The 285,756-nt window shown below is 48.4% G+C and overlaps 5 protein-coding genes across 23 annotated transcripts; 3 read left to right on the top strand and 2 right to left on the bottom strand.

Annotated features, from left to right (window-relative positions):
* Positions 1-3,936: 3,936 nt before the first annotated feature.
* MAST2 (microtubule associated serine/threonine kinase 2) lies at positions 3,937-157,454 on the bottom strand. Of its 14 annotated transcripts, none has more exons than XM_043963502.1 (31): positions 157,183-157,454; positions 134,694-134,853; positions 133,279-133,421; positions 86,555-86,586; positions 76,171-76,359; positions 42,574-42,665; positions 33,970-34,048; positions 33,378-33,398; positions 31,728-31,806; positions 28,388-28,542; positions 27,590-27,665; positions 26,754-26,963; positions 25,293-25,394; positions 24,916-25,048; positions 23,561-23,622; positions 23,091-23,176; positions 21,105-21,313; positions 19,899-20,037; positions 19,577-19,709; positions 18,143-18,308; positions 17,755-17,856; positions 17,370-17,492; positions 14,922-15,031; positions 13,731-13,885; positions 13,389-13,651; positions 12,945-13,160; positions 12,270-12,496; positions 11,994-12,116; positions 9,862-9,998; positions 9,374-9,576; positions 3,937-9,130 (listed from the first exon to the last, which is right to left on the bottom strand). In XM_043963502.1, exons 1-31 carry the CDS (start codon positions 157,327-157,329, stop codon positions 7,581-7,583), a joined length of 5,622 nt encoding a protein of 1,873 aa, XP_043819437.1. In that variant the 5' UTR covers positions 157,330-157,454; the 3' UTR covers positions 3,937-7,580. The 14 variants fall into 14 exon arrangements, with proteins under 14 accessions (XP_043819437.1, XP_043819435.1, XP_043819436.1 ...); XM_043963500.1 differs by having other exon boundaries at positions 9,374-9,579; XM_043963501.1 differs by having other exon boundaries at positions 9,862-10,001.
* Positions 157,455-166,688: 9,234 nt separating this feature from the next.
* On the top strand, positions 166,689-167,183 carry LOC122754556 (60S ribosomal protein L21-like). Its single transcript, XM_044003083.1, has one exon. The coding sequence runs from the start codon at positions 166,689-166,691 to the stop codon at positions 167,181-167,183; it is 495 nt and encodes a 164-aa protein (XP_043859018.1).
* A 12,937-nt stretch (positions 167,184-180,120) lies between these two features.
* Positions 180,121-203,786, top strand: LOC122754315 (intracisternal A particle-promoted polypeptide). The gene is made up of 9 exons (XM_044002624.1): positions 180,121-180,278; positions 184,362-184,713; positions 188,732-189,163; positions 194,042-194,197; positions 194,786-194,953; positions 198,035-198,172; positions 199,490-199,612; positions 200,725-200,945; positions 202,649-203,786. Exons 2-9 carry the CDS (start codon positions 184,422-184,424, stop codon positions 202,871-202,873), a joined length of 1,755 nt encoding a protein of 584 aa, XP_043858559.1. The 5' UTR covers positions 180,121-180,278; positions 184,362-184,421; the 3' UTR covers positions 202,874-203,786.
* A 3,020-nt stretch (positions 203,787-206,806) lies between these two features.
* On the bottom strand, positions 206,807-208,979 carry TMEM69 (transmembrane protein 69). The gene is made up of 2 exons (XM_043999441.1): positions 208,587-208,979; positions 206,807-207,803 (listed from the first exon to the last, which is right to left on the bottom strand). Exons 1-2 carry the CDS (start codon positions 208,626-208,628, stop codon positions 207,093-207,095), a joined length of 753 nt encoding a protein of 250 aa, XP_043855376.1. The 5' UTR covers positions 208,629-208,979; the 3' UTR covers positions 206,807-207,092.
* Positions 208,980-209,231: 252 nt separating this feature from the next.
* GPBP1L1 (GC-rich promoter binding protein 1 like 1) lies at positions 209,232-281,499 on the top strand. Of its 6 annotated transcripts, none has more exons than XM_043999434.1 (13): positions 209,232-209,392; positions 238,013-238,996; positions 239,353-239,470; positions 243,921-243,956; positions 250,968-251,097; positions 251,542-251,828; positions 255,897-255,969; positions 260,638-260,831; positions 266,801-266,941; positions 276,396-276,554; positions 279,465-279,589; positions 280,352-280,454; positions 280,550-281,499. In XM_043999434.1, the coding sequence occupies exons 3-13, from the start codon at positions 239,411-239,413 to the stop codon at positions 280,697-280,699; spliced, it is 1,458 nt and encodes a 485-aa protein (XP_043855369.1). In that variant the 5' UTR covers positions 209,232-209,392; positions 238,013-238,996; positions 239,353-239,410; the 3' UTR covers positions 280,700-281,499. The 6 variants fall into 6 exon arrangements, with proteins under 6 accessions (XP_043855369.1, XP_043855375.1, XP_043855370.1 ...); XM_043999435.1 differs by lacking the exon at positions 209,232-209,392 and adding an exon at positions 209,519-209,614; XM_043999438.1 differs by lacking the exon at positions 209,232-209,392 and adding an exon at positions 220,283-220,305.
* Positions 281,500-285,756: the final 4,257 nt, after the last annotated feature.

Consider the following 285,756-nt stretch of genomic DNA (forward strand, 5'->3'; position numbering starts at 1 on the left):
GCCCACCACCATAAAGGAGTTTGGCTTACCATATTACAGAAGGCAAAACAGACAGGCTCACTCTCATCTGAACTATTCAAAAAAAGAACACACACACACATAGACTTGGGCACAGAAATTCATTTCACTCAACAGCGAAATGGGGATCAGGGAGAAAGGGGAACTAAAGCAAGGGGAGGCTAAGGAAGGGATTAATCATAAATAAAACAAACTAAGAATGTGCAAAAATATTTACAGCAGCTCTCTTTGTGGTGGCAAAGAAATGGAAATTGAGGAGATGCCCATCAGCTCCCTCCTTCCCATCTTCCAAGCTGTTCTTGGTTAGAAGATTATTTCAGCACACTCTTCTGTGGGTTTTGCTGCTCCAGGCATTGTCCTATGGCATTATTTTAATGTTTTTTTGGAGCGATTGTGTCATGAGTTCGAGCAAAGAGATGCCCATCAACTGGGAAATGGCAGAACAAGCTGTAGTGTATGACTGTGTTGGAGTTACTGTAAGAAATGATGAAGGGGAGGGTGCAGCTAGGTGGTGCAGTGGATAAAGCACCAACCCTGGATTCAGGAGGACCTGAGTTCAAATTGGGCCTCAGAGGGGGCAGCTAGGTGATATAGTGGATAAAGCACTGGCCCTGGATTCAGGAGGACCTGAGTTCAAATCCAACCTCAGACACTTGACACTTACTACCTGTGTGTGACCTTGGGCAAGTCACTTAACCCTCATTGCCCTGAAAAACAACAAAAAAAAAGACAAAAAACAAATCAGGCCTCAGACACTTGACACTTACCAGCTGTGTGACCCTGGGCAAGTCACTTAACCCTTACTGCCCCGCAAAAACGAAAAAAGAAAAGAAAAAACAAGAAGCATTTATTAAACACCTACCAGGGGCCAAGCCCAGTGCCAGGTCCTGGTGACAAAAAATTAAAAAGAAGACAGTCCCTGGCCTCTAGAAGGTTACATCCTACTGCAGAGGTAGTAGGAGTGGGAGTGGAGGACAATACGGGGACAGAAGTGAGTAAATGCACAAGATTAACCAGGCTCTAACATTTTGAGAGTACGTGCCTGCTAATAACTGGGAAAAAACAGGACAGGCCTCATGGAGGAGGTGCCATCTAAGCTGGATTTCCTGGGGAAGGAGAGAGAGAGGAGGGAGGGAAGAGGGAGGAAGGAGGGAAAGAGGAAGGGAAGAGGGAGGAGGGAAGAAGGGAAGGAGGAAGGAGGAAGGGAGGAGGAAGGAGGGAGGGAAGATGGAGGGAGAAGGAAGAAGAGATGAGGGAGGAGGGAAGAAATAGGGAGGGAGGAGGGAGAAAGGGAGGGAGGAGGGAAAAGGGGGGAGGAGGGAAAAGGGGGGAGGAGGGAGGGAGGAGTGCACAGAGTTCAGAGAGGCAGGAAAGGGAACATTATGTCTAGGGGCTCACAAAGAAGCCAATTAGCCTAGAATAGAGGGCATAAGAAGGCAGTCATATGAAACATCGCTTTAGCTTTTACTGTTTTTCTTTGCCAACTTTAGGCATCTGAGAAGAGCATCAAGGGTGTAGTTGCTTGGAAGGGGCATTTAACATAATGACCATTGCTTAAGGTAATTCTAGTGTCCTGCCATGGGGTGGGAGCATTTAGAGATGCTCCTATCTTTGGACAAAGATACAGGAAGAAATGAGAGCAGAAGAAACAGGCTGGGGTCACTCGGGTGGCACCTGTCCAAGGCCCCTTGGTGGCCAGCAGGGCTGTGGCTAATTCACGGTTCAAAGGACACTGAAAAGCCTATATAAGGTACTCACTGGCTATGCCAAGGCCAGATGGGGTCCCATCTTGTGGCTTTCCACAAGCCAACTTGCTAAGCTAAGACAGAGATTGTCTCCCATCCCTTACCTTTAAGATAAAAATATTTGAGGGGTGATAGCCCACCTGTAGAGTCTATATTGCCTTTGTGGAAAAATCAGTAGCAGAAGGACAGGGGCAAGTTAGTGAGTTTCCTCACCTTGGCAAGAGCAGAATGAAGGTCAGTTGCAGGGTTTTAAAGTTCACCCCATGGATTTCATTTTCCCCATCTCCATAAGGTATCTGGAGGCGTGAGGAGGGCCCTAGTGCTCTGTTAGTATGCATTAGGGCTGTGCTGGAGCAAGCTTGAACCGGACTGTGCAATCTGATTGTTAAATTTTCAGTGCGATCATTTACACCTCTGAAATTGGCACATGCAACAAAGCAGGGTTGGATTCATTATTTTGTTGATTCTTTACACTTAGAGTGATGAAGGAAATGTTAATACTGCACATTAAAATTGTTTGGTTTGGGTTTTTTTGTTTTGGTTTGGTTTGGTTTTTTTTTGCGGGGCAATGAGGGTTAAGTGACTTGCCCAGGGTCACATAGCTAATAAAGTGTCGAGTGTCTGAAGCTGAATCCAGGGCCAGTGCTTTATCCACTGTGCCACCTAGCTGCCCCAATGCACATTAAATTTTCTTTCTTTTTTGGGGGGGGGGGCGGGGCAACGGGGGTTAAGTGACTTGCCCAGGGTCACACAGCTGGTAATTGTCAAGTGTCTGAGGCCAGATTTGAACTCAGGTCCTCCTGAATCCAGGGCCAGTGCTCTATCCACTGCGCCACCTAGCCACCCCCGCACATTAAATTTTAAAGGGTGTTAGAGGCACATTGCCCCACCCCTATCCCTGGAGAGCAGGTTGTTAAACATTTACCAGTATACTCTTTAGCATTCATTCTGTTCTCTCATCTGTGTATGTCATCTTTTGAGGTCATGTAAAATTGGGAGGTAGATAGAACGAATGGCAACAAGATGAGAGCACATACATTCAAACCTGTCAACTAGAAGAAAATCAGAATTTAGGCATTAATGGGAAAAACTGGGAGGTGCAGGGACCTGGGCAAATTTATCTGCATTAGGGAGGCTGGGTCCTGCTCTTGCCTGCAGGAGCTGGAGCGTGAGCTCAGACCGCCACCTGGTGGCTCACAGGGAGACTGCACCCACCTCTGCCTTTTAGTGGTAATAGAAAAAAAGCAGGGGTGTCAGAAGGCAACCCCTGTCTGTTTACAGAATTAAGGCTGGAAATAGAGGGGAACTCGATTGTGGAGACCCTCGAGTGCCAGGCTGAGCAGTCTGTATCTTATCCCAGAGGCACTAGGGAACTGTTGAAGAATTTATAGGAATGTCAGTTTAGGTGCTGCTAGGACAGATTGGAAAGGGAAGGGAGTGGGAATGCAGAGAGCGATTAAGAGACTGACACAATAGTCCAGAAGAGATGTGGGTGAAGGCTTGGACTGTGAGTGGAGGTCTGTTAATGATGGTATCTAGCATTTATATAGTTTTAAGGTTTGCAAAGCAACTTTACAAACATATCATTTGATCCTCACACAAACTGAGTCGTAGATATTTTTATTATTATCTCCATTTTACAGATGGGGAAACTGAGGCAGGAAGCGGTTAAGTGACTTGTGCAGAATTACCCAGCTACTATTTGAAGCTGCATTTTAATTTACTGCTTATAATGTCATCCCTCAGCGAGGTGGCAGGAGGTCGGGGCTGACCTCAGAGAGTCTGAACGGTCTTCTGTTCCCTGTACCAGTCCTCTGGTGAGCCCCATGATGGAGAAAGGAAACCAGTGGAGTCCTATCTCTAAAAGTCTCTAAAAGTCATTTTGCTCGCCTGCAGGCTGTTAGAACAGCAAGCTTTGCAGTCATTTAAAATCTGCCATCTATTAACTCGAGCCCTTCCCCACAGCTCTATGTGTGACCTGGTTTGTCCCACTCAGATTCCCCACCAACCGGGACAGGAAATTGGAATCTTTAATAAACGTTGTCCAAACGCTGTTCTCTGAAAAACTTTTCTCCTGCCCTTTTTTTGGATCCACATTAACCCCCCCCCAAAAGTCATTTCCCCCAAATGTTTGACAGTTTATAACACAATTTAAGAACAATAATTCAACAAGTTTACAAGTAAAACACATTTATTTGAACATACATAAATCCACAGAGGGACCTGCAGCTCTCAGAAGTTCCCACCCACACTCACTCATTGGGGGCTAGCACAGATGATGGGGTTCCACTGGGAGAGTCTTACAATCACAGCTTTTTCGGGACGAATTTACATACTACTGGGATTCCAAGCTATTCTGTTGAACCAGGTCCCCCGGCCACCCATACGACTTGCCTTTCTGAGGGATAATCTAATTATTATATATTAAGCTACTATCACCATACAAAAATGACACCTTAGGAGCAGGAGGCTACTGGGGGGAGGGGGAACAGCGTTCTCGGTTTGGCAGCTCTTTCTGGGTCCCAGCTCAGGGCAATACCCCCCAACACCACACAAGGAGGAATGCCTCTGCCAAGGTGTGTTTGCAAGGATGGGCGAGTGTTCTTGGGCAGGTTCTGTGGATCTCAGGGCCCAGGAAACAACTGTACACAGTGCTTGACAATGAGATAAAAGGATCCTGCAACCCTAAGGAGCTTAGAAGGTAAACCCCAGGAGAGCAGGGGCCCTCGTGTCAGGCAGAAAGGAAGCTCGCCAATGCTTCCCGCCTGAGCGCCACTCCTCACTGCTCAGGATCTGAGGAACCTCTGTTCCCTCCATCCTGGCCGATGGCCCAAGCCTGGGATCCCAAGCCTCCCATGGGGGACCACAAGCTGGAAGAACTCGGTGGGCCACTGAGTGAAGACTGAGAAAAGCAGACTCCAAAGAGTCCTGAACCACTTGTTCACGGCCCACTCTCACTCCTTCGGCTCCATTCCCACACGCTGTCTAGACTTGGCCCAATGGCTGGCCCCAGCCTCCTGCCCTGCCTGAAGCCGCCCCTGGGTCCTAACCATGGCTCCGTGTTTCTATAAGAAACATCCTCCTCCATCACGGAAGGTGCAGACACCACATACAGACTCTGGCACCACCGTCCCCATGGACTGCATGAAGTGACAGAACACAGAGTGGTTGAATCACACCCCCCCGGACACAGAGGTTGGAACAGTTGGTAAGGTGAGGAGAGAGCAATTCTCCAGAGATCTTGAGGAGACACCAAAGGTAGCAGCAGAGGATGCACAATCTCAAGTATTATTATTATTATTTGGAGGCAATCAGGGTTAAGTGACTTGCCCAGGGTCACACAGCTAGTGTCCAAGACCGGATTTGAACTCAGGTCCTCTCGACTCCAGGGCCATTGTTCTTTCCGCTGCACCACCTAGCTGCCCCAATCTCAAGTATTATTTAAAAAAAAAAAAAAAGACCACTGAGTGATTAACAGATGCCCAAGTGCACGTCTACTTTTCTGTCTCCAGATTGGAGGTCACCTTTGATCACCAGGGGCTCAAAGAGGAGCATTCAGGCTTCCACAAGCAACAGGTCACAGTGGACACCCCTGCCCCTCTCCTCTGGCTGAAAGTTGCAGAAAATCCAAAACCTTGTGGTGCCAATTACTGTCCAGTGTCCATGCATTTGCACAGGTTGTCTCCTATGCCTGGAATTCCCTTTTCTTTTGCTTCTGCCTCATGGAATCCCCCCTTTCCCACTAAAGCCATGTGTCCTGGCTCCCTAAAACCCTGCACCCCCATTCAAATGGGAGACCCTTGAGAGCAGAACAGCTTCACATCTATCTCCATCCCTGGCCCTTGGCACAGTGCCTAGCCCATAGGCAGGCACTGCATAAATAAAAAAGGCAACATGGCATAGCGGATAGAGGCCCTGGCTAGGAATTAGGGAGACTGGAGCTCACCACCTGCCTCCCAGTTGTCAGCTGTGACACAGGGGCAAGCCACCACCTCACTGGGCACGTGGATGAAGAAGGGGGTGGAGTCAAGGGGCACCTTGCAGAACAGGAGCAAGCCTGTCCCACGAGTCTCGGGACACTTCCCACGTCCTGGAGGAGGTCCAGCCTCGGGTCCTGTCTGGACGCCTGCCTGTGCATGACGCCATTCCCTGGACTGTGGCTGAACCTCCTCCCCCAGCCCTGTGGTTATTCCAGGGTGGGGCCTAACCATCCACATGGGACAAGGCCAGACCAAGATGCACCTGCACGTCTTGGGCTAACACTCTACTGGGCCCAGAAAGATGGGAGGAAGGGAGGAGGAAGAGAATGGGCCAGAGGCTTTGGGGAAATTGCCGAGTCTGTTTATGGACTCCATATTGCTTTTTTTTCTAGGGTGCACACAGCAACAAGTCAGACGAGTCTCAGAACTGGGATGGAGGGCAATGGGGAGGCGAGGATGGGGGTGGGGGGGACACTGCAGCACACAACACAAAGGAATATGTGGGAGAAGGGAGAGGCCAAGAGTGGCATCGGGTCACCCAGTGGGCAAGGGATTCCCTTCTGATTGTCGAGAGAGCTTCCCTGGGGTGAGACGATGGGGATGGGGTTTGGTCTGCACCACTGGTGTGGCCCCAGCGATCACGTCCTGGTGTGCTTCACAGTTACCTGCTCCCTCAGCCCCTAATTTGTGAGCTCCGTTGGGGCAGGGATGTATCTCTTCCTCACTTCCCACTTTCCCCAGGGCTTTGCCCCTAAGAGGCACTTCATGTATGAGGTGGCCCTCCCGGGAAAGCTCTCGGGTCACTAGGCCCCCTCCTCACACCACTAGAACACCTTTCCCCACCCTCTGGAGCTCGGCGTTCTCAACCTTGACCTCAGGGTAGGGTGCTTCAAAGTCCTGCTTTTCGGCCAACCGGGGACAGTCCCAGGATCCTTAGAAAGCTACGTCTGGTTACTCTGGGGTCCTGACCCTGAAGCCCCTCCAGCCTCCCTTCCTTACCCTCCCCGCCCATCTCCATCTCCTAGGCCTAAGCACTAGGGTCGCAGGAAGCCTTGCTGGCTTGCATACAGAAAAAACAATTTTATTTCACAGAAGTGTGGACAGCCCCAAGCAGGTGGATGAAAGGAGATCAGTGGGCAGCCTGAGGGGCCGGAGAGGCAGTCTAGCATCACCAGGCAGCACACACACCAGATCCCTGCTCCCAGCAAGAGGCAGGGCCTTATTTGATCCTTACAGCTGGGGGCTGCCGCCACCCCCTCCCCATCCCTCTTCCTTCCTAAGAGAACAATGTCTTCACTGCAGTTTTTGCTTCAGTCCAGATCCCCCCACCCCCACCGGCACCCCGCCTTCCCCTTGGCCCCCAACACCCTCTCTTGCTGAGAGCTGGGGGCCCCGGGCCCTACTACCATCTTTCCCATAAGCCTCCTTAGAGGCTCAGACAACCCAGGCTCACCCTGAGAGACAAATCCAGTCAGGAAGACCACCTTCTCTTTCCCCACAGCCTGCATTTCCCCCACCCAAGTGCCTGCAGCTGGCTCTTGGGATATGGGAGAGGCTTCCTGGCCTTGGCCCAGTGAGAAGCCGCTGCTTTCCCTTCCTCCATCCCTGGGGCTTCCCGTCACTGCCTGTGGCCACTGTCACCCAGCATGCCCAACCAGCTCAGTGCCACATCCTGAGACTACAGCCACAAGCCTGGCTCTGGTGGCCGGAGCTGATGGGGCCACATGGGCCCCAGGGCCCCCCATTCTCCCTGCTCCCCACAGAGATAGTGGCACACCAGTCATTTCCACAAGCATATATTACACAGGCAGGAGGGACGGGGGGCCCGGGCCAGCAACTACGTTCTTCTCAGAAGGTCGTCATGAGCCAGGGCACAGTCGTGTGGTTCATGCAGGGCTCTCCCTGGCACAGTCTCCTCACGCCCAGGGGGCTGCAGATGCCCCTTGCACTGAGGGGCCTGCTTGCTGTCACCAGCAGCATCAGGCACCTTGGCACTACCCAAAGCTAGCTCCTCCTCTGCCCAGGGGCGCTTGGGCTCCCAAGGTGGGCAAGGGGCAGGGCTGAGGCTAGGGCCGAGATAGGCTGGGGACTGGGAAGGGCTGCCGAGCTGTGTGGCCTGGGGCGGCCTAGGCTTGGAGGGCCCCTCTAGCTTGGACCCAGGCTGAAGGCTCAGGGTGGCTTGGGATGAGACTGTGTCCCAGCCATACCCTCCCTGAGGCAGGGTGGGCCCCTGCAGGGGCAAAGGCCAAAGCTGGATAGGGCCTGAGCTGCTCTCGGGGGCTTGCTCTGGGGGTGGACCAGGACAGAGGAGGGGGCTGGTGGGGAGTGGACTCCCTGATGGCCAAGGGCAAAGTGCTGTAAGTGCTGGCTGGGAACAGGTCTGGGCCTGCCTGTCACCACGGGGGAGTGTGGGCTCTGTGGAGGCTGCCCCCCAAGAATCCCCCAAATTTGAGGGGCCCTGGGGAGACCCCTGGGCACCAGAGGAACTCAGGAGTGCCTGGGTCTCGTCAGACACCGGTGCGGGCACAGTGCCCGAGGCAGCTTCATCAGCCGGTGTCCTCACAGGGGTGCCAGGGCTGGCTGCAGAGGGCCGGGCCCTGGGCCAAAGGGCCTGGGGCACACAGGGCTTTTCTTTGGCACTCTCTTGGGCCCCGTGAGCAGGCAGGAACTTGCCTAAGTCCCCTCCTTCTGGGGTTGCCCGGGGCAGGGCCCGGCGTGGCCCCTGTCCTTGTCCATCCTGGCTGTTCTCAGAGCCGTCATCATCCGTGTCCTCCTCGTCCTCTGAGGAGTCCACCTCACGGATGGCCTCCTGCTTCTGCAAGGCCTCCCGGCGCTCAGCACGGTCATGCCGGATGGTGCCCAGGCTGCGAGTGGCTGCCTTGGCCAATGGTGCCTTGTCCCCTGGCTCCCCGGGCAGCACCAGCTCCTTCTTGACCTCACAGGGGGGCAGATCCAGGCTTGGCTTGCGTGAGGCAGACAGCTTCTTCTCCGAGGCCCCCAGGACCGCCCCCAGCTTCTCAGCTGACTGGACCCTCTTGAGGAGCGGGGAGCGTGGTGGCTCAGCACTTTTGGGCCTTGAGATCTGCCGGCCCAGGGGTGGAGAGGAGTGCAGCTTCCCCGGGAAGGCCGCGGGGCTGCCGGTCAGGGCGTGGCCAGGCAGAGGAGATGGAGAGCGCTGGGGGGACGTGGCCTGCGGGGTGGGTGATGGAGTGTGTGCCAGGGGGGACAGGGGGATGCTGCCTGCTGACTTGCGCCTTGGGGAGCGGTACTGCCGCTGCAGCTTGGGGGCCAGGCCGTGGAGGGAACTGGGGCGGATGTGACCAGAGCTGGCTGGGGAGTTGGGGACGCTGGAGCTGGGCGAGCTGCTTTGGGAAGAATTTCCCCCTACTTTGGAGAAAGAAAAAGCAAGAGCCTCAGAACCAAGAGGGACCCAGGGAGGAGCCCCCCACCCCCGGCTCCTGCTCAGGGCTCTGCTCCCCACCCACCAACCCGGGCTCAGGATGCTGCGACGGGGTCTCTGGTGCCAGTTTCTAACCCAGCCTAGTCCCAGACCCCTGCTGAGGGGAGGACCTAGAGACAGAGGCCTCCAGGGCCGGTGGCCCCTTCAGGGGAAGCTCACATCACAGGTACCTGAATGTGAGGCCTCGGGGGCCCCTCGGTAGCCCTGGGTTGGAGAACGCGGAGCCAGGCTGTGGCTGTGGCTGTGCCCATGAGTGGGGGATCCAGGTCCACTCTCTCCAGAGGACAGGGAGCGGCTGAGAGATGACAGGCTGCGGCTTGTGTGCAGCAGGGACGACTGCTTGGTGATCTTCCGGAACAGGGAGCCCCTCTTCCTGCTGCCAAGAGAAGGGCCACAATGCTGCAGGGGGCTATAGGTGTGCATATGGGGACCAGGGTAGAGAGTGCATGCATGTGTGCACACGCGTGTGTCTAGAGGCTGCGTGCCCAGGCCAAGAGAAGGGCCACAATGCTGTGGGGAGGTGTAGACACGTGTATGGGGCCCAGGGCCTGGAGGTGGCACATGCACATGTTTGTGTCTAGGGGCTGCGTGCCCAGGCCTGAGGCAGACAGGCCCGCACCAAGGACAGACCCTCCTGGGGGGCCCAGGCCTCACCCACCTCTCAGGCCCGTCCTTGGCCCTGCTCTTCCTGTCTCTTCGTGCCATCTTGGACCTGTGGCTGCCCTTGCGTGCAGGGCCCACCCTGATGGATGTATTCTCAAAGGGCGTTGTCGAGATGGAGACCTTGTTTCCACTCTGCTGGGCATAAGGACAGGGCAGGTCAGTCAGCAGCAGCCTTGACTCTGGCACCAACAGCACAGCCAAAGGGAAGAAAGTCCCTAACAGATCTGGATCAGAGCTGGGGGGCCTCAGAGATTATCTGACACAGCCCCTTCACATCAGGGAAGGAGAAACTGAGGCCCCCAAAGGAAAAATGACTGACCCAAGTCATACCGACAGCCCAAGCAGGCCGGGTGTGCCGAGTGTGCCCACTCCCTGCCTTGCCCCTGGCTGCCTCCCAACATTGGGAGGCCATCACACCCAGGGGGCCACAAGGAGATGGCTGTGATCAGAAGTGGCGCGATGGTCCTGCCACCCTCGGCCTGGATCAGAGCACACATCTGGGGCATGCTGGAGGAGATGGGAATGTGGGGCCGCAGAAGAAGCGGGGCGGCCGCGTCCAGGGTCTGCAGGGCGGTCAGGGGGACAGGCTGGACACAATAACACTGCCTGAAGGTCTCGGACACTAGCACTAGAGGGTGAAATGACTATCAGGGCTCACTGAAGGCCGTGTGCGGAGGAGAAGAGCCGACTCGGCAGCGACAGCTGCCTAACAAGGGGGCGTCTGAGAACGGTCCAATTTGGAAGTGTGGGTCAGGCCTCCACACACAGGCCCAGCCACCCCTGGCCAGAGGCAGCATTTCCTCAGTGTCTTGCTTGGGAGGACTCCCTGTGCCCATCCCCCAGGTGAGGGACCGCGGCCATAGAGAAGGAAGGAGAAGACTAAGAGCCGAGACCCCCTGAAGTTCACAAGAGACAAAGTGCGAGAAAGGAGCCAGGAGGGCAGCCTCCAGCATCTCGCCACCAAGAAGAGGGAACCTCACAAGGATCATTGTGGCTCCTGAAGAGCACATCCCCTTCCAAAGAGACAGGTGAGGGAAAAGGCCAGGGAGCAGTGTGCTCACGTCTTCCCTCATGAGGAAATGCAGGCCTTAGAGGGGAGGAAGTACGAGGCAGAGCACAGGGGAAGGCCGAAGGAGGGGGAGCAGAAATGATTTTGCAGCTGCAGTAGACTACAGACCACCCAGGCAGAAAAAGGAAACAGATGAAGTCCAGCCAACGGCTCAGGAGCACCAGTGCTGAAGGGCGCTCTAACATGGCTCCATTCTTCAGAAGAGGGAGCGTCCGTAAGGGGAAAGTCTGTTCTGGACCTGAGTCTGGCCAGCAGAAAGGAACCAGGCTGGAAGGGAGGGCATCTCGGGGATGTGACCCCTCCCTCGACATGTGGTCAAAGAGAACAGTGGAAAACTGCTGGAGAAATACTTCTAGGAAAATAATGCCCTGCACTGAAACCTTTTCTCTCCTTTACCAAAAGCCTAGATATCTCTAAAGGGGAAAGGGATTTAAACTGAGGGAGAATCTGTTGTCCCTAAAGACAGAATTAGGGCAGTGAGCTCTGTGATGGAGCAGAGCCCAAACTATGGGAAAACCCAGGTCTCCAGGAAGGTTTTAGGACAGCCTCCCTCCTCATCCTGGTGCCCCAACTTGGATGCACAACGAGCCCGGAAGAGTCCACCTGTCACCCACATCTGGCTTCAAGGCTGAGTCACATCGTGGGGTTTTGTGGATTGTTTGGGAAGACGACAGATTCGCTTGAAAAAAGGTCCGAGTCAGAGAAAGTGCTTCGCAGAGGCCTCCCTCCCCGCTATCTCTCGTCCCTCTGTGTCTGCCTCTGTGTGTCTGTGTCTTTCAGCCGAGATGCTCAGAAAAGTTCATTGGGATAACTGATGAATTGTCTCTGGGAGGCTGATGCCCCTCAGGCAGAGGGCAGCATAGTGTGGCACTCTAGATCTGACGAAAGCAGACTTCACCAGGTTCAAAGAAAAGATGGGGGTATCCTGGGAGCCAAAGTACAGAGCTTCACAGGAGCCAGCCCACTCCCCTGGTGGCCTGGTGCCCTCCCCCCAAAAGCTCCGCGAGGCCCTGGGTGCCTGGTACAGCCAGCCTGCACCACCCGAGGCCCTTCCTCACCTTCAGGATCAACTCCACCACCTCCGTGTGCACCAGCCCGTGCACGGGCTCGCCATTGACGTGTGTGATGAGGTCGCCCTCCCGCAGTCCTGCCTCGCTGGCTGGGCCCCCATCCTCCACGTGCTATGTCCAAGAAGAGACCAGCTCTGAGCACTTCCCAGCTTCATTCTCTCTGGGGGCCCCCTCTCTACCATCATCGCCAGGTCTCCTGATGCTGTGGCATGGCTAAGGCTGCCCCGGTCACTCCCTCTTCCCAGCCAGCCCACACAGACATACCCAAACCATGTGGTGCACGGTGTAAACATCAGTGTCACCCATGTAGACCCGGATGGCTCGCAAGGTGAAGCCGTACTTCTTGGCAGCCCGGTGAATGACGATGGGCGGTTTCAGGTGACCGATGGCCGGAGAGAAGTCTCTGCTCGGGGACGAGTCCCGAGACGAAGGGTTGGATGACTGGGAGTGGGGGGACATCGGGCTGGCCAAGGGGGAGCATCCATGGTGGTCTGGAGCAGAGACACGGGCCTGATGAGCCAACTCCCGGCCCATCCCAGCTCATCCCCCCAACCCGGGCAGACCCGATACCCATAGGCCGTAACTGCTACCACCTGCCCCAGGGCCCTCCCTGTGCACAGACACACACACACGGGCACATATTTCATCTACACTGAAGAAGACAAAAAGGAAACATCATCTGTAATCTGTGAAGTGGGTCCTAACCTGCCCCAGGAAGGCACTGAGCCTCTGCAGTCAATCCCACAGACTCGAGGTGTAGCAGGGTGTCCAGCCTGTGCAGGCCCCGGGCTCTCAGCCCCCATGATACACAGTCATAACACTCGCATTCTCCTGTGACCCAGAGATGCACGCGCACACACACACACACACACACACACACCTCTCCAGACACACAGAGAAGAGCCGCTGGGCTGGCCCCAGACCCTGGGCCTCCCTCACCTGAGGGGATGAGAAGTGACAGGGCGGTGGCCGAGGCCGATTTGATGACTTTGTTGGTGGGCCTGGGGGTGCGCTTGTCTCCGGACTCCCCAGACAACAAGCGGTGGCGAGCCCGCCGCACGGCCAGATCACTGATGGCCTTGGGCGTGGAGGTCTCCAGGCCCTCGTGGCTGTTCCGGCGGCCTTGCTGGGCACAGATACTCACAGGACTCCCGCCTACAGGGGCAGCAGGGAGAGATTAGAAGCCCCCAGTGAAGCCTGGTGATCTGAAATTCCCACCGGACACCAGAGCGGCTGGGCTGAGCTTGGGGACAGAGTGTCTCAGGAGCCTCTGCTAAGCTGCTTCCTATCCCTCCCCCAACCACGGGGCAGTTCTGATGGGTGCCCCAGCCCCCCAAAAGATGCTGACGTTTCAGGAGGTCACTGAGGGAGGTAGCACTGCACCTGGCTCCTTGTCCCCCTGGGCCTTCTGCTCTCCCAGCTGTTCAGGGCTGGACCCAGGGCCGCCCTCTCTGGGCTGCGGAGTCAGGAACGCCGGGCCCTCTGTCAGCTGCTGGCTCTGCCGGGGGCTGCTGCCAGCCTCATCCAATGCGTCTGGGAAGCGGGGGACGTCCAGTGCCCCCGAACAGCGCCGCCGCGCCCCAAGAGGGGGGCTGGAGTCGCTCTCCGTGTGGGAGGACTCGGACGCGGAGAGCCGCTTCCGCAGTCTGGAGGGGAGAAGGGAAGCTGGCTGCGGGGGTCCTCCCTCCCGGGCCCTGCCTCCCCCTCCTAGGCCCCCACACTCACATCTCAGGGGAGCCGATCACCCAGCCCCGGTCTTTGCCCTTGAGGCCGCTGAGCCCGTCCAACTTGTCGTCCTTCTCCTCACTGAAGCTGCGCTTGGTGGGGGGCGGGGCCCTGCGTTCCTCACGCAGGGAGAGCCTCTCCAGGCTGCTGTACACCTGGAGTGGGTAGGCAGGTGGAAAAGGGCTCAGGCTGGGGGCGGGACAAGGGCCAAAGGCAGGCCCGGCGGGTAAGCTGACCAAGGATGGCACTGCCCAGACCCAGCAGGCAGAGATCAGGGGACGGGAGGCTGGGACGGCAGAGCCTGCAGCCGAGAAGGTCGAACAGGGGAGGGAGAAGAGGGTGCTCTCTGCACAGCACCTCCGCTGCTTCTGCTGGGAAGGAAGGGGCAGAGGCGGCGGTGCCATCTGGGCACAGGGGCTGGCCCGGAATGGCTAGTAGAGAGGGTAGGCCGCTATCACGTGTGAATGCAAGGAGTGCTTGCATCAGGGAGGGCCAGGGTGAGCGCATGACTCTCCACAGGAGCGTGCATCCAGACAAGGAGCCGCGAAGATGGGGAGGAGACACACACCAGGGACATGGGGGTGATGCCGGGACAAGGGGCCGAGGCTTCCAGGGAAGCTGGGAGACTAAGACTGAACTGGTCAACCAAGGAGGGAGGCAGGGGATGAATGGGCAGGGACTGGGGGCTGAGGTCCAGAAGATGATGGAGGACAGGAGGCTGTGCTCAGAGCTCTGGATCACTGAGGTGGCATTGATTTGGGGAGTGACCATCGCCAAGGGTGGTGGAGAGGGGGATGGAGGATCTGATGGACAGGGACTGGGGAGTGTTGGGGGGGACACCAACACATACACTGAAGCCCCCAAGTACAAAACCAGGGCTTGGGGGGGAAGAGAGCCACGGCCCACTCAGGTACACGCCCAGTCTCTAAGGGTCCCCGCAGCTCTAAACCCGCCCCAGGAGGCCCAAGTTTCCAGAGTGGCTCAGAGCCAGGCCACAGCTCTCCCCACCCCAGAGACAGATGCTGCCGGCCTGGAGCCACGTCAGGCAGGTCCTTCCTTTTCCCTCCAGCTTTTCCTGTCCCACCACCAGGCTCGAAGCCCCTTCTGGTGCCTTCTGGGCACCCAAGCCCATCTCCCACTGGCCTGGGATGGCCAGCCCCAGACCCTCTGGAGACGCCCCAACCCCCATACCTTGCTAAACCTCGGGGAGCATGACGAGAACTGACGGATTTCCACGTGGTCATCATCGTTGGCATCATCCTCATCCTCTGAATCTACATGCCGGTACCGTTCTGAGCGAGCTGGGATGGACACATGGATGGGTGAGGCTGAGGAAGTGGTCGGGCCTCCTGGCAGGGGCCGCTGGCCTGGGCCGGTCTGGGAGGCCAGCTCCTAGGCACCCAGAGCCCCAGGGTGGGGGGCACTTTGGGTTCTGACCTTATCACATCCTGCTGCAAACAAGTGTCCCTGCGCATTGTTGGGGGACGGGGGTGCAAGTTCTAAGTGTTGGCTGACTGGAGCTTAGATGGGGAGAGGGGGTCTGATTACCCAATGTGCCTGGCTGGGCATGAGGCCTCACTCTGGGTAGGCTTCATGGTGGGATGGGCAGAGGAAGCAGGGAGGTCACTGGGCACTCAGTGGGGCCAGAATCCAGGAGAGGAGAAAGCCTGGCATGCAGGGTCTGCCTCACAGCTCTCACGCTTCCTAGGCACACTCCCCTGAGCTGCCCCCACCTCATGCATAAAACAGCTAATGCCCACATGGGGAATGGTGAGAGAAGAGCTCGTGGCCTGAGCGGGCCCAGATGAATGACATTCTTGGGCCCCCAAAGAGCCGGCCACAGGGCTGAAGGCTGGCTCACCACCAGAGGAAGGAGAAACGAGAGGGGCCCAATCGTCCCAGAAGGGAAGAGAACCAAGCCTGGAAACTAGAGCCAGGGAGCATGACTATAAAGGGTGGTCCAGAAGCCAGGGATCCCCGAGAGCCCACGGGGCTCACGAAGGCCAGGCCACACCCAGCATAAGAGAAGTGTGCTGCGGGGCAGCTAGGTGGCGCAGTGGATACAGCACCAGCCCTGGAGTCAGGAGTACCTGAGTTCAAATCTGGCCTCAGACACTTAACACTTACTAGCTGTGTGACCCTGAGCAAGTCACTTAACCCCAATTGCCTCACTTTAAAAAAAAAAAAAAAGAAGAGAAGTGTGCTGCGGACACTGGAGGCCCAGGTGTCAGTGCAGGGCTGGACAAAGCGCGGCACGCTGGGACAGGCTCACGCCCGATTCCTGATGGCCGCCTGGGAAGGAGGTCTCCAGGGGAAGGCCCCGGGGACTGCGCTCGGCCCAGCACCGTCCCAATGCCTGGCAGAGGGACTTCGAGGGCCAGCTCAGCAGCCTGGCCCACCCCACGGTTGGAGCTGATCTAGCAAACCAGAGTCAGGATCCAGAGGGGCCTTGGCAGGACCCCGAGAACTAGTCCGGACGAAGAAGATGAAATTCAACAGGGATGGGCACCAAGCCTTGCACTCGGGCCCCCACCAGGAACACTGTGGTGAGTCCTGGGAGCCCTGATCGGGGGGCAGCGGGCAGGGTCACGGCTGGCTGAGCCCAGGCCATGTTAGGGTTTACTCTAGACAAGCCCTGAGGAGACAGGGGAGCCGGAGGGCCAGGACAAACTGCCCCCAAGGGCGGATGTGGGCTGTGGAGGGAGGGGGGAAGGTCTGGGGCCCAACGCCCTTTGCTGGGTCTACCATCACACTTCCCTTTCTGCTGCCTCGGCCCAGATGCTGCTGAGCTCCTGCCAACTCTCAAATTCTGGGATCCCGTCAACACAGGGACAGGAATCCTTGGGCTGGCCAAGCTGTAACTCGGGAAGGGCCTCTAGGACTGGAGAAATGGAGAGTATGGGAGCTCTGGCGCCCCCAGATCTCCTCAGCAAGGAACCCCCCCCCCCCCCAACCAACAACCAACACAGTTCACACACGGTCCAGGAACGAGGAGCACTTCTGGGAGTCTCCCGAGGCCAGAAGCGGGAGGGGGTGGTGAGCCCAGGCCTCCCCACCGTCCCAGCCCAGCGTGCCTCCCTAGGCAGCCCAGAAAACAGCAAGAAGCAGGAGAGGGAAGCCAAGCTACAGAGAGCTTGGGAAGAGGCCCAGCAAGGCCCCATCTGGAAGTCACTGTGGATGCCTGCCGTCACCGAGACCAGAGGTCTATTGGGCCTCTAGCCCTGACTAGCTGTGGGAGCCTGGGCAAGTCCCTTCACCTTTGCTGCCTCAGTTTCTCCAGCTGTCAAGTGGAGATAACAGAGCTATTGTGAGTGAGGATGGGGTGGGATCAGGTCTGTAAAGGGATGTGTAAACCTTGCAGGTCGTGTAAGCGCTAGTTACCAGCAGCTGTAGTCAGTACTATTGTCACCATTACCACCACTGCCCTCACTGCCCCCCTGGTTCTCTGCTGAAGGCTTTCAAGACCTGCCAAGAGAAGGGACCAAGCCCTCGGCCTGCCTCTCCGGCCTCGGACGCAGGCTCAGAGGGACAGCTGGGCCACAATCACATCTCCAATCGCCGGGCTGAAGGGGGGATGACGCAAGCCCCTGCACCCCTGGACCAGATACGGGCTGGGGCACCAAGGCCTCACTCTCTTACTGTCAAAGTAGCTCGTGTCATCCTCCGACTCCAGCTGGGGAATGAACTCGGCCTTCTGACGCAGCAGGCCCGTCCAGTCCAGGTCCTTGAAGAAACGATGCTGCCTCACCTCGCTGGCACTGCCTGCAAAGGGGGTGGTGTGGGGAAGGGAGAGGGAACAGGCACAGTCTCAGGACCAGGGCAGAAAGCAGGAGAAGCTGGGCCAGGAAGGAGAGGCCAGGGAGTCTGCGGGCCTGGGCCTGGGCCTGACCAGGAGAGCCCATGCCCCAAGCTGACGGGTCCGTGTGGTCCATGAGACAAGTGGCCTTGTGGCTGGAGTCTGCCGGCACAACCCTTTCCTGATGCTAACTCACTGCCCAGCCCCCGGCTGTTACCTGTAACCTACCTGTGCCCATCCTTTCCAAGGGGTTCTGGTGAAGCAGCTTGGAGGTGAGGTCCTGAGCATCAGGAGGAAGGGCATCGTCACCTTCCGGCCATGCAATCTCATCTGAGGGGAAGAGGAACGGTGACGTGTGGGCGGGGGGCACGGAGCAGTGAGGGGAGGCAGGAGGCTGGAGGCAAAAGGTGGGTCCCAAATGGGTGCACCCACCCTTGGTCTCCCCCGCCCTCCCACAGACTGGCTGCCCAGCCTTCAGCCCTGGCCCAGGCCACCTCCCACACCCCACCCCAATCCTGCTCCTGCTCTCCTGCGCCAGCTAGAAGCCAGGGAGCATGCCCAGGGGCTGTGGCTGTGCTCGGCCCCCCTGTCCCGCACTGCACGGCCCAGAACCTACCACTGATCACTTGTCCAAACAGCTCCTCTGGAGTGTCCCCGAAGAAAGGGACACAGCCCACGAGGAATTCGTAGAGGATGATACCCATGGCCCACCAATCCACAGGCTTCCCGTAGCCCTGCCTCAGGATCACCTCGGGAGCGATGTACTCGGGGGTCCCACATACCTGGGCAGAGGAAGGAGAGGCACCATCATGGTTCTCACCATCATCGTTGTAATGGGGCTCAGAGGCACAGTGGTTTTCCCAGGTCACGCAGCCAGTGAATGACTTGAGTTCAAATCCTGGCTATGTGACCCTGGGCAAGTGACCGACCCTCTGCCGGCCTGTCTCTTCATCTGTAAAATGAGCATAACACTGACCTCCCAGATTCTTGTGAGCAGATGGTGAGACCACATGTAAAACATGGGGCAAACCTTCAGGTGCTCTCCCAATGTTGGCTCCTCCTTCTCAGCTCAAAACCAGCTCATCCTTCCCGACTCCATTCCCAGGTGAGCTAAGAGCCCGGTGCCCCCTGCCCCACTGTTTCTGTAGCAAACGTGTTGGGTACCTGCAGGACAGGCCCCCTCACCCACAGCTGGAGGGTATATGGGGCTGGGTCCTGCACTGGGGTCAGGGGGCCTGGGTTCTAATCCTGCCTTTCCTCAAAGTCGCTGAGGAACTGTGGGCAAGTCACTTCCCCATCTAGGACACTGGACCACTTGGTGCCTAAGCTAACTCCAGCTCCCACACTCCCTAAGTCTACCAAGGTTTGCATAATATCTGCCAACTTCGGGTAGCATGGGGGAGGGGGAGGGAGAGAATGAGGAGGGAGGGGGCAGTATGGGTTCTGACACTGATCCCTCAGGGCACCCCCTCTCTGCACTGGGATCAGGTTCTAGCCTCTAAGCAGGCTCTTTGTTCTGGCGTCCTGCTTGCTAGCTACTGGCCATCTACCCCATGGCTTGGGGTCCCTTGGGGTGCTGTCCTCCCCTTGTTGGGAGTGTGCCCCCACCTCATTGCTCTGGCTTCAGGCCGAGTCCACGGTGAGTCCCTGCCCGCCTTCACGTGCCCGCTCAGCTAAACCCCAGTTACCGATGGTACTGAGGGTTTCAGTTCAGGAATCAGAGGGTGGGCACAGAGGGCAGTGAGGGGCTCACCCCAGAGTCAGCAAGACCTGAGCATGTGACCTCTTTGGCAACATCCCAGTGTGTGACCACAGGCAAATCACTGACCCCCTTGGTGCCCCAGCTGGCAGTTCCCTACACTTCAGGGCTGCTCAGCATTAGAGGTGGAGCAGCCCAGTGGGCAGCGCACTGGCCCCAAGCTCTGCCTCTCGCACGTCCCTCAGAGCATGAAGGTGTTCCCTGGGAGTCTCCTCCTCTGGGGCTCCCCGGGTACCCTCTGTGGCCAGCGTGAGCCAGGCCTCCTGAGGTGGGCGTCCCCTGGCTACTCGCCTGCTTGTCCAGGAACTCCCGGGCATCCTTCTCAATGTGGCCCTCATACAGGTTGGTGGTTAGGCTCATGAGGCCAATCTTGGAAAGCCCAAAGTCGGTCAGTTTGATGTGGCCCATGGATGTTATCAGGAGGCTACGGAAGAGAAACAAACAGCTCAGGCCCTACCCTGCCCTGCACCACAGCCACTCCATGAAGGCACCCAGCGGTGTGGCCATGGTGGGACCCTCCCACCCCCAGCAGTGGCCTGGAGGACACGTACCCCGCCCAAGGCCAAGGCAGGACAGGCAGCACTCCACCCCAGCCCCGCCCAAGGCTCCTTACTTATCAGGCTTGAGGTCTCTGTGCACGATGCCATAGTTGTGCAAGTATTCCAACGCCAGCACTGTCTCAGCAAAGTACATACGTGCCATGTCAACAGGCAGCGCCCCGATGTTCTTCAGCAGTGTGGCACAGTCACCCCCTGAAATGACACCACCTGGGCTCAGACCCCCCTGCCTGGGGCACCACAAGACCCCCAAAGATCTAAACAAAGCTTGGCTCTGACAACACCGGCGCCTTCCTCAGGAGCCTGTTCCTCAGGGAACGGCCCACTCAGCTTTCCTCGGGCCACAGGTGGAGAGGGCCAGCTGGTGGTGCCGCAGATAGGGCCCCGGACCCAAGTCAGGAGGATCCGAGTTCAAATCTGGACAGACCCTTCCTAGCAGTGTGAGCCTTTGTCTAACAAAGCTTCTTCAAGTGTAAAAATGGAGATATAATAAGAGTACCTCCTGACCAGGGCTATTCTGGTAGTAAAGTGAGATAAGATTGTAAAGCTCAGAGCACAGGGCCTAGTATGTAGTAGTGCTATATAAATGCTGCTTATTTTGAGGCAGCGGGGTGACCACAGTATACAGAACAATGGGCCTAGAGTCAGCAAGATCTGAGATCAAATCCAGTCTCAGCCCCTCTTCCCAGCTGTGTGACCCTGGGCAGGTCACAGCCTCTGTTTGCCTCAGTTTCCTCACCTGTAAAATGAGGTACACAGCAGCACTTACTTTACAGGGTTGCTGGGAGGACCCAACGCACAGGAGGTGCTGAGAAATGCTTCCCCTCCCACATCAAATGCTCAACATTTTCTCTCAGGCCACATGACTCTTGACCTCTTGGCCTCACCCATGCCACTGACCACCCACCTCTCTGGCTCCTTGCTAGCCTCCAAAGACCCTGGCTCTTGGAGACCTCAGCTGCCTCTCCGGGCCTGTACCATCTCTGGGAGCACTGGGTGCCCAACTCCCCATCATCCCCTCCCAGACTGCTGAGGACACTGCCACGCCCCCAGCCACCCAGGCCCAACCCCTCTGGGCCAGCCTGCAGCATCACCGCCCCTCCCCCCATGGGCACAGCCTGCAGCATCACCGCCCCTCCCCCCATGGGCACAGCCTGCAGCATCACCGCCCCTCCCCCCATGGGCACAGCCTGCAGCATCACCGCCCCTCCCCCCCGGGCACAGGCTCCCCCTGCCCAGTCTGTGCCCAGGCGGGGCCTTACCTTCCACGTACTCCATGACCATGCACAGGTGGCGCCGGGTCTCGAAGGAGCAGAACATGCTGACGACAAAGGGGTTCTCGGCGAAGGTGAGGATGTCGCGCTCCACAAAGGCTTGCTGGACCTGGTTGCGCAGGATGAGGTTTTGCTTGTTGACCTTCTTCATGGCAAAGCGCTGCCGGGTGGACCTGTGACGCACCAGGAACACGGCCCTGCAGGGCACGGGCAACCTCAGCGGGAGGGGTCTTAGAGGAGAACCATGGGGCCATGGGGGTGGGGGAGCGGCCTGACCAAGGTTAGCCAGGGAGGAAGCCTCCAGTTGAGTCACGAGCCCCAGAGCCAGCAGGTCACCCACAGGCGAGAGCCAATAAACACTGATAAAGCACCTACTATGTGCTGGGCACTGGGCCAGGCAGGTGCCAGGGAGACAAGGACAAGGAAGGAGCTGATTCCTTTCACAGAGCTTGCCTTCTAAGAAGAGGCAACAAAGCCATCCTGGGCACTGGGCACAGAGCAAACACCCAGTGTTCATGGATCGACTGATAAACAGCATCATCAATACAAATACAGGGTGTCCCAAGTCTTAGTACTGTCTTAGCTCTTTTTTTTTTTTTAATTTTGGGTGGGGGTGAGGGGTGGGGGGTGGAAAGCCTTGTTGGATGCAGAGCAGGTGAGGGGGAAGACACCAAAGTTGGGGGAAATCAGGAGAAGCTCGAGGCCCCAGATGCCAGAGCTCTAGCTGGAAGGAAGAGACAGAGGGGAGGAGGGAGTACCTTCCAGAAACTGGGGGTGTCCAGTGCAAAAGCCTGGAGGCAGGAGATGGCCTGGAGGGAAGGCCAGTCTGGCTAGACAGACAGGGCAGGGCAGGGCCACAAAGGCCTTCCAAAGCCAAACAGAGGAGTTTACATAGGACCTGAGAGCGACGTGGTCAGGCCAGCTCAAAAGGAGACCCCTGTGGCAGCCCTGTGGAGCCCAGACCCGAGCATTTGCTCTGGGGAGGCAGGGATTCCCAGCCCCTTCGGGTCTGTCAGACTGTCCTGATTCCTCCTAAGGACACCGTCCACTTTGCCTGCCCCTGCCCCCATCCCACAAGGACCCAGCTTCCCCAGCCCACACCCAGAATCAGCCACGTGCCAGAGCACAGGGCTCGGGACAGGACTGCTCATGGGGCCATGGGGCCTGGCCCCAGACCCACCTCTGCGTGTCCTGGCCCAAGGACCCTGCACCACACTACACACTCAGGACGACCCCTGGGGGACCCAAAACACCCTGACAAAGTCTGGAGGGAAATAGGAGGCGTTTCCACCCACAGAAAGGTGAAGGTCCAACTTGGGAAAAAGAACCAAGCTGAGGGCAGGGCCCCCCGCGGCTCTGGGGCCTGCTTCAGAGACACTTTCCTGACAGAGGGAGGCCTGATTCTGATGGTGTCTGTGCTCTGCCCCCAGCCAGGACAGGACCACACTCAAACCCCCAAATTCCAGATACTAAATGCACTTGGGGGGCACTGGCTGTGAGCCCAGACACCCTGCAGGGCTGGGGTCTGCACAGGACTGGAGCCCATTAGGCCAATACTGTTCTGATTTCCAGGAGAGAGACCAGGGGTTTATCCAGCTCTGGGAGGGTGAGCTGGGCTTCGACTCTAGGCAAACTCCCGGGAGCTTTTATGAAAGGGGCGGTTAGTGAGAACTTCAGGAGAAGCATCGATTGCACGGAGATCTCTAACCTCAGACCTCTCTGATAGGCCACGAGGCGGCGGACAAGGCCTCAGCCCCTCCAGGGCTGGGCCCAGTGCATCACTGGCTAAAGCGAAGTACCACGTGGCCTGCACACCCACCTGGTCCTCACGCCCCAAGAATCGAAGCCTCAGTGAGGCCCTCGGGAGCCCTTCCCTAACTCTAGGGCTATGGGTCTGCCCCACTCCTATCCACAGGGGCCTGGGGCTGGACAGGCAAGAGGCTGGGAGCAGAGCCACCATTCAGGGCCCATTACCCATAGGCGCCGTTGCTGATCAGCTTGATTGTCTCAAAATCCTCCTCAGACGGCGTCTTCTTGGCCTGTAAAACAGCCCCCCGGCCCTGGAGGGGAAGAGGAGAAGATGGAGGGTGCTTTGGCTTGTTTCCCAAAACCCAATCGAGCCACCTGCTTCCAGAGACAATATGCCTGCGGGAGGCCCAGCAGGGACCCCCTCCCCATCCCCCCATCCCCAGGGCCTCAGCCTGTACCATCCCCACCCCACAGCCCCCAGCTGCTCACACCTCTCCCTCATCACCAACCATGATCCTTGGGTAAAGATGCAGGGCAGCCCCCCAGCTCCCCATCCCCTTGCCACTAAAATGGGCAAGGTTGGGATAGACAGCTTGAAACTCCTTCCACCTCTGAATCTAGGACCCCTCTCTTAGCCCCATCTGGCCAGGGCTCCGGGACAAGGTGGGAGCCAGGGCCACCCCAAAGATCATTACCTCAACTGAGTCATCTGTCTCAGGAGTGTCTGGGCTGTCATAGCTGTTCAGCTGGGCCATTTCTGAAGAGGGAGAGAGGGTGGGAGACACGGGCTTGAGTGAGAGTGAGGCTCATTCTGCTTCCCAGGGCCCATCCTGACCACAGGCTCCTCTTCAGCACAGACAGGGCTGGATTTGTCCACTGTCCATGGGAAGTTGGAAGCAGCTGTCAGCTCCAGCTGGCAACTGGAGGAGACTCCCATAGAGGCACCTTTTCCTCATCTTGGCTGGTTCTGTCATGTTCTGACCCTACTCCCACACGGAGCTGCCACTGGGGCTAAGCTGGGACCTTCCCCAGCGACAGCCAACAGGCCTGGGCTCATGGCAGGAAGGGGAGCTGGAAGGTGGCCTGTTCACTCAGAAGCCTGCCCTGGCCAGCACTCACTGAGCAGCCAAGTCCTTCACCTCGCTCTGGGGAGGCCCAGGACACACTCTGGGTGAACAAGACCTGCCCCTGAGTTTGTGGGGCTGGCACGGGGGCCAGCAGCTTCTCCCTTTTCCTGCGAGAGCAATCGGAGTCTAGCTCGCAGACCCGATGCCACCAGGCTCCTCATGGTCCTGTGAGGAGTCTCTCCTGACCGCCACGAGCCCTCCCTTGGAGGCCCAGCCGTCACCCCCAGCAGCTCCCCCAGCACCCACGGGCCTGGCACCTGACCTCAGCAGGGGCAGCTGGTGGCTTGTCTGCCCTCTCCCTGGGCATCATCCCCCTGCCTACCATTTGTTCGACCCTTCCCCGTGTAGCTCTGCTGCAAGGGCAGGCCCAGAGCCCTCGATGCTGGGACCGCCTGGGAGCAACCTCTGGGTATCCCCAAGGATGAGGCCAAAGTCCTCAACACCCAACCCAGCTGCTCCCACTCTCTGGCCCCAGCACTGGAAGACTGAGGTCAGTCACCAGAGGGCAGGGGGCCCAGGCTCCTGGTCCTTCCCAATCCTTGGCTGACCCTCAGAGCCCCATCCCCTGGCACCCGGGCTTCACTGTCGTCATCCTGTCTTACCCTCGGCCGCCCACATCCCTCCCTCTGACACCACTGCACCCTCTGGAGCCCTGTCAGCCCCTCTCTACTCGGGGTTTTCCTGATGTGGCTCCCCAGTTTCCTCCTAGCTCTCTGATGGCGTCTTCTCAGCTTCCACCTCCCAAGCACAGCCCCAGGCTCCATCCTCCCTCTCCCCAGCTCCCATGGCCTTCACTCTCACCTCTACATACACGACCCCTGGATGTGGCCGAAGCCCCTCAAACTCACTGTGCCTAGAACTTGCCCCGGATCCTCTCCCCCGAACCCTCCCCTTTCCGGACGTCCCCCAGGACAGGCGCTTACCCTGCAGCGGATCCCGAGCGAGGCCCAGCTGGCTGATGATGTAGCGCGGGATGTCACCTTTGATACCCTGGCCCTCCTTGGCGTGGTCTTCAGCAGCCTCCAGCAGGTGGTAAAACTCCTCGGGGTCAAACTCCTGGAGGGCCGAGGGGTGAGAATGAGGCCCAGGCCCCAAACATGTTCTGGGGCTCTCTGGTACCAGCCCCCGATGCTCAAGCCTCCCCCCACCCCACCCCATGGGCGGCATCCGGGGTTATGTCCCCCTACGGCTGCCTGGGCCGTCCTTGTCTCTAGTGTCCTTGCCCTGGCTCTGGGTGACCCTGGCCAGGCCAGGAGCCTCCCTCCCAGCATGTGCCCTGGTCTCCCAGTGGGCCCCTCACCAGACACTCCAGGAGCCGGGCAGGCCGGGCCACAATGATCATCAGTTTCTTCACCAGCTGAGTCACGAAGGCCACCTCTGTGCTCTCTGAACGCTCGTGGGCCTGTGGAGACAATGACGCTGATGGTGACATGGAAAGCAGTTGGGTACAGAGCCCAGAGGCTTCAGCGACTGACCCAAGAACCCCCAAAGGCTCTGGGCGGAGGGCAGCGGTGGGGGGCAGTCTTCTGCCTTCCATGAACTGAGGCCCACCACCACCACCACCACCATCATCATCTCCAACTTCTGTGGTGTTTTAAAGTCTGCAAAGCACTTTACAAACATCTCATTCTAGCCTCACAACAATCCTGGGAGGTGAGTAATATTGTTATCCCTATTTCACAGGTGAGGAAACTGAGAAAGACAGAGCTGAAGGGACTCACCCAGGGTCACAGAGCTCCTAAGTGTGAGTTAGGATTGGAACTCAGGCCTTGCTGACTCCAGCTTCAGAGCCCCCCCGCCCAGTGCTGTTCCCATTTTCCAGGTGGGGATGCTGAGGCTTGGGACTTGCTTGACAGGGCCCGGTTCTGACTCCAAACCTCACACTCTTTCCATGACCCACTGGAGGGTCTGGAGGGCAGGGCCTGAGCCCCAGCTCTGAGGCTCCCTAGCCGTGGGACCTGGGTGACCTCACCACCTCAGCCTCCTCATTCATAATATGGGGATGACCCTGGCACCGTGTGGCTTGTGGGCTCTGTCCAGGAAAGGCTCCTGTGAGTGCCACCCCCCTTCCTTCAGCCCCGCAGTCAGGCCTTCCTGACTTGTCCCACGCTCTGTGTGCACGGGGTCAAATGGGCCACCAAGCCACGCAGGAGGATCCCTGAGGGCCGCACCCTGACCTACAGGCCACATTGGCTGCGTCTTACTGTACTGACTTATGCTGCTTGCTATTTCCTGAGTCTGCTCCAATCTGAGGGGAGCTGTGCTCAGGGGTGGCTTGGGCCAGCCCGGCTCTGACTCCTCTGAGTGGATGCTGGGAATCTCATTTCTCCCCCCCCCCCCACACACACCCCCCAGCTCCTCCAAAGCCCTTGCTGGCCACAAATTCACCCAGAGGGAAGGGGCAGCTGCTGGGCTTGGAGGAGGAGGGTCTGGTGCTTGGTTAAGCTCTGGGCCTTCCCCAAACTTCCCTGTCCTAAAGGGCAGAAGGTCATCAGGCCCTGTGCTACGCTGACTGTCTTTCTCAATATTTCACTAGCCCTCCCTTGGGTGAATCTGCCCTCCTGCTTTGCCGGGGGTCGAGATCAGTGACCTTTGAATGCTGGCCCTGCTGCTGCTACCTGGGAGACCTCAGGGACGACAGGGTCCGCCCCTGGAGAACAAGGTGATGGCCTCGGTGGCCTCTGAGGCCCCCCAGCTCTCCACCTCACGGCCCCAAGGCCCAAGGAAACAGACCCAGAGGCCCCAGGGACAGGGCACTCACATCTTGCAGAAGCTTCTCCAAATTCTCCTGAAGTTCAAAGAAGTAGCGGGACGTAATGAGCCCATCACGGGACTTATCCAGACAGTCCCGGGCCAGCTCAATGACCTGATGGTGGATAAAGCTCAGGGCCCCGTCCGCCAAGGGCAGCACATCCTCGGCCACATTTGAGGCGATACACTCTGCCAACCGCTCCTCCATCTGCGCCGTGGCCTAGGGAGGAAAGTGAGCCTTTGGCACCAGTGGTAGGCCACGGCACCAGGGAGGAGAGGGGCAGAGCTCTCTCTGCCTCGGACCAGGGGACGGCCCCACAGACCTCCCCCTCGCCCTAACCAGGGCCCCACGGCAGCCCCGCAGACCAGGCCTACACTGCCTTCTCACCTGGCTCAGGACCCGCCAGTTCCCTTCCAGAGATGGCTTCCACAAGACACTTTCCCGGATCCCCTGTTGCTGGTGCTTCCCCCCCAAAGCCCCCAGTGTCTGTGTCCTGGCTCTGGGGTATAGACAGGGGATCACAGCTTATGACTGCAATATGACTTTGGGGAGCCTGGAACCCGGCCTCCCCAGCCTCCTCCATGACTCAGTTTAAGGCCCATCTTCTATACAAAGCCCTTCCCAGCCTCCCCCCCCCCCCGCCCCCGACAACAGCCCCCCTTTCACACTGTGTGTATCTTAGCCAGACCTAGCTGTCTGCATGATGGCCCATTAGAGTAGAACCCCCAACCCCACCCCAGGGCAGGCACTGGCTTGGCCCAGTGCCCAGCACACAGTGAGTGCTTAATAAATGCTTAGTGACTCAGGCCCTCCTTGGGAAGTCCCCACCCCCAGCCACACCTTACCTTGGGGAATCTTTCTTTGTACACATGATTCATCATTATTATTTCACTGTCAAAGGAGACTGGGGAGCGGCCAGGGCTGGAAGAGAAGGCAAAGGAGCAGTTGTTTGGCTGCTGGGCCACGGGCCATGCAGGTTACTGGGGCCAGCTGCCCGCCCCAGTGCCTCTGGCCTTCCCATGAGTGCACAGACCACCACCTGAGGTGAAAGCGGCCTCAGTACAGCAGTCCAGCCACCCGGGGGGAGAGAGTGGCAACACCCCCACTTCTTCATCCCTGAAAATGGCCTGGCTATGGCCTACAGGCAACTGGCTCCCCACTCCAGCCAGGCCAGAGCCTTCCTCACAGCAGGCAGGTGCTCACCTGCAGCCCCTCTCCTAAAAGTCTGGCTCAGAGCCCAGGAGCCAACCTGGACCTTGCATACAGGTCCGACAGTGTGTGTGCATGTGAGATGGTGAGTGGAGGAGCACGTGAGAGAACATGGGACTGTGTGGGAGTGTGGAGGGAGGGATATGCCTTGGGGCACGAGGGGACCTGCCCCCTACCGCATGCACAAGCCTCAGGGCAGCAGGCACCAGTCACTGAGGCATGCCCACCATGCCCATGGAGATGTCAGATCCCCAGGCAGGACCCAGTAGCTAGGCCAAGGCTAACAGCCCCTTGGCCCGAGTCTGTGTCCACGGGCAGGGTGGGGGGCAGCCCTGCAGAAGGAGGGGAAATGAGGAAGGCCCAGGCTGCCCCACTCCTCTAGACCCTGGGAGCCACTTGCTTCAGACACGGCCCCAGACGCAGAGGGCACCCACCTGAGGCTGCGCGAGCGGGGCCTCATGGCTGGCGACTGGCGCCCCTCCTCGTCTGGGACACTCTCGCTGCTGAAATGCTTCGTCAGGAAGTGCAACTCATCCGCTGTGGGCTGGAAGGGCAGCTGGTGCAGCTTCTCCTGGGAGGAGCAGGATGACTGAGGACAAGCACAGAGAAGATGGTCAGTGCAGGCTTGGGAATAGGAGTCGGGAGAACAGCAAGCTAGGCCCAGTCCAAGACCCCCGGCCCCCTGCCCTGCTGCCAGGGCCCCAGAGGAGACATTTAGGAAGTCCTCGCGGGGGGACACTGTGGCCTTGTGTGCAGCATTCATCAAAGTCTGGGGGCCCACAGGGGGGGCCTTGAGGCTGAGCACTCACTGGGGAGGTGAAAGTGGGGGGGGGGGGGGAGGACGGGCACTAGAGTGGTTCTTCCCAGAAACACCTCCCTGGCTGCCACCCCTCTATGTCTGGCCAGGCCAGGGGTAGGCCTCAAGGGTCAGCTGTAGTGAAGCCTGCCCACCAATCGCCACCTCTGCCCTCCCAGCCCTACCCTGGGCAGCATGCCCACTGCAGGGGATTTCCTTTGGCTGCTGATGGGGCACAGCTGTTCTTTGCTGGGGGGAGTGGGGAGAGAGTGAGTGATCGTGGCCGCCTGGGACACAGATCTGGTAGCAGCCGGTGGAGCCCAGTGGAAAAAGGAGGTATTTTTAGCCTTGAAAACCACTGGGAGCATTGGAGGCTGCTCGGTACCTCAGGGATCCAAGTGACAGGGAAAGGCAGGCCCTCAGGCTGACTCTGCGGGGCCCAGGGGCCCCCGGATGAGGGTCTGCCTGGCCCTCTCACACCCAGCTCTGCTCGGGCCAAGCCCAGCCTCCCCCATCCCACCCCCAGTTCTCAGGAATGTGCTGGTAAACCAGGTAAGCCGGGCGCTCACAGCCAGCTGGGCGTCCTAGGTTTCTGATGGGAGCCGCCCAAGGCCTCATCATAGTCTCATCAAAGCAGAAAGCCCAGCATCACGGCCAAAGGGTCCCCTCTGGCCAGCACTGCCTCTCCCAGGGGTCACGGCTCCCGCTGTCCCCTCTGGCATCTTGCCTCCAAGGAGCCCAGGGCCCTAGCTCCTCTGAACGCTCGAGTCCAAGGCGCCCTCCCTCAGGACACTGGGCCTACTGCTCAGGCTGCAGCTCACATGTGGCTTCCCGAGGCTGGGCCTCAGTGCTGGACGGGCCAGCTGCTCTTCTGGCCCTTTGATTGGAAGCTATCATCCTCATCATCTTTCCCCCAAGGTTCCATGTTCCTTCGTTCTGGAAAAGGAACAGCAGCTCTACTGCCCCAAGACCACCGGGCATCAGAGTAGCTGTCCTCGGGGCCAGCCTACCGACCCGAGTCCTTGGGCAGCTGTCCCTCCCAGCTGACAATGCTGAGCCCAGCACATGCAAGGACTATGGGGGGCGAGAAGCTAAATGAGACCACCCCAAGAGGCTCACACTGGGGTCACCCATCTGTAACATAGGGCTTCGAGGGGAAGACCAGAGAGCTCCAGGGGCCCCAGGGTGGGGTGCTGTGTTAAGCTCAGCCCCCTGGGCCGCCATATTTGTGTCTCCAAACTCCTATGGGCTGCACCAACATTAGGCAGCCCCCCCTCAGTGTTTCCTCAAGTTGGGCTCTTTTGGGGGACCATGGCCCCTTGGCTTGTCTTTGGCTACAGAGAACGTGTGTGGCCCTTAAAGCTGCAGTCTTGTTTCCTGCTTCCAGACGGTCTCCCTTTCCCAGTCACCCCACGTCCCGCTTTTCCTCCTCTGTCTGGGATTTCTGATCTCAGCCCACTCCTACCCCCTCTCTCAAGAGCTTCATTTCTCTCTCAGATCATCCTGGGGTTTGTTCCCTGGTCTCTAGAGGGTCCACAGGATTTTGTCCTTTGTTGGCTATGACAGGGGGTGTCTTCAACTCCTCCTTCCTCCTGCCTTCATGACCTTCAAGACCCCGATGGTTTATCTGCTTGGGCACCTTCTGCTTGTCTGCAGCCTCCTCTGCTCCCTCTTCTTTCCCCCACGGTGCTGCTGGGTTTCCTCAGCATCCATCCACGGGGAGACAACTGGCTGAGACCCTGGGGCCCCAGGAACTTCTGGCTACCCTCTCGCCTCCCTTCTTCCATGGGTTCCCAAGGATTCATTTATCACCTCCATGCAGCGGCTCTTTGTTTATCTGGCCCTCGTCTCTCTGCCCTCAATTGCCATTTGGTCATCTCCCCCCAGACATCCCTCACATATCTTAAATTTAGCCCATTCAAAATGGAACTCCTCTTTCCTCCCAAGCCTTCCTCTCTTCCCCACGACCGTCCTGCCAGTCACCAGGCCTTGGGGTCCTCCTCAGTTTGTCACCCCGCAGGCTGATCAGATGGCAGTGTTCATCAGCATCGCCTCCTCTCTCCACTCATGCAGCCCCAGACCCTCATCACCTCTCTCCTGGACCGTTGGAGCAGCCTCCTCCCACACAGCTTTGGAAGTGACTTTCCTAAAGATCAGGGCTGACCGCGTCCCTTCCCTGCTCAAGAAGAGCTATAACAAGAGCTAACATTCATAGAGCACTGACCCTGGGCTAAGCACATTATAATCATCATCTCATTCAATCCTCACAACCACTCTGGGAGGTAGGTGCTATTGACACCCCCATTTTACAGATGAAGCAGAGGTAAAACAACTTGCCCAGGGACACACAGCTAGTATATGTGTAAAGCTGGATTTGACCCCAGGCCCACGGCTCTCTCCACTGCACCACCGCTGCCTTCCAAAGAAGCTCCGACGACGGCTTCCTATTGCTTTAAAAGCCAATTAAGAAGCCTTTGGGGATGTGCTAAAGCCTTTTCCAGCACGGCTCCCACACACCTCTCCAAAGTTCTTCATGTTCCTCCCACTCCACTCACTATATCTATCCCGCCGGAAGTGACCCAAAGTAGCACCCTTGCTCCTCCCTGCCCATGCAAAGTCTTTCCTTCCTTCCTTCTACCCACCTATCTATCCATCCATCCATCCATCCATCCATCCATCCATCCATCCATCCATCCATCCATCCATCCATCCATCCATCCCTGTCCCAGCCTCTCCTGCAAGCCACTCCCCTGGGAGCCCTTCCATGGCCTTGAGTAAGGGACTGACCCATCCCATGAGCAGAAAAGACCAAGCTTGGCTCTTCCCAGAAGTTCCCTGACATCTGCTGATGAGAACAAGGAGAGGAGAGACAGGGAGAGGAGCTACCTTACAGCCACAGCAGAGAAGGCTGGAGGGGCCCAAGAAAGACCCCAAACCCAGGAGCCAGGGGGCCGGGGATACCAGGCCTAGGGACTTACGGAAACAGTAGAGCTAGGGGTGTTGGTTCCATAGCCAGAGGAAGGCAGAGAGGCCAAGGACCAGCGCCGTCCATCCGTCCTGTGATAGAGATACATTAGTGAGACACCACCGAGGAAGCCCTGGCCAGCACTCCTGTTCCACGGGCCTCTGCCAGAAGGCTCCCAGCAACCAGTCATGCCACATCTCAGCCTGGGGGTCTGGGCCCAAAGGCTTAAAGACTAGCATTTGAATCAGCCCAGACTGCACCAGCACCTCCGGCTCTGTCATGCCCACCAGAGGGGCTGCTCCCTATTCCCCATATGGTGCCCCTGGCTGCCACACCCTCTGTGGCCACCAGTGTCATCTGCCCTGGGCTAACAGGGTGGTGAGTGTGCCCCTAATAACAGGACCACAGTGAGGGCGAGCGAGGGGAACATGGAAGTGAGAGCTGGAGAGGAGAGGACGAGGCCCCCTGGGCATGACTCCGCAGGACATACTTATGCACCGCGTTCCCTCCCCCCCCCCCCAAACAGGAACACAACTCATTTCAGTGAACACAGGGAGGACTGAACCTTGAGGCTCTCCAAGATGTGCCTCAGTGACCACAGCCCAGGGGGGCACCTGGGCACCTAAACAAAGTAGAAGTCTTGGGCAGAGGGGCATCAGGCAGTCCTCCTATCACTTACTGGCCCCAAAGGGTGGGTTCAGCCCTGCCCAGCCTGAGACCCGGACACAGTAGCCACGGGCACTCCAAGAGAGCAGCTGTTAGTCACCACACGGGGAAGGGACCCTGAGAGCAGCGTCCTCAGCACAGGACCAAGCCCAGGGTCCAAGGTAGGGCTGAGTGGCGGGGTCCCCTCTCTGCATATTCCATGACACCCCACCAGGACCCACAATGCACCCACCCATGGGGGCCAGCATCCAAGTGCTCAGGCCAGGAAGGACGGCCAGGCCTGGTCACACAGCTCTTCGGCCGGAGCAGACGCTGATGAGCATGCCCTCGGCCCCCGCCCCATCCAGCTGCTGCCCTGGCCCTGCCCTGCCGCAATAGCCCAAGGATGAACAAGCACAACATGTGCCAAACAAGGTCCCTATAAAGGGGAGGCGAGAGATCTCAAGGCCCATTTTGGGCCAGGCCACCTTTAAGAAGCTGACCTAAGAAGGTGGGTCCAGAGGGTCAAGGCAGACAGGTCCCCCCCACCCCCCGAGGTGGAGACAGGGCCAGGAGGCAGGGGAAACACCCCACAGAGCTGAAAGGGCCCAGGCAATGACATGGAGACTTGGTTCCTGGGGCCTGCCCTTGGCAGGCAGTGCCTTTGGCTACTGGCCTCTCCAACAACCTCTCAAGTTCTGCCTGGAGCTGTCCAGGAGCTTAGTAACCACCAGGACCACAGGTGAGGGAAGAGAAGTCCAAGGAGGGCAAGGGCCTCCCTGGAGGTCCCTTAGGCACAAGCCACACAGCAGGGATTTGAACTCCAGGCACCATCTGCTGGCAGAGAATGGGGGGCATAGTCCCGCCATTCTCCTCAGGTGAGAGCCAAGGACCTGGGCATAGCCTTGGCCACCTTTGGGACCAGACTGGCCATAAGCTTGTGTCTCACCTCCCCCACCCGTCCCCCACTGCAGGAACCCAGGCCAATGCACTGGCTCCCCAGATGCCCCCAGGTTACCTGTCTGCTCTGTGTCCATGGCTGCAGGGGAGAGAGTGGACAGAGGAATGAGAACCAAGGCAAACCAGAGGTTTGCCTGCACCCAGGGGAGGCCACGTCCCACCCCAGAGCCACACTCCTGCCCTGAAACTGAGCTGCCATGTGTGGCCAAAAGAGCAAAGGGCCAGATCCCCGGGCCTGCCCACCATGGGACGGAGCCTGAGCACCTGGGAGGACCTGGGGGCAATGCCCTGCCACAGAACCAGGGAGGCGAAGCCCAGGGCGGCTGACGGACTACCGGGGAGGGCAGAGCATGGGAGAGGATGAACATGGGCAGCGTGGTGCCCTATAGGGCTGGAGCCTCCAAGGCAACATGGGCTCAGTGGCTCAGCCCAGGGACATGGCCTGCAAACGGACGGCCCTGGAGGAAAGGTCCTGTGCTGGGGCTCAGGGCATGCAGACCCCTGGGTGCAAACAGGGCCCCCCAGTTCTGCCCGGGCCAGAGGGAGAGGAGGCAGCTGCCACCAGAGTGGAGCCCAACCAACGCCATCTGGGGCAAGGCAGCAATGGAACCTGGCCCATGGGCATCCCCCCACCTGTGCCAGCCCCTTACCTGCGGGCAGGAACGAAGGAGAAGTGTGGGGCTGGAGCATTCGGAGAGAAATTCCGGGGGCTGTCCAGAGGACTCCCACCTGCGGGGGAGACAGAAAACATGCTTGGCTCAGCCGCCTGCAAACCCAGCTTCAGCCTCTTGCTGGTAGCCAGTGAAGCCAAGGCCCAACATGCCTGGCACTACCCTCCTGCCACCACCCAGGCCAGGCCCGCGTGACCCTGGGGGCTCACTCTCAAGATGGAAAAGACTGGGCCCCCTGGCTGAGCCAGCCACAGTGCTCCTGGGCTGGGACGGCCCCACCTCCTGACCTTGTAAACTTGCCTCCCCCGCCTCCTACTCCTACCCCCAACTGGCAAGGGATGGTGGGCTCCCCAGGCAGCGAAGGGCAGGGAGAGTCACAGAGTCCACCCATGGGGACAAAGGTGGCCCAGCACTACAGTCACTTAGGGGGAGCAAAAGAGAGCTCTAGCTCCCAGGAGGGAGGAGGGAGGAGGGAGGAGGGAGGAGGGAGGAGGGAGAGGAGAGAAGAGGGAGGGAGGAGAGAGGAGAGGGAGGGGAAAAGAGAGAGGAGGGAGGAGGCAAACCCTTAGCTAAAGGGAGACAGAGAAGCAGTCACCTGAACCTGAAGGATGGGAGGACATTCAACAGAACTCTAGGAGGACCCATTCCAGGCAAAGGAAGGGGTAGGGAACAAGCATTTATTAAGCACCTTCTATATACCAGGTGCTCTGCAAACATGATCTCATTTGATCCTAATAACAACCCGGGGAGGGAGGTATGGTTATCACTCCCATTTTACACATAAGCAAATGGGCAAATATTGGTTAAGTGACTTGCCAAGAGTCGCACATTTAGCATTTGAGGTTGGATTTGAACTCAGGTCTTCCTGGCTCCAGGACTGGGGAGGCTCTACCCACTAGACCTAAGGGGCTAGGGATGTAGACAAGGAGAAGAAAAGAATTCAGTTTGGCCTAAATACGGAGAACACGAAGGGGAGGCGCCCAAGACCAGTCTGGACAGAGAAGCTGGAGCCAGATGGAGAAGGGCCTTGAATGCCAGGATGAGACTTCCTACTATGTGGCCAGAGCAATGGGGAACCTCCACAGCCCAGAAGGCGAGAGCGCCAGCATCACAGCTGAACCCTGGGAAGGTTACTCAAGCCTGGTGGGAATGAGATGGGTAAGACCAGAAGTAGGAGCAGCAGTTAAGAGGCTTTGGAGCGAGGGTGATGGAGGCAGGTGTGGGGAACTGGGGACGACCAAGAGCCCATGGGTGTCCTGACTCTGGATAGGCCTGGCCGCTATACCATACAACCGTTTCTGAGGGAGCCGAAGCTCCGTGAAGGTAGCAGAAAGGGCTTGGCCCACAGTCAGTCCCTAAGTCGGGCCTTGAGACTCTCCAGGCTAAGAGGAACCTCCCGAGGTCTCCTGGGTTAGCTGTCCTCAAAGACCTCCAGGGACAGGGAGCTCACTCCTCCCAGGGGCAGCCCAGGGTGTTGGCTCAGACCACCCAGGAGGGAGCACTGACTGCCTCACTGGCAGGGCAAGCTGAAGGCCTCATTGAGCCCTGCTGTGCGCTGGGCACCATGCTCTACCGAGGGACATAGCCACCGCGGCTCCCTCCCCAGCTCCAAGCTCCCTGGCAGCCCTTCCGGCCGGGCCACAGGCCTCCCTCTCAGCTGCTCCAGCACCAGCTCGGCTGGCAGCATACGTGTGCTCTGCACCTGGGCACAACCCCCTCGGTACAGTCACAACAAGCGGCCAGGCGGCCTCCATGCACAGTAAACTCACTACCTAGTCCCCTCTGGACCAGGTCGCAGGGTGAGGATGTCCTCCGTGGGAGCAGGCCCACATCCGCTTCTGCCACCAGTGGGTCCATGCGGGCCAAGCAGGACAAACCTCCCTTGGCCAATATGTGAACATGGCTCTCACGCCCCCGTCCCAGCCGCTCTCCTCGCCAGCTTCTTCACCAGCTTCTCTCGGGGCTCTCCATTTCCAGCCCAGCCTTCCTGCCAGGGCTGGGGGAAGGGGGAGGGAGGGCCTTGGCACGTGAGCACTATTATCATCTCTCAAGTAGGGTGGGAACTTTTCTAAGGCCCTGCCTACCTTCCAGGAGGGCAAAGTACAAGGAGAGCCATGAACCATGCCCCATTGGCATCAAGACAAGTGGGTAACACAGGGGTGCCAGGAAAGGCTGGCAGGAGCCCAAGCCCCCAGGCCCTCCATGAGGAAGCCAAGGGTCATCAGATGAGACATGGAAGGGTTGCTGGGGAAGATCAGTCAGTCTGATCTTTTCACTTTACAGAGGAAGATCCTGGGGCCCAAGAACATGAGACTTTCCCAAGATCCCCCAGAGCAACTGGGAAGCACAGAGATGAGAGTGGAAGGGCCCACTGGCCTGGTGCTCCAGAACATTCATTCTGTCCCCACCGCCTTCTGCTGCCCACCTGAGAAAGTGAAGGGAAGGAAATGCGCATTTATCGAGCAGCTACTATGAGCATGCTGTGTGCTTCACATTGCCATCTCATTGTTCTCACAACGACCCTGCAAGGTGGGCACTATTATGATCCCCAGTTAAGGGTGAGGAAGCTCAGGTGGGCAGAGGGGAGCTGACCTGCCCAAGGTCATCCAGTTCCTCCCTGCTCTCTGCCTCTAAAGGCCCAGAGGCACTCATGACCAGCTCAGGGTCAGGACGACGAGGGGCCTTCCCCAACAACCATGATGGTGAGCAAGCCTGCTAAGGGTCTCCCTGCACAGTGGAGAGCGGAGGGCAGCCACTAGTCAGCACATCTCCATTAAGCCCTGCAGGTGGGGGGCCAGGGTGCAGACACAGGGGAGACACAGTTGCCGGCCTCCTGAAGGTCACTGGGAGCGCTGGTCCCACAGGCCAGTCTCCATTCTCCCCCTAACTCAGTCACCCTAAGCCTCACTGAGCCAGTGAGTCTGGCAGCACAGAGGATAAGGTGACTCGTGAGGGTGAGGAAGGTCCGGCATCAGCACTGAAGGCCTAAGGAGACCCTCTGATGAAGGGCCAGAAACCAAACATGCCCTGCCTGCCTCACCCAACCGGGAGGATGGAATGAATGAGGAGAGGGCTGAAAGGCGACCCTGGAATATCCCTGATGATGGCGGTGGATGGCAGAGGCTGAGCCCCATGCCCAGGCTCAGGCCACACTCTCAGCCAGGCAGGCTTCCCAGGCTCAGCTCTCCCCCCTCCCCAGCCGCCCCACCACCACATGCAAACAGGAGAAATCTGGGTTTCAGTCCAAGCTAGGACAGGGTCCTTATCCATGACCCTGGTCAAGTTGTTCCCTTCCTTTTCCAGACAGTCCAGAAGGTCCCTCCACACCCGAGGACTCTGTGGCCTATGGGCAGAGCTCTCTCTGCCTTGGACCCAGGGGATGGCCCCCCTCAGACCTGCCTCTAGCCCTAACCAGGCCTGTGTAACCTTGGCTCAGTGACCTCTAGAGCCAGGTCTGGCCCGCACCCAGAGCCCCAGACCTGAGCTGGCCCCTTCCAAGGCTCAGCCCCTTGTCAGGCACCACAGCGCCTCCCACTGCGCCCCCCTCTCCTTCTTTGTCCTCCTCCCTTGCTTTCCATGACACCCCAGTACACTTCGGCTTTTCTCCTGCCCCTCTTGGGGGCAGCTGGTGGTGCAGTGGATAGAGCACTGGGTCAGCAAGACTCGAGTTCAAATCTAGTCTTATACACAGCTAGCTGGCTGACCTTGAGGCAAGGCACTTCACCTCTGCCTCAGTTTCCTAAATTGTAAAATGGGAATAATAATAACACCAAGCTCCCAGGGTTGCTGTGAGGACAACATTTAAACCTTGAAGCACCACATAAAAGCTGGGGTCTGACTAGGTCACTCCCCTCCTCAGTAAAGTCTAGTGACTCCCTACTATCCCTAGGCTCAAATAGAACCAAGAGATCTTCACAACCTGGCTCCAGCCTGCCTTTCCAACAAAAGCACCGACTATGTGCCTAGCACTGTGCTAAGTCCTGGATTTACAAAGAAAGGCAAAAGACAGTCTCTGCCCCCAAGGAGTGCCCAGTCCAGTGGGGGAGACACCATGCGGACAAGTATGGACAAACAAGACACAGACAAGTAGGCTGGCCCTGAGGACACTGGGGGCAGGGGGTAACAGGAAGGCCCTCCTGTGGAAGAAGGGGGTACCCAGGGGCCCACTACAGGCAGGTCTGGTCTGCTGACCTCCACCCCATTTCCACTCTCTGCACCTTGCGGCTTGGCTCCAGCAGCCCCTGCTATACAGGACACCAAGACCCTGTAGTTTGTCTCCCCTACAGAGGGATGGAGTCCCCCTCCGTCTCTAGCCCATTAGCAAATCTCCCCTCAGTGTCCTAAGGAGACCTACCAACAGCCACAGGACGGGGGGGGGGGGGGGGGGGGGGGGGGAGTGTGGGGTGGGAACAGCCTCAGCCAGGTGCAGAGGGAAACTATGCCCAGGAAATGTCAAATGGGTCCCTGGGACAACTCGGGTCCATTTCTGGAACAAATGGAAGCCACCAGGCTTCCCTACCACCACTGGACACACTGGCCAGGTGTCTCTAGGCCTCCTAGCAAGACAAAGACAGGATGGCTGGGGACAGGACCCTGCTCAGCAGGGCTGGAAAGGGCCTGGGAAACCCAAGGGGGTTCAGATGCCCTGGGATGGGAGGCTAGGCTACACCCAGAAATGTTCCAGGACCAAGGTCCAACTCCAGCCCAGAAAATCACAGACTGTTTCCTTCAAATGAAGGGGTGTTGAGGGGAAAGGCTAGGCAAAGGAGATGGGCTGGGGGTCCAAATGTCCTAGGGTCCCAAGACCTTCTCCCTGTGCCCTCCCAGAAGGGACCCTCAGGATAAGGGCAAGAAATTTCTCCCAAACCAGCTACACCCTCAACTCATCTTCCTTTCACAGCCCCATCCCCCAGGTCATCAGCCTGGGAACCACCCATTCCCTCACCCAATCCCATACACGGTAAGATCCCCAGGTTCCACCTCTCCAACCCCTTTCCTTCCTTGCTCCCCATTCACAGGGCTGCTTCCCTGATAATCCAGTGCCTCATCCCCTCTCCCAGGAACTCCTGCATCAGAGATCTGACTGCCATCCCTGCAGCCTTCACACAGCTGACCCAATCATCTGACCATGTCATTCCCCTCTTCAAAAACTTTCAAGGGGGACAGCTAGGTGGCTCAGTGGATAGAGCAACAGCCGTAGAGTCAGGAGGACCTGAGTTCAAATCTGGCCTCAGACACTTGACACTTACTAGCTGTGTGACCCTGGGCAAGTCACTTAACCCCAATTGCCTCACAAAACAAAACAAAACAAAACTTTAAGGGACAAATGCTCGGGGCAGAGGCAAGATGGTGGAGTAGAGGAAGCACTCAGCCCAGCTGTCCCTCCAAACATCTTTAAAAAGACTGGAGGATGTTTTGGCAACTCCACTGCCTACCTACACCCACTTATAGGTCACAGTTCAAGGGCAGAGAGGAAGACTTCCAGTCACAAGAGAGCTGGGGCCTTTCCTTTGTAAGGATCAGAATGCAAACCGGGTGAGCAGTGACATCACCTTAGAAGCACTGAAAAACTTCCAAATTCTCAGAACTAGCTCTTGAAAACAGCAGTGCAAAAAAAAGGCTTGAAGCTTGGGATAGTGTCTCTTCTCCCCAACCAGGAACAGAGCCTGGCTTTAACACTCAGGTTGGAAAATGAGCAAACAACAACAAAAGAACCTGACCATAAAAGGCTATTATAGTGAGTAGGAAGATTAAGACATAAACTTAGAAGACAATCATGCCAAAACAGCTACGAGCAAAGCCTCAGAGAAAGAAATGTGAATTGAATACAAATTCAAAAAGAATTCCTTGAAGAGCTAAAAAAAAATTTCCAAATTCAAATAAGTGTGGTAGAGGAAAAATTGGGTAAAGAGAGCAAGGTAAGAGAATTATAAAGACAATTTAATAGGGACAAGTTAGGAGGCACAGTGGATAAAGCACTCAAAGGAAAGATTAATAAAATTAAAAGTTAAAAAAAACTATTGGATAAATAAAACTAGGTGCTGGTTTTATGAAAAAAAAAACCCCACAGATAAACCATTGGTTAATTTAATATTTAAAAAAGAAGACCAAATTACCAATATCAAAAATGAAGATAATTTTAAAGCAATTATTAGGGGTTATTTTCCTCAATTATATGCCAGTAAAACTGATAATCTAAGTGAAATAAATCAATAAGTTACCCAGATTAATAAAAGAAACAGAATACTTAAATAACTCTATCTTAGAAAAAGAAATTGAACAAGCCAGAAAATTCTACCAAACATTTAAAGAACAATTAATCCCAATACTATACAAACTATTTGGGAAAAAAAAGGTAAAGAAGTCCTACCAAATTTCTTTTATGACACATGGAGAGCAAAAACAGATAAGAAAAACTAAAGACCTTAATGAAAATTGATTATAGCAATATATTAGAAAGATCATACATTATGATCAGGTAGGATTCATACTAGGAATGAAGGCTGGTTCAATATTAGGAAATCTATCAGCCTAACTGACTATATCAATGACAAAAACAACCCAAATCATATTATTACATTAAAGATGCAGATATGACTTGACAAAATATAACAACCATTCCTATTAAAAACACTAGGAAAGCATAGGAATAAACAGAACCTTTCTTAAGATGGTAAGTACTATTTATCTCAAGCCAAGAGCAAGTGTTATCTGTAATGGGGGTAAGCAAGAAACCTTCCCAATAAAATCAGGGGTGAAACGGGGATGTCCATTTTCACTATTACTCCATATTGTACTGGAAATGACAGCTATAGCAATAAGACAAGAGAAAGAAACGGAAGGAATTAGAATAGACAATGAAGAAACAAAACCTATCACTCTCTGCAGACGATATGAAGGTATTACAGAATCAACCCCCCAAAAAACCTAGTGGAAAAAATTAACAACTTCAGCAAAGTTTCAGAACATAAAATAAATCATCGGCATTTCTATATATTACCAACAAAACCCTGCAGTAAGAGTTAGAGAAATTCTATTTAAAACAACTGCAGACAATATAAAATGCTTGGGAGTCTACCTGCCAAGACAAATCCAGGGACTATAGCAGCATAATGACAAAATACCTTCCACACAAATAAAGACAGATCTAAACAAGTGGAGTATTGCTCACAGGTTATCATATCAAACAGGTGCCATATCAAACTATCAAAGAATTATTTTAAAGAGCTAGAAAAAAATAGAAACAAAATTCGTCTGAAAGAAGAACAGGTCACAAATATCAAGAGAATCAATGAAAAAAATGTGAAGAAAGGCAGGCTAGCAGCACCAAATTTCAAACTATATTACAAAATGGTAATCCTCAAAACAATCTGGTCCTGGCTAAGAAATAGATGGTGGATCAGCAGAATAAATTAGGTACACAATACACAGTAGTAAATGACCATATTGATCTGGTGTTTGATAAATCCAAAGATCCAAACTTTGGAGGCAAGAATTTACCATTTGACAAAAATTGTTTGGAAAATGGAAAGGTGTTTGGCAGAAACTAGGTGGAGACCAACATCTGACACTATATATACCAAGATAAGGTCAAAATGGATACATGATTTAGACATAAAGAATGATATCAAAAGTAAATTAGGGAGGGGGCAACTAGGTAGCACAGTGGACAAAGCACCGGCCCTGGATTCAAGAGGACCTGAGTTCAAATCCTGCCTCAGACACTTGACACTTACTAGCTGTGTGACCCTGGACAAGTCACTTAACTCCAATTGCCTCACCCCCCCCCAAAAAAAAAGTGGAGTTGGGGTAAGAAGGGCATTTCCTCAGCAGTACTCATATATATATATATATATATATATATATATATATATATATATTTTTTTTTTTTTAAGTGAGGCAATTGGGGTTAAGTGACTTGCCCAGGGTCACTCAGCTAGGAAGTGTCAAGTGTCTGAGGCCAGATTTGAACTCAGGTACTCCTGACTCCAGGGCCGGTGCTCTATCCACTGTGCCTCCTAGCTGCCCCAGTACAATATATTTTTGTTTGTTTATTTTTTGGAGTTTTTTGTGGGGTGAGGAGGGTTAAGTGACTTGCCCAGGGTCACACAGCTACTAAGTGTCAAATGTCTGAGGCCAGATTTGAACTCAGGTCCTCCTGAATCCAGGGCCAGTGCTTTATCCACTGTGCCACCTAGCTGCCCCAACAATATATCCCCCCCCTTTTTTTTGCAGGGCAATAGGGGTTAAGTGACTTGCCTAGGGTCACACAGCTAGTAAGTGTCAAGTGTCTGAGGCCGGATTTGAACTCAGGTACTCCTGAATCCAGGGCCAGTGCTTTATCCACTGAGCCATCCAGCTGCCCCAACAATATATTTTTTTTTAAAGTAGAACAGGGGCTTTCCTGTGCGTCCACTCTGTCGGAGGGAGCCCAGGCAATAATCTTACCCCTCGATGACTTTAGTCTTGTGAGGTGGCCAAAAACAAAAGCAACATAAACCTCTGGTCAGTCTCTGTTAAACAGGACCTTTGTCTTAGCCTCCAAGGACCCCTCTCATTCTCTCCTCCTTTAAAATAGCTTACCTGGGTGGCCATGGAGTGGTGAGTGGGGCCGGGGCAGGGTTGGGGATGTGCTGGATGGAACAATCAGGCTCTTTCGGTTGCTTGTCCTACAACTGCAAGGAAAAGAAGGAAGTGAGTAGGGCTGGTCAGACTCTGAGAGTGAGGTCAAAGCTGCCCCTATCCCCCCACAAGCACTCTGGCTGGCACTCACTGCTGGAACATTAGGTCATACGTGACCAAGACCAAGGGCAGGAACATGCAGGCCAAAAGGCAGCAAGACCAGAAACAACAAAGCAAGAGGGGCTAAAGGCTATACAAATGGGAGCAGTCACAGAAAGGTTCCCACATCCACAGAAGGGAAAACTAAGGACCAGAAAGGGGAAGGGCTTGTCCACCACCACAAAACATGTCAGCTGATGAGCCACAACTCAAACCGAGATCTCCTCCGTCCCAGGCCTGATATTTTCTTCCCCCCAATGCTGCCCGGAGACACATAAACCAATAGGACAAAGTGATGTTCAAATACATGCTCTCCAACTAGGCATAAACAAGCAAGGCCCTGACACTCAAAAACGGGAAGAAAACACACATCGACTCTGATAATCCCCATTTCCTACAGAGATTTAACTGATGCAATGCAACTGCCACAGTGAACACACCAAGAGAGCCCAGAAACCACGGGGCTACGTGTCAGTGTCTTTGCCAGCTCGAGGGCACCAGTTACCACCCTTTGTGTGTGGGCCAGAAGAAGTCACCCCCCCCCCCCAAAGTCACTGCTCTGCACAAACCCTCTGACCCAGCAACACCACTCCTAAGCCTATTCTGCAAAAACATCAAAGAGAGAGGAAAGGGATCCATAGGTGCAAAAGTATTTATAAAAGCTGTTTGTGGTAACTCCAAATTGGCAAGTAAGAGAATGCCTATCAACTTGGTTAAATGGCTAAACAAACTGTGACATATGGATGTGATGGAATATCATTATACCACAAGAAATGATGAAAGAGGTTTCAGAGAGACTTGTGACAGAGGGATACAGAGAAAAGTGAGCAGAAGTAGAACAACTTCTACAAAACCAACACTGTAAAAACAGCCTTGGAAAGACTTAAGAACGCCAATCAACCCATTATCAACCAGGATTCCAGAACTTATGATGAAGCCAGCCGCCCGCCCGCCTCAAGATAGAAGGCGAGGCACAAATGTGCAACATGTGACATACATTTCAAGACATGGTCAATGTGGGAATTTATTTTTCTTGATTTGACATGTTTATGATAAGAGTTCTATTTTTTCTTTTTCATAGTAAGGCAGGGACAGATTGGGAGTGAGAGAAAATAAATTCTTGTTCATTGAAAAAAAAATTTAATCAGTCCCTTTCCCCTTCTAGGCCCCTTTTTCCTCCTATGTCAAATGAGGGGGCTGGACTCGATGACCTCTGGGGTCCTTTCCAGTTCCTTTGACCAATCAATAATCAATAAATATTAATAGCTTACTATGCTAAGAGCCAGAACCCTACTGCCTGAGAGGTGGCAGGGTTGAACCAAGGTGGTGGAGGGAAGCCAGCAATTTTTCTGAGCTCTGTCAGCCCACTCTCCTTGAACAACTTTTAAAAGCTTATCAATAACAATAAAAGGAAAATATTGGATGTTGTAAGGGGATGTGGGAAAGCTGGGATGCTAATCCACTGTTAGTGGAGTTGTGAACTGATCCAACTATTCTGGAGAGCAATTTGGAACTATGCCAAAGGGCTATAGAACTGTGCATACCCTTTTGGGGGGGGGGTGTTGAGGCAATTGAGGTTAAGTGACTTGCCCAGGGTCATACAGCTAGTAAGTGTGAAATGTCTGAGGCCAGATTTGAACTCAGGTCCTCCTGAATCCAGGGCCACCAAGCTGCCCCTTGTGCATACCCTTTAATCTAGCAATACCACTGCTAGGTTTATATCCCAAAGACATACCCAGGGGGCAGCTAGGTGGTGCAGTGGATAGAGCATCGGCCCTGGATTCAGGAAGACCTGAGTTCAAATCCAGCCTCAGATACATGACACTTACTAGCTGTGTGACCTCGGGCAAGTCACTTAACCCCAATTGCCTCACAGAACAAACAAACCAAAGACATACCCAAAAAGAGAAAAAGACCTATCTGTACAAAAATATTTCTAGCAGCTCTTTTTGTGGTGGTTAAGAATTAGAATTCAAAGGAATGCCCATCAATTGGGGAATGGCTAAACAAGCTGTGGTATATGATGGTGATGGAATAGTATTGTGTTATAGGAAATGACAAGCAGGATGACTTCAGAAAAGCCTGGAGAGTAATGCAAGAAAGTTATGAAAAAAGAATTAACAGCTTGGTAAAAGAGGCACAAAAAATACTGAAGAAAAGACCACCTTAAAAATCAGAACTGGCCAAATGGCAGAAGAATTACAAAGCCTCACTGAAGAAAATAACTTCTTAAAAATTAGAATTGGCCGACCGGAACCTAATGACTCCATGAGACATCAAGACACCATAAAACAAAGTCAAACTATTGGGGGGAAAATAGAAGAAAATGTGAAATATCTCAGAGGAAAAACAAGTGACCTGGAAAATAGATCGACGAGAGAGAATTTAAGAATCATTGGCCTGCCAGAAAGCCATAACCAGAATAAGAGCCTAGAAATCACATTTTAAGAAACCTATAATGGCAAAGCAGTCCATTCTGCCCACATTTCCACAATGTTTCGTTCTCATCACTAATAATAGTAGAAGTAAGTACCACATGTGGACACTTTGCTCCAACGGGTCAGACAATGAAAGAGAAGCAGCCCTTGAGAAGACAAAGTTAGAGAACACAGCTGACTAGACCAGAAGAAATCTGCACTGAAGCACAGTCTTGGAAATATTAAAGGATGAATTCTTGGCTTCTTGAAATATGTGAAAGCAGAGAAAACACCCAACAGTTAAGTAAAGAGTCCTTTGCAATCTTGGCCACTTACTGGCCACTTACCCTCTATATGGACTCAGTATAGCCCCTCCCCCAAGACTCCTTTCAGCTCAAAATCCATCATGAAAGTTAAGACCCATTTCAGAGAATCAGGGAATTTACTTTTGGAGGAAGCCCCAAGGGCATTTGGTCCAATCGCAACCTGAATCTAAATGCCCTCTCCAGCAACCTTGGAAATAGTCAAGTAGCCTACTTGAGTACTTCTGGTGACTGGGAACTCACTCTTCCATTGGGCATACTTGCGTTTCTATTATTTATATTGATTTGAGTTGTACCCTCTGGAGCAAGGGCTCTTTACCCTCATTGTGTCATGGACACCTCAAGCAATCAGGTGAAGCCGATCAGACAGACCCCACTTCAGAATCATGTTTTTAAAAGCATAAAATAAAGTACACAGGATTACAAAGGATATCAATTAAACTGAAAAAATATCTGAGAACTTTGATGGGAAACAAATGGCATCTTTATCTTCACTCACTTCCAACGGAAACTTAAGCATTTTCTTCCCCTAATTCCTCATTTAAAAGAAGTGAGAAGTCTGACCTCAGGCTTCCTTGGGCAGTCTGCCCAAGAGGTCTATGACAGGCTACTTCTACTTAAGGCAGTCAAAGAGGACTGGGTCAGTTGACACGTCACACAGTTGGCCTGCATTGAGCTTGAGGTCCACTAGGACTTTCTGATCACTTCCAAGTGAATTGCTTTCTAGCCACCTTACCTCATTATGTTCTTATGGGGAACTGTTGATTTCTTGAATGCCCATGAGAGCATATGGTGGTGCCACAGAGCACTTGGGAGCCAGGACAACTTGAATTCAAATGTGACCTCAGAAACTTACTAGCCATGTAACCCTCAGCAAGTCACTTCAGTGCTGTCTGCCTCAGTCTCCTCAATTATAAAATATGGGGGGCTGGACTTGCTGGTCTCAAAGGTCCCTTTTAGCTCTTGAGTTATGATCCCCAATGACTTGCAGTATCTCAGTTCCAGCTCATTATTCTCCCCTGTCCTCACTCTCCCTCTCAGCTTTATGTAATCTGTAAGTGTGATAAGCACCGCCTAGAAGGCTGAACAAGCCTCTAGAAGGTGAGCAGGCCTCTAGAGATCTCCTCCACGGGTCAACATCAATTCTTTATAGATAGTCTATGAGCCATTTGTCAGCTAGCTATAGAATCGACCTGCCTGGACATGGAGCAGGGGGTGATGGAGAGCTGAACCAGGAGTCAGAAATACCTGGGTTTGAATCTTGCCTCAGACGCTTCCTGGCTGAGGGACCAGGACTCTGTGGGATGCAGGTTCCTCCCCTCTCAAATGGGGAGAAATGCTGGCTTCCCCTCACAGGGTTATCTCGAGGCTCCAAGGCAGGAATGCTCGCAGTGCTCGAGTAATCCAGAAACCAGTGCTTGGGCTCATTCTCACCTCGCTTCTCTCCAGTTCGCCCGTCGGCCTCTCCACGGCCCCCTCCCTTTTTGGCTTCCCTAGTTAGACTGTGAGCTCCTGGAGGGCAGGGACTGTCTGCTTATTTGTATCCCCAGCACCTGGCACAGAGCTCAGCCCGATAGATAGAGAGCCCATCTCAAAGTGAGGAAGATTTGTTCAGGTCCCATTTCAGGTCCGCACTGACAGAGGGACCCAAAGCAACTCCTTTCACCTCTCAGTGCCTCAGGAACCCTCTGATATATGCTGCAGAAAAGATGCCAACTCGCACAGGCGGAGGGAGTCCCCCAATCCAAGGACGTCGCAGGGCCAGGCCCTACACCAACCCTACCAGGTCTAGACCACAGGGCTGAGCCAATCACCCTGCCAAGAGAGAGACACGAAGGGCAGATCCCCACAGACCAGGAAGTGATAGCTGGCTCAGTGGCTCAGAGTGAGACGAGCCCACTCTCACCCCCCTTTCTCTAGACCTGTGCTCTCCTCCAGCCCTTGGGGGTCCACAGGGGCAGCCAGCATTCCCAGAGTTCTCTCAAGTTTACAAAGCACTCAGCACATGCAGAAGCTGATGCTTGAGTTGAGTCTTCAAGGAACAGGACGACTCTGAGGCAGAGGTAAGGAAGGAGGGCGTCTGGGGAAGGAGGTTGAGCAGGGCAAAGATGCAAAGGTGGAAGATGGAGTGTCTTGTGTGAAGGCCGAAGAGAAGGCCAGATCAAGGCGTGTGGCCAATTATGCTGGAAAGACAGGTCGAGGCCAGATCATGTAGACTTGTTAAAGTTTACATTTTATTCTAGAGGCAAGGAGTCCAATTAGAAGGTTTTTGTTGAAACAACCAGGTGGGACGTAATGAGAGCCTGGACTAATGAGGAGCCATGTAACTTGTCCCAGAACAACTAAAATCACCACCCAAGATGATATGTGAAATGGTGATGGTGAGAACCCAGAAGCGGGTAGGACGCCTTCAGGTAGCCAGGGCAGATTGCTAGCCTTCACCGGCGAAGAGGCATCAGGTCCCTCAGCCACAAACACGAGCCCCGCATTGCTGAGAACTCTACCGATGAACCAAAGTGCAATCAGAGCATTCTCTCAGGCCCAGCTGCTGTTGTCTTCACTTGCCCAGACAGAACAGTGACCCCTGAACATATCAGACCTACATTTTTCAGAGATGCTGATATCCCAAGCTACGAGCCCCAGGCAACATCAGAGGGTAGCCAGGCTAGCAGTGCTGACGCTGCCCCAGGTCCCCCGAAGAAATACCAGTCACTCGGCCAACCCTCTCCAGGGGCCAGAGAGACAACAGAGGAATGCAGATATTGCGCCCCTCCTCCACTTTAGACTTAAGGAGAGTGAGGTCCAGAGAGATGCTATAATGTGTCCTGGGTCCCAGGTCTCTCCAAGTCCAGCCCTGTAAGCTGATGGGACTTCTCAGCTGGGGAAGAGGCCGAAGAGTGAAGGAAATGAGGCAGAAGAGGTAGAGGGGAGAAACGGGTTGTGGGCGCTCTCTGGCATGTAAACAGAAATGGGAGGGGGGCAGTGGGGTGCGAGGGTCAGCCTCCTGAAGCTACACTGATTGCTGCCAGTTGCTTCGGGCCAGGGTTTGTGCTCAGGACTCTCTCCACAAGGCTGGGGAAGGGGTAAGGCCCAGAGCCTTTGGCTGAGGCCTTGGCACACCTCCATCCTGCCCTCTCCTGCTCAGAAATCCCTCTAGTGGCCACCTCTCTTGGCTGCCAGCATTCTCCAGCCCAGTCTTCCCCCAGGACTGGCCTCTGTCTTGCCAGAGCCTGTGCTACTCCATGTTCCTAGCTGGCAACACTGTGTGGAGGGATCATCACAAACACAGAGGTCAGAGGCCCTAGAGTTCTCAACCCTCATTTGACTAAGGAGGAAACTGAGGCCTGGAGGTGCCCCAGGTGGGCTCTGAACCCGAATCTTTGGGCTCAGGAGGAATGCCCTCCCATTGTGGCTACCTCCCGCCTTGGGGCTTTTGCATTGGCTGTGCCCCCACCCACCCACATACACACTCTGGCTGCCTTCTTGCCTCGGCCCCTGGGCATGCTGGCCAGCAGAAGGCTCAGCTCCCAAGTCCTAGAGGAGGCCTTCTTCCCCTGCTTGTTTTATATTATATGCATTTCTGTGTGCTCCCTGCCCCCCCAGCCCAGGAGAGAGTAAGCTCCTTGAGGGGAGGGGCCAGTTCATTTTCTTTTTCGTACAGCCAGTGGTGGGCACCTGCTGGACCCAGCCTAGTCGGTGCTTAATCAAATCTCCATGAAGCCTCCTGGCTCACCTGGGGAGGGATGCCTGCCGCCCTCTCCAGAGAGGGTTCCCCACTCAGTGTGGACTCCACCAACACGTTAGCCCGGGCCTCCTGCTCCTCTCTGGCTGGCTGGCCCCTAGCACAGTGCCTGGCACAATCAAGCGCTTGGGGACTATACCCCGCAGCTGCAGCATGAGCCCACCCACATACAAGAGCCTGCCCATCCCAGACAATGAGGCGAAGCTCAGACAAGAGATGCTTCTCTGGCACCGTCCTTGGGCCCCCACACCTGGAGCTCAGCACCTCTGGGGCAGGGCGGGCAGAGCACAAGCAGCACCAGTCCTGTTTCCACCCTCAGCAGTCCCACCCCGCCCAAGAGAGCAGTGTTTGTTAGCCAGTCGGCTCTCGGTCCCGGGCCTTCCTGCTCACGCTGGGACAGGAAGAAGCAGAGGGAGAAAGAGCTCCAAGATCAGGCACCGAGCACAAGCACTCGCTTCATAGATGGGCAGAAAGAGGTAAAAGAAAGGTGGGGACAGAAGAGAGGCCCCCAGGGAGGGGCGGCCCAGCTAACCAGGCTGGGTCCCTGACAAAGCCCGGTGAGATCTTGCTGCAGGCAGGCAGCGCAGCCTGACCAGGGGTTCTGGGGCCTGCCGGGGCCTGGCTCCCTCCTACCTTTTGGAGCGCCGGAGCCTGCTGGTGGGCGGCAGGGAGAAGTTAGACAGCACCGTCCAGGAGTCAGACATGGCAGAGCAAGGCGAGCGGCCCAGGGATGGCTGGGGAGGAGCTGGAGCCAGAGCGATCCCCAGGGCCCAGGGCTGTTCCGTTAACATCAGACTGAAGGGACATGCCTGGGGGCACCCGAGGCTGGTGCTCAGAGGCTGTGGGGCACAACATGCAGCAGATTCTGCCGGCCTGACCTCACCGCTCCTACAGAGCCCCTCCCCACACTGGGCGGGGGCAGGGCAGCAGTGGGATGAGCCAGAGGGACCTCCCACTCAGCCCCGACCCCACAGGGGCCATTCCCCAGCCTAAGAGCCCAGAATCACAGCAGGCCCCACCCCCAACACATTAGCATGCTTGGATCACGCTAATAATCTACTCTTACAAGATCGATGGAGACCCCAGAGGCCAGGGCCTTTGGGCAGTACAGGGGGGCAGGGGGAGAATGACTACTGGCAGCCCCGCCCCAGACAGAGGAAGGCAGCACCTCAGCAAGAAGCCAACCTGCACCCAGGAACCCCTTCTCCATTCAAACATTGCCTATGGGAAATTGGGGGAGGGGGCAGTCGGAAGGGAGGAGCCTCAGCCCCTGCCCTCAGGAAGGTTACCAAAGAATAGACAAAGAAGCAAAACCCAAAGGAAACTACACGGGGATCAGTGAAGGGAGCAATCGATGAAAAAGCATTAAAAGCCCATGGGCCAGGCTTCATGCTGAGCACGGCTGCCATGAATAACAAACAGCAAAGAGAGGAGGTCATCTCGGAGGCGAGGGCCAGGCCAGGTGGGATTTCAGCAGAGCAGATATAGGAGTGACAGGAGCCACCAGAGCTTACAAAGCAGAAATGGCCGGCCCTGCTGTTCAGGGCAGATGGACACCGGGAGGGACCAGGAACAGGGTAGCCCGTTTGAAGGTATTTCAATAGTCCAGCTGAGAGAAGACAAGGGTCCCAACTTGTAAACAGGGAGAGATGATGGGGAGGATCTGATATGTGAGGGTGAGTGTGGTGAGGAGACCCCCAAGGCTGAAAGTCTGGCACCAGGAGAATGGGGGTGTCTTGGGCAGTAATTATTGGGGAAAAGGGAAAAAGATGGGGTCTGCAATGTATGTCCAGTTTAAGATGTCCAACAGGCAGTGGGTGATGCAGGAAGGCCTGGCACTCAGGTGCATCATGGCAGCTGGCGAGCTCCCCAAGCGGAATAGCAGGGAAGGAGAAGAGGAGGCCGGTCTGGGGGCCCCCAAGGTGAGTGCATCTGCAAAGGAGAGAAAGAGTGGAGGAGAACCAGCAGAGAGCAGCCAGAAGAAGATGGCTGTGACAGTGTCAAAGGCCTCTGAAGAGCCACAGATAAGAATGGAGATCAGAGCCATCATCCGGGCATCCTTAACTTTGGGGAGAACAGTTAAAGTGGAAGGAGGAAGTCTGAGGCCAACGCCCACTTCAGGGACAGGCAGAACTTCTTCAAGAAGGCCATCTTGGCTAGGAGGGGTTTGGTTATAAGGAACCCATAGATAAGGAGGAGAGAGTGAGGGCAGTCTGCGAAAGAAGGGTGGGAGGGTAGAGCCTTGGCAAAGAAAGACTGGCCTCTTCACCAGAGGATGAGGAGAAAGGGAGAAGGGGGAGGAGGTTCCAGGAGGGTGGGGGGAACGGCTTTGTAAATCAATTGGGGAGGTGCAGAAGGATTGCCTTGCTGGGGTGAGAGCCGGGCCATCTCCAGTCATGATTTCCTACAGTTCTGTTCAGCAGCACAAGAATAGGAGACATGAGGGCAGGGGTGAAAGGCCCCCATGGCAACAGGATAAGGGGGCAAGGGCTCTCCTGGGCTCCTTTGTTTGTTTGGAGCAGGCTTTAGGGATATAATAGGAATTAAAGGGAATTTCCCCACCTTAGTTATGTGGGATTGGGAAGTACCCTAAAGCAGTCACTTCTCAGAATGGATTCCATCTTAGCCTGAGGCATTCTGCCAGCTGCCAAGTTGGGTCTGGCAGCCCTTATAAGGAGGGAAGAGAGAAGGAGAATAAGCACTTATTGAGTGCCTATGCAGTGCCAGGCACTGGGCTAAACCAGCTGCTCCTCACAACCCTGTGAGGTAGGTGTTATCATCACCCCCTTTTACAGTTGAGGAAACTGGGGCAAACAGGTTAAGTGACCTGTCCAGGGTCACAGAGCTAGTCCAAGTCTGAGGCCCAGCACTCTTTCCACTGGACTACCTAGCTGCCTTTAATCCATACTTAGAAGTACTAACTCCCCACCTCAGCAAAACAGAAAAGAGGAGCTGGCCCTGAAGAAGGCAGGTGGTTGGAGACCAACAGAGACGTCTAGAAAGGATAACAAAGAGCAGCAGAGAACACACTGGGCCTGGGGCTGTCCTCAGGTTTCTGCCAACTGTAGCTGCCCCAAAGTGTGGCTCTGGCCAGCCCAGGGGCAGTGGCCCTGAAGTTGGAAGGCCCTGAGTTCAAATCTCACCTCAAACACTTACTAACTGTGACCCTGGGCAAGTCACTTAACCCCATCTGAGGCCATCTCCAGTCATCCTGATGTATATCTCACCACTGAACCCAGATGACTGGAGGAGAGAGTGAGGTTGGTGACCTTGCACAGCCTCCCTCACTTAGATCCAATTCACTGCAAGGCTTGACATCCCCCCATGTCATGGTCCTCTTCATAACGAAGGACAAACAACAACAACAATCTGGCCAGCCTATCTCATACCCAGTACACTCAGGTACAAAATGCTGCATGTGGCATTCAGTGCCCTTCCCATCCAGGGACACTGCTCCTGGCTGTTCCTCACCTGAGACCCTCCCTCCTCACCTCAGCCTAAGCTCTCCCTGAACCTCCTCATTACGCCACCCTCACGCTGACGACGAACATTTCTCATTCATCATGCACGGGTCTCGTTGGTGCAGAGCTGTTTGCCTGGGTCTCCTCCCTTGCCCTGGCAGCGCCTAAGAGCAGAGAACGCTTTTTGCTTTTCTCTGTGTTCCCAGCACTTAGCAGGGGCCTGGTACAAAGAAGGCGCTTAATCAGTGTTGACCTTTTAGCCTCATTATCTTGCCTTCCCAGAGAAGGCTGAGCCCTGGAAGGCTCTGCATTCAAGTAAAAATCGGAAGGCGGGTCCCCCGCAGCCTCCTCTGGCTCCAGGCCAGTTTTATCATGCTTTGGGACTCACTTAGCAATGGGGGGTGTATAGTCCAAGTACTGGTATCCCCATTTCACAGAGCAAGGAACTGAGGACAGGAGAGGTGCCAAGTGGCTGGGATAGACCTTGAACGCTGCTGTCCTGGGCAGCCTTCTGCACTGGGTCCGTGTCCCCTCCCCCAACACCAGGGGCATCTCCCAAATCACCATCACTATCATGACCACATTTCCAGGCCCAGCTAAGTATTCCCAACATCTGTCAAAGACAGATTTGCTTGTAGAAGACAAACAGATGTGACCTTGACCCCTTCCCTCCAACCATCTGGCTCAGTCTGGCTTCAAGCACGGCCATACCCAGCTTGGAACGTTTCCCCGGTTATTAGGAATGATTGATTGAATGAATGGAAAAGTATGTCTCGTGTGCTCACTGTGCACAAAGGGACGCAGCCTCCGGGAGCCTGAGTCTGACAGAGGTGGGGCAAATCAGAGAGGGGGCTTCAGCTGCAGGTCGGATGGTGCCCTGTGGCTCCCATGAATACAACTGGCTCGACATCTGATGCCGGGCCACTCGGCAGGGCCAAAGACTTTGGGAATGAGAATTGGCTTTTCAGGTCTTTAGGCACAAGGAGGTCAGGGCCCATCTCTACAAGGGTCACTTCCCTGGGCGACGGCTGGGGGGGGGGGCATGCCAGTGGTCTAAGAGGAGCTGTGGTCTGATAGCTGGCACTGGTGGCAAGGATGGTCAGAAAGATGGATGGCAGTGGCCTTGGCAGACATAGGAATGCTGGGGAGAGGTGAGGGTTGGGGGCAGGGGAAGATAAATGAGTTTAGTTCTGGACATCTGGCTTGAAATGTCCATAAGGCAATGGTTGAAACAGGGGAGAGGCTGGGGCAGAGATAATGTGAAGCCCCAGGGAGCTGATGAGGTCACCAGGTGAGAGAACACACAGAGAGAAGAAAAGCAGGTCCAGGACACAATCTTGGGGAACATTCTGAGCTTGGGGGGGGGGCAGGATGTGGATAATTCAGCACAGGCCTGAGGAGCAGTTGGTGAGGTAGGAGACCCCAAAACTGAGCAAAGAGCTCTCGGAGGAGATGAGGCATGGCATCATTGTTCCAAGGATGTCACAAGGATGAGGGTGAGAAAAGCCCCCCTACCACATGACCTGGCAGAGGGCAGCTTCAGGCAGAGGCGAGGACCCCGCCAGTCAGCCAGCAGGGACACCGCTTGCCCCCTCCCCCCACAGGCCAGGCCAGGCCAGAAGCCTAGCCCTGGTGTGCTGCTCCGTCCAGCTCCATCCTCCTGGCTCCAAGTTGGAGCCCTGACCTCTGCCAAAGCTCTCCTGTTCTCCTGTTTCACTGGCACTGAAACTGTGCCAGGGGATCAGTCAGGAAAGGTCAGCTCCTTTCATCTGACCACTTACCACGTAACCCGAGAGGGATGAGGGCAGTCAGGAGCCCCTGCCCTCCATGAAAACCAGCACCCGCTACATGGGCAGGGTTTCACTGGAAAAAGGGCATTCGTAGCCTCATGGCGTGTGGCACACGCACGTCCTCCATGTCACCTCATATCTGGAAAGAGCTGAAGAGCACATGCCTGCCTGCGTCGTTATATATGCGTGCACACATCCTTGAGTAAGGCACACGACCAGAGGAGGCGGCAGGGGTCACCGTCCCCCAGGAAGACTCAAGGCCCAACTCCCTGCCAACTCACCACACATGAGACTTTGGGCATTTCCTCTGGTCTTGCCTGAATGTGTCTCATTTAGTGCCCCTGCCTCCTAAGAATCCTGAGAGAAACATGGGGACACAGAGGTAAAACCTCTCAATGCATGGAGTTGGGCCAGCTCCGACCTGAACGCCAGATACATGAGGGCCTCTCACCCCTGATACCCAGGGCCTCTGCCCCCCAGGATGGGGGCAGTCTGGCTGGACCCAGAGAGCAGCTCAGTTCCAAGCAGCAGGCCTGAGCACCCCCATCCCATCAGGGAGGCCTGGTCCTCTCCGTGTATCCTTGGCCTTTCCTGCCCTCTCTACCAGTTCTACCCAAGAACAGATGCCGGTCCCCTCTAGCCTGGGCCCAGCTGCCCTCCCAGCCCGCAGCCAGCTCCCTGTGGCAGGGCTCCCTCATCACCAAACCCAAGGCTGTTCTTGGTCTCTCTTCCTTGACCCTGGGCACTGGCCCTTTTGGGCAGATTTGTCCTCCTCTGCCTGCCGTGGGACTCGGTCTTCCTGTTTTCTCCCCTCTCTCATCTCTGTTTTCACTGCATCTCTCCTCTCTGCCACCTAAATGTGGGCATCCCCGGGCTATGCCCTCTCCCTTGCTCATCTGGCACTGCTCCCAACCTTGCATCTCTGGCCTTACCACCAGTAACCTCCAGGCCTCCTCTCTGCCCTGCCATGTCAAGACAAGATCTCCACCTGCATGTCCCACAAGCAACTCAAGCCCAGTACAAGCAACAGGTACAGCAAGACCCGGTGGAAAGAGTGCTGGCTCCAGTCACAAGACTGGAATTCAAATCCTCCCTCCAGTGCTTGCTAGTTACTACGCAACTTTGTGACATGGGGAAAGTCATTTCACTTCCCTGGACCCCAGACTCCTCCTCTGTGAAGAGACTGAGGGAGCAGCACTTAGGCTCTGAATGCACTCTGAGATTCTTCCTAGCTCTGGAGCCAGGATCCAGGATCCAGGATCCACAATCCATGATCCAGTCATTCTTTCTAGCCTGTGCTGCTCAGGACCCCTAATTCTCTTCAAAGTGCAGCTCAGCAATACAATGATCCAAGACGATTCCAAAAGGCTCATGAGAGAAAATGTTCCCCACCTCCGGAGAAAGAACTGATGTGCCTGAATGGAGATCTCGGCATGCTATTCTCACTTTTCTGTTTCCGGTTTTTTCTTTCTTGTGGATGTCCCCTTTTGTTCTGATTTTTATTTCGCAACATGACTAATGTGGAAATATGTTTAACATGATTGTACTGTATAACCTATATCAGATTGCTTGCTGGCTTTGGGAGCAGGGAAGGAAGGAGAAAAATCTGGAACTCAAAATCTTACAAAACGAATGTTAAAAACTATCTTTCTATGTTATTGGGGAAAATGAAAAACTATTAAGAGAAAAACAAACAATTTAGCTCACGTTCCACCTCCTCCAGGAAGTCTTCCTGGCTGCCCCAGCCCCAGCCCAGCTGCCTAGACCTCTCTTAGAAAAATGACCCTTTTACCTTACGTGCATTTTGCATCTACTTCTCCATCTGTGTTATTTCCCCTGACCAAATGGAAGCTCGCTGAGGACAGGGCTGGTCTCATCTGTCTTTGTGACCCCAGGGCCAGACACAAGACTCCATTAATGTCCCAAACTGTTTGCCCTCCTTCTCCATAGCTTTCTCTGCACATGTCTTCGGCAGCATCCACATACAATGTCTCAGCTTTGTCTTTGACGCTTTCTCTTCCTTGCTTCTCACATCTGACAGCTGCCAAGTCCCAGAGGTTCAGACTTAGTCATCCCTCCAGCCCAGCACTCCTCTTTTCCTCTGTGCCCCTTCTGCCAGCGTCCTGCTCACACCTCACCACAGGATCTCAGAGTATGTAGCTGGGTACCATCCTCCAGACACTCAAGGCCAAATTAATGTTATTAATGCACAGCTTAGATCAGGCTACTCTCTTACACAAGAGCATTCAATGGCTCCCCTTGGCCTCCAGAATGAAATTCAGATACTTCAACCTACTACCTGCTTAGGTAACAAAGGAAAGAATATCGGATCTGGAGTTGGTTGGCTGGGGTCTGCATTGTAGCTTTAAGCTAACTTATCTGTGTGAACCTACGTAATTCAGGGCAACTCCGGGCCTCAGTTTCCTCTTCTGTAAAAGGAGGGGGATGAGCCAGTGTTGACTGGCATGCCCTGAGGGTATTCAACACATGAAAAGGCAGCTAGCTTGCCAGTTAGGCAACAAGGAAAAGAAACCGCAGGTCAAGAGTCAAAGATGGGGGGCAGCTAGGTGGTGCAGTGCATAGAGCACCAGCCCTGGAGTCAAGAAGACCTCAGTTCAAATCAGGCTTCAGACACTTGACACTTACTAGCTGTGTGACCCTGGGCAAGTCACTTAACCCCAATTGCCTCACCAAAAAACAACAAAACAAAACAAAAGTCAAAGACAGCACTGCAAGAATCCTTCCCCACATTTTGCAGAGGGTGGCTCCATCCACCAGCAGCTGTGCCCTGTTTTGTGTGGCTCAGAACTGCGTGCTCGGCGGCCCCATCATCTGCTGAGCCTGGACCGGCAGGGCAGGGTGCTGGGGATCTCCTGGATCATCACCATTTACTCGGGCCCAGGCCGGGCCCGACCTTTTCCTGGGACCACACAAGTCACAACCTCTGGACCTCAGCTTCTTCGTCTATGAAATGGAAAGGACCAGCGTACCCTGTGCCTCGAGGGCTCTGCACACCTTCAGGTGGCCGGCAGATGTCCTTGACTGTGACGGTAGCTGCCAAGCACGCAGGCCTCAGGGGAGGGAGGGCGCTGCCAGGATCACTCAGAGTGTCCACAGGGAGGCTTTTTTCTGGGCTCCTGCTGGGACCCAGTGTGAGAGCTGCAGCACAAATGCAGGAGACCAGGTCCAGGGAATGCCACTGTCCCAGGGCGATCAACTGTGCTGAACATGCGCTACGTGCCTGGCAATGCCATCCAGCCCTGCCAGAGAAGCCCATGTCCCTATCCTGTGTGGCTCTTATCCAAGAGGGAGGGAGGGCACAAGGGATGGAGTGAGGGACAGAGGGAGGGAGCAAGGAACAGAGGGAGGAAAACATACATTAAGCGCCCACTATGTGCCAGGCACACACTATGTTAAGTGCTTTGCTAATAGAATCTCGTTAGATCCTTATAGCCTCCCAGGGAGGGAGGTTCAAGGCAGTCTTCCACATGCATCTCCTTGTTGGTTGTTTGTCACAGCTCACTGATGCCCACTGGACTGCTTCTTGTTGCTGTGTGGCTCCACCCCGATTGGAGACCTTTGGATGTGGTGGCATCCCTTCATCTGCAACTATGCAGCATCAAGAACAGTGGTAGGAGGGGGCAGTTACGTGGCATAGTGGATAACACTGGCCCTGGATTCAGGAGGACCTGAGTTCAAATCTAGTCTCAGACACTTACTAGCTGTGTGACCCTAGGCAAGTCATTTAACCCTCACTGCCCCACTCCCACACCCCCCAAAAGAGAGGTGGGTTTTAGAAGCACCATGAGTCCCAGGCACCACTTCCCAATGCACTTGTGGCTTGTCCTCTGCCTGCTGTTCCTAATTGGACCACAGTGTCTGCTTAGTAATGGCCCAGCCCCATGATGGGTTTCATCCTCTTGGCTTTTCCTCTGAAGGAGGCCAGACTGGCCAAGCTCCTCAGAGAGCATCTGTGGGCCTCATTCCCAGGGCTCTGCTACAAGCTGGGCCTGCTGCAGTCTGTGTGATGACGGCCACCACAGGAGCAGTCCTGGTAGGGAACAAGAGGCTCCGCACCCAGAAGAAACAACCATTGTTCAATCATTTGGCATTTCCACAGGAACAACTTTCTTGTTTGAAAATGTATTTATTAATGAAAAACGCACCGGAAGGTGGGCTAGCTGCACCAAAAAACTATTTGGTACTGGCTAAGAAACGGAGTGGTGGATCAATGGAATAGGCTAGGCACAGGAGACACACCAGTAAATGACCATAGTAAACCACTGTTTGATAAACCCAAAGATTCCAGCTTCTGGGAGAGGAACTCAGTATAAGATAAAAACTGCTGGGAAAACTGGAAGATAGTATGGCAGAAACTAGGCATAGACCAACATCTTACACCATATACCAAAATAAGGTCAAAATGGGCACAAGATTTAAACATAAAGGGAGATACCATAGGTAAATTCGGAGAGGAAGGAGTAGTTTCCCTCTCAGATGTATGGAGAGGAAAACAACTTATGTCTAAATAAGAGATAGAGAATCTTATGAAATGCAAGATGAATGACTTTGATTACATTAAATTAAAAAGGTTTTGTACAAACAGAAGCAATGCAGCCAAAATTAGAAAGGGGCAGAAAGCTGGGAAACAATTTTTACAGCCAGTATTTCTGATAAAGGACTCATATATATAGGGAACTAAATCAAATTTATAACAAAGTAAGTCATTCCCCAATTGAGAAATGGTCAAAGGATACGAACAGACAGTTTTCAGAAGAAGACATCAAAGCTATCTATTGCCACATGGAAAAATGTTCTAAATCACTACTGATCAGAGAAATACAAACTAAAACAACTCTGAGGTACTACCTCACACCTATCAGATTGGCTAAGACAACAAAAAAGGAAAATAATAAATGTTGGAGAAGCTGTGGAAAAATTGGAACACTAATGCATTGTTGGTGGAGCTGTGAACTGATCCAACCATTCTGGAGAGCAATTTGTAACTATGCCCAAATAGCTATGGGACTGTTCATACCCTTTGGCCCAGTGGTACCACTGCTATGTCTGTATCCCAAAGAGATCACAGAGGGAAAAGGACCCATATGTACAGAAATATTTGTAGCAGCTCTCTCTGTGGTGGCAAAGAATTGGAAATTGAGGGAATGTCCATCAATTGGGGAATGGCTAAACAAATTGTGGTATAGGAATGTAATGCTGTAAAAAACAATGAGCAGGAGGAGTTCAGAGAAACCTGGAAGGACTTACAGGAACTGATGCTGACTGAGAGGAGCAGTGCAATGATCCAAAACAGTTTCAAAGAACTCGTAATAGAAAATATTCTCAACATCCAGAAAAAAGAACTGTGAATTATGAATGCAGATTGCATCATACTGTTTTTACTTTTGGACTGTTTTTTTTCCTTCTTGTTTGAGGTTTTTCCTTTGTGCTCTGATTCTTCTTTCACAAGATGACTAATGTAGAAATATGTTTGATGTGGCCATACATATACAACCTATATCAGACTGCTTTCCATCTTGGGGAAGAGGGAGGGAAGGGGGAACAAGAAAATTTTGGAACTAAAAATCCAGTGTAAACAAATGTCAAAAACTATCCTTATATGTAATCTTTAACTGGAAAATAATTAAATTAAATTTTTAAAAAAGTAGATGGGATGCAGAGGGTGGAGCCAGAGATGCTGCAGCTTAGATAAGTGACTCAGTCAGACCTCAGCTTACAAAAAGCACTTTGGCAGCTTTGGAAGTAAGTTCTAGGCTGGACATTTGGAGTTTACAATGTCTCTAAGGCATCCAACTTGAAATGTTGGTGATGGGGGCTGAAAAGTCAGGAGGAAGACTGAGGGCTAGACAAAGATCTGGTGGTCACCTACACAGAGATGATCACAGAGACAGAGCCTTTGAGTCAGCAAACACAATAGAGAGGAGCATCAAGAAAGAGCAGGGTCATGAAAACCCTGAGGGGAGACAGTGCCCAAGAGGGGCAGGTGGTCATTCTTACTAAAGGCTGCAGAGAGGGCAAGAAGGATGAGGCCGGACACCAGGTCGTGAGATTTGGCAGTTATGAAATGACTGCTAAATCAACTGCAGGATGAGGCCAGAAGCCCAAGTGCATCGGGGTCAGAGGAGAAAGAGAGAAGAGCCAATGAACACAAGCGCCTCTTCTAGAAGTTTGGCTGAGAAAGGCAGGAGGGACACAGGATGACGGCTTGATCTGGTTAAGGCTTCTAAGCATGAGAGACATGGGTATGTTGGAAGGAACCAGGAAAGGGGGAGAGGTCAAAGATTGGGGTTGACTGGGGGGGTGGGGGAAGAAATCTACTGGAGATGACAGGCCTTGGGAAGGAAAAGGGTCGCCTCTTTGTCAGAGACTGCAGCAGAGGAGAGAAGGGAGGATGAAGAGGAGGACCTCCTGGCAAATGGCTTCTATTTCCTCAGTAAAGTATGAGGGGAGGTCCTCAGCCGAGAGGGTGGGAGGAGTTTATACAGTGGAAGACTTTACAAAAGAAAAGCAGGTCTGGAATAATCGTCAGGAGCAAGGTGACAGAATCTACTGGGGAGAGCATCAGCATCCAGTGGGCAGAGTCAGTCCAGCAAGTAGGTGCAGAGAAGGCAGATGCTGGGGATAACCCAGGACTGGGGTTTAGCCAGGGATAAGTGGTGACAGGCCAAGAAAACAAGGAATGGGAGGGCAGAGGGCAGCGTAAGGCTGAACTGGTTAACTCTCAGGGCAGAAAGTGAAGCCAGACTGGGGGTGATGGCTGGGAGGAGGGAAGTGAAGGACAAGTTGAGGAGGCAGGAGGCACAAAGACAGATGGAACAACAGCAAGTCCTGCTCAGACAGAGGGATGTCAAGATTCTTTTTTCACTTTAGTGGAACGTTTGTGAGTGACACCGAGACAGAGAACTGTTTTCCGAAACGTAGAACGGGATCAGCTGAACATTGGGAGGAAAGCAAATCCTGTGTGATGGTTCAGGAATGAAGCTCATTCTCAGACTCTGTTCTGGGTGCTGACCTCAAGGATGAATCAGCAACAACTCACTCCACCCAAGAAGCTGGTTTGCAGTCGGCCTGTGCATGCCAGAAAAACCCACTGAGGTCAGAGCCCCTCAGCCCTATTTTGTCAACGAGGCCCAGGTCACACCAATCCTGGTCTCCCCTCTACCCACCAGGCTACCCTGCCTCTGCCTACAAGCCTCCTCCCCTCTCCAGGGGCCAGACGGCTCTTCAGATACCTCAACGCAGCTGCTGTACTCCTGGGTGGAGCATCCCCAAGTCCGTACAACTGATCTGGGCATACTGCAGACCCCAGTCCTCTTGTCCTGTCTGCCATGCACTGCACACTCCAGTTTATTAGGGTCCTTGCTAAAATGTGGTGCCCTGGGGCAGCTTGGTGGTGCAGTGGATAAAGCACCAGCCCTGGATTCAGGAGGACCTGAGTTCAAATCCAGCCTCAGACACTTGACACTTACTAGCTGTGTAACTAACCCTGGGCAAGTCACTTAACCCTCACTGTCCCACAAAAACAAACAAACAAACTGATAAATGTGGTGCCCAGAGCTGAGCACAAGGTTCCAGATGAAGTCTAATGAGGGCAGAGAACAGAGGGGCTCTCACCCCTGCTGTTCCTGGAATCACAGATAGAGAGGCCATCTTGTTTTACAGAAAAGGAAACAGGCTCAGAGGTGAGTGGCCTGCTCAGAATCACTGAGCTAATGACTGTCTACCACAAGTTGGTTCTTGCCTCCAGTGCCATTATTCCATGCCATCTCCTTGAAATATTATTTAATTGGATACTTAATCACTTAGATGACCTTGCAGGAAACATTTAGTGCCATCCCTCCATTTCCAGATACAAAAATTGCAGTTCAGACTTGTCCAGGGTCGCACAATGGAAGGCCTCTCCATGGAGTCAAAGACTCCATCAGCTGGGGGGGGGGGGTGGCTAGAACACACCGTTGACTCATGCTGAGCTTGTGGTCCATTAAGACCCCCAGATCTCCTGCAGACAGATAGCTATCTAGCCACACCACACCTCCCGTATCTTGTGTTTGTAGCCCCAAAGTAAGATTTAACATTTATTCCTATTAAATTTAACTGAATTAGACTCAGCCCAAATGTGGTTCTGAGCAGGCTATGAGGAGACAGAGTAGCCACTGACAAGGCTGTCCTCCCAAGGAGGTGGGATCTGCCTCTTGTCTGTGGCACTGCAACCTCCAAACAAGACCCCATCCTGATGGTCAAACATCACTGTCCAGGTAACAGACCGCAGGTACCTACTAATGGCAACTTCTGACTGACAGAATGAAAGGGAAACATCCTCTCGGGGCACATGGTCTCTTTCTCCTCGCTAAGTTTACAGCCCAATCCATATGGAGGAGACATGCCCTCCCCGGGGCTCCTTCATGATTCACCCTCTCTGGGCTCCCAGAGGCTGCCCATGTGGGTGTGAAGTGGCAGAGGGTATGTGCTCATCCTCATGACCTTCCTCACCCAAGGGAGGCCACAGTGCCCTCACTTCCCACTCAACATCCGGAGCCCTGTCGTTAGCTTTAGGCCCCCAGGAGGAACAGCTGACTGGCATTGCAGAAGCACAGTAGCGAACAGCATCCAGGTGACATAAAAAGACCCCGAGGAAGTCTTTTCGGCACTGCCTTTCCCAACCTCTCTCGATTCTAATGCTTTCCCACTGTCCAGTCAAGAGCTTGTCTGCACATATAGCTCTGTTTGTCTTCTGTCTCTCCCATTAGACTGTGAGTTCCTTGAGAGCAGGAGCTGTCTTTTTTTTTTTTAAATAAACAGTATAGTTCAATCTGCATTCAGAATCCACAGTTCTTTTTTCTGGCTGTGGAGAACATTTTCCATCATGAATCCTTTGGAATTGTCTTGGATCACTGCATTGCTGAGAAGAGCTAAGTCTGTCACAAATGATCATCACACAGTGTTGTTCATCTCAGCATCAGTCAGGGGCTGTCTTTTGCCTCTTTTTGTATCCCCTGCACTTAACCCAGTGGCTGGCACATAGTAGGTGCTGAATAAACATTTACCAACTGGTTTCTGATGGAGGACTCACACAAGGACATGGACAAAATCTGTAAGATGAGAAACCAAAAATGAGATAAATGCTGCTTTAGCTGAAGAGTGCTCAGCAGGCCGATCTGAAGCTCTCTGGGCCAAGCACCCTGGCCGTCGTGAAAGCCTACAAGGCTGCTCCCTGCACCAGGCAGCACGTCCTAGTCAGCTAATGGGGTTTCCCAAAAGGCTGATTGATCATCACAGATGCTCAGAGCTGAAAAGGACTTGGGATCTTAGAGACTGTCGGAGCTGAAGGCAACACCTGACCCTATACAAAATCCCCAGGACACGTGAAGCCCTCGAGGAAGAGGGGGCTGTACTAGGTAACGGGGACACAGATGAGATAACAATAGTCCCTGCGCTCATGGCACTTACGTCCTAGCGAGACGCTCCCCACAGGAGTCACGCATCCCTTGAGGAAGCAGCTTCCTGGGTTCCATCCTGCTCTGGCTACAGGATGCAGTGGCAAGTAACAGTGGCCAGAGACACCACAGAGCACTCGTCCCTCTGGAGCAAGCAGAGCCCCTGGGCATGCCAGGCAGCACTCTCCTGCCCCCAAAGCATGGCCCATTCGAGGAGCGACAGCCAGAGGCAGCTGCCAGGAGACAAGAACATGGCAAGGAGGCAACGGGGGTGCCAGGATGGCAGAGACCTAGGAATCCAATGATCTCATGATGATTCTGGGCACATTCTGTGTGCCACAGGGCCAAGATGTCCTTTTCTACAGCAGAAAGATTACTTCATCTTTTTTTCAAAAAAAAAAAAAAGGGGGGGGGGCCAAGAAAAAAGAACCCACATGCCCTGACAGGTGCCCAGGGGCTCAGCCATTAGCAGGGATAGCTTTATTTGGACCTGGGTCCTGACAATGAAACGAGCCTTAAGACCAATAACTTTCTGATCACCTTCTTTACTCAATCAACACCTACTATGCGCCAGGCACTGTGCTAAGCACTAGAGATAGAAAGACAAAAAGAAATAGTTGCCGCTCTCAATGAGCTCAGTCTCACAGAGGAGACAGCACCAAACGACTGTGGACAAAAACACCTAGAGCTCAGACCGCATCAGATCGGATCTGAGTCTTCTCTCCCACTACTCTCTCTTTGGGTGACCTCATCAGCTACCAAGGGGTCGCAGCATCTCTGAGCAGACATGGCCCAGCTCTCCATAGCCAGACCTGAGGTCCAGCACAGGACATTTCAAATGGAAGTCCCATAATTTAATGGAAACTCAACCTATCTGTTAACTTGATCCCACCTCCCCCTTCTGAAGTTCCACTCACTCCAGTTCACAAGCTTGTAGTCCTCTTCAATCTGCCTCCAGTCCATCCCCACTTAAGTACAGCCTGCTCGGGTCACTCCCCTCCTCCATGAACTCCTGTGACTCCCCCTTACCTCAAGGATCAGAACTCCTCCCTTTGGCATTCAATGTCCTCCACCATCTGGCCGTAGCCCTGTTCGCTACACATTCCTCCCTTTCACACGAGACCTTCCTCTCCCATCTCCATGCCTTTTTGCGAGGCTGTCCTTCCCTTTGCCCATTTCCATCAAAGTTTAGCTCATCACACCATCATCTACAAGAGAAGGCCCAGGATTCTCCAGCTGCCCATATTTATACTTGTATATGTACTTAAAATAACGTAGAGAGTCATCTCTGCACCATCCTCCCCAAGTTTCTGGAGGGCAAGGCATTCTCCCGGCTGTATCTGCACTGACCTGGGTAGTGCCTGGCCCACCAGAGGAACTTAAGAAACAGCCATCCCATGACTGACTCAATTGTTGACTTGACTGATGGACTGGATTGGTTCTGCTTGTTTGTTTTCTATGGCCCAGACCTGTGAGAGATTCCAATGGAAACTCCATCTGAGTCCAATATGGTCCATAATTCTTAGACAGCTGCTCTCGTATGTCTGAGGCAGGACATCTGGACTCTGATCCTGACTCTCTGTCCTAGCCACGGCCATACTGCAAGTAATCACACCATGGAAATATCCACCAATAATCTGACCACAAACCACAATAACCCACACCCAAACATCCCTCTCCACTTGATCCACCTTCAGTTGACAAGAGAATGCTATTAGAACCAAGAGGCCCTAAGGGAGGTCCTTGGGAAAAGGGCAAGAAGTCCTGAGCAACAAAGGCCATCCGCAGGATCATGCTGGGACAAGGAGATGCAAATGACGGTGGCATGCTGGCATACAGCTTTGTGGGGAGACTTTCACCACAAAAAAATAATAGCAACACAATGCATTCTTTGTCCTAAGAACCAGTGCTGAGCTGCAGTAATAACCTAAATTTAGTAGACCAGAAAGACAAAAATGTCATCCGCAGTTTTTAGTTAATTAGTTTCAATCAAACCTCTTGGCCCACATTTAGTATGAAGTGTTAAGTGGTGTTTTCCGGCTTCCAGCTATGTTTCAATGAAGAGGTTTTCCAAGATTACTGACCACCTGGACAGAAAGAGGAAACGTATGAGAAATTTGGGAAACAGTCCACAAGCCTGGCACAGAGGACTGGTTCAGGAGCAATCTGGGCACAGACACGCAGAATCACTGAACATCAGCCAGAAAAAACGCTGGGAGCCACAAGATGGAGGGTCTCATCAATGGAATGGCCAAGAGGCCAGAGTCACTGGGCCAAAGGGGACGTGTCAGGAAGAAACAGGCCAGAGAGAGCGTGTTGCATTTGTCCCTGGAGGCACTAGGGAGTGATGGAGGATGGATGCAGTGGGGAGAACCTTGTGGCAGGCAGACCCACCAGCAGCTACTGCCATATCCAGGTGGGAGATGATGAGGTACCAGCACTCAGCAGCAGTTAGTCCAGCCCAATTCTAGCCACGCCTCCCCCCCCCCCAACAACAACAACACTACAATAGGGCAAGTAGCCACCCAGCTTCTACCTCAAGAGTCTGAGGGGGAAGCTTCACCCTCTGCAGGCCTGTTAAGATCCTCTGGAATCCTGCCTGTCCCTCCCCTGGTGCCCTCCTCCTTTCTCCCTTGGCCACCTCACTAGCCTCTTGTCTCTAGGCTCTCCTTTCTGCAGTCTACCTTCCACTCAGTTGCCTGTTTCTGGCTGTTGACACTCGTACTTCTCCCCTTCCTGCATTTCCTGCCTCCATGCCTTTGCCTCAGACTCAAAGGTAGCCTTGGCTGCTTTGCCTGGATGTTAGCCTTCCCTTCCTTTCCCCACTGCCACCAAAGTAATTCTGTATTTACGCATGCCCTCTCTTGGTCTGCCCAGCACCCATCACACACACAAGGGCACACCATGGGCACATAAGCAGTGCCCGCTGAATGCAGTGATGTCGACTGACCACAGCCACCACCACCACCACCCCCCCCCCCCACCTGGGCTGCCACGAGGCCCAAAGGAGAGACAGCTTAGGGCAAACACTGCAAACTTCTGTGTGCTACAGAAACGCACACCATGCTTGTTTTCATTCATATGAAGGGTTTGCTTCCATGTTCTCTGCCAAGGAGAACCATCTCTGGACTGCAAAGGACAGAACAAAAATGTCTAATAAAGGGCTGACACACCCACAGTGAATAAGGGTCAATAGTAAGCGAGTGTTGGGCCTTAATGAGGTCCTCTGGCACCCAGGGCACTGACAGCAGACCTGGCAGGGACGACTGCTGGGCTGGCCGCCGCTCACAGCCAGGGAAAATGGGAGACGTTCATACCAGAGGCCCGGACGGGGGTCAATGGCCTGATTTTCTAAAAAGGAAAGAGAAGAGTCTTCCAGCTCTAGGCCATTGAGTTGGGATTTGATTCCTGGAAAATTTAGGGGAGATTTTTTTAATGGAGCCAGTTAGTGAACATGTAGAAAGGGGGGTCATGATTCCAAAGAGGTAGTAGTCACAACAAACCAACCTCACTGAGGATCAGGGCATTTTTAACAAAGTTGTTGTCATTATTGTTGTCTGTCCTTCTCCTCCTCCTCCCCTCCTTCTCTTCTTCCTCCCCCCTTCTCTTCTTCCTCTTCCTCCTCTGAGATTAGAAGACTAAACGATCCTTCAGATTAACCTCTGCCATCCTGTAGTACAGCTGATGGTTTTTAACTGTAACCCGGATGAGGACAGGCATCATGAGCCTGCTTAATCCCATGAGCAGAGGATGCCAAGAAGCCGGCATGGCTAACAGACACCCGACATAGGCCTGCATCAAAATGACTAACCTCAAATCTGACACTGAGGACCCAAAAACTAGTTTCCTGGATCTGAGATGGGGAGACATAGCTGGACAGCAGCTTGTCTGAGGATGATCTGAGGGTGTAAGTGGACCTCCAGCTCACTGCAGCCCAGAAAACTCATGGGGACTTAGGCTGCATGAGGGAGAAAGGCCCCAGAAATGGGAGGGGATGGTTCTGCGGTCTGCCCTCTGCCCAGGGAGACCACACCTAGAGCCCCAGTTCTGGGCCCCAAGAAGCACAGTGACAAACAGGCATGCATGGAGAGGAGGGCAAGTGGGAGGGGGAAGGGCCCTGACCTCGTGGCAGAGAAGACTCGGTGGAAGGAACGAAGCTGGTTTAGTCTGGAGAAGAGAGGATGGGAAGGGCCTTCGAGGGTGGAATCGGGAGACAGGGAGGTGGGAAAGAGTTGTAAAAAGGCAACGGAGGTTGGAGGTCAAGAACCACTTCCAAACCATAAGAGCGTCTCCCAGAGGCCTCAGAGGCTGCGGCTCCCATGCCTTGGGAGTCTCCAGACCAAAGCTAGGTTGTTGAACACCCTGCTATTTCCCCAGACAGGATGGCCTCCTAGTGCCCTTCCAAGTACAAGGCGGAGCTGGGCTGCACTCCACTCCCAATGTGACAGTCCCAACACCTCCTCCTTCTCATCCTGGAGAGTCTCCTGGCCAGTGGCTGGCTGCCCACTCAGGGGGGGCCTCAGCCACATTCACACCCCTCTAGAAGCCTCACCCCCCTCCCTTAGAAGGCTCCTCCAGGGCAGGGCCAAGTCCCCAGCTCAGCCCTCGGCACACTCGATAGCTGGACCACAGTGAAGACTCCATCAACATTCTCTCTCTGTGAGATCCTACAATGGTCTACCATTGTCCCCCAAGCCCACATATCATTATGGGCAGGCACGTCATGGGACCCAAAGAAGAGATAAGCTGCGCTGCTGCTGCCACCACGGCCAATAATTTTACTAATCTAGGGTTTGTGAAACACTTTACAATCTGAACTTACTGGAGCCTCACAACTACCCTATCTACTATCACCATTTTTCAGAAGAGGAAACTAAGGCTCAGAGACGTGCAATGACTTGCCCAGGGTCACAAAGATGCTAAATGTCAGAGGGAAGATTTTAATCCAGGTCTCCCAACCTCCAAGTCTGTGCCTGAAGTCTGGGTGGCAGCCCAGAGGAAGGATGCCAGGGTCCTGGGCAGGGCCTCTGGGGAGGATCTGTGGGGAGACACAGGAGAGTCCTCTCCTGGCTGGCTGGGCTGGAGCTGGGGTGGGGAGGCAGGGAGGTGATGGGGAGAGCTGCTCCCCTAACAAGGGAGAGCCTCCCTCAAGCCTATGTTAGCATCCCTGAAAGCAAGTCCTTCCAAGGACCTCCAGCTCCTACACTTTGCTACCAAATAGTAACCAAAAAAAAAACACACCCCAACCCCAACGCTTTTTTTCGATTCCAGGATGGGATGGAGAGAACGCATGGAGGGGTAATACTGGGGATTATCCAGAGCAAAGCAAGCCCCTTGTTTCCCAGATGCAGAAACCCAAAGCAAAAGAGACTTGCCCAGGAATTGGAAATTGAGGGGCTGCCCATCAGTTGGGGAATGACTGAACAAGTTGTGGTATATGAATGTAATGGAATTCTATTGTGCTGCAAGAAACGATGAGCAGGAGGAGTTCAGAGAAACCTGGAAGGACTTGCATGAACTGATGATGAGTGAGATAAGCAGAACCAGAAGAACATTGTACACAGTATCATCAACATTATGCGTTGATCAACCGTGATAGACTGGATTCTTCTCACCAATACAACGGTACAAGAAAGTTCCAGGGGACTCATGATGGAAAAGGCTCTCCAAATCCAGAAGAAAAAAAAAGAACTATGGAATATGGATGCTGATAGAACCCTACTATTTCTTTTGTTTTTGGTGCTGTTGTTTCTCTATTTTGAGGTTTTTCCTTATTGCTCTGATTCTTCTCTTATAGCATGACTGATGCAGAAATATGTTTAATGTTGTTATGTATGTGTATATGTGTGTGTGTGGGGGGTGTATAAAAAACCTATATCGGATTGCCTGCTGTCTGGGGGAGGGGGAGAGGGAGGGAGAAAAATTTGAAACAAATGCTGAAAGCTATCTTTACATGTAACTGGAAAATAATAAAATACTTTTATTTTAAAGAGAGAGAGAGAGAGAGAGACTGACTTGCCCAAGGCGACCGATGGGTTCCAAAGCCAAAGATCAATCAGTAAACTTCCCACTGTGGACCAGAGAACTCAAAGAGGCCTCAGGGACCACAGAGCCCATCCCCTCCTGGGGCACATCCCACCTGACCCTTACTTACTGGGCCCTGAGGTCCCTTCCAAAAGATGCCACAACCCCATGGAAGGCGACACCATCAGCAGGGGCAAAGCCAAGGCTGCCATCCTGATCTCTCACTTCCCGCCCTGCTGCACCCATCAGAATCAGGCACCTCCTGCCATGAGCCCCTGATCTCTCATTCCAGAGTGTGTGCCTACCAGCCACTCCCAGGCTCTCCTGCAGGGCCCTGAGGCTTCAGGTTCTGTGTTCTCTCCGGCCCCTGCCCATACAGGTGCTGGATACCACACCAATGTACCAAATACCTCAGAGTGCCTGCCCAGACTGTTAGGATTCCTCGGGCCTCCCCTACAATGCTGGCCCAGGAAGGCCAGAGCAGAGAGACCCACAGACTCTGTCTCTTCCCTCTAGACTTAGACTGCCCACATATAGTTTTTCTCTAAAGAGCCTTTCATTCTTGTTAGCCTTCAGCATGACCATTTCCTAGGCACAGATGCCGCACCCCCACCCCAGGCACCACTAGCCACCCAGTTAACCTTTCCTTGGAATTCTTTCCTGCACCAAAGATGTGTCAGCCTACTCCAGACCACTTCCCTTCAGAAGTGACCACAACAAGTGCTCCTGGCACCTCCCATCAGCCCAAGCTGCACTGGGAGCCGGGCAGTGAGAACAAAGCCGGCCCTGGTGTCAGAGCCCCTGACTCTGCTGCTCCTGGCCAGGCAGCCCTAGGGCTGCTCGCTTGTACTTGCCATCTCTCTCTGGCCTCCAGGACCTAGGTTCCTTGGCCACCTCACTTGTCCTCATCCACGAGCCTCTGACTCTGACACTCTGTCCCTGGGATTCTCTCCCTCCTCCAAGACTCTGCCCCAATCCTGCTTTCTGCAAGGAGATTTTCCTTGTCTTCTTTTCCTTTCAGCATCCCTGCCCATGTTTGCATGGACCTAATTACTGAGACCAGAAGCCACCTGCACCTCAGCTTCTTCCTGGGGAAAATGAGGGAGCTGGACTGGAGGGTCCCTGAGGTCCTCTCTCCTGGCTCTAAAGGGATGCTCTAGGACCTGGACCAACCCCCTGCCCAGAGCAACCACCCCTGGGCAGGACGTTCCTCCAGTGCCTTGTGCTGCAGGAGGCCCTGGACCAAGGAGGGGAGGGGGCAGCACCCTTGTGGGCCATGCAGCAGGCCCATTCCTAAGCATCCTGGGCATCCGGAGCAAAGGCCCCAACGATGCCCGAGACTAGGAGGATGAATCATGGAGTGAACCAGCTCTGGAGCAAACAAAAAAGCACAGGGCTGAGGGGGGCCGGGCAAAGTGGGGCGAACATGGCAGAGAATGGATACGGGAAAACAGAAGAAATCCTGACCTGGGGCAGGCCGGGATCCAGACCTGGCAGAGACAGGCAGAGCTTTGCCTGAGTTTGCCCAGCGAGGAAGGGTAAAAAGCAGGCTGCGGACCCGGGTCCTGGGACTGTGGAGTTGGCACTCCACCCTCATCCCCCCATACCAGGCAGCATCCTGGCTCCACAGCCCAGGGAATGAGGAAACAGTCAAACATCACTGACCCAGGCCCAGCACGTCACCCGCCATCTCACCCGAGCCCACCAGCAACTACCCAAGGCAGGGATGGAAACCACTTTTTTACAGATGAGCAAACTGAGGTTTAGAGAGTGGTCAGTCTCACACTCTGCTTGTCAAGGCTTCTGGGCCTAAGATATGTATATTACAGACGACAGCCAAACATCATAAAGGTGCTGACAACAGAGGGGTGCTGACCCGGAGAAGACGTGAGCAAGTCAACACCCCGTAAGGCTGCACAGACAGGAGGCGGTCTGTTTACTAAGAAACCCTATAAAAAGGAGGCCTCAAATTCCTGTCCCCTCGAGCCCTCCATGGGGCCCATGCTGCCCAGCATGCCCAGGCCTCCCCTGTCCCCATCCTCTCCCTCACGTAGCCTGCCTCTCTTCACCAACCCATTCTCCAGCCCCACACCTGCTTGCCTCTTGGGGCTTTCTGCCCCCAGACTCTGTGTGTTTCATTAAAGTGTGATGGCTGCCCTGTCTCCCACTGCCAATCACAGTCTTTCTAGCGAGAACGTGCCTTCACCTATTTCACAATTTCATAAAGTATTGATCAATTCCCCATCCAAGGGTTAGAGGCCCCAGCCTGGTGCAGACACCAGCCCTGGGCTTCCTCGACCCCCACCTTCCCTGATGGGGCCACCTCAGAGGGTCACTTGGGGGAGCTTTCCTGCAAGCCTCCAAAGGCAAGAGTGGATTCCCAATGACTCCCCTACTTGGGGATTCCTCTGGCTTTCCATGGTATGGTCTGCCTCATGACAGAGGGCAGAGCCATAAACTTCTCTATGTAAGAAGGGAAGAACAGAATGGATACCTCCTCATTTCTCACCCATCTGTTCTCCCTTGGGCCTGTCTGGCTTGTCTTCCCCACCCTGCGCCAGGCCATGTTTCAGCTTTATCTTGTGGGTATTCTTGACCTCCCCTCTCCCCCCTTAGATTATAAGGTCCTTGAGGAAAGAGGTAACTATCTTTATGCAGATAACTCCCAGACTCCCCGGGGCCTCCTCTCCAACTGCCCATTGGGCGTCTTAAACAGGATGTCCCATAGACACCCTATACTCGACCTGTCCATCCTTCCCTGCCCCCACCCACTTCCTAACCTCCATTCTGCTAAGGGCATCACCATCTTTCCAGCCTCAATATTATCCTGGACTCCTCACTCTCACTCACTCCTTGTTGTTTGTTCTTCATTTTCCAAGAGGACCAATGACATCACAGGATGATGTCTTGCTAATTAAATTGGCTTAAAGTGAGGCAGAGCTGCACAAAGTCATCAGTCTCACTCTCTCTTCCAGAATCATCAAAGTCCAGGGGCTGGACAAAAGTCAGGGCAGCTGACAATGGCTCGGGAAGCTGTGGGTGACCTTGGTGTCTTCACTGTCTGCTAAAGCTCTAAGCGCTCCCTAGCGCCTGCTTCAGCCGCCTTCATGGCTGGCTGGTGGAACATTTTGTTCTCACTCACCCATTCCACCCAGGGAAGTCTTCACATGCTTGGGGTGGACACCCCTCTAAGTCACTGACGGATTTGAAGCCTGTGGGTTACACTAAACCTGGTTTAGCCCAAGACAGTTTTATTAGGGTGTGGCCACCAAGCACCCTACAGCTTTTGGAGCTTCCCCCTACCTAACCAACCAGTCGCCAAATGCTGCTGTTTCTACATCCACAACCTCTCTCCCTCACAAATCCACCACCTTAGCTCAGGCCCCTGTCACCGCCTGCCTCCAGCCTCTCTCCCTCCAATCCACCCTACACACTACTTTCCCCTCTCTGCCACTTCAACAATGCCAGTGGCTCTTGACTGACTCCAGGATCAAATAGAAATTCCTGTTTAACTTGTAAAGCCATCCACAGCCTGGCCCCCAGCTCCCCACACACCCTAATATAGTCAAAGCCACCTTAGGCTCCTTCCCCAGAGCAATCCATCTGCCTGGAATGCACTTGATCCTCACGTGCCCCTCCTCTCTTTTCTTTTCTTTTCTTTTTTTGGTGAGGCAATTGGGGTTAAGTGACTTGCCCAGGGTCACACAGCTAGTAAGTGTTAAATGTCTGAGGCCGGATTTGAACTCAGGTCCTCCTGAATCCAGGGCCAGTGCTCTATCCACTGCACCACCTAGCTGCCCCTCCCTCCTTTCTTTTAAAAAAGGGAAAAGAACCCACATGTACAAAAATATCTATAGCTGCTCCTTTTGCGGTAGCAAAGAATTGGAAATCAAGGGAATGCCCATTAACTGGGGAATGGCTGAACAAGTTGTGGTATATGAATGAGATGGAATACTGTTGTGCTGCAAGAAATGATGAGCAGGAAAAAAAATTAAAAAAAAAAAAAAAGAAATGATGAGCAGGCAGATTTCAGAGAAACCTGGAAAGACTTACATGAACTGATGCCGATTAAAGTGAGCAGAACCAGGAGAACATGCACACAGTATCAATAACATTATGTGATGATCAACTGTGACAGACACCTCTTCTCAGCAATACCAGGATCCAGGATAATTCCAAAGGACTCAGGATGGAAAATGCTCTCCACATCCAGAAAAAAGAACTGTGGAATCTGGATGCAAATTGAACCATACGATTTCTACTTTGGCGGGGGGGGGGGGGGGGGGGGGGGGGCGCCGCCTGGTTCTTTTTAAGGTTTTTCCCTTTTGTTCTGATTCTTCTTTCACAACATGACCAATGCAGATTTATGTTTAATGTGACAGTACATATATAACCTATATCAGATTGCTTACTGTCTTGGAGGTGGGGAGGGAAGGGAGGGAGGGAAAAAAATTTGGAACTAGAAATCATAAAAACAAATGTTGAAAACTATCTCTACATGTAACGAAAATAAAATAATTTTATGGTTTAAAAAATTACTGTTGATTAAAGGAAGCCAAATGAAAATAATTCTGAGGTAACATCTCATTCCTATCAGAAATGACACACACTGGTGGTATTGTGGGTAAAATAGGCACACTAATGAACTCTGATACAACCATTCTGGAAAATAATCGGTGACTACATCCAAAGGGCTATTACATTTTTCACGCTCTTCAGCCCATCAATACCAGCGCTATGTCTGTCTCCCAAAGAGATCAAAGAAAAAGGAAGACCACCCACAGGTACCAAAATATTTATTGTAGCTCTTCTTCTGCTGGCTGTGGATTGGAAATCGAGGGAACACTCATCCACTGGGCAATGTCTGAAAAAGCTGTGGCATATCATTGGGATGAAGTCCTTTTGTACCATTGGAAATGACATGGGGGTTGTTTCAGGGAAAAAACCATGACAAGACTTAGATGAACTCTTTGTGCACGGTCACAATAATGTTCTTAATGATGATCAATATCATCTTTCACAGAAGATTTGGCTATTCTGATCAATACAATCATTAACGACCAGATTCATGATGAAAATATGCTCTACAAATAAAAATAATATATATTTTGTGTGTGTGTGTGCAGGGCAACGGGGGTTAAGTGACTTGCCCAGGGTCACACGGCTAGTAAGTGTTAAGTATCTGAGGCCAGATTTGAACTCAGGTACTCCTGAATCCAGGGCCAGTGCTCTATCCACTGCACCATCTAGCTGCCCCTAAAAATAATATTTAAAAAGAAAAAGTGGCTCATTCCGCAGGAGGTCTTTCCTGACCTCCTCCCTATGTTAGCAGCCTCTCTCCCAACCTGCCCTATATTTAACGAATGTATTTGCATTCTTCTCTTTACATCGGAGGCAATAAGGTGAGTACAGTGGATAGAACGCCGAGCCTGGAGGGAGACGTGCTGGAATCAAATCCAGCCTCAGATACCTACCAGCCATGCAACTCTGGGCAAGTCACTCGGCCCCTCTCAACCTGTTTCCTCATCTGTAAAATGGGAATAATAATTCCTCCTACCTCCCAGGGCTACTGTGAGGACCAAATGAAATAATATTTGTAAAGCACTTTGCAAACCTTAAAGCCCTACAAAAATACTATTATTATACCTTAGTATAATAAATTATTCTAACAAATACCGTAGTCATAACCTAACAATAATTAGCATTTCTTTCAATCTTTTACCAAGCCACAAGGACCAGGAGCCCACTCCACACGAATGAAGTTCACCCACTATGAGATGGCACTAACCATTAGGGAGTTCTCCCTTACACAGAGCCCAAATCAGTCTCTCCATCTCACCTCACAGCAACTCAGAGCTGGAAGGGCCTCCTCAACCCCTGGCCCAACTCACAAAGGATAAGAATCTCCACAAAACCATCAAGGTCATCCATCCCCTTCTATTGATAGGGGACCCTCCAGGCCCCTGGGCTGACCTCGGTCAGCACCTGTCCCCCACCCCCTCATCTCACAGGGTCAGAGGCCTTAGAGGACACAGTACAGAGTGAGTCTCCACCCACCACCTCCCTGAGATGTCTCCGAGCAGGCACCGGGCCCCTCCCAACTCGACTTCTGATCCGGTTCAGGACAGACCCCGTGGGAGCCAGGGGAAGCTGCTGGGCCATCCTGGGCAGTGACTCACGTCCTTACCTCCATGGGAATGGGTGGCAGCTTCCAGGGCCACTCTGGATGGGCGGGTTCAGGAAAAAGACCGGAGGAGCCGTGGCAAGGGCACCGTCAGCACTGAGAGGAAGCTGGGGGTGGCACAGGGCGGGTGCCGATGCCGAAGAGGGCAAGTGCGGATGGACATCACTGTTTCCTCGACCAAGAGAAGAGATTCTGCCAAGGCATCCCAGCAGAAAAGGCAGGGTCAGTGACAGGCTCCGGACAATCGGGGCCCACTCAGAACCAGACCCTTACAGAAAAGGCCCAGAAAACCAAGGGACCAAAACCCAGTCCCAAGCAGAGCCCCCAGAGAGCCCTGAACCCCAAAGCCTACAGGAAAGGGAGCGCGGAGCAGCACCATGCCATTAAATGTGACCTCCTCGAAGGCAGGGACCCTGTTCTGGCCCAGCATTGGTGCTCAATCACCAACTGGCTGCTGGGCCCGTGGCACTACGGCAGGACACGGCAGCCAGCATGGCCTCGCTGCTGTTTAGAAGACCACCAGGCCATTGGGCTCACTCTGTGGCCCCTGGCCTTAGGGTCCTGACAAGACTGGGGGATGGGGGCTCTGGGACCAGTCTGCAGCTGCAGGCCCATCCCAGAGTGCTCCCTGAGTAGGCTGTCGGCTCAGGACAAGAAGTGCAAACACAGCCACCATGTAGCTGGCTGATCATAGGGGCCCGGCCCAAATATTGAGCATTCAGCCGGCTAAAGTCCAACTCTATCTGTCAAAGCAAATAGTGGACTCCGTGACTTCAGCTGCCTTAAAACTCATCAGCTCCCCCCCCCCTCCGCCCTCGCTCTCCCATGTCCAGGTCCAGCTGCTGCCCATCCTGGATTCAGGGGTCACCTCTCACAGGTCAGACGGGCCCCACAAGCCTGACGAGAGCTACCTCGCCCTTCAGCACCTCCAGACACCGAGGTGGACTTCTCTTCCCTGGGGAAGGGAAGGACATTCCCAGCTCACTGGGAGGAAATCCCAAATATAGAGAAGTTCATCTGACCAAAAGCATTTCTTTGGGGCTAGCTGTCGGCGTCACTATGGAATCCCATGCTGCCAGTCACTCGCAGGGCAGCCCAGCCCCCGAGGGAGCTGGATCGAGTGGTGGCTGGGGAAGAGGCTCCCTTCCGCTGCTGTTTCCCTGGACCACACTCTGAACTCAACCCTCCCACCAGCTAGTTTGGGTCCCTTCTGTCTCTGTCATTTGCCCATAGACATTTCACATGGCCAACAAAGCAATCCATTCCCTCAGAGCAGGCAAAGTGAAGCCAGGCTGTACTGGGGGAACTACACACCCCAAGCTGGGCCCTTCTCCAAAACCTCAGAGAATCATTAACTCCCCCCCACAGTGAACCTGGTGACTTGGGGGGGTCAGGGACTGAAGGCAGCCCTCCCAAAGCCTGGGAGCTGAACCCCTGAACCCTGTTTCAGGCTGGTGTTAAGCCCGGGCACTCGGCAGGACCCAGAAGGATGGGAGGCACGTCCCCTAAATGCAGGCGGCTGGAAGTTCTAGCCCCTCATTTTCCTGAGTCTAGAATTCCCTAAAAACTCCAGGGACACCTTTTCAGGAAGGTCACGAGAGCTCCCTGCCTGGTAATCTCTGCTTAAAGAATCCAGCAGCTTAAGAGGCAATGACCCACATACAGCCTGCCTCACGGCCTCCTCAAGCCAAGCCACCAGTCCTGGGGGGCACACTCCCCTGCCGCCTCAGCCCATTTCACATTTCCCTCCTGCTGCAGCGGGCCTTCCCTCAGCCCAGCTGGGGCCAGAAGAGGAGGGAGGAGGGACACCAAACCCCAAGGCTGGTGGGAAAGGTCCAGGGGAGCGCGGTGTTGAGTGCCCCCTCCTCTGGCTGTTCAGCTCAGACGGGCCTCTTTACCATCCCTCCCCCCACCCAAAGCCTGCTCAACCACAGGAGGGTGACGTTTGTTGGCCATGGCTCCCTGGAGAGCCCCAGCCTCACACCAGGAGCCTCCCCACCCCAGAGCGGTCATCCTTACTGGATCCGAAGAGATGGGGCTCCCAGCCTCTCTCGCCTCCGTTTCATGCTGCCGCTACTACTGCTGCTGTTGCTGCTGCTGCTACCCAGGCACCTCCAGCCCGTTATAGCAAGCTCAGAGCGAGGATTAGGGCGTGGGGCAGAACCAAGCCAAGGCAGCGACACAGGGAGCTCCAAGACACCCCAGGTTTGATCCGAGGGACTTCACAGGGTCGGCCGACTCGGCCTCAACCTCACGTGCTCAACAGACCCAAGAGCTACTGCCCTGGAGTCTCCAAAAAGTGGGAAGGTGCCCCTGGTCAGCACGGATCTGCCCGCAGGGTCCTTCTGACATCACTCACTCTGGCGGCGGCGGCAGCAGCGGAGGCGGCAGCGGCAACGGCAGCAGCAGCCCAGGGCCAGGGTCTGTCTGGAAACGTGTCCCCAGCTCCGTGCCACCCGCCACTGTCCACACGTCAGGCAAGCTCCCTGGGGAGGGAGGGAACGGGGGAGGAGGCCTGGCACCGGCTGCACATACCAACAGGCAGACTCACACTGGGACAGAAATACAGTTATCACTCACAGAAACCCAAGAGCTGTAAGCAGACCACAGAGCAGCTGCTCCGGCAAGGGCTGGGGGCACAGGGGACCCAGCATGCTCAGCAGGCCATTTTTGGAAATCAAAGTGCCCAAGAATCTGAGGCCTCCCCAGGAAGGGTCCCACCGGGCCCCTGGCTGCTGCTGGGGGTGGGGGGGGGAAAATAGAGGGAGGGTGGCCTCTCGGCCTCTCAGACAATGGATGACAGAGCCTGTTAACCCCTGGGGGCCCAGGGCAGCCCCCAGCAACAGAAAATGACAAAGACAAGGCCAGGATAGAAAAATTTCCATTCTAGTCCATTCATTCTTATGGCCATGTGTGCCCGAGACAACACTCACCCCCCAGACCTGATGACCTGGTGAGGTCGGTGGTGAACATATACTCCCATTTCATAGCTAAGGAAACTGAGGCTCAGAAGTCAACGTCTAGCTCCCCAGCCACACGGCTCAGAGGTAGGGGTGCCATGTCCGTGTCACCTCTCACTGCCGGGGACTGCAGGGCACAAGGGACAGGCCACTGGGCCCCTACATGCCAGGAACCCTTGATCTTCCCAAGAGAAGCAGAGCTGACATGCGGTGCTAACTCAGACCCAGGCATGGGGGAGACATCAAGATCAAGGACAGCCTCCCCCACCCCACCCCCAAACACTCGTCAATGCCAACAGGCTCAGTGCTGACCAATATTCTCTAGCAATAAATACAGCAAACATCGCCAGCTAAACGTTCTTGCTTAGGGTCTGAAAAATCTGGTTGTCAAAGGGTTAATACCCTCCCCTCCCCCCACCTCAAAATAGCCCTGGCCTGTGGCCTCAGCAGGGACCACAATGATCCCCTGCTCACATTACAGACCCCTTGGCTCTCTCCCTGCCACATGACCCCAGCAGGGTCACAGGCACCTTTAAATACACACACTCAGAGAGGAGAGCCGAGGGGAAAGCAGGGCCCCCAAGCTGCTCCTGCAGGCTGCACAGTCCCACGTTCCCAAGGGCCAGGCTGGTGCCCAGCTCCAGGCTCACCCACAGGCACCGCACATGCCCACAGGACGGCAGCTGTAAAAGTGGCTCCGGCTCCCAGGAGGCCTTCAGAGGCCCGTCGGAGCTCTCTGACCCACTGACCACAGGGCAAGGGGAGGGGCCCCCAAGCCTGGGTCAGGGACTGCTCCCCACAGGGAGCTGCTCCAGACTTCTCAGAGAGCTCAGTGCTTTCTTGCTCTTCAAATCGCTTTGTTTAACTTCCTTGCCCACAGATGTACCAACAGAAGCTCCCTGAGGCTCCCCAGAAGCTGGCACAGGCCTAGCCCAAAGGAGGTGCTTAAGGAGGAGGAATACTTCATTAGTCTGCCCCTTATTCCCCAGATGACCTTGGCCAACTCACGCTTCTCCCTCTACAATACTATTAATGCTCAATCCCCTTAGGACCCCTGTGTAACCTGTGGGCTAAGCATGAGCACTGGGTTCACACGGCCTGGCACAACACCTTCTCTGGCTCACGCCTGACAACATCTGCATGGCGGCACACCTGCCCCTCCACTGGAGCTTTCCCCAGGGCCCATCAGCATGTGGCTTAGGTAAGGAGCCCTCAGCTCCCATGCAAGCACTAAGGCGAACAAAAACGAGGAATAGGACAGAAAACACCAAGGATGGCTGACAGCCCGCCCAGCGCCGAGCACAGCACCTCAAACGCAGGAGGGGCCCGGTAACTCAAGCACAGACTCTCCTTGGACGGTCTAGCCCACACCTCCTGGCACAGAGGCTCCCTGACATCATTTGCGATAAGGCTCCTACTATCTTTCCAGACCACTTCTAGGCTGGTCCTAGTCAACCACAATGAGGCCCCTCCCTCCTCCACAGGATGGTGGGTCTTCTCAGCTATGTCGAATCTCGCCCCAGATGAGACCCAGCCTGGGGACGAGAAGGAGCTCACCAGTCTTAAGGTGGTTGGCGGTAAGGCCCACAAGGAGGCAGCTCTACACTGTCCGCCAAGGGAAGCAGACCCCCAGAAGCCTGGCATTCAGAGCTTCCCGGGAGCGCCCTAAGCTGCCCTCCCCATCTGTAGTCACACCACTCCCCTTCACATGCTGTGTGTCCCAACCAAAGCAGCCTCCTCGGCTCAGCCCCTTCGCTTCCAACTCCCCCTTTCTGAACCAGGGCGCTTGGCCCTCTTGGGTCATGGCTACTCAGGCCTGTGCCATTTACCTTCCTGACAACAGGTCATGGGTCGGTGACAGTTGAAGACTGCTCGACACCCCAGGATACCAGGGTGTTAAACACGTGAGACTACGAGAACCTCACACTCACCTGGGGAAGCAGGAGCTACCATTCTCCCCATTTCACAGAAGACAAAACCAGGACACAAAGAAGTGAAGACATGTGCCCAGGGTCATACATCAAGGAAGCAGCTGTCTAGGGCAGGCCCCAAGTCCAGTACTCGGGCACCGGGCTCTACCAAGGAGACATCAGTGTTGGCTCAGGGTGGGCTAGGTGACTGTTCCATAGAAGAGGAGCCAGCACACCTGGTCCCCCTCAAAAGCCTCTCTGTGGACATGGGGCAGTAACTATGAGCCGGCAGACCCACCACGCCAAGGCACACGATGAGCCATGCCAACACACAGCTTCTGTGACCCAGGCATGCATTTCTTTCCTGGAGGGTCTTGCTCTTGTCCCCGTATCTTTCCCAAATGTCCGAGTGGCTCGAGAAGCCCCCAAACCTCCTTCCTGGCCACCCTTCGGTCACAATGCCTAGGGCAGGCATACTTGATCCCAATAAGCTGTTTCCACTGTGTCACCAGAAGTCACTGGACCCGTGGTGAGGAGGAACCTTAGAGTTAAGGGCCAAGAGGGCCCCAAGCTCAGTGTCCTCACCACACAGGGACATGGGAGGGGCCCCAACGACAGGAGAGACATGGTCCACATGAGAGGACAATTAGGCAGATTCACCATGGATTGAATGATGATGGAAAGAGGCATCAAAATTTGTTTGATGACACAAAAAGGTTGAAGGGATACCTAATATGCTGGACAGCTGAGTCCAAGCTGAAAAAAAAAGGCCACAACAGACTAGAGCAGTGAGACTTAACAAGGACAAACCTAGGATGGGGAAGACATGAGCAGACACTTGTTCTGAAAGATCTGGAGGGTTCCGTGGACCACTGAGTCAACTGTGTGCAATCCCAGACTGTCCACTGAGGCAATGCAGGAATCAGGGGGAGTCAGGGAGTTAGGCTACCACGTGCTTCCTGGGTCGGTTCACAACTAGAACTCTGTGTGTGGTCGCTGGAGATGGAGAACTTAGCCGAGGACACCGAGCCTCTAAGGAAGAAGACATGGGGAGCATGGGACCAGTGGAAAGAGAGATGAGCTTTGCTCCTCTTGGTCCAGGAAGACAGACTGAGGCTGCAGGAGAGACTGGCTGAGAAGCAGACCTCCACTCCCCAGAACAAATCTGCTCAAACTGAAAGTTGTCTGACAATCAGGCAGGCGGCTCTGGAAGGCTGGGAGCTCGCCATCAATGGAGCCTGATTCTGAGGATCTACAAACGTCATCTGCTCAACGGCACTGTTCTAATAGAAGCACCTGGTGAATGAAAAGGTACAGGGTGGTGTAGGGACCACGGCAAGGATGGCGTTGGTCTGCACTCCTCCTGCTGGGGGTAGGCCTCGGGCCAACACAACTGCCAAAGACTCAGATGGGCCCAAAGAGTGTCCATGAATCTGCTCGTTTCTGGCCTGGGCCTGGCCAGGACATGCCACAAACAGACAAGTACACACAGACAATGGGGCTCATGAAAAGCAGCTGCTGCCTCACCTGTGCTGGGGCTCTGCCCCTCTCTCTTCTGCCGGCCTTCTGGTGCAACTAACCCCTCCAAACGAAATCCACACTCTCCACCCAGGTGCGAGCTCCCCCACCCAAGTACGGGCTGGTCTTTTTGCCTTTTTCTTAGCCACGTTCCAAAGTACATGAAATTAATTGAGGCACCAGTGTCCCAAACACAAGCCCCAAGAGCCAGGGCTCTGTGAGATGAAGCAGCCCCTAGGAAAGGGAACTGCGGGCAGGAGGCAAAGGGATACCAGGCCAGCTCTGCCAGGGACTTTGAAGAGCCACGTGTCTGCCTGCACCTGGCCCGAAGAACGAGAACTAGAGATGAACAGACCTGAACTAAGCAGGAAAGCTGGGGGCCCTGGAGTTCCCCACTGAGCATCTCACTAGCCCCGGGCTAGGCAGGAGCAAGGAAAAAGAACCCAACTAAACGCCTGAGAAAAGCCTAGAGCAGCTCAGCTGGAAGAGGGCCTGGAGACAAGAACATGCAACCAAACTCCTTATTTTACAGGTGAGGAAACTGAGGCAGAGAAAAGCCACGTCTGTACAAGGGCTCATCCACCATTCAAAGCCAGGACCCCAACTCCCACCACACAGCACGCGATCACATCTTAGGAAGGGAACCGCCACACCAGGGCAAACAAATGATGTGGGGGCCCAGAGCTACCTTGGGTCCCCTCAGGGCAGAGAGCAGCCACAAGTATAGACCTTAAAGTGTCTGGAGGAGCAGGAGCTGGACGAGGGACAGCTTCTCTTGTGCCAGGGCAAAGGCAGGAAGCAGCAGGGAGGCAGCACACTCAGGTCCTAATCATTAACTACCTCACTGATCTGTAACTGGTAGAGCTGCCCATCCCTAAAGACAGAGGCTTGGGATCACTGCCAAAACCATTGGAGTCAAGCTTGAGGAGGGATCAAGGGGGTTCCAGTCCTGGGCCAGTCACTTACCTTCTCTCTAAAGTGAGGGGCTTGGCCTAGAGAACAGGGAAGGCCATGACGCCATCCTGGGCAGCTTTTAACACATGAGGCATCAGTGGTCAGCCACCAACTCACCACAGGCCCCTGACCCCCGACGTGTGGCACCAGCCCTCATGCCAAGCATGGCCCACTGAGGACTGACTAGGAAAGGGAGGGCCAGAGCCCAGCAGGGAGAGATGAGAGGAGGGAAGGAGGATGAATCGGGTCACGGCCTCTGGTGACTCAGGGGGTCTCTGGAACATCTGACTTCCAACGTTTTGCCCAAAGTCCCCCAGGCCCATCTCACAACACAGGGGTCACCTGACCCAAGAAGCTTTTTCCTCGTCTTGTCCCTTGTCACCCTCCACCCCCAGCCTGAAGCCAGCTTCCTCTTTGGTCCACTCAGACCACTGGGTCACGTTTACTGGTTGTCCAGTCATTTGGAAATCCACATCAAGGAATGAAGGGAGCTCTTCACATCTGGTGTCCAAAGGCGACAGAGCTCAAATCCTTGGCTGGGGGATCGTGGCCTCTTAGTTCCCTCAGCTGGACAAATGAGAATCACGGTTATCTGACGCCTATTCAAGGTGGGTGTCAGGCATCTTACACGGAGGTCTCCCTGGAGGCCCGGTAGCCCTGGGGACCTTCCAGGGCTCAGACCCAGGCTCTACTGCATGCTCCCTGGGTAACCCTGGCACCTTACTGACCAGCTCTGGGACTCCTTCCCCCCACCCTTAAATGGGCTATGTGTCCTAGAAGGTGCAATGCGTGAGATGGTGACAAAGAACAACGGCCCATACTGCTCAGTAAGGGCGCTAGGTGGCCAGGCCACGTACCAGGAGCCTGGGGCCAGGGAATAGCCTCTGCACCCCAGCACCCCGAAGCTGCAGCATTGCAGAGAAACGGCAGGTGGCGACAACGTGAAGAAAGAGGCCATGGGTGGGAGTCAGCAGCGATGGGAGTGAGGCTGGCCATGGGTGGGCAAGGGAATGGCCGAGACGAGGAGACCCTCCTTGGATGCTGAGGCGTTCACTGCTATTCCTTTGGGGATCCCATCTAATGAAGTTACTACGGCCCCCCCACCTTGGGCTCAGAGCTCTGATTGTGAAGAGATGCTGAGCCAGGGGCAGATTTCAGGAGCCAGAGCTAATAACAGCAGGCTCAGGCTTCCCGCAGCACCACCAGCCTCTTTCGTTAAACTAAGCTTTCATTCATTGCTACCTGCGGGGCTTTTACATCACTCTCCCTCTCCCCCTCAGCCATCCCATATAGAAGACAGAATCGTTTAAAGATTTTAAAAAAAAGAAGAGGGAAAAATCAGCACAGCTGCCCAATAACAGTCACAAAAGTCTGAAAAGATGAGCAGCGGCATCAGGTCCCGCCTGCATTGATACCCCCTGGGCCAGCTGGGCCCCTTCCCCTATCCCTCCTCCACCCAGAGGCCACACGCCACAGCCTTACCCCAACATCTCCAGGACTGAATAGAAAATCCTTTCTTCAGCATTTCACCCTTTCCCCAACCTGCCCCTAGCTTATCTTTCCAGGATGATGACAATTGCCCTACACGCACATGCACACACACACACGCACACTGACACACATGCACATGTCCCCCTCCATTTTCTTGTCCCTATCCAGTGCCCCTTCACCTCCAGGAGCAGCTCTCACAGGGCCTCCTGCCCCAGGTGCCGACAGCTGCCAGGACTCTCTCCCTCCCCTCCCAAAAGTGGGCAACATTCCTTTCAAGCCAATTTTGTATTGATTGGTCTCCATGTCAGACGAGAAGCTCCATGCAAGCAGGGGCTGAAGCTAGGCCCAAAGTCTCCGGTTCTCACCCCCAGGCCCAGCACACGGCCTGACTCGGCACCTCCCCAACACAACAGACAAGGGGGGAAAAAGGCTGAGAGAAGCTGCTTCATAAAGGTTTGCTTTGCTAACCGCAAAGAGAAAAGGTGACCGCTACCCTGTGCCCAGGAGCTGGACGCCCATGGGCCAGCTGCCAAGGGGGACGCTGTCTGCTTCAGACCCACCAAAGGACCCAGGCCCAAGGATGAACAACATCCAGAGGTCTCAGAGAACAAGGGAAAAAATAACCTTAAATCTGTTCATCAATCAAAATAACCACTAGCATTTGTACATGTTGGCAAAGCACTTCACAAATATTGATCCACACAATCAGCCTGCAAGGGAGATGCCATTACCATGTTACAGATAAGGAAACTGAGGCTGAGTAAGGTCAGTGACTTGCTCAGGGTCACAGAGTTCTGAAGTGTCTGAGGCAAGATCTGAACTCAGAGCTTTCTGCCCACCACACATCCCACCTAGGAGGGCACAGTCACCCCTGCTCTCCAGGAGAAACAAGGCACCTCCCCCAGCCCCAGGCCTTCCCAAATACCTCATGCCTAGAGCATCCTCAGACAAGGCCACAGGCCACACCCAGGCCCATGGGGAGCCTTTTAGTGGCCACACACAACCTGCCGCCGAGGCAGAACCTTCCCGTGCCCACACTATGCTCCCCAAACAGCTGCTGAGAACAAAAGCTAGAAAGGAAGACCAAAGAGACCCCATGGGCCGGGCCCTTCACCCAACGGAAGAGGAAACGGGAGGCCCAAAGAAGGGAAGGGGTCTGGGGAGCCCAAGAAGCAGAGCTGAGAGAGGAGCCCACCCGAGGCTCTGCGTGGGGTTGCCCTCCACCCAAAGCCTCCAGCAGCCAGGCTCACTCACCACAAGCCCAAGGCCCCACAAGAACTGCCGGTATCCCACCACCCTGGAGACCGTTTCAGGGACCAGGGAGGGCAACGTGGGGAGAATCCCCAGAACCTCCCTGGAGACCGCCAGAAGCCAAGGCTGCAATCTACCCGGCTCTCTCTGAGGGAAGCTAAGTGGCCATTTCTGGACAGGAGGCCGGCGGGTGGGGGCAGGGAGCTGGGATAGGCCCAGCTGTGCCCCCCCACCCCCACCCCCAGCACAGGGACAGGAGCAGAAAGGGAGCGTGATGGGGGGAATAAAGAAGAAGGTACTCACAAGCTGCCTCTTCTTGGAAGGCTCAGCTCCTTCTAAAAAACAAAAGAAAGGCCCAAGTTAGAGAAGCCTGGGGCATCCAGAGGCTAGGAATGGTGAGCATCTCTGCAAAGCACTTACTAATATGCTTGCGCTCTATTCCCAGAACCAGCCTGGGAGGAAGGTGCCACTGTGACCACCCCCATTCTACAGAGGAGGAAACGAGGCACAGAAGGAGCACACAGGCTTCCCTGACCCCAGTGACCCCCATGGGCACATCCCAGAGGGGCAGCTCCACCTGAAGGAAGCGGCCTGGCTCTGCGGGACCCCAGAGGGCCAGAAGGGGGAAGGGGGCAGAAGAGCCAGCTTTGGCTGGCTATCAGGAAGACCTTCCGGAGGAGAGCCATCCCAGGGAGGAAGGGGCAGCCTGTGGGGGGCCCTCCTCACAAGTTTCCAAGCAGAGGCCAGAGGACCCCTCAGCAGGCATGCCGTAGCAGGGAAGCTTGTAGTGACTGGCTAGATTTGATAGTGCCAAGGCTCCAGGAGAGAAGGGGCAAGACCAGCGCCCAAGGAGCCCGATAAACACCCTAACTGCTCACTCTCAGGCCAGGAACTTGAGAACGATGGTCAGGTTGGCCACCAGGGGGCGGCATCTCCACAGCCAGGAATCCTATTCTGGGTACAGGGAGAAGCTTAAGCTGTCCTGGGAAAGGCAGCGGCCCAGGGCCTGACCAGAGCAACCTCCTGGGGCGCCCCTGCCCACCCATCATCCCCCGGGGCCCACAATGCTCTCCCTCACCACCGCAGCTCACATACCCCCTGCTTCCTTCAAGCTGCAGCTCAAGAATCATCTGTGTGAAGCATTTGCTGAGCAGCTGGTGCCACCGTGGATGGAGTACCGTCCCTGGAGTGAGACCTGAGTTCAAATCCTGACTCAGACACTTGCTACCTGTGTGGCCCTGGGCAAGTCACTGGACCTCTGTCTGCCTCACTCACCTCAACTATAAAATGGAGACCATAACAGGACCTATCTGCAAGGGTTGTTGTAAGGATAAAATGATATCAGCTTTGTAAAGAGCTCTGCCAATACTGGCTTATTCGTATTGTTGGGGCACTTAGGTGGTGCTGCAGTAGGTAGAGTGCAGGGCCTGGAGTCAGGAACATGCCTCAGACACTAGTTCTGTGAGCCTGGACAAGTCACTAACCCTGTTTGCCTCAGTTTCCTTGTCTGTCAAATGAGCTGGAGAAGGAAATGGTAAACCACTCCAGCATCTTTGCCAAGAAAACCCAAATGTGATCACAAAGAGTCAAACCAAACTAAAAAGCAAAAATGCTATGATTAGCCCCTCACCTGTTAGTGCCTGCCCTCCCAAACATCTTTTCATCAAACTGCTTTGTATTTATTTATGTAAAAGCTTACCCAGGGAAGCCCAAGTAGCACAGAGAGCTAGAGATCTTGGATGAGGAAGGACCCATTCAATATCTCCAAGAGAGATGATCGTTTCCACCCTCGGGTGGAAAGAGGGGAAGAAGGTAACTGGGCCATCTTTACTTCACTCTCCCATCTCTGAGAAGAGCCTGGGATTACTGACTATCTAGGACACACCGACATTTGCAGTCCAGGGGCACAAGGGGCACGATGTTCTGAGATTCGGAATCAAATCCACTCCGGCTGGTCCTCCAGAAACCAGCAATGTGCACAGGTCAGTGTACACGCCGCAGCACGCTCAAAGGGAAATGGGGGCGAGACTGAAGTTGAGCATAGCCAAGCAGAGGAGGCTTTGAGGCTTTTCTTTATGATTTCTGAAGCGGAAGGTGCTGGGCAGGCTCCAGGGACTGCTCTGGGAACTAAGCCGAACCATTCCAAAGGTCCATCCCTTCCTGCTTCTCTCTCAAGAGTCTCTCCATGCTCACAGGTCTCTCCGCCAATCAGGGGTCACTCCTCATGCTCATGCTCATGCTTATGTGCTCACGCTCCATGGCACACGGGGTCTGGGCACAAATCCAGCTAACTGTAAAGACTGACCTCCTTCCCCAGAACTTCCCTTGCCCGCTCCCAAAGAGAACAAGCCATGGGGTCCTATTGGGCTCAGCCCTGTTGCAATGCTGGCACTCGAGGGGAATAACTGAGTCCTCTCTCTGGTTGATGACAGGTGAAAATGCCAATTAGCTGCCTCCAGTTTCTCCTCATAGGCTCTTGGAAAGGAAGGCTGGCTAGGCCCACAGTACCAGGTGACAAGGTCCCAGCCATCCCCCTTTATCTTCTTTCCAAATAAGAAAAAGGGGGAGACAAAGAGTTCCCATTACTATTGTGGTTAAGGGTTACAAATCATTTGGAGAACATTAGCAGAGTGCAGTGTCCAGGATGGGAAAGGGGACAACAGCCCCTTCTCCCACCAGAAACCGCTACCATTCTACCTCTTCCTCAGCCTTACAACTCCAACTTTATCCACACCTCCAATCCCTCAACCCCTGTTCTTTCCCAGACCATCCCCCTGCACTAGCTCCTCCCTTCCCCACCTTGACCCCTCAGCTAAACTGATCAAGTTCAGCTTTATACTGTCCTCTTCTTGAGTCCTTTGCCATCCTATCGTATCACCAATTTTGCCCTGTCAAGCCTCTGCCTTGGATCACTCCCACCTTCCCATGCAGAAATTCACAAGCATGTAGTGGTTATATTACCTAACTTGCACTGGGTCCTCACTCTTGCCCAGCCTGGCTTTTTTTTTTTTTTTTTTTTGGTGAGGCAACGAGGGTTAAGTGACTTGCCTAGGGTCACACAGCTAGTAAGTGTTAAGTATCTGAGGCCAGATTTGAACTCAGGTCCTCCTGACTCCAGGACCGGTGCTCTACTGCGCCACCTAGCTGCTCCACGGCCCAGCTTTTACACCTTCCTAATCGACTCCCTAGCCCACAATCTGCAGCAGCTCTTCCTACCTTTTCGTCCTTCCTCAAGCCTCCCTTTCAGAGAAGCTGGCCTCGATTTCACTGAGCACTCCCTCTTCTCATATCACACAGATGCGCATCTCCTCTTTCACTCTTGTCTCCCACAAAGAGGTGGCCTTAGGGACAGGTAGCCCCTCACTGTGCCTGAGTGATCCCACTCCATCCCACCTTCTCTAGAACATTGCTCCTTCTACCACCCCCACTTAATCACTATTCTTCCAACTTTCCCTGTCTACTGGGTCTCTTCCCTATTGCCTACAAACATGCTCATGTCTCTCCCATTCTCAAAAAACCCTCACTCAGATGAGCGGAACCAGGAGAACATTGTGTGTTGATCAACTGTGATAGACTTGATTCTTCTCAGTAATACAATGGTCCAAGATAGTTCCAAAGGACTCATGATGGAAAATGCTCTCCAAATCCAGGAAAAAAGAACTATGGAATCTAGATGCAGATTGAACCATACTATTTCTATTTTTTTTCTTTTTTGAGGTTTTTCCTTTTTGTTCTGATTCTTTTTTCACAGCATGACTAACGCAGAAATATGTTTAATGTGATTGTACATATATAACCTATATCAGATTGCTTTCTGTCTTGGGGAGGGAGGGGAGAGGGAGAAAAATGTCTACATGTAACTGGAAAATAATAAAATACTTTTATGGAAAAAAAATACCCTCACTCCATCCATCTATACCCAACAGCTATCGTCCCCTATCTCTTCTGCCTCTGTGGCTAAGCCAATTGAGAAGGTCATCTACCAATGGTGTCTCCCTATTCCCTATAATCTGACTTCTCACTGTTCAACCAAAACTGCCTTGTTCAAAGTTAGCAAGGATCTCTTAAGTGCCGAATCTCATGACCTCTCTGTAGCCACTGACACTACTGATCGCCCACTTCTCCCTGACACTCTCTTCTATTTGGCTCTCATGGTTCTATCTGACCACTCCTCAGTCTCCTTTGCTAGATCTTCAAAAGCAGGTGATACACGATAATGGCAGGTTTTCCACAGGAATCTGGCCTGGGTCCTCCTTTCTTCTCCTTTTATACTACTATTTCACTTGGTGATATTTTCAGCTCCCATGGATTCCATTATCATCTCTATGCTGATGATCCTCAGATATGCTTATTCATTTCTAACCTCTTTGCTGACCTCCAGCCTCCCAATTGATCCCCCCCAACTGCCTCCTGGAAATCTCAAACTCATTATGTCCAAAACTTAACTCACTATCACCGCCCCCAAACCTCCCCTCTTCCTAACATCCCTGTGGCTGTCCAAGGTCACCCGGCAACCCAGGTGTCATCCTTGACTCCTCACTCTCTCTCAACCCCCATATCCAATCTATGGTCAGACCTGTTGATTTGCTTTTGTAACATTTCTCCAACACCTGATGCCTCTTTTGTCTGACTGCCACTCTTTGGTGTAGGCCCTCATCAGACGCCTGGGGCGGGGAGACGGGGATGCAGCATCTGCCTGCCTCAAGTCTCTCCCCAGTCCAGGCCACCCTCTACACAGTGGCCAAAGAGATGTCCTAAATCACAGCTCACTCTCGCTCTGTTTCTGCCCCGCCCCCCCCTCCCCCTTCACGGGCTCCGAGATCAAATATGAAATCCTTTCCAATCTTCACACACCTCACCCCCAACACATACAAACTCTGATTCAGTGACATTCACTTCCTTGCTGTTCTTCAAACAAGATGCTCCCTATCTCTGACTCCTGGCATCTCCCCTTGTTTTCCTCTCTGCCTGAGCCCTCCCCACATTTCTACCTCTGGGTTTCCTTCAAGTCCCAGGAAGCCTTTCCCACCTGCCATCCCGCCCACCCCTGCTGGCTCTCGCCTCCGTGGACACAGCTGCTGTGTGCTGCCCCCATCTCGGGCGGCGAGCTCCTTAAAGACAGGGACCAGTCTGTGCCCTTCTTTCTGTCCCCAGCACTTAGCACAATGCCCGGCACCCGACAGACTCTGAGGTCCAGACTGACCCCCTTCTCACAAGGAGCTGGCCTTGTCCTGTCTCCTGACTCTCAGCCAACTAGAGCTTTGTTCTCATTTCCTTGGGAAATCAAAGAGCGTCCCAGGCACCTCAGATGCTCTTGGTCGGTGAGTCTGTGAAAGCTGGCCCCCAGAAGCGGACAGGCTGGGCAGTCTCGTGGTCTGAGCCCAGCTGACACTGAGACAGCCTGGGGAATGTGTGAGTGCTTATCCCCCCAGAACACTGCCGGCTGCCCAAGCTACCGAGGAAATACAAGAGATTCCCGATTCCTCCTGCACAGACCCACGGCCATCTCGCCATAGGAGGAAAGCTCCAGAGGGCAAGGGCACTTCACTTCTGCATCCCCAGGGCCCAGGGCAGGCCCTGGCACACAGCGGGTGCTGATAAGACCAATGTTTGGAAGGCATAAGGGGCGGCTCTGGTGAATACACAAGGAAGAGTCCTCCCAGGGTGAGGCCTGGGGCTAAGATGGGGGGAGGAGGGAGAGGGAGGAGGAGACCCAGGGGCAGGCTTCAGAGTTTCACTGACACAGGCTGGCAAGTGCCTGGGCCCTCCCTGGCATGGCACCTGTTTGGCCCCCCTGGAGAGTGCCAGCTCCCTTCGCTGCAGCCAGCCTCCCTAGCTTCCTCCTACTCACGATTCCCACTCATCTCAGGTTCCCTGTCACCTGCTGGAAGCAATCCCCAGGTGGCCAGAGCAGAAGCAGCCAATCTCCCTACCCTATGAGATGACCCCCAGAGCTGCCCTGCCCCCAGCCCTGCACAACCTGTTCCCAAGCCTCCTGAGGCTGCAGCACTTGGGAAACAGAACCTGGCAGAGGACATGTCTCCTGTATCTTGCAGGCTGGACCTTCTCCACCCAGGGCAAGGAAGCCAGGGGAGCAGAACCCAGCAGCTCCTTCCCTGTCCTCCTGGCCCAGCATACCAGGGGCGGGGCCTCTCCAAAAGCCCTCATTGCTGCTGCTATTTGCTTCCCTCAATTCGATTCAACAAGCATTTATTAAACTCCTACTGTGTACCAAGCACTCAGCTAGAGGATAAGGGGAAAGACCTCTCCCCCCTGCCTTGGGGGCTTACATGGCAGGAACAAATTATATCTAAACCAAGAGAGACATGATATACACAGGGCCAGCGAAAAGGCAGCTCAGCAGGGAGAGGCCTCCTGGACAAGGTGCTGCCAGGGAAAGACTTTCAAGGGAACGTCCAGCTGGGCTCTTTAGGTTGTTGTCACTAGTGAGAGCAGAACTCCACAGAAACGCTTGGAAACCTGGGAGGAAGAGGAGGAGGGACCAGGGGAGGGAGAGAGGGAGGGAAGGAGGAAGAAGGGGAGAGAGGGAGGGAGGGGAAAAGGCAAGGGTGCTGCCATAACTGGGTGGGGTCTGTAAAATGCAGTTGAATCTAATAGACCTACCCGTAGAACACGGCATAGGCTGAAGTTGTTCCAACACTTTGGAGAAACCTCAGCAGGCCAGGAGCCTGTGCACGTCACACAGGATGACCAGAACAGGAGGCCTGCCTCTGCTACCTCTCCTAAAGGAAGGCCATCCCTCCGAGGGTAGAACTCCAGTGGGAGTGCAGTCGCCCATGAGGCCTTCCCGGGCATGCCCACTTCACCCAGCTCTCCAGGGCGGAGCTCTGGGCTCCACATCCCCACACAGATTAATGGCCAGGGTACCCACACGAATGTGACACCACTCCCTGCACTCAGGTGGACTGTTGTTTAGTGGCGCAACTGAAATACCAAGTCAGCCAACAGCAGAACCCAAGAGTCAGAGCCATTGGAGAAGCAGGTGTGAGCCTGGCCTCCCTAAGGCTTCCTCCTGACTTCTGCCTCCAGTGCGCCTAGGTAGGCCTCACAGCACGACCTCCTCTCTTCTGATTTGGGTCTCAGCTATTCCGGGCACTAGATGAAAAGCCCTCTGAGGGCAGTTGCTCTCTCACTTGGCCATAGCTCCCTGGGGTCAGAAGCACAGGCTTACTTCATGCTGGGTCACTGTGACTCTCTAGGAAGCTCTTATGAGCAATCAGCTGAAGCAGAGGACTGAGTCCTGGACCTGAGTTCAAATCCTCCTTCAGACACTTCCTAGCTGTGTGGCCCTGGAAGAGTCATTTAATCTGTTTGCCTCCGTTTCCTCAATTGTAAAACTAAGGCATGGGACTTGACGGCCTCTAAGGTTCCTTCCCTCTCTCTCTCTGGTCTTCAGTCAGGCAGCTCGGTTTGGGAAAAGGCATTTGAGGGGGCTGAGTTTTCCTACTGCTCAGGGCTACCTCCTATCACAGTTGATGATCTCTTACCATAGAATTGGTGACAATGCTCATAACTAGTAAGAGGAATGTAAGAGACCAGCACTGAGCTCCCCTCCTGCCTCTGGCCCTAGTTGTGTGTGGCCATAAACAAATCACAACCTCTCTGAGCTTTCCCTCCTCTCACTAAGTGGCTAAGTTAGGGGATGGCCCCACCGGCGGGGGCTCATTCCACCAGAAAAGGCCATTAGAGAAGTTTCTCTGTTGAATCATGGCTGTTGTCATTAAATTATTTCTGAAAGCTTAAAAAGCTGACCCACAGGCTAGCTGGTTGGGGTCTGACATCATCCGAGTTCTTGGGTGGGGGGACCAGCTACCCACTGAGACTACCCCAAAGTCATGGTCTCCCGCAAGACCATCACCTGCCTAAAGGGAGAAGGCGAGTCTGGGGAAAGAAGGCATGGTCGCTGCGGGCAAGAACCTGAAGCATAGAGGGTTGGTGAGTTCTGATCAGCCCAAGAGGCAAACTGGGAGGGGAAGAGACTTAAGGAGTTACTTTAGTCTAGATATCAGGACAAACATTCTGTCTCAAAGTGGAATGCTTTTACCCTTTGATCCCGCAATACCACTCCAGAAAGAGAAAAAGACCGATCTGTACAAAAATATTTCTAGCAGCTCTTTTTGTGGTGGCTAAGAATCAGAAATCAAAGGAATGCCCATCGATTGAGGAATGGCTAAACAAGCTGTGGTATATGATGGTGATGGAATATTATTGGGATATAAGAAATGACAAGCAGGATGACTTCAGAAAGGCCTGGAAAGACACATATGAACCAATGTATAGTGAAGTGAGCAGAACCAGGAGAACGTTGTGCACAGAGACAGCAATACTGTTTGATGAAGAACTGGGAATGACTTGACTGTTCTCAACAACACAATGATCTAAGACAATCCCAAAGGATGATTGATGAAACATATTGTCCACATCCAACGCAGAATCCTCCGTTTGGATTCTCAGCCCTGTGGAACTGGCCCTTCTCTGCTTCTCCAGTCTTATACTTTACACCCTGCCCTGCCCCCACTCACATACTCCACCAGCCAGTGCCATCAGCCTGCTGGCTGTTCCTTGAACCAGACCCTCCATCTCCCGGCTCCAGGAATTTTCAGTGGCCACAACCCAAGCCTGGAATGCTCCCTCCTGACCTCCAGCTCCAGGTTTCCTTGGGGTCCCAGCTAAAACCCACCTGTTCCAGGAAGCCTTTCCTGTTCCCCGTCAATGTTAGCATCTTCTCTGTTGATTACCTCCAGTTTATCCCATCTACAGAGTATTTGTCCATAGTTGTCTGCATACTGTCTCCCACATTAGACCACGAACTTCTGGGGAGGCAGGGGGGAGGATTATCTGTTGTCCTTCTTTGGATCTGCAGCTCACAGCACTCCCAGTGCCACACATCTGGCACGACTGAGACAACTGCCTGTCGGGGGTGCTGCTGAGGGGCTCCCTGCCCAGGAGTGGATGAACCTAGATGCCACAGCTCAGAACTCCTGGGGGTCTGTCTAGTTCTACCCAGATGCCCCATCATGCTGCAGAATGAAGCTGAGGTCTACAGTTGTCCTGGAAGAGGGTCGGCCCTGTCTGGCCAGCCTCAGCAAACCGGAAAAGGCTGGAGGACAAATGTGTGGCCGCCCCTCGCTGGGATCGATCCGCAAACTCCATCAACGCCTCCTCTGCGCCAGTGTAGACGTCAAGCAGTCAAGCCATGCAGAGGGTCACCCCTAGGTGGTGGAGGGAGGAGACACAACCCGCAGGGGGGTACATTTTTCATCTGCAGCACACCTCCAAGAGTAGGGGCTGAGGGAGGGGTCATTATACGAGTGATGAAGGGACCCCCTCCTAACTCCTCCCTGCCCAGGCAGAATCCCACACCTGCACAGAATTTCTTTTGCGAATATTCCAAATAGTCCAAATGAAGCCTTGCCAAGGAAGGGCACATTAAACTTTTTTCAGAACAAAGGAGATGGAAAACAGAAACCATCTTAAAGTATTATGGAACTGACATTTAAAATCTCCTGTTTCTATTACAAAACAAAACCGGCAAAATGATAAATGGAAAAAACCTTGTAAAGGGCACACCCACTACCAGCATCAAAGGCTTGAAAACAGACACCAAGCACTTCATTGGCCATCCAGGGTCAGCTGGCTGTGAGTCCTGGGTGCGGCCCCCAAGAAGATAAAGCTGGCTGGGGCCTGGGGCTACCAGCTGGTATAGGTGAGGCCCAAGCCTCCTGGGGTCAAGCTGCTCAGTTAGCTCTCAGCTCATCCCTGGACACCATAAAGGAGATGCCTCATTCAGGCTATCAAAAAGAACCACTTTCAAGCAATTTCCCAGGGATCTGTGCTTATCCTTCACCCCCTTTCCAGTGGTCCGCTTTTTTGCCTACTGATTTAGAAGACCTGAGTGTTAGGCTCCAGCCCTCCTGCAGGAACATAAGCTCTTCACCTTAAAACCTCACTACCTGAACAAAAGAGGCCAGCCTAGAGGGCACATCTCAGTGACAGCACAGCCCCAGAAGGATGATGTCACTGCGTGCCCACCAAAGATGCTTCCAGCCTGCTCCAAGACCCCACAAGCATCTTCTTCACACAGTTTATTAGCAGCTTTTAAGCTATTAGGTTTAGGGAATGCATTGTACTATTACTGGGCAAGACAAGTCCCAACCATTTCCTTCCTTCTCTGGACTCTGAACTCTCCAGCTGCACCCTTTCCAATGCCAGCCCAACTCCCCCAGGCTGACCATGTCCCATAGTCTTTTGTCAATAAACAAACACCCTCCTTCCCAGCACTAAGCCCCTTTTCTCTTCCTGGGAACAAGACAACTCCACATTCCACAGGCCCCTTCTATCTCTCAGCAATCGCCACAGAAAACCTCAATCCCCAGGCAGAACAGAGCAGGCCTTGGTTAGGCCCCGGGGTCCTCAGACTGGAGCTGGGGAGGTAAGAGGAGCAGGCAGATGAGAGCAAGCCAGGTGGGGTCAGGAGGAGGGACAGTTCCCCCATGTCCCGACCTCCCAGGAGCTTCACCAGGGTCAGGGGAGCTGAGGCACCATTATCCTCACCTTACAGAGGGGGAGACTGAGGCTCATGGCACCTCCTCAGTTTCTTTGGCTATAAAAGGAGGGTCTCTTCTAAACCGATGACCAGCCCAGGGCCACAAAGGTGGCGTCAAAGGTGGCACACGATCCCTATGACCAGGTGGGATTTATACCGGGAATGCAGGGCTGGTTCAACATTAGGAAAACTATTAACATAACCAACCACATCAGTAACAAAACTAACCCAAATCATATGGGGAAAGTGTGTGACAAAATGCAACGTTCATTCCTATTAAAGATACTGAAGGCACAGGAATAGGTGGAGCCTTCCTTAAAATAATAAGCAGTATCTACCTAAAACCATCAGCAAACATTGTATGTAATGGGGATACGGTAGAGGCCTTCCCAATAAGATCAGGGGTGAAACAGGGATGTGTCCACTGTCACTTCTGTTATGTAATATTGTACTAGAAAGGTGAGCTTTAGCAATAAGAGAAGAAAAAGGAAGTAAAGAAATTAGAATAGGCAGGGAGGAAACAAAACCTTCACTCTTTGCAGATGATATGATGGTATACTTAGAGAATCCTAGAGAATCAAAGGTCTTCCTGCCCATACTGCCTCCTCTACTGTGTTGTAACACAATGAAACTGAAAAGGTTCTCAAAAAGCTAATGTGATAGAGATAACCTAACTAGATTTAGGAGAGAGAAAGACAAGGTCCTACAACCTGCCAGTACTGACAGGACAGTCACAGCTCAAGCTGGATTCATGCGGTAAGACCTGAGGGTCTTAGTGACCTCCAGGCTCAAAAAGTCAGCCTGGCCTGGGGCCCACCTGAGAGGCGCAGCACCCATAACAAGGGACTCTATAGTGCCCTGGTAGGACTGCATCTGTCTGGAGGCCATACCCCAAGAAAGAGCAACAAGGTTTGGAGACTGATTCCCTGAAGGGACTCATGGATGACAAGGGCTTGAACAGCTGGGTTGAAATGTTTGAAATGGAGTCATGTGGAAGATGAATAGGACCTTCTCAGCTTGGCCACGGTGGGCAATGCTAATCATGGCAAATGAGTTTAAAAAAAAAAATCAGGGATGTTCTACTGTGAAAAAGAGAAAACTGATTGGGGGTGGGGGGAGAGGCTGCAGGGTCGGAGGGCGGCGATGGGCCCAGAGGGGCCCAATGAAAGCTATGGGACAGGAAAGCCCAGAGCTGTCCAAAGAGGCCTGGCTTGCCTCAAGTTCAGGGGCAGCTAGGATGGCACAGTTCTGGGCTCTGCCATTTCAAACATCTCCCAGCACACAGCATTCCCACCACTGGTGGTCAATCGTACACATCAACCAAGGCCCAGTTCTGTTTGCCAAGCGCCCCTCCCCCTGCTTGCCGGGAGCCAGTAAAGGTGGAGGAGCTATTCCCCAGGCAAGGTGGGCTAACTCAGTGGAGCGGGGAGATTTGTCTAAGCGGCAACCCAGTGACTAAGGAAGCTGGAACTCTCTCTGGGGCTCCTGGTTCCCATAATAAGGCTCGGAGTGATTTCTCTCTGATGAGGCTTTCCTAACCTCCTCGGTGCCCAGCAGCAAAGCTTCACCCAGCCCGCTATGGAGGGCAGGAGACAGGGATGAAGGGGGGTAGAGGATTCTCCTCCAGCAGCACCTGCTTAGGTGTCATCTGAGAGAAGCATCAGTCTATTTGTGGCCGATGATTAGAAAATCTACAGGATAAGAAAACCTGGTTCCCAAGGCTGTTGGGATGCTTAGAGTGGTCTCTGCCTCCTTTCCCAGCTCTAGGGCTAGCCCTGAGGGGCTCAGGGAGTCACTCTACTGGCAAAGTGAATGAGCCCTCATCAGGGTGTTATCTAGACTTAACAGGCTTTAGGAGTAGTTGTCCCTGACACACCATGACTTTCTCTAGAGCAGTTTCAATATACTGTGGGTCTAAATAAGAAATGAAGTGGGAATTGGGGGCGGGGGGGGGAAGCCGCAAACAATACACAAAGGCTGACCAGCAGATGACACAGGGCCTGTGACCAAATACTTAACCCAATTTTTTTTTCTTTTTTTCTTTTTTTAGTGAGGCAATTGGGGTTAAGTGACTTGCCCAGGGTCACACAGCTAGTAAGTGTTAAGTGTCTGAGGCCGGATTTGAACTCAGGTCCTCCTAACTCCAGGGCCTGTGCTCTATCTACTGCACCACCTAGCTGCCCCTTAACCCAATTTTTATGATAAGGTACTGTAAACACCCCATAAAAGAAAAAGAAAAAAATTCAGACTTCTCTGGTAGAAAGGGAAGGTCAAAAAATTTTACGTGGATTTTTCCAATCATGGGGGCACCATCCCCCTAACCCATACTATATGGAAGGGATAACTACATTTAACTGAGATGGTAGAGCAAGAATGATTAGTACAACCCCCAAAAGTCTGGGTCACTCTCCCAATGCAGACATCAGCCATCAGCTGATGTGGGGCAGTGCTAGGTTGGCAATGGGGAGTGGGGAAGTCTAAAATACTCCTATCTTCTGAAGTTCCCAAGGTCCTTTTTTGGCTACAGGGGGTTGGGGGAGTGAAGGAGAAAAGGAGACCCAGACCACAGAAATACCAGGGTGAGCTCAGCAGTCAATGCCAGCCAGATCTTAGAATCCATGGAAAGGAACCAGACGCCAGCAGGGCACAGAGACTTGGCTCCCTCTGTCCATCTGGCAAGAAAGTCTCAGGCTCAGCTGGAAGTAAGACAGGACAGAGAGAGGGAACTGCAGAGCCAGAATCGTGCGAGGAAAATGGGACAGAAGTCAGTGTTTCCCCAGTTCTGAGCACTGTCCAGTGCTCATGATGACAAGGCAGAGAATGCCCTTGGTAGGGGCAAGAGCCAGATACCTCCTACAGCTGCTGACCACTGCCCCCAATAAGGGGGCCCAAGCCCCTGCAGCCACATTGCTCCCCTGGTGGCTCCAAGGCCTCAACGCCCAATGGGGAAAACAAGGCAGTGATTCTGGCACAAGCATAGGACCTGGTTCACAGTAGCTGCTTAACAAATGCTAGTTAGCTCTTTTTGTGGTGGCTAAGAACTGGAAACCAAGGGAATGCCCACCAATTGGGGAATGGCTAAACAAGCTGTGGTATATGATGGTGATGGAATTCTATCGTGGTATAAGAAATGACAAGCAGGATGACTTCAGAAAGGCCTGGAAAGACTTGTATGAACTGCTGTATACTGAAGTGAGCAGAACCAAGAGAACGTTGTGCGCAGACAGCAACATCATTTGATGAAGAACTGTGAATGACTTGACTATTCTCAACAATACAATGATCCAAGACAATCCCAAAGGACTATTGATGAAACATACTACCCACCTCCAATGAAAAAATGATAATGATGGAACACAGATTGAAGCATGATATTTTTCACTCTCATTTTTTTTACTTCAAGTTTTCTTATACAAAATGACTAATATGTTAATGTTCTACATGATTGAACATGTCTTAGCCTATATGTGATTGCTTACTGCCTCAGGGAAGGGGGAGGGGAGGGAGAGAAAGAGGGATAAAATTTGGAACTCAAAACATTGAATAAAAATGTTTGTTATTTTTTTTTTAAATAAGAATTCCATGGGGACGGGGGAGAGGAACAAATGCTTGTTGACTTGACTTGTTCCCTCATTTGTTCCAACACCCAACAACCCATTGCTGAGTGTGTCATAATATGCAGACCAGAGCTAGCAACTGAAGCTGTGCCAACAAGCTTAACTGGATGCTCTGGCCGGGGTCCATAGTGCATGTGACTGGGGAGCACCCAAAGGCCTGGGAGCCAGCATGCTCCACTCTGTACAATGTCCCTCCCACTCCAGGACACAGAAGCAATGCTACCAGTGCAATGTTCTGTATCCCATCCCAGCACAGCCTCCATGTGGGACTCCCACAAGCTGATCCAGGACTGATATAGAGACAAAAGGACGGGCCCTCCCATCCCCTCCAAGTGTATCTCCAGAGAGAACCGAGTCCCACTGGAGACCACAGAGAGAGCCCAGGTGTCTACCCAGGGATGCCAGATCCAAGCCCGATCCCCCAGGGCTCTCCTATTTGGGCAACTAATGTCCAACCCAACTTTCTCACTCCTCCCCATAGATAATAAATGAAGTTTCACATGTGGATGCATCAAAAACTACCATGGTGTGCAGGCAACCTTGGAATCTTGAAGGTGTGTGTGTCTGTGACAAGTGGCATATCCAGGGGGAGGCTCAGGACAGAGATAAAAGCCACCAGAGAAGAATTTGAGTCACAAGAATTTGAAAAGACAGCTTCCTACATGGTAAACAGACAGTGAGAGCCTTGGCCAGCACCCAGCATCCAGCAGCCTGGATAGAGCTATTCAGCATCACTGAACAGCATCTCTGATGGCTGTGTGAGAAGCTCAGCGGCAGAGGGATATCACAGGACCACTCCCTGCATTATGCCAGAGCACACACTAGAGGAGGGCTCAAAGCATGGCTGGATCTCCCAAAGAGCATTTGTCTAGGCACTACCTCCATCCACAGCTACTAGCTATCCCTCAATGGCCAAACCCAAGGCCCTTGCTCAGCCCTCATCCTTCTTGCCAAGCCCACTGACCCCTGCACCGTCCCCCCCACCCCCACTTGGCTTCTGTGATCTTGGCTCTCTCCCTCCCACCTGTCCCTCAGGCCCTTCTGAGTCTCCTTCACAGGGTCAGTGGTCTACCCCAGCCCTCCATCTTCTCATGAGCCACCATGGGTTCAAATCCCCATCTTGACAGTTTCCAGCACCATCTGTCCCATCTGAGCTCCAGTCCCACCATGCCTGCCAATCATTTCCACTTGAAGGCCTCACTGATCTCTCCAACAAATTCTCTGAATTTCCCTATTGGTTCTGAGGGCACTGGCTGCCTCTGAATCCCCCACGTTCCAAACCTTGGAGTCCTAGTCTCCCAGCCCTAGCCTCACCTCCACAGTTGAACATCTGCCACACCTTTTACCTTCAGGGTTTTAAAATCCTCCTACATGGTGCCACTCCCAACTCCTCTCCTCTCTATACTGCCCAGCCTTCCTAAGGCACAGGTCTGATGATGTCATTCCAATGTTTCAAAGTCTTCCATGGCTCCCTAAGGCCCTTCACCTGGCACTGAGGGATCACTACGATCAGCATCTGATATGCTCCTGCCTGACCAGTGCTGACAATCGACATGACGACTACAGCCTCATTCTCCAAACATATTTCACAACTTCCCTTCATACAAAAGCCAAACGAAATGACCAGCCTTCCCAGGTCAATATTCTATCATCTCCCATCTCCACACCTTTGGTCAAGCCATTTCCCATGCCTGGAATGCATTCCCTCTCCTTACCTCTACCTGTGAGGAACTGCTTTACTGAAGGCTTCCTTGGGCCACCCAGTCCTTACTGTTCTCTGCCTCGTCCCATTACTTTGGATTGCTTATCTGTGCATCTGTTGTAACTCCCCCCACCACTACCTAGAAATCAAGCTCTCTGAGGGCAGGCCATGTCTCTGCATGCTTACAGAGTGCCTAACACAGAACTCTCTCTCTCTCTCTCTCTCTCTCTCTCTCTCTCTCTCTCTCTCTCTCTCTCTCTCTCTCTCTCTCTCTCGATATATATATATATCAGGGGCCCCATCGATGCCTGCTGGTCAACTTCATGAGAACATGGCCTCCCTCATGAGAAGGGAACAGGCAACAATACAGAGGAGAAAAGATCCTGGCCAGAAGGCCCAAACCCCAGCACTTCCTAGCAGCCCTGTGACTTTGGGCAAGTCACTTGACCTAGAAAAAGGAAACAATTACCTGTGTGACTTTTAGGACTGCTTGTCAGTCGTTTTGGGGGGGTTTTGTTTGGTTTTTTTGTTTTGCACAGGACAATGAGGGTTAAGTGACTTGCCCAGGGTCACACTGCTAGTAAGTGTCAAGTGTCTGAGGCCAGATTTGAAGTCAGGTCCTCCTGAATCCAGGGCTGGTGCTTTATCCACTAGGACTGCTGTCAGCAACCATATCAAAGGATATAATATCAAGGGATGAGAGCCATCCCACAGACAAAATCTTACTCAAGCTTAGAAAAGATGGAAATGGCAGTAACACAGCCAGTAAGGATTCAAACCCAGGCCTGGCCTGACTCCAAAGCCAACATTCTTTCCACTTCCGCCACCCCCAGCTTTTCAAAGATCACGTCCTGCTGGAGGTTATCAGGGATGGCGTCCTTGGAGGAGGCGGCATTTGACCTGGGTGCTGAAGAATGGGGAGGTTTCCAAAAGATAGAAAGAAGGTGGAGTAAGAGAAGGACATTCAAGGAAGAGGGATGGTCAAAAAAGAAAAGGTAAGGAAGCCTACAAGTCCAAGGGGAAGTGGCTCATGGCACTGAAAAGGGTAGTGGGGGCTCTATCTTACAGAGCCTTGAATGCCAAGCTAAAGAGTAGGAGCCCGGAGTAAGGGGAAGCAAGCCATGGGTGCTTTGAGCTGGCAGGACCATGATCCAAACAGTGACTCATAAGGACTAATCTAGGGTGAGAGGAGGAAAGAGACTCAGGAAGGCAGGTGGGCTGAGTATTGCAACAGTCCAAAGGAGAGATGATAAGGATCTAGGCAACAGGAGACAAGGCCCAGAGAGCCGAGACAGGGCGGAGAGAGCTGAGAAGGCCCTTCTTCCCAGCAGCTGATCCCAGGGTCTCCCTTCACTAGCCACTGTCACAACTTTCCCTGCTATCCTGAGGCAAACTGTCCATCCCTACCCCTGAAGATTCTTCCAGCAACACTCAGGCTCATCCTCCCACTTGTGGGTGAGTTGATGGGACTCCAGGAGTCTGGGCCTGGCCTAGCCCTAGGAAGCAGCACCTGAGGCCGAGGGTTCCCTGAAGCATCGTCTGCTTGGACTGTGACAGTCTGGTACCCTGGGAGAGGCAAGAGATCACCTCAATCTAAAAGCAGTCTTAAATTATTGTGCGGCCAACTTGGCAAAACCATTCTCCGGCTAATGAAGGCCTAAGACCAAAATACAGACTCAGCATCACACAGACAACCCGAGCCCTTCTCTGCAGCACACTCACGCAAGCTCACTTGTGCATGTGGTGTGAGCACCCCCAAGTGTGTCTTACTTCTAGATTGGCTGACAACAGGTCATCACAAATATGGGCTTGGCCAACACCTAGCCCCCTATCTTTTACTCTATTCTGGCAACTCTTATGCCAGCGCAGGGAAACCCTTTGAAACTCAAAGCCTTTGCCCTCATTCCTGCTCCAGTCAAGAACCTTAGGGACCCACCAAGTCCAAACGCCACCTTGACAACACACACACACACATACCCCTCCCCACAATCACTGGCTCAGCCTCCACTTGGAGACCTGTAGAAAGGAGAAGTTCACCACTTCCTGAGACATCCCCTTCCTCTTTGAAAACCCATGAGTCACCACAGGGAATCCACAAAAGGTCGCAGCTATTCCTACCACACACAAGGCTCGTGAGCTCAGACAGGCCCAATCCTAAGAAAGCCCATGCAGACACACCTCACCCATGGCCCTTTAAGGGAAGACTCCAGAGTAAGACATCTCTGCACCAAAAGGAAAATATTTCGAAAGATCCCCCACTTCCCACAAGCCCCAGCAGGATTTCCCGTGGAACCTTGGTGGTGGTTATTCCCATAGTAACAGCAGGGCACCAAGGTTGGCGGCACAAACAACACTTAGTCCAACAACCTGGCAAGTTACAGCATCCCAGAAAAGGCTGGGAGTGGGAGCACCAGGAAGGCTTCCGGTAGTCACTTTCCTGACCTATGCCACAGAAAACCCCAGCTAACCAGAAGGCTCTAGGAAAACCAGAGCCTCCCTGGGGAGAAGCTGTCCTGTGGGAGTTGAGGGGAAAGAGGGCAGCAACCGCAAGGGCAACACACACAGGAGAAGTATGGGAGAGCTTTCTAAAAGCAGGTCAGAAAGCCACAGATGTGGGCTCTGCGAAGGGAGGGATAACAGCATTTCTGCCAGAAATTAAGAGGATGACAGGGAGTATGGAGGGCAGGCCAGAGGTACCAGCTCAAGAGAGAATGGACTGGGGGGGGGGGGGGGGGCGGGGCAGCTAGGTGGTGCAGTGGATAAAGCACCGGCCCTGGATTCAGGAGGACCTGAGTTCAAATCCAACCTCAGACACTTGACACTTAGTAGCTGTGTGACCTTGGGCAAGTCACTTAACCCTCATTGCCCTACCAAAAAAAAAAAGAGAGAGAGAGAGAGAGAGAATGGATGTCGAAGGAGTGTGGAAATCACTGAGGAAAAACCACAAAGCCTGCAACGGGGCTTGGAATGGCAGAACCCTAGGGCCTGCTGAAGAATGGGCACCCCCTTCTTCATCTGGGGGTTTCCTAGTATTTCCTTATATGGTCAAGAAGCTTAAAGTAACCTTGATGGAAAGGGACCCAGAGGAAAGACGGAGGCAGCCCCCAGGACATGGTCTCAGAAAGGACTTCACACATATACTCTCACACTCACACTCAAACACACACACTCTCTCTCTCTCCCTCTCTCTCTCTCTCTCTCTCTCTGTCTCCCTCTCTCTCTGTCTCCCTCTCTCTCTCTCTGTCTCCCCCTCTCTCTCTGTCTCCCTCTCTCTCTCTCTCTCTCTCTGTCTCCCCCTCTCTCCTCCTTGGGTGGTACAGCCCAGAGAGAAGACAAGATCCTGCCAGCCAGGAAAGGGCTTGCCTGGCTCTGTCCAGGGTGCTGGTCGCAGAGGTCGGCTGGCCTGAATTTCCTAGATAATAGGAAAGCTGTTTGTTTATAGAATTGACATTTTGTGTGTGTTCACATCCTGCCCTTCAGCCATGGCTGGTGGGGAGCAGACTGAAGAACTCTCCTTTCTTCAGGCTCCCAGAGCAGGAGATGAGGGTGTGAAAGGTCGCTTGAGCAGAAACTGGCCCGACCCTGGCTCCTGCAAAGGTCCTTTTCTGCGTAGGCACTCACCCAGTCTTGTCATCTTTCCTGTTAATCCTGATTGACTTTTAGTCAGACACTAGTAAAGGAAGCCCTTCCCCTTCCAAAAGCCAGAGAAATTGTGTCTGGGGCTTCCTGAGGTAACAAGAATTTCACCCAACTGAGTCTCTCCTCATTAAAGATAGTAGGGCTACTCTAACAGAAGACTATCAGTAGAGGAGGTCAAAGGTCCCAGGCTAACTAGATGAGAGCCCCTTCCTGTGACGCCAAGGAAAAGCCTTCTTTGAGGATTACCTGGGACAAGGACCGGAGCTCCTGCCCACAGGGCCTGGGCCACAGTAACAGAAAGTGGCCCAGAAAGGGGACAAGCTCCAAGCAGAGAGGTACAAAACAAAGACGACGCACGTGGAATGAAATCCAAGATAATCGGGGAACAGCTCTGGGCATGAAACCGCTCCTACTTAGGCCAAGTCACTACTCCCAGAAAGAAGAATCCTTCTCCCAGCAGGGGTTTCCAGAGCACGGTAAAGTACTGTACTTAGAGGGGTCGATGGTGGCAAGAGGAAGCCCTTCTAACCCTTAGGCCTTGAGCTGGACACTGACCCCACCAGGGCTTCTGGGGAGGCTTTTGGGCACATGGGGGGTGGGGGGAAGGGCAGCCACAGAAGGCTGGATAAAGGGGACAGGCAGAGCCTTCTAACCTGGGCCACCAGCAATCCCACAGAGAAAGCAGCGTTGCTGCCATAGCTTGGTATGGATGATAGAGAGAAAGGCTGTTTGTTGGGCCTGAAAAGTGAGCTCACGCCATCAGGGGTGCAGGGTTTCAGGAAGCTCATGAATTCAGAACATCCACAGTGCCCAGGGAGACAGACCTTAACCTCAGTGCAGCCAAGAGGCACCTTGGGATCAGAGCCCACCAAAGCACCTCTCCAGCACTTGGCACCTTGGGGAGCCCAAGAGTTCTCCCAATTTGTAGAAGGATCCCACTGACCTGACCTCACCACTGGAGGAACCCAGGATGATCATACAAGAACCCTGAGCATGCCAGGGTGAGCCAGTTCAAGGAACTGGAGAGGCTAAGATGGGAGAACACTCCGAAAGAACAGCATGCCCACCTTTAAGTACTTGCAGGGTTGTCATGGGGAGAAAAGGGAATGAGCCTTGTTCCACTGGAGCCCAGAGGGCACACACAAGGAATTGCCAAAGAGGCCAATTTGAGCTTGATATGAAGAACTGACTAGCAAAGAGAGTGAAACACTTACCCGTTGGGAAAGGGTGACTGCCCCATTCCTGGGGGCCTCAGTAATCTAACTGCAGCTCAGGAGGCACTGAAAAGGGCACTGAGATTCAAATGATATCTATGCTCATCACCCTTGAAACCTGTGTTTCAAACAGGACATGAAAAGTGCCCACAAGGAATGCACCAGAGTTTACACTGCCCCATCGTGATTCCAGTCGCACCAGCTGTCAGAGCTCAGAGGCTGCATGGGCTCCTTCCTACAAGAACCACAGCAGAATCTCAGGCTCAAACTGTGTAGCGATCATCTATGTACACTTGTATGCCGCCCCCCCCCCCAGCCCCAGGAGAGTGTAAGCTCCCTGAGGGTAAGAAGCTGACTGTTGTGTCACCCAGGGTTCAGCCTGTTAGAAGTACATAATAAACATGGGTGAGAAAGGAACAGATGGTAAGGAAATAGAAACGTGAAGAATTTCTGACAATTTTGCAGATTCGAGGTAAGTGCTCTATTTAAATGCTCGCTAGTGGGTCTCAAGAGATGTTGGCAAATTGCAGGATTGAGATTCTAGGGCCCAGGAGAGTATGTGGCGGGACTAACAATAGGGCGGCCTCTGCTTCATGGGTGATACTGATGTCAGAGGATGAGAATCCGACCCAGCCCCGGGCCCTCTGCCCCTCTACCCTAGACTTCTTCTCTGCAGGTCACATTCATACATGAGAATTCAATGACTCAGAATATATGGTCTGTAAAACAAATCCCAAATATCTGACCTCTGCCAAAGGTCTACATGGAGAAGCCTTTTTCTGAAGGAAAAGGCAGATGGAAGCGGTGGGCGAGAAGGCTGGACAGAGGGCCAGACAGATGAGACTGAAGGCAGGGAGAAGGTGGGGGGCCTGAACCCTCTTAGAAGTGGCCCATAGGCAGCAGCAGCTTCAGAAGCAGCCAGGAGTAATAACCTGGGTCCTGGGGCTACTTAACTCAACAGCATGGAACCCCCCCACACACTCCTAAAGAAACCACAAATTTCAAGTCACCGCCACAGAATAAAAGAAATATTGACTCATCACCCACCTGTGCTTTCCCATTCCCCCTAAGTTTCCCAGAAGGCCTTTCTTCTACTCACCTGTAGCCCTCTCCTCCGAAGAATACTGGAGTCATCCATCATGCAAATCTGGGCCACCTCTGGCCCCCAGGGGCACTCCTCACTGCTGTCTGTCCAGTACTCGGCTCACAGCCAAATCCCTCCCACAGCCGGGCAGACCTGGCCAGACTTCTCTCTTCTGAGTATTTCTCCCTATGCCATGGATATGGTTAATATCAGGAGGAGGGGCCCCACACTAATGAAATGCCCAAATGGAAACAATCCGACAAGGCTGGGCCAGAGTCCCTTGCCTGGGGCTACAAAGCAGCAGACTCTCCCACCCACTCCTCACCTCCGAAACAAGACTTGTTCCCCTGTCACGGAAGCCCACCTTCCCAAAGCCAGAGTACAGCCCCGGTCGGTCACATCGGTGCACAGGTCAAAAGGGCGGTCCTCCTGGAATCCTCTGGACAGAGGAAGTCCATAGCAAGCAGTCTTTCCATTCAGTCTGGTAGCAGCCCTTTTGTTTCCCTATTGTGGGTCTGCTCTCATCTCAGTCACTGCGGAGGCACTTGGCCTGAGCCAAGCCAAGAAGGCCAATTCATTCATTCAGTGGCTCCTGCCACCCGGGTAAGGAAGCCCTTCCCCTTCCAAAAGCCAGAGAAATTGTGTCTGGGGCTTCCTGAGGCTTCTGGGGCTCCGAGTTTTCCTCGGTCATCAGCAGCCACCCTCCAGCCTAGGACTTGGGCCAAGTTGGGAAATGCCTTGGGTCCCTTCAAGGCCAGTCCCAAGTGGATGAGCTAAATTCCGGAGTGAGGGAGAGAATTCCAACCACGCAGCCCTGAAGAAGCCCCGAGGCAGATGGTCCTCACGGAGGTCCCAGCAGCAAAAGAGAAAGGGAGCCGGCCAGGCTGGCTCTGCTCTCCTGGAGCCTCAGCAGGCAGCCAGAGATCTGGTTCCACTCCCTCATCATTGTTCTTCGGAACACGAGCCATCCACCAAGCCACGCCCCCCCACACCCACACCCACCCTCCAAAGAGACAAGCCCAGGGTCTGGTCCAGGGCTGGCCAGGGCCAAAAGGTACCCCAAGCTGCCTCCTCCTCCTCCTCCTCCCCACCCTTGGGCCCCGAGGTCCAGGGGAAGGGGCTTTCCCAAAGCTCAGGCAGGGTGTCCCTGTACACAAGGGGCTTTCAGCTTCCAGAGATGACCTCTCAGTCCAGCATTGCTGGCAATCCTGAGCATGGGGACCAGCCAGGGACAGCTTTCATTGTGAGGGTCGAGGATGCCGCCGGCACCGCCGCCACCTTCTCCTGCCTCCTGCTCCTCTGCTCCCAGCCGGCTCCCGCAGCCTGCTCCCTTCCATCTGCCTGGGTCTTTGTGAACCACCCCAGGCTGCTGCCAGCTGCCAAAGCAGACAGTCCATTCGCAGACTGTGTGCCTGCCCTGCAGGGAGGGGCGGAGCTCTTAAAGTCACAGGCCTTCTGCAAAGTCAGGCAGAACTACTGACTATGGGGAAATCAGCACAGATAAGCCTGCCGGAACAAACCATCGATCATCAGCTTCCAGCCCTCGGCCTGGCACCTGGCCCTGCCATCCTTGGCCGGGCCCCAGCCTGCCTGGTGGGGCACTCTGGGTTAGCCTGGCTCAAGTCTGGTCCAGGCTTGCCTGTGGCTGACACTAGAAGGGCAGGGCCCGTGACAAGGTGGAGGGAGCTCGGGACTGCCAGCGCTAGACACAGTGGGCACACAGGCGGGCACACAGTGGGCACTCAATAAATACTGTTGGACTAGAGGAGCCGTAGAGGTCGCCTGCTTAATTAACCTCTCTTTGTTCCTCAGTTTCCTCCTCCATAAAATGGGGATAAGAAGCCAGGATTGTTGTTGGGTGCAAGGGACTTGATTCCCAAGATTCCCAAATCCAGTCTGGGTCTTGGAGTCTCTTCAGGCCTCCACTTGAGCCCCAGCCCAAATCCTGGGGCAGCCACTACTTTTGCCTCTGGGGCCATGGACCTATCAACAGAGCCTGTCTGAGCCCAGCCCAGAGAGCAGCCGGACAAGTTAACTGATGGCAGAGCAATGAACAGAGGGAGGCCTGACCTCAGGGAAAGCTCCCCAGAAGGGACAAACGGCTGCTTGGGGAGGGCTGCACAAAGACAAAATCAGAGGGGTGGAGCCAAGATGGTGGAACAGGAAGCCGCACAGTCAACTCTCCCACCAAAACGCCTCCAAACACATTTACTGGCACAAATCCAGCGTGGAAATTCAAGAGAAAAAAAAGTCTCACTGAGTCACTTTTCTAGCTCAAGTCAGGATAAGGAAACAGAGAGCTCTGAGGGCCTTCCAGCATTGAGAAAGAGGCTGGGCTCACAGGGCAGGGAGGTCCCAGCCCTATCCCGGGGCACTGACAAAGGAAATGAATGGCGGAGCCCAGATCTAAGGCAGGTTGAGGAGGGTAGCTGGGGGTGGGGTTCTGCTCCAGGGTAACCCTAGGCTGTGCACTGAGAAAGGAGCAGGTTCAGAAGCAAGTGGCCTCCCAGGAGCAGAGCAGGTTCTCAGTTCTAGCTTTTAAACCAGTCTGAAACCCCCTATAAAAGAATAATCAGAGTAAAACCCCCAGGCCCAAGGGGACCAGAAGAGCTTCCCATTGACTGATGATTAGCCCAGCAGAAGTCTATCTACTGGCACTCTGACCAGAGGCAAAGTGATCAGACCAACTTGGGAGCACAGAAAGGTGACAAGTCCCCAGACTGAGCTATCACTGAAATCATGGAATAACAACACTCAAAACCCCTACAAAGTAGCAACAAGATAAGCCTAGATCTTCCCTCCAGAAGGGAGCCCAGTATCAACATTAAGTTTGAAGTTAGGATGTAGGCTGGAAGAATGAACAAAAAAAGAACCACCACCCCCCCCAAAAGATCTATCATGATGCCAGAGACAAACCCATGAGAAAAGAATGACTCCAAAACATCTACCATCAAAGCCCCCCCCCAAAAAAAACCAACTTGGACATAAGCTCAACTAGAATTGCTCAGAGGAGAAATTTGGGGGTTTTTGTTTTAAATAAATGAAATGAGAGTGCTATAGGAAAAAATTAGATGAGAAATGAGAGCTATGAAAGAAAGAATTAAGGACTTAACAACTTGCACAAGAAGAATAGAATATTGTCTAAGCAACAAACTCCCTGAAAATCAGAACGGACTAAATTGAAGCCAATGACTCTATGAAACAACAAGAAATATTAAAATCAAAGACTGAAAAAAAAATAGAAGAAAAAGTAAAAATTATATGGGGGAAAAAACGACAGAAAAAAATTTAAAGATTACCTCGCTAATTGAAAGCCATGACCAAAAAAAGGAGCCCAGACATATTTATTTTTTTAATTATTTTGTTTTTAAACTCAATTTATTTTATTTTCAGTTCTGAATTCTCTCCCTCTTCTCTCTCCTTTCGCCACACATTTACAAGGCAAAAATCAAGTCCCATTAAGTATGTATGGGACGTTGGGGGGGGGGGGCCCAGCTAGGTGGCACAGTGGATTAAGCACCGGCCCTAGATTTAGGAGGATCTGAGTTCAAATCCGGCCTCAGACACTTGACACTTTACTAGCCGTGTGACCCTGGACAAGTCACTTAACCCTCATGCCCCCCCCCCAAAAAAAAACATGTATGGGACACACAGAAAAAACAATTCCCACGTTAGCAATGGCCCCCCCTCCAAAAAAAGAGAACAAAATATGCTTCAATGTGTATTCTGAGTACTTGAGATCTCTATCTAGAAGTAGATAGCATGCTTCATCATGAGCTAGACATTATATTTCAAGAACTCTTAAAAGAAAATAGTCTAGATCTCTTAGAACCAGAGAATAATATGTAAATAGAATCTCCTTGTCACTTCCTGAAAGAAACCCCAAAATAAAAACTCCCAGAAACATAGACAACAATCTAGAGCTTTCAGATCAAGTGAAAAACATTGCAAGTAATCAGAAAGAAATCATTCAAGTACTGAAGAGCCATGGTGAGAATCACACGTAATCTAGCAGCCACCATCATGAAGTATTTGGAGAACTGGGGATAGAGTATTACAGAAGGTAAAGCATATAGGGTTACAACCAAAAAACTAAGTCTAGTCCTACATGGGAGAAATGAAATAGAGGATTTCCAGGCACTCCTGATTAAAAAGACCAGAGCTAGGAACGGATGGCATTCAAGTAACACCTGATGAAGTGGACCCCTTAGTGCCCAAATCCTGAACTCCTTAGACTCCAGGGTCATAGCTTGTTACAGAAGCAGCTAGGTGGTACAGTGGAGAGATTTTCTGGGCCTGGAGTCAGGAAGACCTGAATTCAAGTCCAGCTTCCTATACCTCCTAGCTGGGTGGCCCTGTACAAGTCACTTAAGTTCTCTTTGCCTCAGTCTCCTCAATTATAAAATGGGAGCACTAACAGTACCTGGCTACCTCTCAGTGCCTTTTATAGTACCTGGCACATAGCAGGAGCTGTACAAATGTTTGCTGCCTTCCCCACTCAACTCCACTGCTTCAGCATCTCCCTCACCCAATAGCCAATCAGTAATTATTTCTTACTCATTCAAACTCCACAGCACCTGTGATATGTTTTCTTCTCTCCACTCCCATGGCCTTGACCCTAGTTCAATGCCTCACCACCTCTCTTCTGGACTATTCAAAACCAGAAGTGAAAAAAGACATAAAAAGATAAATAATACTGAACAGTGATAAAGGACAAAACAAGGACAAACTGCTTACATTCATTTTTTCCTTTTTTTTTTTTTGGATGAGGCAATTGGGGTTAAGTGACTTGCCCAGGGTCACACAGCTAGTAAGTGTTAAGTATCTGAGACTGGATTTGAACTCAGGTCCTCCTGAATCCACTGTGCCACCTAGCTGCCCCAAACTGCTTACATTCAAATGTGAGATGATACAAGTCTCCCCTCTGATCCCTATCACCATCAGAGATCACAGAAGGAGGCCTTGGAATGCTTCTGTTATGTCTTGATGATTCTAAGAGAAGAACAGAAAGAGAAGAGGAATACACTCATGGGGAAAGGGAAAGGGAAAGGGAAAGGAAAGTGAGGGGAAATGACCTCACATAAACAGGGTGTTCAAGTAGACATCCTTACAAAACACAGAGAAAGGGGTGGAAGGAAATGATCTATGAACTTCACTCTCACCTACTAGACAAAGAAAGGAAGAAAACACACACACACACACACACACACACAGGACAGTACAGAAATACATCTCACTCAATAGAGAAACAGGAGAGGGAGGGAAGAAGGGGGAATTCGAGGGAGGTGAGATCAAGGAGGAGAAGGGATTAGTCCTAAGTAAAACTAAGGATGTACAAAAATATTTTGTGGTGGCAAAGAATGGGAAACTGAGGGAATGCCCATCAATTGGGGAATGGCTGAACAAGTTGTGGTCCATGTAACTGGCTCCCAGTTACTTTCTCAATAAACTCCCAGACAAAGACAAAAATCTAGAGCCCCTTAAGGTTCCTCCTGTGCATTCTTTGTATCTCACTTCACACTTTGCCACGCTTTTGTACTCCATGCCAAACTGATGTGCTGGCTGTTCCCGGTTCCGTCTTCTTCACCCCCTCCTCCCTAAAGTTAACCAAGCCACCCCCAGCCTGAAAGGACCTCCTCCACTGCCATCTCTCAGATCCCTCATCTTCCTTCAAGGCTCAGCTCCGGAATCCCCTTCTCCAAGGAGCCGGCCCTCCCTTATCTGCCAAGGGGCTCAAGCCCCCTCCTCCTGCCTTCCTCATAGTTAACTTATCTGTGCATATGCTGTCCCCTAGGAATCCCCACAAAAGAGTATGAACATCTTGAGGGCAAGGCCTGGCATTCCTGCCTTGTACCCCCAGCAGCTGATATAGGCCCCCAGGCTGAACAGGAGAGCGCCAGCTGATGGGGGTACAATGATGGGGGCTGGGATCTGGGAACAGAGAAGGGCTCCATCTTGTCTGTGGCCTGAATCCAGCTGGCCAAGAGGTTCCTTCCTATCCCCCACAGCCCGGCCTTCAGGGCCCATGGCCACTGCCTGCCCTTCACCTAAGGCAGTCACAGTCAAAGTCTGAACAGAAGGGGCTCTGAAAGGAAGCAGGAAGCCAGGCTCCTGCAGAGGTTCCAGGAAGGCCTTCATCAGGTCAACATTCATATTCCCATGTCAAACGGGAAGAAAGACGCAGCCCCACACGCAGCCCCATGGACAACCCATGAGCTGCTTTCCAAAGGGCCCAGAGGAGGTGTCATGCCACGGAAAGGACTCAGTTAAAAAGATGGGCTTCAAATCCCAACTGTGACAATAGTATAGGACTTCAGTCAAGTCCCTTCACTGAGCTGGGCCTCAGTTGGTTCACTTGAAAAACAGGGATCGCTGCGCTTGGACAAGAGGCAGTCTTCAAGGCAGGAGATCAGGGTTTGCAGCCTCTCTCTCAGAGCTGTGGGATGCAGCACAGGCCCACTCTCCACTTGGAGAGGACAAGTCCTTCCCAGCAATTCCATGAAATCACAGACCCAGCCCATGTGCTTGACTGGGCTCCCAAGAGGCATGAAGAGCAACAGGAAGGAAACTAGTGCTGGAGCCAGAAGCCTCCCGCTAACCATACTGTGGTGGGACCCTTCATCTCCCAGTGCTCCAGGCCACTCTCAGAACTGGGAGCTACAGAGTGGGTGCTGACGGGCAATGCTCAAGGGACTTGACTCACAAGGAGAGCTGCAGAGTTCTGATCCAAAGAAAATCAACTTAGATGACAAAAGGCAACGTGGCCTAGTGGACAGAGCCGGCTTTGGAGTCAGAAAGCCCAAAGTTCAAGTCCCACTTCTGACACCTACTGATGGCTACACGACCCTGGGAACTCCCTACCAAAGACATCCCAGGTGTGGTTCAAGCCCAGGCTGTGAAAGCCTCTGAGAAGCCCCCACCTATCTCTCCTCCCACAGGAAGAGTGTGCTACAGAGAAATACCACAGCAGTCCCTGCTCACATCTCTCCAGCCATCTTCAGAGGCAGGCAATGCAAACAACAGTAGACTCATTCTACCAAAGAATAACCGGGTTGCCAAGAGGAGAAGTGACAAGCAGAGGCTGGAGCAGAGGGCTGGAGGAGGGCAGGTCACACAGGAGTGGCCAGGGAGAGTGGCAGGGGGCTGGGACAGCACGTGCACTACAGCACACACTAGGGAAAGGAGGTGCAGCCAGTAGAGGAAAAGGAGAAAGCTTGAAAGAATTTACCCGGCTACTGCACCTTGAGTGAAGGCACAGACCTTCCCTCAAGCCACAGCAAATCCCCAGGCTAGGTCTCACCAGCCCCATCCCACTCCCTGAGGAGAGGAAGGTACAGTAACCTCTGCAAACAGGGCAGGGGGATGTGGCAGAGGGAGAGGAGGGGGGAGCTGCAGAAGCAGCAGTGCAGAGCAGATGGCCCTGGGGACCAAGCCAGCTCTCCTGGAATCTTTTTACCTCGGAAAAGTCATCAGCCTCCGGGCCTCCAGCCCAGCCAGCTCTCTCCAATCAGAGTGCAGATTCACTGGCTTTTCCTTTTAAGTAAAAGCCGTCCGAGATGATTCTGGCTGCCCAAGCAGAATAATGATGTCCAGGCCGGCCGGCCGGCCGGCACATCTTGGGCATGACTCCATACATCTCTGCAATGTTCAGGAACAAGCCAGTGGGGGAAAAGGCCCAGCAGGAGCCCTGGTGTCTGGCCCTGAGCTCCTATTCTCACTCCAGGCAAGGCAGTGTGAGCTTGCCAGCCAGGGACAGAAGCCTGGCACCCCTCAAGTCTCAGTACCCTCTTCTGTAAGATGGACGTAATCACCCTTCCACTCTTCACAAGAAATGGCAACAGAACAGTCAGGGAGAAGGCCTCAGCACTGGGCTCCTGAGGACAGACCACTGAGTGGCAGGGATCATCGATCAGATAGGAATAAAACCATGCTGACCTCATGCACTAACGATTCTGCACCTTCATCCCAGAGGCCCCCACATGACCACTTTCCAAATCCTTCCCTTCCCTCAGATATTCCCCCATGCCCTGTCTGGCTCTGTCCTTGGCCCTGAACACACTCCCTTCAGTATCCCACTGTAGAGAATTAATTGTGATTTGAGGTTTCTATGACCCCATCTTTGGCTAAAATTAGAAGCTCTGGGGTGCGCCCCAGCCTGCTCCAAGCCTCCCTGTCAGCACAGTGCTCCACCCACTGGCTATAGCCAATCACCATGGTGCTGCAGCTCATGACATCACCACGAGCCGACACCTACATGGGCCTGGCCAAATTATAATGACTAGAAGCCCAGTGAGGGCAGTCATGTGACCCCCAGCTTCCAGAAGCTAAGGGGGCTGGCAACTGTGGAGCCGCTTATTAATTCTGTCAATCACGGCTGCTAGCCAATTAGCTTGGGGCTGTATGCAGATGGCCCAGGGTTTTCTGGGAAGGAGAAGGGAAAAGATTCTCCATTCTGGTATGTGAGAGGGAGAGAGACGGGGCGCAGCCATTTTACTCTTTGGAAACAGCTGAGTCCAGTTGTGTGATTTCAGGTCGTATTATTTTCCTTCCCCTAATCCCTTTTTCCCTTGTCCCTAGTTCTAATCTCACTTGTGTTTTACATTTGTTCTTGTTAATAAACCCTGTTTCATTTTTTGAAAAAGGCTGTTAATCTCCTTCTTTACCCCAATATTACAGCGAGCCACCCCATTAATTTTCCTCATATTGAATTTGGCCCTTACAACACTTGTGTCCACACCACACCTTCCCCATTCCATCATCTCCCCTGGGCAGGGCTGAGCCCCACAAGGCACAGTGGGTACTCATAAATGCTGAGCTGAGAGGGGTCAACATAAAGGTCTCCATGACCCCACAGAGAATAGACCCAGCTACCTCCTAGAGGGTCAGGGGCTTTCTGACTCTGGGCAGCCAAAATAAACTCCACAAATTGACCAAGCCTCGACTCTCTACAAAGCCCTGTGCTAGGCACTAAGGGGGAGGGGAAGAAAACAAAGCCTGGCCCTCGGAGAGCTGACCACCCAATGGGGGAAATGATTCAGACACAAATAACTGAGATGTGACAAGTACAAGGGAGCGGAAGGTTCCGGATGGGGCTGGGAAGCAATCTGAGCAGGCTTTCTGAAAAAGGGGACATTACCAGTGGATGTGAACAGCCCCAGAAGTATAAGTCCAGCCCTGGCACAGCAGGCAGAGTGCAGAGACACAGAAACAGGAGGGAGCAGGGAGCAACACTTAGAGAGAGCACAGCCTCAGGAAGGCTGGCAAGAGCAGCTGGAGTCAAACCCTGGAGGGTCCCAGATGCCAAGAAAAGGACCTGAAACTTTACTGAGCAGTCCATGGCAGTTGTGACGGAAGTTGGGTGACAAGTATAAATACACTGTTTTGTTTTAGGTGAGGCAACTGGGGTTAAGTGACTTGCCCAGGGTCACATAGCGAGTAAGTGTCAAGTGTCTGAAGCCAGATTTGAACTCAGGTCCTCCTGACTCCAGAGCCTGTGCTCTATCCACTGTGCCACTTAGCCGCCACGTGACTAGTATATATTAAGTGCCAACCATGTGCCTGGCACTGGGCTAAGCACAGAGCTGCAAAGCCAGGAAAACACAGAGTCCCTGCCCTCAGGGAGCTCACAGTCTTGGGGGGGGGGGGGGAACCGCACATAGACAGCCGTGTCCACACAAGACACGAACAGGCTGAACTAGGGCTAGTCTCCAAGGCTGACTGACCCTCGCCTGAGAGATATGGGAGGGGGAAGGTGTGTCAACTTCCCCTTCCTTCATGCACCCAACTCAGAATCTGAGTTGGGAAGAGGGGAGGAATGTTGGGGTCCAGTCTCACACAGAAGGCACTGATGCCGTCTGCAGTGAGGAGCCAGCTGTGGCCTCCCAAAGAAGTCTGCAGCATGGTGGACAGTGCTAACCCAGCCTCGTGCCTGCAGGTTGAGCTGCCCCACGAGGGCATCTGTCAGCCTTCCAACACTTGAAGATGGCTCTCCTGTTCTGTCAGCTCCTGTCAGCTCCACCTTCAATGTCTGGACTTCCTTTCTGTAAGGCTGGGCCCCAGGGCCCGCAGTTTCCTGTTGACTCTCCTCTGGACAAATATCCTCTGTGGCCCTGGGCACTCTGCCCCTATTACTGGCCTGAGATGCCACAGTTTGGGGCAGCAGTGTCAGGGGCTGGCTTCTCCCACACAGTGCTGAGAGATGTGTGGGCCTCTGTAGGCCATGGGGCGGGGTATGCTCTGCTGCCAGCATGCCCTGATTACAATTTCCTCTAATTAGGTTAGGGCCGTTGTTCCAGCTGGTCAAGGTCTGTAATGCGAGCACTCTCTCCGGCTTCGTGCCATCTACCATTTGGATAAGCACATTTTCTGTCCTGATGGAAACCCACAGGCTCTGTGACCCCTGTGACCCCTCCATCTCAGGGGGCCCAGCAGGGACAGCAGTCATGGCCTGACCCCTCAGGACTCAGGAGAAATGTGGAGGAGGAGGAGCATGAGCCACCGCCCACGTCCACTAACATTTGCTTCTCTGTTCTCTTCAGTCTGTTTAAAATTTATTTATTTATTAATTTTTTTTTTTTGCATGAGGCAATTGGGGTTAAGTGACTTGCCCAGGGTCACACAGCTAGTAATTGTTAAGTGTCTGAGGCCGGATTTGAACTCAGGTCCTCCTGAATCCAGGGCCAGTGCTCTATCCACTGCGCCACCTAGCTGCCCCCTCTCCAGTCTGTTTAAAATAGCTTTCCTGGGCACTCTGAGTCAGCTCCACCTTCTCTCTGTGTGTCTGTGACACAGATGCTCTGGGCTAAGAACTGAGCATGAAGAAGAGAGCTCTGTCCTCAGGTGCATTAAGGCCCTTCCTGGCAGGAGAGGAGGCCCAAGGGCTGGTGTTTGCTCGGTCCAGAGAAAGAGGCCATGACAGTAGCAACAGCAGTGACCGCCATGGTTGGGAAAGCCCACAGTGAAGCATGGCCGCCCCACGGGCTTCATGAGAACCACAAACAAGGAAAGAAGTGTCTGTTGTCTCCAGGGGCAGGGAGAGCTGATCCCACTAACTCTGAAGTAGGCACAGGATCCCAGAAGGGCCCACACCAAGTTCTCCTAGCAGACCCAACGGCTTCACCAATGAGGACACAGAGGGAGGAAGTACCATCAGTGGGACTGAACCCGGGTCCTGACACTGTGGCCACTGAGCCACACTGCCCCTGCCTCAGCCAAGATCAGAGAGAGCACATGCTGGTTCTCCCGATTCCGGGTCTCACAGTCCTGCTGCCAAGCACCCCCAAACACACAGATCTGGACTGGTCACATGAAAAATGGGCGCCTGGGATGCCCCATTTGGTCCTGAGAGGGAAAAGAGCTGACCCAAGAGCACAGCCATAGCACGGGATCAGAACGTGTGTGGGCTGCAGGAGTGACCTCACCTCCTCCTGCGGGGGGGAGGCTGCTGTGGGGCAGGCCTGGGAAAGCATTGCACAGGGCATCTCCTGACTTCCCCAGGCCAGCCAGGATGCCAGACAACCCTGGCTGCCAAGGGAGCCTCCCATCCCCATCAGGGGACAGGATGAGCCCCCTGCAGGAGGAGGACAAGGAACCACTCTCCCGCCAGCCCCAGGCACAAAGAGGCGATCAAAAAAAGAAGCTGGGTAGCACCGACTACCACAGTGACCCAGGCCCGATGGGGCCAAGCGAGGTGTCAGAGGAGGGATGGAGCACCTGCAGGAAACCCTACAAGAAAAACCCAAACACAAAGCGCCGAGCCTTGTGTCCTTCGGCCTCTAGCTCCATATACCCTGAAAAGACCTTAGAGCCACTGCCTAACTACAAGCTCTGAACCAACTAGATGACTCCTAAGACGCAGGCCTCACTCTCTCCTTCCTCTGCTCAGAAACCCACAGGACAAAAATACAGACTCCTCAGCCTGGCAGTCAAGGCCCGACACACACAAGTCTTACTGCAACCCTTCCCTTCAATGGGACTCCTCTCGTCTCCAATGTCTGACAAGAGGACAGCCAGCTTCTGTTTGAAGACGCCCAAGGAAGAGGGTGGCCCCTCCACGCTGGAACCACAGCAGGCACAGGTGGGTACCTCTGCTGCTGCAGCACAGGAGACACACAAAAACAGAAGTGCCTCATGTAAGCGAGGAGGGGGAAGTCAACCACAGCCCCTTTGAGAACGTTCAGGTTGGCCTAGGGGACTTCCACACACCTCTTTGATTTGACCCTGTGGGAGGAGGTCAGAACAAGCCTAACTCCCCCCCCACACACACACACATACATACACGTGACAGTCCTATGAATGCTGGAGGCAGCTCGCCCATCATCCCCTTTAGCCTTTGATCCTCAAGGGTCGACAATCTTCAGCTCTTCACGTGCCATGGGCTCTAGGCCCTCCCCATGACTGCGGACAGCTAGGTGGCACTGACACTGACTGTGGGACCCTGGGCAAGTCACTCTGCCTTGTGTGCCTCCATTTTCTCATCTGTAAAATGAGTTGGTGAAGAAATGGCAAAGCACTCTAGCATCTTTGCCAGGAAAACCCCAGAAGGGGTCACCAAGAGTCGGACATTGCTCAACCACACAAATACCTTCCGACTGTGGGGTCACCAACTCCAGCTGCGGTCTGCTTAGCAGGGCCACGCACACCCACAGGTAGTGGGAAGATGGGCTACATCTGGTGAGGTAACCAGCAGATGACAGACACCCTGAGAGCAGGCCCCCCCACCCAAATGCTCGTGGACTGTGGGGGATGATGGGACATCCTATCCTGTCGACATGTTTCACTATCCCAATTTCAGCCCTGGCCGAGCGGTCCCCGGTGGACGTGTAATAGATCTTACTGAAACGCCTGGCATGAAGCAGCCTGTGAGAGGCAGATTGCAGGCCACTTGTGGCCCTGGGAACTCCTACTCCGTGGAGGCAGCCCATCATCTTGTCTTTCTGAAGCCATGGATGCTTCTGGGAAGAGGTGGAGGAAAGCAACCCTGCTGACATCCCAGCCCCAGAACACGGCCCGGGATGGGGCCAGACAGCAAGCCCTATCACTGGGAGAACCATGGGGCAGGAGAGGACTTCCTACCACAACAAGGCGCACCAACAGGATGGACAGGGCACTTGTGGACATCAGCAAAGCCACTGCCCCGTCATCTCTGGTCCAGCTGGAGTTGGTTGTGGGCGATGCGATCTGAGGAAAGAAAGCATATTCACCCGCTGGCCGCAGCCACTTGGTCCCAACATTCAAGGTCTCCAGAGCAGCCAGGAACCGAAGGCCGGTGTGCAGATTGCCACAGTTTTGCCCTGGTACACGCAGTAGCCACTGGGAGTGCTCTCCTTCTGGTGGAGCTGAGCCACAGCCACCCTCAGTGCCCCCTCCCCACCTGTCCCGTGCAGGAAGCAGAGGAAAGCGACGTCCCTGCTCTAATAGAGGCCGGGTCCCTCACATACCAGTCAGGTGAACTGTACCAGAATGTTAGCAGTGCAGACTCCGGGCCAAGCGCATCCCCACCACAGACCACAGGCTCGTCCTCCTCACAGCAACTCAGAGGACACACTGTGCCCAGCACCCCGGCCACCAGGCGCAGGGGAGCCGAGACCAAGAGTAGGAAGGGACGCCCCAGCCATCGTGTCCAACCCTGAGGCCCCAAGAGGTCTCACAGCGGCTAGGAGGCAGGGCTGGCACTGCTACGTCCAAGGGCCTGCATCACTCCAGGGGGCTGGAAGGCGAGATAGAGGAATCTGAAATCCCACACACAGATGCTACTATGCAGACACTCTGGAGACCTATCGGGCACAGGAACAAGAACAGGGCAATGGGGGAAGAGGACACGGCCCACTGGGTCATTCCACAGAGGCTGCTCAGGAGAGAAACAAAGGCTGCTCTAAGGAGGATCACTTGGGAGTGAGGGGCAGAGTTCATGGCTGGTCCTGGCAGGATTAAGTGGATGACCCAAATATGTAAACAAATAAAGGAAATGCCAAAATGATGACTTCACCGACATGACCAGCTTGGGATAAAAGCAAAGGGCTGCTTCAGCATGAAAAAGAGCTACATAAACCGTGGGCCCCTGGCCGGTAGGGCTACCTCAAGGCTAAACACTCAGGCCCTGGAGGGCAGATGCCAGGCTGAGCCCCAGGGCAGACACCCAGCTGGGACAGAGAGGAGGCTCCCAGGGACTCTGGAAAGCTGGGACAAGGGTGGCACAGGCTGCAGGGTTCCCAGCAGAGGCCAAACATGCCAGGAATAGGCACTCAGGGCAGAGGGGTGGCTCTTGCTACCATTCAATCCCCCAGCAAAGAACACAGCCCCGTGCCCATCTTTCCACCTTTTCCACCTGCAGGAGAGACTTTCTCAAATGGAGGATGGATTATCCTCATGGGAACTGCTCTTACAAGGGAGAGGACATGTCCAAAGGGTGCCAGGCTGGCTCTTGGGCACGTACAGAGAGCTCCCTAAAAGCAAACAGACCTCGGGAAATTAAAAACAGAGAAAAGAGAATGAAAAGTCCTTCCATCCTCCATGGGCACGTCGGGGCTAGGGGAGAGTCCCGAATGCGGAGTACATCACCCACCCCAAGTTATGCGACTAGTGGCTTGGGCACAAGGGAGGATGCACTCTGGGTGTGGGACAGAGGGGAATGATTTAATATTCAGAAATGCCTTTGATGTAAAAATAAAAAGTGATTTTTAAATACATAAAAGTGAAAAGGGGAAAAGCCAGGCGGCTTTTGGGGGTGATCCTGGGCTTCATTAAGAGACTCTGGAGGTGAGATGCCTGCCCTTCCCTGCCCTGCTCACACCCCATCCAGAGTGCCAGGATTACTTCCTGGTGCCAGTTTAGGAAGGGCATGGAGAAATCTTGAGGAGGGTGACCAGGAATGGTGAGGGGAATGAAAATCACAGAAGCAGAGAATTACGGTCAAGTCAACAACATTTATTAGGCACCTACTATGTGCCAGGCACTGAGCTAAGGAAAAAACAATTCTGGCCCCAAAGAGCTCATAGACCCCAGGGAGCAGACAACATGCCAAGGAGTGTCTTGTACAAGAAACAGCCAGGAGGCCAGTGTCACCGCAGGGGGGCAGGGGGCAAGGTATACAGACTAGAAAGGTTGGAAAGGAACAAGGCTCTGAAGAACTTTAAAAGCCATTTTCTTTTTTTCATGATAGAAGTAAGAGTAAGCCACCTGAGGTTAATGAGTATGAAGGATGGAAGGTGGAGAAAGTAGGAATGGTCAGGGAAGATCACTCTAGCAGCCAGGCAAAGGATAGACTGGAGTGGAGAGTGACTCACACAGGCAGGACCCCTTCCCCCCCAGGCAGAATGTTGCAATAATCTAGGGATGAGGGGATAAAGACCAGTGCGAGGGTGAGAGTGGCATCAGGAGAGGACGGGCGTCCACAAGGGATCTTTATAAGGGACGAGAGGCAGAACTTGGCAACAGTTATGGGAGAGAATGAGGACTCGAGTATGACACCTGCCTGTAAACACCTGTGGGATTGGGAAGACGGCAGTGTCCTCAACAGTAATAGGGGAATTAGGAAGGGGGAAAGGTAAGGAATTCCGTTTTGGACATGTTGAGTTTAAGCTGCTCTGCCCGGTAGGAAGTCAGAAATGTGAAATTGGAGGTCAAGAGAGAGGTTAGGGCTGGATAAACAGATCTAAGAATTATCAGCATGGAAATGATCATTGAATCCAAGGGAGCTAATGAGATCCCCAAGGGAGATACTACAGAGATGTGAAGAAAGCCAACTGTGCATGCCTAGAAAACAGGATACAGCTAAACATGTCCTTTCCCCCACATCCCAGTAAGTTAAATGGAGCAAGAAGTGGTTGCCAGAGACCCCCATCTTTAAGTGCTGAGAGGTCGGGGAAATGGGGGAAGTTGAAGAGCTGCCCAAACGGGGCTACCCAGGCCCCAAGACCAGCTCACTTAGGTCTGCCCAGTCAGCAGCCCAACATAAGGAGCAGATAAGGTTGCTTATGACTCACTGACTCACTGAGTACCATTCGATGACAGTGAAATATCTGTCTCAAAGTTTCTTTAAAAAGCTCACAAACAACTTGGGGCAGCTAGGTGGTGCAGTGGATAAAGCACCAGCCCTAGATTCAGGAGGACCTGAGTTGACAGGCCTTGGGCACCAGCTTGGATCTGACCAGAGAGAGGGAGGAGGCCAGGATGACACCGAGATCTCGGCCTGGGTCAATGGGAAGATTGTGGTGCCATTGACAGTAATAGGTGTTAAGAAGGGGGACATGGGGCAGCTAGGTGGCGCAGTGGATAGAGCACCGGCCCTGGAGTCAGGAGTACCTGAGTTCAAATCCGGCCTCAGACACTTAACACTTACTAGCTGTGTGACCCTGGGCAACTCACTTAACCCCCATTGCCCCACAAAAAAAAAAAAAAGGAAATAAAATATAGGAAATGGAGCCATATTTCTAAGAGTAAGAGCCATTCCCTAACTGACCAACGGGACTGAAAAGGCAGTTCTTAGAGAAAAAAATCAAAGCTATCAGTAGTCACATGAAGAAAATGCTCTAACTCACTAGTAACTGGAGAAATGAAAATTAACACAATTGAGGTTCTAACTCAAATTAACTAAGATGACAGAAAAAGAAAATGATCAATGCTGAAGAGGATGTGGGTAAATAGGCACACTAATAAAGTGTCTGAGGCCGGATTTGAACTCAGGTACTCCTGACTCCAGGGCCGGTGCTCTATCCACTGCGCCACCTAGCTGCCCCACGTCCCCCTTCTTAACACCTATTACTGTCAATGGCACCACAATCTTCCCATTGACCCAGGACGAGATCTCGGTGTCATCCTGGCCTCCTCCCTCTCTCTGGTCAGATCCAAGCTGGTGCCCAAGGCCTGTCAATATCACCTCGGCAACATCTCTCCTCTGAGACTGCTCCACCCTGGTGGTCATGCCTGGACTACTTTCTAAAAAGATTATTTTTTGGTTAACAAATATTTTTTTTCTCTCCCTCCTCTCACCAAGAAAAAAAACAAACAAAAAATCCTGGTAGCAAATATACACTGTCAAGGAGAACCAGTTTCCACATTGTGTGGCCCAGTTGCTTGCCATGGCCTTCTGGTTGGTCTCCCTGCCTCAAGGGTTCCCCACTGCATGCCACCCTCCGGTCAGATAGCTGAGAGACCTTCCTGAAAAGCAGATCTGACTATGTGAGCCCCCCACCCCCAACTCCTCAATACAATCTGATGGTTCCCTACCACTTTCAGGACTAAACAGAAAATCCTCTGTTGGGCTTTCAGATCTCCTGATATTTGACTTCCCCACATGACTCACAGCTAGTGGCCTCTGCTGCTCCTCCTGGCTGTGCCCCTTCCCCTTTGTGCTCTCCCCTCCTCTCATCCCTACCTCTGGCTCCCCTCAGGCCCTCTCAGACAGCTGTCAGGGCCTCCCCTTCCAATTACTTTACATTAACCTGATACAGACATAGTTATTTGCCCATTCTCTCCCCCCAAAAAAATGCAGGCTCCTCGTGGCCTGAGATCCTATCTTTGCCTTTCTTTGGACAGCCAGAAGTCTGTATAATGCCTGGCACATAGTAAATACTTAATCAATGTTTGTTTACTGACTGACTATTCATGCAAAATGAATCCCTGCTTCCTAGAAGCTGACCCTCCAATGGGAAGGGAGAGGGGACAAAGGGGAGTTTGGAGCAGAGGAATGACAGGCAGGGTGGTATGGGGAAATAAAAGCTAATGGACTAGCACACATCCTTTCAAGTAATACTCATGTGGAATGGATTACTGTGCCTAGAGCCAGACCTAGGAGGGGACAGGGAAAAGCAGGTACAGTGAATGAACAGCAGCAGTCAGCAACACTGGAGATGGAGATGGAGATGGAGATGGAGATGGAGATGGAGATGGAGATGGAGATGGAGATGGAGATGATGGAGATGGAGGCCACGCTCTCCAAGTGGGAGGGTGGAAAGAATCCATTAAGCCCCACTAGGGGCCAGACACTGGGGCTGAGACCCGGAGATACAAAGAGAAAAAGAAAGCAGCACCTGCCCTGAAGAAGTTATATTGCATTAAACAAATACAACAGGTACATGGAAAAAGAAATGAAACTATATGCAAAGGATGTAGTACAGAGCAATCTCTCTGATGTGGGCACAAGCACCTGGGGTGCTCAGGCAGGTTCCCTGTATAGAAATAAATAAATGGATGGATGGGCAGATGGACAGACAGACAAACAGAAGTTGGAAAGAGACAGAGGGATTTATACAGGCAGCAGCACAGCGCTGAGATGAGCAGGAAACTGCATGGAGACCTGGTTTTAGACAAGAGAAGGCATCAGCGTCAGAGTACCAAGAAACCAAGGTGAGAGTGATGGCAAGGATGTAAGCTTCATAGTGAGGAGATGATCAGGAAGATGGAAAGAAGGGCCTGAAGCCCCTTGAAGGAAGCTGAGGATTCTAAGAGATGGAAATGAGGAAGGAAACTATTCCAAGCACAGAGGACGGCCAGTCCTGTTTGCATTTGATCCTGGAGAAAATGAAGGGAAATGACATCCAATGACACGGCAATAGAACTGAAAGCTTTAGTGAAATGAATGAATATTCTCAAAATTACAAAATGCCCAGATTAACAAAATAGAAAATGGAGAATCCAAAGCACTCAATCTTGGCCAGCAAGGAGCGGGGTGGAGAGGGTGGAATGGACAAGTCATAAAGGAAAAAAAGATATGGTAGAGACACATTTAAAAGTGAATTCTATCAAATATTTTACAGTAACTCCTATTATATGTGAACTATCTGCAAGAATACAGAAAGGAAACTACCAAACAACTTCTATGTGGCAAGTATGATTACGTTACCCAAGCTAGAGAGAGAAAATCACAGAAGCAATCATAAAAGACACTTGAGACAGTCTTGATCCATTACATAAAACGTTAAAGCTTTTACACAAATAAAATTAAGGCGTGCTTTCATTCAGCCTTTATTAAACACTTGCAACATGCTAGGCACTGAGAATGTAGAATCAAAAGAATATGGGGGGGGTGCAGCTAGGTGGTGCAGTGGATAGAGCACCGGCCCTGGAGTCAGGAGGACCTGAGTTCAAATCTGGCCTCAGACACTTAACACTTACTAGCTGTGTGACCCTGGGCAAGTCACTTAACCCCAATTGCCTCACTTTAAAAAAGAAAAAAAGAATATTGGGGGTGGGGAGTGGGGGGGAGACTTTGTAATAAATGCCACAGATAAAATTCTGCCTGCCCCAGTGAAGTGAGCAGAACCAAAACAAAGTATACAATAATAACATTATGAAGGAAAACAGTTTTGAAAGAATTAGGAATTCTGATTGATACGATGACCAACCACAGGTCTCTTTCTCTTTCCTCACACCACTTTAATTCAGGTCATCATCACCCCTCCCCTGGACCAGTGCAATAATCCACTGTTGTTTCTGTTCTTGCTGCTGTTTCAGCTGTTACTGTTGTTGCTATTGCTGCCACTGCTGCTGCAATAACCTTCTCTACCTGTTCTAGTCTCTCACCCATTCCCTCTCTAATCCATCCTCTACACACCTGCCACACTGGTATAACTAAAGCACCATCATGTCATTTCCCTGCTCAAGAACAGAGGCGGTAAGTGGTAAGATGGAAAGAGCACTGAACTGGAAGTCAGGAAGACCTGAGTTCAGATCCTACTTCATACTGCTTCATACATCAGACACTTAATACCCATGAGACCCAGACCAAGTCACAACTTCTCTATGCTTCAGTTTCCTCAACTGTATGATGGGAATAGTAATAGTACCTACTTCCCCAGGGTTGCTGTGAGGATAGAATGGGATCAGATTTCTAAACAGAGCTATTAAAGACACTTGTGGTTCCCTCATGCCTCTAAGTTAAAAAATAAATTCTCAAAGAGCTATTTACCCCAATTGATAAATGATCAAAGGATATGAACAAGTTGCTTTCAAAGGAAGAAATTCCAGTGATGAATAACATGTGAAAAACTTATCCAAATCACTATTAGAGAAATGCGAATTAAGAGAGCTCTGCGGTGCCACCTCACACCCTTCAGAATGGTTAAGCAGACAAAAAAAAGAAAACAACACTAGAAGAGCTGTGGAGAAACAGGACCAGAGATGTAAACAGGCCTGACCATGCCGCACAGCAATCCACAACTACGCCCCAAAAGCTATGAAACTGACCCAGAAGTATGGCTGCGAGGTCTATGCCACAGTGGCAAATAACTGGCAACTGAGGAGGTGCCTATCAACTGGGGAATGACTGAACAAGTCTATGGATGTTATGCTGTAAGAAAGGAAGGGGATGCTTGGAGAGCTACCTGGGAAGACTTGCATGAACTGATGCAGGAATGTGGATAAAACTGGGGGAACAAACACCAGCACCATGGTAAAGACAAAAAACTCTGCAAGAAACTCCAATCAGCCCAATGACTGAGCATGGGTCCAGAAGACTCATGATGAAGCACAATGCCCATCCCCAGATCATGAGGCGAGACTCGGGGCAGACAGAGGCATGGCCTGACTACATACACAAGTTTTCATTTCTCTTGCTTTCTTGTTGAAGGGCAAGGGGCACAGGACAGGAGGGAGAGAACATGGATCTGAAAATAAGGTGAAATTTTAATTTGATATGTTTAAAAATTTTAATTTCAAAAATAAAAACAAATGTCCAGTTTAGCATTTAAAAATCCTTCACGACATAGCCCTAATACATCCTTCCAGACTCCAATGAATGTTGAGCCCAGTCACACCCTCTGCTCTGTAGCCCCGCTGGCTAGCTGGCACGTGGTCTCCACTCTCCCACGTGCCACAGCACAGGTCCTCTACCTGCTCACCTTGACCTCCCATAATCCCTATTTTTCCTTCAAAGCCCAGCTCAGACACCACTTCCTACATGAGGCCCATCCTGATTCGCCTTAGTGCTCTCTTCACCAAATTACCGGGTGGTCTCTTATTTGTATCGGGGTATTTCTCCCCGTACATAGAATGTTGGCTCCCTGAGGGTAGGCCTGGATTCACCTTGGTGTCTATCCCCAACTGACACACACACACAAGGCACTTGGAGAGTTTTTCCCGGAATGAATTCCAGATTCACTTCCCTTGTTCAAACGTCTCAAATTGCATGAATTCATTTGAAAGGGGGGCTGTAATTCTCCTTCCCACCAAGCTCCTGCCTTTCAGGCCCCTGCTGCTTTCCCCTCAGGTTGGGAGGGAGGCCTCAGCCGCCCCTGCCTCCACTGCCCAGGGAGCAGGACTCCGTGGTCCCTCCAAGAAGCCCCTCCCTGCCCTGCCCCAGGCAGTCACCAGGGGGCAGCAGAGATGCCACCTGTCTACCAAATCACCTGGCCTGAATTTCCATCCCACTCAGCCCGTGGCTGCCATCCATAGAAGCACAGGATTGCAGAGTTGGAATCCGACCCGAAAAGCATCCTTTCTGCCCCAGGTGCCTGGACGCCCAGCCGAGGGGGGCCCAGCCCGACCAAGGGGCATCCCAACCTGTCCGAGGCAGCCCCTCTCCTATGGAACAACCATCATGGCTGGAAACTGCTTCTGGACACGAGCCCAGGTAGGTCCATCACTCCTCTACTCGAGGCACTCCAGCTGCTCCCTATTACCTCCGGGATTGGTTTAGCTCTAAAGCCGGGTATCACCTGGCTACATCTGGCCTTGGTCTGTCGTCGGCTCACTCTTGGTTCCAGCCAAACTGTCCTTGGCGCTGCACACCTCGGCTGCCATCCTCCATCTCCCGCCTCCGTGCCTCTACATTTCTACTGGCCATCCCCCAGGCAGAAGGGCACCCCTTTACTGGGCAGGGTGGCCTCCTTCTGGTTCCTGCTCCTTCCATGAGGCCGGATGGACGTGACCTCTGCTCATAGCCCTGGGTATGGCCCTATACGGGATAATATATAGCTGAGAAGACACTCCTCTGCACCCCTCTTGTTGCCTCCTCACGCACAGGGAAAGCCCAATGATCCTGAGAGCAGGAGTGGAGGGCAGCCCTCCGCCACAGCAGATCCTGCAGGGAGGATCACAGAGTGCTGCTTGCCTGGCTGCCTCCCTCCCTCCTTCCCCCACCCAATGCAGCCTGACGTCTAGCTTTTTTCTGCCATCTCCTCCCAAATGATTCACACTGACTTTGCAACCCACTGAAACCCTGAGAAATGTTTCAGACAAAACACTGTCGAGCCACACCTCCCCCACCTTGGCTCTATTCAGTGGATCTTCTGAAGCCAAACGGCAGAATCTACACTTTCTGATGATTCCATTTCAACCCAATTTCAAACAATGCTCTCATCTGTCAAGTGTCTCCTGAAACCCGATTCTGTCATCCGTCGAGCTGGCTCTCCTACTCTTCTCAGCAAACTGAAAGGGCCCAGCAGCTCTGCCTTTAGTTAAGGTAGGGAAAAAAAATGGGAAACACCACCAACAGAAGCATAGACCCTGAGGATACTTCCCTGAAGACCTCCTTTGAAGCTGACATTAAATCATTAATGACTACTCGGGGTGCGGTCATTGAAGGGGATCTGAATTCACACAAAAATAAGAGGATAGAACAGAGGTGGCAAACAGAGGTAACTGAGAAATAAATACAAATACAGTACAACATAGAAAATGCTAATTTGTGGTCTTTTAAGACCACCTGGCCAGCAGGAAGACATTTCTAGTGAGTTTGATACCATAGGTCTAGAATAACTCTCCTCAACTTGTTCACAAGAAGAATATGAGACTATGCCAAATGCTTTCTAAACTCTCGGCAAATGACAGCTCCTGCCCTCTCTGATCTACCCATTTAGGAACTTGTCAAAAAAAGAACGAGGTCAGTCTTGCAGATCCTGGTCTTGCCATGGCTGACTATGAATTCTTTTCTACCCTGACTAAATGCTTCCTGCATGTCAACAGACATTAAGAAAGGTAAAAATCAAAACAAAACAAAAGCGACACCAACAAAGCCCCATTGTCCCTCCCTCCGAAAGCTCACATTCTAATCAGGGAAACAAAGATGCCCACGGCTAGACATAGTTTGTCCTTTGTTTTCAAAGAGGACTGATGACATCACGTTCATGAATTGGATTTAAGTGAGGCAGAGTTGAACAAAGTTGTCAACCTCACTCTCTCTCCTGAGTCACTGAAGTCCAGGGGAAAACGAAAGTCAAGACGACTGGTGATGGCTTAGAATGCAGCGGGTGAGCTTGGTGGCTTCAACGTCTGCCCAAGTTCAGAAGGTCCCAGAGTGCCTGCTTCAGCCGCCTTCGTTCGTGGCTGTTGGAACAAGCTGTTCTCCTCCGCACATTCCACTGGGGGAAGTCTTCACATGCTTGGGGCAGACACCCCCCAACTCACCAATGGGTTTGAGGCCTGTTGGTCACCCTCAGCCTGGCTTAGCCCGTCTGCTGAGATGGTTTACCAGGGCGTGGCTGCCATACATGCTACAGCACCTTGGAGCCACAGGTGAGAGCTGGGTGACGGGGACACCAGATGGATGAGCAGCCCTGAAAGGGGCCCGGCAAGCCTCCCACCAGAGGTGCCAATCCTCCCTGAACAACACCATACACCCATATCTAGATACATATAAAACAAATACAATGTAAATGGAAGGAAATCTCAATTGGGTGAGGGAAGCTGGGCAGGGGGACCTGAAGAGGAAGACCATTCTAGGCAGAGGAGACAGCCAGTGCAAAGGCAAGGAGGTGGGAGATTAGGAGACAGAGTATGGTATTCAAGGACAAGTAAGAAGACGTGGATAGGACAGAATGTGGGAAGGATATGGGGGAGGAGCAGGGCGGCCCTCCCCTGTGAGGTAACCTTCCATCTAACCTACAGGTATCTTGTCTGTCCAGGGGTTTTCACATGGCAGTCGCCCTTTAGACCGTGCGCTCCTTGAGAGCAGCTCAGCAGAGTGATTGCCTGGCAAAGCACCCACACCTACTGACAGAGGGACTGACTGCAGATCACAAGAGCCTGAATTCCCTTTCCTTCCTCTGTAGGTACTTCCCCCTGCCCACGGCTCAAGGCTTACACAACTAACACCTAATTTTCCTAAAACTGAGAAGTCTCTGAAATCTGGAACTAATGCCACACACGCTGACAAGGATGAAGCTTTTTTCTTTTTAAAGAGATCAAGATGCAATGGCAGATCATTGTAAAAGCTACATTAAAAACCCAGCGAAGAACAGGGCCAGGCCTGCCCACAGCCAGCCCTGCCCAGAGAAGACAATCTAGGCACCCGTCTAAGGTAGCCCAAGGCACCTTGGCAAAGGTGACTCGGGGAAGATTTTTACTCTAGCATCTTCCTCCTGAAGTGAGGGTGGCTGCCCACAGCCTCTGAGCTCCAGAGCCCCCCTCGATCTGCAGAGGCCACAGTAGTTCAGGGGCAGGGCATCTGGTCATGAAAGCACAGTGCACCAGGCAGAGCAGACCAGAGAGTTGCCTTCATGCAGGGATGAGAAAAGCATGGGATCACCCAGTGAGCCACTTTGCCAAGCCAGAGGAGCCCAGAGGTTGTCCTGGGCCCCAAGTCCTAAGTCAGTGATGGAGGGTGTGGAGAAATTACAGCTAATCACTAGCATTTAGAGAGAGCTTGAAGGTCTGCTCAGTGCTTTACAAATATCTCATTCTCTACCCAACCAGCCCGGAAGGTTGGTGCCTTTTTTTTTTTTTGGGGGGGGGGTGAGGCAATTGGGGTTAAGTGACTTGCCCAGAGTCACACAGCTAGGAAGCGTCAAGTGTCTGAGGCTGGATTTGAACTCAGGTCCTCCTGACTCCAGGGCTGGTGCTCTATCCATTGGGCCACCTAGCTGCCCCAAGTTGGTGCTTTTTTAAAAAACAGCAGTCTGGGCATGATAGAACTCGGCAATGCTGCCCACTGCTTGTCTATAAGGTCAGTAAGAAAGCAAGAGAAGAGGAGAGGAGAGGGCTCCCTCCCAGCCCACCCTGCTTCCCGAGGCCAGAGGGCTGACCTCTTCTGACCTCAGCCACAGCTGCCACAAGCAGGAACCCCAGGCAGAGTGGAGGACACAGGGGCCCTTCAGTTCAGTGCCCACCTCGGCTCCTCACCCCTGGACGGCCACACACAGAGGCTGGGAGCCTTCAAAGCTGTGGTGAGTGGCGAGAACCCAGCTCCTTGTGGATACGAGGCTGACCCCGTGCCCCCCATAACCACCCTACAGAGGGGGACAAAACCATCCACACCAGGGACACTCACCAGGCCAGCTGTCAGCGATGGGGCTGACTGCCCCAGGGACTGGTTTCTCATGCGGACCAGGTTGGAGGCTTCCCCTGAGCACTGCCAGGCTGGCTGGCCTGTGCCACTGTGCCCACCACTGGACAGTGGCAGCAGCTGCTTGCCTGCAAGAGGGAGAATCATTAGAACCTGGTGAAGGGCTGGGGTAGACCCAAGCTTAAATAAACCTAGGACCTTGGGGGGGGTGGGGAGGGCATGGCCCCAAAGGATCCATGAGAGCCACATTCAAGAAAAGGGTCCAGAAATAAGAACGTGGCTGAGATGGGGAGCTGGGCACCTGTAGCTTCATAGGATCCCAGAGGGGAGGGCTCAGCAAACTTCTCACCCACCGAGTCCTGGTTTGGATGGGACTGTCCTGAGCTCAGGTCAACAAAGGCCTCCACAGTCCCCAGGCCCAGGCACATCAACACGTCCTACCCCCGGCTTTCAGAGTGAGACCTGGGCTGTCAGAGAAACGAAAATCTGCCTCTGGCAATTCCTCAGTTTCCCCAGCAAGTATGAATACGGAGAATCCAAGAAGTTTAGAACCTCCACCCTAGTCCATTTGACAGATAAAGTAAAGTGAAGGCACTTGCTGGCCCAAGGTCACATGTGTGGCTGGGGGAACAGTAGGGATGCCAAGTCCTTAGGCTTCGCTGGCCAGAGAGCTCCCCGAGATCCCACAGAGCTTCCAAGAAAGGCAGAACAGAGGGGTCCCTCCCCTCCCCTTCCCTCCTCAGGAGACGACATGCTCTGTCAAGGTTCCTCACCTGGCCCAGGTGCCAGGGGCCCTCAGTCCATCCCCCTGTAGCTGAGGCTAGTGAGGGCTGGCTATTAACATTCAGAGGCAGCCAGGTGACAGAACAGAAAGCATGCTGGACTTGGAGTCAGAAGTGCAGAATTCAAATCTGACCTCATACAGATGCTAGTCAACTTCCCTGGGGAACCCACTCTGCCTCAGTTTTTTTATTTGTAGAATGGGGACAACAGCCCCCCCCCCCCAATTTGTGAGGACCAAACGAGAGAGTATTTACAGAAGCACTTTGTGAACCTTGACGTGTTCTAGAAATGCTACCACCATCGCTATCTAACACAGGCCCGGAATGCTCTCCCCACCAGCTTTCTTTCTGCAGGAGCCTCTGTCAGTTGCCCAGCCAGTCCCTTCCCTTCTGAGATTTTCTTCCAGCTATCCTGGAGCCGTGTGGTTCACACACCTGGCAGCGGGGATATTGTCTCCCCATTAGAGCAGGAGTGCCCGGGGGGCAGAGAGCCTTTTCTTGGTCTTGCCAATGCTTACTGGCACAGGCCTGGCACAAAGTAGGTGCTTGATTTCAAGAGGAACCAAGGACCTCAGGGAAATGCCCCCCAGCTGCAGCTGTGTGGCTCTCGAGGCTCACCTGACAGAGACAGGGCCGTGGCCAGGCTTCCGCGGCCCCGGAGTTTGCCATCGTCCTGGCTCAGCTGCCGCTGAAGCTTGGCTTTTCCACTGGAGGAGAACAGGTCAGGATTGCTGAGCTTCCGGAAGATCAAGGGGCTGGGTCCTCCTGCTCTGACATCCTGTGAGAGAAACCCCAGCACAGTCTTACCTCCACACTCTGCTGAAACAAGCCAGAGAACCAAAGTCCTACACGAGCACCAAAGGGGACCATGCCTACGGCCTGATCCCAAGGCCAGAAGCCAGCTTGTTTCTGTCCTTGTATCACTAAAGTCTGGCCCAGACCTTGGCACACACACAGTAGGTGTTTAAACAAGGCTTGCTGAATTGAACCAAACTGGATAGGTAACCGGCAGTGGGGCATGTGCAGCACTGGGCCTGGACTCAGAGAGATCCAAGAAAGAAAAATGGACACAGACAGGGGCCCAGGGAGGCAACTGGCCTCAGGAAAGGCAGAAAATCCTCTTTGTTGATTGACTGTCATTAAAATGAACAGCCCTGATCCCCTGACAATCCTGCGACGCAATTAGCACAAGTCCTAATGTTTCCATATTAAAGGGGGGGAAACTGAGGCTAAGAAACTCTATGGCATGCTGAAAGATCCAGAGTTAACAGGTATCATTAATTCTGGGGTTTCACCTTGGCCCCTCACCACAAGGCTGCCATCTTCTCCCTACTCCAACAGCTCTCAGTTGGTGCAGATGGCATCCTGTTCATTTGCTTAAGAAGTTCCTGCTCCTAGCTAAGCACCCTCCACATAGCTAGGAAACCAGTGCTGTCAAGTAAGACCAATACTTCTCCCTCTGCCCATGACCCAGAGCGCTAAGAAAAAGGCCAACACTGGACAAAGCCGTCAAAATCTCCCTTGGTGGCCCAGCAAAACGTAAGATTCAAAAGTGGGATGTACATTTACATGAAGGAAACAAGAAAAAAGCTTATGGAGGAGAGAGGAAGAGGGGGAAGGAATTGGGAAGTGAGTGAACCTTAATATCATCAGAATTGACTCAAAGAAGGACTAACATACATAAGTGGGTATAATAATATATTTTTGCCCTGAGGGAGGGGAGGGAGATGGGGGGGCGGAGAGCAGTAAAAAGCAAAATACTTTCGAGGAAGGTGAAGATGTTCTGCATAACGGCACAAGTATGAAATATTGAATTGCTTGATTTCATAGGGAGGGCTGGAGAGGGAGGAAGAAAATTTCGAACACAGAATTAGCTCAAAGACCTTAAACTCATCAGAGTGGGCTCATGGAGGGAATAACATTCACACCCAGCTGGGAGGAGTGATCTATTTAACCCTACAGGAAAGTAGGGGGGGAAGAGGATAAGGAAGGAAGGGTGAAAAAAAAAGGGAGTGCAGAGTAGGGGAGGGGACAGTCAGAAGTAAAACACTTTTGAGGAGGAATAGTTTAAAAGAAGATAGAAAATAGAGTAAATATCATGGGATGGGAATAGGATGGAGGGAAATAGTTATGATGATTGGATATAATGGCAAAACATATGGTACCTACTTTGCTGGGCTAATATGAAGAAAATTCTTTGTCAAGTTTAAGGTACTTTATCAGAAAAACCTGGAAAGACCTACATGAACTGAAGCAGAGTGAAATGTACTGTATACAAAATAACAGCAATAGTGTAAGATGAAAAAAAAAAAAGTGGGATGTACAACAGTGTCTCTGGTCCAGACCTGAGACCCAGGGCCACAAGGAGCATGTGAGCAGACCTCCCTGTAAAATGTTTTGTCAATCAAATCACCAAAGAGATCTTGTACAGAACTAGGTGAACAATACAGATTTAGAGGAACAAGAGAGCTAGGACATCAATAATGAAAAAAGGCAGGAAGAAGGGAAAGGCAGTTGTATTATAAAGCAGCAAAACCACTTGGTGCTGGTTTACATAAACAATAAACAAAAGACTAGACAAGGAAGCCTGAGAAATGGACTCAATAACCCAGTGTTTGATCCTTAGAAAGCCAGTGCTATGGAGGTCTGGGACATTTGTAAACCCCATCAGCTTGCTTCACTGACACAAGAGGGAGATGCACTTCAAGAGTATCAAGATGCTATAAAAAGGGAAGCACCTGCAGACATTCAGTACAGCTGGAAGGCCATAAAACTTTTCAATAAATAGTAAAATAAAATACAGAAAAAGAGAAAACTAAATAAATTCAACACTAACCAATTAAATCTGGGTAAGTTATGTCTACATAAATCTACTACTATATCGATTTAGCAATTCTTTCCAAAGAAAAAATTGAGGTAAGCCTGGCATGGCCTAGTCTTGGTAAAGCCCTTTGTGAACATCACGTTTTTTCTTGTTGGGACCACTAGGTGGCACCATAGTGCACAGAGCACGGACCCAGGAGGCAAGAAGACTCATCTTCCTGAACTGAAATCTGCCCCACCCCAACTAGCTGTGTGACCCTAGTCAAGTCACTTAACTGTCTGCCTCAGTTTCCTCATCTCTACTGAGGGGAAAGACTTTGACAGCGACATAGTCAGTCACTTTATTGCTGAGTTCAAATGAAGCAAAAGGACAACAATGAGAACAGAGCTGTTCACCTCTGGGCACCACTTGTGAATGGGCAAGGCGTACCCTCTTCCAGTAGCCAGGTCAGTAATGAAGTTGAGACCTTTTAGGAAGGTACTGGCCTCTATATTCTATCTCCCAGGTCTGCTCTGAAGAGCTGAATGCTGATTTCTTCCATGGTACATTGTACCCTGTGGAAAAGGCCCTAAGAGATGCCGAGCTGGATAAAGCACAGACCCATGGCGTCGTCTCGGTGGGTGGCTCCATCGGGAACCCCCAGATCTGCAGGTTTCTGCAGGACTTCTTCCATGGCAAAGAGCTCCACAAGAGCATCAGTCCTGATGAGGCTGTGGCCTGTGGGACGGGGCTGTCCAGGCTTTCATCTTGTCTGGAATGTCCAGGCCTTGCTGCTGTCGGCCATCACTCCTCTTTTCCTTGGAATTGAAAACTGCTGAAGTTCTGACAATTTTGATCAAACACAATGCCCCTATCCCCACCAAGCAGATGCAGACCTTTACCACCTACCCGGAGAGGCTGCCTGGCATGCTTATTCAACTTTATGAAGGTAAAAAAAAAAAAAACAACTTTATGAAGGTGAGAGAGCAATAACAATGGACAATGACCCACTCCGCATGTCTGAGCTCACAGTAATTGCCTCCCTGCCCCCAGGGAAGGGAGAACAAGGTCACCATCAACAATGACAATGACAAGGGTCATCTGAGCAAAGAAGACATTGGGCATATGGTCCAAGAGGCTGAGAAATACCAGGCTGAAGATGAGAAGCAGAGAGACAGGGTGTCTTCCAAGAATTCTCTTGGACTGTATGCTTTCCACATGAAGACTACCATAGATGATGAGAAACTCTAAGACAAACAGAAGATTTTTGACCAGCCTGCTGAGTGGAAGCAATGGAGCATGAGCAGAAAGAACAGAAGGTCTGCAAGCCCATCGTTACTAAGCTGTTCCAGAGGATAGGGGAGATGCCCTGAGATAGGCAGGCCCGGGGGCTCTTAGGATGTGGAACGGCCCCATCTGGAGGGGCTTCTTCCAGACCTACCATTAAAGACATTGACTAAATGCACCAGAAGGGAAAGCCTTCTGCACAAGCTTTCCAAAAACCATGGACTCCAAGTTGTAGCCAAGGCAGCAGCAGTTTAACAGTAACACTGAAACCACTGTATAAATCTGGGAATTCGAAATACTTGAACTTGTGCTGAGGGAGAGAGGTTAACAACACTGCACTTAGTGGTTCTGTAAACAAGTGAAAGTGCAATTCTTGTCCCGAATAATAAAATCTATTTAAAATTGGCACTATTAAAAAAAAAAAGTAAGATGACTTTTGCCCCTTTCCAGTGTTTTTTAAAATACTTTTAAATTTTCTTATTTATTTATTTTTAGCACTTTTTTCTTTCTTTTTTTGTTTTGGTGAGGTAACTGGGGTTAAGTGACTTGCCCAGGGTCACACAGCTAGTAAGTGTCAAATGTCTGAGGCCAGATTTGAACTCAGGTACTCCTGACTCCAGGGCCGGTGCTCTATCCACGGCACCATCTAGCTGCCCCTGCACTTTTCTTTTTAAACTTAGGAGTTCCAAATTCTCTCCCTCCCCCCTGCTCTGTCCTCCATCCACTGAGAAGACAAGCAATATGCTATCAATTATACATGAGAAATCATGCAAAACACATTTCCATATTAGCCACATTTTTTTAAAAAGCAAGAAAAGTAAAGAAGATTTGCGCTCAGAGTCTTCAGTTCTCTCTGGAGGTGGAGAACATTTTTTCATCATGAGTTCTTTAGAATCATCTGCGATCATTATATTGAGCAGACTGGCCAAGTCTTTCACAGTTTATCATCATTAGAACATTGCTATTACTGTACATAATGATCTTCCAGTTCTTCTCACTTTACTTTACACCAGTTCATATGGTCTTTGCCATGTTTTTCTGAAACCAACCCCTCATCATTTACCACAGTACTCCGTATCAATCATATGCCACAATTTTGTTAAGTCATTCCCCAACTGATGATCAATTTCCAATTCTTTGACACCACAAAAAGAACTGGTATAAATTTTTTTACATACAGATTCTTTTCCTTTTCTTTGATCTTTTTGGGGTACAAACCTAGTAGTGGTATTACTAGGTAAAAAGTTATGCACAGTTTGACAGCCTTTTGGACGTAGTTCCAGACTGTTCTCCAAAATGGTTGGACCAGTTTCACTATTCCACCACTGGTGAATTAGTGTGCCTCTTTTTCCCTCATTCCCTCTAGTACTTACCACTTCTGATAGATGTGACATAGCACCTCAGTTGTATTAATTTGCATTTCTCTAACCAACAGTGATTTAGAATATTTGATTTCTCCTTCTGAAAACTGCCTGTTCATATCCTTTGACCATTTATCAATTGGAGAATGGCTCTTTTATAAATCTGACAGTTCTATACTCAGTATGTATTTGAGAAATGAGGCCTTTATCAGAAAAACTTACTATAAAAATGATACTTCATTGTCTATGGTACCTTTTAGCAAAATGTAGTTTCCCTGATTGTAAAATGAGCTGGGGAAGGAAATGGCAAACCACTCCAGTATCTTTGCCAAAAAAAAACCTTAAACAGGGTCTTGAAGAATTGGACATGATTGAAACCGAACAACAGTTTCCCTGATTATGCCATTTAATTAGAGCAATTTTTGCTTTTGCTTTGTCTGAGATCATGATTGTCACCCCTGTATCTTTTTTTTTTTTAGTTCAGCTAAAAGTTCTGCTCCAGCCCCTTATTTTAACTCTGTATCTTTCTGTTTCAAGTGTGTCTCTTGTAAATAACATTGTTGGATTTTGGTTTCTAAATCATTCTGCTATCATGGGTGAGTCTATCCCATTCACATTCATAGTAATGATTACAGTGTTTTTCCCTCCATCCCACTTTCTTCTTTCCCTCTTTTTATCCTCACCTTCTTCAAAAGTCTATTTTACTTTTTTTTTTTTTGTGAGGCAATGAGGGTTAAGTGACTTGCCCTGGGTCACACAGCTAGTGTCAAGTGTCTGAGGCCAGATTTGAACTCAGGTCCTCCTGAATCCAGGGCCGGTGCTTTATCCACTGTGCCACCTAGCTGCCCCCATCTATTTTACTTCTAACCACTGCCTACCTTAATTTATTCTCCCTTTTATCATTCCTTCTCCCCTTTCTCTTACCTCCTTCCTTTTCTATTTCCCTATTAGGTAAGCTACATTGCTACACACAACTGAGTGTGTGTGTATACATATACATATATATTTTCCCCCTCTTTGAACCAATTCTAATGTGAGGTTCAAGCATTGCCTGCTACTGCTACCACCACCCCATTTTCCCCTCCACTGTAAAAGCTCTTCCTTGCTCACCACTTTATATGAGAAAGTTTTCCCCATCCTCTCCCTCCTTCTCCCAGAGCATACCTCTTTCTCACCCCTTCATTCTTTTTTTTTTTAGATCATTCCAACATGATCGGCTCACATCCATGCTGTCTATTTCTATAAACTCCTTTTAAGTACTCTAAAAAAGAGAAAGTTCTTAGGAGTTACATGTATTATTTCCCATATAGAAATGTAAACCGCTTAACTTTATTAAGATCCTTATGATTATTCTTTACCATTTTAAACTTCTCATAAACCTTGTATTCAAATGTCAAATTTTCTATTCAGCTCTGGTCTTTTCATCAAGAATGCTTGAAAGTCCTCTATTTTATTCAATATCCATTTTTTCTACCCTAAGGGTTACAGTTAGTTTTCCTAGGGAGGTTATTCTTGGTTGTAATCCTAGTTCTTTTGTCTTCCAGGATATCATATTCCAAACCCTCCACTCATTTAACATGGAAGCTACTAAATCTTGTGCAATGCTGATCCTGGCTACACAACATTTGAGTTGTTTCTTTCTGGGTGCTTGAAGTATTTTCTCTTTGACCCAGGAGCTCTGGAATTTGGCTAGAATATTCCTGAGAGTTTTCATTTTTGGGATCTCCTTCAGGTGGTGATAAATGGATTCTTTCCATTTCTATTTTACCCTCTACTTTGAGGATATCAAGGCATCTTTCCTTGATAATTTCTTGAAATATGATGTTTTGTCTCTTTCTTTGATCATGGCTTTCGGGTAGTCCAATAATTCTTAAATTATCCCTCCTCAATCTATCTTCCAGGTCAGTTGTTTGTCCAATGAGATATTCACATTTTCTTTTTTTTTCATTCTTTTGACTTTGTTTTATTGTTTCTTAATGTTTCTTAAAGTCATGAGCTTCTACTTGCCCAATTGTAACTATTTCCTTCAGTGAGCTTTTGTGCTTCTTTTTCCATTTGCCCAATTCTGTTTTTTAAGGGGTTCTTTTCTTCAGTGAATTTTTGTACCTCTTTTACCATTGAGCCAAGTCTGTGCTTTAAAGTATTATTTTCTTCAGTAATTTTTGTGCCTCTTTTACCAAGATGTTAATTCTTTTTTTCATAATTTTTTTGCATCACTCCCATTTCTTTTCCCAATTTGTCCTCTACCGCTCATCCCTTTCTTTAACTCTTCAAGGAATTCTTGTAGGGCTTGGATCCATTTAGTATTTTTCTTTGAGGTTTTGTTTGTAGCTGTTTTCACATTATTGTCTTCTAGTTTGTATCTTGGTCTTCTCTGCCACTACAATGCTTTTTATGGTCACATTTGTTTGCTCATTTTCTGAGCCTATTTTTTCACTCTGAACTTTATGTTATTAAAGTTGAGCTCTGTTCAGCTGGGGGCAGGATGGTGCTATCCTAAGCTATAGGCTTTTTTGTGCTGCTGTTTTCAGAGCTAGTTCAAGGGGGTGCTTACAAGGTGGTATGATCAATGTTCTCCTGGCCTGTGCTCTGGTCTCAATCCAGGAAGGGTACCACATTCCCTGCAGCCAAAAGTACTCTTTGTCTTGGGACCAGATCTCCTGCTCCCTTATAACCAATCCCAGGACTCCTCTCCCCCCTGGAACTGTGAGACAGAACTGCATAAAGGCAACAGAGTTGCCAATTAGTGTCAGCTGTACCCACTGCCATCAAAAGGTTCCCTGTACTTCCTTTCTGACCAGGTTTAGAACTCTCCAAACAGGCTTCTACCCTGGTATCACAAATTTCTCCTGCCAACCTAATAAGTTTTCTTAGGCCAGAAAAACTTCTCACCCTGACCTTCTTCTGGCTCTGCAACAAAAGGTGTTATTTTTAAGTTGTTTGGAGAGGAATGTTGAGAGAACTTAGCAGGGTTGCCTCAAATCTGCCATCTTCCCTCTCTAGCATTAAGAGAGGTCCCAGCATGCCTGCCATGTATACAACAGTACTGTCAATGGCACCATGCTCTCAGCAAGAGTCCTTCATCCAGCCTTGTAGATGACAAGTTGCCTCACCCTAGGAAATCTTTGTCTATGCCCTCCCACAAATGCTCCACAAAGGGGCTATCCAACTTGCTGGGAACTTTCCTCAACTGCCCTTGACATTTCAAGGAAAATAATGGGAAGACAAAAAGAGCCGACCAGTACCAGATCAATAACTACCCCAAAGCAATAATCATCAAAATGATTTGGGAATGGCTAAAAAGACAAAGGTCCATCAGGGGACCAGACAAGGTAGACAACATATTGAAGCAAATAAACATAATGAAACTAGCATTTAATAAACACACAGGCCCCAGTCACCAGGGCAAGGACAAGGCTACTGGACAAAAACTGCCAATAAAACAGGACAGTAGTCTAACAGAAATTGACAACCTCCTCAAATCACATAGCAAGAGAAGCTCAAGATGAATCCATGACTTAGATATAAGAGGAGTGCCAAGGATGATTTTTAGAACTATGGCTTCAGAAAGAGTTCATGGCCAAACAAGGAATAGAAGGGATCAAAGATAAATGGACAACTTAAATTACATAACATTTAAAAGGTTTTTGCACAAACAAAATCAATTCAATTAAAATTAGAAGGCAAACAAATAACTTGGGGAGAAAATTTCTGCAAAAAATTTCACTGATGGTCTCATTTGCAAGACATATAAGGAACTGAAGAGAATAAGAGCCATTGCCTACTTTAAAATGGTCAAAAGACCTACTGTGATGGACTATATTCTTCTGACCAATGCAATGGTACAGAAGAGTTCCAGGGAACTCATGATAGAAGAGGATCTCCAAATCCAAGAAAAAAAAAGAAAGAAAGAACTGTGGAGTATAGATGCTGATTGAACCATATTATTTCTTTTGTTTTGGGTGCTGTTGTTTTTTTTTTCTATTTTGAGGTTTTGCATCACTGCTCTGATTTTTTCTCTTGTAACAGGATTAATGCAGAAATAGGATTAATGTTATTATGTGTATATATATGTGTGTGTATATATATGTATCTATATCTATATGTATAGAGATATATAGACATAACCTATATCAGATTACCTGCTGTCTAGGGGAGGGGGGAGGGAGGGGAGGGAGGGAGAAAAATCTGAAATTGTAAAGCTTGTATAAACAAAAGTTGAGAACTATCTTTACATGTAACGGAAAAAATAAAATACCTTATACATAAAAAAAAAATTAAATGGTCAAAAGATATAAATAGCTTTCAAAGGAAGAAATCCAAACTGCTAGATGAAAACTGCTCCAAATCACTAATAATGAGAAAAAAATGCAAATCAAAGCAAACTCTGTCATTCTACCTCATCATATCCATCAGACTAGGAAAGAGGACAAAATAAAATAACAAATGCTGGAGGGGCTGTAGGAAAAGTCACATTATTGATCTGTTGCTAGAGCTGTGAATTGATTCAGGCATTCTGGAAAGCAATTTGAAATGATGCCCCAAGATGATCAACTGTGATACACTTCACTCTTCTCAGCTATACAAGACAATGACAAAAGACTTAATGGTGGAAAATGCCCTCCACCTCCAGAAAAAGAAATATGGAATCTGAATGCAGACTGAAGCATACTGTTTTCACTTTTGTTGTTGCTTTTTTGTTATTTTGTTATATTTGTTATTTTGTTATTCTTTCTTGCGTTTTTCTTTTTATTCTGATCCTTCTCTTATAACATGACTAATGTGGAAATATGTTTAACATGATTATATCAGATTGCTTGCTGGCCTCAGGAGGGGGGAGGGAAGGGAATGGGAGAAAAATCTGGAACTCAAAGCATCTTTACATGTAATTAGAAAAAAAATTTTAATTTTTTAAATTTATTATTATTTTAAAAATAATAAATTATTGGGGCGGCTAGGTGGCGCAGTGGATAGAGCACCGGCCCTGGAGTCAGGAGTACCTGAGTTCAAATCCGGCCTCAGACACTTAACACTTACTAGCTGTGTGACCCTGGGCAAGTCACTTAACCCCAATTGCCTCACTTAAAAAAAATAAAATAAAATAAAAATAAATTATGCCTCCAAAGTGATACTTCTACTAGGTCACTACCTTAAGAGATCAGTGAAAGAAGAAAGAGACCCAAATACACGTTCACATTTCATAGTGGGAAAGAACTAGGAACTAAGGGGGTGCCAATCAATTGGGAATGGCTAAATAAAATCTCCATCCTTCTTGATCTCTCTTCAGCCTTGAACACTATCAATTATCTTCTCAATATTTTCTGTGCCACTACTCTCTCATACCTCTCCTCCTATATGACCACTCCTAAGTCTCCTTTAATGGATCTTCATCCAGGTCACACTTACTAAGCATGGGTATCCCTCAAGACTGTCCTAGGCCCTCTTTTCTCCCTCTATACCAAAGATGTGAAAATGAAGGGCAGAGTGCAACCAGATTAAACTGTAATTGGGGTAAAAAAATGCAATTGGGAAATGTTTAACAAAATAAATAAAAATACAATATGGCAGAGATAATGTTGTTTGTGTTTTTCTAAGTCAACATGCAGCCCACAAGAGATCTATACAATATCATTGGCTGATCTCATCAGCTCCCATGGATTAATTTATCATCTCTATGCTGATGATTCTCAATTCTACTTAACCAGCCCAAACTTCTCTCCTAACCTCCAGTTTTGCATCAATCTCTATTTACTAGATATCTCAAACTCAGTGTCCTGTAGACACCTTAAATTTCTCATGTCCAAAACTGAACTCAGCTACCCCCCTTTTCCTAACTATTGAGGGGACCACCATCCTCCCTGTCACTTAGGTTCACAACCTAAGTGTCAGCTTGAACTCACTCTCTCACGCCCCCTACCCAATCTGCTACAAAATCCTATGGATTCTACCTTAATAACATCTCTTGTATACACCCCCTTTGTGCACTCTGGTGTAGGCCCTCATCACCTCAACCTGGACTATTGCAATGGCCTGCTGGTTTCCAAAAAATATCCAGTTTACTATTTGTCTTGTTTGTAGATAGTTGCTTGTCTCCCCCATTAAACTGTAAACTACTTAAGCACAGACACAGGTATTTGTTGGGGGGTAGGGAGGGTTGGAGATAAAGAGGAAGGAGGGGGAAGTTGCTTTTCTTAGTTTCTCTAGCACTTAGCACTATGAGAATTGGAATGACGCCCCCTGCTGGAGAGATACTGTAGGAAAGCTCCACCATGAGGAGAAGGTGTCTGAGGGCAAGCCATGTGGCTTGGAAGGTCAGTTCCTTGGCGTCAGGAAGTGATTCTGCTCATGTGTACTGTCGATCAAAGCTACCAGCCAATTAGTTTGGAGCTGTGTGTGGGTGAACGGGATGTTTCCAGTTTTCACAGGAAGCTTGTGGGACAAAGAAGGGGCAAGGCTGGCTCTCTTTTTTTTTTTCGCCAAGAGATTGGAGCTAGAAATGCTGACTCCCTAAGATAGATAGATGTACGCATCTCGGCCTCTTTCTTTCTCCTTACCAAATTCTTATGCTCCTTAATAAATGCTTCAAAGTCTAAATTCTTGCTAAAGCTTCTAATTTATTGGCAACCACTCATTAGGTTTTTAGACAGTATAGCTAGAATCTTAGCCACCTTACAGACAGAAACTATTCAGATGGTGATCATAAAGTATTCAGCACAGTGCCTGGCACACAGTGGTGCTTAATAAGTGCTTGGTGATTTGTCTTGATAAATGAAATGGAATCTTAAGAAGAAATGCTGAAAGGGCCTGTTTCCAGGAAAAGGCTTGTATGAAATGCTACAGAGTAAGATGAACAATGACAATACTGTAAAGATGGGAGCCCTGCTCAGCACACAAGGCCTGACCAGGATGCCGGAGGACTCTGGAGGAAGGAGCTCTCCGCTCCTGATGGGCCAGAGCCATAGAATGACAGATCCAGATTCAGACATGGCTAATGAAGGAAATTGTTTTGCTTGACTCTGTATATTTATTACAAGCATTTGTTTGGTTTGTTCTTTTTTTCATCCCCTTTGGGGTTTGATGGTTAGAGGGGAGAAAAATGTCTGTTAACTGCAAAGAAGAGAAGATAATGCAGTCAATGAGGTCAGCCTGGGTCAATGAGGGCTGCCCTATGGATGGTCAGGGGCTCCTGTGTGTGGGTACCTGGTACAGAGAGGCCCGGCTGCTTGGAGCAGCACACCCATCAGAATGGGTGGGAGGAAATAGGCCCAGAAAGGACAATCAGGAACAAAGTCTTCTACACCCACCTGAGGAGTCCAGACTTCATAGACTCAGACAAGGAAAGCTACTTCTGGTTGGGAACCGATTCCATGTCAACATCAACCAGCCAAGAGCTTCCAAGGAATGAGGAGAACAGGAAGAGGCACCTAGAAGAGATGCCAGAGAGAAGATCCTGCATTGGCTGACCTCTAAGGTCCCTTCCAGCTCTGCAGAGAGCAACAAGACCTGAGAAGGGCTTTAGGAAGGTAAAACAAGCAAAGAGAGCAACCAAAGTCCTCCATGCTTTACCCAAGGCAAGAACAGCAATGCATGATGCTGGGGCCAGGCCCTGTGACCAGCCCGGTCATGCCTGGCCTCAACAGGGCTCCTCCCTGCAGCACTGAGGGCCACAATGATCGTCTGAAGCTCCCTCGGGCCCACAAGCAAAGACGGGAGAGCTGCCAGTCATTCCTAAGAGCCCACACAGATGAGCCAGCAACACAAAGAAAAACTGCTCACTCACTGTCCCAGGAGGAGAGGATTCACCTAAGAAATGCAAAAGCTACTGCCTACAGGGCTGGAGGCCAGTAGAGACTTGCCGAGACTGGCTGCCTCTCCTGCCTTACCTCACAGAGAACTCTCCGCTGTGACCCCTGCCTCTCCTGAAGCCCTTCTCTCAAAGGTCACCGATGATCTCCCAACTGCTAAATCAGATGCTCTAATCTCAGGCCTTGTTTTCCTTGATCTCTGCAGCTTCTGACACTGGTGACCACCCTCTTCTCCTAGACATACTGCTCTCTTCTGGTTCCCCTCGCTTTCTGACCACTCCTTCTCCACCTCCTTGGCACGGCTATCCCCAAACCTCTGCCTTGGCCCTCAGTTCATTCCTCTCTGGATGAGCTCATGTGTTTTCACAGGTGCAAGGACCAGCTTCCAGACCTATCTATTCACCCCCTTAATGTCTCTCCTGAACTCAAGCCTCACATCCCCACCATGATCAACTGACTTCTCCTCACATATAATATGCCATCTCCCATCTCCATGCCTTTGCACTGGCTGAGCCCTATGCCTGCAGTGTTCTCCCACCTCACCTCTGCTTCCATTAAGACTTAGTTCAAACTCCACCCTCTTCTGCAGGAAGGTTGCTCTGGCTCCACCAGGCTGCTAGAGTCTTTTTCCCTACCTTCTCAGCAAGTATCTCAGGTGCATGCAGTGATGTAGATGTCTCCTCCATTCAAATGTAAACTCCTAGAAGGCAAGGACCAAGTTTGCCCTTTTTTTGCAACCCCAGTTCTTAATACACAATATGTGCATAATAAACATTAGTTGATAGATTGATACTGACTGAATATCTCTACCTAAATATCAACATGTCCAAACTGGGACTCGGCATTTTATTGGTAAAATTTTCACCTTCCACAAATTTCTCTATTTCTCAGAGAACAACAGAATATGGCAGCCCAATGTTCAATAAGCCTAAGAACACAAAACACTGGGGAAAGGACTCCTTTTCCAACAACTGGGAAAAGTAGAAAGCATTTTGCCAGAAAATAGATTAAGACCAGCATTTTCTACCATTTAACAAAATAAGCTCCAAATAGATGGGCAATTTAAATGTCAAAGATCATACTGCCTTTTTAAAACTGAGGAGAATGGGGGCAGCTAGATGGAGCAGTGGATAGAGCACCAGCCCTGGAGTCAGAAGTACCTGAGTTCAAATCCGGCCTCAGACACTTAACACTTACTAGCTGTGTGACCCTGGGCAAGTCACTTAACCCCAATTGCCTCACTTAAAAAAAAAAAAAAACTGAGGAGAATGGAAGGAGGTACCTTTCACAACTAAGGTTAGGGGAAGAGTCCAAACCAAGCAAGGCATGGAGTAATAATAAAAGAGAAAAAAAGATCAATTTTGATTACATAAAATCACAAAGCTGGTATAGAAACCAAATCAATGCAGCGAGAATATGAAGAGAAACTGCTAAGGAAGAAAAAATTTTATATCAAATATCTGACAAAAGTCTGCTATCCAAGATATATAGGAAATCGACACAAGTATAAGATCCAGAATGATTCCCTGAATAGACAAGTGGTCAGAGGTCATAAGTAATTTTCAAAAGAACTGCCTATGGGGCAGCTAGGTGGCGCAGTGGATAAAGCACCGGCCTTGGATTCAGGAGTACCTGAGTTCAAATCTGGCCTCAGACACTTGACACTTACTAGCTGTGTGACCCTGGGCAAGTCACTTAACCCCAATTGCCCCGCAAAAAAACAAACAAAAAGAAAAACCTGCCTATAAGCAACAACCACATTAAAAAAACCTCCAAATCACTAATAAGAAAAATGTAAATTAAAACAATCCTGGGGTTTGCCACTCAAAGTTGCAAAGATAATAAAAGACCAAAATAATTAATGTTGCTGGAGCTGCAGTATGACAGATATGTGAATACACTGTTGGTGGAATTGTGAATGAACCCAAATGTTTTCGAAAGCAATTAGGAATTCTGCAAGAGAAGTGACTATATTGTTAACATGTCATTGCTACAAGTGATCTCATACCCCAAGAAAGTCAAATACAGAAAGAAAAAAAAAGACTAAACTATTCATAGCAGGACTTTTGTGGCAGCAAAAATCTGGAAACAAAGTGGGTACCTGTTAACCAGGAAATGGCTGAACAAATTGTAGCCCATCAAAATGATAGAATATTATTGCATTAGCATATTTTTTTACAAAGGTTCGGTTTTTCTTTTTTTAATTGTGGGAGGTGGGAGAGAAATGATTATTCATTAAAACAATAAAAAGTATGTTATTACATTATTAAAATAAATGTTTTGGATCTACGTGTACTAAATATTTATAGAGGCACCTTACATGATAGCCAAAAATTAGAAACTAAAGGAGTGTCCTCTTTTTGGGGAACTGCTAAGCAAATTATGGCATATGAATGTGATGGAAAATTATTGAGCAATAACAAATGACAAAATGAACGGTTTCAGAGGAAACTGGGGAGACCTGTTATGCATGTTATAGTAATAAACAACTTCGAAAGGCTTTAGAATTCTGATTGATTCAATAATAAATCATAACAGGAAAAGAATGAAGATGAAACGCTGGAATTTTTAAATTAGAGAGAAACATTTTCACACACATCGCCAAAGTGGGACTGTTTGGCAGGACACACAGCTATGTACTGAGGGCTTAGTTTCTCTCTTTGCTTTTTTTAAATATTTGCTTGGGAGAGAGAGGGGAGGAGGAGGAACAGCTTTTAACTTTTTAGAAAAAAAAATAAAATGAATGTTTGTTGAACTGACTAGACATTCCTTCCTCATTAAGATTTCCAATCTGTGCTGTAGTTTGCACACATTGATGCAATAGCTCCCACTCAACACACACAAAACAAATCTCTTCCTGCCCCCCAGGCTGGCCCTTCAGAGCCCCAGCTCTCCTGCTCCCCCAAGTCTTTTCTTCTCCAAACTAAACATTTGCAGTTCCCTCTACAGTCTAACATAGGACATGGTTTCCAGATTCTGTGGATTCCATTGAAGTAAGTCATAGCTTCAAACGACTGCTGGACTGGCCACCAACCCAACTTCACTGCATCCACTTCAAGTTATGTTGATATGGATCTGTGACTTTCTAAGTGAGGGGGAATGACCAGAGTGGATGGCACAATGGAAAGAACACTCGGCCTGAAGTTGGGAAGACCCGAGTTCAAATCTTGCCTCAGACACATTCTAGTTATGAGATGCTGGGTAAGTCACTTCACTTCTGTCTCGGTAAAATGGGGGTAATAATAACAGCACCTACCTAGCAGGGGTGTTATGAGGAGCAAATGAGATGACATTTGTAAAGCACTTAGCCAGAGAAGCGAGCACAAAAGAGATGCTTAATAAATGCTTCTTTCCTTCCTTCCTTTTCTAATACACAGTAGCAACTCTTCTTCACTTAGGAGAACTGTGGGAAGCACCAAGGGGTTAGGGGTCTTTGCCTAGGCTCACACCAGCAGCACAGGGTCAAAATGGGGCCAGAAGCCAGAACTTCCTGACTCCAAGGCCAGTTCTCTCTCCACCATCCCATGTGGTCTCTCCAAAGCCAGAGACATCTACAAATGTTAAAACACTTAAGGAGAATGATTTTTTTTCCTGGCAACAGCTTATATGTCGGAGGAGAGTAAGCCAAAACCCACCAAGGCCAACAATCCCTGGGCCAAAAGAAAATGCTATGGTAAACACACTGTTTGTTCTGTAGGTAATTCCAAATTAGGGCTCCCTTTTGTTTTCAAAAGGGGGAAGAAAAAATGAGAACTGCTGACGGCAGGCAGCTGATTCCATCAAGATTACGAATGAGCCTCCAAAGGACAACATCCTGTCCTCTGGATGTGCTCCAAGACCTGCACCATCCCCAGTAATGCCCGGCCTCAGCTTCACGGGTAGGGGCCTCTCCCAGCAATGGAGCAGCAGGTCATCCGGGTGCCACTAGAACAATAATGTGCCTGTTTTCCACCCACAAGGTCACTCCAAACATGCTGGGATCAAGCCGACCTCGAATGAAGAAACCCAAGCCCAGAAGAGGTCCCCACTCCAGGGGAGCAGAGATCACTTGGCTTCGACACCTGGCCAAGCTATAGAACATAATGTTGAAAGGCAGGTTAGGAAACATCTCGAAAAGGAAGTAGTTGTCTCAAAGAGCCAGCCTGCCTTCCTCAAGAAAAGCTAATGCTCAACAAGCTGCATTTCCTAACAGGGTTAATAAAATGTTGGATCAAAGACATGCCAGAGACACAACGTGCCTTGATTTTAGCAGAACAGCTCATCCAAGGCTCTAGAACAAATGCCAAGATGTAGACCTGAAAAAAACAGATAAATTCTAAGCTGGCAAAAAAGCCAGGTCCAAAGAGGTATCATTGAAGGCTTGATACCCACTCTGAAGAAGTCTCTAGAGTAGCACCTCAGGGATCTGTGCCTGGACTTGTCTTGCCTAACACCTTTATCAGTGACTAGAGACTTCAGCTCATCATATCTCCAGATGACACACAGCTGAGAGAACACTTGATGAAAAGTAGGATCCAGAAAGACATTGACACACTAGAGCATTGGGCTAAATCTAGTAAGATGAAATTTGGCGGGGATCAACGGGAAGTGCAGCCAAGCAATCAACTTCCTGAGCACAGAACTGGGGAGAGATAGGTAGCTAAAGACAAGTTAGCATGAGAATGACCTGGGGGTGCTGGTGTCATACTCAGTTCCTACAAGAGAATGGCAGGGAAGCCCCAAATGCTGAGACCTCATTCAGAAAGACAGACCTGGGGAGCAGTGGATAAAGCACCGGCCCTGGATTCAGAAGGACCTGAGTTCAAATCTGGCCTCAAACACTTGACACTTACTAGCTGTGTGACCCTGAGCAAGTCACTTTACCTTCATTGCCCCAGAAAGAAAGAGAGGGAGAAGGAGGAGGAGGAAAGAGAAGGAAGGAAGGAAGGAAGGAAGGAAGGAAGGAAGGAAGGAAGGAAGGAAGGAAGGAAGGAAGGAAGGAAGGAAGGAAGGAAGGAAGGAAGGAAGGAAAGAAGGAAGGAAGGAAGGAAGGAAGGAAGGAAGGAAGGAAGGAAGGAAGGAAGGAAGGAAGAAAGAAAGAAAGAAAGAAAGAAAGAAAGAAAGAAAGAAAGAAAGAAAGAAAGAAAGAAAGAAAGAAAGAAAGAAAGAAAGAGCTTCCTGGGAGGGGTATGGACCACGCTGCATACAGGGGGTCTCACCTAATAGAGTGTAAGTTCCTGGAGGACAGAGGAAGACAAGCTTCTTTCACTGAAGACACACAGGAGGCACTAGATAGAACCTCATGGAATTGAATCATCTCAATTATTTCATTTTACTGGACCATAAAGAGAAAGAGTATTCAAGAACGAGGCCAATAAAATCATCATTCATGGAATTAGATTACTTAACTGCTTTGACCCCTTTTCTTTAAGTAACTAACTAAATGGGACTCTCTTCTTAAAGCCACAACTGCCTAGTGTTCCCATGACCCCACGTCAGCCTGACTTAGAGCACTGGGCCTAGAAGTCCCAGCCTCCCCTGGGCTGGCCCAGGATGAGCCACGTTCAGGTGTCTGCAGGACAACTGTGGGGAGGAGGTCTCAGACATGCTCTGTGTGGCTCCAGAAGGCCAAGCCAGGAGTCCTGAAGGGAAGCTGCAGAGAGGCTAATCTGGGCTTGATTCCAATAGTAAGCATTTGCCCTCCTTGGAGGTCTTCAAGCAGAGATCATTTGTCGAGGATGTTACAGAGGGCACTTCTTTCAGGGATGGATGGGCGCACTGGGTCCCTTCCAGCACAGAGAAGAATGGACAATAAATCAGGGCTTCTGTGTGTGTGCGCTACGGGCTTGGGCTGCAGCTCAGCTCATTCTGGCCCAACCAGCCTCATCAACAGACTCTCACCCTCTTACCCCCTCACCCAGAGACATCCTGAGTGCTGCTTGCCCAGCAGGGGGCCAGCCAGGGTGGACTGACTCCCACTTAACTCCTCCCTAGGTCCTCCTGGGACCAGTGAAGACTGATTCTGAGAAACATGATCAGTTCTGAACCCGAGTCCACGGAGAGACTTCAGGGAGTCCATGAACGTTGTGTGTCTAGTAACTATCTCAATATAACTGACTTCCCTTGTAATATTATACAATTTATTTTCTTTTTTAAAAACTCCATTCTATGAAGGGGGTCCACAGGCTTTATCGGACTGCCAAAAGGGGTGGGGGAAGGGGGGACACTTGGTAACAAGGTTAGGAATTTCTGGATCAAAGAAAGGGCCCAAGGGGTCCCTTCTAACTCTGAGGTTCTGTTGCCATGATTGATTCTTCCAGAGCATTAAAAATCTAAAAGCACTTCCAACAGTGAACAAGCTTCCACCACTTCCACATACATTGAGCTCTGTCTCAATAACAGATGGCATTCAACCTATCCCGTTAAGGGACAGCCTGTGTGAATTCTGGGAGATGTGAGATCAAACACCTGAGTTCAGGGAACAGCTAGCAGGCCAGTCTGGGTGGCAAGTGGGTCATAGAAAAGAAAGTTACAGGAAATGGAGAGGAGATGAGGGGCTTTCAATGCCTGACTAAGCTTTGTTCTTTTATCCTAGAAGTCACAGGGAGTCACTGAAGGTTTCTGAACTGAAGAGTGACATGGTCAGACCTGAGCTGAAGGAAAATGTCTTAGGCAGTTGAGTAGAAGATGGATAAGGGGGATATTTGGGGAAGGAAGAAAAAAGGCAATTGTAATAGTACAAGCTATGTGATGATAAAGGCTTGAGCTGGGTTTGGGGCTGTGTTGGGAGACCAAAAAGGACATATCCAAGAGACCCTATGGAAGAAAGATGCTGTGGACACAGAATCAGCAAACTTGGCAACTGACTGAGAGAATGGAAGAGAGAAGAATCATGGGTGACTAAGTTGTGAACCAGGCCCATGAGGTTCCTTCCCCTTGAACTCAGTCCCTGGGCAGGTTTCACATCTTTTAAAAGGCTGGGGGGGGGGGGTCTCCATGGCAAAGGCTGACACCTAACTTTTCAGGATCCCCCATGTTCAGAGCAACCCTGGGCCCAAGAGAACCACCCTGTCACTCAATTAACACTGATTAAGCACCTTCTGCATACCAGCATTAAACTAAACATTAGAGATACAAAAAGAGGCAAAAAACAATCCCTGCCCTTCAGGAGCTCACAATCTAACAAGGGAGCCAGCATTCAAACAAATGTGTACAAACAAGCAACATAGGATAAATAGGAAATAATTGAGAGGAAAAGAACTAGAATTCAGAGGGATGGGTAAAGGCTTCCTGTAAGAAGATGGTCTTTTAGCTGGGATGTGAAGGCAGACGTAGAAGCCAGGAGGCAGAGGTGAGAGAGAGCACCCCAGAATTGGGGGACAACCAGAGAAAATGCCCAGAACTGAGAGACAGAGAGTCTTGTCAAGGGAACAGCCAGGACCAATGTAGGAGTTGGAAAAGAATCCCATCAATGCAGCCTCCGCAGTCTATGGGAGCTGCTGAAAGCTTGGCTCAGGGTAGGAAAATAAAGCCAAAAAAACCCAAAGAACTCAAATCACAAGAATTAAGACTCAGGCCAGACCTTAACCTCCCTCCTTCCATCTCCTCCTAGGAACCTTTGCCTCCCATCCGCCCCCAGCTGACATCCAACGTGCTTTGGCAGCCCCAGTCAAAGAGATGCAGGACCATGCAGCAGCCACTGGATTTGGGAGACCTCAGTCACCTTCAGGACCCTCCCTCCCTAGGCTCCAGGAGGAAGTTAGACTAAATGACGTCTGAGGTCTCTTCCTGCTCTGACTGAAGCACAGTAGGATGAGTTACCAAGAAAGATACTGGACCTGGAGTCAAGCATCACAGATTTTCAAAAGTAGTACAGAGACCAAGACCTGCCCTCAGTAGCTTCCATTCTATAAGGTGATAATAGTCCCAGGCTGGGCTATAGGAAAAGACACATCACCCCTGGGCCAAGCACAGTGCAAGTGAGTGCAAGATGCTTCAGAATTCTGTCTATCCCCTAAGAAATCATCACTCACATCGATGTGGTGCTTTAGCTAAGACCACCTGGACTCAAGTCCAGCTGCCACCACCGAAAAGCTCTGGGGGCATGCATGGGCAGCTCTCTGAGACCCTTAGAGTTAAAGATAAGCCTTCCCTGGGAGCTCTTTACTTAGATGAAGCCACACGACTAAAGGAAGACATTTTGCAATTGCCACAACCTGGGGGAAAACTATGGAAGAAAATGCTATTTGTGGAGTCGGAGGGCCTGGGCTCCAATCCCAGATACCTATGTGACCTGAGCAGGTCACTCAGCTCTCTGAGCCTCAGTTTCTTTATCAATAATATGTAGACTGGGGACAGCTAGGTGGTGCAGTGGATAAAGCACCAGCCCTGGAGTCAGGAGGACCCGAGTTCAAATCCGACCTCAGACACTTGATACTTACTAGCTGTATGACCCTGGGCAAATCACTTAACCCCACATTGCCCCGCCAAAAAAAATAAAAATATGTAGCCTGGATTTGATGGCCTCCAATGGTCCCTTCCAGCTCCAATGGGCCTGAAGCTCTAAGAGGGGAAAGGACTTGGCCACTACTCAAAGACATAGACTTCATGAATAGAACCCTAACATTCAGAAGGAGAAGGGCAAGAGGCCCCTGCCAATCTCTGCCCTGGTCAGCCAGATCCCACCTGGAGGCCTGCCCTCAGTTCTAGGTGCCACAACTGATGAGGGACATCAGAGAAGCACATCAAGAGACCTCACATCCCTGAAGGATTGCTCTGGAGGAAAGGGAGTGAGGGGAGGCTTTTTTGTGCCCCTAGCCCTTAGCAGATTACCCAATACATAGCAGGCGCTCAATAAAGACTGACTAACTAGGAGCAAAGGGGAATCCTCCGAGATTTCAGCCCAAGACCATCTCTTAACCATCTGCTGCGCTGGCCAACCAAGGACCGGGTCATGTGAGGCTGCAGAGATATTCAGTCTGAGGCAGGACAACCATTTGTCCAGGATGTGGGAAAGCTGGTTCAAAGCTTCTGGCTGAGGCTATCTGCAGTCCCCTTCACCTCTAAGGTGCCCTTCTTTCCTCCTCCTACCACCTCACAAAAGAATTCAAAGTCCCCACTGTCAGGCCTAAAGCCCCAGTCCTAGGACACCTGACCTCAACACTTAATGGATCCTTCCTAACTGGGTGTGATAGGTATTGTATGTGTCAGGGTTAAAGACTGTAAGCTTTCCGAAGATAAAAAATGGGCCTGCAGGTCTCCTTGAGAATGGCCTTATAATGGGCACTGCACCATCTGGGGTGGGTGCTGCTGCAGAGGCCTGAGCACCTTGGAAGCGGACCTACAAGAGGAGAGCCCCAACGGGAGAGTGTGGGGAGGCTATACATTTTGTTTGGGGTCGGCCTCTAATTCAGTCTGAAGCAAGCACGCCAGGGAGCTCTCTCCAAACTCACCTGGGTTCGTGAGCCATCGAACTTGCTCCCCGCCCCCAATCAACTGGGCTTCAGCACCCAACCCAAGCGCGGCCAATCTTCCCAATGTCATTCCCTCAGCCAGGAGGACACCAAGCTGCCCCCCCCCCCCGCCCTTAACTATGCCATTTCCTCATCCCAAGCCACGACCCCCAATTCCCCTCTAAAGTCGCCCATCCGTTGCCCTTTCCTTCTCCATACTCCCTGTCTCCCCAATCCCTTAGCCCCCCCACCCTCGTGCCCCTTTTCCCCTCCATCGTCCAGCCCCTGCCCCCTATCCCTGACTCCCCCAGACCCTTTCCCACCACCCCAGGCCCTCTCCCCCTGCCTCCCCCAGTCCCCAGCTGTTCCCCCAACCCCCACCCCACCTCTTGGCCTGACCCGGCCGGGCCCCAGTCCTACCTGCTCCTGAGACGTCGGGGCTGTGGGGGCCGGGCCGGGGGCTCGCGGTTCAGGGGGAGGCCTGCCCTCGGGCGCCCTCCGGGCCCCCCCGTCGGCGCGGGCCGGCCCGGGGCCCGCGGGCTTGTCCCGGGCGCGGAAGCGCTTCATGGGAGCAGCGTCTGCTGCTGGGCGCCCGGCCCCCCGGCCCCGGCTCTAGCCCCGGCCCCGAGCCCGACCCGCAGCGGCGGAGGCAGAGACAGCCCCGGGCCCGCGGGCCCCCCCACCATGGCCGCACAGGGTTGCGGGCCGGCCCACGGACGGGCGGGCGGAGGCACTCCGGGGACTACGGGACGGGGGCGGAGGCGCCGCCGCCTCCGGCTCCCCTTCCTTCTTCTTCTCCTCCTCCTCCTCCTCCTCTTTCTCCTGCCGGTCCCGCGGACCTGCAGCCCCCGAGAGGGGGCGCGGGCACGGGAGCGGGCGCGGGCGCGAGCACCGCCTCCCGCGAACTCCCTAACTGCTGCTCGTTCTCGGCCGCCTGCCTCCCTCCCAACCGGCGCCGGGCCGGAGAGCCCCGCCTCCAGAGCCCAAGCCCCTCCCCAGACCCGCCCCCAGATCTATCATACGCACGCGCAGGGGGAAACCCCGCCCAGCACCGCCGGTCCCGCCCCCGAATCGCCCCGCCCCCAGCACGCGCTCCCGCACAGACCCCTCCTAGCCTGTCAGGTCCGGCCTTATTATCCTCCGTCCCGCCGCAGGTGACGCATGCGCACGGACTCAGCTCCGCCCCCGGCACCCGCTGGCCTCGCCCCCAGGACACGCTCACTCAAGCTGAGACTCCGCCCTACTCCCATAAGGCCCCGCCCCCAGTATGCACATGCGCGGTGTCGGCTGGCACGCCTTTCCCCCCTCCCCCCCCCCACTCTAGTGTCTTCTCCTTGGCCACGCTCCTTCCCTGTGCGCAGGGAGTAAGGCGCCTGGGGAGGGCGTGCCGGACACGCCCGCGGCCCCCACCTTATCTGCCTGTGGCCCCTTCAGTGCCTCCGCCCAGGCTGGGCAGGACCCCTTTCGTAGGCCGTGGCCTCTCCCCGGAAGTCCTCCCTGATTTCTCCCTCTGACTGGGAAGGGGGAAGGGCTTAGGAGAGCAGGATCAGCTGAACTTCGCTAAGTGTGTGTCTGTGTGCCCCAGGACTGACCGCTCCGAGCTGTTCTCTCCTCACTATGCCGGTCAGGGAGCAGGGAGAGGGGACAGGGCTTGCCCCACGTCCCAAAGCCTGGAAGGGACAGAACGGAGATGGTCCCACGGCGCCCCCTCCTGAAGGAAATGTCAACATGCCCCAGACGAAGGGGGAGTGCTGAAAGGCAGGAGCTGGGGGAGGCCGCAGCTGGGGGGTGGGGGGGACATGAAGGAGGAAGTGGACGCTGGGGAGGGAGTTCTTCATTCTTTTGGTGGGAGACGTTGTTTTGGTGGCAGGGAACTTCAGAAGTGAGGTTTAGGAAGGCGAGAATTTCCAGGCTCTAAGAAATCTGTTCTCCATCGTTCTCTTTCTTTTACTATCTTTCAATAAACCCTTAAAAAACCTAAACTATGTTTATCAGTGATTTTAGTCAGTTTCCCCTCAAAACTAGAGGGACAGATTAGAACCCACATTTAGAATTTTTTAAATCACACAGTTTGGCTGACCACAAAGAGGAAAGCTGAATCTCTGTCTTCTGATCTTCCGGTTGGGTAAGATTTTCCCCTCCCCTGTCCCCTTAAATTGGTAAGTACTGCTAAGTATTGGCTGTTTTTGCTTTAAATTTTCAAATGGATCTTTTAAACTTCCCAAGTACCCCTTTTCTAGCTTTAGTTTCACTAATCAGAGAAGTGGAAAAGATCATGTAGATACTTGGTCAGTTTGAATTTAATGAATATTTTTTATTCCTATTCTTGGTTTTGTGGGACTTTGTTGTGTGGTATGGAAAATTTGGCATGTCATGGATGATATTAGGATGAAGATTATTCCCCAGGATTCCCCATTAGGAAAGCTACTCATGGATTGGAATAAGGGAAAACTTAAAGTCAACCATGACCAGAGGAGAGCTTATCAAACTGTGTTTTATGTGGCATGAGGCATTTCAGGAGGAATGGCCCAAGTATGGGTCATTTAATCCCCAAACATTGAAGCATTTGCAAGGAATCCTACACAAATGTCCACCTGAACATTTACTTTATTGGAAAATCTGGGTCAGAACAAGCAGAGATTATCATAGTAAAAGTATAGGATGGGTAAAATCCAGGCCCCAGCTTAAATCTGAGTCTGCCTCCCAAACCGAAATAATAAATGATCTGACTCAATCCAGACCCCAACTTAAAAACAAGGCCGCTCAGACCGAAACAATAAATGATCTGACTCATTCCAAGCCTAAGCTTAAAAACAAGGCCTTCCAAACCGAAACACCCAATAATATAATTCAAGCTTCGGTCCAACGAGAAGAGGACTCTATGGCCTGGGATACTTGTGTGCAGGATTGTGACTACAGCTCCCAGTGTATCCACACCTACTGTTTCATCACTTGTCTGCTGCCACAGGTCAGTAAAGATGGTATGGGTGATGTCTTTTGACTAGTGCATGAATTGAATTTAGGTGAGGCAGAGTTGCACAAAGTCCTTGGCCTCTCTCTTCCAGAGTCATCACAATCCAGTGGCAAGACAAAGTCAAGATGACTAGTGATGGCTCCAGATGCAGTGGGTGACCTTGGTGTCTTTGATGTCTAACCAAGCTCTAAGCCTCTACAAGTACCTGCTTCCGCACCTTTCATGGCCCATTGGAACAAGTTTTTTTCCCATCCACCTATTCTACCAGGGAAGTCTCTACATGCTTGGGGTAGAATTCCCCCTTAACTCACCTCCGGGTTTGAGGCTCATCAGTTACACCCCATCCTGGTTTAATTTAGCCCATCTGCTGAGATGGGTTTACACAGGTGTGGCTGCTGCACATGCTACAGCTTCTTGGAGCCACAGGCAAGCGTTAGGTGGCAAGCAGACACTAAAAATGGATGAGCAGCCTTGAAAAAGGCTCAGCAAGCCTTCACACCAAAGGCGCTTCTCTTCCCTCCCAGTACGTGGGGTGGAGGGAAGGAAAAGAAGTAAGAAGACTAGAATCGTAGAATGGGGCTAGATCATGGAGGGCTTTAACAGCCAAACAGAAGATTTTTTATTTGATCCTGGAAGTGATAGTTCTAGAAAAGACACCAGACCAAACCCTGACCCTGAAACACACACAAAAAAATCACCATGAATCATTTTCGCAGCCCAGGTCAGCAGAAGGAGAAAAACAGAAATGTGCGGACACAGGTACTTCCTGGGCAACAAGTTGGTTAACCTGTGCTACCTCGCTTTCTCCAACTGTAAGATAGGGATAATAATGGTACTCACTTCCCAGGGTTGTTGGTCTGCATCTGACCAACAGCATATACCACATGGAGCATTCTGTCTCAGAGAAGCTGTATTGCAAGGAAAGAGATTGCAGATCTAGCGTAGAGGAACCCAATTCTGCATTGTGTGCAGGAACAGGGGCCAACTGACAACTGTCACTCACTACCCAGTTGCAGGTCACAAATCCAGGGAGGATTTGGGAGGTTATCTTCAACCAGGTTTGGCATTCCAGGGTAAGGAGTAGTCATGGGCCCCAAGCTGTTGTTATTCACAAAAACAAACCCCAAAATCTGAAATAGTATCAGAAAGAAATGTATTAGGTCATTTGGTAGAGGAGAGTGAGCCAGAAAGGAGATGTGGTTCCCTCTCTCCAGGTTCTAGAAGGTTTACAATATGTAGGGTTTAGAGAAAGGTACCCATATACATACCCCATATATGCAGTTAAACAATTTTACTGAAAGGGCAGCTTAAAATCAAAGTAGACTGAAATGGATATAAGCAAATGTAAACATTTGGGCAAAGCCAAAACACAAGCTTGGGAGGACTCAAAACAAGACCTGGGTGTAGAGACCAAAAACAAGTTGGGTAGTCCAGGACCCGGGAGAACACAAAATACCTTGTAGCCATCTCTGTGATTCCTACTGAGATCAGGGTAAAACTTTGGTTTCAAAAAATCTCTAGTTAAATTTAAACAGTATAATAATGTTTTCCAAACAATATAACAAAGCATTTTCTGCCCTATGCATCAAGCAAGAAGCAAGAAGCAAGCAGCAGCAGCTATTTGGCACAGACCCTAGAAGTGGAACAGGGTTTCAGTTCCAGCTTCTGGCCCATTCTAATCCCTTCAGAGTAATTAACAAGACAGGAATCATAGACCACAAGGACTCCTTTTGTTCTGTCATTGATCCAGCAGTTTTCCAGTTGGCCAATAATAGATGAGTCTAGCAGCAGTCTACTTGAATTCCAAATGGGACAAGCCCACAGTAGTGTTGTTCAGACACAAAGCCAGGTCAGGAACTTACAGAGCTCAGACTGATGTAGGAGGCTAAAAGGGGTTGATAGAAAAACCTAAGGCCCAGGCTCTAATTCAGATAAGACCCCAGTTAATGGATAACTTACAAGTCAAGATGCTAGGTTTTCTTACCCACAGTAATCAGTACCCATAACAGGAACAGAGGGAGCTAGGCCGTAAAGGCCTAAGACAATAACAATGATTATATTGACAGGCTATAGAAACTTAGACTAGAAATAAATGATAAATGAAGCTGTTTTGAGACTAAGCATAGGAACCAGAAAGAAACATGCACAGAAAAGGCCAAATTTGTCCCCAAATTCACCTTATGATGGGTAAACCCCAAAAACACAACTCCACTGAAAAAGGTACCCACCTCAGGGGGTTGACTTAGGACCCCAGGAACTCCAAATTAGGATAAGCCCTCCCCTGTACCTCCCAAAGGTGGGGATTATTATAATGAGAAGGACAGGCCCTCCCCTGTACCTCCCAAAGGTGGAGATTATTATAAGGAGACTGATAATCAATTTATCCATACTATAAATATAACTCTTTCGTTTCCTTATCTGAGAGATACCTTTCCACTGTTCTGGTTCTCTACCTGTGGTCACCCACAGTATTGCAATAAAACTTGGGAAACTGAGTCACTGAGTCTTGTAATTCTTTTGAGATGACTCAAGATCAATTTGACCCCAAATTCCATCCTACATCAAGACCAAGGGTCCATGATCAGACTTAACCCTGGATCACACCACTTTGGGATCACTAAAAGCTTTTAGATCCCTGGACTAAACTGTCCTTGAAATCCTGGAATAATGTAATGTTCAAAAACTCCAGGTAAGTAGCCAAAGCATAAGCCTAGGCATTCCCTACAGAAGATCATAGGGTAGGGAGCAGCTAGGTGGCACAGTGGTTAAAGCACTGGCCCTAGACTTAGGAGGACCTGAGTTCAAATCTGGCCTCAGACACTTGACACTTACTAGCTGTGTGACCCCGGGCAAATCACTTAACCCTCATTGCCCTGCCTTAAAAAAACAAAAAAATTTAAAAAAAAAAAGAAAAAGATCAGAGTCCACCACTAACATTAAATCCAAAGTCAAGAAACAGGAAAAGAAAATTGAATTCCACCTCAGAAAATTAATATTATACTTCTATATTAATAAGTAATTATTAGTTTGTGATTCACTCTTTTCTTCCTATTTCTGTTAAGACCCAACTCCTAAAAAGGTCAGCCAGTCTCTGAAAGGCATGGCTGAATGATGAGATTACTCCTAGGTCGGGCAGGACCCCACTCAGCTGGAAAACCTAATTTCTGTTTAGGAGTATAAATAGGATCCAGTCTGAGGGACACCCTTGCCTCTGGAAGTGTCTTCTGTCTTTTATCACCTCCATTAGAGTTTCTGGCCAAAGAGGTCAGGATGGAAATGGTTTCCCTTGCCCAGATTGCTAGAGGCTCATGGTTCAGCCACATTCTCAACAAGAGGAGCTGAAGACTTTTAGCCCACTTCCTCATTAAATGTTTCCTAATCAGGATTGAATTTCACTTATCAGAAGGTACACATTTAAGGTGTTTCAGAGCATCTGTAATTACTGGAAGAAACTGCTGACCATCAATTTATTGATTATTAGCTAGCCTAATTAAGAGATTATTAATTACCCAAAAATTATCTCTCAGGGGCTTTTATTTGTGACACACCATAAAAAAAAATTATTAGGCTGACAGGAATGCTCAACACACAAACCCAGAAGAAGAGAAAGATTCCAAAATAGGAAGTTAGGTGGCAGAGTTAATAGAGTCAGAAAGACCTAAGTTCAAATCCAACCTCAGATACTTATTGACCATCTGACCCTAGGCAAGTCAGTTAACCTGTGTCTGTCTCACTTTCCCCAACTAAAAAATGAGGATAATAATAGTACCTACTTCTCAGGGTTTGGGGGAAGATCAAATAAGATAATATTTGTGAAGTCCTTGGCACATAATAGGCACTTACTAAATGCTTGTTTCCTTCCTTCCAAAGCACCTTCAAGGAAAATCTTGAAGAAAAATACAACTTGGGTAGAATTTCAAATAGAACTCTTGAAAAAGAAAAAGCAAGAAAAAAAATTCAGTTAATAATATTTTTATAAATGAGATGAGAGTGTTAAAGGGAGGAAAATGGAAAAGAAATGATAGCTAGGGAAGAAAAAATTAACAGCTTGGCCCAAGAAGTAGAAAACCTTGCCCAAGCAACAAACTCCTTGACAATAGAATGGGCCAAATAGAAGCCAATGACTCCATGAAGCAACAAGAAATACAAAAACAAAGTCAAAAGACTGGGGCGGGAGAAAATTTGAGGTATCTCATACCCTAGAAAACAGGTCAAGGAGAAATGATTTAAGAAATATTGGATTACCTGAAATAAGAGTCTAGACATTATATGGAATAGGTGGACTTGAGTCAGTTCAGATTTTGAGGATGGGGTCTGGAAAGTACCCAGCCCCCAGGCCCTGTTATTGTTAGATTATTCTATTCATGTTTTATTCCATGGATTATAATAGAAATAATGTATTTTGCTTTACTGAACCTGATGTACCCTGATACCCATCCTTTTCCCCCCTTGCCTACATTCCAAACCCCCAGTCATTCTTATGGGTTAGTTATGCTATTGCTACAATACCCCTTACCTTCCCCCCTTGTTCTATGACCAGACAGGAAAGATGTCTCCTGTTAGTACAGATACACCCAGATCTTACCTCTCCCTTTTTGCATTCCTAAATCCTAACTCCCCCCAGTACCAGCTCCTGATACCATCACTCCCTTCTTCCCCCTTGCCCCTGCTTACCCGGGTGGAGTGGTTTGGAGTGGTTTCACCTTTTCCCCCTCCCCTTCCCCCTCACTTTTGGAACATGTATTCATGCCCTGATCATGATCTGAACACACATGCTGGGTGAAACAGGATTGGATGTTAGATTGTAAGCTTGCCCTGTGCGCAAGGGGACCCCACCCTCAAAATTCCCATAAAAACCCAACTCATGAGTCCATTACTAAGCTCCTCATCTCTCCCTTGAGGTCACCTATTCTCATAAGAATGAAATAAATCTGTCTCTGCTTGACTTGGTGGTCTCGAATTATTTGGGTAAACTGAGGCAGTTTATCCCAAACAACATGATATTTCAGTAAATTTTAAAAGAAAACTGCCCCCAATCCCTTAGAACTAGAGGACAGAGTGGAAATAGAAAGAATCCACCAATTACCTGCTGGAAAAAACTCAAAATGAAAACTCCTAAGAACATTATAATCCAGTGTTTCCAGGTCAAAGAAAAAATACTTCAAGCAGCCAGAAAGAATTCCAAGCACTAGGGGCAGCTAGATGGCGCAGTGGATAGAGCACCGGCCCTGGAGTCAGGAGTACCTGAGTTCAAATCCAGCCTCAGACACTTAACACTTACTAGCTGTGTGACCCTGGGCAAGTCACTTAACCCCCATTGCCTTACTAAAAAAAAAAAAAAAAAAAGAATTCCAAGCACTAAGGAGTCACAGGCAGATGACAGAGCTGCCACTACTAAAAAAGAGAGTTAATTCTGTATTCCAAAATTACATGTTTAGAACCAATAATAACTTACCTAGCAAAATGGTATAATCCTAGAGGGAGAAAATGACCCTTTAGAAGACCTACAAGTATTCCTGATAAAAAGGACAGAGCAGCATTGAAACTTTGAAGTACTAACACAGGAGTCAAGAGAAGCATAAAAGGTAAACATGAGTAAGAAATTTAAAGGTACTAAACATGGATAAACTATATTCTTTTAAAATCTATCTTATGTTTATTTATTTTTGTTAAATTTTGAATTCTGAGTTGTCTCCCAACCCTGCATTAAAGGCCAACATTTGATGTGTGTGTTTGTATATATGTGTCTGTCTGTGTGTGTCTGTGTAACCATATAATACATACTTCCATATACCAGTTCTTGCTCTTCATGAAAGTCTTTCCATGTTTTTCTTTTTTTTCTTTTTTTGTTTTTTTGGTGAGGCAATTGGAGTTAAGTGACTTGCCCAGGGTCACACAGCTAGTAAGTGTTAAGTGTCTGAGGCCCGATTTGAACTCAGGTCCTCCTGACTCCAGGGCTAATGCTCTATCCACTGCACCACCTAGCTGCTCCTCCATGTTTTTCTAAAATCAATCTGCTCATCATTTCTGTTGTGTTTTGGTTTGGTTTGGTTTTTTGTGGGACAATGGGCGTTAAGTGACTTGCCCAGGGTCACACAGCTAGTAAGTGTCAAGTGTCTGAGACTGGATTTGAACTCAGGTCCTCCTGAATCCAGGGCCAGTGCTTTATCCACTGTGCCACCTAACTGCCCCCTGCTCATCATTTCTGATAGCACAATGGTGTTTCATCACAATCATATACTGCAACTTATTCAGCCATTTTCCAATTGATGGGTATCCCCCTCAATTTCCAGTTCTTTGCTAGGTGGTACAGTGGACAGAGCACTGGCCTAGAAGTTGGGAGGACCCAAGTTCAAATCTTGCCTCAGGGGCAGCTAGGTGGCGCAGTGGATAAAGCACTAGCCCTGGAGTCAGGAGGACCTGAGTTCAAATCAAGCCTCAGACACTTGACACTTACTAGCTATGTGACGCTGGGCAAGTCACTTAACCCCAATTGCCTCAAAACAAACAAACTTACAAATCTTACCTCAGATACTTACTAGCTGTGTGACCCTGAGCAAGTTACTTAACCCCAATTGCATTAAACATCCAGGGCCATCTCTAGTCAACCTGATATATATCTTGCTACTGGACTCAGATGGTTTTGGAGGAGAGAGTAAGGTTGGTGACTTCGTACTTAAATCCAATTCACTGCAAGTCACAATATCATCCCGATGTCATGGTCCTCTTCAAGAATGAAGGACAGCGGGGCAGCTAGATGGCGCAGTGGTTAAAGCACTGGCCCCAGATTCAGGAGTGCCTGAGTTCAAATCCGGCCTCAGACACTTGACACTTACTAGCTGTGTGACCCTGGGCAAGTCACTTAACGCCCATTGCCTGCAAAAAAAAAAAAAAAAAAAGGAATGAAGGACAGCTTTCCGCCAGCTCCGCCATATTCCAGTGAGTTGCAAAAATGACGAACACAAAAGGAAAAAGGAGAGGGACACGTTATGTGTTTTCTAGGCCCTTTAGAAAACATGGTATCCCTTTGGCTACATATATGCAAATATACAAGAAAAGTGATATTGTAGATATCAAGGGTATGGGCACAGTTCAGCAAGGAATGCCCCACAAATGTTACCATGGCAAGACTAGACGGTTCTATAATGTTACTCAACATGCTGTAGGCATTGTTGTAAACAAACAGGTCAAGGGCAAGATTCTAGCCAAGAGAATTAATGTGTGTATTGAGCATATTAAGCATTCTAAGAGCAGAGATAGCTTCCTGAAGAGGGTAAAAGAAAATGACCAGAAGAAGGAAGCCAAAGAAAAAGGCACCTGGGTTCAACTGAAACATCAGCCTGCTCCACCCAGAGAAGCACACTTTGTGAGGACCAGTGGCAAAGAACCTGAGCTGTTGGAACCAATCCCCTACAAATTCATGGCATATATGACTAAAAAAAAATAAAAAGATTCTTGGATTATGAAAAAAAATGAAGGACAAAGGGACAACTAGGTGGCACAGTAGATAAAGCACTGGCCTTAGATTCTGGAGGACCTGAGTTCAAATCCAGCCTCACGCACTTGACACTTACTAGCTGTGTGACCCTAAGCAAGTTACTTAACCCTCATTGCCCTGCAAAAAGAAAAGAAAAAGGAAAAAAAAAAGAAAGAAAGAACGAAGGACAAACAATAACCACCACAAAGAGAACTGCTATAAATACTTTAGATCATATAGGTTCTTTTCCTTTTTCCCTGATCACCTTGGGAAACAGACTTAATAATGCTATGTATTGCTGGGTCAGAGTGTATGTACGGTTTTATAACTTTTGGGGCATAATTCCAGATTACTCTCCAAAATGGTTATATCACTTCACAATTTCACTAACTGTGTCTTAGTTTCCCTTTGGGGGGGGGGGGCAATGAGTGTTAAGTGACTTGCCCTGGGTCACACAGCTAGTAAGTATTAAGTGTCAGGCTGGATTTGAACTCAGGTCCTCCTGAATCCAGGGCTGGTGCTTTATCTACTGCTCCACCTAGCTGCCTCCAAACTTATTTATTTTTAAAAGAAGAAAGTGCAATGCCCACCCAGGGGGAGTTTGTAGCCCAGGGAGGGGCTTGAGGCTGTGATGTTTAAAATCTAAGTTGTGGTCTCCTTAAATTAGAAGCCTCAGCACCAGTCTTTGGGCATTAAACATTTATTAAAGCATACAGGTATTAACATGGAGTTCAGAAAGTTAAGAAAAGGTCTGTCTAGCCTAGAGTTCCAGCCTGGTTCGGTTCTTCAAGTCCTCTTCCACAAGCCTGCTTTAATCAGGAATTCTCTGGAACAGAGGCGGTCCTTACACACTGCTACAAGCTGATTGGTTGGTGTCATCCAAATCCATTGGTTTTGAAGGTGTTCTCAAGTTGAGTTCACAGTCTAGCTTCTGAGAACAATACCTTCTTAAGGGCTAGCCAGGTGTGATTACAGTCCAGTTAACTTGAAGTAGGCTAATCAGCAGTCAATCACTCTCACTTGATTCAATCAGTCTAGATAATCTCCAGGTGGGTCTTCGAGTATCTGTGAAATCCCATTATTTCATTACAAGGCAAAAGAACAGAGATGCAAAACAATATAAATAGGGGGAAGGAAAGCATTGAGGTCATCGTGCTTTGAATCAAAGAGTAGCATTCAGATCTGAGAAGGACCTTCAACACCATGCAGTAGAACTTCCTCATTTTATACACTGAGGAATCAAAGTTCCCTGGGGTGAAAATTGTTGCTTTGGGTTGGTCACATAGCTATAAGGCTGAGACTGGAAGCAAGGTCCTCTGGTTCTAGTTCTAGTCTGCTTCCTGCCCACTACATCAAGCTGCCCTCACAATAACTGTTAGGAATTCAGAGCATGGAATAGTGGGTGTGAGCTGGGCATGGAGACTAGCCATAGTAGTCAGTGTGGGCTGGAGTGGTCAGCATGAACCAGAATGTTCAATTAACTGATCAAAACTCATTGAGCACCTACTATATGCTCAGAATGATGGTATTCACTGAGGACTCAAAGACAAAAATGAAAAAGTGCCTGCCCTCAAGAAGCTTGCATTCTCCTAGGGGGATACATGTCATAATTAAGTAAATAGAGCCTACATAATTACATGATGAGAGAAGGGATTTGGTCCACCCCTACCCCAGCTCAGTTGATATAATTGCAGAAATATGGGCCAGATAATAGGGAAGGAGTTGTTAATGTGATAACAAAGTACAAAGATTCATCTACAAATGTAAAGGAGTTCTCCCTAACAGAATTAGATGGTAACTAGCTATTTGGCCAAAGAATTGCCCACATCCTAATGATCAAATTTCCACATTATCCACGTCCCCAAAAAAAAAGAAAAGAAGAAAATATGTTTCAATCCTCAGTCTGAGTCCATCAGTTCTCCATTGGGAGATGGATAACATGTTTCATCATAAGTCTTTTAGAATTGTGGTGAGTCATTGTATTGATTAAAGTTACTGAGTCTTTCAGAGTTGATTATTGCCATCAATGTTGCTATTACTGCAGAAATTGTTCTCCTTGGGGCACCTAGGTAGCACAGTGGATAGAGCACTGGCCCTGGAGTCAGGAGTACCTGAGTTCAAATCCGGCCTCAGACACTTAACACTTACTAGCTGTGTGACCCTGGGCAAGTCATTTAACCCCAATTGCCTCACTAAAAAAACAAAAACAAAAATTAGAATCAGGCGAGTGGAAGCTCATGACTCCATGAGAAATCAAGCAACAATAAAACAAAGTCAAAAGAATGAAAAAATAGAAGAAAAATGTAAACTATCTCATTGGACAAATAATTAACCTAGAAAATAGATCAAGAAGAGATTAAGAATTATTAGACTAGAAGGGCTAACTGTGTGACCCTGGGCAAGTCACTTAACCCTCATTGCCCTGCCCCCCCCAAAAAAAAGAATTATTGGACTACCTGAAGGCCATGATCAAAAGTAAAGCATAGACATCCTATTTAATGAAATTATCAAGGAAAATTGCCTCAGTGTCCTCCAATGAGAAGGTAAAACAGAAATTGAAAGAATCCACCAATCAATACCTGATTCATTTCCAAAATGAAAACTCCAAAGAATGTTATAGCCAAATTCCAGAGCTCCCATGTCAAGGAGAAAGTACTGCAAGCATCCAGAAGGAAACAATGCAGCTATTACATTAAAAGAGCAGAGGACTTAGAATATAATATTCCAGAAGGCAAAAGAGCTAGGATTACAACCAAGAATTACTTACCAAGCAAAACTGAGTATAATCCTTCAAGTGAAAAAATGGATAAATGAAATAGAGGACTTTTAAGCATTCCTGATGAAAAGATGAGAGTTGATCTTTTTTTGTTGTGGTGTGACGTTTAAAATCTAATTTGTGGTCACCTTGTTTCTATCCCCAGTGTCGGGTGAGAACTAGCTAAGGTTTACTTATAAGCTAGAAACATCAGCACCGGTTTTTGGCATTAAGCATTTATTAAAAAGTAAAGAGAACACATGGAGTACAGTAAAGCAAGAAAAGCCTATCTCCTTTCCTCTCTACCACCAACCTGAAGTCCAGGAACAAAAAGAGGCCAGAGCTAGCGAACCAACCTCCCTTTCTACTTCCTGTCTCCCTCCCCAGAAGGGGCCGTCCTTCAAGCTGATTGGTTGAGGGTGGTCTTGTGTTGATGTCCACAGCCTCTGAGAACAAAACTCCACTCAGGGTTGGCCAGATGTGGTCTCGATTTAATCAACCTTAAATAGGTTCTCAGTCTGTCTCACCTAATTCAATCAATTCCAAATCAATCTTCAGGTGGGGCCCCTGGTCATCTGCCAAATCCCATTATTTTCTCACGGTGGCTAAGAATTAGAAATTGAGGGGATACCCATGAATTGGGAAATTCCTGAACAAGTTGTGATATAATATTGTAATAGAATATTATTTTGCTATAAGAAATTACAAATGGGGGGGGGTACCTAGGTGGCACAGTGGGTAAAGCAATGGCCTTGAATTCAGGAGGACCTGAGTTCAAATCCAGCCTCAGACACTTGACACTAGCTGTGTGACCCTGGACAAGTCACTTAACCCTCATTGCCCTGCCCTCCCCCCGCCAAAAAAAGAAAGAAATTACAAGTGGGACAATTTCAAAAAAACCTGGAAAGACTTACATGATACAGAGTGAAGTGAGCAGAACCAAGAGAACATTGTACACAATAAAAGCAATATTGTATGATAATCAACTCTGAATGACTTAGCTCTTCTCAACAATACAATGATCCAAGACAATCCCAAAGGGCTCACAATGGAAGATGCTATCCACGTCCAGAGAAAGGACTGATAGCATTTAATACACACTAAAGCATACTATTTTTCACTTTCTTTCTTTATTGTTTGAATTTTCTTCTACAAAATGACTAACATGGAAATGTTTTATATGATTTCACATATATAACCTATATCTGATTACTTACCATTGCAGGGACTGGGGAAGGGGGGGAAGAGAAAGGAGAAAGGGAAGGATAGAATTTAGAACTCAAAACTTTTTTGGGGGGGGGGCAGGGCAATGAGGGTTAAGTGACTTGCCCAGGGTCACACAGCTAGTAAGTGGCAAGTGTCTGATGCCGGATTTAAACTCAGGTCCTCCTGAATCCAAGACCAGTGTTTTATCCACTTTGCCACCTAGCTGCCCGCTCAAAACATTTTTAAAAAATGAATGTTAAGGGGGGGCAGCTAGGTGGTGCAGTGGATAGAGCACCAGCACTGGAGTCAGGAGTACTTGAGTTCAAATCCAGCCTCAGACATTTAACACTTAGTAGCTGTGTGACCCTGGGCAAGTCACTTAACCCCAATTGCCTCACTAAAAAAAATTAATTAAAAAAAAAAAAGAATGTTAAGGACAGCTAGTTGGCACAGTAGATAAAGCACTGGTTCTGAGTTCAAATCTGGTCTCAGACACTTGACACTTACTAGCTGTGTGACTCCGGGCAATTCACTTAACCCTCATTGCCCCGCCCCCCCAAATGAATGTTAAAAATTGTTTTTACATGTAATTGAGGGAAATAAAATATTATTAAAAGAAGATCAGAAATGAGTAGAAAATTTGACTTTCAGATACAAGACTCAAGGTAAACATGAAAGACAAATCATATGGGACTCAATAAAGTTAAACTTTTGGGGGCAGCTAGGTGGCACAGTGGATAAAGCACTGGCCCTGGATTCAGGAGTACCTGAGTTCAAATCCGGCCTCAGACACTTGACACTTACTAGCTGTGTGACCCTGGGCAAGTCACTTAACCCCCATTGCCCCGCAAAAAAAAAAAAAGTTAAACTTTTTACCTTTCTTTATGGGAAGATGATACATATATCTCCTAAGAACTTTATCATTTTGGGGGACAGTTAGAAGGATTCTGCATAGAAAGAGGGTACAGGAATGGGTCAATTATATTGGAATGATATAAAAAATATATGTGAGAAAGAGGGATGCCCTGGGAGAAGGGTGAAAGGAGAGAAAGAGTGGGGAAAATTGGGGCAGCTAGGTGGTGCAGTGGATAAAGCACTGGCCCTGGATTCAGGAGAACCTGAGTTCAAATCCAGCCTCAGACACTTGACACTTAATAGCTGTGTGACCCTGGGCAAGTCACTTAGCCCTCATTGCCCTGCAAAAAAAAAAAAAAAAAGAATGGGGAAAATTATCTTACCTAAATTATCTTACATATCTTACTCCTTTATTCTCTTTCCCAAGGAAGAGATTTTACAGTGGAGGGGGAAATAGGTAGGGGCAGGTAATACTTGAACCTCCCTCACATTCAAATTGGTTCAAAAAGGGAAAATATATATACATACTCAATTGGTAATAGAAATCTTTCTTACTGAACAAGGAAGTAGGAGGAGAAGAGGATAAGAGAAAGGTAGTAATAAAAGGGTGGGTAGATTAAAGAAGGCAATGGTCAGAAGCAAAAGAGACTTTAGAGGAGGGAAAAGATAAAATGAGAGAGAGAAGGATAAACAGAAGAAAATAGGATGGCAGGAAATGCAGTTAGGAATCATAACTGTGAATGTGAATGGGATGAACTCACTCATAAAATGGAAGTGGATAGCAGAATGGATTAGAAACCAGGAACCAACAATATGTTGTTTACAAGAAACAGTGTCAAACACAGAATTAACATAGGTAGCTGGAACAGAATCTATTATGCTTCAGCTGAAAAAGAAAAGGCATGGGTAGCAATCATGATCTTGAGCAAAAATAAACATATTTAAAAGAGACAAGAAGGGAAACTATATCTTGCTAAAAGGAACCACAGACAATGAATTAATATCAATATTAGGGGGCAGCTAGGTGGCGCAGTGGGTAAAGCACCGGCCCTGGATTCAGGAGTACCTGAGTTTAAATCCAGCCTCAGACACTTGACACTTACTAGCTGTGTGACCCTGGGCATATCACTTAACCCCCATTGCCCCACAAAAAAATACTAAAAATATATACACCCATTGGCATAGCATCTAAATTTTTAAATGACCTACAGAAAAGTTAAATGAACTACAGAAGGAAATAGACAGGACAACTATACTAGTGGAATACTTCAACTTTCCCCTTTCAGAGCTAGATAAATCTAACCAGAAAATGAATAAGAAAGAAGTCAAGGAGATGAATAGAATCTTAGAAAAATTGTATATGATAGACCTCTGGAGCAAACTGAATGGGAATAGAAAGGAATATACCTTTTTTTCAGCTGTATATGCCACCTTTACAAAAATTGACCACATATTAGGGCATAAAATCTCACAACCAAATGTAGAAAAACAGAAATATTAGATGTACCCTTTTCATCCCATAATGCAAGAAAAATTGCATTTAACAAAGGGCCATGGAAACGTAGACTAAAAATTATTTGTAAACTAAATAATCTAATCCTAAAGAATGGGTGAGTCGAGGAAAAAAACAGAGAAACAATCATTTCATTAAAGAAAATTACAGCAATGAGATAACATCCCCAAATTTGTTCATGTAGCCAAAGCAGTACTTAGGGGAAAATGTATGTCTTTAAATGCATACATCAATAAAAGAAAGAGTAGATCAATGAATTGCAACTAAAACATTTTAGAAAAAGAACAAAATTTAAATCCCCAGTTAAATACCAAAATGGACATCCTAAAAATTAAAGGTGAGATTAATAAAATTGAAAGTAAAGAAAATTGAACTAAAACTAGGAGTTTTTGAACTAATAAATAAAACTAGGTTTTATTTTAAAAAAACAAATAAAATAGATAAGCCATTAGTTAATTTGATTAAGAAAAAGAAAAAACCAAATTACTAGTATCAAAAATGAAAATGGAGAATGAACCACAATTGAAGATAAAATTAAAGCAATTATTAGGAGTTAATTTTGCCCAACTCTATGTCAGTAAAACTGACAATCTAAGTGAAAGGGATGAATATTTTTAAAAATTTAAATTGCCCAGATCAACGGAAGAGGAAATAGAATGCTTAAACTACCCTATCTTAGGAAAATAAATTAACAAGCCATCAATAAGTTCCCTAAAATAAAATTCCCAGGGTCAGATGGATTTATAAGTGAATTCTACCAAACACTTAAGGAACAATTAATCCCAATACTATAAATTCCTTGAAAAAGTTGGTAAAAAGAGCCCATACAAATTCCTTTTATAACACAGATATGGTTTTGATACCTAAACCAGAGAGAGCAAAAACAGAGAAAGAAAACTATAGATCAATTTCTTTAATGAATATTGATGTGTTTTAAATAAAATACCAGCAAGGATATAACAGCAACATATCACAAAGATCATACCTGGTGGGATTTATACCAGGAACACAGGGCTGGTTCAATATTAGGAAAACTATCAGCATAATTGACCATATCAATAACAAAACCAACAAAAATAATATGATTATCTCAATGATACAGAAAAAGCCTTTGCCTAAATAGAACACCCATTCCTATTAAAACTAGTAGAAAGCATAGGAATGAATGGAGCCTTTCTTAAACTGATACTAGTGTTTATCTAAAGCCAAGAGCAAGCATTATCTGTAATGGGATAAATTGGAAGCCTTCCCAATAAGATCAGAAGTGAAGCAAGTTTGTCCATTCAATATTATACTAAAAATGTTAGCTATGGCAAGAAGACAAGAAGGAGCAATTGAAGGAATAAAAACAGACAATAGAGAAACAAAACTATCACTCTTTTGCAGACAATATGATGGAATACTTAGAGAACCCTGGAGAATCAACTCAAAAACTAATTGAAACAATTAACAACTGTAGCTAAGTCCCAGGATATAAAATAAACCCGCATAAATCATCAGCATTTCTAAATATTACCAACAAAACCAAGCAGGGAGAAATAGAGAAATTCCATTTAAAATAACTGCAGACAAAAAATCAAATCAAATAACTGCAGACAAAATAAAATAGTTGGGAGTCTACCTGCCAAGACAGACCCAACAATGATATGAACACAATTACAAAACCCTTTTCACATGAAGATAGATCTCAACAAGCAGAAGACCCGGGACCACTGGTGCACTCACCTACTCAAGGACTAAGAAGTCCCAAGAAAATGTCAGCTCTTTCCTTCCTAATACCCATCTATCCGCAGACAATTTAATATCTGTTATTTTATTACACGCATTTTTTTTTTTACAGAACAGAACCCAATCTTTACCTAAATATTAGGAAATTTTCCAACTGAGGGCTCAAAGTAGTCATGACTAAATTTATAATCTTTTGTCTAAAATAAACAAGACCCTAACCCTAAACACATGGACCTCAGGGACCATTATATTGCCCTTAGACTCAAACCTGAGCTAATTATTGTTATGGGGTGTTACCTTTAAATGCAGCCCAGCCTTTGGAAGCAGGGACACCCTCCTAACCACTTCCTGTTTCATCAGGACCTCTTACCCCTAGGTAGGAGGCAGCAAGCCAGTGGGACTGGATATGCCTTCAGGTCCCCTCCCACACTGAGATTCTGAGAATCTGTGAGTGTAGGGCCCTTGTGACTCCCAAGGTCCAGTTTGGGCAGTGGTCAGACTTTAAGAAGGCCTGAAGATAATCAAAGACTAGGGCACAGAGCATTCACACTTTAGCAAAAGAGAGTCTAGAAATTCTAGAAGCCAAAGGTGCCATGACACATTTTTCTCACCAGAGGAGATTTTGGGTGATAGATGGGAAAATATCATTACTTCGGATAGTACAGGAAAAACCAGTGGCTAGTCGAGAAACCCAGAAAAACAAGGAACTTTCTCTTTCTGCCTGACTATTATAATAAAAGGAAGTTCTTTCTCTAAACCACTTCCTGATCACCCTCTTGACACAATGCCACCTCAAACACTATTAAGATTGTCTCATGAAATGAGACGATGTGACCTTGTGATGACCACATGATGTATCTAAACTTTCATTGCTGCTTTGCCATTTGTAAGCTCCTCATCTGCTGCCTGGATGAAAGGCATCCAATCATCAGACTGAGAGTCCTTTTCTGGAGCCTGGCTCAATAGCAATGTGGGCTTCAGGACCCATACTCAGCAGTTCAATGTTGCAAGCCCCAGAACAGTAATTCTGGAGGGTAAGTATTTATGACCTCAAGGTATAGCCAAGTACTTTGTTTTAAGACTTTGGAGACAAAATGAAAATGAAGTCATGAATGTGACTTTGGTGGGGTTAGAATTCCCCATCTTTGCCTGGGTCTAGTAGTTCATTGTTGTATATCATCCATCTGAACAGGCAGATCTCAGCCCATCCCCACCTTCTTAGCCTGTTTGACCCTTGTCTACACCCCCGATACCCCCAAATAACCTTCACTGGACAAGTCCCACAAACATTCTAGGGCCTTGGTATATACCTCCTGACATTGCGCCCTCCCTCCCTTTCACTAAGTGGCCAGTCCACTTGCCTTTCCTGTCACCCATTGCTTTTGTAGTATCTCTCATGGGACTTCAGCTGGGTTATGCTATAGTCTCCCCAGGCCTAGCATGCCTTTGATTACCATTCTTGGAGCACCCTGCAACTTGAATTCCCTAAAAGAAGATTGGTGAGGATAAGATGGGCCATTGTATCAGTGAGAAACCCATGACCATTCAAAACCCCGTGGAGCTGCCCTCAGTCTACTTTCTTCTTCTTGGTCATTTGGGGGCCCAGCCCATTGACCTTCCACCATGTTTATTCAAGGACCAATTCTTCTGGTGTGTCCATCCACATAATGTTAACGATCTTGGAAGTTTTCTTGAAAAATGCAACCACAGAGATCACTTCATTTGGTGACCCTCTCATGGATGCCAAGGAATCCCCGTTTGCTACTGTGAGGGAGGAATCCCAGTGGGGTGGGGTAGGGTGTCCAAGGATTCTCACAGGTGCTCCTGTTGGCAAATGATTGCCTCAAGCCCCAAAACACTGGTGTGCCTTGTCATAGTACTCAGTCAAAATGATTTGGCCTGACCCTGCACACAGGAAAGACCAAATAGATGAGGACCATCCATTATCTATTACTAATGTTGTGGAGTTACTAAAAAGTCAAAAGTAAAATAAAACTGGAGGTTTAAGGTTGAAAACATTTAGCAGCAAGGGTCCTAGAGATGCTTCTCTCCAAGGAAATCAATGAAACCCACTGTGATTCTTGCCCCCACATCCTGTCCTAACGTCACAGTGGCCAGTCTCTGTCACCAATGTGACAGTGAGGAAGCCCCCCCCCCCCTCCTTTCATGAAGTGACTTCCTGTTGCTCATTTCCCAGAAAGATCATGAGAATTACTAAAGGTCACCTCCTCTGAAGTCTTTAGAAAAAGGCTCCTTCTTCACGATTCAATAAATGCAGTTACTCTTTCTGAAGCATCTCCTCTAAGCAGACCCTGGACAGGGGGGAGGCACAGACAAAGATGGCAGGTCTTGACCAACCCAGAGCTCATGAACTCAAGCCTTGAGATATCTCCTTGAAATTTTCCCATATTTTCCCTGGTTCTGTCCTCTGGAGCTCAGCAGAACAAGACTGACACTTTTTCTACAGGACAGCTCCTCAAGTATTTGAAGACAGCTCTCCTATCTCAGTCAGCCAGTAAATAAGAACCTATTAGGCACCTTCTGAGTGCTAGGCTCTGTGCTAAGTGCAGGAGATACCAAAAGGGGCAGAAATGAACAAGTCTGTGCTCTACAGGAACTCGTCTAATAGAAGAGACAACATGTAAATAATTATGTATAAATAAGATATAGCTAGGAAAAATTGGAACAGAGCAGCAGCAGCAGTAAGTGGTAGCCTTTCCAGCCTCACCCAGGACTTAAGTAAGTGAACCAGAAAGAATGACACAGGGACAACAGGAAAGGGGAAGAACTTAAAAGGAAAAAGTAGAAGACAAGTCATCATGACTACTCCCCCTCTCCCCTCCATCTTGATGCAGAAGACAGACTGAAGCTACTGGTTTACTCACCTCTTCCAGGCTGAGGGAAGTTCTACACAAAAGGTCTGCTCTTTCCCCAACTTCCTCTTTCCCATGTTTGTCCAGTTAACAGATTCTATTATATTCTCTACTCACTTCCTGTACCTAAATATTTCCTGTGCCTTAATTTTTGCCTCAAACATAAAGAAGCAAGTAACCAACTAGAAATAAATATAAATATACATTAGGGCAGAGAGACAAACTTCCTAACTGGGGGCTCTGAGCTATCATGATTGCACTGCTAACTTTTCATCTGATATAAACTTCATAAAGTATCAAAATAGTGGACCTGAGGTACCAATGTATTGCCCGCAGGTTTAAAAAAGAAAGCTAATTGTTGTAACTGATCACTGTAGCTGATTGCATCTCCAAAAATAAGGAGGGAGGAGAGGGTAGTAATGGGCTGTAAGAAATAATTCGTTTGGACCCTTACTCCATTCCAATAAGTATTAATCAGTTTGATATTCTACATGAATCCTCTAGAGATAGATTGGTTCTCACAGTGGGCCTCAAACTTTAATGTACTCAGCTCCAATCCTACTTTCTGCAGACCTTCCATTGCACTGCTTGTGCCTTCCTCTTGAGATTATCATCCACTTACTCTGTATGTATCTTGCATGTATCTAGTTGTTTGCATGTCGTCACTTCCATTGGATTGTGAGATAATATTTGTATGTACTTGGCACAGTACCTGGCACCTTCCCTTCCCCAGCCTCTTGGAAGGGAGGGACTGTGTTTTTCCTTTTCTTTTTAAACCCAACTGCTTGGTACACAGTAGGTGCTTAACCAGTACTTGTTGATTGATGGATAGTTCATGCAGTGAGTGACCTTGGCATATTCAGCCCAAGCTTTAAGTGTTCCACTGGACCTGCTTCAGCTGCCTTCATGTCTGTTGGAACAAGTAGTTCTCATCTGCCCATTCCTCCAGGGAGTCTACACACGCTTAGGGTGGACACCCCCCAACTCACCAAAAGGTTTGAGGCCTGTAGGTTACCCTCAACCTGGCTTAGCCCGTCTGCTGAGATGGCAGTTTGCCACTGTGCATGCTCCAGATTCTTGGAGCCACAGGAGAGAGTTGGGTGAAAGGACAGTGACAGTGCGTGAGCAGCCCTCACCCCAGAGGTGCTGGTCCTTCCAGAGCATTACCATTTGCTTTGCTGCTACACCCTAAGGATAACACTAGTACTGGGCTAAGCCCTTTACAATTACTGTCTCATTTGATCCTCACAGAAGCCCTGGGAGGCAGGTGCTATTATTTTCAATTTACAGAAGAGGAAACTGAAGCAAACAGGTCAAGTGACTCACCCAAGGTCACACAGCTAGTAATTGTCTGAAGCTGGATTTGAACTCAGGTCTCCCTGACTCCAACCTAGAGGTCTATCCACTGTGATATCTAGCTGCCCCTGAGGGCTGTAGGACCTTTCCCATCTAACCTGTAGCTAAAATCTTCCATACATGCTGTCCCCCACTTTTAGCCTGTGAGCTCCTCAGGGGCAGGGACTGACTTTTCTAATTGTAATCCCAGAGTTTAGCACACACAGAAAGCACTTAATAAATACATGTTCACTGACCGCTCAGGATGCTGATTTTGGCAGTCATGAGAAGTGGGGATTGGGGAGGGGAGAGGGGAGAGGGGAGAGGAAGAGAAGCCAGAGGTGATGGGAGGCCTGCCCTGGAGAGGCGGCTGCATAGGGAGAGAAGGGGTCGCGTAGAGGACAACCCCGACCCTTGACGGACATCATCCTAGATGGACAGCTCCTCCTCACTTTGCAGAGGAAAAAACTGAGGCCAGAGAGGTGAATTGCGAAGATTCCGCCCCGCCTCCCCCAACCTCCGCAAGTACCCACCCGAAGGCCCCACCCCTAATGCATAGCGCCACGCCTGCGCACCCGGCAGCCACGCCCGCGGGGAGGGGAGGGAGAGGGGTGCACACACGTGACCAGCCCCCTCAGTGCGCAGGTCACCTTTTGCTCACCAAACCCTCCCCCCGCCAAGCTGCGCGCGCAGCTGGGACCCAGACTCAGGTCGGGCCCTCGTAAGTGTCGGTGACTGTGGGAAGTGGGAGATAAGGTCCTGACAGCCCCGAAACTAACACCATCGCCGCGGCCGCCCAGGTAGGTCGGGCAGAGCGAGGGACTGGGATGGAGGCCGCAGGACCCGGGCTCCTAAGATGCGCCATCTCCCACCACCGTGCCTTTGCCTGCACCTGGAAGGCCTTCCCTTCCCCCCTCCCCTCACCCCGCACTATCCCTACACCTTACAGGTTTAGCCTGCCCTTTGTGCCCTGCATGCCCTGGGGCAAGCTGTTTCATCCTCTCCAGCCCTCGGCCTCAGTTTCCTCCTCTAGAAAAAGAGGGGACTGGTCCCTGCCAGCTCCAGATCCAGACTCCTCTGACCTTGCATCCACAGCTAAAGACTGTCAGCGACCTGAGGGCAGGGGCGACTTCCTTTTGCTCTTCTGTATTTCTAGGGCCTGGCCTTGATGATGGAGGATGGTTGGATGGTGTAGTCTGGGCTTGGATTGGAGCATCCCAACTGGGCGGGGCCTTCATTTGACAGCTGGGAGATCACCCAGCCTGAGAAGGACTCAGGCCACCCAGTGCTTGCCACCCCACGCTAGTATATCATTATCAGCCTCATGCCTCAAGGGAACCTCCTTTGGCATTATCTCCATTTCACAGACAGGGACCTGTAACTGGAAGGTCAGGCTCCTCCCCAGCAACTGAGGACACCACCCTGGGGCCTACTCCCAGCTCTCTCATAACTCCATTACACCTTCCTGCCTGCCCAAATCAGAATATGAGTAGGGGTCACCTTGGCTAACCCTCCCATGGTGAAGCCAGGCCTGAAGATCAGGTGAGATAACAGTGCTCAAGGTCACAGAGAGTGAGTGGCAGAGCCTGTCTTTGAACCTTCTGGCTTCACCTCCACAGAACCCCTTAGGAGCCAAGGTATGGGTAACTTATAGAGGGCCTTGAGTGCCAGGGCCACGAGCTGAGACTTTACAGATTCTCAGAGCCTGCTGTTGGCAAGGTTCCAGACTTTCCACTGGGGAGACAAAGACAGGCCCCCAACTCTGCTTTCAGGGGTGAGGGGGGTTACAGCTTATGGACATAGGCCAGTGAAATGGCAAAGCTATGTTGCCAGGGAGAGCCCTTCAGGACAGTTGGAAGCTGGGAAGCTTCATGTAAGAGGTGGTCCCTGAGCCGGAAAGAAAGCATGTCAGCCAGGGATGTGGGGGAGCTCAGAGAGAATAGGCTGGCTCTGACCCTTAAGAGCAAGCCTGTGAGCATGAATATTCTGTCAGTTACCAGGGGGCTGGGTCTCCAGTTGTCCTGTTGGGTCAAGTGAGAATCCTAATCCTTGAAGAGCCTTCAAAGAGCATCAGTGAGGAAAGCACTTTGTAACCCCTTATAGGGGCTTTCAGGGGCATCGTTGAGGCCAACCTGTACTCAACAACAACACCAACTGGTGCTTGCCAGATTTCTGCTTGCAGGCATCTAGGGATGGGCAGCTCACTACCTTTTGAAGCAGCCCCTTTCAGTCTCACTGTTAGGAAGTTTGCCCTGCCATTAGACCAGACCCTGCCTCTCTCTGGACTTTCTTCCTCCTCCCCCCAAGCAGATGAAGGCTAATTTCTCCCACAAATGAGTTTTTCAAAAACTTTAATGTAACCTCCCTCAATCTTCCCTTCTCTAGGCGAAGCACTCTGTCTATTCAATCCCATATTCTCATATGGCGTGTCTCAAGACTGATGTATAATAATAATTATTATATTATATTAATGATGATATTATTATAATAGCTCACACTTATATAGCGGTTGAAGGTTTGTAAAGTATTTTACAAACATCTCATTTCATCCTCACAACAACCCTGCAAAGTAGCTTCTGTTGTTATCCCCATTTTACCACAAAAGGAAACTGAGGGAAATAGGTTAAGTGACTTGCCCAGGGTCACACAACTGCTAGTAAATGTTGGGGGCTGGATTTGACCCTATGTGTTCCTGATCCCAGGTTGGAAGCTCTTATCATAGTACCACCTAGCCCTGGACTTAGACTTAGAAAGGACCTGGGTTCAGATTGTATGTGATGCTTAGTAGCTATGTGATCTTGGGCAAGTCATTAAACCTCTCTAAGACTCAGTTTCCTCATCTGTAAAATGGGGATAATACAGGGTGGGTCAAAAGTCACAATGTTTAACTTTTTAAAAATTATTTTTCTGTATTTTGGGCCATCTATGAGATTTAATTTTTCACACATAATATACATTCATTTCCTATATATGTACTGAATATGATACTGTGGTATTATAAATTAAAAACAAAAAATAAAGGAGTTATTAAATATTGAAACCCCTTCATGACTTTTGGTTCACCCTGTAGTAGCCCTGACCTCTGAGGATCTTGTCAGTAAAATGTTCAGCTGACCTGATAGCTCTGTGTGTCATCCTTGCTACTTTCTTGTGGTGCTGTGGCTTATCTTGGTCCTTCCAAGGTCCAAGGCTAACCATGACTAACCATGGTCCTTCAGATGGGATCTGAGTGCTGCTGAAAGTGGAGGCATGCCCATTCTCCTGGAAGCTCTGCCTCTCAGAATGCAGCCCAAGGTCTCATTAGCATTTGGGGCTGCCATACCACTCATGTTGACTCAGGCTTGTGGTCCACCAAGACCCCCTGGGTTTTTTGCACTGGTGTTTAAAACTATTATTTTAAAAATCCATTCTGTCACTTGTGGAAAAGGCGTAGAGGCCCAAAGCCCACCCCTAGAACCATCCCACCAGGTTATGCTCTGTGGATCAGATCACTCAATTGTGAGGATTTAGTTTATGCCCCTGGCAGGAACAGTTTGGCCCCTCCCTTCACATGAGAGCTGAGGTGGCGCATTGACCCCCTTCTGTTGAACTCAGTCCCCTGTGTGGCCAGCTCTGCCTCCTTTTTGTGTGGGTCAGGGGAGAGGGACTGTCTAGACCACAGATCTCCTGACCAGGAAATCCATGTAGGAAGTAGCCTATCGGCTACGTTAGCTAGGAGGGCCAGACTCAGCCTTTGTCTCGGAGGGTCATTGGTGTCAACACACTGGACAGCAAGCCTTGAACTATGTGCAGAGGCCTGAAGGGTCAGAAACCACTCAGCAGCTTCCCCATGTCTTGGTAATGCTGCCCAGGATGTGGATGAGCTAAGAAGGCCCAAAGGAGGACAGCCGGGATGTCGTGTCCTATGAAGAACCAGCTGGTGAGAGCTGGGCTCCAGTATCTGAAGGAGGGATTAATTTGGCTCTGCTTGGCCTCTGAGAGCAGGGCCAGGAGGGATGGGGAAAGATGCTAAGAGATGGCTTTGGCTAGATGAATAGAGCTGCCCCTGAGTGGGCTAGGCTACCTTAGAAGGTAGTGAGCACCCCATCATTGGAGGTCTACAAGCAGAGATTGGATGCCCACTTGGGGAGTCCTCTCCAAGCAAAACTGAGATGCTTTCCTGTTCTCCTCAGATCCTTGGCGGGCTTCAAGGCTTCCCTCTATCATAGGCCGCTAGGTGGGTCAGTGTGCAGAGTGAGTACCAGTCTAGAGTCAGAAAGACCTGAGTTCAAATGTCACCAGACACTAGCTGTGGCCCTGGACAAGTCACTTGATTGTTGTTGGCCTCATTTTCCTTGTCTATAAAGTGGGGATAATAATAGCACCTACCTCCCAGGGTTATTGTGAGGATCAAATGAGATAATAATTGTAAAGCCATGGTACACAGTAAGCTTTATATAAATGTGAGCTATTATTATTAGCTGCATTCAAAGCCTCCTCTATCATATAGAAACAGCTAGGTGGCACAGGGGATAGAGCTCAGAGCCTGGTGTTGGGAAGACCTGAGTTCAAATTCAGCCCCAGACACTTACTAGCTGCAGGACTCTGGGCAGGTCACTTAACCTTTGTTTGCCTCAGTTTCTTCAACTGTAAAATGGGAACAGTAATGGTATCTGTCTTGCAGGATTGTTGCAGGGATCACAGGAGATAATATTTGTAAATTACCCAGCACTGAGCTTGGTGTATGGTGGGCACCGTTCAAATATTTACTCCCCAATGCCCCTGCTATGCAGTGGTCCCCCAGCAGCCTGGGCCATGTTTGCCTTCATGGGCTGGCTGGGTCTGCCAGCTCTGGGGTGAGGGGGCACGCTGAGCACTGACTGGGTCTCTTCCTTTCCTTCCAGGGGGGCAGCAGCTGAGGGGCCGGGGCCCAGGACCCAGAGCCCAAGCCATCCCCTCCAGCCATGGCCTGCGAGGCTGGGCCAAAGGCGGCCGACAGCACCTTCTCATCCGACAGACATGCCCAGATCATCCTGGCCCAGATTAACGAGATGCGCAGCGGGCAGGATTTCTGCGACGTGCAGCTGCAGGTGGGGGAGGCTGAGTTCCGTGTGCACCGGCTGGTGCTGGCTGCCAGCAGCCCCTACTTTGCAGCACTCTTCACTGGGGGAATGAAGGAATCCTGCAAGGATGAGGTGCAGATCCTGGGCATCGAAGCGGGAATTTTCCAGACTCTTCTGGATTTCATTTACACAGGTAGTGTCCAAGGTGTGGGCTGCCCTGACGGATGGGCAGTGCTTCTGGCTGGCTCCCAGCATTTGCCCTGCCTTCTCTCTGAACCCTCCTTAGGTTGTTTCTAAGGAAAGGGGCTGAAGTGACTGGGGGCTTGCTTTGATTGAGAGGACACCAGGGAAGGGCTGAGTTTAGTGAGAATCATCCTGTGTCCTCTGAGGAGTCTCTCCCCCTCAGGGTTTTTGGATGAAACAAGAAGGGATGTGTTCTCAAGGTCACACAGTTCTTTGGGGGAGGGGGTGCTGCCTCTGGCTTTTCTGCAGCTCTCCCACTTCTGTCTCAGGGCTGGTGAGAGCTGAGGAAACAAGGACGTCATGTTGTCAGAAATGCCACAGCAGTGTTGGGCTGATTGCCTCTGGAGGGTGGCGTCCAAAGGCCTTTCTCCTCTAGTCGGGTCCATCTCCTGCTTTGTCCCAGACATCCCTCAGTTTCCCTCTTCAGCTGTTACAGGTCCAGGAATTTTTCTTATTCATTAACATTGGTTTTTAAATTGTGAGTTCCAGTTTCTCTTTCTCCCTCCATTCCCGCCTTGAGAAGAAAAGCTATTTGATACAGATTGTACATGTGCATCAGGAGTTTTTCTAAAGCAAGTGTTCTTTGGGTATGTAGATTTCAGTGAACCCATGAACATGGATGGGGGGAAAAAATGATACATTTCTTTTCACTGACCTCTAACTGAAGTGGAGCAGTTCTGTCAATTATTTAAGAACACGACTCTGGGAAGGCCTCACCTCATAACTAGAGGGACCGACCACACAGAAAAAGCGGGAACAATCCCGATCGCAGCCATCCTCGAATCTCACTTTATTTTTGCTGGTGTCGCCTTCCGATTCGGCAAGTGCCCTCGGAATTTGGGATCTGGCCCTGGAGACTGGGTTCTCCCCCGAGAGGCATCATACCCTGCTGTGCTCCCTCCCAGCCTTCGCTGGGTCTCTGCAGTCCCCAAGCCCCAGCTTTCCTCCACCTCTGCCTCTCCCCAAACACGTCCTCTTGGATCCAGTGCCATTGGCTGCTCTACAGACTAGAACCTCCATCTCTTAGCTCTGGGTGTCGTCCCTGGCTACCCCAAAGGCCTAGAACATTCTCCCTCCTCATATCTGCCTCTCCTCTTCCCTGGCTGCCTGCAGGTACCAGCGAAAATCCCGCTTTCTCCAGGAAGTCTTTCCCAGCCCCACTTCATTGCAGAGCCTTCCTTCTGTTGGTTTTTCCCTCTTTATCCCATCTAGAGCTTGTTTGTGCATAGTTTTTTGCTTCTTGTCTCCTTGAGGGCAGGGATTGTCTTTGCTTATTTTACGTCCCTAGTGCTTCACACAGTGCTCAGTATACAGTAGGGACTTAATAAATGCTTATTGCCTCTAGCCGTGGATTCCTGCCTGCTTTCTGTGCCCAACTTCTGGTACCTGTTCAGTTGTTGGCTTCTTTGGTTACAGAGGCCCAGGGAGCCATTTGCAAAGATCCTTTGATGGCTCTGGGCCCATCCTTTGATCTCTGAGGCTGGGAATATTTTCCTGTTAATTGTCTTCTATTTATTCACATGGAATCTTTTTTCGTTTGGTCAGTTTTTATCTTTGTATCTCCTCTGGCTAGCACAGTGCCAGGCACACAATAGGTACTGAATCAATGCTTGTGGGATTGAATTGAGAGATGTGGCCCTGGGATAGTAGATAGATGAGTGGCTGTGGAGCCAGGAAGACCTGGGTCCAAATCTTCTCCCTCATCCCCCTGCTGTGTGACCCTGGGCAAGTCCTTAGCCTCTCTGTGTGCTAGGGAGCTCTCTGAGCCTAGAATTGCCTAAAAGGTGCCCACCTGCACTGACAGAGGTGACATTCGGGGGCCACGTCCTCTACAGCTCCTGGACTGGCTGGAACCAAATCATCCCTCTCCCTTTGGACACTCACACAGTCCCTGGGTTTGGGGGTTCTCGAGCATCTCAGTGCTTTGCTGGCCAGGGAGATTTGGGGTCACTTGCAGGCTTGGAGATGTCATTGTGTGCCGTTTTCCCTGTTTTCTTCCTAAAAATGCCTTAAGAACAGACCAGGCAGCTTGCCAGTTCTCTGTGTGGCTGGGTGAGGGACCCCACTGCTGCCAGGGCTCTCTCCAGGGACATGCATCTGACTTTGTCCCAGTCCCTGGAGAGCTGCATCTCTGACTTGGTTCTTGAAACTGTCTTTGATGTGGTTGCTCTGCAGACTCCCCCATGTTCCCCCAAACATTTCAGAAAGCCTCACCTGCCCCCAGAGTCCTCAGCTTATCTGATGAATGTGGGCCGCTGGCTCCATGTGGGTCAGTGACATCCAGTGGCTGCCAAGAAAGCGATTATCATCTCAAGCCCTGTTCAGAGAGGCAGTGCGTCCAGGGTTAAGGAGGCCACAGTCCTGCTGGCCTCGGCCCTGGTCAGACCCCATCAGGAACCCTGGGCTGAGCCCTGGGCGCCAAGGTCTCAGAAGGGCATTGATAAGCTGGAGAGCAGCCAGGGTGGAGCAGGGCCTCAGATCCATGTAATATGAGGACTGATGGAGGGCTGTGAGCATGCCCATCGTGGAGAAGAGAAAGCTCAGGGGGAACATGATAATCTTCAGGTATCAGGAAGAGTGAGCCCTGTTCTGCTTGGCCCCAGACGCTAGAAGCAGGGGCAGTGGGGGAAGGGGCAGAGAGGCCCTGAACACCCCTCAGCAAGGAGAGCTTCCTGGACATTGAATCACTGGGGAGCCGCTGAGCTCATCCTTACAGGAGGGCTGCATGCCGTGCTCAGGTGACCCCTTGTAGGAAGGGCTGGGAGAGCCTCTGTGTTCAGGAGCCACATGCCCCTGTGGTTCTTTCCTGTTCAGTGGTGCTGGCCTCTGTGAAGCCATCTTCTGGTGCTCCATTGTGGTGGAGAGAAGATTGGGACTGGCAAGGGCACTGCGAGCAAGTGCAAGCTCTAGGACCCCCCACCCAGCTAGGGGGTTTGGACGGAAGGGTCCAGACAGGTGCAGAGAGGTTTGGGCCTATGCTGGTTCCAGTGAGCAGAGCTTGAGGATGGGGAGGGGCTGCCCGCCTTGATGTAGTTACAGGTTCTTGCAGGATTTCGGGCTACAGGGTACTGACATACCGGGCCCATGGGCTGACCCTTTGTGACAGAGGCTTTCAGCAATGCATCTGTGACCTTTTAAAAAAACAAACAACTTTGATAACTGTATTCCTGTATAATTAATTTCCTCAATTTATTTTCTTGTATGCATTTAAAAACACAATTCCAAGAAGGGTCCTCAGGCATCAGTAGACTACCCGCCCACCCGCCCCAGGGGTCCAGAACACAACCGAGAACAGATGAAAAGCCTTCCTTAGTTCCGCCCGGTGGCTTGTCTGATGTAGAAGCCAGCCCCTGAAATGTTGATTATCAGCATGCTGTAGGTGAGGGTATGTGCTCAGTACCACTCTGCTTCAGTCTTCTGAATGTCATAGCCATTTCCACCTCAGCATAATTAATCAATCAGTAAACATTTGCTAAGGTCCTAGTATGTGTGTCAGATACTGTGCTAAGCAACAAGCCCTCAACAAGCCCACCGGCAGAGAGACCTATACAAAGCGAGCTATCTGCAGGATAAATAGGAAGGGATTAGCAGAGTTGCCTCTGCTTTGGATTCAGACACCTGGTCAATGAGTCCGGCCTGCAACAGCGGGGAGAATGTTGTGTGTTGGTCTCTCCCAGTGGCCCCCTGTCCCAGAGCTATCTAGACTTTAACATATATCATCAGTCCACAGGTTTTCATTAAAGGCTTGTTGTGGGCCAGGCACTGTGAGAGACACCAGGATTACGGAGAGAGGCGAAGACTGGTGCCTGCCCTCCAGGAGCTCCTCTTCTAATGACACATAAATATATGATACCTGCCCGAGAGAGAGGCACGGGCGTGCAGCGTCTCCTGAGCCTAGGAGAAGCAGGTCTGGCCCAGTGTACAGAACACCCCTTCCCCTGACGCTCCTTTGGTTCCCCGCCCCACAGGTGTGGTGAACATAGGTGTGAACAACGTTCAGGAACTGATCGTGGCTGCTGACATGCTCCAGCTGACCGAGGTGGTGGACCTGTGCTGTGAGTTTCTGAAAGGACAGGTAGAGCCGTCCAACAGCATCGGCATATTCCAGTTCTCGGAGCAGATCGCCTGCCATGACCTCCTGGAGTTCACAGAGAACTACATCCACGTGCATTTCTTGGAGGTGAGCGGTGGGGAAGAGTTTTTGGCGCTGACCAAGGATCAGCTGATAAAGATTTTGCGAAGTGAGGAGCTGAGCATCGAAGACGAGTACCAGGTATTTTTGGCCGCCATGCAGTGGGTTCTGAAGGACCTGGGCAGGAGGAAGAAGCATGTGGTCGAAGTCCTGGAGCCTGTCCGATTCCCCCTGCTGCCTCCGCAGAGGCTGGTCAAGTACATAGAAGGTAAGAGAGGGAGGCTGGGCTTCGAGCTAGGGTCTGTGGTTGGTGCATGTGGCCAGATCAGCCCATGAGCAAGGAGGCCCTTGGCTTCCTCAGGTTGGATGAGTCATTCTGCTCAACAGCATCAGATTGGTGAAGCATCTGCTCCTTACTGAGCCCCATGCTATGTTCTGGGGAGTTGGGAAGATTCACTGAGGCCTGCCGTGTGCTCCTGTGGGCTGACCATCCATGTACCAAGAATGGGGGCTTCTGAAGTCTTGGTTTTGATGTTTTCTCTCACCACCTGGCTAATGTGGGGATGTTTTCCATGACTACTCACGTATAACTTATATTGAATTGCTTGAGTTCTTGGGGGTGAGGGGTGGGAAGGGAGGGAAGAAGAGAGGTTGGACCTCAAAGTTTTAAAAAATTGATGTCACAATTTGTTTCCATATATATTTTGGAAAATAAAATTCTAAACCAATAACAGGGGCCTGTAGGATGCAAGCCAAGCAGTGTGCCGTATGGGCAGGGCACAGAAGGCCTTTTGTCCATTCACAGACACAGTGCCCTGCCCTTCCTAACCGTTAGTGCTTGGTCTCCCGACAACACCCTGATGTAGAGGCTACAGAGTTGGCCCTGGGTTCAAGTCCTGTCTCAGACCGTGTGACCCTGGGGAAAGCACTTCACTTCTTGAGGATCCAGGCATCTCTCTGAAACTAAGCTGAACAGTGGGGGAAGGAGCTGACTCACCTGAGACTTCCCTATACTAGTGAAATCCTGGGTCCAGTCCCATTTCTCATCCTGGTCCCAAGCCCTGACAGCACCACCGCCTTTCATTACAAAATGTACCCAGCTCCAAACAGTAGCTGACATGATTGTTGTTTAGTCTGGTTTGATCACACACACGTGTGTATGTATGTATTTATATTTTCAATCAGCAAAAAAAGACACTTTTCTCCTCCCATCCCAACATCCCCACCTAACGTTGAGAGTAAAAGTGTGTGTGTGGAGGGGGGGAACCTGTTACATTTATAGTCAAGCAAAACAAGTTTCTGCATTGACCACCACACACACACACACACACACACACACAAAACTCCTTTTGCATACTGAATCCTTCACCCCTCTGTTTCATCATGAGTCCTCTGAAATTGTGGTTGATCATTACACTGATTCTTTCAGAATTGTTTGTTTTTACCATAGTGTTGTCATTATTGTTCTCCTGGTTCCACTCACTTCAACCGCATCAGTTCATACAGGTATTCATTCCCAAATTTTCCTGAAACCATCCCCCTCATCATTTCTTATAGCCTGGTATATCCATATACCATAACTTGTTCAGACATTCTCCAGCTGATAGACATTCCTTTGGATTCTCATCTTTTGTCCCAATAATATGAGATGCTCTAAATATTTGTATAGATCCTTAATTGGAGTTTGTTTTGCTTAGGACTTATCCCTCCCTTAAATCACCCTCCCTTTAATTCCCCCTTCACTCTTCTCCTCTTTCCCGCTTGATACAAATGTATTTCTATACTGTGTGTGTGTGTGTGTGTGTGTGTGTGTGTGAGTGTGGGTTGTTATTTCCTTTGACCAGTTTTGATGAGTAAGTTTCTCATGTCAGCCACTTACCCCACCCCTTCCTCCTTTTTATATAGATGTTTATTTGTGAACCCTGATTATGTGAGATAATTTCCCTTAACCTTCCTTTCTCTTCTTCCCCCACTCCTTCCCCCAGCATATTCCTCTTCCTCTCTCTTTCCATTCTTCTAGAATCATCAAGTCATAATAGAACCCTCCTGGGCCTTTTCCAATTAGATTCCCTCTATGACCCCTGATGACGATAGGGATCAGAGGGGGACACATGTATCATTGCCTTATATTTGGATGTGAGCAGTTTATCCTTTTTTAGTCTTTTATCATTGTTCATTTAGTTTTATCTTTTTATGTTTCTCTTAATTACTGTATTTGCACTTCAGAACTAGTCTTTTCATCAGGAACGTTTGGAAGTCCTCTAATTCATTAAAGATCCAGTTTTTTTCCCCCAAAGCATTATACTTAGTTTGGCTGGATAAATTATTCTAAGATAAGCCCATATACTTTGCCTTCTGGAGCATCAGATTACAAGCTCTGTGCTTCTTTATGGTGGTGGCTGCTAAATCCTTTGTGATCCTAACTATGGCTTCTTCTACTCGAATTCTTTGTAACTACTTATGGCATTTGTACTTTGGCCTGGAAGCTCTGTATTTTGTCTATAATGTTACTGGCAGTTTTCATTTTGGGGTTCCTTTTAGGAGATAACTGATAGGTTCTTTCTGTTTCTACTTTGCCCTCTGGTTCTCAGAGACCTGGGAAGTTTTCTTTAAGATTTCTTGAATTATGGTATCTAGGCTTTTTTTTTTTTTATCATGGTGTTCAGGCAGTTCAGTGATTTTTTTTTTTAATTCAGTGATTCTTAAATTTTTTTCTCCTTGGTCAGTATTCTAGGTGAGTTTTTGTTATGACATACTTCATGTTTTCTTCTATTTTTTTCAGCCTTTTAATTTTGTTTTAATATTTCTTGTTGTCTCATGGAGTCTTTGGCTTCTCTTTGGTCCATTTGAATTTTTAGGAAGTTTGTTGCTTTGTCGGGTTTTATAGCTCTTGCACTAAGATGTTAGTTTCCTTTCTAATCCTTCCATAATTCTCATTACTGTTCCAATTTTTTCTTTTAGTCTTCTCATTTTATTGATAAATTTTTTTAAACTCTTTATTTCTGAGAAGTTTGAGTTGAATTTGTGCCCAAGCTGTGTTTTTCTCTGAGGCATTACTTGTAGATGGTTTGGAGTCATTCTTTTTCTGGGTTTTGTGTCTTGAGGGTCTCTGCCACCATAATAGCTCTTTATGGTGGGGTTCTTTTTTTGCTTGTTCATTCTTCCAGTCTATTTCCTGTCTTGGGACTTGATGTTAGGGCTGGACCCTACCACACTTCTAGAGGGAAAGTCTGGGCTGGTCTTGTTGCTGCTTTCTTGGGGTATTGGGGGTTGTGTTATTTCAGGTTCTCATGTTGGGAGCCCATAAGCTTTCAGTGCTCCTGAAGTGCTCTGATCCAGGGCAATATCTGATCTGTTCCCCCTTCCCCCCCCACTCTCTCAGTCTGATCGCTGCAACTTCCTGACCTTGGTTTGGGTCTGAGCAAGTATAGATGGCTTCTGGATTCAATTCAGTCTGGGATTTCTACCCTGGTTATTTGTCTACAGGCTTCATATTGGGCTGGAATCTAGAACTGAGACCTGACTCCAATTCTGGGGTCCAGGCACATCACTGCATCTTGCTTCTGAACATTCTTCTTGCTCAGTATACAGCCCACTTAGGGCTTGTGGCTGTTCTCACCTAGAAATACCATACCCTCCTCATTCCACACTTGAATCGGTGACCCAGAAATGGATAATGGGCAGCAAAGTTGCCATTTGGCACCCCTTTCCACAGTCTGCAGGAAGTGCCTACATATGGACTGCCTTTGGGCACTGCCTTTCCCTTTGGCTAGAGCAGCCAGCCCACCCTCAGGGTCCATTGACCACTCTGCATATAACCCTGTGCTAACTTGCACTGGATAAATGACTCATTGAGATTTTTCTTTCTCCGATTTCTACAATAGAATGCAGTCCCGTGTGTTTCTGATAGAAACTGTCGGGGGCAGAGGAGGTGGGGGAAGAGGTTGAGAACTCACTGTACTTGTGCTACCCCCTCTGCCGTTTTTTATAGTGTTTCTTTTTCTTCTTGGATCTGAACTGTTGCCCTAGAACAACCTTTGGTGTTTGTATTGTGTACCTTGGGTGAAGGGAAGGAAGTGCTGAGAACACTTGAGTATCACTGCCTTCTACCTTGGGCACTCCATAGGCCTGCCTTCTACCTTGTAGGCTCATGGGAAGGTGGGACCATACAGAGACTGACCCAAATGGAGGCAAAGCTGAGAGCCTGAGGGTTAAGGTCAGGCCAATTGGAGAAACAGTAAGGGGGGAGAGGGAGGAGGAGCAAAGGGAGTGGGTAAGGAGGAAGAGGGAGGAAGGAGAGGGAAAGGGAAGGGGAAGAAGGGAGGAGGAGAGGGAGGAGATGGGGAGATGAAGGAGGGAGGAACAGGAAGAGGGGGGAGACAGGAGGAAGAAGAGTGAGGAGGGGAAAGATAGAAGAAGAAGAAGAAGAAGAAGAAGAAGAAGAAGAAGAAGAAGAAGAAGAAGAAGAAGAAAGGGGAAAAGGAGGAAGGGGGGAGATAGCAGAAAGAAGAGGGAGACAGAGGGGGGAGACAGAGGAGGGAGGAAGGGGAGAGAGGAAGAGGAAGAGGAGAGAAGGAGGAGGGAGAGGAGGTGGTCCATGAGTGGTCAGGTGCTGATGAGAGGGATGAGTGGCAGGCCTCCTCTCATCCACTAAGACTAGGGATGCTTGTGCTCAGTACCCAGGTCACACTGACCAGGGACTTCTGGGAAACAGGCCTCTCAGATAATCTTGTCTCCCACCCCCACTTCTTCCCAGTGGTCCTGCTGGTTTTATTGTACATATTTAAACTCTTGAGAACAGGAAGAGGGGGATTATGCCGTTCAATTTTACCAGAATTTCTCTTGCTCTTCACCTCTGCCTCCCAGCCTCCCAGGCTCCTTCAAGTCTTAGCTAAAATCCTGCCTCGTCCAGGACCTTTCCTGAGCCCTCTCAATGCTAATTTGGGCCTCCCCTCGGTTATCTCCAGTCTATCGGGTCCATAGCTTGTTTGTACAGTTTGTCACACATTGTCTCCCCACCCCCAGACTGAACTCCTTGTTTTGCCTCTCTTTGTATCCCCAGGACCTAGCACATAGTAGGGACTTAATGTTTGTGGATTGACTGACTGGCCAGTGCTGAGATGTTTTCTCTTCTCTTTCCCCCAAGGAGTCCCTGACTTCAGCCTCCGAGTGGCCCTGCAGACACTGTTGAAAGAGTTCTGTGAGATGGGCAAGCCCGCCAAGGATAATAGGTTCTGCAGTTTCCTGCAGACCTCCAAGGTGCGGCCTCGGAAGAAAGCGAGGAAGTACCTGTATGCGGTAGGTGAGCATCTCTTTGTGTCCTTCAGACAAAGGCAGTAAACTGTCTCTGCTAACAAGACCAAAGCCTCTTGCGCTTTCATCCTTAGAGAGGAGAGTTCAGATCCTTGCAGACCTGTGATAGACAGGCATGGCTGGTTCGATGGCTCTCCATCCTTTGTCTGGTTTCCAGTCTGAGCCATCAGCAGGAGAGAGCAGGGCATCCCTCATTTTGTAATTGGAATCTGGGGCTTCTTGATCCCAGCTTAGCTGAAAACAAAGAGCCATCTGGGAAAATGCTTCTCTTAAAGCCAGAAGACACAGACTTTTGTAGAAACATGGGAGAAACTGGACTGAATTGTAGCCTAGCAGGGCTTAGCCTGCATCGGGCAGCCTGGTCTGGCGGCCTGGCCTGGGAGCCTCAGCTGGGTCAGAATGACTGCCGATGTAAGCCTCCAGGGCCCTCCCTCTTCTCAACAGTCCAGCTTGCCTGATGGTCTCCATTTTAACCAAGCTGCAGGGGATACAGAGGCATGCCTTGTTCTCTTGGCTTGGGATGCTCCTCCGAGGGAGGCCTGGCTAACCTGGCATGTGCTCTCTCTCCTTTCCCCAGGTGGATACACCCGGCTGCAGGGGGGACGATGGAGTGACAGCAGAGCCCTCAGCTGTGTAGAGCGTTTCGACACCTTCAGCCAGTACTGGACTACGGTGTCTTCCCTCCACCAGGCCCGCAGCGGCCTGGGAGTGGCGGTAGTGGGAGGGATGATCTATGCCATTGGAGGTAATGATGGCTCAGTACCAGCAGATGCAGGAGGAGATGGCTGGCTTATGACAGAGGCCCAACAGTGGTTCTGGGGGCTGGGGAGAATCCTTCCCGGGCGGGGGGGGGGGGGGCAGCAGTACAGAAGGCCAGGGGCAGGCACAATGTGGGATGTTTTTGCAGGTGACCCTATGATTTCTTGTTTTTCTGTATTTGCATTTTTTAAATGCATCTTAATTGATGTTTGATAGCACACACATATTCCATGGCAGGAAACCTGGCTCCAAATGTAGGGCCCTCCAAGTGACTGCAGAAGGAAACTCAGCGAGGGGCAGACACTGGATCTAGGAGACAGGGACCGGTCGTGAGCAGTGTTTTTCTCTGGGCCCAGCAGTGTTGGCCTAAGGAACAGCTTTGAGCCCAGGCTGGCTGAGCGTCTGGGTAATGCACTGCTCTTCCCACGTCCCCTCCCCAGCTGACGTCCCCTGGCTTTTCTTTTTTGATATTTGCAGTGAAACGCCCCTAGCCAGACTCAAATGGCCGAGTGTTGTTTGGGCCCTGCCCACCATCCCACCATCCTCAGCAGGCATCGGTGTTTGCATTAGTGGGTCCAGAACCAAGCACCTGCTGACATCCCGACATACAGACCCTTTCAGCTTGGCAGGACTGGCAAGAATCTAGGCTCCACTGGCAGGTCTTTCAGGACCCGGGGTCCTGTGCCAGGGGCTGTCTCAGTGCTGCCCCTAACTAGTCACTTATGAGCATGGCTTGGAGCACATCCGGTCGTACCTCCTCATTTTACAGAGGAGGAAACTGAGGCCCAGGGGAGCTGAAAGGACCTTTCTGAGGCTGCAAAAGTAGACAGCATCTGAGGCAGAACTAGCACCCTGCTCCTCAAACTCCAAAGCTGGCCTTCTTGCCACAGGTCTTGGCCCCCTCCCCTACCTGGACTGCCTTTTGTCTTGGAATGTACTCAGAAGGCTCTGTCAAGGATTAAATGACAGGATAAAGCCCTAGAATCCATTCAAATGGCAACAAAAGAGAAGGAGAGATATTCAGATTTTGTCTTCCTTCCTTGTGGCTTGCGTTCTCCTCCTCCTCAGTCTCCAAGGTCCTTGGGCTTGGCCTAGTCCAGACTTGCTTGTCACCTCCTGACATTCCTGCACTCTCCTCTGTGGCACGTTAGGCGAGGCCGTTCAGCACCAGGGTCTGGGCCTGCCGGCCTGCTACTGTTGCCACTGCAGGAATGATTCTTCTCACTCTCTCATCCTTGACTTTTCTGCCTTGTGTCATTCAGAGTGTGTGCCCAACTGTCAGCCTCAGTTCCCTGTCTCTCTTCCAAGGTCTTGTCCGCATCTGCTGCTGCTTCTTTTGGGGGGGGGGCAGGGCAATGAGGGTTAAGTGACTTGCCCAAGGTCACACAGCTAGTCAATGTCAAGTGTCTGAGACTGGATTTGAACTCAGGTCCACCTGAATCTAGGGCCAGCGCTTTATGCACTGCACCAACTAGCTGCCCCCTCCACACCTACTTCTGTCTTAAATTCAACGTGAGCAATTCCTCTGGGTGTCCCATCCTTGGCTATAGGCCAGTCTGACCTCAGCAGCATCTTCCAGCCCTTCTTTGAGTAGGAATTCTTTTTTTTTTAAATTAATAAAGTATTTTTTTTCCTTTATATGTAAAGATCGTTCTCAACTTTTGTTTATACAAGCTTTCCAATTTCAGATTTTTCTCCCTCCCTCCCCTCCCTCCCCCCTCCCCTAGACAGCTGGTAATCTGATATAGGTGTTTTATATATATATATATATATATATACACATAACATTCATCCTATTTCTGCATTAGTCCTGTTATAAGAGAAAAATCAGAGCAATGAGGAAAAACCTCAAAATAGAAAAAACCAACAGCACCAAAACAAAAGAAATCGTATGGCTCATTCAGCATCTATACCCCGCAGTTCTTTTTTTTTTTCCTGGATTTGGAGATCCTCTTCCATCATGTGTTCCCTGGAACTCTTCTGTGCCATTGCATTGGTGAGAAGAATATAGTCCATCACAGCAGATCAGCACTCAATGTTGATGATACTGTGTACCATGTTCTTCTGGTTCTGAGCAGGAATTCTTGACAAAGTCCCTCATGGCTAGTGCCTTCTCGTTTGTTTGTGCCTTGTGCAGCTTCGTTTCAGAGCCAGGCCCCTTGGAGCCGCTGGGTTCCAGGGCCTCTTCCGTGTCTGCATCCCACACAGCCTACCTGCCAGTGCAGATGTCCACAGCGGTAAGGGCTATGTTGCAGAGAATCGTAATGTGTGTTTTTCGCTCAGAAGCAGTTTTGCTGAAGGTCAAATTACCAGCAGAGACTGACATTTGTGTAGACGCTTCAGCTTCCGTTTCTTGGCTTCAGGGGCTTCTGTTTGTCCTTTTCCCTTCTCTTTCCTGCTACTTCTTGGATGGCACTTCTTCCTCCTCTTCCTCCTCCTCAGATTCCTCCTGGCTTTCCCGGCTTTCCTAGCACCTGTTTCCTTCACCAGATTATCGGCTTCTTGAAGGCAGAGGCCTGTGTGTCAGATGCCGGCCATCTCCTCCTCTGTGCCTGGCATCGGCCTGACACATGGGCATAAATACTTGATGAATTCGTTTCTATGACTTGCCATGCTTCCGTCTAAATACGGTAGATTTCATTTCCCAGCTTAGAGATGTGTTTACACGAACACCCAAGTGAAGACTTGGAGAAGCACACCTGGCTTTGGGCTGTTGTTTTCTTTTTTTTTTTTTTTAAGTGAGGCAATGGGGGTTAAGTGACTTGCCCAGGGTCACACAGCTAGTAAGTGTTAAGTGTCTGCGGCCGGATTTGAACTCAGGTACTCCTGACTCCAGGGCCAGTGCTCTATCCACTGCGCCACCTAGCCGCCCCGGGGCTGTTGTTTTCATCTAAACTAGATCACCTTTCCGGATTCTGGGGGAGGCTCATAGGCTGGGGCTGGGGATACATGCTTGGCTCTGGCCAGAACAGGCTGAGCTCAGGCAGGGAGAGGGAAGCCGCTAAGGGCTGTGGGAGTCAGCTGAGCACAGCCTGCCTTCTCACACCTTGTTCTTTATTTTCTAAAGGGGAAAAGGATTCGATGATCTTTGACTGCACCGAGCGCTATGACCCAGTCACCAAGCAGTGGACAACTGTGGCTTCCATGAACCAGCCCCGGTGTGGCCTGGGGGTGTGCGTGTGCTATGGGGCAATCTATGCTCTGGGTAACTATGTGGGACCATCTTGATATGGGGACTCTCGCTTTCCTGCTCCCCTGGGAGAGGCTCTTCAAAGGCTGAATTCTTTAATCTCCAGATTTCCTGAGGATGTGGCTCAATCAGGGGACAGGGAGAGGATAGGAGGTCAATTCCCCTAGGCCGGCGGGTGCATGTTGGACAAGTGCAGGGGACTGAATCAAGTCCATATTTTTGCTTCTCCCAATTAACTGCCAAAGCAATCACTATGCAAACAAAGAAAATGTGGTGTTTTACACTGAGGGGCCTTGAGGGAGGTGGAGTCAGAAGCCTTCTGAGTGGCTGCCTGCTCTAATGAATTACATTTCTAATTAGCAGCACCTCCATGCAAGTAACACACTGTCATGTAAACAGTCAGTTCTCTTTCCTAATTTAAATAGACCTTTTTCCCCCTCCGCATTTTGAAAACATAGTGGTGAATGACAAACTTCTCAGGCCGCAAACTGAGCGTGAATTAATGAACTCCGACTTGAACAGAACTCACTAAAAAGCGTTCTTTCAAATGAAAGGCTTTCCTGTAATGGATTCGCTCCCCTCCCTCCTTTGACATGTTGGCCATGGCTGCCCAGCCCTATTTGAGAGGAACTTCCTGGAGAAAAATGTCCCATCTTTTACACTGGAGTCTGGATGGCATTCTGCAAGTGGTCCAGGGGCCCTGGCTTAATAAGTCTTATCTCCTAACTGTGGGATGAAAGGCTGCTTCTTGTTTGAGGAGTTTCAAGTAGGGAGAAGAAGTGGTTGGGGAAAGCTTGGAGCTGGGGGTGAGGGCCTTTTCCTGTAGGGTTAAAGCTAAGGAGTGCCCCCTCTCCGGGCTTTGTCCAGGGAATATTGTGGGAGAATGTGTTTAATCGGCTTTATTGAGATTTAAAATTGCGTTAATCATGGTTTTCTTTAATTGTGTGCAGTCCAAACATTCTTTCATAAAGACCAAAGTTGTGAGTGGCCATGGTGGTCAGTATCCCTGAGGCCCACAGCTCCAGGGGCCTGTTTTAAAGGCAGTTATTTTGAAAGCCTATTTTGCCCACATCAATTTTAATTACTTATAAATAACTCAATTCAGAACCTTAATGAGACCCAGTAAGTCTCCATTCCCTACCTTCTTTGTGTCCTGTGGGATGGGCTGGGGTGCTGGTCTGATGTTCAGAGAAGAGGGCTTAGAGCCAGGCCAGGGCCCAGGATTTTGGAGGAGGCCCTCCCACCCACTTGCACTGAGGGCCCCCTCCTCTAGGTGATGGGCAGGGTGGGGCAGGGCTCTTCTGAGGTGCTAGCCTTTGCTCTCGGTTGCAGGTGGATGGGTTGGAGCTGAGATAGGAAACTCCATTGAACGATTCGATCCTGAGGAAAATAGCTGGGAAGTTGTTGGCACCATGGCCGTGCCACGCTACTACTTTGGCTGCTGTGAGATCCAAGGTAAGGACTTGTGGGATCCTCAAGATGGGGGGAGAGGACGGCTCTTGGGAAGGAGGTGTCCTCCTGGCTCCAGCAGAGACCCGGGGATGCGGGGACGCCATAGTGCCCAGAGCACTAGGCCTGGATTCAAGAAGGCCCAGGCTCAGACACTTACTAGCCGGGTGTCTCTGGGAAAGTCACTTCACCTGGGTGGACCTCCCTTTCTTCATCTGTAAAGTGGGGTGATAACAGCACCTTCCTCCCTGGGCCATTATGAGTATCAAATGGGACAATATTTTTAAAGCACTTAGCACAGTGGGGGCACACAGTAGGCATCTAATAAAGCCTTCCTAAGCCAGCAGAGGAGACGTATTTAATAAAACACACCTTTGGCCTGACGGCAGGCATGCTTTTGCCCTGTGTGCTCTAGAGTGGGCAGCAAGTGAGCCACCCCCAGAAGGTCAAAGGCTCTTTCTGTCCCCCTGTAGTCATAGCAGCCCTTTCTGTGGGAGCCAAGAACTGGCAGCACAGTGGGTGCCCATCAACTTGGTAGTGGCTGAAACCACCCTACTATATGAATGTGCTGGAGTATAAATGTGCAGTAAGAAATGGGAAACAGGAGGAATTCAGAGACAGGTGGAAAGATGTGCATGAGCCACTGTCAGGTGGAGCCAGCAGACCCAAAAAGCAGTAGCAACAATGAGGACAACACTGTGGAGGCGTGGGCCCCTTTCAAAACCAATGGCGCTCTCAGGGAAGAGCTGATGAAACACACCCTGAGCCCTGAGCCCCAAAGGCAAGAGAGCAGGGGACTGCTGTGGCAGAGCCCGCTAGGTCACAGTTCTGTTGCATTGTTTTACTCTGTCCTTGCAGATGAGTCAGTCTGGAGGGGCTGAGAGGGACATGATTGATGTAAGGGTGCGAGGCATCCACAAGGCTTATCGAAAGAAAGACACCTTTATGGCACAAATGGGCCAGGAGGAGCCCTGTCTGAAAGGGCCATGCTCTCTTGCCCCTTGGGTCCCCCTCCGAGAGCAGCCCTGTAAAGCCCGCCCTTCGTGGTTAATGGCTCTGATGATGTTAAGCCATTAGTTGTGCCTCAGTGTTGGAGCTGGCATCTTGTGTATCTCCAGGCTTAATCTATGTGGTTGGCGGCATCAGCAATGAGGGTGTGGAGCTCTGTTCCGTTGAAGTATACAACCCAATTTCCAAGTGCTGGTCAACGCTCCCTCCCATGGGGACCAGGAGGGCCTATCTTGGGGTTGCTGCCCTGAATGACTGCATCTACTCGATTGGAGGATGGAATGAGACCCAGGACACCCTGCACACCGTAGAAAAATATTCCTTTGAGGAGGTACGGTAGGACAGTTTGGGGTGCTGCTCTGCCACATGGATTTGAGAAGGGGCTGAGCAAGCCCCAGTGACACAGTCCCCATTTGGAATCTGCCCCAGTGAAGGTCACATCCGTTTCACAAGGAGCGGGAAGGAACTAACAGATTAGGAGTGTTTAGAGGTCAGCTGTGCAGTGATGGAGACTACCTCTTCTGTCTTCTCCCAGTGGGTCCTGGTCCCAGAGCACACCATCTGGACTCAGCAAGGAGAGGCCTCTCCCAGTGGCCATAGAGGGTGTGCCTCAATGACTGTTTATTTCATGGCACCCTCATTTATGGTCAGTATAGCTCTTCCTCCCACTCTATGTCCCATGACAGGTGTGACACAGTGTGGGCCTGTGTCTTCACCTCTGTCCTGACCTCTGTCTTAGGTCTGGGTCTGTGGGATCTACAGTCCCTGGACATCATTTGGGTCCCCTGGTAATGCTTCATCCAGGACTCAATGCTTGTTGACTATTGCTTGGCCAGTTTGACTGGAAACATCCTTGCTTCTCAGTCTCTTTCTTTTTTCTTCTTTTTTTTTTAGATTTTTATTTTCCCAAATATATGTAAAAACAAATTTTAACATCAATTTTTTTAAAACTTTGTGTTCCAACTTCTCTTCCTCCCTCCATTCCCACCCCCCACCCACAAGAAATCAAGCAATTCAAAGTAAGTTATACATGAGTAGTCATGGAAAAATTCCCATATTAGCTAGTTGTGAGAGAAAATAGTCAAAAACCCCCCAAAACTTCAGATTAAGGAATTGTCAGAGGAAAAGAAAAAAAATTTTTTTAAATGTGTTTCCATCTGTTTTCAAATACTATCAGTTCTTTCTCTGCAGATGGGCTGCAATCTTCATAAGTCCTTCAGGTTTATATTGGATCACTGCCTTGCTGAAAATAACCACATGCCTCAGTCTCTTTCTATTTGGCCACAAAATGGTTAGGTCGTCTCCTAAAGGGAGTGAACTCTAGTTGTGTTTCTCATCCTTTTTTTCACATGGAAAGTTGACCTTTGAGGATGATCTACAATTCCTTGGGGAAGTTATGGTGTGTTGTCCCTGACGCTGCCAGTAGTATTGTTTTCCCTAAAATAGAGGCTAGGATGTGACTTGAGGACCATGTATGTCATCTTCAAGGGCCTGTTACCTTTCCTCCCTCAAGCCTAAAAATCCCCACTTCCTCATGACGTCATTCTCACCTTGTCTGAATTTATTTCTTTTCTCTGCCCACACATTGGGTAAGTTTCTGATAGAAAGACATGCTCTCAGAACAAGAGAAGGCCTGTTAGGTTAGGCTTTGGTGAGCAAGCCCATATCGCCTTCCTCTTTGGGAGTCCCTGGGTCTGGGGTCCTGCAGCTTCTTTACTATCTTGTGAATCAGCCCATTGCAGTCACAGGCCAGGGGGATATTTTCCTGGCTTGGTTCTAGGACCATTCCAGAGCCCTCCCAGCATTGGCCTGTCTCTCACAGCACGCTGGGTCGATATCCTGGGGGAGGGCTTTCCATCGCCTCTATAGGCCCATTCTGTGGAACACACCTGCTCATCTCAGAGGTTCAATGCTGGTCACACGGCCTCATTCTAATTCAGCCGTGTTTGCAGGGTTTGTCCACCCCCACCCGTACTCTTGCTTGTTCAATTGCTAATCATGTGGCCATTTCTCTTACTTTTCTGCCCTGACCAGGAGAGGTGGGTTGAAGTTGCATCCATGAAAGTGCCCCGAGCCGGTGTGTGCGTGGTGGCCATCAATGGGCTTCTGTACGTCTCTGGTGGCCGGTCTTCCAGTCATGATTTCTTGGCCCCTGTCACCTTGGATTCGGTGGAAGTGTACAACCCTCACTCTGACACATGGACTGAAATCGGCAACATGATCACCAGCCGGTGTGAAGGGGGCGTGGCCGTACTGTGACACGCATCGGAAACCCTGGGGTCTTGGAAGAGGATGCTGGGGCTTGGGGCAGGACTAGAGAGAGAGAGAGGGAGGCTCCAAGATCAGAAGTGTGGATATTTCAAGTGCAGAAAGTGCTGAAAAATAGGCTAGAGCAGTGCTCCTGAGTGGTGTGGGCCAAGTTTGGCATCTGTTAGCGGGCAAAGCCTGCCCTGACAGTGGGCAATCAGGTTCACGTTGCCAGCCCCCTCTGGCTCAAGAACCACACTGTCCATTCTGTACAGGTGGTCCTGTTGGGGCCTTTTCCTGTGCAATACAAAATACTCCTACACAGAATTCTGTTGCCCCACAATGAAAGCCATACCATTGCCCATGCCATCTGCCCCGTAGGGCAATGACTGCCCATCTCTTAGTCCCAGGGCTTTCATTGGCACCAACCCCTCAGTTGGCAGCATATTTACTGGGAGAGGCTGGTGGGAAATGGAGACAATCCTGCCAGGAGCTCATGGCAAACCTTGGCTTGCTGGTTTTCACTGGGTCCCCCCCAATTCCCCCTGACTGGGTAGGTTTAAAAGTCCCCAGCAGCCTTCTGAAACAGAGGCCTCAGGCCTAGTCTGTCTGAGAAGGAGTGGTCACTCACAGATGGGCTTAGCTTTTACAAGAGGGTGAAGCTTCAGGCCTCCATCCTGCCTCTCTTCCAGCTGTTCTGGAAGGAGCCATGCTTTGTGCTTGCCTGCCCGCCCGTGAAGCTTCCTTGGAAGCACCACCTCACAGGGACTGCTCAGCTTCCTCTCAGCCCCATTCCTTTGCACGCTCACCCCCATTTTCACCACCAGGCCTTTGGCAAAGGGTGGGATCACGGGGTGACAGAGAGGAAGGCTCAACCTGGGACTGCTTCTCTGCAACTTGCTTGCATGTGCTAGCTTCAGCTCCCCAGGGCCTGGTACATCCTGGAGCCCCAAGTTATTGATAGAGTTTTCCAGATTCTTCATTTCCTTACTGTGGGATACTAAGCATTGGCTACACATTAGGTCCCAAAAGCTTGTGTAGGAACCCCTGCAAGCCACTGTTTCCTCCTTCCACGATGGCCACCCACCTCCCAGGCTTGTGGCAAGGACCCAGCCAATTAATGTGTGTGCAAAGCACACTGCACACACCAGCTCTTCTCTGCTCCTAATAAACACTGGGAAGGTTTTGCTTGCATGCGATGGTTCTGTCTTTTTTGGGCAGGTCAGAGCCCAAAGCTTCACCCTGCCTTTGGGCACCATCCAGTGTGGGAAGATGCTTCTGGAAGGGCAGTGAGTGTGTCTGTAGCCAAAGAGCTCTGCCTTGCTTTGGGGAACGCTCACTGAACACCATTTACATCATTGGAACAAAAACCTGAGTCAGACAAGCTGGGGCAGAAGTTACTTGAAGGGGTCATTACCCTGGAAAGGTTGGCAAGCTGGGTTCAGTTCTGGGGTGGTTTTTTTTGTTTTGTTTTTACAAGCAGTGGGGGTTAAGTGACTTGCCCAGGGTCACACAGCTAGTGTCAGGTGTCTGAGGCCAGATTTGAACTCAGGTACTCCTGAATCCAGGGCCGGTGCTTTATCCACTGTGCCACCTAGCTGCCCCCACCCCCAGTTCTGTTCTTACTCTCTGTTCTTCTGGCCTGAGTTGGCAAAACGTGTGATGCCACACGGTTCAATTCCTACCTTCCTTCTTCCTTCTCAGCACCCTTTGCCCTCACAGGCTCTGTGCCCTTGGATGGCCTCTACTAAAGGGAGAAGCATATGATTGGGGGTCATGAGGGCTTAGCCTGACAGCCAGGTCTCAAGGCAAAGGCCTAAGGAATAATGGAGCCTTTTAATTAAAACAAGATACTCATAAAAGGTGTGTGGTATTCTATTTCTTTTTTTGTGTGTGTGTGAGGCAATTGGGGTTAAGTGACTTGCCCAGGGTCACACAGCTAGTGTCAAGTGTCCGAGGCCAGATTTGAACTCGGGTCCTCCTGACTCCAGGGCCAGTGCTCTATCCACTGCACCACCTAGCTGCCCTGGTATTATATTTCTTTATGTAGATTCTGTAGCTGATTCTGGGACACAGGAGGACTGTGTTTTGAGTAGTTTGCCACTAGATTTCCTTAGCTTTGCTAAAATGAGATATACTTGTTCATCATAACAAGTCGAAATTTTTTGTTCCCAAATTTTTTAGTGCCATTTGTTTAAAATACCCAACTCAACAGAGCTGCCTTACGTCAAGCTCTGCCCAGCTTCCCTCATTCAGCATTCCTTCTGGAAGATTTTTAGGAGATCTTAAGATTCCTTTGTTCCACTGAGGGAAAGGGGTAAAAGGGAAGCTATTAGCTCAGGAAGGCCCCTTACTGTCCTTCCTGTGTCTTAATGAGGCTGTTGGTCTGGGGTCTCTGTTAGCAAAGGGACAGGCCTCAGGTCTCACAGCAACTCCACAAGAATTTCTCAAGTTTGATGGTGTGATGTTTAAAAAAAAATCTAATGTGTCCTTACCTGCCCCCCACCCCAGTTTTGGGGGGGAAACTAGCTAAGATTTACTGATAAATTCAACAACAGTTTAGGCTTTTAAGCATTTTTTTTTGTGTTTTTTTTTGGTGAGGCAATTGGGGTTAAGTGAAGTGTCTGAGGCTGGATTTGAACTGGGTCCTCCTGAATCCAGGGCCGGTGTTCTATCCACTGTGCCACCTAGCCGCCCCTTTAAGCATTTCTTCTTCTTCTTTTTTTTTTTTAACAGGGCAATGAGGGTTAAGTGACTTGCCCAGGGTCACACAGCTAGTGTCAAGTGTCTGAGGCTGGATTTGAACTCAGGTACTCCTGAATCCAAGGCCAGTGCTTTATCCACTGTGCCAGCTAGCTGACCCCCCCCCTTTAAGCATTTATTAAAGTATATTAGGGGTTAGCAAAGAGAGAGGGAGAAAGCTGCCTTCACCTAGCTATCCAAGAGAGAACACTTGAAGTTCTGAAAGTTAGGAAACCTGGCTACCCTCCTTCTTCTGCCACTACTAGCTTGTTCCAGAACCAAAGAGCAATCCTGACACTTCTCCAGTGGAAGTTCTCTCTAGGACCGGAAGCGGGGTGGTCCCCACATGCAGCTCCAAGCTAATTGGCTGGTAGCATTCAAGTCTATTGATTGACATGACTTGAGGGTGGTCCATGAATTGCAGACACTGGGATGACCTTAGAAATCTTAGAAAGGTCACCTCATGCTTTCTTGGTTCTCACAATGGGAACCAGATTTCATATGTATTTCTAACTGTAAGGGGCTAAAATTCTAGCTAGTCTGTCTAAAATATCTAATGAGTGGTCGCCAATAAATTATAAGCTTTAACAAGAGTTAGACTTTTAAGCATTTATTAAGGATAAGAATTTGGTGAAGAGAAAGAGAAAGGCTTAGATTCATCTATCTATTAAAGGGAGAGCGCATTTCTAGCTCCCTTCTCCACCCGAGTCCTCAGGAAAGAGAGCAAGAGCACCAGCCTTGCCCCCTCTTCCTCCCACAAGCAAACATCACTTTCTGACACCAAAAAGCCGCTTGCCCTCAGATGCCTTCTCCTTCTGGCGGAGCGTCGTGCAGTGTCTCCAGAAGGTGGCGTCATTGCAATCGTTACATACCAAAATAAAAAAACCGGTAGTATCATTCCATAGTGAAGTCTTCCACACACCCCCAATACTTTCCCTTCCCCCTCACAGGAAGTGCCATCCCTTCAAGAACCAAATTAAGATCCTTTGCCTCTACTTCCTAAGAGAGCTCAGGACCAAGTGTCTTGTGGTCTCATGGCCTTCCACACAGACTGCAATGTTCCTGCCTTCTACCAGAAGGAAGATGTTCAGGTCAAGCACCCAGCTCCAATGAGCAGGCAAGATAAACACCGAGGGGCAATTTCCAAGATCATATTGGGGAAACAGATGCTAACATGGAACCAGGCTACATGTTTCCCACAGGTACAGAAATCGATCTTCGAGGAGCTACAATGCCCCAGCCAAAGGATGCTCTGTGGTCTTTATTTGGTTTTTTAAAAACTCATTACAATTCATGCATAAATAGCAGAAATAAACCTGTGAGCACTAGCCTACAGCCACATTGGGACAGTCTTCAGGCAACATGATTTCAAGAGGGGGACAATCACTAGATGCTGGAATTACAAAGAGAAAACAAGAAGTGGCCTCTGTGAGCATGTGAAGGAGGTTATTAATAGCCTGCCTGCTCCCAATATGAAAGGAGAGTACGTTCACTCAGCCTGAATTGGTCGTTTAGGGCCAGTTTCTGGATAAAAATCTTTAATTATCAAAGTGGCTACAAATGAAAAAAATGCCACCAATGTCACTACTATTCTCAAGGCTTTGAACCAGTTAGGATAATGGGGCAGGAGGAAGACCTCATTGTGTAATGCCACTCCAAAGCCCATGATCACCATGACAATGGCTTCAGTGAGTCCCTCAGAAATAAGGAAAGCATACCAAGAAAACACCAGTGGGGCCCCACTGCAGGCCAAATTCATGATATCCGGCTTGGCTGGACTGTCTTCTGACAGAGTAAAACCCCACCTGACCCCTCCCAGGAAAGACAGGAAGCTAGCTCCATAGGCCATCTGAGTAAATGCCAAGATGGGTAGGTAGGTTTTGGTCATCAACATGAACAGGGGTGGGGCCACAAAGGGGACCAATCCAGTCAAGGTTATGTAGAGGGCTGGCTTTGGGCTATCCGGCAGGTAGGTGAGAGTGGGTGGTGGCTTCGTGGGGACCGCAGGGACCTTCTTCTTGAAGCAGCAGGAAGACGTGTGATAGTCTTTACCCCCATCCTCAGACCCTACACGGGACATGAGGCGCCAAGGTCTCAGAAAGAAACTGGGGCTGTTCTGCAAAGGAGCCCTTTGGACACAAGGAGTGCCAGCCTTCTGCCTCCCGGAAACCCTTGCCACCAATGAAGAAGTCTTAAGGATCTGCAAGAGAATTAGGGGAGATGAACCAAACCAAACAATGAGCCTAAGAGCCCCGTTAAAGGAACCCATCCACCCTCTTCGAATGTGACCTTTCTACAGGATTTCTAGGAGTGCAGGCCGGAGGCCTAATGAATGACCATTGGGGGATCTGCCCTGACGCTGAGCAGCCCGCCCAGTGGCCCAGTACTTTAGCAACAGGTACCTGAGACACAAAAGTTCCTTAGCGAGGCTCAGAGCTCTGGGTCTGGAGTCAGCAAGACCTGAGTTCAAATCCTGTCTCAGACACTTCCTCGCTGTGTGACCCTGGGCAAGTTACTTAATCTGTTTGCCTCGGTTTCCCCCCTGTCGAATGGACACAATAATAGCACCTACCTGCCAGGGTTGTAGTGAAGATCAAAAAGATGTCTGTAAAGCGCTAAGCAAACCTTAAAGGGTTATGTAAACGCTAGTTATTAGCCATTATTATTACTCAGGAGGAGGGGTGCCTGCATAGTTTGCACCATTGGCTGACCCTAGGAAGGGGGAGGCCTCGGGGCTGACCTCCCTTTCCCTCCGCCAAGCCCGAAAACCTGGAATTTCAGAGCAGTTTGGCCCAAGTGGCGGGACTTGGCCTTGTATGCATGATTCCGCACCCAGGGTGCCCCACCGTGGCATGGAAAAGAGGCTTTTCCCCAAGTCCCCAGGGCCAAACTCGGTCTTCCCCAGTCCGTCCCCCACTGGTGGTCGATGCAGAAGCCCGCGAAGCGCAGGTGGGCGGCGGACCAGAGGGATGCAGGTGCTTACCTGGGAAGAAGATAGAGAACAGCCACGGAGGAGGCGGAGCATGGCGGGTGCGGGTGCGAATAAGCAGGAGAGACGCTTCCGGTTCCGGCGCTCAGGAGAAAATCGTCCGGGGTGGAACTTGGTCCGCGCCTCATGGTTCCTAGGGTCGCTTCCGGGAACGTTGGGCTCCTAATTGCTGTTCCCCGTAGACGGAACTTGAATGGGAAGGGCGGAGTCTGGGTAATCCGGAAAAATTCAAACCGGGATTGTGAGCCGGCTCAGCATCCCGGAACTCAGAATTACAACCCTGCCCTCAAGGAGTTTACATTATAACATAGTCTGGAAGACCTGGACCCACCCCAATCCCCTGTCCAGGGTGAACGAAACGCCTTCCCCGGTTTCACGCTAGTCTGTGCGCATGCGCGACATCCAAACCACAAGTCCCGAAAGGCAACGCGGCGCGCTCGGCGGAGTAGCGTTCATTAAACGTCGCGGAAGCAGGAATGGAAGCGGAAGACAGTTTACGGAGAGCGCATGTGCAATGGTGGGAACGCATGCGCACAGTTGGCGCCAGACCGCTCTCTGGTTCTCTTCTCCCCTCCCCCAGCCCTCACCCTGCGCAGAAGCGCGCGAGACCCCGCCCTCACGCAGCGCGAGGAGGCGGTGGTGGCGGCTGTAGGGGGCGGAGTCGGTCGGAGCGAGGCGGGCGTAGGAAGAGCTGCCGCGGCGCTGTCTGTCCCTGTGCGTACACGGACACAGATACGGACGCGGGCCCTGGCCCAGAGGGACAGAAGACTCAAGCCGCCCCAGCCGTCGCGCGCCGCCAGGTGGGGCTCGGAGCGCTGGGGTCTGAGGCGGGACCAACGGGCAGTGGGGGCGGGGGGGCGGGAGGAGACGTTGGGCCGAGCGCGGCGGTTGGGGGAGGAGCCTCCCAGCCCCGCCTCCTCCGAGCGCGCCCCCGCGGCGGGGCCGCGCGCCTCGGCCGCCATTTTGGGCATAGCTTTGTTGTGGTTGTGAGGCGGCCGGCGGCGGGGGCTACACTGGGCCTGGTGAGTCGGGAGGCGAGCGAGGGGGGTGGGGCGGGCAGGGACCCCCGGCATCGAGGAGGCGCCGCCTTCGGGCCAAAGACGGGTGGGGGCGGCTCCTCGTGACTCTAGCCTCGAGGCGACGGGCTGGGGGGGGACGCGTGTGGGAGCCTCCCCTCCCCCCTCGGACCCGAGCTTGGGGGGTGTGAGCTGCCGCGGTGCAGTCGGCGGCGTCCTTGGGAAAGTCCCGAGGCTTGGGGGCAAAGTCCAGCTGGAGGCTGGGCCCGGCGGCTGGGGCAGGGGCGGGGGCCCGGCCCGGCGGCTGCCTTAATCGAGGGGAAACTCCGAGGCTCAGGGCCCGGGCCGGGGGGCGGCTCCGCTGTCATCCGGCTCCTTTCTGGCGCCTGGGGCCTTGGCCAGCTGTCACCCAGCACGCATTAAGTGACTACTGTGTGCCGGACTGGGGATACAGGCACCCAAGCCGACCTGTGGGGCATGCGTTCCCCTCGGGGGGCGCCCAGGGCGGGGGTCTGGGCACCGGGCCGGCGGACGCGGGACATCCTGGGCAGGACCGTACAGCCGCCGGTTGGCGGGGTGTGTGCCCAGCCTCGGATTGGCCGCAAACACGGAGCGCACCGCCCGGCCTTGGTCCCGGGAGCGGTAGGGAGGGGGCTTGGTCAGACCCGTGCTTCAGGGGCATCATCGCTGGGGAGCTTGCATTGCAGAGACCAGAGTCAGATACAGAGAGATCAATTAGGACGCTACTGCCGGACTCCAGCACTTGTTGGATTAGGGTGGTTTTGGGTGGAGGAGGCCTCCAGGTGGTAGAATTGACCAGGCTCGACCACCCATTGAATAGAGGGGTGAGGAGGGGGACTAGGAAGACAGTGAACTGGTAGGGGTGACACCTAGCAAGGGAAAGAAAGGTGGTGCTCTTGACAAAAATGAGTAAGTTAGGAGTAGGTTTTTGTATAAAAACTTATATGTGGGTATTATTCAAAGATGATCTGAAGATTAGGAAAATCTTAAGCAATTGGAAAATGAATTTGGTATCATTAAGATCCTGGCAAAGTTTACTGAATGTAGTGATATATAGTATTTTCTAAATCTTTGCAATTTTCCTAGTTTTCCGATTATTTTTAAGCTACAAAATTGAGATAGCTGTATTTTTATTTTGGTTAAAAAAACCTGAACTTTCTCAGCCTATTAATCTTAAGTCATTTTTTTTCACTTTTTATGTTCTTATTACTAAAATACCAAATATACCCAAATGCCTGTTGTAATCGAAGGCTGAGAACAAATGGTTTTACCCCGAGTCAAAATATTCAAGAAAATGGAAGTGAAAATGAACCTACAGTATGAAAGTATAGGAGCTTTATTTAGTAGCTTCTGCTTAGCATAGTGCCTGGCACATAGTGGGTGCTTTACAAATGTTTATTGACTAACTGACTCACCGAAAATGATAACTTCAAAACCTCTAATCTTGCTTCATGGGATGGGGGGGCGGGGGGAGGGCAGATAGTGGTAAATCTGCTCCTTGTTTGTACTTACTGGCCTTCAGGGTCAGCAGGCCAAAAATAGTTGATAAAAGTACTTACTTTTACTGAATGCTTTTCTTATTTTGAGGCCTGAGTTTGCTTTTCCTCTGTAGAGCCAGTGCTATGAAACCATCATTTTGCTATTTAATTCCCTGTTAATTGTCTGTGGCTTTGAAACACTTAAAGGAAAATCCTTATAGGATCTATATCCACATGCAGTGAGTGTTCTTTCTGTAATTGTCAAAGAGTTACATCTGTCTTGGTAGAGATCTTTCTGCACGTTGTAATTTGAACTCTACAGCTCTGGGAAGGAGTTGCTCTAGATGTTATTCCCATAGTATCGATGAGGAAACTGAGCCTCAGCTAGCTTAAATGATTTGCACAGGGTCAAACAGCTAGTGTCAGAAGTACTTCATCCCTGTTCTTAGTCCAGTGTAAGCCTCCCTTTCCTCATTGTAAAAATGAGATTTGTTTGGAATAAACTCTTTCTGCTTAGGCTCTCTATACAAGAGTGATATTTGTAATTGGAATATAGTTGTTCCTTAGAACATATATGCAAACTCACATTAAAGTGGTGCACTTTCCTCACACCCTAGTGAATTGTAGGTAGTCAAAGAAGTCTTGTTATCCCATTTGACAGATGAAGAAACTGGGGTCCAGAGAGATTGAGTGACTTTCTTAGCGTTGCAGAGTTCTGGAGAAGCATAACATGATGTTTCAGTTTTCCAGATAAGGAAGAAAATAAATACTTTGGGAAGAAGAGTTAGTGAACTTTACAAACACATGAACTTTGTCAGAAGAAATGAGTTGGAACCTCCTAGATAAGTCATAGAGTTTAGAGCTAAGAAGGAATCTTGGCATCTTTGTTTTATTTATCTATTTTTGAAAGTTTTTCCCCCCAATGTAAATATTTACAAAAGAGGGGAAATCCTTTATCTTCTAGGTGAGAAAATTGAGGCAGGGTGGAGTCACAAGGGTAAATAAAATACATGGTTGAGCCACAGACCTGGAGTCCAAGCAGTGTTCTTAGCCCCCAAGTGCCCCCCCCATTAAAATGGGAATGTTCATACTCTACCTGTCCAGAGAATATCAGAATTGGAATCAACCCTAGAGGCTTCTTAATTCTACCTTGACCAAACAGAATTGACTGACTCAAAGCTATCTCTACCCTTTGCTTGGAGACCTTTAGAGAAGGAGAAGGCACCATGATCTGAGGCAGTCTGTCCATTGCATGAGTGGATTGATCTCATTGTTAGTGAACTTTTCTTTAGATCGTGCTAATATAAAATCCAGCATTCCTGAGACGTTGGGGCAAGTCATTTTACCACTTGGAGGCCCAGTTTCATCATCTGTAAAATGAGGTTAGACTAGAAAAATGAAGAATCATGGAATGTCAAAGTTGGAAGGGAAGCAGGCTCTGGCCAGAGCAGAGTGCAACAAGTTTATTGCCTCCCTAGTCCTTGACACTGTCTCAGATCACATTAACTTTTTTTTAAACTCCTATTTTACAATGTTGACTTATATGGAACTGACAGTCCATTGAGACCCTTGGATCTTTTTCAGACAATTGCTGTCTCTCTACTCTTCCCCTACTTAATAATTATGAAGGTGATTTTTTTGGACCTGTGTAAGTTTATTTCTTTTCAGTTACATCTTACTAAATTTAGGGTTCTAGCCAGCTAGGTAGCACAGTGGATAGAGTGCTAGGCCTGGCAGAGCAGAGTTCAAATGTGGCCTCAGACACTGGCTAGCTGTGGAATCTTTTGCAAGTCACTTAACCCTATTTACCTCAGTTTCCTCGTTTGTAAAATGAATCGGAGAAGGAAATAGCAAAGCACTCCAGTATCTTTCCCAAACAGGGTCACAAAGAGTTGGACAAGACTGAAATGACTGAACAACAACAAGCCTTTTTTTAGATCCTGATTGTTTCATCCCAAAGATTAGCTCTACCATCTATGCCTTTGTCCAAATATTAATAAAAATATTAAGAAGATTGGGCACCAGCACAGATCTCTAGGATCATTTACTACTACATGTTTATATAGCACTTTAAAGTTTTCAAAGTGCTTTACAAATACTATTTTATACTCACAACTACCTGACCTGGGGGAAGGGGTTGGTGGGGTGCATTTATCATCTCCGTCCTATAGATGAGCATACTGAGGCAGAAGGAGATGAAGTGACTGCCCAGGGTCACCTAGCTAATAAGTGTCTTAGGTGGAAATTTAATTCAGGTCTTTCTGACTTCAAGTTCAGCACTCTGTCCACTGTACCATCTAGTTATCTCAGAAACCTCCTTTTATTTGACAGTTCATACATGATACACTATATTTACACAAAAATTATATATATTTATATATATATATAAGTTTGAATTTAACATAAAATAAAATTAGTTTCTCCATCCATAGTAGAGCAGATTACTGTACAACTTTATTTTCATCTTAAATAAATGATAAATTTATTGTTACTTTCAAAGCTATTCTGCTCATTTCCTTTTTTTTTTTTTTAGTGAGGCAATTAGGGTTAAGTGACTTGCCCAGGGTCACACAGCTAGTAAGTGTTAAGTGTCTGAGGCTGGATTTAAACTCAGGTACTCCTGACTTCAGGGCCGGTGCTCTATCCACTGCGCCATCCACATGCTCATTTCCTCCTAAACTTCCTTTTATTCTTCTATGCATTTAAAAAAATTCTTCAGTGACCCTTTTAAAGAATTATATTATTGCCCATTCCCCTCTTCGCGCCCCCCCCCCCCCCCAATCGAAAAGAAAAGGAAAATCAAAGCATTTGCAGTCACCATGTGTCATGCTTGGAGGACAGAAGGGAGCTTATAGGAGATATATTAAGAAGGTAAGATTGACAGGCCTTGGCAACAGATTGGATGTGGTGGGTGAGAGAAAGTAGGAAGTTAAGGATGACACCTAGGTTTCAAGCCTGGATGATTTGGAAGATGGTGGTTCCCCATACAGTAATAAGGAAGTGTGGAAAGAGAAAAAGTTTGAGAAGAAAGATAATGAGTTCAGTTTTGGAGTTGTTGAGTTTAAGGTGTGTACAGAACACATTCAGTTTGAAATGTCTAATAGATAGTTGGAGATGCAAGTCTGATAGTTAGGAAAAGAGATTGGGGCTGGATAAAGTAGATTTGAGAATCATCAGTATAAAGATGGTAATGAAATCTATAGGAGTTGATGAGATCACCAAGTGAAATGGTAGAGAGGAAGGAGAGGGTCTAGGAAAACCACATGAGATTGGGGGTCAGGGGGAGATAGAGAAGATGTTTGAGTGATGTAGAAGGAGCTCTTGGCCAAAGACCTGGTGTGGGGTTTTTTGGGTTTTTGGGTTGTTTTTGTTTTGGGGTTTTGTTGTTTTGTTGTTTTCAGGAAAGTATGGAGTCCTCAGTTGAGATGGAATTTAGGGGTGCTTTGGGAAAATTGACAAGTTTTGGAATGGCCAATAAGGGAAGAGTAGCAAGACTTCTCTTCTTTTCCTTCTCCTCCTTCTTCCTTCTTCTTCTCCTCCTCCTTCTTCTTCCTTCTTCTCCTTCTTCTCCTCCTTCTCCTCCTTCTTCTTCTGGCAATGGGGGTTAAGTGACTTACCCAGGGTCACACAGCTAGTAAGTGTCAGGTGTCTGAGGTCAGATTTGGACTCAGGTACTCTTGAATCCAGGGCCGGTGCTTTATCCACTGCGCCACCGAGCTGCCCCAGAACTTCCTTTCTACACTGATTATAAACCATAAATTTGTTATGTACCCAGAAAGCATGGTTTCATGACCTCCTGCTCCATTAAGCAGCATATTAATAGGGTCAAAGGAGGATGTTGGGAATAATCCAGGTTTGAGTTTGGAAAACAGTGATTTTGAAGTAAAGATAAGATAGAGTTGGACTAATTCACTAAGAGGTCAAGATAAGGAAAAGAGTTGTAGCTAGTGCAGAGGTGATGGCCTGAGACAAAGCTGAGAGGTGGGCTATTGGAGCTGTTAGTGAGGAATAAGAGCAGGTATGGGATCATAAGGCAGAGGGAAAGATGGATTGAGACAAGGTTATTGTCAGAAAAGGGAATTTCAGAGTTCTTGAACATGAAAGTAGAACATTTTGTGGGTGAAGGCAAGGTCACAATCTCTTGAATAGCTGAGGTGAAGTAGAACAGTACGTCAGGGGAAATGAGTAGTTTGAGGAACTTGAAAGTTAGGGAATTTTAGGGGCTATTCTGTATATGGAGGTTCCCTGGTATATGAAGGCAAGAGATGATGAGGAGAAAGATACTTCTAGCCAGCAACTAAACTCACAGAAGGAAGGAGAATGTCAAGAGAGTCACTGGTCTCTGGAGCAATTTGGAATTATGCCAAAAGGGACTTTGAGTTGTAGTGTTGTAAAAGTAATGTTGTAGGGAGGCAGCTAGGTGGCTCAGTGGATAAAGCACCAGCCCTGGATTCAGGAGGATCTGAGTTCAAATTCTACCTCAGACACTTGACACTTATTAGCTGTGTGACCCTGGGCAAGTTACTTAATCTTCGTTGCCCCACCCCCCCAAAATTTAAAATAAAATAAAAAAAAGTCATGTTGTAAACCAGTTCTTCCACATAAACTCTAGCATATAGCCTTAAAAGTTTCTTTCTTTCTTTTTTTTTTTTTAAGTGAGGCGATTGGGGTTAAGTGACTAGCCCAGGGTCACACAGCTAGTAAGTGTTAAGTGTCTGAGGCCAGATTTGAACTCAGGTACTCCTGAATCCAGGGCTGGTGCTTTATCAACTGCACCACCTAGCTGCCCCCAGCTTTAAAAGTTTCTAAAATGTCTGTACTCTTTGACCCAGAAATCCTTCTGCTAGATGTTTAACTCAAGGAGTTACAGACCAAAAGGTCCCATATGCTCTAAAATATAGTCACACTTCTGTGGTAGCTAAGAACCAGAAACAAAGCAGATGCCCTTCAGTTGGGGAATGTCGGAAATAGCCATCGCAAAGGCACAAAAGTGGAAGAAGGAGCATCATGCATGAGGAACAACCAGTAGACAGGACAGAACTCTATGGCTGTGCTACATGAGTCAGAAGGGAAGTGTACAGAAAGTTAAACACTGGTCTGATCTCTGTTTAATCAGCTTTGTATCTCCCTCAGCAGTTAACATAAGGTGGGCCCAAGAGAGCTGTGTGTTCAGCATAGGGAATGCTGCTTATTTTGCTAGGTTTGTGTTAGAGCCTGCTTTATTTCATGAGACTAGAGAAATCCTCTCACTGGTTTAGCAGGAGGCAGTAGTAAGAAACTTTCCCTCTGATAGTTTAGAATATAGTGATACATCACTCTTATTAAAACTCTGGGTTTCCTGTTATGAGGGTGGGGGTAAAAGCTATAGGACCAGTGGTTATTTTTATTTACCAAAGTATATGAGAAAATTTTTATTCGAGATTTTTCATTTTTCTAATTGGGAAATAATGACCCATTTTGGAGAGAGCCGCCAAAGGAGGTCCTTTATAGGTATTTCCTAAAGGAGTCTTTCTCCCTATATACGCACCATATATAGTGAGAGTATAACAAACTCTCATGTTAGCACATACAAGGTAGCATAGAGTTATAGTAAAGTTTTGGGGAAATGCTTTCATTTTTGGAAATTTTACTGAATTAGAAAAACTGAGCATTGAATAGTCCCTACACAAAAGGACTCTCCCCCAGAACATGCCTAACAAGTACTTTGTTAATACAGATCAGAATTTTCACAATAACAAACTATAGAGTTGTTTTTTCTTAGCCCATAGAAGACATTGTGGGCAGCAAGGTGTGGTGCAGTGGATAGAGCACCAGGCCTGGGCAAGTCACTTAACCCTGTTTGCCTCCGTTTCTTCATTTGTAAAATGAGCTGGTGAAGGAAATGACAAATCACTTGAGTATCTTTGCTAAGAAAAGCCCATATCGGGTCACAAAGAGTTGGGCATGACTTAAAACAACTAAACAACAGAAGGCAGTATTGCTTTATTTTGTAATAAATTAAATCAACTCAGCAGCCATTTCTTTCTTTTGCAGGGCAGTGACAGTTAAGTGACTTGCCCAGGGTCACACGGCTATAATTGTTGAGTGTCTCAGGCCAGACCTGAACTCAGGTCCTCCTGAATCCAGGGCCAGCTCTCTATCCACTGCACGGCCTAGCTGCCTCCTCAGCAGCCATTTCTTAAGCCCTCTCTACTGGGGTTGGGGTGGGGGAGCTGTAGTAGGGTCTGGGAATATGAGGACTCAAAAAAACCCAACCTTATACTTCCCCTCAAGGAGCTTGTTTTCCGCTGAAGAAATTCAAGTTCACAGATACTAAATGCAAGATAAATTGAGGTTAAAAAAAAACCCTTAACAATTGATGGTGTTAGAAAGATCTTCCTTGTAGGAAGTGACACCTAGACTGGGGCTTAAATAATTCTAAGAGACAGAAAGTAAGGGAGGGGAAAGTCCAAGGGATAGGGGACCATGTGGGAAGGCAAAGATGGAGGGGCAGTAAATGGCATGTCCAGTTAGCTGGACAGTAGAGCTTGCAAAAGGTAGTATTAAATAAGGCTAGAACAAGAGGGGTAAGCACAAGATTTTGGAGGACTTTAACTGAGAAGTTAATAGTTTGTTTTTAGAGGCAGTAAGGAGGCAGTGAAGGTTATTGAACAAGAGGGTGACAGGACAGACCTTTGTCTTAGGAAGATTATTTGGGGAACAGAATAGATTGGAGATGGGCTAGACTGGGTTGAGATGACTAATTAGAAAAAATTATAGATGCTAGCCCAGAGATGTAAAGAAGAAAACAGATGTGAAAATGGAATAGACCAGATTTGACAATTGATTGGCTTTAGGAAGTGAGAAAGAGGCAAAAGTCATGGTAGAATATATGGATGACTGAGAAGCTTGATGGTACCCTGAAGAGAAAAAGGGAAGTTTAGGGTAGGGGTGCCATGGGGAAGGTAAGAATTCCATTTCAGAAATTCTGAATTGGAGATGCTGATAGGATATTCAGCTAGAGATGTAATGTGGCACTAGACCTTAGGAGAGGAGTTTGGGCTAAAAACATAGATTTGGAAGTCAAATCATGGAAACTAATGAGATCACTGAGAGATCATGTAGAGCAAAGCTTCTTTGGGGGCAAGGGGGCGGCCAATGAGTGTTAAGTGACTTGCCCAGGGTCACACAGCTGGTGTCAAGTGTCTGAGGCTGGATTTGAACTCAGGTCCTCCTGGATCCAGGGCCGGTGCTTTAGCCACTACACCACCTAGCCGCCCCACAAAGCTTCTTAAACTCCGAGTATCTACCCTACATGAGGTCCAGTAACTGAATGTGGGGGTTGCAAAAAATTTGGCAATAAATGTTTGATTTGTATATCTATTTTATATACCTGGGGTCCCATAACATTTCTCAGGTGAAAAGGTGTTAAAAGTGGAAAAAGAAGCCCTGGTGTAGAGAGAAAAGTGCCCAGGACAGAGCCTTGGAGGACACCCATGGGAGGTGGGATGATTAAGAGAAGGAGCAGTCACATGAGTAAGAGGAGAAGCCCAGAGACAGCAGTGTCACAGTAGCCAAAGGAAAAAAGAAATTCTCATAATGATTGTGTGGTCAACATTGCCCAAAAAAGCAGAGAAGTCAAGAAGGATGAGGACAGCAAAAAGGCTGAGTGCCCAACATACAGTAGGCATTTAAATGCTTTTTGGTTCATCAATTCTTGATAGCCTCTGAGAGTATGGTGTTACTTAAATGGTGGTCTGAAACCAGATCGCAAGAATTCCAGGAGTAGAAAGTGAAGACGTAGAATCAATCAAGTATATACTACATGTCTATTTGTGTCAGGAACCTTACTGAATACTACTGGGATCCATAGAAAAGAAAAAAAACATGGTTCATACCCTCAAGGAGCTCACGTGCTGATGGAGGAGGCAACAGTGTTGTAAACAACTATATTCATAGGAGAAATATAAAGTCTAAATGGGAAGTGATCCCAGAGAGAAAGGTGACATTTGAGCTGAGTCTTGAAGGAAGCCAGGAAAGCCATGAGCGGGGCATGCCTGGCATAGGAGACAGCTAGTGAAAATGCCTGGAATTGGAGATGGAGTGTCTTTTTGGTTGGTGTTTGAGCAACAGAAAAGGAGGCCAATATCACTGAATCATAGAGTGTGTGGTTGGGGGTGAGGTGGTAAAATTAGAAAACTGGCAAGGTAGGTCGTGGAGAGGTTATGAGCTTTTTAAGCCAAAGACGATTTAATAGTTGATCCTAGAGCCACTGGAGTTTATTTAGAAGGGGGTGACATAGTCACACCTTCACTTTAAGAAAGTTGTTTTGGAAGCTGGATGGACTAGAGTGAGGAGAGACCAAAGTGAGGAAGAGACTTGAGGCAGGGAGGCCAACCAGCAATCATCCAGGGCTGAGGTGTTTGGGCCTGCCTACACCAGGGGATGGCAGTACAGGAGAAAGCTTGCAAAAGTAGATTGGAGGGGCAGCTACATGGCGCAGTGGATAGAGCACTGGCCCTGGAGTCAGGAGGATCTGAATTCAAATCCAGCCTCAGACACTTACTAGCTGTATGACCCTGGGCAAGTCACTTAACCCCAATTGCCTCACAAAAAAGGTAGATTGGAGGTAGACGGAGCAAAGCTCTGTTGACAGGACTTGTCGACCGATTGGATATGAGTGGGTAAGAGTGTGGAATTGAGAATAGCATCTACCTTGCAAGTCTGTGTGACTAGAAGGATGGTGGTACCCCAGACTATAGTTGGCAAGTTTGGAATGAAAGTGATAATTAATGCTTCTTTCACATTAAGAAGTTTTTAAGTTTGTCAAATATTTACTTATTGAATTTATCCATTTTGAGGGAGTGTTACTTCCGTTTGTGGTCCTTTCCACCAAATTCCTTTTGTTTGTTTAGTAAATTCTTTTCATATAAGAGTGCAGTATTTGCTACTTTTGAATAAATAGGTTAGCTAAATATTGACATAATATAGAAAATTTCACATCCAACAAAGTTGACCTCAAGAATACTAGTGTTAAAAAAAAAAAAAAGAATACTGGTGTTATTTCTTTTCTTTTTTTTTTTTTTTGCCCAGGGTCATACAGCTAGTACGTGTCAAGTGTCTGAAGCTGGATTTGAACTCAGGTTCTCCTGAATCCAGGGCCGGTGCTTTATCCACTGTGCCACCACCCCACTAGTGTTATTTCTTAAGGATCAATCAGTAAGCATTTAAAACCCTATGTACCAAATTGAAGCTACAAAGACAAAAGACTGTTCCTGTCCTCAAAGTGTTTACATTGTACTACATTGTATTATTGGGTTACATCATGATCACAGATAAGTACAGAATGTGTATAAAATTCACAAAGAATGGGAGGTAGGGAATCCCTAGAAACTGGAGATCAGACTGAGCTTCGAATAATAACTAGAATTTATATAGCAGCTTAAGGTTTGATAAAGTGCTTTACATGGGTTATTTCATTTCCATAACTTTGTGAAGTAGATGCTCTTATTATCCCCATTTTACTGATGAAGAAACTGAGGCACACAGAATTATATGGTTTTGCTAGGAGTGGAAGGAGAGGGAAGAGGAGGAAGAGGAAGAGATTCCAGTCATGTCCCAGAATGTGTACAATGGTAGGGAAGCAGGAGGTACAATGTTATGTACTGGGAGCAAGTCCAGTTTGGCTGAAAGTATGTGGAGTAATGTGTAATCAGCCTAGAAAGATAAGCTGGAGTCAGATTGTGAAGAGATTTAAATGCCATACTTGGGAATTTATATTTTATTCCTTTTTTTTTTTTTTTTTTTTTTTTTTTTTTTTTTTTTTTTTTTTTTGCAGGGCAATGAGGGTTAAGTAACTTGCCCAGTAAGTGTCAAGTGTCTGAGGTCAGATTTGAACTCAGGTACTCTTGAATGCAGGGCTGGTGTTTTATTCACTGCGCCACCTAGCTGCCCCCTATTTTATTCTAAAGTCAGTGAGCATAGGCATTACTTAATCATATTTGTGCTTTAGAAATATCAATTTAATGGTTATGTGGAGGGTGGATAGGAGAGACAAGACTGCATTTGAGACTCATTAGGGAGTTACTGCATTGAAAAGAGAGAATTGGCCAGGTACTTGCTAGCCAGATATAGGGAGTTAAGTGAAAGATAGTGGATAGGAAAAAAGAAAAAGAAAGATAGTGGATTCACATGGTTGACCTTTTTTCTTTTCTTTTCTTTTCTTTTCACCCTTTTATTTGACATTGTCTCTTTGTGTGCTTCTTTCTTTTCTTTTCCTTGGCTGGGCAATTGGGGTTAAGTGACTTGCCCAGGGTCACACAGTTTGTAAGTGTTAAGTGTCTGAGACCGGATTTGAACTCAGGTCCTCCCGAATCCACCTAGCTGCCCTGTCTTTGTATACTTCTTAAGCTTCACCTTCACCTTTGCCTTCCTCCTCAAACTCTGTATTACAGCCATGCTGGCTGCCTTATGTCAGGGCCTCCTTGCCCAGGCCTCCTCTGATCCATAGGTAACCTTCAGGACTCAGGAAGATTCTCTGGCCTCCCAGCTGACAAGCAACAAAACAGCTCATTTTATCTGTTCTACTCCCACTTGTGTGTCCGTGGTTTCTCCCCAATTAGAGTGTAAGGTTCTGGGAGTCAAAGTCTTGACCTTTTTTCTTTTCTGCAGGGTACCAACCATAATCGCTGATTAATACATGTTTGTTGATTGATTAAGGATGGGTTTGGGGGAAGTCATAGGATTTATTTTTTTTTTTTAATTTAAAATTTTTTTTTCGGTGAGGCAATTGGGGTTAAGTGACTTGCCCAGGGTCACACAGCTAGTGTCAAGTGTCTGAGGCTGGATTTGAACTCAGGTACTCCTGACTCCAGGGCTGGTGCTCTATTCACTGCACCACCTAGCTGCCCTGAGTTATAGAATTTTAACATTGGGAAGAACCTCAGGGACCATCTAGACCAACCCATACACGGGAATCCCCACTCCATCTCCCTGCTTGAAGATCTCCAAGGGTGGTGGTCCCACCACTTCTCCAGCCATTGAGTCCACTTTCACACAGCTCTAAACGTTAGAATGTTTTCTATTTAATTTTAATTGGCATCTTTGTAACTTTTATCTACTGCTCCTGGTTTTACCTAGACCGAGTCTAGTCCCTCATCCACTAACAGCAGCCTTTCCGTTCCTTGAATACGGCTGTCAGTCCTTGCCCACCCCTAGTCTTCTCTTTTCCAGGTCATCCTCCTCTGCATGACCTTTTGCTTCTCCGTGCCCTCCCCTATGTGGTCAGACTAGCACAGCATAGAGAGGGACTAACACCTCCTTATTCCCAGAAGCTCGCTCTGCCTCAGTGCAGCTCAAGATCCCATTGGCTTTTTTGGGCTGCTATTGCTGATTCATACTGAGCTATTCAAAAGCAACAACAACAAACAAACTGATCCTTTTCAGAACAATTACTGCCTCCCCATACCTCCTACAGGTTTTATTTGTGGGATTTGTTTACATTTATCCCTAATGAGGTTCATCTTAGACTCAGCCCAGTGCACTAGTTTGTCAGTGGTAGTGTTTTCTATTCTGACTCTGTCATCATCTAGTATGATTCTCCCATCCAGCCTTGTGTTACGTGTTCATTTGAAGAGCGTACCATTTTACACAGGGCCAGTATTGATCCCTGGGGTACTCTTAGAGGCCTTCCAAGCTGACTGCAAATGATCGGCACTCTGGATATGACCTTTCAGCCAGGTCTGCTTTCCCTCAAGCTTCCAACCTTTGTTTTGGTTTTTGCTGCTTCATCCTGATATTTAATCACTACTTCCAATGGTTGCTCTTCAGCAGTCATTTTCCTTTCTCATTGCCACTGGGAAGGGAATAAGCATTTATATATTGCCTCTGTGTTAGGCACTGTGCTAAGCACTTTTACAAATGTTTTCTCATTTGATGATACTTTTAAAAACATTTTGTACACTAACCTTGCACCATGCCTTCATCACATTATGTGTAGCTTCTAACTGGTCTGTCTCTTAATTACCACCCTTTGTAAGAAATCAGCACTGTTGCTTACAAATTGGTAAAGACTTAGTGTTATCTACCAGATCAAATGCAGCTTTTGCTCTGAGCTTTTCACAGGCCTTTTCTGATCTGGCTTTCACCCCCCCCAAAGGAAAACTTCTGTTCCTATCAGGTTGCTTCTGCTGTTGTCCCCATTTACTTTTTCACTTTTTAAACCCTTTCTGCTATTTAAGGCCTAGTCTAATACCAGCTTTAGCTCTTAAATTCCATATCTCACAGCAATCACTACTTTTATTTTTGTTTTTTTGTGGGGCAATGGGGGTTAAGTGACTTGCCCAGGGTCAGACAGCTAATAAGTGTCAAGTGTCTGAGGCTGGATTTGAACTCAGGTCCTCCTGAATCCAGGGCCGGTGCTCTATCCACTGCGCCACCTAGCTGCCCCAGCAATCACTACTTTTAAAAAATTATTTATACATACCTTTAGAATTCTAAATAATTCTAACTACGTGTGCCCTACCCATTTATCTTATCCCAGCCATAGCTCTATGAATAAAGAAAAGTTAATTAGTACCAATATTGAAGCATTGTTGGATAAAATATGCCAAATTCTTCACCCATTATCCCATACTCCCCTACTGACAGAAAAGTATGTTTCTTCTTCAGTTCACTTGATCCAAGTTTGGTCATCTGAATTTAGTCAAAGTAGTCATAGTTTATATTCTCCGGGTTCTACTTCATTCTTTGTATCAATATGTCCACTTATGTTTCTCTTAATTTCATATTTTTGTTTCTTATAAGAATATTCCATTTTATTTACACACTATGGTTTATTCAGTACTTCCCCAGTGAGCACCTACTTTAGTTCCAGTGTTTAGCTACCACAAAAAGTTCTGTCTGGAATATTTTTTATTCTGTCTTTGATCTCCTTGGGGTATATGTCCATTAATGGGACTGCTAGGTCAAAAGATATAAGTAGGTTAGTGATTTTTCTCATAATTCTGGTCTTTCTTTTTTTTCTGAATTTTTTAGAACACATTTGAACATTTGGTTATATACTGTTTTGTTTCCATGCTATTTAATAGGTTTGCTATGTCTGCCCAAATGGATAAATTGTCATTGCTTTGAGGACAAGGAACATGCCTTATACTTACTATGGCTACTCCAGAAATAACTGTCTTCTAAGGTACCAAGTGCAACACATACACACACACACACCCTTGCACACCCTTGACTTTACTAAATTATAAAATCTTGTCAGGAGGAATAACAACCCCCCTCCATTCCTACCACCATGACTTCCCCTCAAACACACACACATAAGATCTTGTCATTGAATTGCCCTCTTCCACATATGTGGTATTCTACAGTTATCGGTGTTTTGCCAAACTAAGTCAGCTCAACTTTTGGATCCCTTACCTATTTGTATCGATCATACCTTGCCAAAATCCTACCCAGAATTATTCCTACTGTCTACCTCCTGTGTTCCTGTTGACAAGTTTTGTGAAGGAAATCACAAAGTCATGCTAGTTGAATCTACAGCAAATGTATGTTACCAAATCTCAACTTCCTAGCCATCTCCATACCAATTTTATCCCCAACTCTGACCTTTAACTCAGCCTGTGGAACCACCCTGGGCTGTCTGATGTTTTAGTTTTCACCTTACTTTGCCTATAATTAGGCCTCCATGACACTTTCCTGAAATGCCACCATCCCCCCACCCCCTTCTGACTAACCTTTTTTTTTTTTTTCATATAAATATTTTATTTTCCAGTTACATTTAGAGATAGTTTTCAATATTTGTTTTTGTAAGATTTCTAGTTTCAAATTTTTCTCCCTTCCCTCCCCAAGACAGCAAGTCTTTTTCTGGATTTAGAGAGCATTTTCCTTCATGAGTTCTTTGGAACTATCTTGGACCATTGTATTGATGAGAAGAATCAAGTCTATCACAGTTGATCAGCACATAATGTTGTTGATACTATGTACAATGTTCTGGTTCTGCTCATCTCACTCATCATCAGTTCATGCAAGCTCTTCCAGGTTTCTCTGAAATCTGCCTGCACAATAATATTCCATTACATTCATATACCACAACTTGTTCAGCCATTCCCCAATTGATAGGCAGCCTCTCAATTTCCAATTCCTTGCCACCACAAAAAGAGCAGCTATAAATATTTTTGTACATGTGGGTCCTTTTCCCTTTTTTATGATCGCTTTAGGAAAAAGACCTAATAGTGGTATTGCTGGGTCAAAGGGTATACACAGCTTTAGCTCTTTGGGCATAGTTCCAAACAGTTCTACAGATTGGTCGGATCAGTTCACAGCTCCACCAACAATGCGTTAGTGTTCCAATTTTTCCACAACTTCTCCAACATTTATTATTTTCCTTTTTTGTCCAGCTAACCTTTTTGTGTTGTCTCTCCTTATTAGAATGTGTGCTCCTTGAGGGCAAGGACTGTCTTGCTTGCTTACTTGTATTTGTATCACCAGTGGCTCAGTAAATGCTTAATAAATGCTTGCTCTATCTCTCTTATAACTAGGCCCTCATTGCAGCAAGTCAAACATTCTACTGGCTATGCCCTCTCCACCGCAGCTGTTGCAGACCTTCTCAAGGCTTCCAAGGCTCCCCCCTTCCACACCTTGTCATCTGAGGATGTCACCTCATACTATAAAAAATTGAGGCCCTGTCAAATTACCAAGACAGGCCATGACAGTAGCCTTCTCACCAAAGCTAACTGCCCCAGCAACTTCACTGTAAAGAAGCCGAGGATGTGTCCAGCGCCCTGCAGGGACAAGTTGTCACTTGAGCAGCAAGGCTTTTTGTTGAACCAGAACTGTCCCAGGCCCTGCCTCAAGTACTTAAAAATCACCTAAGCCGGTCATATATGTGTAAAAGTTCTGAGGAATCATCAAGGATAATTGTGTAAATCACATGTGGCCTCATATAACAATACAAAGCCTACAAACCAGGGTATACATTTCAGCTCTTCTTTGTGCTTAGCTGAAATATTAAACTGATGCGAATGCTTATTTCCATAGCTATTGTTTCTAATAATTAAAACCTTTATATTTTGAATCCTCCTCATTTCCATCTCCTGGCTTTCTTCATGTCTCAACTAAAGTCCTACCCTTTGAACAGGCCCTCCTTAATCTGTTTCCTTCCTCTGGATCTCCAGCCTCTCTTCTATGTGGCTTATTTGTACAGTGCTATTTATCTGTTGTCTCCCCCCTTAGACTGTGAGTTCCTTGAGAGCAGGGACTGTTCTTACCTTGGTATCCCTAACACTAAGCACAGTACCTTCAGTGTATCTGGCCTTGACTTGAATAAATTAGGCACATTAAAGTTCTTAGAGGCAGAGAAAGAGCTATACCTTGGGTACTATTTTTCCTGCAGATGTCTGTCATTTGTAATTGAACATTTTATAGCATTCTGCCTTCGTGTCACATCTTTAACACGTGTTATTCTTTTACATTTTGTGATGGGGCTATGAACTTAACAAACTATCTTAGATTTTTTTATGTTCGTGACAAAATTTATCTGTTGAGAATACTGAAATATTAATTGCATCATCTCAGCTGGCAATTTTGTAACTTGTAAGTGGTCCATCTTTTTCCTTATTGATTTATCCCTCCCATTTCTGCCAACTCCCCCAGAAAAATTAAAAAGAAGGGGAGAAAAGAAGGGGCCCAGCTTTAATATCTAATAATAGATTGAATTCCATTTATATTCACATACTACAGTTTGCTTAGCTATTCCCTAGTAGGAGGAATCTCCCACCCCTCGCATCTCCCATTTTTAGTTACAACAAGAAGAGCTGCTTTAAATATTTTTTCATTTCTTTGGGGTATGAGTCCATAAAACTGTATTGCTAGATCAAAGGGTATTATGAATCTTTTTGGGAATTTTGGGGACATCGTTCTAAATTTCTTTCCAGAATGACTGAGCTAATTCACCAACAGGACACCAGTGTAACTACCTGTTTTCTCCCTACTTCTCTATTGTTTCTCATTTTTCTCTGCTGTCATCCTTGCTAGTCTGATGGGTGGAAAAACTGATTTAGAGCATTTTTTCATATGAATGTGAATTATTTAAATTTCTTTCTTTAAAAACTTCTTGTTTGGTTCTTTGACCATTAGTTCTTGGTTTTATACATTTGAATCAGTTCCTTATAGATCTTGAAAATGAAACATTAGAGAAATCTGCTGCAAAGAACTTCCCATTTCCCTTCTAATTATTTAACGTCATGAGACTGTATAAAACCTTTAATTTCCTATAACCAAAATTGTTCATTTTACCTTATTTGATTCTTTTGCTTGATAGGTCATGAAATTTCTCCCATTTATATATCTGAAAAGTAATTTTTTTTAATCCACTCATTGCTGTCACCTTTATGTCTAAATAATGTATCTAGTTGGACCTTCTCTAGGTATGGGATGTGAAGTATTGGTCTACTCCTAATCTCTTTATAAGAAAAAAATCAGAAGATTTTTTTTTTCCATTGAGTTTCTTCTCTTTTTATCCTAGATGCATTAATTTTGTTTGTGTAAAAGCCTTTTAGTTTCATGTAATCAAAGTTATCCATTTTATCATTTGTAATTGCCTCTGTCCCTTGTTTGGCTAAGAATTCATCTACCCATAGCTATGAAAGTGTGCGTGTGTGTGTGTGTGTGTGCGCGTGTGTACACACACATACATATACATATATATGCTTCAGCCTGGAGACTTTGTTGTATCTCTTCTTCCATCGGACTTAGAAATTTTCCTGACACATGAGATCTCCTTAACTTTTTTTATAGTATGGTCTTTAATATTAAGGTCATGTATTAATTTTGAATTTATTGTGTGATATGGCATAAAGTGTTGGTCCATACCTAATTTCTGCCAGACTGTATTTTGGTATTTCCAGCCATAAGGAGTTCTTTCCTAGGTAATTTACATTTTTGTTTTGTTTTATTTGGGGGAGTGGCAATTGTCATTAAGTGACTTGCCCAGTAAGTGCCTGAGGCAGGATTTGAACTTGGGTCCTCCTGACTCCAAGACCAGATGCTGTTTCCATGGTACCACTTAGTTGCCACATTTTCCATTTTATTGAGCTCAGGGTTATTGAGTTTCACTCTTTCTGATTCTCTGTTTCATCTGTTTTAGTTCTTTTGATCTACCTCTCTCTTTAACCAATACCAAATGGTTTTGATGACTGGTTTTTTTATGATATAGCTTGAAGTCTGAAAATACTGGTCCTCTTTCATCCCTGCCTCTTATTCATTATTTTCCTTGATATTTTTAGATTTCATTTTTCCAAATATGTTTTATTTTATCAAGTTCTAGAAAGTATACTTTTGATAATTTGATTTTTATAACATTAAAACTAAATTAACTTTGTTAGTATAATAATTTTTATTCTATGGCTTTGCCTGGCCATGAACATCAAAAATTCCTCCAGCTATTTAAGTTATTTTTTATTAATCTATATAAGTATAAGTATTATTATTAATCTATATAAGTATTCCCAAGTACTTTATATGCATTTTGTATTTATATTTAGAATAGAATTTCCCTTTCCATTATTGCCTCTTTGGTGGGTTGTTGGGGGTTTTTGGGTTTTTTAAATTATAGCGATGCTTTTGTTGGGGGAGGGCATTTTGTAGCCCCCAACTTTGTTGATTTCATATGATACTTATTTTTGGTTTTAGGTATTTTGTATTTTATTTTTAAGGTCCTTCTGTACCTGTGCTAATGAATGTTGTATTTGGTCAGAGAGTTTCTCTGCATCTATTGAGATCATGTGTCTAAAGATGTTTTGGTTTTAGTTATGTTGATTGTTTTCCTAAAGTTGGACCATCTTTGCTTCCCTGGTATAAATACAATTTGATCATAATGAATGATTTCTTGGAGGAATTTCTATAATCTGATAGGATTTTACTTGAAATTCTTAATCAGTTTTTATTAATGGTGTTGGTCTGTAGTTTTCCTGTGCTTTATCCTTCCCTGGTTTGAGTGTGAGGACTATATCTCATAAAAGGAATCTAGTAGAGTGCTTTCTTTCTCAGTTTTTGAGAATAATTTGTGTGGTATTTTTATTCCTTAAGATTTGATAGAATTTTCCTATTAATCCACCAGAACCAGGAGTTTACTACTGACTGGTACACTGATTTACCAATGTCCAAAACCATGCCTATAACCCTAACCTCTTTCTCCTAAACTACTCTCCTCTCAGTGGTTTATAGGCCACTCAAACTAAACAGAATGAAACTCAATCTGTTTTTCCCCAAAACGTCCCCTCTTCAGATGGCCCACATTTCCATTGTGGGACCACCATCCCTCAGTAGTTCTTTTTCTGAGATTGGATTATTTAAGATGTTGGTTGTCTTTTGTTTATTTTATATCTTTGTAGGTAGCCCTTTATTTCTTTAGTGTTTCTCATTTTGTTAGCATATAACTGCCTGGGAAGGCTTTTCTAGTTTTGTTTATTTGTTGGCTTTGTAATATTTTAAATGCATATTCAGTTCATTAATACTCTCCTTTTCTCTTTTGTTAATGTATGTTTTTAAAGACTTTTATCTGCATCCCACAAATTTTAGTATGTTGTGGCACCATTATCATTTTCTTTCATGTAATTATTGTTTTCTATGGGTTTTTTCTTTGACTTATCCATTCAGGATTTCACTGTTAAGTGTCCATTTGTTTCTGTGTCTTTCATTTATGTTGAACTGATTACTACTCTTATTGTTTAGTGGTCTGTAAAGGATATATTTACTATTTCTGCCTTTTTACATTTATTTGCAGTATCTTTGTCATTTTTTTTTTAAGTTCCGTGTTGTGTTTATATTCTTTAGCACAGTCCTGTCTACAATGGAACCATAAATCTATTAGCTCTTGTTTGTCCAGCTATTTGTTCAATTCTGTATTTTCCATTTGGTTTATCTTTCTATGAGAATGTCTAAAACAGGGGGACAAGAAAATCTACCACTATCATATTACAGTCTTGTAATTCAGTTAATTTTATCTATCATATGGTAAGTGCATAGTAGAGAAGATTTCATTTACATGCCAGTCTGAAGCTTTTAGTCTAAGATGTAAGAGGAAACCAATGAAATTTTTTGAGTAGAGGAATAACATGAAGTAGATCTGCATCCATTTAGGTAGCTTTGTGGAAGATGGCTTGGAGAGGCAAAGACTAAAAAGCAGGGGTTGGGGGGGGGGTCTCCTTAGAAGATCATTGCATTTGCCAAGGTTAGCGGTTAGAGGCACCTGAAATAGAGTAGAGGCTGTTAGAGGGAAGGAATGGGAGAAATGAACATTAGAAGCCTAGGGATGGTGGTCCCACAATGGAAACATGGACCATCTGAAGAGGGGAGGGTTTGAAGAAAAACAGAATGAGTTTCATGCTGAGACTAGGTGGCACATAATGCATAGAGCACTGGGCCTGGAATCAGGAAAACCCGTCTTCCTGAGTTCCAGTCTCGCCTCAGACACTTAGGAGCTGCGGGACCCTGGGCAGATCACTTCACTCTGTTCATCTCCATTTCCTCATCAGTAAAATGAGCTGGAGAAGGAAATGTCGAACCATGCCGGTAACTTTGCCAAGAAAACCTTCCTTATGTGGGGTCAGGAACAGTGAGACAACTGCAAACGACTGAATAACAACATAATGTACAAAAATTTCAGTGCGGGAGGCAGAGTAAGCCATAACTAGGGAGATGAGGAGAGGTGACATTTAAACTACACCTTGAAAGAGGCTGATGTGAGGAGGGAAGAGCCTTTACTGGGTCCCATACCTTGATGTGTGAGAAACCTGTCTCCTCTTCTGGTTTTACAGGTCCTCAATAGCACAAGAAACAGGGAGCACAAAAGGCATTATCATTTTTGAGCAGGTTCCAGCATGCTGAGCCCACTGCACAGTCATTTCTCTATTGCCATCTGAGGATTTTATCATCCTAATTCCTTTAAGACCCTGCTGTTCTGTAGCTCAAAGCCCTATAGATGCCCAGGAAATATTGCTGTTTCAGAAGTGGAGACAAGTGAAATCGTGCCTTGTCCAGGCCTTCATACAACCCAGTCCACCTTCATCTTCTTGCTCAGTTCTAAGCATTACTCATACTTATCTGGAGCACTGAACTTGCATGTCAGACAGTATACATTTTTCATCCACTTAATTTTGTTGGTTTGGTTTGGTTTTTTTGTTGGGGCAATGGGGGTTAAGTGACTTGCCCAGGGTCACACAGCTAGTAAGTGTCAAGTGTCTGAGGCCAGGTTTGAATTCAGGTACTCCTGAATCCAGGGCCAGCACTTTAACCACTGTGCCATCTAGCTGCCCCCCACTTTATTTTTTTTAGTACAAACAGAACAATCTCTTTTCTTACACTAAGCTATCATAGAAATCTGCCTGATTACAGGCAAGTACTATGTCTCTGCAAGTACCATCCAGTTTGCAAGTTGGAGCATTTAGGTAATTCAGAAGTACTCGAACCAGCTCTCTTCCCTTTTGTATCTGGAAATTCTTTCCAATAATGCCAATTGCAGTTTATCTGTGCCTGCCCAACCTGTATAGGTGTCCTCCCATAAATTCAACATTCTAAAGGTCTTCCTTGCTTGTTTCTGGGAGTCACATCAAGGAATCATATGATAGAAACAGATAGGCTGGTCAGATGACAAGTAGACAGTGTACTCCCAGAAACAAGCAAGGAAGACCTTTTACTCTTGTTCCTTTTCATGGTAACTTACTGGTTATGTGATGTGGTCTGATCAACCCCTACCCCTACCTCCATGTACCTATTACCCTTTGTATGCAAATTGTTTTTCTTTGGAGGTTACTATACTTCATGTCTCACTACCATGCAGCAGCTACAATGTGGGTCACATGGCCATTAATAAGAAAAGGAGGATGAATCATTCTTCCCATCTCTTGGCAAAAAGGTGCTAGACTCAAGAGACAGGAGACAGACATTTTCAGCATTTATTTTGCATGACTATATTTGTTACAAGAAAGGACTTTTCTTTTTTGAAGGGTGAGAATAGGAGGGTACTGAGTAATACTTTTAAAAAAGAAAAGGAAGAAAAGTGTCAGTGAGTTAATTTAAAAAAAAATAAATAGAAGAGGGCTGAAGAAAGTTCAGAAGGGAACATAAAATTAGCCATATAGTAATTGCCATATTAAAGTTGAATTACACAAAAAAACCCAAGCTGGAGGGGGGGGGGGACCGACAGTGTAAACAAGGAGTTCACAGTTTCATATACAATCCTCCTTTTCCATTTTTCTTGGAATGTTGCACTGTTTATATCTGTTAAGCTCATAATAAAAAAAGAAGTTATATTTAAATTCTTGCTGATTGATTGTGTGTGTTGTTCCTCAAGGCTGACAAAGAAATTTCTGTTTCTCCTTCCCTTGATTTTCACCTTAATGCTCTCCAACATGCTTCCCTTCCACTCCCATTCCTCTGTTACATAGGTATGCGTTAGCATACAATGTCAGTCTACCATCTCTTCTCTCTCCCCCCTTTTACCAAATTTTTTTTTTCTTTCAAATAAGGGATCTATCCAAAGCCATAGGCTAGTGATGGGTTTTATCCCACCAAGTCTCAGGCACACTGCTGCAATCAAATTTACCTCCTTGTGTTAGACATTTTAGCTCTTCTTTCCTTTTGCTTAAACATTGAGCATTTTTATTTAAATGTATTAAACTATAGGTTTTACTACCTGTTCTTTTCTTGGATTTTGTCTCCTGTGAACTTCTAGTTTTATCTCCGTTTCTAGTCTTCCTTCATCATAGGTACCTTCTATGGTATCTAACTTAGTATACATGACAGTTTTCCTTCCCTAATCTGTTTTATTTTAAAAACCTTTTTTCAGCAGTTTCAGACAACCCAAGACTTAAGAACTGTGTTCAGTGCAGTGACCAGCCATAGTTCCAGAGGACATGTTGATAAAGCTGTTTTAGTCATCTGAGAGATGATGGACTTAATGTGCAGAATGAGACTTAAATTCTTAGACATAGCCAATGTGAGAGTTGTTTTGCTTTGCTATGTGTTACAAAGGTTCTGGTTTTGTTTTTGTTTTTTTAATGGAGGAAGTTAGGAAGAAGAGGGTAGGGAGGATCAAGAGGAGTGCCAAAGAAAAGAAGAGGAAAAAAGCATCATTGAAGTATTTGAAAGACAAAATGTCAGAAGGAAAAAAAAAACACAAAGCAGATGAACTTTGAAAGTTACATTTTGAATTTATTGTATACTTAAAAGGAAAAAGCAAGCCGTAGAAAACAGTTAAGGTTTCATGTACGATCCTTCTTTTTTTCCCTGATCTACCTTGTAAAGTATTAAAAGAATTCCATTTGTTTCAGTTTTCAGAACAGCAGGAAAATAGATTTTGAGGTTTGCTCCATCCTCGGCCTGGTGTGTCTCTTCACTCTATTTTAAGCTGTAATCCCGAAATACAAATCCCCTATTCAGATGGTAGACTATCTTGGCTATCTGTGAGCTTTGCCCTGCAACTTCTCGATCCTGTATCTCTTGCTTCATTTATTAAGCTCCCGCTATGTGGCAGACACTGCACTAAGCACAGGGGATGTGAAGGCAGAAAGCAGCCTCTGCTCCCAGGGAGCTCAGGATACAGTGGGGAAGCAAACAGCTGTGTATATGAAAGATATATGAGATAGATTAGGGTTCCTTTTAGAAGAAAGGCCCTAACGATGGCAGAGAACTGGGAAAGGATTCTTGGAAGTGAGAAGGGACAGAGTTCTAGGCTTGGAGAACAACTTGTGAAAATGCCCCGTTAGGCTATGGGATAATTGTATGCATACAACAGCAAGGTCACTGTCACTGGATTGCACAGTACATGGAGAGCAGTAAGAGATAAGAAAAATGGCCTAAGTCAGAAGGGACAAGGTTATAAAATGTTTTAACGGGGCGGCTAGGTGGCGCAGTGGATAAAACACCAACCCTGGATTCAGGAGGACCTGAGTTCAAATCTGGCCTCAGACACTTGACACTTACTAGCTGTGTGACCCTGGGCAAGTCATTTAACCCCCATTGCCCCGCAAAAACAAAAAAAAAACAAACAAAAGTTTTAATAGAGGATTTTATATTTGTTCCTGTAAGTAATAGGAAGTCACTAGAATCTATTGAATGGGAAGTGACACAGTCCAGCTATACTTTAGGAAAATCTGTTTGACACCTGAGTAGAGAGTGGGTCAAGTGGGGAAACACTCGAGATAGGGAAACCAATCAGCAGGTTATTACAATAGTTGGAATGTGAGTTAATGAGGGGCTTTACCCAGACTACCATGGTATCAAGAGAGAGAAGGATAGCATTAGGGTTACAAAAGTAGAATCAGCAAGACTTGACAACTTTTTTGGTATGGGGGTGTGAGAAAGGGTCAGAAGTTGAGGGTGATACCTAAGTTTCCAGCCTGGGTGAGTAGAAGACAGGTGATATCCTTGAGTAATAGGGAAATTATGTTCAGTTTTGGACATGTTAAGTTTAAGATGCCTATAGGAACATCCACTTAAAGACATCCATGAGGCAGCTGATGAGAGACTGGAAGGTCAAGAAATAAGGTCAGGTCTGGATAGATAGATGAAGTCACCAGCATAGAGATGACCATTGAAACCATGTGAGACAGGTGGAGGAGATATTTGCGGAAGGAAGGCATCTAACTTAATGTGCAGAATATGTGAGGAAAGGGAACTTTTTGAAAATGGCCTCAATTTTTTTTTCAGTGAAATATGAGTCAGAGGGTAGAAGGATGTGATGGAAAAGCCACTCTGATAAGTGGGTTAATGAATCAGTTGGGGAGATGTAAAAGAATTCCCTTGGTACAATGAGGATTAAGCCAAGATTATGGAACATAAATTTGTAGTGGACCCAGTCTATAGTTTCATGATTTTCTCTCTACCTCAGCAGCACAAGTGTAGAAGTAAAGGCAGCAGATGGTGGGAGTAATCCAAAACTGGGGTTTGTCTGGGCAAGATCTTCAGGGGGATAAAGCATTAGGAAAACACTTAAATTCTTGTGGTCATTAGATTTTTACCCAAGGTTCCATAATCTTTTTTTTTTTTTTTTTTTTTTGGTGAGGCAATTGGGGTTAAGTGACTTGCCCAGGGTCACACAGCTAGTAAGTGTTAAGTGTCTGAGGCTGGATTTGAACTCAGGTCCTCCTGACTCCAGGGCCAGTGCTCTATCCACTGCGCCACCTAGCTGCCCCTCTTTTTGTTTGTTTGTTTTTTTAATGGATTTGGATAGCCTTTTCCGTCATGAGTCCTTTGGGACTATCTTGTACCGTTGTACTGCTGAGAAGAATCAAGTTGATCAGCACATAATGTTGATGATACTCTGTACAATGTTCTCCTGGATCTAGAGCAAAGCTTCTTAAACTGGGTTTGAAGTGTCAAAGCTTGCAGAGTAGCCAAGAAGGATAAGAAAAGGCCATGAGATTTGGCAATGTAGAGAACATGGAGAGTACAGTTTCAGTTGAATAATGATGGAGGAATCCAGGTGTGGGCTGTCCTTGGGATTTCAGTCACTGTTGTGCAGCCTCCAAAGTAGTGCCCTGCTGTGAGGCGTGAGGCTTGCCCTGGAGTGGAGGACAACAGTGGGACGGACACATATGACTATCCTAGGAAGGCCTTTCCACACATCAGCTTCTTTGGTGGGGGGGGTTCCCAGAATATGGCTTAATGGGGAAGGATTGCCCAGTTAGCATATGAGGGAGGTCTACCCCCCAAGGCAAAGGACCAGAATGTTCTTCCACATCTACTATGTTGCTGCTTGGAGCCTTTCCTCTTGACCTCCTAGGATATGTTGGCCAGCCTCATGGCCTTATGTGAGGAAAGCTTGAATTTCCTACCAAAACATGAGAATTCTTTATGTGATCTTTATTCTTGTTTCAAGCCAACTTAAAACTTTTCATTTTTGCAAGTAATGCCCAATGACTTTTTTTCTCTTAAGTACTGGTGGCCGCACTGTAGTCTCTCCCCACCAAATCACATAGAATTCAGCCATTTATTTTTTTTTTGCAGACTCCTCCCTGAAAGAAGAATGATGGGTCTCATGGCCATGTGAGCTTATGTTCTCTGAATCAACAGGGAAGGCATCCTTTAAGATACTACAAATATTTGGTAGCTAATGAAGAAATCAGAATACTCAGAGAAAGTTACAGTTCAAAGGGGATGCAGGTTTTTGTAATGCATTTGTCCAAAATGTGGTTGCCTCACTTCCCTCTTCCAGAAATCTTCAGTGGCTCTCTCATGTCTGTTAATAAAGTCTAAACTCAGGTGGACATTCAGTGCCTTCCATACTCACAAGCCATTCACAGAATATAATGATTCCATACACATTTTATATTTTTTGGGGGGGTTTTTTGGTTTTTGGTTTTTTGGGGGTTTTTTTAGTGAGGCATTTGGGGCTAAGTGACTTGCCCAGGGTCACACAGCTAGTAAGTGTTTCTGAGGCCGGATTTGAACTCAGGTACTCCTGACTCCAGGGCCAGTGCTCTATCCATTGAGCCACCTAGCTGCCCCCATTTTATGTTGATGTTTTAAAATTTCCAGTCTAGATGTATTATCAGTTATCCTATTCCTGTCTGTTGGAGTCCATAGCAGAAAGCTGCTGTGAAATCAATGACACTTTAAAATGAAGGGGAAAGGGAGAAGGGAGCAGGCATTTATTTAAGCCCCTGCTTTGTACCAGAAGCTGTGCTAAGCACTTTACACATATTTTTTCATTTGAACATGTATGTGTGTGACAGTCAGCCCTTAAAAGGTGTGTTTGTTCATTTATTATGACGAGTCATTTAATGAGGTGGCTGGTGCTGTTTTGTAACTTGTAGAGAGGTTGGAGTTTGATCCTGGTTCCATGGCAAGTTTGCTTCAGTTTAGATTTTCAATGCAATTTTGTTGGGGGGTGGGGCAGGGCAGTGAGGGTTAAGTGACTTGCCCAGGGTCACACAGCTAGTAAGTGCCAAGTGTCTGAGGCCAGATTTGAACACAGGTCCTCCTGAATCCAGGGCCAGTGCTTTATCCACTGTGCCACCTAGCTGCCCCCAGTTTAGATTTTAATACAGAAAGAAATGCAAGTTCTTAACAGCTTTATCAAACAGTTGTGGTTATTCAAAATAAGTCAGCCAGGTGCTATGATGCAAAGATGAGTTTTAAATATTTGTTACTTACAAGTTTCTATTAAGGATGAATGAAGTACCAAAAAATAGAAAATCATTAGCATGAAACTCCACTGTTAATATTATGCATATTCTTCCAAGCAAACAAGGTAAAAAAAGGTAATACTTGCTACACTTTGGTATTGCCAAACACCTTAAAATAATTTCCCTGCCCTACAAGAGTCCATGGTACAACAATTGGAAAATTACGAGTGTGGTGAGCAGAGTGCTGCCCTGGGGTTTAAGAAATCCAACTTGAGATCTGAGATGTAGTACCTTTGGAGTCTTGAATGAGTTGCTTAACCTTTCTAGACCTCAGTTTACTCAAATGTAAATGGAGATGATGATATTGACACAACCTACCCCAAAGGATTGCTGTGAGTTGATGTGACTAACTCTAGATGCAGTTTTGTAATTCATACTTTTTGATAAAGTTGATAATAGCAAATGTCTAAACCAGAAATAGAACTGAGGAGTCTTTGGCTCTCAGCCCCTCATTTGAGTCATTTGACTATACTCCTGCTACTTAGGATGCTATAGTTTTTTGGGTTTTTTTTGTCAGGGCAATGGGGGTTAAGTGACTTGCCCAGGGTCACACAGCTAGTAAGTGTCAAGTGTCTGAGGCCGGATTTGAACTCAGGTCCTCCTAAATCTAGGGCCGGTGCTTTATACACTGCACCACCTAGCCGCCCCTGGATACTATAGTTTAAATGAATTGTAATTCTTTTGTATAAGTTGTCTTGAATATGTTTTATTTTCTGTCTCGTCTTTATTTCTAGACCAGTTGATTCCTGTGGCTTTTTCAATGATCGTTTGATGGAAATGCACTGGATACAAGAAGCAAACTCTACCTTGTTGCAGTAGAAGCATTCTTAGCCTGCCTCCTGACTGTGCTCCCCAGTGTTGGGCAGGAGCAGTGACAAAGATCTCTAATTGAAGAGAAGAAAACATCATTTGGGAAACTTTTTCTCCCCCATATTTTTACATTTTTATTTTGTTTCCACTTTATAAATGGTCAACATTGAAGAAGCAGACGACACCCCTGGAAGCATTCCACTCCCAGTCAAGCACTGAACTCAAGGGTGTTGTCCAGAATCTTCACAAAGCAGAGCAAGTTTCTGCTGGATTGTTTCTACCCCTAAGGCAGTCCAAGATCTTAAGGCTACAATAGACACACACACTTTTTAAAAATAGCAGCTGTATGATTGGGGACAATGAAATTAATATTTTAAATGCCCTCTCATGTGGCCGTTTCTCAATTGAGTTGACTCTCCAAGTTCATAGTTGTTTTCTATTACTTTAAAATTATATTTTTCCTTTGCCACCTACCCTTTGCTAACACATGACCACATTTGTCTTGCTAGCCATGGCCTTGCTATGAATAGCATTGGTACCAACTCCCTAGATCCTCATGTACCATCTGCTTCAGCAACAACATAGTGCCCACCCTGAAGGCAGGTGAATGAGCTGAACAGAGGTGTGTGGTTCCCCCTCCCTTTTTTTAAATGTAACCAGACACCTTTTTCTGTTCTCCCCCTCCCCCTCCCCCCTTTATTTGGGTAAGTGTGAGAAACAGTAGTTTAAAATGAGCAACTGAGGGGGCAGAGGGCTGGTCAGCACAGGGCGTGGCTTTCAGTGCCTCGCGTAGGCGTGCTGCTGCCCAGGCCACCCCAGCCCCTCTTCACACAAGGATAACGTGAAAGACCCAGCTGGGCCAAGCATACGGAGTTGGAGGACCAGGAGCGCAGAGGTTACACTCTGGGGTAAATATTCTCCATGTCCCTGACTCTCTGAAAAAAGCTTGTGAATGTGCATGTATAAATGGTGTCCATTTCGGGAGGCAGCATTAGCATATCTGCAGGCAGGGCTGGAATAACAGGCTGCAGAGTTTACGGATCTCTCCAGGGAAAGATGCTGGAAGATACTGAAAGACATGGGTGGCAGCAGGAAGCTGAGCCTCCCGGGGGGATGAAGCTGTCCCTGCATTCCTGGGAAGGGTTCTTTCTCTGCTTTTTAAAGTGTTCACAAGGAAGCCCTGAGAAATGTTTCTCTTCCTTCCATGTTTCCAGAACCTGACAGGCCTAAGGGATGTTTGCTTTGTTTGTGTCTTGTTTGTCAGATCCTGGCCATGAGGTTTGATGCCTCCTCACCTTGCTGAAGAGAGACACTGGACCTAAATGGCGCAGCATGACTTCGTCCCTGCTTGGCTTAATTTCTCCACACCACAGTCAGCTAAGGTACCATTTTTGTTCCCTTGTCTCTAAAGCCAAACTTTAATTTTCCCTTTTCTTAGCTAAATTATCAGCCCAACACCGATCAGACTTACTGTTTTTTCTTCTCTGTTTATGTTTTATAAGATATTTTGCACTATTGTGAATGGGTACAAAAAAATGAACTTCACTAATAGAAGAAGCGGGAAGCCTCATTAGCATTTTGTCAGAAAAAGATTTGAGGGTCTTAGTGGACTACAAGCTCAATTTGAGTCAGCAGGGTGATGGGGCAGCCAAAACAATCTAGGGATTCAACCACTAAATATATATTTACCAAATATTTAATGCAGGGCACTGTGTCACAACAGTGCTCTGGGGATACAGCTACAAAGAATGAAACAGTTTTTACCTGCAGGGGGAGAGACATACATGTGTAAACATATGGCATACAAATAAAGTGAATGCATACAAATATATGCAACATTAGTTAAATAAAAGGTAGGGAAGGGAGAGCATGAGCAGTTAGGAGCATTAGAAAAACCTTTGTACAGAAGGTGGTGCTTGAGCTGCAACTTAAAGGAAGAGAAGGGATCCATAGAGGAGTTAAGGATGGAGTGTGTTCTAGACATGGGAGACAAGCAGATCAGAGGCATGCAGACTGGAGCCAGACACAGGGTCATGTGTCAAAGAGAAGGCCAGAAGGCTGGATTCTAGATTGTGAGAAAGAGGACAGTGTCCAGGGAATCTGTAAAGGTTGGTTGGGGCCAAGCTGTGAAGGACTGTAAGAGCCAAGCAAAGAAGTTTTATGTTTGGTCCTGGAATCAGTAGGGAACCACTGGACTCAATTGAGATGGGGAATAGCACAGTTAGAACTCTGCTTAAGGAAAATCACTTTGACAACAGTGTAGAATGGAATGGAGCGGGAGAGACCTGAATCAGGAAAACTATATAGGCAGCTGTTGGCTGAAGTTAGGCATGTGGGTGCTATAGTGGATAGAGGGCTGGAATCAGGAAGATGTGTTCAAAACCAGCCTCAGACATTTACTAGTTGTATGACCCTGGGTAAGGCTCTAAATCCCTCTGCCTTGGTTTTCTCATCTGTAAAATGGGAATGATAACCACACCTATCTCCCGAGGTAGTTGTAAAGGTAGAATGAGATATTTGAAATTCATTTTCCAATCTTTCAGGTGTTATATAAAGTCGTCGTCATCATCATCATTTTCGTCATCTAGATATGAGGGCCTAAAGTGATAGCTGTGTGAGTGGAGAGAGGGGCTCAGAATGTAAGAAATGTTGTGAAGGGAGACAGGGATTGGCAACTGGTTGGACAAGGGGTAAGGGAAAGTGAGAAGTCCAGGATCAAACTTGGGTGACTGGAAGGACTGTGGTGCCTTCGATGGACATAAGGAAGCTTGGAAAAGGGTAGTGTTAGGTGGAGGGGGAAGATAATTCCATTTGAAATGTTTAATAGGCAATTGGTAATGTGGAACTGAATCTCCAAAGAGAGACTGTGACTGGATGTATAAATCTCATCAACATAGAGATGAGAGCTGATGAATTCACAGAAAGAATGAAATGAGGGCCTGGGCCAGAATCTTGAGGTACTTCCTCAATTAGGGGGCATAATCTAGATGATGAACCAGCAAAAAGGACAATGAGAGAGGTAGGAGGTAAACTAGTGAAAGTATCATGAAAACCCAGAGAGGAGAGAATATCTGAGAAGAGGGTATTATCAATAGTATCAAACACATGTGGTAGGTTGAGAAAGATTAGATTTGAGAAAAGACCCTCAGATGCAGGAGTTTAGTAATTAAAGGACTTGCCCAGGGTCACACAGCTAGTAAGTGTCTGAGCCCAGATTTCAACACAGTTGTGCCCAGGTTCAGGCTCTATCCACTGAGCCACCTAGATGCTTTCAACAGTATGATTTGCCCAGGGTCATACTGGTAATAAATGTCAGAGGCTGGATTTGAACTCGCATCTCCCTGATTCCTGGTCCATTGATCTATTTATTCACTGTGCCACCTGGCTGCCTGTTCTACTTTTTTGTATTTTGTTGGGTTTTTGGTTTTGGTTTGGTTTTGGTTTTTTGATGGGGCAATGAGGGTTAAGTGACTTGCCCAAGATCACACAGCTAGTTAAGTGTCAAGTGTCTGAGGCCAGATTTGAACTCAGGTCCTCCTAAATCTAAGGCCAGTGCTTTATCCACTGTACCACCTAGCTTCCCCCTGGGTTTTTTTTTTTTTTTTAAACCCGTATCAGATAATTTTAATGACTACCACTTTGTAGGATAACTTACAGTCTGAAAATACCATTTTGCTTTCATTCCTACCTTTTCCCCCTTTCCGCCCCCACCCTAATTCTAGAACCATTTATTATTTCTCTACATGAATTTTATCCAGTTCTATAACCCTACCCTCTTTGGTACTTGGTAAAGCACTAAATCTATACATTAATTTAGGTTATATCATCTTTATTATATTAGTGTGGCCTAAGCCCAAGCAATGAATATCCTTCCAATTCTTAAAATAATTTCTTTAAAGATTTGTTCTTTTGTTGTTTTTGTTTTTGGTAGGGCAATGAGGGTGAAGTGACTTGCCCAGGGTCACACAGCTAGTAAGTGTCAAATGTCTGAGGCCGGATTTGAACTCAGGTCCTCCTGAATTCAGGGAAAGTGCTTTATCCACTGCACCACCTAGCTGCCCCCTAAAGATTGTTTTGTAACTGTATTTCTGTAAGTTTTAAATGTGCCTTGGTAGTTGAACTCCATTCTTGATGAGTTTTATGTTTATTTTGAATGAGATTTATTTTTGTATTTCCTCTTGAATTTTGTTATTGTTAGAAAAAGGTTTTGGTTGGTTTTGCTACATTTTTTCCCCCTTTTTTCATCATCTGTTAGAAGGGATGGCTCTGTAGGTGAGGGAGTGGAGAGAAATATAATGAAAAAGAAACTGATATAAAAACATGAATTTTTAAATTTTTTAACAAATTTTTTATTTTAATTTTTGGCCCCTGGCTCTAGCCCATTAAGATATTTTAGGACTGTGGGTGAGCGGCTCAACATGTTAGCTCTTTTTTCTAATTTTTTGCCATCTCTAAGTATCAAAAATATGCTATGTAGGCCTTCATCCTAGTGGATAACAAGGATGACTAGATCTGAGCCAATATAAAGGCCCTTCAGTTAATCTCTCCAAGTTCACATTAATAACCAGTATTATTCTTTGAGTCAGTTTTGTTATGAATCTACTTGGCTATGCTGTCATCTTACCCACATTTCTCTACCTTGTTCACAGAAAAAACAGGAATTTTGGGGATGTTTTCCAGACATATAAGTCACTTATGACTATATCACTCACTTGATGGATATAGCCAGTATATTAATCCTATCTGTAAAAGAATCTGAATGCCCTGCTCTTGATGAGGCTAGACTACCTCTGACTGCTGCTTTTCCTTTTGAAATGTTCAGAAATATACTTTTATTATGTTCTCAAATTTGATACCAGTGAATCTAACTCTCTTACTTAGAGTTTCCAGGTTCCACTGTTACCCTTTTTTGGAACTTGGGACATTTGTTCTTTTTTCTAGCCTATGATGTTTCTTCTGTTCTTCAGGCTTTTAGAAATGTGCAGTGCTTAATCAGTCACATTTTACCATTTCTTTCAGTGTCCTGAGCTCTATAGCTTTCCAAAGATGGGTGACTGGGATTCATAGAGGGAAGCTAGGTACCCTCATTCTTTCCTTATTTAAGTTGTCATTCCACTGTTAGCCATTATTCTGTCCTTTCCATTCTTCATATCGTCCTCCTTGGTTTTATATATTTTATTTATCATTTTAAGGAAAGCTTTGTTTATTCATATGCTTTCTAATGTTTTTAACATCTCGTCAGAGACTTTTCCTATATCTTTTGTTATATAATCATAAAATTTTGTTCTTGTTTTTAATATCATAGATTATGTTTATAGTTTTCTTGATATTGAACTGGCCCTATTATATTCCTGGTATAAATTCAGCCTGGTATATATTATCTTTGTAATATATTGCTGCAGTCTCCTTTTTTTTTTTTTAAGTGAGGCAATTGAGGTTAAGTGGGTCACACAGCTAGTAAGTGTTAAGTGTCTGAGGCCGGATTTGAACTCAGGTACTACTGATTCCAGGGCCGGTGCTCTATCTACTGCACCATCTAGCTGCCCCCTGCAGTCTCCTTTTTAATATTTTATTTATAATTTTCCATCAACATTCTTGAGGGATATTGGTCTAAGGTAGTGTCAAACTCAAGTAGACATGGATCTCTGCAGACCACGTTGACTTAGAAAACTACAAATTAACATTATCTGTGTTCTGTCATATTTTTATTTTGTTAAACATTTTCCAGTTACATTTTATTCTGATTCGGGCTGTGCTTGGAAGTTTTGCAGTCCAAGAGATTGACACCTCTGGTCTATAGTTCTCTTTCTCTGTTTTGACTCCCTGGTTTAGGTATCAAGACCATATTTGTGTCATAGAAGGAATTTGGTAAGACCTCTTTCTTTTTCTCTTTTTTCAAACAGTTTGTGTAGTATTGGAATTGTTTTTTAAAATATTTGGTAGAATTTGCTTGCTGGTCCTAAAGATTTTTCTTTAGGGGTTCATTTATGGTTTTTTCAATTTCTCTTTCTAAGAGAGGGTTATTTAGTACTCTAGTTCTTGTTGTATTAATCTGGGTAATTTGGTTTTTGCTAAATCTTCATCCATTTCAGTTAGATTGTCAGTTTGGCATACAGACAGTTCCTGCTTTATATAAATTTGCATGATGCAAATTCTACTTTTTACAGAAAAAATTCTGAAAGAAATCCACATTCCATAAAAAGCCACCCATCCCTCTCCCCCCCCTCCCCCATATATATATATATATATATATATATATATATATATATATATATATATATATATATATGGGGGGAGAGGGGGGCAGTGAGGATTAAGTGAATTACCCAGGGGCACACAGCTAGTGAGTGTCAAGTGTCTGAGGCCAGATTTAAATTCAGGTCCTCCTGACTCCAGGGTCACCTAGCTGCCCCAAAACCCATCTATATTAATTTTACTATATAGTACTGTGTGCTCTCTCTCCACTCTTGCCCCTGCCTTCCTTTGCTTTGTGCTCCACTCCTCCATACTATGCTCCATGGCCTCCCACCCTCCGCTGCCCCGCACCCCCCAACCCCCACTACCAAAAAAAATCTCTTCCAAGTGAAAGCAGAAACTACCACTCCAAGAGGATCAGGGGCTTGGCTTGACACTTCTGGTCCCACAGAGGATCCCTGCTTGACTGACCGCCCATATGTCAGTTCTTAACTCCATTTCTCTCTTCTGTCTTTCTGTGATGGGGTACTGTATATCTGTCCCTGGCCCCAGCCCTGTGTATTCCTCCTCTTGCTCTCATTTCTCACCATGTGTCGGCCCCCTCCACAGGCATTCAGGGTGACCCCCTTCCTGTTTCTCTCCAGGCAAATCCATGTTATGTAAAATTAGTTTATGTAGAGGTCTGCAGAATCATCTTTAAGCAAAGCAAGAACTGTCTGTATAGTTGGGAAAAATAGCTATTAATCTATCTCTTTAATTTCTTCATTAGTTATGAATTCATCTTTTTCATTTTTGATACTGGTGATTTGTTGTTTTTTTTTTAATGAACTTATCTAATGGCTTATCTATTTTTTTTTTTTGGTCTCTTCTTCTTTTCCCCTCCCCACCAACAGCTTCTAATTTTAACTCAATCAGTTTTTTCCTTTCAATTTTGTTAATCTCCTTTAATTTTCAGGATTTCTATTTTGATGTTTAATTAGAGATTTTTCATTTGTTGGTTTTCTGGGGATTTTTTAGTTGCATCCCTAATTCCTTCGTCTGCTTTCTTTTATTGGTGAAAGCATTCAAAGATAGAAATTTTCCCCTAAGTGTTGCTTTAGCTCCTTCCCATAATTTTTTTTTTTTAAGTGAGGCAATTGGGGTTAAGTGACTTGCCCAGGGTCACACAGCTTGTAAGTGTTAAGTGTCTGAGGTCGGATTTGAACTCAGGTACTCCTGACTCCAGGGCCTATGCTCTATCCACTGCGCCACCTAGCTGCCCCATAAATTTTTGTTATTATCTTATTTAATAATTATTTCTATGATTTATCCTTTGATCCACTTTTTTATTCTTTAAAATTAAGTTAGTTTCCATTGAATTTTTAATCTTTGCTTCAAAGACCCTTTATTGAATGTAATGTCAGTAAAAAATGCATTTAATATTTTTGCTTTTCTGCATTTGTTCATGAGGTTATTATGACTTATCTAAGACAATTGGTTTTTATTAAAGTGCCATGCACAACCGAAAAGTAGGTATATTCCTTTCTATTCCCATTCAGTATTCTCTAGAAGTCTAGAATATCTAACTTTTATAAAATTCTATTTAACTTCTTAATTTCTTTGTTGTTTATTGTTTGGTTCAATTTATCTGGGTCTGAGAGAGGATTAACTGAGGTTCCCCAACTAGTATTGTTTAACTATTCTATGCAATTCATCTAACTTTTCCGTTAAGAATTTCAGTGCAAAACTATTGTGTGCATATGTGTTTTATTTATTCATTGTAAATGGTAACTTTTAGCAAAATGTAGTTTCCTGCTTATCTCTTTTATTGACGTTTATTTTTGCCTTTACTTTGTCTAAAATCATAATCACTGTGCTTCCCTTTTTTTACTCACCTGAAGCTTGATCAGTTCTGCTCCAGGCCGTTATTTTAACTGTGTCTTTCTACCTCAGTATATTTTGCAAATATATTGTTGGATTCTGACTCATTCTGCTATCTTCTATTTTATGGGTGATTTCATCTCATTTGCTTGTTATATTTAAAAATTAAGGTAAATTGAGAGACAGTGTCCTGAACAAGATCAATTTATTAATTAGGCTAGCAGTAACCAATAAATTGGATCAGTGGCCTCTCTCGATGACTAAAGACTCCAACCAAGGTAGGGTTCACCAGACTTAATATAGTTTTGGGGAATACAGAGTTGAGCAGGTGGGGAAGACACCGCATTTGTTTACAGGGTTGACTGCATCATTGGTTGGGGATGGCATAATTGGTTACATCTCTGTCATTAGGGAATGCTTGATTGATTATGGGACCTATCTGCATCCTGAAGATGTTGTTAGCAGACCAGGGATGGCAGATTTCCTTGATCCTAAGAGGGTTTTGTTATGGAGATAAGAGCCTCCTTAATTGTACAAAGAGGGACAAAGATCGACAATACATTTCTTAGAGCTAGCTTTAAGACTTAAGATAACAGATGTCTTGATATTTTCCAAGGAGCTGAAAATAACAGTTTTTCCCATTAATTAGAACTTTAACTCAGAGGGAAAACTGAATTCCTAACCTTAACTCAAAAACATTGAAAGGTAGTTTTGAACAGTCATACAAAATGGAGTGGTAATATAGAATAGGTTCAATTACAGAGTAGAATCTATTCTAAAATGATGCAGAATCAATTCTTCAGACTTTCATGGTTATAATTACTGTATATTTCCCTCCATTCTATTCTCTTATACTTTTTCTTCTCCTATCCCTTCTTTAAGAGTCTATTTTCTTTCTGAGTACTGCCTGCCTTAATCTGCTGTCCTTCCTATCCCTCTCTCCCTTTCTCTTCTACTTCCCTGTTGGGTAAGAATTTCTGTACTCAGTGGTGGTTAGGTGTGTTCGTATTCTTCCCTCCTTTAACCAGTTCAAATAAGATGGAGGTTCAAGTGTAACATATCAGAACTTCCTCTCTGAACCTTCATAATGATAGAGCCCTGAGGGGATACATGTCTTAGTTCCTTATGATTTGCTATGATTCCTTGTGATCCCTTATATTTTCTTCTCTTGATGCCTTTGTATGTCAGACATGTTTGTATGACTGCTCAGCTCTAGTCTTTAATTTTCATTAAAGGCCTGGGTATTTTTCCCTGTAGGATTATACTCAGTTTTGATGGGTAGATTATTCATGGTTGTAAGCTTAGATCCTTTGCCTTCTGGAATTGTATTCCAAGCTCTCCATTTCTTTTTTTTTCCCCCTTAAATTTATTTATTTGTTTGTTTGTTTTTCCGTTACATGTAAAGATAGTTCTCAACTTTTGTTTATACAAGCTTTACAATTTCAGGTTTTTCTCCCTCCCTCCCCCCTCCCCTAGACAGCAGGTAATCTGATATAGGATATATATACATAATAACATTAATCCTATTTCTGCATTAGTCATGTTATAAGAGAAAAATCAGAGCAATGATGAAAAACCTCAAAATAGAAAAAACAACAGCACCAAAAACAAAAGAAATAGTATGGTTCATTCAGCATCTATACTCCACAGTTTTTTTTTTTTCCCTTGGATTTGGAGATCCTCTTCTATCATGAGTTCCCTGGAACTCTTCTGTACTATTGCATTGGTGAGAAGAATATAGTCCATCACAGTAGATCAACACTCAATGTTGAGGATACTGTGTACGATGTTCTTCTGGTTCTGCTCATCTCACTCATCATCAGCTCATGCAAGACCCTCCAGGCTTCTCTGAACTCCTCCTGCTCATCATTTCTTACAGCACAATAGTATTCCATTGTATTCATATACCACAACTTGTCCAGCCATTCCCCAATTGATGGGCATCTCCTCAACTTCCAATTCCTTGCCACCACATAAAGCAAGCTCTCCATTTCTTTATTATAGTGGCTACTAAATCTAGTGTGATCCTGATTTTGTGAGCACCTAGGGGACACAAAAGGTGGAGTGCCAGGCCTAGAGGCAGGAAGACCTGCGTTCAAATGTGGCCTCAGACACTTACTGTGTAACCCTGGACAAATCAATTAACTTCTTGTCTCAGTTTCCTCATAATAGCACCTACCTCCCCAATTTGTTGTGAGGATCAAATGAGTTAATAATTGTAATGTGCCTGCCACATAGTAAGTACTATATAAATGTTAGCTGTCATAATCATTATTGTTCCTCCCTGGTACCTGAATTCTTTCTGGCTTCTTGGAGTTATTTTTCTCTTGACCTGGGAACTCTGGATTTGGGCTATATTTCTGGGAGTTTTCATCTTGGGATTTCTTTCAGGAGGTGACTGATGACTTTTTTTCCATTTTTACTTGACCCTCTGGTTCTAAGATAACTGGGAAGTTTTCTTTATGATTTCTTGAAATATGATGTCTAGATTACTTTTTTTGTTCATGGTTTTTAGGTGGTTCATTATTTCTTAATGTTCTCTCCTCAAACTGATTTCTAGGTCAGTTGATTTTCCTATGAGATGCTTCACTTCTTTTTCTTCTTCTTTGCCTTTTGACTTTGTTTTATTATTTCTTGATGTCTCGTGGAGCTTCCATTTGGCCAACTCTGCTTCTCATGGAATTAACTGCCTTTAGCAAGGTTTTATTCACCTTTTTTTTAAACTGTTAATTGTCTTCATATCTTTTCTCCCTGGCTTTTGCTTCTTTTCCCATTTTTTTCCTCTGCTGCTTCCATTTGGGTTTTTGTTTTCTTTTGTTTTTTGGTTTTTGAGGGAGTTTTTTGGTGAGGCAATTGGGGTTAAGTGACTTGCCCAGGGTCACACAGCTAATAAGTGTCAAGTGTCTGAGGCCAAATTTGAACTCAAGTCCTCCTGAATCCAGGGCTGGTGCTTTATCTACTGTGCCACCTAGCTGCCCCTCCATTTGTTTTTTTAAATCATTTTTAGCTCTCTTTTTTTAAACTCTTGCTTTATGTCTCCTAGGAATTCTTGCTTGTGTCCAGTGTGCATTTTTCTTCTTGGGGCTTTGCTCATAAACTTTTTCAAGTTATTCTCTTCTGTGTTTGCGTCTTGAACTGCCCTGTTGCCAGAATAATGCTTTTATTATCAGATTCTTTTGTTTGCTCTCTTCCAGGCTTCTTCTTGACTTTGAACTTCATGTTAATGCAGGGCTCAGCATACTTCTGAGAAGAATGTCTGGCCTGAGCACTTGTCCTCTTACTTCCTGCTGCTCAGTCCATTCCTTGAAGGGATATGGTCTGGGGCAGTGTCTGCTCATTGTCCTCCTAGTCTGAGCTCTGTACATTCCTGATGCATGTTTGCATCTGCTGTGTTTTCCTTGGGTGGGAGTTTCAGCAGGTTGCTGGCTTTGAGCTTGGGTCTTCTTAACTCGGGCCAAGTGCTCTATCCACTGAGCTGCATATCTGCCTCAAGAGTCAAGAAGACTTGTGTTCAAGTCTAGGCTCAGACTAAGTAACCTTGGACAGGTCACTTCTTACCCTCCCTCAGCCATAGTTTCCTTATCTCTGAAATGGGACTAATAATAGCACCTAGCTCCCAAGGTTGTAGTGATGATCAAACAAGTGCTTTGTAAACCCTAAAGCTATATAAATATTAGCTTTTTTTTTTTAAAGTTAACAGATTTGGACATGTTTTTTGGCACTAGGGAAGAACCCGATGAATAAAGAATGATTGAAAATTAGGAGGCAAGAGTGGAGTGGACACTAAAAGAACAAGTTCTTAGAGAGTATAGAAAGGGAAGGGATCAAAGGCACAAGTGAAAGGGGTTAGCCTTAGCAAGGAAAAGGGCTACAAATTTATCTGTGATAAAAACAAAAGAGGAAAGAATAATGGGAGTTGGGGTCAAGGGACTTTGAGGTATAGGATAAGGAGGAAAGGGAGTTGCAGGTGGATATAAAGATGTGGGATGGTTGAGGAGGCTTGAGGCAAGAAGAGAAAGTTAAAATAGTCATTAAAGAGTGAGATAGAGGAACAAGAAGGCCTGAGTTGAGATTGTGGAGCCAGCCTGTATAGTTCTATATTTCTCTGTGTTCAGCATCATAAGAGGAGGCTTGGCAGAAGGGTCTTGGGTTTTTGTTTGGTTGGGGTTTTGGGGGTTTTTTTTAAGGCATAATACCTGTCCTCAAAAATATTCTTTCATACGGTAGATGGGATGGGGAAGAGGGTGTGGGACCAAGAGAGAGATATGACCCATGTACTACTAGAATGTAAGGGGTAGGTTTGTTAGAGACAACAGACAGAAGCTCTCTTCTACCCAGAATTTTGAGGGCAGCATCAGACAAGCCACATATCCTCTCAAGACTTTTCATTGATCAAATGAAATGTAACCAGATTACAGATCTTTTAGGTGGAGGTTCCTTTCTAGCTCTCAGACCATCATTCTAATCGTTAAGTTCAGGCACAATGCTTGTTCAGGAAAATGAGACAAGGGAATCAGTGGAGAAAGTGGAAATGGGATTGAATATCCATAGAAGAGAAGTCTTTTGAAAGCTGAGATAGGCAAGCAACGTGTTCCAGGTATGTTATTGTTTAGTGCAGAAGGGTAGGTTAGAGCTATATTGTGGAAAGTTTTGCTCATGACACAGCAGTGGGCTTCTCCTAGAGGGTTTTGAGCTGGCGAGTGCCATGGTGTATATGCCCGTCAGGGCTTGGCCCTGGCTGAGTTTGACCCACTGGAAGAAGTCTTAAGGGACTAGCTTGGGCTACCACTCATTCATTTGCTTCTTTGGCCATTGTCTTCCTAGTCTCCTGCAGCCACCTTTGAAAAACATGGAGAGCACCTATCCCGAGGAGAAGGACGATTTGGAGTGAGTCGCCGGAGACATAACTCCTCTGATGGTTTTTTTAACAATGGGCCCCTACGGACTCCAGGAGGTGAGTGATTCCCAGAGTCTTCTTGTTCACGTCAGAGCCATCTAGTGCGGCAAGCACACCTGGGAAAGATGGAAGGAAGGAAGGTAGACCATTGCTTCCATCCACATAGGAACCTATCTTAGGTAGAGGCTGTACTGCTCATCTCCACCTGAGCTCAGCTCTCTACTGGGTGGGAAAGACTTGTCTTCTGATGGATTTAAAACCATTTGTTGCAGATGAAAGGGATCTTTCCAGGAATTGGCATTGAAAGAAAAGTTGAACTTCCATGATTCTTGCTCAGTTTTCCAATCTCATAATCCATATCATTCTAAATACACTAATCGGACTAGCCATTGGCTGAATGGCAGGGCCTTCAGCCAGACCAGAAGCCCCTGGCCCACCCCCTCCACACTTCCAGCAGAGAGCCACATTGACACGTGTTGTTGCTTTTCCTTTCCACGTTAGATTCCTGGCACCAACCCTCCCTGCTCCGCCATGACTCCGTAGATTCGGGTGTCTCCAAGGGCACGCATGCCGGACTCGCTGGGAACCAGTCCGGCTGGCATGGCTCTGCCCGGGGTCACGATGGCGCGAGCCAGCGCGGCGGGGGGGGAGCAGGGACCCACCGCCACTGGAATGGCAGCTTCCACTCCCGCAAGGGCTCTGCCTTTCAGGAAAAGCCACCTACTGAGGCCAGGGAAGAAAAGAAAGAAGAGAAGGCGGAGAAGTTGCAGTTTGAGGAGGAAGACTTTGTAAGTGTGGAACTTTCCAAGGGCAGCTAAGGCTGTGGCATCATAAAAGCAGAAGTCAGGACCGTTTGGCAACAAGATTTTTTTTTTTTTTAAATCACAGTGTAGGTTTAGAATCAGGGTAGGGACATGAGGGAACATCTGGCCCAACCCCCTTCATTTTACAGAGGAAGACACTACAGCCAGAGAGGGAAAGGTAATGTTCAAGAGCCACATAGATAGGAAGAGCTCGAGGACCAGAAACCAAATTGTAGCCTCACGTCTAGAAGACCTTTTGTAGAGGAAAGGAGTCAGTGTTGATGAGGGGTGGGGGGAGGGCGAGGGGTTCATAAGAACCCTAGAGCTGGTGTTACTGCTGGTCTTGTTCAGTCTTATTTAAAATGTTAGCAAGTGCTTAGCTTCCTTAGGCCTAGTTGCCTCGTCTTTCATGGAAAGTTTTCAATGATGGTCTTAGGTATTTTGCGTTCCTAGTTATGATGCTCTATAATTGCAAAGTATGCCCTCTAGAGAGATTTTGTTTTCTGCTGCTTGTGAAGAGTTCCTTCTCTTGCCCTTGCATTCTGTTTCTAAAGTTAATGAAGCCTGTGCCCATAGAAGTGGTGACCAAAAGGCTCGGTATTGTAACAGCTGTAACAGATGGTTAGCACATACCCTGATGTTCATCCAAACCCACCATTTGGTTTATGCAATGTGTTTTAAAGTAGAGAGGTAAAAAACTTTATGGTATGGTTTGGGGGGCGGTGTCTATTTATAATACTGTAGTGCCCCATGGTTACTCCCAGATTTCAAGCTTATGATTCTAATGTCCATAGCAGTAATTACTTTGCTTAGGGAACAGGAAGAGGAAGAAATACAGAATTAGGGCAGGTAAACTATTCTGGTAAGTAGAAATCTAGAAGCCATCCCTTCCCTTTCTGTCCCCCTAAAAAATTGTTAGCAAAGTTTAAACATGACAAATGGGGGAAATTTTTGTTATTTTGCATTCATGACATTTTGCCATTTATGGTTGTGTTAAAACTCAGTATTCTTTGAGTAAATGAGAAAATTGTATGCTGTTAATGTAAGGTCCCATGGGGAAATAAAGGATCCTTATTTTATAGATGGAGGAACCGAAATTCAATCAATCAGTCTCCTGAGTTGCATTCATGGTTTATTTATTCTATTTTTCCCATTAGCACATGTCTTGAGTATAACATCAATAGAAACTTTTGTTATATAAAGACATGAATCTTCTTTGACATTAGCTTGGTTAGGGAGGAATCCTGGATATTTGTCATTTGGGCTCATCTCACTCTGCTCCTTTCTGGCAAACCATTTTACATCTCAGGGACTGTTTTCTATTAAAATCAGGTGATTGGGCTGAGATGATTTCCAAAGCTTGTTTGAATCTGGATTTTGAGCCTAGGTATTCCAATGATAGTGTTCTTCTCAGTGGCAGCAGGATTGTCTGAGTCAATTGTTGTTTTTCTCTTTTCTGCCCTTACTACTTTTTTGTTATTGTTGTTGTTAGTGAGGCAATTGGGGCCAAGTGACTTGCCCAGGGTCACACAGCTAGTAAGTGTTAAGTGTCTGAGGTTGGATTCGAACTCAGCTACTCCTGACTCCAGGGCTGGTGCCCTATCCACTGCGCCACCTAGCTGCCCCTTCCCTTACTACTTTTGACTTTGGGAAGTCTTTGTCCAGCATTTCCCTCACTAAAGTTTCTGGAGAAGGCCCCTTCATCCTCCATTCTCAGAGCTCAGCCATGTTTATTTCTCCCATGCTAGTCCCAATTATTGTCTTTGATCTTCCCACTTTGCAGGTCTTTCCATATACTTCAGTTCTCCAGCCCCACCCTGTCACTTACTCTCCTGTAGCCTTCCTACCTTGTTACTGATATTCTGCATGGTCATTCCCAGCTGCTTCTTGGCCACAGTAACCTATACTGACTGTTGGCCAAAAGATATCAAGCAGACAGTGTGATGTGATGCCAAGAGCCTTAGACTCACAAGACGGGAGGTCATATTTCCTACTATTTAGCACTTGTCTGACCTTGGACAAGTCATACCCCATATCTGACCCTCCCTTTTCTCTACTCTGAAATGGGAATAATGTAATTTACACTACCTACCTCACAGGGTTGTTGTGAGGAATGTACTGTGTCATTATGACCTCTTTGAATTTTATCTTTAGGACAGAATCAGAAACTACTCCCTTGTCCCTTGTCTGGACTTCATTGTTGTACAGTTGCCCATGGTAAAACCTACCTGCCACTTTGCTACATGAACAGAAACTTTTAAGACTATTCCTAATCATTTTTCCTTGGCATTTCTTTATTAACATGCTTAGGGTTGCTAACAGAATGGGGGATTCCACTTGGATACACTTTCTTGAGACCCCCGGTTTTTGTTGTTGTTGTTGTTTTTTTTTAGTGAGGCAATTGGGGTTAAGTGACTTGCCCAGGGTCACACAGCTAGTAAGTGTTAAGTGTCTCAGCCGGATTTGAACTCAGGTACTCCTGACTCCAGGGCCGGTGCTCTGTCCACTGCGCCACCTAGCTGCCCCAGAGACCCCCAATTTTTAAAACAAAAATGATCTGATGCCAGTTAATGTTGGATCCCAACTGTTGCCATTTTAACACCTTTATTTTCTAATTGTCTTAATATAAAAATATCAAAATCAAATTTGTCTCATCTTGCATTTTATTCTGCTAAAGCTGTTAGCAGATTTTGAAGTTCAGTCCATCATAAAAGCAACCTTAGAAACACTCTGAATGTTGTCTGGGTCATCCCTGGATTTGCCCTGAGAAAGAAGTGATTAAAATTGGTGTTCTTTTAGACTAGCAATAAAAAGGACAAACTCTTGGGTTAGGCAGTCAAAGCCTTCTAGGATCTCTATCCAGAATTAACTTTCCAACTGGAAAATGCCCAGCACATTTTCCCTTCTGTACGTTGGCACACTCTATTCCAGCTACCTGAATAAACGCCCTTTCTCCCTTCCCCTCCCACCTCCCCAGGGTCACCTGTAGAAATTCTTTCTATCCTTTAAGGCTGTCTCAATTACCACCACCATTCTTCCCCCAGGCACCATCAGGACATTTCTCCCATGATCCTGGACTCCCGTGGATATTTGTTAATCACACTTTTATGACACCATTTGTATTCTGTGTGTATGATGTATTCTGCTTGTGTTAGAGTCATTTGTATACATCTCATCTCCCCTATAATATTGGAAGACCTTTCACACCAGGGTAGTACACATTTTCTTCTACCCTGTAGCTTTCATAGGCTACAAGGCCTTTTTCTGTATTATTAGATACTTTGAATGGTGTAGGCAGCCTGGTAAAGTGAGTGGGAAGAGCTGTTGATCTTAGTCAGCAGAAAGACAAGGCAGCCTCCTGTCCTATCTCAGAAGTGTACAAGGTGTGAGACTCAAGGCCAGGCACGCTGGATTTTTCTGAGCCTCAAATACCTACCTCGTTCGTAAGAGGTCATAAAAACCCTTGCACTGTTTACCTACTAGTACTGGTGAGGAAAGTGCTTTGTACATGTGAAAGTAGTCAATCACTAGTTAACGGTGACTGTGGGTGACTCTCCTCTTCAGAAGCACTGAGCTGAATCTTTTCTAGCCCAGGCAAGTGAGGCCTGGTAGGGGAGGAAGGAGAGGTTTGTTGTGGTAGCAAGCTTTTTTTTTTTTTTAATGTATGATTTGGTCTGAATTAAAGGGATGAAACAAAACCCATTTGTATGACTCAGGACAGAGCTCCTGAGCTCAGAGACAGTGTTTGTCATCTTCAAAAATTCTTTGAATTGAATTGAACACCCATCAATCCAGTAAAATTTATGACATAAAGAAATCATGACTGCAGGAAAACAATTAGGACTGAACTTTGAGTGAACATATAGCAACCCACCCAAGTGGTCTATTGGTGGGTGTTTGTTTGCTGTCCTACTCTGCACACTGCTAAGTGCAGTAAATGCTAGACATTCTTCTTACATCATTTTCATTTATACTTTATGATGGTGGTCATTGTAGAGAAGACATGGCCAAAATAAGCTGCTTTGTACCAACTTTTTTTGCTGGTTTTTACAGCCATCTTTGAATCCAGAAGCTGGGAAACAGAATCATCCAAGCAGACCTGTTGGGACCCCTTCTGGAGTATGGGGTAGGTGAAGCTCCCTTCTCTCCTAGGAAACTTCAGGAACATAAATTAAACTGGGTTCATGCTAAGGGGAAAGGGAAAAAATCATTTTCCTTTGATCACTTTACATTTGTTGGTCCTAGTAGTTATTGTTCCCTTTGTGTGAAAGTGTTGAGCAAGGCTTTCTGAAGGTAATCAAATGTGTCAGCAAGCATAGACAGGCCGAATTGAGAGTGAGTGAGACAGAAAGTCCTTCACGTGTTAAAAATAATCACCTTCCTAAGGGTAGTCCACACTGCTGCCAGAGGTCTTTCCCAGACCTTGGGTCTTCTCTGAATAGTTCTGTCTATGTTGTCTCCCCCAGTGGAATTTGCAGTCCTTGAGGGCAAGAAGTATTTTTGTCTTTCTTAGTATCAGTAATGCTTAGCATAGTAAATGCTTAATAAATGCTGGGTAACTTGTTAGCCTACAACAGAATAGTAGACTCATGGCAACACAATATTCTGTGCAGAAAACGACCTCGGGTTTTTAGTGGACCACAGACCTAATAATTAATTATGGTGTAGCTTTTTTTTTTTTTTTTTTTTTTGGTGGGGCAATGAGGGTTAAATAAATTGCCCATGGTCACAAAGCTAGTATCTGAGGCAAGATTTGAACTCAGGTCCTCCTGAATCCAGGGCTGGTGCTTTATCCATAGAACAAAGGTTCTTAACCTGGGGTTCATGAATTTGATTTTTTTTTTATTTTGAAAATGAATTTGATATAAATGGTTTCCTATATAATCATATATCTTGGGGTGGGGGTGGGGCAATGAAAGTTAAGTGACTTGCCCAGGGTCACACAGCTGGTGTCAAGGCCGGATTTGAACTTAGGTCCTCCTGAATCCAGGGCCAGTGCTTTATCCACTGTACCATCTAGCTGCCCCCAATTGTATATATTTTAAACATTATTCTGGGAAAGCATCTTTAGGCTTCATAGACTGCTCCAAGGGGTCCACAAGGCAGAAAAGTTAATCTTTGGTCTAGAATAAAGAGAATGACATTCTAATCTAATTCTTGCTAGTCGTGCACTGTATTTGGAGCAATGTGTTGAATTCTGAGAGCTGCATTTTAAAGAAGATGTTGACAAGCTAAAAGTGATTGATGATGTAGAGACTTGAGCCCATGCCAGTTTGTTTGCAGGGTGTTAGCTTAGGAAACAAAGGAGTTTTGGCCAAGGGATTCAGGGGATGTGTGATCACTGCATTCAGTCGGCTCTTCCTGAAAAGCAGTTAGACTTGCTTTGGCTACTCTTGCTCTTCCAGAAGGCAACTTTAGAAAGCATCACATGGAGAAAGAGCATGTCTTGATACTAGGAAGAACTCTCAGAAGAGATGTCTTAAAAAGCTGTTAAGTGGGGGCAGCTAGGTGGCACAGTGGATAAAGCACTGGCTGTGGATTCAGAAGTACCTGAGTTCAAATCCAGCCTCAGACACTTGACACTTACTAGCTGTGTGAGCCTACCTAGAAGACAGTGGCTTCCCCAGCTTCTGAAGGTTTCCAAACTGGGGCTCATTACCTAATGGAGAGGGTGTCAGGAATTCTCAGTGCAAAGTTAGACAAGATGAATGTAGAGTTCTCTTCCATTGTTGTGGTTTTATGAGTCTTGTCTTTGTATGAAACATTGTTGGAATATCCACATGTATCTAGGGAGAGTGCCTACAGGGATATGGCATTGGCCTACCTGAAATTCTGTCTCTATTTTGGCTTTAGCTCCTGTGTGTTTAGACTCTGGGCAGACAGCACCCAAGTGTCTTCTCTCTCCAGTGTCCAGTCCCAAGTCACTAGCTGCCTGCTGGACTTGGATTGCATGGCATATCAGACTGTTTTAACCAAACTTTAACTCCCTCCCTTCACCCTCTGCTGAGGGTGGTATAGTCACTCAAGTTCCCAACCTCCAGTAAACTTTGGTCCTTGCATACTTCCATCACCAGTGTCTTGTCAGTGGCCAAGACTCCTAACTTCTCCCCCTGTTCACACATTACAGAGAGAAACTAGTACTAGCCCAAGTTCAGACCCTTACCACCTCTTGTGTAGACTCCTGCAGTAGCCTTCTCTTTTGAGTCCCAGCCTCCAACCTCTCCCCTCTTCAAATCCATCCTCTCAAAAGTCCTAAGCCCCTGGCTAACTGGTGCTTGCCTATTCACAGACCTTTAGTGGCTTCCCTTTTTTTTTTTTTTTTTAGTGAGGCAATCGGGGTTAAGTGACTTGCCCAGGGTCACACAGCTACTAAGTGTCAAGTGTCTGAGGCCCGATTTGAACTCAGGTCCTCCTGAATCCAGAGCTGGTGTTCTATCCACTGCGTTACCTAGCTGCCCCCTTCCTTTTCTTTTTAGAATAAAATACAAATGGGGCAGCTAGGTAGCGCAGTGGATAGAACACCAGCTCTGGATTCAGGAGGACCTGAGTTCAAATCGGGCCTCAGACACTTGACACTTAGTAGCTGTGTGACCCTGGGCAAGTCACTTAACCCCGATTGCTTCACCAATAATAATAATAATAAAATACAAACACATTCACCTGGTATTTAAAGCCCTTCATGGTCTGGCCCTAACTGGTCTTTCCAGGCTTCTTTCATAGCACTTCCCCTTCATACATTCTACAATCCAGTCAAACTGGCTTGCCCACTCTGTTTCTTGAATTCCGTGGACCTTTGTGCCCACTCTCCCTAGTCTTAGAATGCCCCTCCTATTATCTTTTTTTTTTTTTTTTTTTGTGGGGCAATGAGGGTTAAGTCACTTGCCCAGGGTCACATAGCTAGTGTCAAGTGTGTGAGGCTGGATTTGAACTCGGGTCCTCCTGAATCCAGGGCCGGTGCTTTATCCACTGCGCCACCTAGCTGCCCTCGGGAACACTCTCTCTTCTCAAAATAATGTGTTTCTACTCTGTCAAATTTGCCAAAATTTTGGAAGCCCCTGCTGCCAGAAGCACTAGCTGCATCCTTCTCAGATGCTTACTTGGAGGTATACAAGCAGGCAGTTTAATTGGGTAAGAGAGAACCAGGGTTGTACCTACGGAACCTCCAAGGAGGCCAAAGGGAATGTCTGCATTTCTAGCACTGGTTTACCAAGACGTGGTGTCACCACCACCGCACTATTGGTCCCCCTCTGAATACCCCTCAAAAACCTACAATAGAAACTCGACAGCGAATAGTGCCAATATTAGCCACACCAGGATGGCAAATTCAGGCCTCTTTTTCCCCCTTTCCTCTTCCTTCTCTTCTTCCCTCTTCCTCCTCTCTCTTCTTCTCTCCACCTCCCCCCTTTTCCTCTTGTCTCCATTGCTCTTCCCTCTCTCTATTTCTCCTCATCTCTTCTCCCTCCCATTACCTCCTCCTCCCCTTCTCCCTCTTCTTTCCCCCCTCTTCCTCTCCCCTTCCTTCCCTTTCCCTCTCTCTCCTCTCCTTAGAGCAGGCACCCAGCACACACCACACTTGAGGAACTGTCCCAGTTTGGGACACCTTGGAATGAAGCCAGGGTAGACTTTTAGAGAATTTGTTTAGAACAAAACCCAGACCATTGTTGTCTTTTTGTTTAGAAGTCTGTGCTCCCTTCTTATTCTTCCTCTCATTCTCCAAGACAAAATCCAAATGTGGTTTCTGTGAATCAGATTCAGAAGGCTCCCTAATGGGCATACTAGTTTTACCCTGGGAAAAGCACTGCTTCCTAAGCCTCTGACAATCCACACCATGTCTTCCATCTTTGGGGGCTGTGAATGTCTCTCCTAGGCAGTGGCCAAGCTTTAGGTGGCATTTAATGATTGCTGTTGTTTCATGTCTGAAGGCTCCCAGCCTCATCTTTGTCACCTTCTGGTCACCATAACTTGAGAGAGGAGCTCTATTCCTGCTCAGACAATAAGCATTTATTAAGCACTTCTCCTGTGACTGAACCAATGAAAGATTGAAAATACATTTATTGAGCATTTCCTGTGTGCCGAGCACTATGCTCATCTCTAAGAACAAAACAAAACGAAACAGTCTCTGTTCTTAAGGAGCTCATGCTCTGATTGGGGAAGATAGTACAGGAAAGAAAGCTCAGCTGCAGAGCAGATGGAAAGACTTAGTGGTATTTAGTCAGCTTTAGTGGGTGGGGACCAGGGTCCTGGCTTTGCTGGGCATCTAAAGGAAATAGAGGCAAAGCAATCTGTAAGGCCTAGAGAACCATAAGAGGCCACAGTAGGACAGATGGCAAGGCCTTGTGGTTCTTCATTTCCCCAGGAGTAGACTTAGTGATTTTCATCTCCTCTAAGCTCTGTGAACAGTGGAGCAGCCTGGGTTGGGACAGTGCTAAAGGTAGTCTTCTTATATGTAGCCTTGTTTCTCTGTCCCAGAAAGCACTTTGCTCCTTATGTGCCCTCAAGCATCATAGCCTCAGATCTAGAGTTGGATGGTACCTTTGAAGCCATATCATCTAACCTCTTCATAAGGAAATTGAGGCACAGAGAGATTTTGTGTTTTACCTATGGTCCCAGGTATAGAGGCAGGATTTGAACCTGGCTCCTATGGCTCTAGAGCCTGTGCTCGAGAAATTTGAACTCTACTGATTGTGTTCTTTTGTGTACCCTAGAAATTAAGGGGTAAGTAACAAAAGGGTCCCTGCTGCCTAGACCTGCACTGTGTTTTCTTCTACCATCTCTGAATTACTGTCTTTCACAGAAAATCCTCCGAGTGCCAAGCAGCCTACCAAGATGCTGGTCATCAAAAAGGTTTCCAAAGAGGATCCTGCTGCTGCTTTCTCTGCTGCATTCACCTCACCAGGACCTCACCTTGCAAATGGGAACAAGCCCACAACTATTGTCCCAAGTGTCTACAAAAACCTCGTCCCAAAGCCGGCAGCACCTCCTTCCAAGGTACCAGAGGATGCTAGTTTGTGGGATAAGGGCTTTTGTGGTGGAGCAAAGAGAATGGGAGTTTCATCCTATTTGTTCATTGAACAGATATTTATTTTATTATATTTTTTGTGGGGCAATGAGGCTTAAGTGACTTGCCCAGGGTCACACAGCTAGTAAGTGTTAAGTGTCTGAGGCTGGATTTGAACTCAGGTACTCCTGAATCCAGGGCCAGTGCTCTATCCACTGTGCTACCTAGCTACCCAGAGAAGGAAGTTTTAATAAGATGATAGGCCTTAAGCCAAACTGTAGAGGGCTGAGATGAGAGGGGCTTAGTATAATAGACTAGGGAAGGAATAAGTACGTCCTGATTGCTTTGCAAATATCTCATTTGATCCTCACAACAATCCGGTGAGGTAGATGCTATTATTATCCCCATTTTGCATTTGAGGAAACTTAAGATGGGTAGGGGTTACATGGCTTGCCCAGAGTCACATACCTGGATTTAAACTCAGGTTTTCCTGGCTCCAGGCCCCCAAACTCTGTCCACTACACCATCCAGCCTGGGTTCCTGGCCTACATTTGATACATACAGCTGGTGGTCATAGCCAAGTCAAAACTTTTTAACTTTTGTTGGGTTTTTTGTTTTTGTTTTGTTTTTGTCGGTGCAATGGGGCTTAAGTGATTTGCCCAGGATCACACAGCTAGTAAGTGTCAAGTATCTGAGGCCAGATTTGAACTCAGGTCCTCCTGAATCCAGGGGCGGTGCTTTATCCACTGTGCCACCTAGGTGCCTCCGAAGTCAAAACTTTTTAATGACCCAGGCAACTCTAAAATGCTTACAGTTACAGACTGATTAATGATCTAATGGGCCCCTTAGATTGGGAAGTCCTTGAGGGTAGGACAGTATTCTTGCTTTTCTTTGTGTCAGTATCTATTACTACAGGGTTTGGCACACAGTGGGTGCTTAATTAATGCTTGTTAATTGATCTACATCACTGGAGGGAATTTCTGCCTCAACGTGTTCTTTAGTTAATGAGATAATTGGCCTTAACAAAGAGAAGGATGTTGTGTTGGGAACAGTGGTAACACCTGTAGACTCCTCGTTCAAATAAGACAAGGAAGGCAATGCAGCTGTGAAATAGCAGTGAAAGGGAGCAATGGAGAAGGGAAAATGTGAGCTGGAAACCCAGATTGGAGATGATAAAAGGAGCAAGGTTCTGTAAAAGAACCACGATTATAGCGAATAAAGGGATTCTTTTTGTTTGTCCTTCCTTATTTAAGAGGACCATGACATTGGCATGATGTCATCAGTTGCAGTGAATTGGATTTAAGGGGGGGGTGGAGCTTGCAAAGCCACCAACCTCACTTTCTCTTCCAGAGCCATCTGGGTCCATTGGCAATAGATAGATATAGATCGATTGATCAGGACAACTGGAGATGGCCCCAGCTCGTTTTAGGCAGTTAAGGTTATTTGACTTCCTAGGATCACATAGCTGAGATTGGAACTCATCCTCCTAACTTCAGGGCCAGTGTTCTATACACTGTGCCACTTAGCTGCCCCAAAGGGATTCTTCTTAGAAAGGAAAGGAATGGTAGTCCCTCAGAGATTGTAGGGAATTAGATCTCTGAAGTTACTCGGACCTAAGTCTGTAAAAATCAACCAACAAGGGGCAGCTAGGTGGCACAGTGGATAGAGCACCGACCTTAGATTCAGGAGGACCTGAGTTCAAATCCACCCTCAGACACTTAACACTTACTAGTTGTGTGACCCTGGGCAAGTCACTTGACCCCAATTGCCTCACACCAAAAGAAAAAAAAAAGAAAAATCAGCCAACAAGCACTTACTAAATGCCTACTGTGTTCAAGGCATGGGGAGATAAGGACAAGTGAAACAATCCCTGCACTCCAGAAACTAACTGCACCCTAATAGGGTGACAGGTACATAAAAAGGTAGCGTAAATAAAAAAGAATAAGTGCACACTTACATACAAAGTAACTAGGGTAGACTCTAGCAGGGAGAAGGGTCAGGAAAGACTTGCTATAGAAGGTGGGATTTGAGCTGTATCTTAAAGGAAGAAAAATAATGATGGAGCATATTTGAGGCCCAGGGGCTGGTCAATGCAGAGACAGGAGACGGTATCATGTGTAAGTATCAGAAGGCTGGCTCATACTTAGAATTCAGGAGTGGGGATGATGTCCAGTGAGGCCGAAAGAGAGTCCATTTGTGAAGGTTTTGTATAGAGGAATGTATATTTGATTCTAGAGGGAATAGGAAATTGCTGGGATGGAGTTGGGGTAGTGATCCGATCTGTACTTAAGGAAAAGTCTTTTATTGGTAGTCTGAAGAATGAACTGAAGTGGGAAGAGGCTTAAGGGATGGGGGCTAGTTAGGCAGTTATTGCAAGAGGTGAAGAGGACCTCAGCTTAGGTAGCAGCTATGTGTCTGCCATTGTGCTTAGCCTCAGGGATACAAAGAAAGGCAGAAACACAGTCCCTGACTTGAAGATGATGCTCATAATTCTGCCTTGGCTTTTTGTTTTGTTTTTTTTTAATTGAACCTCTTTCCATCTTAAAGTGAAATGTATTGGGGTACTAAGAGTCCCTTTAATAGAATGGCAGGCTATGTGGCATATGCACGATGCTGAAGAGAACAAAGACCGTAGAAGCATCTGAATTAGCCCAAGGATACAAAGGAGAAGTCTATAGTGGTAATGGCACAGTTGTGGGAGCCAGAGCGGGGCATCTCACAAGGTATTTGAAAAAGTAGAAAATAGCCAAAGCATGACAGAATCTCAAGTTTTATTAATAATCCAAAAAATCTCCCCCCAAAAAAAGGAATGAGAACATTAACAAGTACTGATCTATCTACCTACTTTCCATTTCTGTGAAGTATTTGAGACCTGTGTCCAAGGGGTATGGTTTTTGGGGGGATTTTTGGTTTTGGTTTTTTTTTTTTTTATTTTGTTTTTCAGTGAGGCAATTGGGGTTAAGTGACTTGCCCAGGGTCACACAGCTAATAAGTGTGTGTTAAGTGTCTGAGGCCGGATTTGAACTCAGGTACTCCTGACTCCAGAGCCGGTGCTCTATCCACTGTGCCACCTAGCTGCCCTCAAGGGGTATGTTTAATGAACATATTAGGGAGGAAGAGACTTGTACAATCGAGATTCCACTGTGGGATCACATCTTTACCATCTACAATTGACTAAAATAGAAAAGAGGATTGGGTAGAGCAAAATGAGATCTTGGAGAATCTCTTCCATAAAGGTGTCTCCCATCCATACATCAAAATCATTCATACTTGCTACACACAGCTCTGACCATCTTTCTCCCAAGTTTTGACCTCTGACCCAGACCAAGGCCCATCATGACAACTTCTGTCCTGGTGCCCTGGGCTTCTGATTTGGGGATGTGTACTTTAGATTGCCTGTCCCAGACCCACCGCTCTACTCTGTGACCATCTTCTCTGATCCCTGCCCACCTCCCCATGTAGTCTGTGACCCAGTGACAGTGGCCTCCTTGCCATACACACACACATCCTCCTTTGACTTCTAATTGTAGAAACAATAATCACATCAAAACCACCATCCATGGAAAAGGACTGTTAGTCCACCATTTATTAAGTACTTAACTATATACCAGCTCCTGTGCTAAGGACTGGGAATACAAAGAAAGGTAGAAATATGATCTGTGCCCTCCCTCAAGGAATGCACAAAAGAAAGTATCCAGTGTTAAGTGGAAGCAGGTCTCAGAAGCAGAAGGTAGGGTTTGAACTGAGTCTTTTTTTTTTTTTTTTTTTTTAGTGAGGCATTTGGGGTTAAGTGACTTGCCCAGGGTCACACAGCTAGTAAGTATTAAGTGTCTGAGGCCAGATTTGAACTCAGGTACTCCTGACTCCAGGGCCAGTGCTCTATCCACTGCGCCACCTAGCTACCCCTGAACTGAGTTTTAAAGGAGAACTTGAGGAAGAGATGAGAAAGAAGACCATTGCCCACATGGCACCTCACCAGCAGTTCAAATTGAACATGGCCAAAACTTTTCCCAAGCTGCCCATATTTCTTCTTCCCCTTTCATTTGTCACATCTGATCAGGCCTAGATGGTGTGTCCTACAACCCCTTCTCAGTGCTTCACTTGCTTCTCCCATCACGAACATCCCAGACAGAGCTCCTCCAACTCCTCCAGTCTCTCCACCACCTGCAGGCTTTTTGCCCATCATTCAGAGTCCTCCACTGTCCAGCCCTACCTTGTCTTTCTGTCTTAGCTCACATTACTCCTGGTTGCGTGCACTGTAAGAGATGTACAAGTCACATAGTAGTAAGAGAGCTGGCCCCAGGTCCTGCCTCTGACCCAGACTGGCTGTGTGATCCTGAAGGTGACTTCTCAATACTCTAGGTAATGCCCTATGGCTGTGCATTACCGAAAATGGGTAACCTGCATTGGCAGAGGGCGCGTCCTACACCAGTGAAGTCATAGACCCAGTTCTTTTTTTTTTGTTCGTTTTGGGTTTTTTTGGTGAGGCAATTGGGGTTAAGTGACTTGCCCAGGGTCTCACAGCTAGTGTCAAGTGTCTGAGGTCAGATTTGAACTCAGGTCGTCCTAAATCCAGGGCCAGTGCTCTATCCACTGCGCCACCTAGCTGCCCCTCATAGGCCCAGTTCTTAACCCGCTCCCCGCATACTCTGCTTCAACCAAACTAAAATCCTTTGTCTAAACTTTTGCTCATACATTTTCCAGTATTAATTATCCTCCCTCCCCCTCTTCATTTGTCAAATTTCTCGTGAATCAGATGCCATTTCTTGGGGGCAGGTTGGTGGTATAGTAGATAAGACTCAGGGCTTGGAGTCAGGAAGACCTGGGTCCAAATTTGACCTCAGACACTTCCTAGCTGTGTGACTTAATCTGTTTGGTTCCATTTCTTTGTCTTTAAAGATGGTGTAATACCCGTTATCAGCCTACCAAATAAGGTTATTTTGAGGGTTAAATGAAACAATAATCATAAAGGACCTGGTGCATGCCTAGCACATCGTAAGATCTGTATAAATGATAGTTATTATTACTGTTATTATTGTTCCATCTGCCTTCCATCCTTGCCTGTATTGCATTCATATCTTGTTGAATTGATTTTCTCTTTCCTACTTCATAAGATAGAACCATGTGTTACATCTGTTACATAGTATATGTATCTTTATGAAGATCTAGGCCGCATCTTATTCAAGCTTTGTCTCCCCAACCATCCCCTAGTGCCACCCAGAAGGGCTTCATAATTGACTACTCTGCTGCATCCAAGGCTCCTGCACTACTGTGGCAGAGGCTGGAAGTGTGGCTTGGATGCAGCAGGCGCTAATATCTTAAGGTCCTCCTCATAGCTCCTGGCAGCTCTGGTGTGGTCCTCAGGGAACCCCACTCCATCTTTGCCTGGTTTATATAGCTATTGGTAAGACCAGCAAGGGAGCCACATTGAGATTCGAACAGCAGCCTCTGGGGGTGCAAGGGAATCCCAGATGTGCCTCCCTTTATCACCCACCACCTAGAGATAGCTCTATTCTAACATTCCTGCCATTTTCCTGCTGTCTGTGAGCTTCCCGGGTCTGATGACACAGCTTTAGCAGTTCAGCCAGGTTGGCAAAGGGCTCACTTTGGAGTAGGCTCAGTGGGGAAAGGGCAGGCAGGAAATTTCTACCCAAATGGTGCTGTTGAGCCCGCTTAGTCTGTCCCTCCCACAGGCATGCCCAAACTTGTGTCTGGCCAGATTCCTGGTCTAACCAGAATTCCTTACCCAGGCTCTTTCTCCCCAGCTCAAAGAAGCCTCCTGCCTTCCCTCTGTCTCCTCCCCTTCTCCCACTCCTGACAGGGAACCCAGAGGCAGGTCAGCTGTGGGTGAGCTAGGGGGCAGATTTCCTGACTCGTTTTGCTTTGCTTCATGATCTTGCAAGCAAGGGGGTTATCTGTTTTGTGGTCTGACTGCCCTTCGGTGTTTCTTGTCCTACAGCCCAGTCCATGGAAAGGCAGCAGGACAGAACACAAAGCGGGCTCGCTCTCCTCTAGCCGCGATTCTGCCTTTACCAGTCCAGTTGCTGTCACCAAACCAGTAGTACTGGCAAGTGGCTCAGTACTTTCCTCTCCCAAAGAGGTGAGTATGACCAACCAGAGTTTACCAAAGGTGGAAATAGCGTTTCCCAGGGACTTCAGGGCCTTGTCTGTTTTCCTTACTAGTAATATAGACCTCTCAAACTGGCAGCTTTTGGTAGTAGAGCAGATAGCATGCAGGGCCTCAGACTCTTCTGAGCTGTGTGACCCTGGACAAGTCACTGCACCCTCTTTGCCTCAGTTTCCTCATCTGCATAATGAGCTGGAGAAGGAAATGGCAAAGCACTCCAGGATCTCTGCCCCCAAAACCCCAAATGAGGTCAGAGAGCTGGACATGACTGAACAGCACCACAGATTGACACACTCTGGTGGCTGTCTTGGTCTCCCACTAATGAGAAGACTCCAGGAAACTTCCACACTGGTCCAGAGAAGACTTGCAGTGATCTGCCTCTATTATTTATTTTGCTTCCACTCAATAGGTAGGTGAGAGCAGATCTGTGAGGAGGAATAAATGGAAACCACTGGCCCACATCATTATCAGAGCAACGAATGTTTCTTTTTTTTTTTAGTGAGGCAATTGGGGTTAAGTGGCTTGCCCAGGGTCACACAGCTAGTAAGTGTCTGAGGCCAGATTTGAACTCAGGTCCTCCTGACTCCAGGGCCGGTGCTCTATCCACTTGACAGTTACTAGCTGTGTGACCCTGGGCAAGTCACTTAACCCCAATTGTCTCACCAAAAAAAAAGAAAGAAAGAAAGAAAAGCAGAAAAATAAAATAAAATGGCTCTGCTACTTCCTGTCCTCTGTGTGACTATGAGCCAGACAATTCATATCCGGGCCTCGGTTTCCTCAGCTATAGGATAAGAAGTTGGTCCTAGAGGATCTGAAAGGTCACTTCCAGCTTGAGATGAAATCCTTCATGCCGTGAACCTGCAAAGAAGGGTCATTGCATTACACAGGTGCTTGCTGGACATTCCCCAGAATGCCTGGGGGAAGCACAGAATAAAAATATAAATTGTAATGACAATAGAAAGGAACCTTAGAGGAGAAGTTACTAGCCCAAGGTCACATCATTAGTAACAGCTGGGAATCTCTGAGCTTGTAGTCCATTGCTATTTGCACACTGTTACCCTGTTTCTCCTTAGGTGCAGTCTATCCTCACCACACTTGCAGTCTAACCAGCTAAGACAGACTGATAGGTTGTCACTCTGACCATTCAGGGGATATCACAGATCCTTATATCTCCACTGAATTCATGCTGATATACAGATAGATGTCTTTCAGCACAGTGAAGCTGTTCTCAGCTCTTATGATATATAAGAAGTTATTTTTAATAGTATCTGGGACTTTGTGAAAATATTCGGTTTAGGGCTTCCCATAACTGTCTTCCAAAACTCTTACATGACATTAATTACTTGGACATGGATACTACAGTGTAGTTGTCTGAAAGACCCAAGTCTAAATCCTGCCTCAGATACTTACTAAAAGTAAGTGATTCTGGGCAAGTTATTTAATCACTCTGTCCCTTAGTTTCATTGTCTGTGAAATGGGGCTTATGATCAAATGAGATAATATTTGTGAACCTTAAAGCACTCTATAAATGCTAGCCTTTATTATTATCTGTAAGCTCATCAAGTTGACACTGTTCAACGAGATGTATCACATCTTGTCCTCCATACTTCTTCATCCTAAAGTATTCTTGCCCACATCCTCAGGGGCCTTCTTTCTAGGGTTTTGAAAGTAAGTCCCAGTACATCCCTCCCTCACGCTCTTTTTCCTTATGCATTTACAGATTGTTAACCTTTATACTGTTTGCATTCATGGTGTCACTTGGGACATCCTCCCTGTGGCCACCATTGCCTTTTGAATCCCACACCTTGATTTTTGCAGGTTCAGGATATTCTTGTTTTGGAGTTACATAGCATTATCAGAAGAATATTGTTTGGGTCAGGCAGCATTTTGGTAACACTGGAAGGAGGATTACATGATTTTCACATACAGCCTAGCCTACCTTATTCCTTTTCATTTCAGTTCTGTGACCCTTTGTTGTTTATCAGCAATGACTGTATACAGTAAAGGACTTAAGTATCAATTGGACAAAGCTACCACCTAAACGTATCTGGGGAATGGGCATTCTTCATCCACTTGATTTTTCCTGTATGGCTAGCCTATTTAGGGGCCATGGATCTCATTGAGGGTACTCTATAGTATCCTATCAATCTATCTACCTTTGCTTTAAATGCATCTAAATTTCAGCATCCAAAGCCAGAGAATCAACAGAAATTTCTTGGGAAATGACCTCAGTAGGCATCTAGTCTAATCCAGGAGAACTATGTTGGTAGTGCAGGGAGGTCAGACTTAAATAGAAATGTATTCCTGTAGACCCATGTGGATTTAGAAAATCACAAAGTAACATTATCTATGTGGAGTCATTTTTATTCTTTTTTTGTAAACCTTTCCCAATTACATTTGACTCTCTTGTCTAGTAGATAGAGGGATGTTATACCTGGGCTTCAGTCCCACGTGTGCCTCCACTTAGTACTTCTGTGACCCTAGGCAAGTCCCTTCAACTCTCTAAGCCTTAGTTTCATCATTTGTAAAAGAGAATGAGGATACCACAAGTACCTGTTTCACCGAGTACTTGTGAGACTCAATTGGCATCTAATGCTCTTGGCAGTGCTATATACATTTCAGCTATATTAGGGAGACCTCACTACCACCCTGAGCAACCCATTCTGATTTTAGACAGCTGGAGTTATATTCCTAACAACTTCCATTGAGCTGAAATCTGACTCTCTATAATTCTGTTTCACCTCCCTTTTTGTTCCTAGCTCTGCTCTCTGGGGCCAAGTTTTTCCCTCTCCCCATGGCTGCCCTTGAAATAATTATCCATAGATGTAGTCTCCCCCACCCCTCTGACTCCTCATTGAACACCTGTCCCTTCTTGGTAGGTGTGAGTAAGTGAGTTGCCTGACTAGTTAGCCTGTTTTTTTTCCTCCCTCTAATCTTTTGTTTTTCCATGCTGCCATTCCTGTCAGATTTTATTTATTTTATTGAATCAAAGAGATTGCTTCATTCCCTCTATCTCAAGTGGCCTGTACTACCACCTCAAGAAACCCACTCCCATTTAATGGTATAAGATTGCATCAGTCCTTCAAATTGTTTCAATTACATGGAACTTTATTCTTTATTTTACTTGTTCTTTTGTCTGTGTTCATTGAAGCTGTTTATAGTAAATTATTATTTTTTAATTGCCTGGGAGTGAAATTGCTCATCACCACTACTTTTAGAGTTATCCCAAAGTCCATTCAGTAGGGCACCTCATTGCTTCCTTTTTGTAAATGTGGAACACAGCCATATTTGAGGAAAACGTTCTATGCCAAATAATCAGCTGATGATTTTTGATGATAAACTGTTACTGGTTGGTTTAGTTTAACATCTCAGTTGTTCAGCATCCTCTAAAGTTTGAAGGCACATGTGTGGTAAGGAGGGACTTCAACTTTATGATTATTTTAAATACTATTTCTCTGACCTGGAGACTACCTGGTATATATGTACATGATGAGTTGCCTTTGTCCAAGCTAATGTATATTGTGTGTGTATGTGAAAGACATTGGTTGGAACGGGTCTGTGTGACAGTTTGATGGCTGCTTCTGAGTCTGAATGGAATTGTGGGTGCTCCTGGCTAAGTTCCCTGGACACCTTCCCCATAGTTTGGATGCCCCAGATTTCAATGTCTACAAGTCCAGACCTTGGCACAGTTGGCACAGTCAGATAAGGCCTAGCATGGAATCTTTTGGATGTAACAATAGAAAAGATGCCAGTAACCTGAGCCTCAAAAGGTCCTAGAAATGGCCTTTGGCAAAGCTGATAACAGAGATACAAACAGGCACCTTCTGGCACTAACAGAATAATTCATTCTTTGGCCATATTATTTCATCTTCCTATTCTAGGCCTAAGTGAGACTGTTCCCAGTTATCTGAAAGTTTCATAGTTGACTTTGGATTTTTATACCCGTTATTTCTGGATAGATCTCTGGCCCTCCTCCATTCACAGAAGTCTCCCTTTCAGCCAAGGAAATCGGTTAAGCCAAGTCAGTGATACCTGAATATGTCTGACAATATGTGCACCATTTTGTTTCCGTACATTACAAATACTTATTAAGTGCCTACTGTGAGCCCAGCACTGCATTGATGAAACAAATACAAATAGCCAAACAATCCCTGCTCTCAGAGAACTTACGTGCTTATGGGAGAGAAGTATATGTTTATGTAGAGCACAAATATTATGTGAATAAACACATAGATGCAAAGTAGTTAAATACAAGGTAGTTTGGGAAAGGAGCCAAGATGGAGGAGGAGAGGCTCTGACTCCCACAAGCTCCAGATAAATCCATCCACTCATGCCCAAATAATGCGGTAAATAAAACAAAACCCAGAGCAGCCTAATGCACATAAGAACAGAGTAAGACTATTTCTCCGCAAAAGAGGGCAATTCTGATCACCTACTGATCAGGCTGAACAGCTCAGCGCATGGTCCAGACCCAGCCAGGGACAGTGCTTCCAGCGCATGTCAGAATCTTCAGCACCAGCAGCTTCTGAGGCTCAGATCACAGACTGGCGAGGGGTTTTGACAGTAAACCAGGGTAAAGTGGAGGCAGTATCTGCTGGAGTTGGGGCAAAGCAACCTGGGTCTGAACCAGTGGGCTGAATCGAGTAGTGGAGGCCCAGTGGGGGAGGGGCACAAGCTCGCAAGCTTCCGACCATAGAGAATCAGAGTTCAATCAGACTTCTGTTTCCGGGTCAAAGAGAAAGCGGCTGTGATTACTCACAAGCCAGGCAGGCTGAGAAGAAGCCCAATCACCCCCTGGGCCACGCTGTAGCACCAACGGTGTGTCCGGGAAGCAGCGCTACACTTTAAGAAGGAGTTAAAAGTCAAGAAACAGTCAGCCAGCATGAGTAGGCAGAGAAAGCAGAAGACCATGGAAAACTTCTTTGGGGGAAAGGTAGACCACAATACACCCTCAGAAGAAGAAGATAATAACAGGGTCAAAGCTCCAACATCCAAAGCTTCCAAGAAAAATATGAACTGGTCTCAGGCCATGGAAGCTCTCAAAACAGACTTTGACGTTGCTCTAATTTTTCTCTTATAATACGACTAATGCAGAAATATGTTTAGTGTTATTGTGTGTCTGTGTGTGTGTGTGTGTGTGTGTGTATATATATATATATATATATATATATATATATATATATATATATAAAACCTATATCAGATTACCTGCTGTCTAGGGGAAGGGGGAGGGAGGGAGAAAAATCTGAAATTGGAAAGCTTGTATAAACAAAAATTGAGAACTATCTTTACATGTAATGGGAAAAAAATTAAATACTTAATTTTAAAAAAAAACGGACTTTGAAGAGAAAGTTAGGAGATATAGAATGAGGATGTAGAGAAAGGCAGGAAAGAATGGAAAGAGAAATGAGAGCAATGCAGGAGAGTCATGAGAAAAAAGTCAACAGTTTGAAAAGCCAAATGAAAAAGGAGATTTAAAAACTGTCTGATGAAAATAACTGCCTAAGAATTAGGATTGAACAAATGGAAGCTAGTGACCTTATGAGAAACCAAGACACAGTAAAGCAAATCCAATTGAATGAAAAAATAGAGGGCAATGTGAAATATCTCCTTGGAAAAACAGCTGACCCGGAAAATAAATCTAGGAGAGATAATTTGAAAATCATTGGACTACCTGAAAACCATGACCAAAACAAGAGCTTAGACACCACCCTCCAAGAGATTGTGAGGGACAGTTGCCCTGATATTCTAGAAGCAGAAGCTAAAATAGAAATCTAAAGAATCCACCTATCACCTCCTGAAAGAGATCCCAAAAGGAAAACCTCCAGGAATGTTATAGCCAAATTCCAGAATTCACAGGTCAAGGAGAAAATACTACAAATACAAGATAGTTTGGGGAAAAAGGCACTGACAGTTGGAAGATTAGGAGAGTTTTATGCAGAAGGTAGTGTTTGAGCTACTTTTTCTTTTTTAAGTGAGGCAATTGGGGTTAAGTGACTTGCCCAGGGTCACACAGCTAGTAAGTGTTAAGTGTCTGAGGCTGGATTTGAACTCAGGTATTCCTGACTCCAGTCCAGTGCCCTATCCACTGTGCCACCTAGCTGCCCTGAGCTACATATTTTTTAATACCTATTTTTAGCATTCATTTTTTTTAATTTTGAGTTCTAAATTATCTCCCTCTAGCTCTTCCCTGACCCACTGAGAAGGCAAATAGTATGATATCAGTTGGGGGGGGGGGGCAAGGCAATGGGGTTAAGTGACTTGCCTAAGGTCTCACAGCTGGTGTCAAGTATCTGAGGTCAGCTTTGAACTCAGGTCTTCCTGAATCCAGGGCCAGTGCTTTATCCACTATGCCACCTAGCTGCCCCATGATATCAGTTATACATGGGAAGTCATGCAAAACATTTCTATATTAGCCATGTTGCCAAAAAAAAAAAAAGTTTTTGAAAGTCTGCTTCAGTCTACTCAGAGCTCATCAGTTCTTTCTCTGGAGAGGGTTAGCATTTTTCATCATGAGTTCTTTGGAATTGTCTTGATCAGAGTAGCTAACTTTGTTACAATTTTTCTGTTACTGGAGGATTAGGAAAGGTTTCATACAGAAGGTTATGTTTGAACTTCATCTTAATTTTTTAAAAATAAAGTTATTATTTATCATATAATTATAAAAGTAAAGTCTCTCCCACCCCACTTGTGGTTTCAGACTTTGGGGGATGTTACAATAAATTAAGATGTTAAACTCGTAACATTGTTCTCCTGCTTCTGTTCACTTAACTCTGCAACACTTACTAGCTATGTGACCCTGGGCCAAGTCACTTGACATTCATTCCCCCCCACCAAAAAACTAAAAAAAAAAACTCTGCATCAGCTCATATAAGTCTTCCAGGTTTTTCTGAAACCATCCTGACTATTGTTTCTTATAGCACAATTGTATTCCATCACAGTCATAAACCACAACTTGTCCCATTCCTCAATTGATGGGCATCCCCTCAATGTCCAGTTCTTTGCCACCACAGAAAGAGCTGCTGTTATAAATATTTATGCACAGGTGGGTCCTTTTCCTTTTCTTTAATAACTATTTGGAGGCATAGAATCCTAGCAGTGGTGTGGCTGAGCTAAAGAACATTGAGGGACAGCTAGGTGGTGCAGTGGATAGAGCACCAGCCCTGGAGTCAGGAGGACCTGAGTTCAAATCCAGCCTCAGACACTTGACACTTACTAGCTGGACAAATCACTTAACCCCAATTACCCTGCAAAAAAAAAGAAAGAAAGAACATTGAGCTGCATCTTAGAGAGGCCTGTGGGTCAGGGTCTCAAGCCTTTGCTGGTGATGCTCCATCAGCCTCTGGTAAAGAGGCTGCAAGAATTAGCTGTTTGGGAAAAGTCTCAAACACACAGCTTTCCATGTGCTACACTATGAAATGAATAGAGCCTGACCCTGCACCAGCCACCAGTAATATGGAAACAAAATGAAATTGGGTCTGTCCTCCAGGAGCTCACATTCTACTGGGACTGGGCCCTTGATTTCACCAGGAGAGGGGAATTCCAGGTGAGAAACTCTCCACCAGTGTCACTTGGTACTTTCTCCGCAACTCAGCCTTAGAGGGGCTGTCCAGAGTCCAGCTCCCGTGTGTGCACAGATGGGCTGGGTGAGGAGTAAAGAAGGCTTTTTGTAGAAGGCAGTGCTCGAGGGAAGTCATTTAAAGAAGGAAGTGAGGACTGGATTTGCTGGACAGAAAGACATTCCAGAGCCTCCTCTCCCTGTGTTTCAGCCTCCTTAAAGCCATCCTTGGTCTTCTTGGAAACCTCCAATCTACAACCCCTCAGTGTTTTTTTAGGCCGCAAGCCCTGCTGTGACTTCATCTTCCTGCCTTTCAATGCCTCTCATGCCATTTCACTTTCACACTGCCCCCTTTCTGCTCTTGCATCACTCACCCCCTCTTCCTGTTGTCCTCATCTCTAGATGTGCTCCCACCATCCACCTCCTCGGTTTTTACTGAATGGAACGAGAAAGCTGACAACCACACTGACTACGTGCTTTATAAATAGTAACATTGCATTCAGCAAGGGCTTGAAGGTTTGCAAAGCACTTCACAAATACCTAATTCTACCTTCACAATTCTGGCAGGATATCGCTGCTAGTCTCATCTCCATTTTGCAGATGAGGAAACTAAAGTAGACTGACCCAGAATCACAGAGCTCAGAGAGTTGAAGGCTGGATTAATTGATATTAACCAACCTCATCTGGCCCCTTACTGCAGCAAGATGGTCCTCCTTCTATTCCTCTTTCATTGAATCTCTGTCCTAGTCACTTCTCTTTCTCAGTCGAGAATTCAGCCTTTAGCCTCCTACTTGACTGAGAAAATTGAGGCCATTCTGTGTGAGGTCCACTCTGCCATTGTCTTCATCTCAAAGCCTCCTGACATCAGGCCCCCATACTCTCTTCTTTTCTGCCAGTTTCTGATAGAGATGGCCCTTCTTACCAACATCAACCCCTCTCCAAATGCCCTGGATCCCCTCCCCTTATGTTCTCTTCAGCAGACTCCATTCTCAAACGTCCCTCTCTATGGTATCTTCACAACATCACCCTTTCTACTCTTGGGTCCGTCCCTCTTGCCTTCAGACATTCCTCCAATGGGTTTCTCTGTTATAAAAAAGACATCGCAAGTTTGACATGTTCAAAACGGAACTTCATTCTCTTCCCAGATTGCCTCCTTATTAAAACTTCTCCGTTTCTGTCAAAGTCACCACCATCCTTCCAATCTCCTCAGTTCATAACTTGGGTTTTGTCCTGGATTCCTCCTTCACCCCTCCTAGTGGTTTTTTTGTTTTGTTTGGTTTTATTTTATTTTATTTGGTTTTTTTGGTGAGGCAGTTGGGGTTAAGTGACTTGCCCAGGGTCACACAGCTAGTAAGTGTCAAGTGTCTGAGGCCAGATGTGAACTCAGGTACTCCTGAATCCAGGGCCAGTGCTTCATCCACTTCGCCACCTAGCTGCCCCCCTCCTAGTGTTCTTAAACACGCCGCCTACTTATATCACCGGCTACCAGACTGGCCACCAGGGAAGGAGGGAGATTCCTTGTCAAAACTAAAGATGTTTTTAATTCCTAATGGAAGAGCCACGAGTGAGATGGAACAGCAAGGACCAGGCATCCTAAAGTTTAAAGACTTTAATAAGGGGCAACTAGATGTCGCAGTGGATAGAGCACCGGCCCTGGATTCAGGAGGACCTGAGTTCAGATCCAGCCTCAGACACTTGACAATTGCTAGCTGTGTGACCCTAGGCAAGTCATTTAACCTCAATTGCCTCACACATAAAAAAAGAAAGAAAGAAAAAAAGAGGGGGGAAAAACCAACTTTAATAGCTGGTACGTGGAAGTTCCTAGTCCTAGATCTTGCCTGACAAAACTCTCATTGTGTGTTTCCTTAGAGCCCCTCCAGCACCACCCCTCCCATCGAGATTAGCTCCTGCCGCCTAACCAAGCTGACCCGTCGGACCACAGACAAAAAGAGTGAATTCCTAAAGACTCTGAAGGACGACCGGAATGGAGAGATCTCAGAGAACCGAGAATGTGACAAACTGGAGGACGTAAGAGCAGAGGCTTTGGATGAGAGGGGTGGGGGGAGCACCTTGCTGGAAATGGCTTCCTTGTGTTTCTGGATCAATACTGATCTATAAACACTTGAATTTTTACTTTGGTGAAGGAACTAATAAACCATTTGCATACTTAAAGGCATTAGTTATGGGCACAGTAATGGGCAATTTTACCAAAAATCCTTTTGTAGTTTATAGTTGTCCACCCTAAAATGTTTTTTTCCTAGGAAAGGTATTGCCGGGGCGGCTAGGTGGCGCAGTGGATAGAGCACCGGCCCTGGAGTCAGGAGTACCTGAGTTCAAATCTGGCCTCAGACACTTAACACTTACTAGCTGTGTGACGCTGGGCAAGTCACTTAACCCCAATTGCCTCACTAAAAAAAAAAAAAAAAACAAAGAAATGTAGGTTAAGATCTGTGTGAAGCTTTATAGCAACCCAGTGCCAAAAGCAAGGACCAGATGAAAGGCCTGTTTAAATTAAAGCCCCAGTCCCAATTTTACCAGATATACCAGACCGGCTTGTTTCTTTCCTTTTCTTTTTTTTTTTCCCTCCCTAGCTTCTGTTCCACTAAAACTGAGGTTACCCCTTCAGGAAAGAGAATCAGCACAACAAACACCTCCCGTGCCTCCATTGTCGCAGAGAAACAGAGTCGCGCTAAGACTGGGCCTAGTAAAGGCTAAGATGAAACTTGGTCCTGGTTAGCAAAAATAGCGAGTCATCCCCTGAAGTGGTCACTTGTTTTCCTGATCACACTGTTCAGTTATAATTACAGAAAGTATTTGGTTAAAGGCCAGTGGAAATACACAGTCTGAATTCAAATAATGCAAGCCTTTCAGGGGATCCATTATTTTCAGTAAGTGGAACCTAGGCATGTGTATTATATCCACTGCCTACCATGTATAGAGGAACCACTAATCCAGAGGAGAGATTCTCTTCTGGAGCTGATTCTCATTAACGGGAGTCTCCGGCTGTCCTTGAGGTTGACATATAGGAATTAAATCAGTAGCCCCTAGGGAATGCACCCCAGGTACAGAGAAAACAAAATGGACGTGAGGAGAGGAGACCCTTCTGAAAAGATCTGGTCACCCTTGCTTTGGGAAGACCTGAGTATCACTGACAGCAATTTGAACTGATTCGGGGGTCAAGGAGGGTAGCACTCAAGAATTTGGAGTAAACGAATTAAATGATCAGAACTCTCCAGAAAAAGGACAGTGGAATGAAGACTGTATTGAGGGAGAGAACAATTAGGAAAATGACCCGTCTGTTAGAGGGCCATTGTAAAAATCCAGGGTGCTAGTGAGGGCAGTGACAGTGGGGATCAAGAGGTAGAGAGGGCTCACGAACTTAGATTGGGATGGGGTCTCTAGTAGAACCTCTCATTTTACAAAAGAGAAAACAGATTCAGTAGATAGAAAAAGCCTGGAAGCTGACAGAGGGAAGTGTTCATTAACACAGAGTTATAAAATTAGGCGTTTGGGAGGAGCCAGATTTCCTAAGAAGAGCAGGACAGGGGAAGGGGAAGAAGAACCAGCTCAGTTTTTGAGGTGCTGGGTGTGATGTACTTAGGGAAGGAATATAGGAATATTCATGTCCTGGCCTCGAAGTCGGGACTTGGGTTTTAATCCAAATTCCAGGATTCATTAGCACTTCCTGTTAAGTAGAAGTAAGAATACTGGCACTCCCTTCATTCTGAGGTAGCTCATGGTCCAGTGGACAAAATACTGAGCCTGAGGTCTACAAGACTCAAGTTCAGATCCAGCCTCAGACACTCACTAGCTATGGGACCCTGGGCAAGTCACTTAGACTCAGTTTGCCTCAGATTCTTCAGCTACAAAATGGAAATAATAACAGTACCCACCTCACAAGGTCGCTGTGCACAGTATTTGTGGCTGTGCAGTAGCACTTATAAAAAGTGCTTAACAGTGTCTAGCACAAGGTGATAGTAAGAAGACTGCTCTGAGAAATGTGAGTTGTCATCTCTACATAAGAGACTGGAACCCTGGGATTGCCCAGGGGCCTGGAACTGGGGACAGACCCATGGAGAGTGTCCTCATTAGGCATTGGACAGAGGCTCAGTGGCGTGAAGAATCCAAGCATAGTAGATGTGAGAGTTAAGAAAAAGCTTCTGCTCGACCTGCCCAGACCCCCTAGGAAGGGCGAGTGGCCATCCCACTCTGATTCTGCTCTCACAGCCTGGATTGTCTCCTTTGCACCGTCCCTTCTTGCACCTCATCCTGCTTTCTGGGACCCCTAGGGTAGCCAATCTAATCCCTCCTCCACTTGACAGCCCTTCTGGGCTCTCCATAGTGAACTGAAGGACCTTCCCCATCTTGATTGCCCCCGGTCGCTCCAAACACATGAATGTCATTTTGTACTCTAGTACCCAGAGCTAAGCACAAGACTCCTTCCAAGGACAGAGAAGGGCAGGACTGTCACCGTCCTGGTCCCAGTAAGCATGGCCCCTCCCAGAGCAGCTTAAGGTGGCATCGGCCAACTTAGCTGCCACGTCCCCTTCGTGACTCACTGGGCTTTGGCAGTCCCTACAGTCCCTACAGTGCCCAGGTCTATGTCCAGTCACTGTTTCTCCATGGCTCCCTCATCTTATTTTTGTGGAGTCGATTTTCCTCATACCCTCTAAGGAATTTCATTTTATTAGACTCAGCCCTATGCCCTAGCCTTTCAAGTTGCTTTTGTGTCCCAGCACTGCCTTTCAGCATGTCAGCTGTCCTTCCTGGCTTTATGTCATCTCCAAGTTTGAGCAGCAGTAGCAGCTCAACCTTTGTCCACATTATGGATAAAAATGTTAAACAGCACAAGTCCAAGCACAGATCCCGGGAACACTGCATGGGAGATCATTTGCAAAGAGCAGTTTTCGCAGGTGATTTCTTTCTCCCCTGCTGCAGATGGAGGGGAACAGCACACCAGAACCAAAGGAAAATGGGGAAGAGGGCTGCCATCAAAATGGCCTCACTCTCCCCCTAATGGAGGAGGGAGAAGGCCTTTCTCTCTCACTGGAAGCAGAACACAGGTGAGTGAAAGGAAAGTGATGGTGAGGAGTGTTGCTTAGTGTGAAAGCTGGCTGGTGGGCATTCGTGGGCTGGCAGGCCACAGGTAGGTTGTCATCTCGGGAAACTGTTATCGAGCATCTCATCATAGAGAGCCTGAGGCCTGCACTAGCCCAGACCAGTCTTTGAAGGGACCCAAAGGAAGTGTTAGTAGCATTGGAACAGGGTGAGAGATCAGCAGAAAGAAGGATTCCCTAATTAAAACACTGTTGACTCTACCCTCCAAGAACTCCATATTCCTGCTCCCTTCCCTGTGTCCCTGTATCCATCTTCCTTCATGTGCCTGTGGCCCTCCAGGTGGTTCTCACCTCCCGCCCCTGAACTGGTTTTTTGGCAGTCTGGCTTGGTACCTATGGTAACATTCGTCCCTTGGGATCCCTTTGGTGGTCTTGGTCATCTTAAAGTTCCCAGTTAGTAGGAATAATAAATCCCCTAGAGTGGTCATTAGTACTTGAATTCACACTGTTTGACATTGCACTTGTCATTGGAAATAGTGTGAATTGGAATGGTGTGACTACTTTTGAGGGGTCATTCTCACACAAACCAGGACCTGGCTAAAGTTTGGTACTGGCTGTTTCTGTGCCTTGCTGTCCCCCCTGTGCACCTGCTAGGGCCTTGGGTGTTTGGGCACAGAGCAGAGGGGAGCAGGACAGGAGGGGGCCGGAAGCTGCTGGGCTTCTTGCATCTGCCCTGTTCCCACTGACACCTTCCTTCTGTTGGAGCAGGTTGTTGAAAGCAATGGGCTGGCAGGAATATCCCGAGAATGATGAGAATTGTCTTCCCCTCACGGAGGATGAGCTGAGAGAATTCCACATGAAGACAGAGAAGGTATGTCTGCCCCTGGGCCAGACTGTGCAAATTCCCCTCTTGTCCCCCGGGAGAGCCCCTATTGACAGTGACTGTCCCCTTCCTCTCATCCCCAGCTAAGAAGAAACGGCTTTGGGAAGAACGGTTTCTCCCAGAACCGTCGCCTCTCCAGCCTCTTCGCCCCTTGGAGAAATGCTTTGAACCCTGAGGCCGAGGACTCAGGCACAGAGACAAGCAGCAGCGAAACTTCGGATGATGAGGCCTGAGCCGTGACCTGTCCAGCTCTGCTCCCCGTCAGGGTTGTATAAATGAAACCGCTCTTTTTCCTTTCTTTGTTCATTGCTGTTGAATCCTTCGTGCACAAAGGGAATGATCCCAAAGAAGAGAGATTGGCTTGTTTGGCTTTTTTTTGGGGGGGGGGGGTTCAGCCTGTTCTATGCTTAATAGAGGCAAGTTTGTATAGCTGGGAAATTTGTGACAAAATAAATATATAAGTATACATATACACACAAATTTCTATGTGTGTAAGACAGTAAACTCGTCTGGCAGAACTGGTGGCAGAAGCGAGCAAGAGTCCGACTTTGGCAGCCAATAGCTTTCTAACCCAGCCCCACCCACCCCAGCCGGCCCCCCCTGCCTGCCCTGGGCCCTCTGGAGCCCAGGACTACTCACAATGTGCTCACACAATCATTGTCAGTGACAAAATGACTATGGAAGTTATCATTGTGTTCAATTAATGCAAATAACATGGATTTTTAATTGTCTTTGATTTTTGGCGGCTCGGGCAGCTTTCATCACTTAACCAAGCATTTGTGGGTTTCCTTTTTTCCTTTTTGGGTACAGCTGTAAAATATTTGGATATAGGAATTGTTGTGTTATTCTTGCAGCCTTGATATTCAGGGTGGATTGTAAAATAGAAATTTTTGTGAGATTTCAAAGATTAAGATTATTTTGATAACATTATTTACAGATTTTAAAAAGTGGTTATCACATGAGTCTGTATAAGGGGAAAACTACTGCATCAAAAATAACTAACTTGGAATAAATATTTTGCATCAGTTTGCCAGTGGGATTGTCCTTCTTGTGTGAGAGAGTTTGGTCTTGAGGGAAGTGCTCCCGATTCTCTTCTGGTGCTGCCGTCAGCTTATAAATATGGCGGCAAATCTGGGGGGGGGGGTGCCAAATCCTTCCTTTCCCTTGGATGGTGAAAGCTGTGAGGGGTGCCTCACTGTGAATGACATTCCAGGCCTCTCATCTGAGGAAGGGGCCACGTCTGGTCCCATCCCACCTCTCTCTGCAGCCTCCTGCAGTGTTTCCCCGACCATCGCCTTTGGAATAAGGGACCAGCCTTGGGCTCTCCATGGCCTGAAGTACCACACACACACACACCCCTCTCTCTCCATTTTTGGCAGGAGGTCTCTGGCACTGGTAGTTTGGTTCAGATCGCACTTTATTTGAATGTTTTTCCTGGGCTCAGTTGCAGTTCCCAACCTCCATAAGTCACACCCAGAAAGGCCAGTGTGAAGCCCCCGTTTCTCTCTGTGCTGGCAGGGGGTGCCTGGCCCCCAACATCAACCCCATCTCACATGTGTAGACTGAAACCTGAGGGACCTTTAAGTAATTTCCAGAAGGCCAGGAGCCAACCACTGCAGCTGCTTTAAGTCCTTGAGACCTGGGCCTTCAGGACAATGTCCTCAACTCACCCCCTGCTTGTGTGTCCCACAAGCTCAGCCAAGGGATGGGGTGATCAGGGAGGTTTTTTGGAAGCTGCATGGGACAGGGGAGGGGCAGGGTGGTACATCATGAAGGCATTCAACAGTTATTACATATCCCTTGAATCAAAACATAAAACAAAGGCCCTGCTCTCCCTCCTGAAGCTGACAGCACTGGCAGCTAGTTAGAGGACCCAGGCCATCAGACACTGAAGAGAGTCAGTGTGGGCTCTATTAACTATTAATAATAATAGCTAACATTTCTGTAGGGCTTTCAGGTTTTCAAACTGCTTTGCATCAATTCATTTGATCCTCACAACCACCTTGGGAAGTAGGTACTATTATCCCATTGATAGATGAGAAAACAGGCTCCAAGAAGTCACACTGTGCACCCATTCTTGCAGCTAGTGTCAGACATGGAACTTTAATCCAGATCCTCCCAGCCCTGAGTCTAACACTCTAAGGAAGTAGCTGGAGCTCATTTAGGAAAGGAGAAACAAGATCAAAATCCCCACAAAGGCAAGATGTAATTGCAGCATAAGAACCAATAGAAGAGAAAGCCAGGAAGAGCTATCTGAACTGACACAGAGGGAAGTGAGCCAAACCTCAGGAATAACTTGCCCAGGGACCACAGTGTAACGATTGGAATAATGCCACCTGCTGGATACTTACTGTAGAAGAGTTCTGCCCATGAAGCGAAGGTCTTTGAGGGCAAGACCAGGAGTCAGGAAGTGATGTGGGCTAGTGGGAAGAGGAAGGAAGAGACTGGCGCTCAGTCTCGCTCTCTTTCCTTTGGACTCTGGTGGAGAGCGGAGCTAGAAATGTGCTCTCCCTTTAATAGATAGGAATCTAGGCCTTTCTCTCTCTCTTTACCAAATTCTTATTCTCCTTAATAAATGCTTAAAAGTCTAACTCTTGCTAAAGCTTATAATTTATTGGCGACCACTCATTAGATATTTTAGACAGTTTAGCTAGAATTTTAGCCCTTAACAACAGTTTAAAAAGAATTTTGAAAGACCTGCCCCATATCCAGAGGCCAAAGGTGACACACGACAAGTATGACTCTGTGGATTGTGATAAGGAAAAGCAAACTGTAAGTAATAGAAATGACCACCCCCTTTTTCTGTTTTACTTTGTATGCTCATTTTATTTGGGTTTTGCTTGTGGCAGAATAAATACACATTTTCCTTTTCTCCCTAGGCAAGAAAGCCAAAGCCCTGAGTGGTGCCAAAGAGTTCCTCATGACCACCAATGGAAGGCAAAGGATTAAAAACCCCACTGTGTAAACTGAAGCACCTCCATAGCAGGCACGTGACTAAGCCCTGGGTTATCCCTGCCTGCAAAAGGGTGACATTCTTACTGGGGAGATGTATGGAGGTTTGAGCGATCTTTTGGCCCAGACGTGGTTTCGCCGATACATGGCACTCTCGTGGTGAGGAAATGGTGGCTTGCCAGAATGTAGAATTGCCCAGAAGGCCCACAAACCCCCTTGCGTTTATGTCAGTCTAATGGGCCAGTCTGAAAAGAAGTAAGACTTCCACCCAGCCTTGGAATCCACAGAAGCACCTTGGCGGGAATCCTTTGGGAAACTAGGGTAGGATCTTCCTTTGGAGAGAGAGAGAGAGAGCCCAGCAGGAAGGAGAGTGCCTGGGGAGTTTGCTACCCTCTTTCCAGTGGAAGGAGAAACCATCGCAAGCAAAGGCCAGTCCAAGGTGTCTCTGAAGTCTGGCGGGAGCCCAGTGGAAATTGGGGGGCTTCAGGGAGAACCCTAGTCAGAGCCTGATTCAGGCAAGCTGCAGTGTTCTGGAGTAAGGGAGCCATCAGGCAGAGCCCAGCCCCAAGGTCCCTGGAAAGAATCTTGAGTCTTAGCCACCATACTCAAGAGCAGTCTAGGCCTGCCCATTCTGTTCAGTTGCTGAACCGAGCCCAAGCACCACCACCTCTCCCAGCCAAAATAGTGAAGTGGAGAAGAGGAGCAAGTCAAGAAAAACTCCAAATACCCTAAGATTATACCTTGCTTTGAGAGTTGCCCAAGATGTCTTCTAGGGAAGACGGGAGCAAAGGGGACAGCAATGGAGGAAGAGGTGAGGAAAAAAGATGCCCCACGAAACTCAATTTCACCTGAACTAAATAAAGGAAGAAGACAACCCAATTATACCCACACATACAGAGGTTTCAATATAGAAATACATTAAACTCAAAAGGGAAATGAGGGGAGCAGGGACAAGGGATGGGGGAGAGGAATCTCAACCTTGATGAGAGGATTTTAGAGAGGAATGGAAAAGAGGATGGAAAGGAAGGCAATAAATAATAACATGAGGTAGGGCAGGGAGGAGAAGAGCTGCAAGGAGGATTTATAGATCACACGTGTTAAGCAAACACCATCTCTTTTACCATCTAACTGTAAAAGGACATGGGAGGATGGAGAGAAGTGCCCATCTAACAATCATAACCCTGAATATGAATGAAATTAACTCATTTGTAAAATGGAAGAGGATAGAATGGATTAGAAAATAATCTGATAGAGGCAGCTAGGTGGTGCTGTGGATAAAGCACCAGCCCTGGATTCAAATCCAGCCTCAGACACTTGACACTTATTAGCTGTGTGAGCCTGGGCAAGTCACTTAACTTCTTTGCTCCACCGAAAAAAAGAAAAGAAAACAATCTGATAATATGTTTGCCAAAAATATGCTTCAGGATTCACATAGAGTTAAAAGGAGGGGTTAGAATAAAATTAATCATGCTTCAGCTGAACTCACAAAATCAGCAGTAGTAATCATGTTTTCAGATAAGACTATGGAAAATACATGTTAAAAATAGATAAGCTAGGAAATGTTATGCTTGAAGGCACCCAAAATAAGTCAATGTCAAGGCTTAACTGGTAAGCACCTATTGGCATTGTATCTAAATGCTTCTGGTTTTTTGTTTGTTTGCTTTTTTTGTGAGGCAATTGGGATTAAGTGACTTGCCCAGGGTCACACAGCTAGTAAGTGTCAAGTGTCTGAGGGCAGGTTTGAACTCAGGTCCTCCTGACTCCAGGGCCAGTGCTTTATCCACTGCACCATCTAGCTGCTCCAATTCTTCTGTTTTTCAAATTGGAACAAGAAATAAATAGTAAAACTAGAATAGTGAGGGACCTTAATGTATACCTTTTAGACCTAGATAAATTAACCAAAAGAAAATGGATAGCCATATGAATACAACTTTAGAAAATTAGGAGATTATAGCACTCCTAGCATTTACTGTATGAGAATAGAAAGGAATTTATGACATATAACTTTATTTAATGCTTGTAACTATACAACACCTTTACAATAATTGAACATGTTTTAGAGAATAAATGTAGAAAAGCATAAATGACAAATATATCTAATAATAATAATAGTTGGGAGCAGCTGGGTGGCGCAGTGGATAAAGCACTGGCCCTAGATTCAGGAGTACCTGAGTTCAAATCTAGCCTCAGACACTTGACACTTACTAGCTATGTGACCCTGGGCAAGTCACTTAACCCCAATTGCTTCACCAAAAAAATAAAAGTCAGGTTAGCTCTTTATTAGTGTTTTTTTTTTAAACAGCTCAGTTTTTATCAAATTTATGGTCTTTTTGCTTTC

The sequence above is a fragment of the Dromiciops gliroides genome, chromosome 4 (assembly GCF_019393635.1).
Source record: "Dromiciops gliroides isolate mDroGli1 chromosome 4, mDroGli1.pri, whole genome shotgun sequence".
NCBI lineage: Eukaryota > Metazoa > Chordata > Mammalia > Microbiotheria > Microbiotheriidae > Dromiciops > Dromiciops gliroides.

Excerpts from the sequence above, each read along its gene's own strand:
- LOC122754556 (XM_044003083.1), top strand. The coding sequence starts at position 166,689 with ATGACGAACACAAAAGGAAAAAGGAGAGGGACACGTTATGTGTTTTCT.
- GPBP1L1 (XM_043999434.1), top strand. The coding sequence starts at position 239,411 with ATGGCGCAGCATGACTTCGTCCCTGCTTGGCTTAATTTCTCCACACCA. Across the intron at positions 251,098-251,541 it reads GCCCCTACGGACTCCAGGAG|ATTCCTGGCACCAACCCTCC; the intron begins GTGAGTGATTCC and ends TTTCCACGTTAG. Across the intron at positions 266,942-276,395 it reads TACTTTCCTCTCCCAAAGAG|AGCCCCTCCAGCACCACCCC; the intron begins GTGAGTATGACC and ends GTGTTTCCTTAG.
- MAST2 (XM_043963499.1), bottom strand. The coding sequence starts at position 157,329 with ATGAAGCGCTTCCGCGCCCGGGACAAGCCCGCGGGCCCCGGGCCGGCC. Across the intron at positions 86,587-133,278 it reads CATCGCTGACAGCTGGCCTG|AAGGAGCTGAGCCTTCCAAG; the intron begins GTGAGTGTCCCT and ends TTTGTTTTTTAG. Across the intron at positions 13,886-14,921 it reads GCTCCCCGAGGTTTAGCAAG|GTGTACAGCAGCCTGGAGAG; the intron begins GTATGGGGGTTG and ends TACCCACTCCAG.
- TMEM69 (XM_043999441.1), bottom strand. The coding sequence starts at position 208,628 with ATGCTCCGCCTCCTCCGTGGCTGTTCTCTATCTTCTTCCCAG. Across the intron at positions 207,804-208,586 it reads GTTCTCTATCTTCTTCCCAG|ATCCTTAAGACTTCTTCATT; the intron begins GTAAGCACCTGC and ends ATTCTCTTGCAG.
- LOC122754315 (XM_044002624.1), top strand. The coding sequence starts at position 184,422 with ATGGCCTGCGAGGCTGGGCCAAAGGCGGCCGACAGCACCTTCTCATCC. Across the intron at positions 194,198-194,785 it reads GAAGTACCTGTATGCGGTAG|GTGGATACACCCGGCTGCAG; the intron begins GTGAGCATCTCT and ends TCCTTTCCCCAG. Across the intron at positions 194,954-198,034 it reads GATGATCTATGCCATTGGAG|GGGAAAAGGATTCGATGATC; the intron begins GTAATGATGGCT and ends TATTTTCTAAAG.